Here is a 244515-nt window from a genome sequence, read left to right as displayed (position 1 = left end):
GAGAAGGTGCGGGAGGCCACTTTTATTGATAACTAAGCTGTTCCTTCAGGAAGAACTTGCAGGATATAAAGAAAACAGGAATGGAGGAGAAAGGCTGGAGAGATGGCTCCATGATTATGAGCACCTGCTGCTCTTCCAGAGGACCCAGGTTTGATTCCCAGCACCCCATGATGGCTAACACCTTTCTGTAACTCCAGTTCCAGTTGTGATGATGCCCTCTACTGGCCTCTGTGGGTACTGCATCCACGTGGCACATAGCAATGTGCAGACAAAACACCCATACACGTAAAATAAAAATAAATCTTCAAAAGGATGTCAGGAACAGGGGTGAGGCTGCGGTCAGCAGGAGTTCAAGGTCATCATCAGCTAGTCCAAAGCCAGCCTGGGCTACAGGAGACCTCGTCTCGAGAAAAAAAAAAGTAACTTGAGTCACACACCAGACACAAGCTGGTCCTTGCAGAATGCTCAGTAAGCTGTGTAAGGGCGGCGTGGTTTGTGTCGGAACAACCTTCTGCCTGCTGTGAACCGCACAGGGAGAGATGCCCCCTAGGTACTGAGTGTACAGCACCCTTCTCCCCAGGGATAGGTGTCTCCACGTGGGAAGTGTGGGCAGTCAGGGGTCCATCTCACATCCTGACTCACCACAGCTTCACGGGTGTGGAGAATCTCACAGCCCATCACGATCCAAGAGAAATCTGGGAGGCACCATGGAGACTCCACTGTGGCAACCGGAAGGGAGGAGGGAGATGGTGGAGAGGGACTAAGGGAGCCCGCCCGCCGTAACACAGCAGAGGTCATGCCGTGGACGAACTGCACCTCCCCTTCCTCAGAATTCTGGCGGACGAGGAGAGCCTGTCACTGATTCACTCCAAGCAGAGGTGGCGAGGTGCCTACTCCAGGGCCGCAGAGAGCACATTGGGCTGTGTGGGCCGTCTGCTCCTGGCAGCTGCGCAGCTCGGCTGCTGGGGCCCGAGAGCAGCTACAGACAATGTGGACACAAAAGACTGTGGCTGAGTTCCCAGAATGCTTTTTCGACAAAAGCTGGTGACCTGGCAGCTTTGCTCACGGTGGTACTCTGCCAACCTCTGTAGCCGAGGTCCAAGGGAGGGGTCCTGCTAGATTGGGTTCCTGCAGAGACATCCCAGAAGAGCAGCGTCAGGCTAACCCAGTCCCACCAGAGGGGCCCGGTAGGAGCTGTATGGAGGCCCCGGGGCCTGGGTTCTGCCATCAGGTAGCTGCAGGACTGGCACCCAGTCAGGGCCACTGGGCCCTGTGTGCCTTGATAAGCACAGTTCTCTTTGAAACGGGAGATCATGTAGCTCAGGCTAGCCTGGAACTTTCTATGTGGCTAAGAATGACCTATCTTCTGATCTTCTTGCCTTTACCTGCCAACTTCTAAATTCTGATGTTACAGATATGCACTACCACATCAGTTTCAGGTAGTCTGTAGCCTTAGACTCCCAAGGACCGGAATCATGCTCATTGGGAAGCACATTTCAAGTTTGATGGATGTGAAATTTTTATTTTTTTGAAGATTTATTTATTATGTATACAGAGTTCTGCCTGCATGTAAGCCTGCAGGCCAGAAGAGGGCACCAGATCTCATTACAGATGGTTGTGAGCCACCATGTGGTTGCTGGGAACTGAACTCAGGACCGGGTTCCGATTTGTCTAGGTGCTGTTTCCATTTCTTAGAGTCAAGTGATTTAAAACAACACATACATATTCTCAGAGTTTGAGAGGCTAGGAGTTTAACATCAAGATGCCAGGTCTCACTCTCTCCCAGCCCCTGTGTGTGTGTGTGTGTGTGTGTGTGTGTGTGTGTGTGTGTGTGTGTTTGTATTGATAAATACTTTCCTTTTGAGGCAGGGTCTCTCACTGGCCTGGAACTTACTAAGTACACTAGGTGTTAGTTCGCTAGTGAGCCTCAGGAACAACTCATTCGTCTCCATCTCCCAAGTGCTGGGATTATAAATGTGCATCACCCTATCTGGCTCCTCACCGACTTTTGAGATAAGGTCTCACTATGTAGCCCTGGCTGTCCTGGGACTCACTATGTAGACAGATCCTTCCGCCTCCGCGTGGGCCACCACAGGTGGCAGTACCAGCACTCGGGCCCTGTGTTTCATGGCAAGCACTGTACTGACCGAGTCATCTCCACAACCTCCCAGCCTTGGCTGCTTCCAGATCTTCCTGGGTTTGTGGCTTTAAATCTGTTCTTAGCTTCGGTCTTCACACGGCCTTTGTGTTAGTCTCCTTTCTCCTCTGTGTGTCCCTAATGACACCCATCACTAGACGCTGGCCTTAGGTAACCAGGGATGATCTCACCTTGAGTCCTAATCATGGCTGCAAACACCCCTTTTATAGATCTGGTCACCTTACAGGTTCCAGGACTAGGAGTGGACACAGCTTTGGTGGAACGACATCATTTAACCCACCCAGGTCGGATGAGTGGAGGAAGCGGGTACAGCGGCCTCTGGAGAGAGTGACTAGTAGGGTGGGCAGTCAGCAAGCAGGCCTAGCCATAGGAGCAAGAATGCCTGGGGGATGGAGGCCCGGATTCTGCTGTTGTATAGCCATTTCCTCCCAGCTGAAGCATCATTCACTCCTGCAGGGAGGAAGGAGGCTCCTAAGACTTCAAAACAGAGCTGGAGAGACAGCTTAGCAGTTAAGAGCACATGCTGTTCTTTTAAAGGACTGGAACTTGGTTCCCAGTACACATTCCAGGCAGCACACTACCTGTAACTCCTCTCCTGGGGGATCCGACACCCTCTTCTGGCCTTCACAGGTGCTGCATTTAAGTGCACAGACATACATCTATATAATTAAAAGTAGCATAAACGTCAAAAGAAGAGGCCCTTCCAGGAGGAGTAAGCAGCAAGCGCTTCAGACGCAGCTTTTGTGAGTCTTCACCAGGCTGGGGTGTTCTTTTCCGGGCCGCAGCAGCTCAACACTCACCCACGGCCCTGAAAGGAGCCCCTTTCTTACGCCCAGCAAGCCCACTGGCTCCGCAGCTCAGCCTTGGGTGGAAATGCTCCTTGTCTGGGGCAAGTAGATTGTGTGCGTGTCTTCCAGGAAGAGCCGTGCAACAGCCATCCACGTAGGTGAGCTCCTGCCACACCTGCTCCTGTGGGGAGACAAGGGAGAGAACTGCATCACAAGACTCCAGTTACACACTCCGGTCGCCATCTTTCTGGAACCCACCATCTCAACGGGCAATCTCTTCAGCGTCTCTCTTTGTAATCCTGGCTGTCCTGGAACTCGCTCTGGAGACCAAACCGACTTCTAAATCAGAGATCTGCCTGCCTCTGTCTCCTGGGTGCTGGGATTAAAGGCGTGTGCCACCATGTCCAGCTGACTCCAGGCTTTTAATGGCCAAAGGGGTTGACCAGCAAGAGGGTGGGATGGCACTGCCAAGGGCAACGGACAGGAGGCGCAAGAGAGCAGCCTGGTGTGGCCAGAGCTGCCCTTTGCCCTCACCCCCAACACACCCAGGCCGAGGAGGCTGCCTGCTGGTGGGAACCCCCTTTCCTGTTGTCTTCTCCTGAAGGGGCACTGTAGACTCATGGAGATGGGGTGCCTTCTGGGGGAGCACTGGGTGGGGGACACTAACTGTCTTCCCTACAGCCACCCTAACTTTCCCCACAAGATTCTTGTCCTTGGGTAGCCGAACCCAGCTAACCTCAGCGCGGAAGAAGAGGCAAATCTTGTCGAATGGAGAGAGCCGGAGTTAGACTCAGTGTCACAGCGACCGCCCAGCACCGCGATGCAGTCCACTCAGCAAGTTCACATTGAGAGTTGAGACACAAATATGTGCTGTGTTTGGGGGAATGGTGGGTTGAGGAAACCTCAGAATAATAAAAGGAAGGACTTAGGAAGGGGCTTTGGTCAGAGCTGGCCAGGTGTCCATATGCAATTTCCATGTGAGGCCAAGGTTGGGGGTGCTGGGGAAGGGGGGGCACCTTAGGGGCAAGTGTCTGAGGGGCAGGCAGTCTTTCATCCTGGGGTTACACATGGCTTTTTGCTTTGTTTTCTGAGGTAGGGTGGCTAGCCTGGAACAGGCCATGTAGACCAGGCTAGCCTTGACCTTGTAGCAATCCTTCTGCTCCGGAGTGCTGGGATGACACCGAGCCGTTATCCTAACCAGTGGCGATGGCATGGCACCTTCATGTGGACGAATGAATGAGGATGAAATGAACCATTTCTGCCGCAGCAGCTACACCAGCATCTACGTGGTCTACCTACCCCTTCCCTGGGCCTGGCTGACCTTGAGATCGCAGAGCTCAGGGAGAAAAGGAAGGAGAGGAAGGGAGCGTCCCTATTGTCACCAAGAGCAGGAGAGAAGCTCGTAGCATGGGGGCAGGGGAAACGGAAGTGGAGTTGGGTTTAGAAAGCCTGCATCCTAGCCAAAGGCCTGGAGGGGAGTGGTCCTCCACAGTCAAGTGTGGGCAGGACAGCCTTTCAAATTGCCTGCAATAAGGCAGCAAGCCTGGAGGGGGAGGTTTATGAGCCTTGAAACCCTGTGAGAGGTGAGAGAGAACACCATAAAATCCAGAATTGCTAGAAAGCCACAGACTCCTCCTCTGAAGTGCCAAAAATAGAAAGTGGGAAGTCAAATTAATAGCACTGGGAGTGACAGGGAAAACGGGGCCATGTGTGCGGCTCTGCAGAGGTAGACAAGAACATCCACTTGGAACGCCTCATGAGCCAGGTGCTGAACTAAGGAACAGCACATGATTTCACTTCATCCCCGGCACACCCTGAGGAGGTGGGTCCTGCCGTACTGTCTTCACAGTTAGGGAATTCTCTAAGTCACTGGTCCAAGACTTCCCGGGGAACAGGGGCGGGTGGAGGGGGGGAGTGGGGAGGGAATACACAAACGCTGGCCGGCCAGGCAGGATGGCTCAGCGGGCAAAACCACGTGCCACCAAGACTGACAACTTGAGTTTGATCCTTAGGACCCACATGGTGGAAGGAGGGAACTGACTCCTGAAAGCTGTCCTCTGACCTCCACACACACACACACACACACACACACACACACGCACGCACGCACGCACGCACGCACGCACGCACGCACGCACGCACACACGCCATGTATAAAAATGTTTTAGAGAGAGGGACTGAAAAGATGGCTGGGCGGTTAAAAGCCCTCACTGCTCTCAAACTCAGAGAGATCCACCTTCCTCTGCTGCCTAAGTGCTGAGATTAAAGGTGTGTGTCACCATGCCAAGCAATGATAGTTATTTTTATGTTGTTATTCTCCACAAGATTTTTAAAATAATAATTATTATTTATTATATAGTTATTATTATTATTTTGTCTTTATTTGGAGTTAGCTCTGTTTTCACCTTTCTGTGGGTCCTGAGATCTAACCCAGTTTTTCAGACTTATTCAGTATGTCCTTTCTTTACCCACTGACCATCTTGCCAGCCAGAGCCCAGGGCTTTGGGCACGTGACGCAAACACTCCACCATATCTCCTGCTCGTACCTAGCAACTTCTGCTGTGGTCTCTGGGGATTCAAGCCAGAGCTCAGCACACACCTTGCACCTGCTCTGCCACTGACAGACTCGGGTCTCCCCATCCTGTCTTCTTTATAAAGAAGCGATGCGCACAGTTGTTTATGGCATGGCACTCCCCAGGTGAGAAACGCTGCCCTCTCTTTCCCACGTTCCAAGTGTGGGGCCTCACAGAGGCCTTTCCAGGGCATGACGGGTCCACAGTCATCTGGGTTCATAGTAAGAGTTCTTTCTAATGCGCATGGGTGGTTTTTGCCTTCGCGTACATCTGTGCACCATGTCATACAGTGCCTTCAGAAGCCAGAAGAGGGCGTGGGATCCCCTGGAACCAGAGTTACAGATGGTTGTGAGCACCAATGTGGGAATCCAACCCTGGTCCTCTGGAAGAGCAGCCAGTCCTATAGACAGTTAGGCCAACTCTCCAGCCTTCTTTATTTTAAATTTTATTTATTATGCATACAGTGTTCTGCCTGAATGTATCCCTGCAGGCTGGAAGAAGGCATCATCAGATTTCATTACAGATGGTTGTGAACCACCATGTGGTTGTCCAGCCCTCTCTTTAAAAGACTTACTTTATCTTTAATTGTGTGTGTGTGTGTGTGTGTGTGTGTGTGTGTGTGTGTGTGTGTGTGTGTTAGTGCAAATACCCACTGAGGCAGGAGGCACCTTGTTTTTTTGTTTGTTTTGTTTTCCGTTTTTCGAGACAGGGTTTCTCTGTGTAGCTTTTGGAGCCTGTCCTGGAACTCACTGTGTAGCCCAGGCTGGCCTCGAACTCACAGAGATCTGCCTGCCTCTGCCTCTCGAGTGCTGGGACTAAAGGCGTGCGCCACCACCGCCCGGCCAAGTGCGAGGCATCTATCCCCTGGAGCCGGGGCTGCAGAGGCTGTGAGCAGCCTGATGCTGGTGCCGGACATGAACTCGGTCCTCTGGCATCTCTTCAGCCCCAACAGTGAGGACTCGAGAGGACCTCGAACTGAGCAGCGGTGGCACACACCTTCAACCCTAGCCCTCGGGAAGCAGAAGCAGGAGGATCTCTGTGGGTTTGAGGCCAGCCTGGTCTACAGAGTGAGTTCCAGGATAGCCAGGGCTACACAGAGAAACCGTGAGGAGGCACCAGAGATAAAGCTGCACCGAACTGTGAGCAAACCATCAAGAGGCAGCTAGCAAAGGGAGCTGCTGTGTGCTCAAGAAACAGCTCACACCAGGGCCATCCCTGCACCCCTCAAGCTGAGGCAGGAGAAGCCCCTGAACCTCGGCAGTTCGAGGCCAGCTTGGGGGATGGGAACAGTGCCCATGGAGAGGTCTCTGTAAGGCACAGGACGAGCTACAGCCTAAGTTACAGCCTTGTAAGCTATAGAATAGTTCCATTTCTCTGCTAAGCTCAGAGCCCCCGCCCCAGACTGCAGGGAAGGAACGTCCATGCTCTGGTTCCATCCCCAGCACGGCATAAACCAGGCGCAGTGGGGCACACCTGTAATCCCAGCACGAAGGAGTTGTAGGCAGGGGGATCTAAAGTTCGCGGTCATCTTAGCCACAGAGAGATTCCTAGGCCAATCTGGCTGTCTCAAAAACAGAAAGCACACCAAAGGCCGAAGGACAGGGAACTGTTTTACTTGATCGGCCATTGTGAAAGGAAGAAGATCAAACAGCGAAGCCTTTTTCTGGGTCTGGAAGTTCAGATTTTAACGGAGCAGAACCAGGCCGGGCAGAGGTCCTGCTTCTGCAAGCTGACTCCAGAGAGGTGCTCATCTGAGGAGACAATCCAACGCCCACGAGGGGAAGGGGCAGCCTCAGTTTCCACAAGGTTCATTTCTCCAGTGAGAGGGTGGTCTTGGCACAGGGTGACGTGTCTGTGAGACTCTGATCTTCCTGGAATCCAAGGTGACTGTGGGTTTAGAACTTGCAGCTTCCGGGGTCTAGAACAGGATGATGTGAAAACTGACACTAAAATACCTTCCTTGGTGATGCAGTTGCCCCGTGACTGATGAGCACACCTGTGTTGAGCAGGGATCTGACCCGCAGCCAAAGGTAGCTTACCTTCAGCTACCTTGAGGCACACGTGAAGAGTCGTTCCGTGGCCACACGGCTTCATTTACAGACTTCCAATAAAAGTCATATGCCGTGGGTCTGGAGAGATGGTTCAGTGGTTAGAGCGCTCCCTGCTCTTGCAGAGGTTTCCAGTTCAGCTCTCAGCATTTACATGGTGGTTCACAACCATCTGTAACTCCAGGTCCAGGGGATCTGATGCCCTCTTCTGGCCTCCATAAGCAGTCAGCACACACACACAGTGCACATACAGACATGCAGGAAAACCACGCATAAGCCAAAAATAAAATGAAGTAATCTAAACACCGAAAGGAGGCCCATGAGTTCCTCACGTGCCCTGGGGCTGCTAACCCTCACACCCCTCACACCCCTCACGCCCCTCACGCCCCTCACGCCCCTCACGCTGCACATAGGGGGCTAAATCAGCCAGAACGCTGAGCAAAACTCCCTATTATTCCCCATCTTAGCTCAGGCCCCCATTCCAGGCGACCAAGTTATTTTTGGACTCTGATTCTGTCATCCAGCACTTTAACTGTCCCAGTTTTCTGACATCTGAAACTTTGATTATATGTCACCCATGTCCATGTCACCACTCAGAACACCGAGCACAAAGGATGGAGACCACAGCCCTGGCCCGTGTTCCCAGATTCTTCTACATGGAAAGTGATGAATTCATGACACCATTCCTCCAAGACTCTCACCGAGGAGCAGTTCTCTAAATCTGGCCACTGGGCTAAGAGCTGAGAGGAGAGAGAGGGAAGAAATAGGTTCTGAACCCTGAGGGCATCCCCAGCTTCTCAGAGGAAACAGATGTGGTAACATCCACAGTATGATACAGCTCACACTCTGCTTTGAGGACCCATCCCTCCTGGATTCTCTCCCTACCCCCAAGCTAGAGCACAGCAGAAGAACACTGACTCCCAAACAGTGTCCTCTGACCTCCACACATGCATTCGATTCCCATGGCACGAGCATGACTGGTTTTCGTTTTGGTTTGAGACAGGGTTTCTCAGTGTAGCCCAGGCTATCCTGGAACTCACAAAGATCCACCTGGCTCTGCCTCCCGAGTGCTGGGATTAAAGGTGTGCGCTACCACTGCCTGGCACATGACTGTTCTTACACATATCATACACACACACACACACACACACACACACACACACACACACACCTTTTAAAAGAAAATAGAGGGCTAGAGAGCTTACTCAGCAGGTAAGAGGATTTGCAGCTCTTGCAGAGGACGGGAGTGTAGTTCACAACTGCCTGCAACTCGAGCTCCAGAGAATCCAACTCTCTTCTGACTTCTGTGGGCACTTGATGTAAGTGCACACACAGGAACACACACACACAGGAACACACACAGAGGAACATGCACACATACATTCATAAAAATAAAGTAAATCTTTAAAAAGAAATTAATAAAAAATATTCAGCTGGGTGTGATGGCACATAATTTTTTTTTTTTTTTTTTTTTTTTTGGGTTTTTCGAGACAGGGTTTCTCTGTGTAGCTTTGCGCCTTTCCTGGAACTTGCTTTGGAGACCAGGCTGGCCTCGAACTCACAGAGATCCGCCTGGCTCTGCCTCCCGAGTGCTGGGATTAAAGGCGTTCGCCACCACCGCCCGGCTTGATGGCACATACTTTAATCCCAGCACTTGAGAAGCCAAAGCAAATGGATCTTGTGAGTGGGAGGCCAACCTGGTCCACAAAGTGAGTTCCAAGCCAGTCAGGGTTATACATGAGACCCTGTTTCAAACAATAACAAAAATTTTAAAAGAAAGAAAAATACTGAGAGAGAAAAGGAAGGAAGGAAGGGGTACTGGGGAGATGGATCAGTGGTTACAGCTCTTACCACACAAGTGAAAGAACCAGAGTTTGGACACCTAGGTGTTGCACGAATTCTAATTGGTCTTATAATAAAAAAAAAACCGGAGTTAGATATTGGGGTAAATGCCAAAAGATCAGGGAGACAAAGGAACAAGCACTAGAGAAACTTCTCACCACTACCCAATCCTCAGACCAAATGGAAGGCGAGATTCTAGCTCCACGAATCCTCTGACTGCAAGCCTCTGAGTCCTCAGTCCTCAGTTCCTGTTTCCTCATGCCCTAATGCCTTTCTCCACCCAACCATTTCACTTCCTTCCTAGTGCTGGGATTAATGGCATGTGTGCTTCCCAAATACTGGGATTAAAGCTGTGAGATCTCAAGTGCTGGGATTAAAAGCATGTGAATCCCAAATACTGGGATTAAGAGTGTGTGCCACCACTGCCTGGCTCTGTTTCTCTCCTAGACTGATCAAACTCATGTAGTCCAGGGTGGCTTTGAACTCACAGAGATCCAAACGGATCTCTGCCTCCCGAGTGCTGGGATAAAAGGTGTGTGCCACCACTGCCTGGCCTCTATGTTTAATCTAGTGGCTTCTTCTGTCCTCTGATCCTCAGGCAAGCTTTATTTGATACACAATATATCAAGATGGCGCCCCCCCCCCCTTGTGCGGGCAAGCTCTGGGTTGACTGAGAGACCTGCCTCAGTGAGTGGTACGGCAGAAGTTGAAGATGACCTGTGGTGGTATTGTGTTCCCCAAAATATTGTGTACCTTAATAAACTTATCTGGGGTCAGAGAACAGAAAAGCCACAAGATACTTAGGCTAGAAAATGTTGGCACTCACACCTTTAATCCTAGCATTGCAGAGACAGAAATCCCTCTGGATCTCTGTGAGTTCAAGGCCGCATTGGAAACAGCCAGGCATGGTGACTCACGCCTTTAATCCCAGAAAGCAGCCTTTGATCCCAGGGAGTGGTGGTAGAAAGCAGAAAGGTTTATAAGGCGTGAAGACCAGAAACTAGAAGCATTTGCCTGGTTAAGCATTTGGCTGGTTAAGCATTTGGCTGGTTAAGCTTTTAGGTTTTGAGCAGCACAGTTCAGCTGAGAGCCATTGGGATATGAGGACACAGAGGCTTCCAGTCTGAGGAAACAGGATCAGCTGAGAAGTTGGCCAGGTGAGGTGGCTGTGGCCTGTTCTGTCTCTCTGACTGTCCAGTTCACCCCAGTACCTGCCTTGGGTTTGCCTGATACCTGGCTCAGGTTTGATTTTATTAATAAGACTCTCTAAGATTCCTGCCACAGTGACCCGACATCGACCTTGGGGCTCCACATGCATGTGCCCATGGACACACAAGTTCACCACACCTGTGTAACATGCACACACACACAAGTGAAAGCAGAAAATTAAGAAAGCAAATAAAGGAGAATTATGTAAACTTATTTTAAATTTTTGTCTGTAAATGGTTAAGTGTGTGAGGGCAGATGCAGAAGAGGGTGTCGGCCCCCTAGGTCTGAAGGGTCGGCTATGAGCTCCTGGCTTGGTTGCCAGAATCACACTCTGCTCTTCTACAAGAGCAGCATGTGCTCTTAGCCCCTGTGCTCTCTCTCTCTGGGTCCTGTATTTGTTCGTTTGTTTTCTGTTTATTTGACACAGAGGCTCAAATAAACTTCAATCAAACTAACCTCAGCTCGGGCTCCTGCTGCCGCAGCCTGCATGCTGGTGTCACAGGCTGGTGCCATCACCAGCCTGTAACTTGTGCTAGAAGAAAAAGGAATGGTAGAGCAGGAAGAAAGGACGGAAGGATGAAAGGAAGGAAGGATGCACCCAGCTTATATGACATGACTAATTTAGAAAAATATAATATTTATTTTTTGAGACAGGGTCTCATACAACCTGGGCAAGCCTCAAACATGCTGAACTTGGTATGTGGCCGAGATTGACATGAGCTTCTAATTCTCTGTGTCCACCTTCTACGTGTTGGGGTTACAAGGGAACACCACCACACAAGATTATGTGGTGCTAAGATGGAAGTCAGGACTTCCTACAGGCTGAGCAAGCCCTCTACCAACTGCTTGAAAAACAAAATATTCTCCTATTTTAGAGATTTATTTTAGGAGCCAGAGAGAGGCTAAAAGGCTAAGAGCACTTACTGCTCTTCCGGGTTCAGTCCCCAGCACACACATGGCGGCTCACAAACATCTGTTACTCTATTTCCAGGGGATCCAAAAGTCTCTTCTGACCTCTGAGCGTACGACATCCACATGTGTACACACACATGCATGCAGGGAAACACTCAATACGTGTAAAGTCAATCTAAAAAAAATTAAAAGCAGAACAAAACAAAAAACAGGCAGAGGCAGGAGGATCTCTGGGAGTTCCAGTTCATCCCGGTCTACATGGCAAGACTCAGGCTAGCCAGGGTTACACGGTGAGACCTTGTCTCAAAACAAAACAATAACAAGGGGCCGTAGAGACGGCTCAATGGGTAAGAGCTTACTGTTCTTTTTAAGGATCCAAGTTTGGAGCCGAGCAGTGGTGACTCACACCTTTTATCCCAGCACTCGGGAGGCAGAGGCAGGCAGATCTCTGTGAGTTCAAGGCCAGCCTGGTCTACAGAGCGAGTTCCAGAGCAGCCAGGGCTAGAGAGAAACCCTGTTTCAGGGGGAAAAAAAAAAAAGAAGCCAAGTTTGTTTCCAGTACCCATGCCATGAGGTTCACAATCCCCTGAAACGTCACCTTCAAGAGATCTAATGCCCTTTCTCGACCCCATGGGCATGCACATGGGCACATACATGCACACAGACACACATACACATTGTTAGGAATAAAAATTTAAAATTAACTCCCACAACAACAAAACCTGTGTAGGACTCCTGAATGCCTCAGGCCTCCCAGTCCCTCTGCTGAGGAATGTGACCCTAGACGAGCTGCATAGGGAGGTGGCCCAGAGTCCACACAGGCAGCAGCCCGCCTGGACCCACACAGCGGGGCTGAGCCTGGGTTTGCAAGCTCCCTATTACCAGCTCAGAGCCGTAGGGTGTGCTGAGTGCCCGCCTGGTGCCCAGCTCAGAGGCCCTTCACCGGGCCACGGAGGCCCTGGGGGCTTCTCAAAAGTAAGCTGCCTGGTAACTGCTTTCTGCGGCATATAAACAAAATCCCAAATTGGAAAAGTGGGACAAAATAGAGTATGAAAATTCTCTACTTAAAATGGCAATTCTTTTGTAGTTTTATGCATTCTTTTTCCCATTCCATCAATTATTTAATACATCTTTATGATACATGGAAGTAATTGGCCTGATTTAAAATTAAAACTGGGAAAAATACATATGTGGGCCAAATAGTGGTGTGTTTTCTCCACTAGTGGTCCTTTAGGGAAGGGATGAACTTGATACCCACTCGGACCTGGTTCTCCGTGGGGTCCCCCAGTCAGCTAAGTGAACGGCTTCCTGGGTCTGAGTGGGGTCCCCCAGTCAGCTAAGCCAATGGCGTCCCTGCAGCTGCAGCCCTGCTCTTAAGCACATCACTTCACTCGTATCTACAAAGACACTGAGGAAAGTGGAGAGGAGAGAGGATTTTTTAAATTATTTATTTCTATGGATATTTTGCCTGCATGTATGCCTGTGCACTGTGTATCTGGTGCCAGAGCAGGCCAGAAGAGGACTTTAAACCCCCTGGAACTGAGTTACAGACAGCCATGAGCTGTCATGTGGGTGCTGGGAATTGAACCTAGGTCCTCTGGAGGAAAAGCCAGTGCTCTTAACTGCTGAGCCATCTCTCCAGCCCCCTTTAAGATTTATTTTTATTCATGTGTATGTGTGTGAGAGTGTATACCATGTGTGTGCAGGTGCTCACAATGGCCAGAAGAGGGCATCAGAGGGCACCGGGGTGGAGCTGGAGTTAGGGGGTGGTTGTAAGCTGCCTGACTTGTGCGTTGGGAACTGAACTCAGATCCTTTGCGAGAGCAGCAAACAGGCTTAACTGCAGAACCATCTCCCCAGCCTCTACTTTTAATGATTTATTTTTGATTTATGTGGATGTGTGTGTGTGTGGCTATGAGCCCAGAAGAGGGCACCGAATCCTCTAGCGCTGAAGTTACAGGTGGTTTGAACCACACATCATGAGTGCTGGGAACTGAACTCAGGTCCTCTGCAAGTGTTCTTAACCACTGAGCCATCTCTGCAGCTCTTGAGAATTTTGTTTGTTTGTAGTTTTTTTTTGTTTTTGTTTGTTTGTTTCTCAAGACATGGTTTCTCTCTGTAGCTTTGCACCTTTCCTGGAACTCACTCTATAGCCCAGGATGGCCTTGAACTCACAGAGATCCACCTGGCTCTGCCTCCCGAGTGCTGGAATTAAGGTGTGTGCCACCACTGCCTGGCTTGTAGTTTTGATTTGTTTTGTTATTTTTTAAAGATTTATTTATTTATTATGTAAACAGCATGTATGACTGCAGGCCAGAAGAGGGCACCAGATCTCATTACAGATGGTTGTGAGCCACCATGTGGTTGCTGGGAATTGAACTCAGGACCTCTGGAAGAGCAGTCAGTGCTCTTAGCCACTGAGCCATCTCTCCAGCCCTGTAGTTTTGTTTTTTGTAGTCCTGGCTGGCCTGGAATTCACTATGTAGACCAGGCTGGCCTCGAACTCACATTCATCCACCACACCCAGCTTCTTGAGAGTCCTTCACTTGTCTAGCCTTGAATCTCGCTGATCCCTGACGGTTTGAACTTACGCCTGTAGCTCCTGGGGGAGTCTTGTGTTTCTTCTGTAATGTGGGCCTTGCTTATCTTACTGCCAATTCTTTTCCACATCTCATTTCTCCACAGACCTGACACACACTTTCATAGAAACAATGCAGCAGAACCTCACAACAGCCCAGGAAGGTTGATCCCAAGGCCGTCACCTGAGCTCACAATCTGAAGTAGGAAAGCACATAAGGGCATGGGCCTTTAATCCCAGCACTCAGGAGGCGGAGGCAGGTGGATCGATTTGAATATGAGGCCAGCCTGGTCTACAGAGTGAGTTCCAGGCTAGCCAGGGCTACATAGTGAGACCTTATCTTGGGGGTGGGGGAGAAAGTACACAAGGAATCAACCCCCTGTGAGTTGGGGTATGCTTATAACAACACACAGCAAGATGAAACCCATGACAATTCAGAGTCACGAGCTGCAACAAAGGCTGGACATGGTGACCACCCCTGTGGTCCCAGCACTCAGTTCAAGGTCATCCCGCTAGATAACAAGCGTGAGTCAGGCCTGGGCCACCTGCCTCCCACTAAAGAAGAGGTGTGGTGGGTAAAAGGAGCTGTTCCAAAACTGTCTGAAGTGTAAGCAGGGAGAGCAGAGAGAGGATGAGGAGGAAGAGGGGAAGCGCTGTCCACGAGATTCGACGACTATTTCTGCCACCAACTTGACCAGGCACTATTCTTGACTCTTGGAACAAATGAGAGCGGAGAAGAGGCTGTGGCTGAAGATCTTCCAGAACTGATCTGGGACAAGAATTCTCAATGTCAGAAAATTCCAAGATAGACCAAATCCTCTTCGGACACACCAGATACACTTAATTAAGGTGGGGGGCAGCTTCTAAAAACCAGGAAGAAAACTCGGGTTTCCCACAAGCAGTGATGTCCAGACAGATGGCAGACTTCTCAGTAACTATAGAGATCAGAAGACAAGTCCTCATGGCTGCTGCGGTGCTGGGGGTGGTACCCAGAGCTCGGAACATGCTAGGACGCGCTCTGCCACTGAACTATACCCCTAGCCCTTCACAGCTCTTACAGGGAGGTATCTGGAAACTCGGACCACTCCAAACTTAGGAGACATTTGAGATCGAGTGTAACGTGAACAAATCCCCAGCCAAACCCTAGTTAGACAATTGTAGAAACATGGATCTAGAATGTGGTACTGAAATAAGGAATTAGTTTTAGTACTATAATATTGTAGTGAAATAAATGTTCTTTGAAAAATTCTATTATTTAAGCCCATCCAGCTGCTCAGCATCTTTGTCCTGCTGCCTTTTCACTCTCTGTGTACCGTCTCTGCTTTCTGTTTAAACTCAGCCTCTGCTACCAGCTTCAACTTACACAGCCCTTGGCCTTCCAGTGTTCTGCTGCTACGGAGGCCATGGCAGCACCTGCTGCCTGCCTGGCTGATTCCCTGACAGTGAACAGTCTTCACAGTGACTTTCTGTGGTTGGCAAGAGGCCTTTGCTCAGGTGCTGTCCTGTTCCTCATCCCAGCTGAGTGTAGGTAGCTGGGCCCTGTGGTCCACGTCACTGTCTAACTGCCTTTGATTGCTTAGCATCTGTCCGGAGGATGAGCATGACTGAAATCAGAGTGCGGAAGGCAGTGAGGTCCTTGTCTAGAGAAACTGTGATCGTTTCTGCCTTCCACCTTCGTCTGTCCCTGCCCAGCACTGCTCCTGTCCTGAGAATGCTGACAGGAGAGCCAGTAGGCCAGCGCAGGCAGAGCTGAAAGCATTTCTCCTCCATTTCTTCTAAAAGTAATTTACCAGTAGGGTGGAACACTGGATGACCTGATCCTTTGACTTTGCAATTCTTTCCGTTCATAGGTGTCAATCCGGAGCACAGAGAGTGTCAGGGAGAAACGCTGAATTCACCGCTGTCTTCAGTTCACCATGTGGACACTGCACCCTTGAATCTGTCATGTCTCTTAACCAGGGTGAGGTTCCTGCCAGGGCACTGCTGTGTGCAAACTCTTTCTGCATGACAGACAGGGATTTCTTGGCATCTTCTGCACTGGTGGATGGGACAGCACAGGCAGCCATGGTCCCTCCCCCATCACTCTGCTGCTCCAAGGCCAGTCGTTAATAAGGCAAAGGCTCATGGAGACTGTGATGGTCCTGCAGCTGCCTCGGACCTCTTCTCAGCACAGTGAGACACTGTACACAGTGCACTGCCCGGTGCCCTGGAAGGTTCCGGTAAAGTCAAGAAAATGTACAGAGAAACTAACCTTGTACATGATGTTTTTCATGGAGGCTTAAGGATGCTGGCAAGGATGCAGGGAGGCAAACTTCCCACCTCCCTACATGGGACTGTAAACCTTGGGAACTCTTTGTTCCCTCCTAGTAACACATCTCATTTTTAAATTGGAGTTAATAGGATTTTGTGCCCAGGATTATTATATTGTTGATAATTTTCTGAAATACACGGTAACAGCTAGTAAGAAGGAGAAACAGCAGGTTGCACCACATGGATTCTGGGGTGGCAACGTGTGCTGGGCGCACCTTCTCCAGTGGGCCTGGGAAGGCTTTGTTCTTTAGCTTCCCTGTGGTTAAATAGAGCTGTTGGTGTAGAGCGGCTTGCCTCGATCAGTGGCTTCTGCTCGGCACCAGAAGAAAAGACAGACATGTTTTTATAACAGAAGCATACTTTCTTTGTACACTGTGTTCATTCTTGAATAAAGTGAGCTCACTGTTGGCTTGTAGATGTTAAAAAGAAAGTATTGATTTTGATTCAATAAATGTTTTCTTTCTAAAAATTCTATTATTCTGTTTTGTCCATGGGTGTTTTGTCTGTGTGCATGTCTGTGCACTATCTGCGTGCCTAGTGCCATCGGAGGCCAGAAGAGGGAGTCAGAGTCTCTGGGACTGGAGTTACAAATGGTGGTGGGCCACCACGTGGGAGCTGGGAACTGAACCTGGGTCCTCTGGAAGAGCAGGCAGTGCTCTTAACTGCTGAGCCATCTCTCCAGCCCCTAAGTAAATGTTCTTAAATTCAAAGATGAATACTTTAAAGTATTAGAGGGAGGCTGGCGAGCTGGATCAAAGGTTAAGAATATTTGCCCCTCTTCCAGACTACCTGAGTTCAGTTCCCAGCAACTGCATCTGGAGGCTCCCAACCCTATAGAAACCCAGGTTCTGGGGATCTGACTTTCTCTTCTGGCCTCCAAGGGTACCCATGCAGAGACACACACATATGCACAACTTAAAAAAAAAATGGGGCAAGCTGGCTGTGTGTGATGGCGTATTTGAGAGGCCGAGGCAAGATAATCAGTTGAGTCCAAGAGCAAGGCCACTCTGGGGTGCAGCTCAGCGGTAGAGCGGTTATTTGGCATGTGTAAGGCACTAGATCCAGCCTCGAGTACTGACTGCCACAGGAGCACAAGGCTGGACAGGGGAACATATAAAGATCCTTCATCAAAGCAGACAGAGGTGGGCTGGGGTTGTGGCTCGGCTGGGCGACGGCTTGCCTAGCATGCATCCCAGCTCTGCATAAACCAGTGTGATAGTGCAGTCCCAGCACTAAGGACACAGGTGGGAGGATCATGAGTTCGAGGTCATCTTTTGCTACACAGCAAGTCTGCAGTCAGCCTGAGTTACACGAAACTCTTGTCTAAAAAAAAAAAAAGTAAAGCTGGGCTGCGGTGGCACACGCCTTTAGTCCCAGCACTTGGAAGGCAGAGCCAGGACAGAGCCTGGATCTACAGAGTGAGATCCAGGACAGGCACCAAAGCTACACAGAGAAACCTTGTCTCGAAAACAAAAAAAAAAAAAAAAAAAAAGTAAGAGGCAGTTAAAGTAGATCAGTGGGTAGAATAGAAGAGTTTGCTTTGCAAGGCTGTCAATTTGACTTTGATCCCTGGAACCTGTGTAAGAAGACAGATGTGGTGGCACACATCTGTAATCCCAGCATTCCTATGGTAAAATGGAAGAGGTCTTGGGAGAACGGCTCAGAAGCCCCCAGGCCAGTTAGCCTGGGGTACCAGTGTGGCAAAAACAAGAGAGATGTCACCTCAACAAGGTGACAGGAGAGAACCAACTCCCCAAAGCTGTCTCCTGACGTCCACACGTGCTGTGACACGCAGGTGTCTGTAGTCACACATACATCACACACATTCACATACAATAATCACGAAAGAGAAAGAGACAGGGAGAACAACCAGTGGGTCTGAGGACCTGAGTTCAATCCCCAGGGCCCACACGGCAAAGGAAGTACAGAGCCCTGCAAGTAGGCCTCTGACTACCACAGACGTGCTGTGGCACCCACACCCCAACACACGCAAGCACTAGATATATAAAAGTGTAATTTAAAAAATTCAGATGAGGCTTACGTACATTTTATTTTAATTTGTGTGTGTGTGTGGGTATGTGTATACTGGATGAATGTCCCCCAGAACAGAAGTTACAGGTAGCTATGAGTGGCCAGGTGTGGATACTGAGACCTGAACTCAGGTCCTCTGGAAGAACAGCAAATGCTCTTAACTGCTGATCTCTCGAGCTACCACTGTTACTTACAAAAAAAAAATAAATAAATAAATAAAAATAAATTATTATATCATGGCATTCACAATTAAAACGAAAAATTTTAATGTCTTTAATCCTAGCATTTGGAGGAAGAAGCAGGCAGATCTTTGAGTTTGAGAACAGCCTGGTCTACATAGCAAGCTCTGGTCCAGCCTGGGCTATATAGTGAGAACCTCTCAAAAAAATTTAAAAAAAAAACCTTTTGGCCTAAGCATTAATGTGGGACACAGACAGACATATAGACAAAACATCCACATGTAAGGTGAAGCTTTTAATTAAATGAAATAAATAAGCTATTTTCAGAGATAATAAGCTATTTTCAAAGCCAGGCATCACAGTGCATGCCTGTAATCCAAGCGCTAAGGAGTTTGAGGTAGGAGGATCATAAAGGGGAGGCCAACCTGGGCAACACAGTGAGACCCTATCCCAGGAGGATCTATACTTAGGGGCTGAGATTCCCCAATAAAGTGTAAACCATGAAAACATGAGGAACTGAGTTCAGCACCCATGCAAAAAAGATGTCAGCTACCCCATGCACCTGTAATCCCAGCACTGGGAAGGCAAAGGCAGGGCTCACAGGCTAGCTGCTCTAGCCTAATCCAAGAGTTTCAGGTTCACTGAGAGACTCTCTTTCAAAAAATAAGGTGGCAAAGCCAGGAGATAGTAGCGCACGCCTTTAATCCCAGCACTCGGGAGGCAGAGGCAGGCGGATCTCTGAGTTCAAGGCCAGCCTGGGCTACAGAGTGAATTCCAGGACAGTCAAGGCTACAGAGAAACCCTGTCTTGAAAACAAAAACAAAAACAAAAACAAAGGCTGTGAGATTGCTCCGTGGATGAAGACACTTGCTACACAAGTCTGAAAACCCGAGTCTGATCCCAGACCACACATAACGATGGCCGGGACAGCCAATCCACCAAGCTGTTCTCTCACATCCACAGTGCACTGGGGCACATCCACATCCACACAAGTCATGTACACTCACAGAAACAAAACATGGAAGGATGGAGAAGCAATTGAAGAAGACACCTGACATGGATCTCTGGCTTCTACACATACATGGACACACATGCACACTCGGGCACGCACGCATGCACGCGCGCGCACACACACACACACACACATGCGCGCACACGTGCATTGCACAGAGCCAGTGTCCACGGCGCCCAAAGCCTGGGTGTCTCCTGCTCTTCAGAACACAGTCCCCACCGCACTGTTGCAGGTCCGTCCCTCCCAGAGCAGCCGGCAGTACGGGTGCAAGGTTCCTCTTCACACACATTCCACAAATTCTCACACTAGACAGAAAACTAAAAAAGAAGGCACTACTGTTGGGCTGAGGATGCAGCTCAGTCATAGAGCACTGGTCTAGCCTGTGAGGCCCTGTATTCAACCCCAGTACTGAGAAAAAGGTCTCACTACATAGCCCAGGCTGGACTCAAACTCAGAGATCCACCTGCCTCCGCCTTCTCAGTGCTGGGACCAAAGTTCTGCATTACCATATCCAGATTTAAAAAAATTTTAAAAACATTTGTTATCTGGGCACGGCAGCACACACACCCCTTTAATCCCAGCAGCACTCAGGAGGCAGAAGCAGGCAGATCTCCATGAGTTCAAGGCCAGCCTGGTTTGAAGCTGCCAGAGCTACAGTGAGACCTTGTTTCAACATCAGCAATCTGCACAAGCTCAGAAGGTAAGGACGTGTTGCTGGTGCAGAGGACCCGTGTGGAGGCTCACAACACGCCACCCACCAGGGTGGGCTGCACGGAAGAGGCCTAGGAGCAGCAGGGTCAACCACGGGCGGCAGCCTCAAAGGCTATGAACCCAAACCAAACACAAGTCAGCTTTCCTGCTTCTAACCCGCGCGTCTCAGCATTTGCTACAGTGAGGGAATGTTCACACAGAACTTCAGAATCCATTTCACACACACTCCCTGGGTTGTGACTAGGGTCTACCGGCACAGTTCTGATTCTTCTGGTGCCTTAGCGATTGCTTCTTAGTTACGGAGCACTCCCTACCCCCATGTTCTAAGATTTGGGGTTGCTTAGGGGCCTAGCAGCAAGAAAGCTATGCTATAATGGGTCCGGGGCAGGTACCCTTCAAGGTACTGGCCTCAGGTGAAGTTTTGTTTCTTGAGACAAAGTCTCATAGTGCAGGCTGGTCTCAAACTGTGTCTGCGGATGACCCTGAACTCCCAATTCTGCTACTATCTCCCTAATGCAGGAATTATAGCCGTACACCAGTTTACTGTAGTAAGTTTTCACGCAGAAGAGAGCTATTATCCTGACACCAAAGGGCAAGTCACCTCCCATAGTGTCTTGGTTAGGATGTCTATTGTTGTGAAGAGACACCATGACCCCGGCAACTCTTCTAAAGGAAAACATTTAATTGGTGGTGGCTTACAGTTTCAGAGGTTCAGTCCATTATCATCATGGTGGGGAAACATGGCAGTGTGCAGACAGGCAACAGGAAGTGAAGTGTCTCAGTGGGTGTGGCTTGAGCATATATGAGACCTCAAAGCCCACCTCCACAGTGACATACTTCCTCCAACAAGACCACAGCTACTCCAACAAGACCTCACCTCCTAATAGTGCCACTCCCTTTGGGGGCCACTTTCTTTCAAATCACCACACATAGTAAGGAGCCTCTTGGGGGCCCACCTCACAAGTGGATCCCCTGCTATCATAACTGACCTACAATGGGGGCAGATGTTCCCCCAGGAACTACTAGGGATTGATCAGTAGTTGTTTCATTTGGACTTTGATTCATTTGAGATGTCTCAACTTCCAGGTTTAGGACTCTGAGGTTGGTGATGTTGCTAAGAGACGCAGTGCTTGCTAAGCACGCTCAAGACGCTGGGTTCAACCCCAGCATGACACTCAGCACGGTTCAGGGTCCCATTCCTTCCAGATCAATCTCTGTCTTAGTTAGGGTTTCTACTGTGTGAAAAAAACACCACGACCAAAACAAACAAACAAACCAAAGTGGGGAGGACAGGGTTTGTTTCGCTTACACTTCCAGGCACCGGTCCATCGCTGAGGGAAGTCGAGGCATGACTCACACAGGACAGGAACCTGGAGGTAGGACCTGAAGCAGAGGCCACGGAGGATGCTCCTCCCTCCTTTGTTCACTCCTCATGTTTCCTTGGTCGACTTTCTTACATGGCTCAGGACCCCCTGCCCTGGGTGGCACTGCCCAAAGTTAGCTAGGCCCTCCCACATTAGTCATTAATCAAGGAAATGCCCCCAGCAGCTTGCTTCCAGACCAATATGGTGGGAACATTTTTTATCAACTGAGGGTCCCTCTTCTCTTGACTCTGGCTTGAGTCAAGTTGACAAAGAAGCCAGGACAGTGTCTGAAAGCCAACAAGACTGCAAATTCAACTGTCATCATTTGGCCACCCAGATAATTCAAATCTGCTTTCATCAGATGCAGAGTCCTCCAGGCTCTTATTCCTACCCTGTGACCCGAACGGAGACCTGGCAGAGCCTTCCTTGTAAGCACACATATAAAACCAACCCAACCCATTAGAGCCTGTGTCTACAGCTAGCGTCACTCCACAGCAGCGAGGCAAAGCAGCCAGCCACATGGCCTCCCACGGCATGGGCGAGCTTCAGTTGTTACCTTAGCAGAGCGGCTTGAATGCAACGGCACTGGGGTCCATGGGCTCAAAACAAAACACCACACCATCTAGAGAATTCTGGCAGGGCAAGAAGTTTTGCTTCTTCAGAGGCGTGCATGGCTGTGCCAAATCAAGCAGGCAAGCATGCCAGGAACGGATCCCACTGGGGTCTTATTCCCAACACAGCAGGGTTCTGCGCCTCATACCTTCACTCGACTGGATGACTTAAAGTGACACAGCAGTGTGCTATCTGCGCTGACCACAACTGGGACATCTATTTTTCTTTCAAAGTGCCGACTCTGAAGGAATTTCAGTTTCTTTTTTTTTTTGTTGTTGTTGTTTGTTTGTTTGTTTTTGTTTTCCAAGACATGGTTTCTCAGTGTAACAGCTCTGGCTGTCCCAGAACTCACTTTATAGACCAGGCTGGTCTCGAATTCACAGAGATCCACCTGCCTCTGCCTTCCAAGTGCTGGGATTAAAGGTGTGTGCCACCACCGCCCGGCTTGAATTTCAGTTTCTTTTCATTTTGGTTGAGACAAAATGAAAGATCTCTCTATGTAATCCTTGTTATCCTGGAACTTGATATGTAGACCAGGCTGGTCTGAACTCAGAGATCCGCCTGCCTCTTCCTCCCGAGTGCTGGGATCAAAGGTGTGCGCCACCACACCTGGCCTGGAATTTGCGTTTCTGCCAAGCATCTTTATAATTTTTTTAAATAAAGTTTTGTCTTATTTAACCCTTTGCTAGAGAAAAAGAGTAAGTTTCTTTTACATTTCCCACAGATTCTCATCAGCAAGGAGGGCAACACTATTCAGTTCAAGAACACAATCAACCCAATGCCCAAACCTCACCCTTATTGTTCATTTTCTGGGACCAATTTTGTTGTTGTTTTGAGCAGGGTCTCACACAGCTGGGGGGAGCCTCAACCTTGCTGTGCAGCCCAGGCTCACTTGGAACTCACTCTAGCACCCAGCTTGGCCTCAAATTTAAGGTGACCCTCTTGCCTTGGGTCTTTAGTTACTGGAGTCATGGGTGTGAGCTGCCACACCACTCTGATTTTGATCTCATGCAAGAGAACATGATCTAAAATTCCCCTTAAAGGCTTTGAAGTATGACTGGCTAGTTGGGGAGTGTACTGCAACACAGTTATCATGGACAAGGTGCTTCTTGTAAAAATTCTTTTGAGACAAGATCTCACTATACTATGTAGCCCTAGCTGGCCTGGAACTTGCTCTCTGCTCTCTGCTCACACACAGAGATAGACCAGGCTATCTCTGCGTGTGCCAGCACTCCAGCTTTTCCCTAACAGTGTTGGAAGCCAGAAGCCCAAGTTCGAGGTCCCATCAGGTTGACTTCTCCTGGGGGCTCTTTTCTTGGCATCTGGACAACTCAGTGATGTTCTACCCTCCATATTCTTCCATAAGATCTGAACCACGGCCTTTAGGGAATTCCCCCTCTATTCTAAGAGTACCTCTTCACCTCTTTGTTGCTACTCTGGCAACATTTAATTAACCTTCCTTCCTTTCTCCTTACCCACCTCCCTTTCCCTTTTGAAGCACTGTCCCATCATGTAGACCAGGCTAGACTAGAACCCACAATCTTCCTGCCTCAGCCTCTTACATGCTAGGATTACAGGTGTGTACAATCGGGAAGTGTTTTGTTTTTTAGGCTGGGAATTGAAACTAATCCTTGGCAAGTGTTCTACCACTGAGCCACATTCCCAGCTCTCGTAACTGACTGAACTACGCTGTTAAATGACTATATAGTTTCTGTCAGCTAATGGGATACAAGCTCAGGAAGAAATGGTAGCAGCCCAGTGTGGTGCTGCTGGAGAGGCGGTGTGTAACCTGCAGAACACAGGCCAGCCAACGGCACCCCCTGTCGATGTGAAGTGTTAGGCTTTGTCAGCTGTCAGAAGATGAGGCACCAGCTTCCCCTCCCCACTCACCCGTGGAGACCCCTGCTAAGGAAAGATATCTAACAGCGTCTTGAACCTGGATGTGGATGGACCTCTGGCATTCACTGTCTCCCTGATTCCTTCCACAGACATCCATGGGGGAACCAGAGACCACAGCCTCCACATGTCCTTCTCATCTCTGAACTATTTATCTTCAGCGGCCAGGCTCAAACTTACTTTTGCTGGCTTTGGATGTACTCAGCAAGCACTCTCTACCACTCAGCTAAGTCCCTGTTCTGATATCATGGTTTTGTAAACAGTCTTTTAAAAGCTGGGCTTGGCAACTCACATCTGCAACTACAACTCTCAGGAAGCTAGGAAAGAAGATTTCCACTCTCAAGTCCAGCCTGGGATATTCTGTCTCAAAAAATAAAAAAAAGAAAGAAAGAATAAACACTTGTGCTGGTCTCTGTGGTATACGCCTGTAACTGTAGTACTAGGGAGGGTGAATCAGGAGGATCTTGGGCAAGTTCAAAGCCAGCCTGGGCTTCAGGGTACGACCGTGTCACAGGAAAAAAGAAAAAAATCATTTCTTAAACTATGATCCATAATGGTTATATTTTAAAATTCAAAACTCTTTATTTCTACTGTTTTGTGTCTATGTGTTTGTCAAGTGTATGTTAAGGTATGCTTACCTGTGTGTGTGTGTATACACATGTGCATATGTGTGTGTGCGTGTGTGTAGAAGCCAGAGGCTGACATTAGGTGTCTTCCTCTATGACTCTCTACTTTAATTTTTTTCTTAAAAGGAAGACTGAGTTGATTTTCTTCTGCCTCCTTGTGGGATCAGGGAACCAAACGCAGGTCATTAGACCCGTGTATAAGCACTTCTCCCTGCTGAGCCCCCCAATCTGGGTCTCTTGTTGAAACTGGAACTCACTGATCAATAGTGTCAGGCTGGTGAGCCCTGGGAATCCTGTTTGTACCTCCCAAATACTGGGATTAAAGGCCATAAGCAGCTTTTTATGAGTGCTAGGGACCTGAACTCAGGTCCTCACACTTACACAGCATTTTACCCACTGAACCATCTCTACAGCCATTAAAATTCTTTCCTGTGCTTACTTGTTTTTGAGACAGGTTCTTATTATGCATCCCTCACCAACCTGGAGTTTGCTTTGTAGACTGGGCTGGCCAGTAACTCCGAGGTCCTCCTGCTCCTGCTTCCTGAGTGCTGAGATCAAAGGTGTGTGCCATCATGCCCCGCCACTAAAATCCTTTTAAATCCATTCTTTCTCCTCTTGCAAAGTACTTTTGTGTGTCAAGCTGAGCTGCCTGTCCTTAGTTTCAGCTTTACTGGTTGACTGAACATGCTTCCCTGCCCTAGACATTTTCTGTGCATCAGTTAGCTCTCAAGGCTTCATTATATTCAACGTGGATATTTTTGGTAAGACTAACTCATATGCGGTGGTGGCATTTTCTGTAAGTGGAACATAATGTCTGCTTGTCTTTTTGTGATGTATCAGCCACTGATGTTCAATCCCTTCATCCACTCATTCATTGGGGGCTCTTTTTTTTTTTTTTTTTAGTTCCAGCTAATGAAGTTTACCATTTTTATCCATTTTTCTGTGTACAGTTTTGACATTAAGCATGTTCACACTGCTATGATATTATTACTACCATCCATCCACCTCTAGAACGTTGTCCTCTGCCCAAACAGAAGCCACACATCTACGAACCAACAGCCCTCACACTCCCCTCCAGCTGCTGGCATGCACACCACTTAGTCTCCAGGAGTTTACATAACCCCCAGCTCTTCACATAAGTGGAGCTGCACACATTCAAAGACATTTGTCACTATGCCAGTTGCAAAAGAAAATCACCTGTCCCTCAGTGGTTGGCCATTTCCTTTAGCATAGTGTCTCAATGGCTCAGTGTCATGGAATATGCTAGAATTCCTTTCACATCTGTGACAATCTAGTCAACCTGATGGGATTTAGAATCACCTGGGAAACTGTGGTGATATTTTGTTTGTGCTTTAACAAATAAAGCTTGCCTAGAGATCAGAGTGCAGAGCTAGCCACTAGAGGCCAGGCAGCGGTGGCACACACCTCTAATCCCAGCACTTGTGATCCATGCCTTTGATCCCAGCACTTGGGAGGAGGAGACAGGAAGTGATATGGCTGGGTGGAGAGAGGAATATAAGGCGTGAGGAGACAGGAACTCAATCCTTTGAGTCTGAGGATCCCTAGAGGTAAGAAGTTTCTAGTGGCTGCTACTCTGCTTCTCTCATCTTTCAGCTTTCACCCTGATATCTGAGTCTGGGTTTTTATTATTAAGACCAATTAGGATTTGAGTCACAGGAAACAAACCTATGGACTGTCTGAGGCTCTCCAGGGAGGTCCCTGACATGGGAGAGCACCCCTGGTATGGGTGGAGCACGAGGAGTCACAGAACCCACCTCTCCTCTCTCAGCCGCCTCATGATGCCCCAGCACAATGGACTGTGTCTCCTCAAACTGTAAGCCAAAGATAAACCTGCAGGTGGCTTCTTGCAGGCATTTGGTCACAGCTACAAGAAAAGGACCACACCATCTGAGGATGGGTATGAGCCGGAGCACACACGGTGGAGGACCAGGAGTTCAAGGCCATCCCAAGATCAGCCAGGACTCTAGGGACAACCAAACCAACAAACGCTAGATAGTTTCCACAATGTTTATATGTCACAGCCACGTGCCATGTAAATGCTTCAGTCAACACAGGCTCTCATACTGGTACATTCCACAAACCATTCAGGTTTGCAAAAGCGCTCTGCAACATTCGTGCAATGGCAAGATCACCAAAGAACACATTTCCTTTAGTGTGTCCACACTTTAAGTGATGCATCCTGGCACGGGGACGAAGGTACAATACAGCACAGCTGCTATGACTAAGGCTCCTGGAGACACAGGGAGAGCCCACCAAGGCACCTCAGTGGACAAAGGTGCTTGCTGCTGGGGTGGACAACCTGAGTCTGAGCTCCAGCACTGACATGCACAAGGAGAGAGCTGACTCTGCATGCTGTCCTGACCTCCACATGCAAGCAGTGTGTGCACACATGTGCATACACACATAAACAAATGTAACAAAAAAGAAAAACATTTAAAAAGAAAAGAGAAGCCGAATATTCTGGCTTTCCTTATCACTCAGAGGGCCAGCAGACTTAGGGGTGCTGAACCTTCATTCTGACTTGAGCTCAGAGCAGAGGCTGGACATGCCTCTTGTAACAAAAACTGTCACCTTGGACAAGGTGTGTGGTACCCAGCTGTTTAGTTACACCCTGGTCCAGATATCACCGCAACATTGTCTTGAGGCTAACGCCTAAAGTCAACTGGCTGTATACACAGATTATCCTCCATGGAGAGGGTGATCCTTGACTACATACAGATTACCCTCCATGGAGGGGGTGATCCTTGGCTACTTAGCCAAAGGCTGTAAGAGCAAAGCGATTTCCTGGAAAAGGGACAATTCTGCTTCAAGATGCCATAAGCATCCTGCCTGCCCGCCCTGCACACTGCAGACGTGCCCTTACCACAGCTTCAAGGCAATTCCTCAAGGCTCTGAGGACAGGCATACATATACCCATCGGTTCTCTTCCTCCACAGAAACTTAACTGATGTAACTACCATTATCAAACACTGACGGCTCTAGAAATTAGCTTTTGCTACAGATATGGTAATGTTTTTTGGTGGCTTTAACCTAAAATTATAAGGCAAAAGAGTGCTTATATGGAAAATTTACACTCAGAGCTGTCTGAATCAAGGTGCCTCTTATATGCCCTGTGCCATCAAATTAAAGCCGAGTCTCCATGGCACACTGACAGGCAGATGTATTTTCTGAGCTCAAACTGTACTTCAGTTACGTTGTTTTTGCATCTTGATTCCAATACAAAAGAAATTTCCATAGTGCCTTTAGTTTTGAGACAGGGTCTCATGTAGCCCAGGCTGGTCTCAAACTCACTCCTGATCCTCCTGCCTCTACATGTGGAGTGCTGGGATCACAGGTATGCAGCACCACACTGGTTTATGATGCTGGGACAGAACCCTTGGCCTGTGCTAGGCAAGTACTCTACATCAGAGCCACATCCCCAGCTCCACACAGTTCATTTAATTGTGTAACAGAGGGACTTCTATCCAAACTTCAATTGGAGGTAATTAACAATGTAATGACATGCCAAAAAGGCAAGTATCAGGAGAAAAATGTTATAAAATTATTTAAACCCATTCCAAGTAATAAACAGGCCCAATTAAAATCTTACTTTCCTCTGGGCAGTGGTGGCGCACTCTGTTAATCCTACCACTTGGGAGGCAAAGTCAGGTGGATCTCTGAGTTCGAGGCCAGCCTATGTTCTTGAGGCCACTATCATGACTACAGCCATGAAGTACTGGGGAAGCACACGAATAAAGTGTGGACTGCCTCAGAGCCCTAAGTGGAGAGTGGGAAAGGAAATTCAGAGCCTTCTTTGTATGTGTGCGCACACACACACAGAGAGTTTAAATATATAAACCTTGTATACCAACAATGGTTAAGGATTCGAGATGGTAAGGGTCACTTGACCTCTTTATTTTTGCTGTGAAGAACATTAGGGATACTATCCAGATTACTATTCATGGAAGCAATTGTCTCTCAGGGTGCTAATGTTTTGAAAAGGGATCTGGGCATAACAATCTGTTTTCTATCTTTATTGTCTTACACAGAGTGTCATACCACCCAGGCTGTCTGTAAACTCTCCATGTAGTTGAAGCTGACTTTGATTTCCTGCTCCTCCTGCATCACCATGTTCAGCTCAGCACAACAATCTCAATCTCTAACTGTAGTTATGTTTTTATTTTTAAAATTTCATTTATTTATAAGTGTTTTGTCTACATGTGCATGCCTGGTCCCCTAGGAGGCCAGAAGAGGAAGTTGGATCCCCTGGGACTGGAGTTACAGGCAGTTGCAAGCCATCATGTGAGTACTGGGAATTGAACCTGGTCCTCTGGAAGAGCAGGAAGTGTTCTTTAACTGCTGGGCTACCTCTCCAGCCCCAGTTTAATTTTTTTTTTTTTTTTTTTTTTTTTTTTTTTTGGTTTTTCGAGACAGGGTTTCTCTGTGTAGCTTTGCGCCTTTCCTGGAACTCACTTGGTAGCCCAGGCTGGCCTCGAACTCACAGAGATCCGCCTGGCTCTGCCTCCCGAGTGCTGGGATTAAAGGCGTGCGCCACCACCGCCCGGCCCAGTTTAATTTTTATATAGTAACTAACAAGTAAGATTGCTTGAGGGGAGGGAAGGTGCTCAGCAAAGATATGTCCAGAACACAAAGATCAGATTCAAATAACAAAGCTTCAAGAATATTGTAGTGCCAGGCAATGTCTAAAAACAGTTTGTCTCATAGGGTAACTAAGTATTATAAAGATTAAAGAGGGCCATGCATGGTGGTCCACGCCTTTAATCCCAGTGTTCAGGAGGCAGAGGCCAGAGCTCTATAGGTTCTGGACCAGCCTACTCTACAAACGGAGTTTGATCAGAAATGACCCCACCTCAAGATTGACAGGCTGAATGGTGGTACCAGGGCAGGCTCAACGTTTCCTGAATACTCAGGTAAGTGCGATGTATACTGAGGTTTTAAGGCTTCCAAGGTAGGTTACAGGTGGAGACTGTTTCCAGTGGGCCTCTGCTGTTACAGGCTGACCTGTACACACCCTTCCCTCTTCTACCTCAGGACTTAATTTTTTCTATGAAGATTCTAGTCACACTGATGTGTTTTCAAGGTGCTCTAGCCAGAGTGTATGAGCCTGAGAGTTCGATTGAGATTTTTTTTTTATTTTGTGGACCTCAGTTCAAACCCAACCTTTGTACTTGCTAGGCAAGCCATCTACCACTAACTTACATCCCCAATCCTCTCCTGAGAAGTTTATTTTCAGTCCAGTGCCACAAGAACAAGAATCAGCTGGGTTGATAGCTCAGTTGTGAGGTACATAATTCCAAGTGTGAGTCTGATTCAATCCCCAACACTAAAAACAAACAAAAAACCCCAAACAACAACAAAACCACCAAGAACGACCCTGGTGTGGCAGTGTGCCCTATAATCTCAGCACTCAGAAGTAGAGGGAAGAGGGCCACACACAGGAGGCCTCTGGTACAGAGCAAATTTAAGAACACTCTGGGTTCTAAACCAACCACTCCCAATAACATGTTGTGAGCTCAAGGTCTTTGCCCAGCGATTCTTGCTCCATGAGCTCTGAAAGAACTTCTTCCAAAGGCAGGGCTCCTTAGTGCCTTCCTTCCAATCCAGGAGCCACTTCCCATTCTTCTATAAACTCTCATTTTAGTAAGGTCATCCAGAGCCACCTTTCAATGCTTGCAACCCAAGGAACCAAGACATCAAGGAATACAGCTACCTATCTGATATAATCTACCTACCCAAGTGGGTGGGTAGGACTGCGGTCAATCAAGACACCTTCACTACTTTCTTTCCCAACGTACCCTCCTTACCAAGGGCAGAAGACCATGGCACATCTCTTTTGAGAGTTTGATCAATCCAAGCTAGAATTCACCTGCTTAGCCACAAAAACCTCATTTTTCTTTTTCTTTTTTAAATTGTGTGTTTGTGTGTGCACACATGTGCTATGGCTTGCGTGTAAAGGTCTGAGGACGACTTGCAGAAGCTGGTTCTCTCCTTCCACTGTGTGGGTTCTGGGGAGCAAACTCATGTCGTCAGGCTCATCAGCAGGCACCTACTGAACCCTCCTGTCACCTGACACCTGACTCTTTTCCTGGGCGTGCTGGGATCTGAGCTCAGGTCTCCATGTTTTGGCGGTGAGTGCTCTTGTTCACTGAGACACTTTTTGAGTGAGGGAAAACCTGTTCTAAGGATCTGTAGACGAAACCAAAGTACCATCCAACACCATGCATAATACAAGATGTCAGAAAATAACGTAAGACCCAAACCCTTTCAAAAAGTGGCGTAAACCAGGCATGGTGTTATGTCCTTGTAATCCCAGTACTCAACAGGCTGGGGAAGGAGGGTCATGAGTTTGAGGCCAGTCTGGCGAGATAGCAAGGTGAGGTCTCAAACAAACGGAAGCAGCTCAGACTCTGAAACATAAAGAACTTACCCAAGGTTCCTCAGCAGTGGGGCAGGCCTGAGTCTAGGACAGCGTTCTCGGAGATGTATCTGGGAAACCATCCATTCTTCCATCAACATAACTGCTGCAAAGGGAACACACTCCTCTCTGGAAGCTCTGCTCTCACATCTATCTCCTCCACATAAATTACTCAATCCAGGCTACTGTCAGTTTAGATTTCAGGGAAGAGTTTATTAAGTAATGAAATGAAGTGACTTTAAATCTCCCTTCACCTCCATTCTAGTATCTACCCCTCCACCTCTACAAAGGAGCTGTTTCTAGCAAATGTGGGCAGGATGGAAAAGGAGGCAGTATGGTCTCACCATACAGTTATTCTGCACAATTCACCGTGTGTGGTCTCAACCCTGAGTCCTTCTAAACAGGGCAATTTGCTCAGAGAGCAATGGTGCTACCCTGAGAGCATTTTAGATCAGTTGCCATCTCCTGAGTTCACTGGTCACGTTTGTCACTGTGATCATAAGCAAGTTGTCAGTGGTAGTCCAAGGTAGACAAGAGCAAAGGCTGTTGAGGAAAGGGCCTCTTAGGGGCTTTGGAATCACATATGAAATGCTCAATGCATTAAAGTGCTCAAGTACTTTTTTTTTTAAGACCAGGTCTCACTGTGTAGCCCTGACTGGCCTGAAACTTGTCATGTTGGATAACTATGGTACCTGGGTTGGTCTGGAGCTCACAGAGATCTGTCTGCCCTTGCCTCCCAAGTGGCGGGATTAAATGTGTGTGCACCACCATACTTGTCGCATACTCAAGTACATTTTTAACAGGATACTTGGGAAGGTGTCTACTGGTGAGAAAGCAAAGTACAACCTAAAAAGCTTCTAGAAAGAAGGAGCAAAAAGAAGTATAGAAACAGAGCGGCTGACAGTGTGGGGGAGGACGCTCAGAGCTTAGTGTGGCAATTACTTGAGCTCTGAATCAAACACATCCGTAGCTGGACACCAGCTCCCTGACCTCCTGGGGAAGATGAAGTCAAAGTTTCTGGGTCATCTTGTCCCAGCTCTTCTCCCACTAACCTGTAGGAAGTCAGTGGTTTCCTCACTGGCTAACAACACAAAAAGGGTCATTTAGGTTACGTGATCAAAAGTATGACTTTCCTACAGTCTGCTTAACAAATAGCTGGACTGAGAAACCTGAACTTCCAAGTACACCAGGGTGAGGCCCATAGCCAAGAGTCAGGGGTTCATAACATATATAATCTCTTGGAATGCCTACACAGTCCAGGACTGACGTGGGGAAGGGTAAGACTCCATCAGCAGCAGTCCCTGTCTTACCCTAGAAGTCAGTACAGAGCATGAGCAGTCATTTGTAAGTCCAGTGGGCGGCGGCCCAGCCCTGGCCCTAGAAGTCAGTACAGAGCATGAGCAGTCATTTGTAAGTCCAGTGGGCGGCGGCCCAGCCCTGGCCCTTGCATAAGTCCCGGTGGCGAAGGTAAAAGGCATGGACACGAAACCGACGGCCACAATGGGGACACGCATGCAGAGCTCTAGCATGGGTCTTCATGTGCTCAGTCAGATGGTGCTTCAACTTGAAGCGTTTATTACAGACGCCGCATCCAAAAGGGCGGAGGCTGAAGGTCAACATGATGTGCCGGTCTCGTTTTGGCTTTACTGCAAACCGTTTTCCACACAGGCAGCCAAAGCATTTTCCATCTGCAGGGGGTGTCCCTCCTAGCTTCACAGGCCCATGCACAGCTTGCCCTGATCCTCCAGGTCCTCCACCCCCTGACAGGATTTCATTCCCATGAAGATCCACTGGTTTCCAGGATGGATCTCCTGCCCCAGATGTTTCCCCTCCTCCTGAGGACAGCAAGTATCTTAGCTCCTCATTTCCCTCAGAGTCCCCTCCAGAGAGTGCTTTGGTCTTCTCCTTCGCTCCTCCAGACGGAGTCCTACCTCCTGACGTCTCCTCCTTAGACTCAAGGGGTTCCTGATTAACATATAAGACTTGGGGAGCTCGTACAGGAGGGGCAGGAGGCTCAAGGGTTGAACTCTCATCCTCTGGGGGCTTGCTGGGAAGAGCAGATGTAGGCAGTGGGTGTGATCCACAAGCTTGGGAAAACCCTCCTGATATTCTCTGAGGTTGAGGAGTCTGAAAGAGTGGGGCTGCTGACCCCTGTTCCTCCTCTTCTTCTTTCACCTGAATCTGTAACACTTCTTCTAGTTCACTCGCCTCCCCTCCAATGGGGCTCTCAGTAGAAGCAGAATTCTCTGTAGAAGCAGAGGGCTGAGCTGGGTTCTGGAAAGGGGAAGAGCGAATGCACCAGCCTCCTGAAGATGTTGTGGAAAGAAGTGTGTGGTAGGAGGCTCCTCCACCAGCTGATATCCCACCACCTGAGGTTTCAAGTTCTCGAAGAATCTCTGAGCACTGATCTACTACCTGCCACATCTGCAGGCCACTGGCTACAAGGAGATGGGCAGGGAGCGCATCCAGGGGCAGACGGAGGCGCCCTGAGTAAATGAGCTGCAGCAGTCCCTCGAAGGCATCTGCCTCAATGACACTCGGTAAAGTGAGTCGGGGCGCATCCCCCAAAAGCAGCTTGTCATGGAAGTAAGGAGAAGCAGCAGCCAACACCGCTTTGTGAGCCCTAAGTTCCCGGCCCTGAACCAGGAGCGACACATCACAGAACTTCCCCTCCAGCCTGTGGCGGTTCAGGGATTCCAGCAGCGAAGAGCTATGATGAGGGAACTCAATGTGGATTGTCCGGGGGGCTGGGCTGCACCTCGGAGAAGAGGGTGTGGGGGGCAGAGTCGAAGCATCCATGGCCACCTCGGGAAGAGAAATCCCAGGGGGTCGGGAACAGTAGGACTCTGTGCGGAACGAAGGCTGCGGAGGAAGGAGCCCGGAGTCACACCGGATCGGGACGGGAGACCCGTCTCAAGCTGCCCCCCGCCGACACTCGAAAATTCTTCAGTGACAGTTTCTGTGCATTAGTTCCGCCCACCAAGAAAACCGACGGGACACCAGCCAGGGTGTTTACCCGCAGGCCCTGCGGAAGCCGAGGAGGGGACTGCGCCCCACCCCGCCGGCTCGGGCCGCCCTCGGCCGCCGCCCGCCCCGCCTCACCGTGCTCACGCGGGCCGGCTCCGCAAGCTCCCGCCACGCGCCTTCCCGCCGACACGCCCCCACCGCACGCGAGACCGCCTCGCCGCTGCTCAGCCTCCACTGCGCCTGGTCGGCCGGAAGCTGCCGCCGCTCCGCCGGACGCCGCTGCGGCCAAGCGCGCGGGGCGGGGCCAGGCCGCACCCAATGGAAGGACGGGAGCCTACAAGCCCCCTTCTTATTGGCTGTGCGGCCGGGGGCGGGGCTGGGAGCCGGCCGGCTGCCGAGCGCCGCCGAGCGTCGCCTGGGGAGCCGCGGAGGTCGAGTACCGGTCCGCGGGGTGGTGAGGGGCGTGCCGGGCTCGGCGGCGCCGTGGGGGTCTTCCGCCGCCGCGCGAGGTAGGTGCTGCTGTCCTTAGTGTGCACGCGGGGCAGCCAGGCCGGAAGTCTGGAGCGTACACTCGCTAAGGACCCCGACTCTTTCCCTCCCTTTCCCAGAGGCGCGTCCTCACGATTAAAGCCGGTATTGCAAAGTTTTGCAAAGCCTGTGTGTTCGCTTGGGCCCGTGCGCAGCCTCTGCGCCTGCGGGTTGAGTGCTGCGGCGGGTGGAGAGCGGGAGTGGAGTGCGGAGGACGCTGCGGTGTATGCTGTTCTCCTGACTAGGTGGGACCCTGTAGTACTGCTTGCAGACTGGCCGCGTTCTCCCCCAAAGTAGTTCCTGTCACCCCTTCAGGTGGTTCCCGGGACTCCAGACTAAAAAGTCAGACCAGTGCTGGACGAGGTGGCGCACGCCTTTAATCCCAGCGCTCGGGGAGGCAGAGGCAGGAGGATCTCTGTGAGTTCGAGGCCAGCCTGGTCTACAGCGCGAGTTCCAGGAAAGCCAGAGCTGTTACACAGAGAAACCCTGTCCCGAAAAACCAAAACTTAATTAAAAAAAAAAATCAACCCAGCGATAAAAGAACAATCTCCGTTTATTAAACATGATTTTTCTGTTTCACCACACACTCCAGAAAAAAAGGAAATGGGGCTGGGAGTGGGAGAAAGGGGGCGGGGCTAGGAGTAGGGGCGGTAAAGAGAACGAGTAAACAAAGAAAAATGAGTACCAAGAAGGTCTTCGCACTCTTAAGGTAGGTGGGTGGGGAGAGAAGTGAGGGGTGGGGCTAGGGAGCCAGGAAGCTCTGTACAGAGGGGTCGCCTCCCAGCCCCCAGCCCGTTATGTACAGTACAAACCCCAGATAATTACAACAGCCAAAGAGGAGGGGGGAGGTACGAGGGTAGGGCCTGAAGTGGGGTAAGCAGAGGAAAGGGAACGGGATAAAATTTCACATATTTACAACTTTTATATAAGTATAAATTTGGCCCCGGCTGGGTGGATGTGTGTAGAGGGGTAAGATTGAAGGAGAGCTGTCCATACAAAAGGTCGAGTCTGGAGTCTGGGAGGAATTCTCAATACCAAACGCAAGAAGGGGTTAGAGACAAGGCTGGGTAGGGGACAGCAGTCAGAGAAGAGGGGGTACCCAGGAGGGATTTCTCCCTTCCATGGCCTACCCACCCCAAACCCCATCCATCCTACCTCCCCTATCCCGCCAGAGAGCTATGTACAGAGAAACACCGAAAAATCGTGGAGCTGGCGGGAGGGAGGGAGACTGGGTGAGGGGGGAGGGTGAGAGGGAAGCCCAGCCCTGTCCTACCTCCCCCAGGGGACAGAGTCATGGAAGGAGGCCCCCAAACACCCATCCTCCAACACAGGTCCCCCACCCTGGGGGAGAGAGACATGGCTTTTCCTAGAGTAAGTTCCCCCTCCCCATGGGAGTAGAGACAAAAGAGGGAAGGGTAGGGGCTGGCTGTATGTCAGGGTAAGGCAGGTCAGCTAGTCTGTCCTCCACAACCCAACACACATGGCCTCCTAAACCCTAACCCCTCATCCGAACCTCAATTCCACCCCACCCAACACACTGGGGGAGGGGGGGGCATAAGCCCCCTCACCCCGCTCTGGGACCAGCCAAGAGCAGATCAGGTGTGGGAAGAAGGGGAGGCAACTCCCATTCCCCCCTTGCCGCCCCCTCCCTGCCCCGGTGGCCCCCTCCACCCCATCTGGGTTCTGGGTGGGGAAAGTAAATGTAAGAGTGGAAAGAAGAGGAGGAGTTTGTGCGTGCTGAGCCCCCCCAGACGCTCCTGAGAAATCAAGGGGTAATAGGGCCCCCTCACCCGGGGTCCCCTCCCCATAACAAGGGGGACAGGGGAGGCCAAAATGGGGTGGTGGAGGGGAGTTAGATTGTCAGCTCTGGTTACTGCTAAAAAATCACCCTGAAGTTGAAAGTTTGGAGGTGCCTCACCCCCAGTGTGGGGGTGAGGGTCTGTCCCCCAGTGCTCAGGGGAACTATGAGGCAGAGGGTGGGGATAGCACCCCGGAGTGAAGGGGTCTGTGGGTAGGTGGTGTCCTGGGGTGAGGGTCCCTGGGGGTGAAGAGGGCAGCTCAGGGTCCCACTCTCCCTCCTAGAAATGGTGCAGTGGAGGTGGCGGATGGGCGCCTCGAGGAGGCACTAAGGGAGGCAATCCTGCTGTCCCTCGGTGATGTCCAGTCCTGGTGGGTGGTGATGTTCCGGGGTGGGGTGCACAAGGACGGAGGTCTGTGATGCTGGGTGGGCTAGTGGTCTGCGGTGTTCCGGAACTCGCCGTTCTCTGTGATCTGCAGCCGGGGTGGGGGAGGTGGGGCTGGGGGGGCCAGGCCGTTCCAAGGTGGGGCCAGCGTCACACGCGGGTTTGTTGGACCCAAGGGGGGAAGCTGCCTCTCCTGCAAGACACCAAAGAGGAGAGCGCGGACTTATTGAGACGCTTCGCGGGGCAGGGATGCCAGCCCCAAGCAGTGCTCTCACCCACAGCCCACTCCACAGCCATGTCCACCCTCTCTGTTTTGTTTCTCACCTCCAGGGCTTCTGGGGGAGCAGGGGGAGAACTCACACCAGAAAACCAGCTCAAAAGCAGCTAGCTCTCACCTTCCCTCTGACATGACTCCCACTTCCATCCCCCAGCCCCGTCCATGGAACCGTGAAACCCCCTCCCAGCACCCTCCACCCAGGCAGGAACTTCACACTGAGGAACCAGAGGAGGCAATACAGTAAAACCTCATTAATCCAAACCCCCACAGATCTGGAAGTTTGTTCATAATTTGAACAAAACCAGGCCTTGAGTTTTCCTTTCTCTGGGAAGAAAGGGTGTGCTAAGCAATGGGTGGGAATGTGTCTGTGGGCGGGGACTTAACCTACACCAGCAAACAGACTTGATTTCACTATGCTCCCTGAAGGCCTGTGTAGCAGCCTCGTTTAGAGTTTTACTTACTGTGCTTTGAAGACAGGTATTCACTAAATAGACACTGTCACTCAGTTTATCAGTTACTCAAGAGTGGACCTCTCAAATTTAGCATCCCAAATTAGAGAGGTTTAACTGTACTGGAAACAGGAAGGGGATCAGGGAAGTGATGTGGAGGGACATCTTGTAGGAAGGCTCCTCTCACACTTGGTAGGAATGACTGAAAGGTTTAGAGCAGAGGTCCTCAACCTTCCTGACCTGAGACCCTTTAACACAGTTCCTCATGTGACACCCCCAACCATGAAATTATTTTGTTGCTACTTCCTAATTTTGCCACTGTTATGAATCATAAATATCTGGTTTTCGACCCCTGTGAAATGGGTCACGTCCCATATGTTGAGAACCACTGGTTTAGAGCCCTTGTGCCCCAGTTCCATTCCTTCCCACCCTCCTTCCTTTCCAGTCCCCTCCCCGGCCTCCTGCTGGAGTGGCAGACCCTGTGTCACTCCTATACCTATTTTCAGGACCTTTGACGGCTCTGGGACCCATTTCCTGGTTCCTGCTCCCCCAACCTTCTGTGCCTCTGCTAGGAGTGAAGACCACCCGAGTCCCCACACTTCTCAACACTTACTTGGCTTTTAAAAATCTAGCTCAAAACTAATTTTTATTTTTTACTTGCTGGGCTGCAGGGGAGCAAAGCCTACAGATGGTTTGGAACAAATATACAAATACTGTCTGAGCCACAAAACGTCAGGTAGAGCAGCATGTAGCTCTCTGTATCTGACCCTATCTCCAAAGGACACAAGAAAGGAAGGCTTCCATATCCGAACCAAAGACTCACCTGTTACAAGGCCACCCAAAATATAACCTTAGTCAGTGCTGCCCTCTTGACTATCTGGGTATCTCACAGCCAGTCAGTGGGAGAGGAGATTATACGTAATAGGAGCCCTAAGTACATGTAGGAAGAGAACAGGGGAAGGAACCCTCAGATTCCCTCCACTCTGCCTGTCTGCTCATGACGACACATGGGCATGCCCCCTACGCCCTCATGGTCCCAAATTTAGAAGCTGGATAAATTAGGGTGCTATTATTCATTTTACAAAGGAGTTCACTGCTGGAGTCCTTTAAATGGTGAGGTTCCCTGGTGTCTTTCAGCATTTGTTTACAGATCACTAACTACTTTGACAGAGCCTGGGCAGGCAGAGAGTTAAAATGACAGTGTGAGGAGCCACTGCCCACCACAAATCAGTCCCACAGAAACGTGTCTCAGGACTGAGGTGTGCCTGACAGTTTGCCAGCTGCTGGCTTTCAGGTAGGATTGTGTGTCCTAAAGACTACTGGGTGGCAGGAGAGGGAAATGAGTGGCATTAGCAACTCAGGAACTTGAGCTCTGACAAGAGAGGTTGTTTAACATGCTGTTCCTAGTGTCCCTGCCTGAACCTAAATATGGCTACTAGGCCCTTGACTACATTCTAGGAAGCTGTTTCTCCTCTTCTAAGTTACAGGCCACATGAAAAAGTCCAGCCTGACATCTGTCCAAGACTCTTTGTCTTGCTTGTCATATGCCATCCACTCTGTTCACCTGTCAGGACATCTTAACAGCATCTTTTCCAGGGTCCTTAGTGTCGCCCTGAATTAACTACCCACTCCCAACTTCCACCCAGTAGTAACTACGGGAAGCCTCAGGTCCCTTCCGCCTCACAAGGGAGAAAGCAGAGGCAGAGAGCAGGAGGGCAGGAGTTAGGAAAGGAAGAGGAGACCCCAACCTACCTGCTGGAGTCAGCACAGCCCCTAGCCTGGCCCCAGCCCAATACCCCTCCACCCCGTTACACCCACCCAACTTCCCAACTTCCAAGGACACTCTGGTGAAATGGGGGGTGACAGACAGACACTGGATAGGTAGAGGAAAGGGAGGGTGTTGTCAGGAGGTGCCTGTGGGGCTGGCCAGTTTGGAGAGAAGCGGGGAACCTGTAAATGTGCTTGGTCGTTGTAAGAGTCCAATTTGGTAGTGATGAGGCGTCAAGGGTGTGTGGGTGTTGGCAGGTACGCTCTGGCTGTACATTGGGAAGGGGTCTGTCTGTGCAGGAGGTGTCGGGGAGTGGGGTCTGTGGAGGGTCTCTGGGTGTGGTGGGCAGCAGTGAGAGGGGAGAGGCTGCAGAGAGGTGGAAGGGGTGGGCTTCACCACCAACCTGCAGTGGTCCGGAGTCACCTCCCCCAGTGTCCTCCGCCCGTGGTCAAAGCGGAACCAGGAGAATTACCTGATGAGGAGCTGCAGGGGGAGAGAGTGGGGTCATGGGGTCAGGAGGCTTGGTGGCAGGGGGCAGGGAGTCCTGGTGGTCAGAGCAGAGGGAGGAGGAGTATGGATAGGAAAGAGCAGGGGCAAGGGTGCAGAGGGCCTGGAAGCTGGCTGGAGAGCAGAGAGGGTGGTGACAGGGAGCTAGACATAGGTTCAGGGAACACCAGAGGCCAAAGGCAAGCCGAATTTGAATTATGGGAAGGGGCCTCTGGGACAGACCTTAGGATCTGAAGAGTCAGAGAAAAGAGGCTACATGGGACCTACCAAAGAGTCAGAATGGGGAGTCAAGAGAACCCTGAGTCTGTAGGGTACACAGAGCTGGAGAAGTACAGCTCCGATTATCCATGCTCCACTCTATCCAGTGGGACTTCAGCCTTCCTGACTCAAGAAGAGCTGAAGAAGCAGACAGGAGTGGCCTCGTAAGAGGCACGAGTTCAAGGGCATTGGGGACAGGGGCGCTGAGAGGCTGAGGCTCTGGTGGAAGGTCCTGATGCAGGTAAGAGTGGGAAGACAGGACAGGAGGCATAGGTGTGACAGAGGCACAGACAATGGGATGGAGATGGATCACTGGGGGCTGCAGGAAGGAAGCAGCCAGTAGACAGACAGGACCACGGCAGACAGATGGTGGTGGGCCGGGGTGGCTGGTGCCGTGAGTGCACAGAGACAGTGGGATGGATGGGGATGGGACACGGAGAAGATAAATGACATTGTAATTTCCACCTGAGCGTCGAGCAGCCTCTTCTTGGGTTCAGGCAGCGGCTCAGCCATGGCGGGGTGGTCCCGACGCAGCTCCTCCTCCACCAGCATCAGCCTGAAGGGACGGGCTTCAGTGGGGTTAGTGGCGGGCACGGGCTCAGAGCCCACCTGGAGTACTCTTGACCCTGGGGAACCCCTGCAACTCTGGAAAAGCCTTGGACGATTTCTCCTCCTTGCAGAATTCCTCTTGACCCAAAAGATGCTCTGTTACCCGGGAATCTTGCTTTCCACTTCCTCCCAGGGGTCCTCATGCCTGCCTTCTGAGGGATTTTTTAAAGACTTGTTTACACTTACTTATTTATTCACTTATTGGTTTTTCAGGACAGTCTCACTGTGTAGCTTTGGCTGGCCTGAAACTCACAGTGTATACAAGGCTGACCTTAAACTCAGAGATCTGCCTGCTTCTGCCTCACCAGTGATAGAATTAAAAGCATGCACCATCACACCCAGCTTATTCCTACTGTTGTTGTTATTATTATTATTTTGGTTTTACAAGACAGGGTTTCTCTGTGTAGCCCTGGCTATCCTGGAACTCACTATGTAGACCAGACTGGTCTCAAACCTCACAGAGATCCACCTGCTTCTATGCTGGGATTAAAGGTGTGCGCCACCACTGCCCAATCTATTTCTATTATTTTTAACTATGTGTATCTGTGTGTGTGTGTGTGTGTGTGTGTGTGTGTGTGTGTCTGTGTCTGTGTCTGTGTCTGAATGCAGGTGCTCCTGGAGCTGGAGTTATAGACACCTGGTGTGGGTGCTGGGAATTGAACTCCGATCCTCTGCAGGAGCAGTATTTCCTCTTAACCACCTGAGTCATCTCTCCAACCCAGAAAAGTAGATTTGATTTCTCCCTATGTTTTTTTCCAGCAAACCCAGAATGCAGAACTATGTAGCCAAGGTTATCCTCCTGCTAAATGCTGGGATTACAGACATGGGTACTCCTGGATCCTGACGTTAGATTTGTGTCATTTTTTTTTTGTTTTTTGTTTTGTTTTGAGACAAGGTCTCTCTACGTAGCCCTGGCTGTCCTTGAAGTCTCTATGTAGATCAGACTGACCTCACACTCAGAAATCCACTGGAGAGCTTGGATGAAAAGTGTGCACAACTATGCCCAGCTAGATTTCTGTGCCTCTAAGCCTCCTGGCAGCCAGCTACCTCAGCCATCCCTCCTGGAGGCCTTGTGTTTGCAGATGATTTAACTTCTGTGCCCCGGGCCATCATAACTAACCACTGTTCTCAGGTGTCCTAGCTCATAAGATCTCAGTCCTAGCAGTGGATTCAAATGTCTCGAATGGAGAAACCATTTTCTTCTAATGAAGTCTCACTCAAAAACAGCATGTACAGCAGATCAGAGCAGGACTGGCTTTGGCTAGAGTGGCCCGTTGAGGCAGTTCCTTCGGAGCAGAAACAAGCTAAAAGCCCCTTTCTCGCCGGGCGGCGGTGGCGCACGCCTTTAATCCCAGCACTCAGGAGGCAGAGCCAGGCGAAGCTCTGTGAGTTCGAGTCCAGCCTGGTCTACACAGTGAGATCCAGGACAGACTCCAAAAGCTACACAGAGAAACCCTGTCTTGAAAAAAAACCAAAAGCCCCTTTCTCATGGAACCCCTTCCCATGGCTGGAGAAGGATCTCTGCCCAAGAACACGCGAATGGTTAAGGGCTCCTGTGGCTAGGGACTACTGCTTAGCTTTGTGGTGACCCTCAGAGGTGGGGTTAAGAAAAACTGATAGGGAGTCTAGGCCCAAGCTAAGTCCAGTGATGTAAAACAGTAATGGGTATATCTCCCAGGACTTCAGAAGTTAGTGTGTGAGCAATGCCAGGGCTTGGTAAGGGAGCAGGCTTTTCCCATCTCCCTCCAGCCTCAACCCCTTCCCACCCCTCCCCGGGCCGCCCCTCACCTGCCAATGATGCTCTTGATCTGGGAGTCCTTTTCCACCTGCTGCTGCCTCAGGCGCTTCTCACTCTGCTCCAGGCGGGCTTGATACTGCATCAGGATCTTGCTGGTCTGTTCTTCCTGAGACAGCAGCCTCCGCTCATACTCTTCCAGCTTCCGGTTGGACATGTGTAGCCTCTCCTTCAGTGAGTGAATCTCCTCCTCGTACTCCTTCACCTGCCCGCCGGGCACATGACCCCGCACTGTGAGGAGCGTCCTGCCCTGGCTTTACCAGCCCGTTCCCATCCCCGTCTGTTTAGCCATGCCACGACACAAGGAGCACCCGATCCTTCTCTGCCTGTTGGACACACTTGATCTGTTTTTAAGAAAGCCTGATGTGATACTGAGGCTTCCTCAAGATGGAGCAAGGTCAAAGTCCACATCTTAGAAGTGTGCCATGCCCTCACACAAGCATGGGGAATATGGAGCCCCATAGGGCACCCTGGCAAGACTACTGGACACGACATGAGAAGCATTATCTAGAAATGAAAGACAAAGGGCCTGTAGTTCCAAACCAAGATTGAGCACATGGGGGCGGGGAGACTCTGGGTAAGGTGGGGGCAGGTGCTGTCTCATAAATGACTCCCTCCTCAGGCCTGTCCTGCGGACAGGAGATCAAGGGGACCCCAGGCTGAGAATATGACTATTAATAGGAGTCTGGGATTCCAGGTTCAGAAGAGCTCAGACCAGTTACTTCATTTACCTGTTACTTAATATAACTGTCACATGTAATTCTTTTAGGTTTTATTTTTTTCAGTGCTAGGGATCAAACCCAAAGCCTCACTACTAAGCTCTACCCCCAGCTTACACATAGCTATTTAAAAGTTAAATAACTCTAAGATTTTAGTTCCCGAATTGCAACAATATATACGCATCATTTCGGTAGCCACTAGCTACAGGACGTGTATGTTCCCAGTTTATTTTCACTCCTGAAAGCTCTGGTGTCTAGTGCTAAACTGGAGCCTTCCTCACAAGGATTCCTCACCTGAAGCATGGACAAGAGAGGCAATCTGAGAAGCTTTTACCATGCTGTGAAGGCCCATCCCTAAGCGTTCCATTCTAGACACACAGGAGAGAGGAATTCGTGGCCTATGATGATTGCCGTGGGCATGAGTGCTTAACCCTCTAGTAGAACGGATATCCAGGGCCTCATACATTCTAGGGAAACATTCTACCACAAACTATATTCCATGACTTTATTTTTACTTTTTATTTTGAAACAGGGTATCATTAAGTTGCCCAAGCTGGCCTTGAACTTGACATCTCCTGTCTTAGTCTGAGTAACAGTTCACGGGCCTGTGCTACCAGGCCTAGCTTGGGTAGTGTTCTTCGCACACGCCCTAATCCTGCAGCCATTCTCCTTCTTATAGCCTGAATAGAACAGTTCTCTCCGATCTACAGTGTATATAACCCAGAGAGTTGGGTCAGGTTTCAATAGACTGATAACATAAGGCCCTAATAGACTAGTAAAAGAGGTCTGCCTATCTTTCATTTTTACCCAACTATCTGAGCACAGATGTTTTTTCCTTGGAAGGACTAAAGGCCTTCCCTGGCATTAACAGGAGGAACAAGACTCAGAAGGCAAGGCCAGCGTACCCTGTCCAGCCGACTCTCATCCATCGATTTTGAGTATTCCTTGAGTTTGTACTCTTCCCGCTCAATGTGCGCACTCTCAATGTCAGCTGACAGGTGAGGCATATTGGAGACCCAGGCTACAGTTCGTTCCGAGGCCGGCATCGTGGGGTTCAGCGTGGATGGCGTCTGGGAATGCTAAGACAAGCAAGGTGGGGCAGACAGCGGAAAGGTGGGAAAGGGGGTGTGTTCAGAGGAGGAAACACAGAAATGACACCCCAGACCTGTTCCCCTGCAGTAGCCTTCTCTCTGAACACTCCCTTGGGAGTGAGTCCTCACCTATTCATCTACACATCCTTGCTACCTGAACAGTCTATGGGACATTGCCGAGGGCCCTCTTCTTAACGTTTCTAAGTTTTTTGTTTAGAGACAGAATATCACTACCTAGCCCTGGCTGGCCTTAAACTTGTAATCCTCTTGCCTCCTGAATGCTGAGAATACAGGCCAAACGCTACGTATTTGTTTAGTGAACAGAGGAGGTGAGAAGATTGTGGCACCAGACTACACTGTTCCACCCACTTCCTGCCCCCACTTCCTTCCCTTGCTGCTCTTCACCCACCTACCTCCTCCTACCCTCACCTACCTGCTTGGTGATGGAGGGCTTGAGCCCCCCACCCCCTCCGCCACCGCTGCCCCCGCTGCCCCCAATGCTGCCCTCTTTGCTGAGGCTCTGTTGCCGTGGACGGGCAGGACCATAACTTGGCTCCGGGGACTGCAGAAGGTTCCCGCTGGATGGCCGGGGTTTCTGGGCAGCACTCACTGTCAACTGTTGAGACTTGCCCCTCTGCAAGGGAGGCGGCTGGCCCCCACCACCCCCACCACTGCCCCCACCACTTCCACCTCCGGGCCCAGAGGGAGCTGGCCTCTGGGGACCGATGGTGATCTGGGGAGGGGACAGCATATGCTGAAGGTTGTCCTGAAGTGAGAGCTGCCGACGGGTGAAATCAGTACCAGAGGGTCCAAACTCATCACTGTAGCTGTGGCTGTGAAGGATGGAGGCGGCAGGGGGCTTAGGGACCCCTGAGGAGAGGTCCTCGCTCTTGCTATAGCCATGGAATGGGGCAAAGGTGTCCCCTGGGGGCTCTCCACCTCGATGGTGGTGATGGTGGTGGTGGTGGTGATGTGAGGAAGGTGGACCATGACCACTGCCCCCTCCGTGGCCCCCTGGGGGCCCTGGCCCATCAGCAGCCATGTGGAAGAGAGGGTTCTGGAAGGAAAGGGGAATGCGCAGTTGCTGGGCAGGGACACCATCCGTGGTGACACCCATCTGGCTGAGGCGCATGCCAGCTGCTGTGATGGAAGAGCCACTCCCTTGGGAGAGGCGCCCGGCAGGTGCAGGCCGCAGCCCTAAGGCTGCTGTCAGTGAGGCCTGGCTTGAGTGCAACAGGTCCCCGACAGCTGCCAGGTTGGAAACACTGCTACTGTTAAGGCGGCCCCCAGGCCCATCGCCCTGAAGGTCCAGCATGGACACGCTCTTGTTAACACTCAGCATCTTCTGCTCTGGCTCTGTGATGTCCGAGCTGCTTGTGCAGTACGCTGGGGATGACCGGGCCAGTGGCGGCCGGCTCACATAGAACAGGTCTTTACCCCCACCGGGTGGCGGTGGGGGTGGCTTTTCCTTGGTTGGGGAGGGGAGGCGAGCCATGTCCATAGAGCTGTTGGAAGGGAAGGAGGACACACAGGCAGAACTAAGACCAGGACTACTGGCACCTGAGCCTGTGGTCTGGTGAGAAGTGGGACCCACAGGGAAGGGCTGAGCGCTGGTGGTGGCAGCCCTGAAGAGGCAGGCACGGAGGATGGCAGGGAAAGCTGGAGGAGGGGAGGTAGGGGAGGAGGGAGGACAAGGCCTAGGAGGGGGTAAGGCCTGGAAAAGGAGGTGGGGGCAGCAAGAGAGGAGTAAGGGCCGCTCTGGGCAGGTATGGAGGAGATGAGGTGCCCTGAGGAGCAGAGGAGCAGAGGCGGGCGGAGGTCAGTGCAGCAGGACGGGAGGGTGGGGAGGACAGAGCCCTCACCTGTTGAGGCCTCGAGCCATGAAGGACTGAAGGTCGATGGAGCTGGAGAGAGATGCAGAGGGGCAAGCACAGACAGGAGAAGGAGAGAGGTGTGGAGAGATGATGGGAGGAATGGCAGGACAGGTGTGGTGTCGTAGATGGAGACATGGGTGAGGAATAGCAGAGTAATCACAGATGAAGGATACTCGCTGAGGCCCAGCCCCACCCCCATCAAACTGGATGCCAGGCTCCAGGGCCCACTCAGCTCCAGCTGCTATTTCTCTGAATGCTGGGTCACGGGGAGCTCCTGGGGTAAGGTGGTAGGCTGGGGGCAGGGGTTGTTAGGTCACTTAGAGACACCTGAGTGTTTTGATACCACATGGCTGAACCGCAGCCTGCAGACAAGCATGGGCTGGCAGAGGGACAAAGTAAGTCAGCTACATCAGAGTTCCTTTGGCTTCAACTAAGCTGGGAGCAGAGGAGCCTCAGGACCTCTGGACTCTGCATTTCTCCCTCTCTGGCTCTAAAGAGCTCTCAGCCTCCCACTGCCTGTACCCTTACCATTGTCCCTAAGAACTTGCAGTTTTTCCCTTTTGAGGCTTAGAGAGATGCATCTAGGGCCCAGCAAGAAGCATCCAGGAACGACCAGGCTCCCAGAGCACGGCAGTAGGGGAGCAGGATGCTCACCTATTGAGGTCCCGCATCATGTAGCCCTGCATCTCGGCTGATGGCCCTCGCAGCACCACGGGCTGAGGCCGAGTCCGCTCACTCTGGCGGCTCGGCTGCCTTTGGATGTTAGGGTTCCTCAGGGCTGTGCTGATGTCATTGAGGAGCCGGGGCAGCGGGCCCAGCTTCAGGAGGGCTTCCTGCAAGGACAAGGCTGTCACCCGATGGGCAAATGCCCAGTTCCAAAAGGGCCTCAGTGGGCATAGACAGAGGCTTTGTGAAGTGTACTGGAGCTGGTGTGGACATTTCCGGGAACAGCAAGGTGGGAAGAGTTCTGTGCAGAGAGGTTAAGTACCTGGAGGCAGGCCAGAGGCACATCTACTGACCTTGCTGAGCTGGGGCAGCACCTCCCAGAGCAGGGCATGGAGTGTGGAGAGCTCGCGGCCCAGGTCTATGTAGCCCTCAAAGCTGCTGCTGTTGGTCAGTGTGTCCAGGTTGGATATCTCATACAAGAACTGCTGCATGGAGCCCCACTCCAGCTCCAGAAATTCGTTCATGAAGCCTAGGAAGTCTTCCTTTGAGGTAAACCTGCTCAGGGGTACAGATGCTCTGGTGACTCAGGAGACCCCTCCAGAAGCCCACAGTTCATTCCCACCCTTCCTGAAGTCTCCCTCACTTGGAAAAGTTGGCCAGGTTCTGGATGACCTTGGCGATGAGGGTGAGGGTTCGTGAGGTCTGCTCATCTGGGTACTCCTGCATAAGCCCAAACAGACTGGGCGACATGATGGCTGGGCAGAGGAAGCGCAGGAAGAGCGAGGCGCTGATCAGCCTGTCAGCAATGTCCTCCCGGCCCCGCTCTGCACAACGCAACCGCCAAGATGCAAACACCTCCTTCAGCTCCCTCGGGAACACGCTGGGGGGAAGGGGTGGGGAGACAGAGAAAGAGAGAGAGAAAGAGAGACCGGGACTGAGCCCCAGAGACCCTCAGCTTCCAGGGAACATGCTGAGGGGTGGTAGGAGGTGAGGGTGTGGAGACAGGTGAGAGAGACTGGGAGGGAAGGACCGCAGGAGGAAGACAGGAGGCTGCTGAAGAAGAGGGCCACGGTAGAGGGAACAGATCTGGAGAGAGAAATGGAGAGGGAGAAAGGGTGAGGAGAGAGAGACACACGGGAGAGAGACGGAGGGGCGTGTGAGAAAGACGAGGAGAGGGGAAGAAAAACAGACACCAGGGGAGAGACAGAGATGGGAGAGAGATGGGGGGTCACTTGAGGTACAGGGAGCTCGGACCCCCCAACTCTTCTGGATTCCAGGGAAATGGGGATGGACGTGCCCCAGGCATGATCCCCAGGCCCTGGAATGGCTCGGCTCACTCATCCCCGCCTCCCAGTGCCACTTCAATGTCCCACTGACACCTTAAACTTGACTAGTGGAAAATAGAGCTCACTATCGCCCCCACACTGCCAGCTGGCTCCTCCTTTTGACTTCTCTGGTTCTGTCAATGAGACTATGGGTCTCCCAAGTACTAGTCCCATGACCTCGAGTCATCCCGACTCCCTACACAACCCCTCAGACAAACCTTACTGACCCTTCCTGTAGAGGACCCTAGGCAAGTCCTTTTCTGGGCTTTCTGACTCCACCCTGATTCAAGATCTGGTTTTCACTCCCGACCCATTAACCATAACCACCAATGGTCTGGACGTCTTCCTTTCTCTTCCCACACAGCTCACTTGATTCACAGGCCAGTCTCAATCATGCTACTTCCTGATACCAACGTTCTGATGACTACAGACTCCTGAATCCAAGAATTCCAGATTCTCACTCTCCTCTCCCTGAGCATACCTCTTTCCTACGGCCTCCACTATAGCCACGTGCTCCTCTAAGCCTGTTCCAGTTACTAGCCATCTCCTGAAAGGCTCCCAGACCTTCTCATATCATGTGTGTTATCTCACAGCCCTGGAAAATGTCATCTGCCTACTGTGTGCAAATGTCAGCCCCTGACTGCAGTCTTCAAAGCCCAGCCCTGGGCACCTGTTATTAATTTCACCACAGCTCTGTCTTCTCTGAAAAGAACCCTCCCTGAACACACATCACAATGGTTCTGTGGCTTTCTGTCCATCCCACGTCCCTTCTCATTCTGGCTGGAGGCCTGCCCTCTGAGGTCAGGGACCAGGCCTCATCACCTCTTTCTGCTCTACACCCCAGAATGCTTTGCCCGTACTGACGCTCAGTCCTCTGAGGATGGACAGATGGATGAACAGATGAACACACAACTGCCCAACCCTGGCCCCCCAGCCCAGCGTTCCCAGTCTCACCAATGGGAGTTGACCACCTTGCACAGGGCCAACTCACAGCACATCCGCAGGTTGGCCTGGTGCTCTGCCAGGCTGGACGCCGTGCACTTGATGGGATCTACTTCACAGTTCTCCTCAGACTCGTACAGAGCACGGATGAACTCCCCTGGGAGAGGGGGCACAACAGGGAGCGGTCACACTTTCCAAGGGCAGGGACAGGGGGCTCCCTGGGTTGGAGGAATGGCAGAATCAGATGGTTGGAGGCTGGGGTCCTGGGCTCTGAGGAAGGGTGGATGTGGGGTCTGGGGTGGCCAGGTTTGGGGGTGATGGGGTAGGCATGAGGAAGTTTAGGAACAAGGCCTGAAGGTGGGCCATACCAATGGCATCCTTGAGGTATTTCTGACCAATCAGTCTCATATACTCTTCTATGGCTTTAGTGGCGAGCGTGTTCTCGCGGAATATGAGGTGTTCCCGTTCCATGAACCGGTCTACCTCTGACATGGCCATGTCTGAAAGGAAATCCTGGGGCCCAACAAAGTCCCAGGATCAGCCTCTGCAGAGCCCAACCTCATGGGTCTACTCTCTTTTCACTGCCCCCCAAACCAATGCCCATTCTCAACTCATCCTTCCCTGGGGCACAGGAAAACCCATGTCAGCCTCTGCAGAATCCAACCTCATGAATCTCCCCTCTCTTCACTGCCCCCAAACCAGTGCCCATTCTCAAGTCCTCTTTCCCTGGGGGCACAGTGCTCACCTTGGCCTTGCCTGTGCTCTGCAGTATGTGAACCAGTGCACTGGCAACCTCCTCCTTGCCCTTGACATTCAGGGCAGGCTCCAGCACTGCACACAGCATCCGATAATGGTTGGTTACATACTCTGCAAACTCTTTATACAGCTCCATGGGCAGGATGCTCATTGTCTGGTAACGGGCTTTCAGCCTCACGGCAGGGCAACCTCCTTTCCCCTTGCCCCCCGAGCCACCCCCTGACCCCCCTCCTCCTCCTGAGCCCATACCCCCAGAGCCCCCACTGCCTGTTGGCAAGGTCACGGGGTACCACTGCTCTGTAAAGTGGCGCCCAGCCAGGGTGGCCACCGGTACAGTCACCAGGCCAACATAGCCTGCCTTGTCCTTCTTCCGCTTTTTGTCTGAGTCACGGTATAGATGCAGCCGCAGGGCCCGGACAGCCGGCAGGTTGTTGAACTCAAAGTGCTCGCCCCAGAAGACGGTGTCTCCTGAAGCTGAGCGGGGCTTGGAGGTGGTACGTGCATACAGCATGTCATCCAGGCACAGCTCGCAGTAATACCGCTTCTTGGGGGGCAGCTCTCGAGCCTCTATGATCCATAGTTTCAGCACATTATCTACCCGGCGGCTGTTGTCCTGGCATGAGGAAGTGGTGAGGGCAAACAGAATGGAAAAGTCAGACACACCAGGAGAGAGACAGCGAGCAGGTGGGCTTGAAAGGGAAGCTGTGAGGCAAGCATGCTGGGCTTGGAGTCTGTTCTGCCCTGTTCTGGTTTGGAAATAGGGTCCTGGCAGATGTAATACATAAGATGAGGGCATACTTGATTAATGTGATCTCTTAATCCAGGGACTGGTGACTTTATCACATGGAAGGGCCATTTAGAGACAGACAGAAGGAAGCTGGCCATGTAAAGAGGGAAGAACTGAATTAACGGCTACAGGACAGGGCCCTGCTTATAGCTGGACTTTGGACCTCTAGCCTCCTGAACTATGAGAGAATAGTTTTAGCTGGCCCAGTTCATGGTGACTCTTCAGAGCAGCCTTGGAAGCTAACATAGAAGGGTAGCTCACACACAACAGAATTAATGTTGGGAAATGCTTGAGTAACAAGTCAAAAATGTGCCAGGCGGTGGTGGCGCACGCCTTTAATCCCAGCACTCAAGAGGCAGAGGCAGGCGGATCTCTGTGAGTTCAAGGCCAGCCTGGGCTACAGAGTGAGTTCCAGGAAAGGCACCAAAGCTACACAGAGAAACCCTGTCTCGAAGAAAAAAAAATGCTTAGGGGGCCAATGAGATGGTAAAGGTTATTGCTGCTAAGCCTGATCACATGAGTTTGAGTCCCAGGACTCACAACATAATGAAAGGAGAGAACCAGTTTCAGAAAGTTGTACTCTGGCTTCCACATGTGCACTGTGGCACCATACACACACACACATACACACACACACACATATACACACACACACACACACACAGACCCTGTATAAATAAATAAATATGTAAGTTTTAATTTTGTTTATTTTTGGTTTTTTGAAACAGGATCTCTCTCCATAGCGCTTACTATGTAGACCAGACTGGCCTCGAACTCACAGAGATCCACCTGCTTCTGTGCTGGGATTAAAGGCATGTGCCACCACACCCAGCAACATTTTTTTAAAAGCAAAGAAGTCCTCAAAGGAATGAGAAATCCTGCAGAAACATCAGATGTTGTAAAACAAAATACTACTGGCATATGTAGGACCAGTGAGATGTGACAGTTGGCCTGAGAAGGGCCCAAGCGCCTGGTGAGGGTTATGTGACACCGCAGTGCATTGGAAGCAGTGTGGCTCAGACTGTGTCTAGAGTTTTAAGTGGGATTCCTTAATAAAGGCCCTGGGAAACAAGAAGAGGGCCAGGACTGTGAGCTTGCTACCAACTGGAGTCAGGGATCAGCGGACAGGACGGCAGCGTTTGCTCGGGGACAGGAGTCTTGGTTGGAGCACTGGTGCACAGCCCCTCGGTCAAGGGGCCTGGGGGTCAGTCACTCCCACCACAACTGCCCAGACTTTATAGAGAACCAAAGTTCACAAAACACTATCAGGGAGACTGGACTAGAGGACTGAAGAGCCCTGTGGCTTTCATGGTAGGGAAGCAGAACATGATGTGAGGTAGCAGTATGGGAAGAAAGGGAAATAATGAGAATCACCCTTGGCTGTCTAGTCCAGATCTCCTATACCTGTCCCTCCTCCCCAGCCCTGTCCTCCAGCCTCCTGCCCCCTCCTCCCCAGCTCTGTCCTCCAGCCTCCTGCCCCCTCCTCCCCACCAGTACCTTGTTGGGCTTCACAGCCCTCTGCAGATTCTCAATCCATTTGTCCCTTTCGGCCGCAGATCGACAGGCAAAACACTTTGTTCCAGACGATGTTGTCACCTGGAGAGGAACATGGATTTGAGATGGGGTTCCTAGAGGCTGGAGACCCGCCACCATGTCTTCCTTCCTGGCCCAGGTCTGCCTCCTTGACATCCCACATGTGGCATCTCTTCAGGCCCCTTTGCCCTAGCCTCCACCATCCCTGCCCTCCACCCTTCTCGGGCCACAAGAGCTGCTACCTCAAAGCAGAACTCCTGGCCCAGGATGGAGCTGTGCACCGGCTTGATGATGGAGTCTTCATCTAAGTTGAGCTCCAAGGCCTCAGCAGCACTACTAGGACTCAGCAAGGATTCATGGGAGTGGGACTCCTTAAAGCTTTGCATCAGCCGGGCCCTGGTAGGCGGGAGGTTCAGAGAAAGATCAGGGAAGCCGTCTCTCCTCACACTCAGGACACTGCCTCAGCAGAGGTTCTGGAAGGCAGCTTTGGAAAAAAGGCCTCAGTCCTTCACACACAGACTCACAGAAGGAAGCCCAGACTTCCCTGGGGAAAGACATGGGAGGGACAAGGGAAACCAAAGGCCTTCAAGAGACTTCTCTACCTCAACTCATACTCAAGGAGCTGAGATACCTAGAAATAGCTCAGAATTGCTGGACATAATGGCACAGACCTTTAATCACAGCACTCAGGAGACAGAGGCAGGCAGATCCCTACTAATTTTGAGGACTATCTAGCAAGTCCAGGCTATCCAAGGCTACATAGTGAGATCTTGTTTTAAAAAAAGAAACAAAGCCAGGCATGGTGGCGCACACCCTCAATCCCAGCCCTCAGGAGGCAGAGGCAGGCAGATCTCTCTGAGTTCAAGGACAGCCAGGGCTACACAGAGAAACTGAATTGAAAAATTAAAAAATAAAAAATAAAAAAAAAGAAACAAACTGTGACAGAACAAAATAAAACAAAGAAACAGACAAAACAACTGTCCTGGACATGTCTAGGTGACTCCAGAAACCAGAATCTCAATATATAAAAAAAGGAAGCAAAGAATTGAGGCCCAGAGAAAATAGAGTATTGTTTGGTTTGGACCTGGCACACAGCTAGTGTCTAATAACCATCTCATGATTCAAACTATGAATGAAGTAAGAGAACAGTTTTGAGCACAACCAGGGGAAAGAGAGAAAAGCATAAGAGGACGCTGTGGGCAGAACGGAGCAGAATAAAGGTCGGAGACTGGAGAGCAGATCTGGGAGGAAGAGGAGGCAGAACAGCCAGCAGTGGAGCAAAGGCAGGTGCAGTGAGGCTGAGGAGGGCAACGAGAGCCGGCAGAGGACCCAGCACCGCAGGGGAGCACAAGATGAATGGAACTTAGGGACCAGCCCTAGGGGACGCAGGACAGAAAGGTGTGGGGATGGGTAGGGGGACGAAGAGTAGAGCATGGGGAAACAGGAGGGAGAGCTCGGGTGTGGGAGCCTCCATGAAGTTATTTATAGCAGCCCCGTCATCACAGGCTCTGGCTGCCGTCAGCACCACGCTCCCCCGGCCCCCCCCGCCCCCGCGGCCAGGAATACCATGCCCTCACCCCCTGCCAGCCCCAAATCCAGCACTGGTTACTTGGAAGGGGGCAGGGAAAGGTGTGACTCACCTGATCCCAACCTTCCTACCCTCCTAATCCCTGGGACAGCCAGACACAAGGGAAAAGAAGGACAGACTCTCTCCAGGGAGTGACTGGACTAAGGGGAAGCCCAGAGGAGGACAAAGGCAAGCAGCCAGGTTTCCTTCCCCATCCCTCAGTCCCTGGATTAGCCCCAGCCTTGGAGCCCCCCCTTCTGTTACCTGCATACCAGACCAACTCCCTTTCTCCTGTTCTGTCTCTTCCCTCCAGCAACTACTGGGGTCTCTGAGCCCTAGCCTCACCCAGCAACAGCAGCTACCCCCACCCATTCCAGCCTGCTGCTCTTACTTCCTTCCCCTCCCTCACTTCCCACCCAGTAGGCTTTGTCACCACTGTCCTCTCCTGCCCTGGGCAGGAGCCCACCTTTCCTTCCACCCTAAGATCCCTCCTTGGCTTCACCTTCACCTCCTCCCCGGCCTCTGCAGGTCCTCCCCATCACCTCCTCTTTCCTGCTGTCTGCAGCTCAGTCCAGCTCCCCTCTGACCGATGTCTCTGCACTCAACCAACACAGGGAGCCCCACAACCTTTGTACTCAGGGAGCCCCATCCCACTCAGCACCCTGACACTGCATCCACCTCCTTCCAGGCCCTCTACCTACCGGTCATGGTCAGCACTTCGGAAGCGAGGCAGGATCTGGCGAAAGCTGCTGGTTCGGTCAAGTTTGGGTTGTGACTTTGTACGTTTGATAGAGCTTTTTAGTCTCCGGCTCAGGAAGCCTTGCTGAGGAGCAAATGGGAATAGGGGTGATTGGGGCAGCACAGAGTCTCTCTAGACACCCCTCAGCTGGCAGGGAACCCCTGGAAGAACATGGAGTGGGGGAGGGGAGGGGAGCCCTGACACCAGCTCGTCTTCCTTGCTCCCACGGGTGCTGTGTGAAGTGCGCAAAGACACAAACACACATACTAGCCTGGAAACGGTGGGAGGGCTGGTCTAAGAAGTGGGGGCAGAGCCAAGAAGGGGCAAACCAACCATGTGGGGACACATGCACAGCCTTCCTTGTCCTCTTTTTTCAGAATCCTGGGGCCCAGCTGAGCCACATCTGGCAGGCACTTCCATTCACTCACCGAGGGCCGGAAGGGCGCAGCGGGGGCGGCCTCCATGCTGTACTGCTTCCCCCCTGGGACACTCTTCCTCCTCGAGCGACCCAAGTGGTATTCTACAGGGGAGGAAAGGGCCCGAAGGAAGTTGGGGAAGGGGACAGGGGACTGTAAGTCCGATTTCTTTCTGGGTCAGTACCTTAGCCACCTCCCTCAGTCCCTCAGTTCCGGCCTCACCTACCCCCCGGAAAGCAGCAAGAAGAGCAGCGGCGGCGGAGAGGCTGGCGGTGGGAAGGAGGGGGCAAGGAACCTGAGCCGGAGCCCCCTGATGGGGTCGGGGTGGGAGGCCTTAAGCCCATGACTGGGACTGGCAGTCAGCAGAGGGGCATAGTCAGGAGGAAGATCAGTAAAACCTCCGTAATGAAGAAGAGCCACGACCCAGGGAGGCTCGGTCCCCCGTTCCCCACCCAAGAGAAGGGGCTTGCTTGGCGGGGGGAGATGGTTAAAGGTCATTGCCCATGGGTGGGTTTTCCTCTTTTCTCAGCTGGGCACATCCTCCACCTGCCCCACACCTCCCAGAGCTCCTGTCTGTCTGGAGGTCCAGGGCGGCCTCCCATGACCCCCTCCCAGGACTGGAGGGGGAGGTCTCAGAGGAGACCTGTGCTGAGTAGAGGGGAACAGAAAATCCGAGGAGGGGCCGATGGAAGTGGGGGAGAAGGAGCCGGTTCCACGTGCACTGCGGCGCTAGTGAAGGGTCGAAAAGGAGAAGAAAAGAATGCAGGGGAGTGGGGAGGATGGGCAGTGGGGTTCTGGGGACTCCCAAGTAAAAGCTGGTGAGGAGGAGGAGGGGAGGTGAATGCGGATGGAGCTCAGCCTGCCAAGAGTCTAGAGGAATGGAGGCTTAGAGGAAGGGAGCTGAAGATCTGCTGCTAGGGAATTTGGAGGGTCTAAGGGGCTGAAGGAGAATGAAAGTGGGGGGATGCCAGGCTCCGGCTCCAGCTCCAGAATGGCTGCCCAGGCCTGGACTCCCCCCTCAGCCCCAGTCACCACTGCAGCCAATGGGGGGGCCGGTACTGCATCAGGGGCGGGGCCACCATCTCCATGGCAACAAGAAGCTACAGGCGGGGGGGGGGGGGGGGGGGGGGGGGGGGGGGAGCCGCAACCGGAAGAACTGCCTGTTAACCCACTAGGTTCCAGAATAGAACAGAGAAAGCCACACTACATTTTCATGCCTGCTTCTAGATTGCATTTTGCCTCAGAGCCAGTCCTTCCCTGCTCCTTTCATAGGCAAATTCAGGTTTGCACACACAAGTCTGGATCCCGAGACAAGAGAACCCTCTCAGTCTCCCAGGAACATGTGTAGAGCACAAAAACACACACCAAACAGTGGGGATCCGTGTATATCACAGTTGCAATGAGAAATAATAGGGAACTATGTGCTTCAGAGACATACAGACAGCCTCGAGCATGGGGGCACTGGGGACCCCAGGCCCACACACCCCACAGGCTTAGACATTTGTGAGCACTGCAACAGGGGTATACATACTTGAACTCAGACAGCCACAGAAGAACTGCTGGTGTGGGCTATGCGACCCGAGTGCCTTGGGCTACCATGTGGGCTACACTACACAAATGGACATGTAACCATGTGACAGTTCATGCTTCACAGGAAGGGGCCTGTCAGTTTAACCCCGGAGACACATGCTTAAGTATACTGTGGTCCCATGTGTCATCCCTGCATCATGTACACACCATGATCTCAGCCAGATAAAGGGAGCCCCATGCCCCTAGAGCACATGTTCATAATTCACACTAACAGAACCACCACATTCGCTATCTGTGGACAACCCCCCCCCTTCTAGCTTTCCCATGACTCTAACCACCAGCATCTGTGATGGCTAACTGAAAAAACGGAACAAACAAAACAAAAAAACAAGGAGCAAATGTGTTCATTAGCCTTCTGTCACACAGTGAGCAGTGCCCCCGAGGCCCAGCGTATCTGCCTCCTGATCCGTCCTCTGCAGTTCTCAGGAACTCTCATTCCAGGGAACCTAGCACACAGCCATTCCTTTCATGCACAAGCATCTCTAATAAAGGCATAAAAAGCCTTAAGTTTAAAGCCACTGAAGTTTCCTTTGGAACTAAAGCATTCACAGAGGGGAAGGAATCTGCTTTGCTCGGTTCCTGAAAGCAACACACAGAACACTAGGAACTCAGAAATAAGTCACAGGTGCATGGAGGCCACACACATGTGCTCACAAGGACTCTAACACAGGAAAAGAAAGGTAGAAGCACAGAGAAGAGGGGACAGAGTGACAGAAACACGGGATATCTTGTTATTAGTGCTACCCGCAGTGACATGGACATAGACCAGCACACAACCATGTACACACAGCAAACCTGAAAAGCATACATTGCCATGCTGGGTCTCCATGTCCCATCCCTGCACGATTTATACACTTATGCACACACATAACAGCCACCTACACAGACCCGTAACATAGGCATTGTGCACACACCCACACAGTACACACCCTGTATACACACACAATTGCAAGCAAGCAAGCGCACACACACACAGAGCAAGGGCTTGGACTCCGCCTCTTCAATGTCTCTAATCTTGCCATCACCCACAAACATTTCTCCTACCCTCCAATCCCCCAAATCCCTACCCTTCCCCGTAGTCCTTCTCCATACCCAGCTGACAGCTCTGAAAGGGAGCCAGGGAGAAAGGGAGCCAGAGAAAGATGAGGAGCAGGGCTAGATAGGGAACGGAGAAATCGGGGGAGGGCATGCTCTGCAGAGTCTCCGTGGTGAACCAGGCCTCAGTGGGAACCAGCTTCGATGGCTGGATGGCCTTCTGCAATCCAGCCAAGCCTGATCCTCCAGACTGCACCAGCCTAGCCCTCCACCCTCCCAGACTGCTTCACAGAAAGACCTGGCTCCCGACCGCCGGTGGTCCTCTTTTCTCAAGTCCAGCTCAGCTCTCTCCCATCCCATTCTCAGGGTGTTCTTCCCTCCTGGCTCTGTGCTCTCCTCTTTTGGAGGACTCTCATCCCTGCTTCCCCCTTCACCTCACTCCTTTAGGCTTTCTGTCCCCATTAGGGGACCAGGCAGAGGCTCACACCTGCCTAGCCCAAAGATGTTCATGCAGTCAGACTACAAGGAACCACTCACACACTTCGTCCCCACCACTGGCACACTACCCACATCCAGACACGCCCTGGACACCCATGCCGGGACTGACACAGATACTCAGGCCAATGTTGGAACACACATGCAAAGACACACACCTGCCACCAGGGACACTGAAAATTCTGCTCCCTCGGCCAGCCACACATTCCTACACACTGGCTTCAACCAGGGAGGGACATGCACGCTCAGGGTCAGAGGTAACATGAATCAGTATGGCCACAAACTGCCCCATAAACCAGTGGCTAGCCCCACAGGCCCTCATGCTGTTAACTGGCAGAGGCAGGGCAAGACAGGACATACCTGCACAGTGCTGGCTACACATGTGTGCAAGAGGAATTGGGCCCCATGTGCACATGGCACGGACACACAGAGACACAAGCACAGTCACGATCACACACGCAAACACCAGGGCTGCCCCTCCAGCAGGGCTCCGAGACCCCCCTCACACCAGCCACCCCCACGCGTGCTCACAACCCTGCCCCCACGAAGATGCCAAGACACCCCCCCTCCGACCTCTACTGCCCCCCTCCAGTTACCATAACTCCCCCCACTCGGAAGATGCAGCGAGAACATGCGGAGGGAGCAGCTGCCGCCGCCGCCGCCGCCACCGCGGCCTCCCCAGCCCCCTCCCGTGCCCACGCACACGCGCGCCCCCGCCCCACGCGCGCGGCCCCCACGCGCGCGCCTCGTCCGCCCGGCCCCGCCCTTACCTCGCACCGCCCCCCGGGGGGTCGAGGGTGTCCCCGATGGGGGAGGGGCCCGCTCTGCGCGGGGGAGGGGCGAGTGCGGAGGGAGAGGGGGCGGCGGCCCGGCTCGCGCCGCCCGACGCGGTGGGGCGGCGGCGGGGCCCGGGACGGCCTGGACGGCCGCGCGGTGACAGCCGCGGGAACGGCTCCCTCCGCCGCCGCTCCCGCCGCTGCCGCCGTTGCCCGGGCCCCGCCGCCGTTGCTAGGCGACCGCTGCTGCCGTGGCCGCCTCTGTCACGAGCCCCGTCGCCCGGAGACAACGCGAGAGAGACGGGGGAGGGGGACAGAGGGACCCCCAAAACCAACTAGGCCTCCCATCATCGCCTCCTGAACAGGACCCCCACCCCCAAAAGAGAGAGAGAAGCCCTTGAAGAGAGCGAGCGTTTGCAGCTCCACCCAGCAGAGGAGGAGCCCCGGATTCCAATGCCCTCAAAGGTCCGGCGACCTCTCCCGGGCTGGAGCGTCCACAGCCACAGCAAACACCTTTGCAGACCGGAGCTCCCAAGGCCCCAAAGACCTTCATGTCCCCTGCACACCCTCCATGCCCTCTACACATTCTGTTTCCCTCTGAAGATGCCAAACGTTCACCAGCTATTAACTTCCACTAAACCCTGCCCCCCCCCAACATATATACCCCTGGAACCATCCCCAGGCTCTACTAAAGCCCAACACAGTAACCTCCACAGGCCACCTAAACGCCACTCCAAACACAGGAGACCCACACCAAAGGCCTCAGCACTCTGAGGACCCATCGTAAGGAGACAGAGAACTGTGGGCAGAGCGGCCAACCGCAGGACAAATGACAAACACACTCTGTGAGCATGTTACCATTCCCGTGCACACAGGTACACACTGCACACCAGACACGCACACCAGACAGACATCCCCATCCTCTCTACACTAGGCACCACCTCCTCCTGGCCTGCCTCAGAGTGCTACCTACACCCCTGTGTCAGTTTCCATGACAATGACACACGTCCCTGACCACTGGTCCAGGGTCCCAAAGCTGACCCCCAAGGGCAGTGAGGCCTAGACCTATCAGAAGGCAGCTGGCTGGAGCCAATGGGTAACACAGGCCACTGGGTCTCTAAGGAAGCAACTGGAAGCCTGGATTCCAGGGGAGGAAGAGACGGTGGGATAAAGGGGTCGCCTGGGGTTGAATGGGGGTCGCCTGGGGTTGAATGGGGGTCACGGAAGGGAAGTGCTGGAGAACCGGGCAGTGGCAAGGGGGTTTCCGGGGACTGAGGGCGTCTCTGCACCTTGGCTGCAGATCCCTGTTCTCTGCCTTCATCCCCCCCTCACTGTTCCCATGGAAACCTTTTAAGCGAACTTCTCAGAGGAAGACAAAAATCTTTTTTTAAATGACTAAAGAGGGGGGTGGGGGGCAGAAGGGAGGAGGAAGGGGGAGAGACAGATGGAGAGAGGGAGAGACCGTGAGGAGATGGGGGTCTGACAGAGTTCCACCCAGAGCGGAGGGGAGGGACCCAGGGATCAAGAGCCGAATGGAAAATGAGAATGGGAAACAAGACAGCAGAGGCGATCGACTGCAGGACACAGATCAACTGAGGAAAGGGGGCAAGAAGAGGGGAAGGCCACGGGCCTGACGGGCTGGAAGAAGATGGGGGTTGGCGGGTGGGACACGGGTCTGGTGGAGGGCGGGGACTAGGGCGTTCTCCAAGTTCTCAGACCGAGCTGTGAGGGCCATGGCCAGGAACACAGACGGAGACCGACGATCTAAGGAGACTATTTTTACAGGCACGGGAAACAGTCAAACTTCGCTGCTGGAGAGGAAATGGGGAGCGAAGCAGCGCAGGGACACGCGGGGGCCGCTCACCAACAGCCCCGGTACCCCGCGCAGCCCGGACGAGGGCGCCCTGTCCTCGGGATCGGGATCACGGCAGCTCTCCGCCCCCGCCCGCTCCCAGCGACTGTCCGGGGCACGAGCCTGCTCGGCCGCCGTACCATGCTCGCCGTGGGGCCGCCCCTCCACCGGCACAGAGACCGTGCGTCTCAGCAGCTTGTTGCGGCTGGCCTCGCTCCTCCGGTCGCGGATCAGAAGGGGGTGTATCTAGGGGATTGGGGAGTGTGTCAGACCCCGCGGGCCCGCCGCCCCTCCTCTCCCCTTCCATGGGAGGCCGGCCCCCTGCCAGCCCGCCTGCCCCTTCCGCCCCTGCCCAGTTCACCAGGCCCTGCTAAGGGGACTACTTCTCGTTCCCTCCTCTCCCTCTTCAAACAGTCTAGAGAATTCTCCCCAACCCCGCTCAGCGCTTCCCGCAACTCCACAGGAGTTAGCTACCTCCTGCCTCTGGGTTCCCCTTGACCTTCAGGTCGTCCATGCTCCTGCTTCCCTCCCGACCTCCTCCCTTCCTCACCCCCTTCTCTCCCTCAGGCTCGTCACAGCTGCATTTATAATCAGCTCCACAGCTTGTCTCCCTCCCACAGCCCGGCTTGCGGCCAGACTGGGACCCAACCTCCCCTCCCCCAGAGGGCCTGGTCACCTCCCCCTTCCGTCTCCTTCCTTTACCCTCCACCTGCTTCTGAGTCCCTCTTCCCTCAGCCCTACCTTTCCCTGGGCCTCACCTCAACTCCCCCTGGGAGTCGTCACCCTAACTTCCACCCCTACCAGAAGCTAGACTCCCACGAGGCCCCAGCCCCACCATCCACCCAGTTCCAGCTCTCCAGGCTTCATTATTCCAGCTCCTCTCTGCCTCCCCACTCCCACCTTCCTACCAGACAGGCTATTCCTGCTGGCCGGTGGCTAGTGGGTCCTCTCCGTCTCCATCTCATGCTGGTTCTCCTTTCCCAGTCCATCCAATGGACTTCAAATCCCTGGTCTCGGCTGATGACTGATGCCAAATCACTCAAATGCCTTTCAATACCCCAACCTGAAGTTTACCGGGCCACCTCACCTGCAGCCGGGTTAGCGTGCTTTCCCAGACCCTTCTGTTTTATGGTCTGGCATTCCCTCTCCACAGCTTCACCTGCCCTCACGGCCCCCTACGCCGAGGTTAGCCCGAGTCCATCCCAAGCGTTTTTAGGCTCAGCTCTCACCACCTCTTCCAGGCTACCCTACCACTCTCTAAAGATGGCTCCCCACATCACTCACACCTGAGGGCCTCACCCTTCAGATCTGGACCCTTCTTCCCTGATGAACTGTCTATTGCTGCCCCTGTTCCTCCTTTGGAACCCATACTCCTCTGACTCTCCATTTCATCTCCTCACTCCTCACTCCTCGCCCTACCCAAGTCCATACTCCAGCTGCCTGCCTCCTCAGGCCGCTCCTTGCATCTCCCTTTCTGACACCTAACCAGCCCTGCAGAAGCATATGTAAACCCTGGTCTCAAGCACACATCATCTTCGCGACCTCGGTCATCTGTCAGCCCCTCCAGCCCCTCCCACTCCCCTGCCTTTTCTGGGGTCATTCAGTCTTGGTCTGCACTGTGCAGCATGATGAAGACCTAGGAACGGCAGAGGAGGCAAGCTGAGGCTCCCTCTCTCCCATGGCTCTTCATTCCCCTCCCCCATTCTAACCTATCCCACAATATGGATGGGGTGAAGATAAGAGGCACACTCAGATCCTCAGAACCACAGCTCCTCCACAGCACCGCCAATGGCCTCAAAGACCCGCTAGCAAAAGTCAAAGAATGGCTATCCTCTTCATAACATCCGGGCCACATCTCAGTGGTCACCCTCCGCCCATCTCTCCTTGGGGAGTCTTCCTTTCACTGACCAGGACCCTCCCCATTGTCCTCTCCACCCTCTCCCACTTTTCCCAACCTCCTCACCGACCCGCTCACCTCATCCTCATCCAGCATGAGCAGCTGGTTCCCCGAGATGATGCAGAACCGAGGGTTCCAACCAGGACGATCGTATGGGGAATGAACGTATTGGGTTCGGTGCATAGGGGGTCCCCGTACATCTGGGGGACAGAGACACACAAACAGTAAGGGAGGGGCTATACTGGGGGCATAGAAACTTAAATGGAAAGAAGGTCTGCAAAGTGGGAAAAGGGAATGCCACCTGCCTGAAGAGACCTATTGGGCACGAAGTGCCTGTCGATTTTAAAGGGTCAGAAGATGAGCCTCACACTGAGGAGTCGAGTCCTAGGAGGCTCCAGGAAGGGGACGGGAAGTAGTCTCATGACAGAGAGGGACTTTACTGGGGCAGGAGAAGGTGAGAGCTCTGTTCCTTCCCTTGTGTGGGGGGCGGGGGGAGAGACTTACTGAAACTGGCAAAAGATAGAGAGGTCAGAGGGAGGCATTAATGACCCGCTACAATGGATGAGGCCCCACATGTTTAGGAGAAGAGGTACCTAGCTGGCGGGAAAGAAGATGGGTGTTTAAGAACATTTGGGTCACGGAAATTCTGAGCGCTAAACATCTGGAAGACAGGAAGTGGGCTTCCATGTTCAAAGAAGCATGATGGCCTCCCTCCCTTACCTTACCTTCCTCCTTCCCTAGCCCTACCCTGTTCCTCCTTTGGGGGAAGTGTCCAGGGAGAAGACAGCTTTTCTAAGGAGGATCAGGGTGGGAGAAGGTGGGAAATAAACTGTCAGGAAAACCAGAGACCAGAGCAGCCTTTGTTCATAACGTGCTCAGCAGTGAAGAGTCAATCCTGCTCTCCCTACCTAACCTCATGGACAGGAAGGAAGCTGACTCCGACTCCACAGGCTGAGACCTCACCTGGGCACAGTGAGGGACCTAAGAAAGAATGAAGGAAAGATTGGAACCGCCAAGCCTGATGACGGAGGAACATCCCAAGAGGAGATGTGAAGACAGACCAGTTTCCAGAGGAGAACAGGGCCAAGGGCTGTGCGTGCTCAGGTGCCAGGGTCCTGCAGGCCCATCTGCGCTGCCTGGCCAGCACCACTGCCACACACCACTCATGGGGACACAGTGAAGGGCCTTAAGGGAGTCAGGAAAGCGAGACTGGAGACATCAGAGTGGTAAAACCAGGCTTAAGATGCTGGTTAGAGAATGTTCACTGCAAGAAAGCCCAATGCTGTCGTCTCTGTCGGATAATGAATTTGGCACATTTCAGGAGAAATGGCCTTGGGGCCTTGTTCCGGTGCCTTGAGTGACCTCTGAAAAACTCCATCCCCTTACTGATTATGGTAATTCCTCAAATTTACCCAACCTGCAGGCCAGAGAGAAAGATGAACCGCTGGGATCTAAGAGTCTAGAATTCACAATACTTTCAAATTTTCACTCCCGGTGCTTTCTTGGAGACCACCAATATTCTCTATGCACAAAGACCACTGGCGGGCAGGGGAGTATAGCTCAGTGGTAGAAAATAACACTAGAATTCAAAGGCCCCAGCACAACCACCACCACCCATAACTTAGACCACAGACACTGGAGGCAACAAGCCTGCTGCTGCATCTCAACAGTGGTGCGCCCAGAGGAAAGAGCTGTTGATACATATAACCATAGCAGAACAGGGGAGCTGCTCCAGGCTGCGGCTGGGGCAAGCAGGTTAGACCTCAGGGGACAGGAAAAGGGACACAGGGAACCTTAGCTTAGGAACAGCTCTCACACACACACACACACACACACACACACACACACACACACACACAGAGGTTAGATCTCAGGGGACAGGAAAAGGGACACAGGGAACCTTAGCTTAGGAACAACTCACACACACACACACACACACACACACACACACACACACACACACACACGAGAGTATAGACTTAAGAAAGATAATGATCCTGGGAGGCAAAGGAACATGGCAGAGAAAGGGGAAATGGGAAATTTTTACTGCAATAAGAAGTTCCACAAGGGTTCAAGAGACCCTGTTCCAACCCTCAAAACCTGTGTTTTGGCACCCCCAAATCTCCATCACCCCAGGAAGCAGAGGGACAAGAAAAGAGGAATGGTGATGAAGGCTGGGGAATAAAAGGAAAAGAAGTAGGCACAGACCATGTGACAAGATGGGATGTGGGGTAGGAAATAGAAGATGGGTTGAGGGACACATAGCAGAGTGGATCTAAAAGTAGAGGAAGTAGATGATGAGAAATGCCTGGGGACAAGGGACTAGATCAGGTGTCAGCCAACACAGGGCAGAGGCATTCCCTAACGAGCAGCATGGGTCCAGGAGCAGCACTGGTGTAACAAGGTAGTCATTAGAAGAGAGGGGGAGACAGATATGAGACAGGGGACTAACACAGGGGAAGGACAGGAGGGGGACTCATATAAGAAACGGACACCATATGGGGGGAAAGATATAAGTGATGGACAGCAGAGGAAGGGAGGGGGAATGGAAATAAGAGGTGGGGTGGGGGAAGGGGAATTAAGTGAAGAGAGCAGATGAGACCCCAGGATTGCATTTCACGTATCCAGAGTCCTAAGTAGGGCCAGCTACGGCAGGATTCTAACTGGGCCCTTGCTCCCATCCGTCTATCTTACTTGCATCTCCCCCAACCAAAAAAACACTTGGTCCTCCCCCTCCTCGGGCATCCCCTCCCCCAATCCTTTCTCTCCTCTCTTCCCTCCATCTGGACCCCCCCACTGCCACCCTCTTTCTCCATCTGGCCCCTTACCTCCCTCCATCCTTCTCTCTTCCCCTACCCCTACTTGAGACCCTCACCAAATCCCCTCCCCATCTTCTTGGCCTCTCTTCCACCCCTATGTTTTCATTTCCCCTTCCCCCTAAGACCGTGCCTCTATTTCCTTGATATTCCTCCTCACTCAGCTCCCAAACCCAAATAATTCATGCAGCTTTCCCCCAAACTCAATCCTCCCTCCTTATGCCTTTTTGACGCTCTTTCCCCTCCATCACCTTCCCCTCTGCCCCCTTCAGGGCCTCTGTCCCAGCCCCTCCATCCCTCAGATACCCCTATGCCTCTAACCTCCAATCCCTCCTTTCCCGCTGTTCCCACCTCTGCCTTCTCAGCCCTCCCCTCTCCCTCCATTTCAGCCGCTCCCTCCCCTCGGTGGCCCCGGCTCTCCCCCGCCCCCTGCCCCTCCCCCTCTTGCCCCCCCATCTGGCCCTCCCCCTACCCCTATCACCACCGTACCTCTGAAGGGGGCATAGGACATCGCGGGGATGCTCCCCCGATGGATGGAGGCTCGAGACCTGCTCATCAGGCCTGAGGGGGAGGGGGCGGGGGGACGGGGGAGAAAAAGAAGAGAGAAAGAGGGGGAGAGAGAGGGGGAGAAGGAGGAGGTGGAGGAGGAGGAGGAGGAGAGAGGAGGAGAGAGGAGCGGAGAGGAGCGAGAGGAGGAGAGAGGAGGAGGAGGAGGAGAATAAGAGCCAACGGCAGCGGCAGCGGCAGAGAGAGAGAGGGGGGGGGCGGGGGAAGCGAGCTAGTGAGGAGAGAGCAGGAGGAGGAGGGAGAGACTCTGCAGCCCCCACCCCTACTCTGGGAGACCCGGGAAAAGAGCGAGCGAGAGACCCCTGACTCATACACACCAGAGGCAGCCGTCCTGAAGAAGCTGACCCCAGACCCTGAGTCAGACCCCAGACCCAGAGAAGGATACCTCACCCCTCACTCCACACTCAACACATTAATCTCACAGACCCAAATCCAGAAGGAAAGAGACCCCTGATCTCAGGGAAAAATCAAACAAACAAAACAAAACAAAAACCACCCCCTCCCCAAGAAAGGAGTCAGATCAGAACCTGAGAATCCAGTCTCAACAAGGTTCTCCAGACCCACGTTAATCTTAGACTTTGGACCCTGGGTTGGTAGTTTTGGGGACCCAAAACGGAGACCTAGACTCAAAGAAAAAGATGAAACCAGTATGAGAAAGCACCCCAGCCCAGAATTAGACCTTAGGAACTAGCTAGAGATGAGAAACCCCAGATTCCTATCTCAGAGAAAACTGCAAACTTGGGACCCAAAGATGGAGAGAGATCTGAAGCTCATTAAATCTGAGAGACCTTGGTCGGGGATCATGGGACTCAATTCCCAGAAGCAACTCAAAATGTAACTCAGACCCTATAAAGATCCCAAATACTGGAACCCCCGACTCCCCCCCCCCACACACACACACACACAAGGATCTGTGAGACTCATGAGGGAAATGAAGAACCTGAACTTCAGCCTGGGGGACCCCAGACCCTGGAGGAAGGAGTAGTATTTGGGTGGCAGAGCCTTTCCCCTGCTGTCTCCTCCCTCCTCGCTGACCTCTCCCGGGCCCCTCTTCATTTTTGGGTCACTGGGTGTGTTTGGGCCCCAGGGAGGTTATGTAGGGCAGGTCCTGGTTCCTTGGGGGAATGGATGAAGGCCAGGAGACCCAAGACTGAGAGGTGGGCCAGTCCTGGAGAGAAGAATCAGCCGGGGAGAAGGCACAGGGCCATCACCCCGAACCGCAACTCCCATCGCTCCTTTCCTCTCCTGTGCCAGCCTGTCCTGAGCTTTGCGTGTTCGGGACCGCCCATCGCACGCTAGCCCATTACAGGTGTCACCCAGCCCTCTGAAAGGGTATCCCTCACCAGCCATGGCCGTGCCAGGGCTGAGCCTGCCTGATCACCACCGCCCCCTACCCAGGGGCAGCTGGCTTCCCAGCTCGGTGCCAACGCGAGGGCGGGGGGGGGGGGGCGCCGTCCCCACCCACAACTGTCTGCCCAGGCCCTCCCACCACGGCTGGCCTCTCAGGGCGGGGAGGAGGGGGGACTGTTACTAGGCACATTCCGGGGCTCAGGACGACTCCCCAGCCCCAGCCTGACGCAGCGAGGGCGCCCATCGCCAGGTCCCGCGTCCGTCACGTGGCCCGCGAGGCTGGCCGGCGATTGGCCTCGGCCCGCGGCTCCTGAGGCGGCGCCGCGTGAGAGGACGAGGGCTGTCACGTGACGGCGGGCCGCCGCAGCGGCCTGCCCCAGCCAGCAACGGGCCGGGGCTTCACGGAAATGGGCGGGCCGCTTCCGCGCACGTCCTCGGTCCCGGCTGCCGATTGGCCAGCGGGCCCCCCCCGCCCCGCCCCCTCGGGAGGCGAGGCGATCGGGCCACTGGAGGGCCGGGATTGGCCCATCTGGAGACTCTGGGACAGCCTGCGCCCCCGTCACGTGGCCGCCGCCCAGGTAAGAGGCGGCTGCTCCGCTGGGGCTCCCGGTCCTTGCCCCGTCCGTGAAGCGCGCGGCCTCGGATCCCATCCCTCCTCCACCAGCTTGGGCTGCATGAGCTGGGGGCGGGCCCCCGTCGTCCTGCTCGGCGGAGGGGTGAGTCTGGCCCCGCCCCTTCCGGTCTCCAAGTTTCACCGGGCTTCAGTACCCCGAACCGCCTAGGAGGGGCCAGGCGAGGTGTTCCAAGTTTAAGTTGCAGGGGCCTTTTCCTTCCCGGTGCAGAAAAGGCAGGGCAGAGGCTTGGTGTCCGCCCCAGCGAGGGCACCCCGGGGTGCAGGCTCCTAGGGCGGCCGTGGGGAAGCTGAATCCGCCCCCCTGCTCTCAGGCCACGCTGCTCCTGTCGTTTCTTTGGATGCCCGCGCTGCTGCCGGTGGCCTCCCGCCTTCTGTTGCTACCCCGAGCCTTGCTGTCCATGGCTTCTGGAAGCCCTCCCCTGCCCTCTCCGGCCTCGGGCTCCGGCTACGTTCCAGGATCGGTTTCTGCAGCCTTTGTCACTTGTCCCAACGAAAAAGTCGCCAAGGAGATCGCCAGGTGGGGACCTCGGCGAGATGACCGACCGGGGAGAGTTGGGGCTGGGAAGGGCGCTGCCTTTGCAGGTCTCTGGGCTACCGGCACAACCCCTGGCCGGGCGCGCTCTGAACGTGCTCTCGATTCACCCCCAGGGCCGTGGTAGAGAAGCGGCTAGCCGCCTGCGTCAACCTCATCCCGCAGATCACTTCCATGTGAGTCCTCAGAAACTTAATTTCACGGGAGGGGCTGAGAGCTTTTTCTGGGGGAAATCGTTCTTCCCCAAGACTTTGTTCCCCTTCTTTCTCTGACCTCTTCAGCTATGAATGGAAAGGAAAGATCGAGGAAGACAGTGAGGTGTTGATGGTGAGAAAATACCCCTCTTGTCTGGCCCTCATCTGACCTCAGTTCCTCCCCGTGGTTCAACTGTCTCTCTTTGCCCTTTAGATGATTAAAACCCAAAGCTCCCTGGTCCCTGCTCTGACAGAGTTCGTTCGGTAAGAACTTTAAGGTATTCTTTTTGTGGCGGTACTGGGGAATGAACCAGGGCCTTGAGCATTTCATCAAGCACTGAGTGATATCCCCAGCTCACTAAAAGAGCTCTGAGGTGGACACTGTGGGGTGGACCTTGCTGGGGAGCCCAGGACTGGTGTCTGAGGGGGTGTGCCTTTGGGTGACTGAATAACCCCTGCCCTATGACTTCTGCAGATCTGTGCACCCTTACGAAGTTGCTGAGGTGATTGCATTGCCTGTGGAGCAGGGGAATCCCCCATACCTGCATTGGGTGCGCCAGGTCACAGAATCCGTTTCAGATTCTGGCACAGCCCCCTCCTCTGCTTAAGGCCCTCTGGTCTCCAGGTGATGATGTCTGAGCCCCCAATAAATCCTCTTCTGTTCTCTCTGCCTTTTCCCTTGTAACACAGATGTGGTTGGGGAAGATCAAAAGTTCCTCTGGTCCTTGTATTCTGTCCATCTTTCAGAATGACTCATGTCTACTAGGTTTGTTTATTTCTCTTTATTACAGTCATACAGAGTCTGGAATCCTGGACCACCGCCACCCCCATCTCTATACCCAGGGGTTAAATAGTTTTAAAAAATATTTTAAAAGCTGTAACAAAATAACATCAAAGGGAATGGGAAGGATGAGGGGTCAGGAGTCATGAAGAGGCAGAGAAGAGGACCTCTTCCCCACCCCCCGGATTCCAGCCTGGGTGCAGGGAAAACTACTCCCAACTCTCCAGGTACATCCCAGCTGTAGGTGAGGTCAGAGGTCAGGGCATGAAAGTGCCAGTGTGAACGGGGAGGTGAGCAGAAGAGGACTGTCAGAAGATGCCACCTCCTCCCCACTCAACTAGGTACTGCACAGAGCCATCGGGCCGCACTCTTCGAGCAAGGACCCTGACAGGGTCCCCGCGGGATAGGTAGCCAACCCCACCTCGGACTCCTCCCCCAGTCCCCGGAGACAAACTATGGCACAGAGAGGAAGGGGGTACTGAATGTCTGGAAAGGCCTGGGATAGGGGCTGGGGCTGATGAGGCAGTCGTTGAGTGGGAAGAACTTTTAGGGATGTCTGTGGGGAAGCCAATGTGAAGTTCCAGGGGTGACCTGGAAGAGAGAAGACAGCAGTGAGATCAGACAGGCCAGATGTGGGCAGCTTTAATCCCAGCATTTGAGGTAGAAGGGCTGCCGTGAGTCTGAAGTCAGTCTGGGCTACAGAGACCCTGTCTCACATACTATGGAGACCACAGGTTTGAGAAACTAAGGAGCCTAAGGCCACGGAAGGAAAGGAAGAGCTGATGTTAACAGGGGTGCTCACCTGTCCGGGGGTTCACCATCCCCAGAGGTCCCCGCAGTGCTGGCACAAGGGTGGAAGGAAGCGAACATCCGGATGGGGCTGCTGCGGGGGAGGCAAGTCAGGGCCTGGAGGGAAGCCTGTCTCCCCCCCTCTACTGCACTGTGCTCCCAGAACACTGCGGGGGGGTGGGGTGGGGGGGATCGAGAAGTGACGGGGAAGAGGGAAAAGTACTGCGGGTGACAAGTGTCTAGGGACTGCAACTAATGGGCTCGTCTGGATCAGGCACCGACCTGGGCAGACAGCGGGCATCTGTGGGCCGGAAGTTGTAGCCGCTGCTGCCCTGATAGCTCTGGTTAGGGCTGGGGGGTGGTGGAGACACTGAGGCCTGTAAGAAAGGTCGGGAGCTGTGAGATGACCCTTCACCCTTTCCCCCACCCTACCAGTTTGCCCCATGGTGCCCCCGCCCGCCCCTGTACCTGCAGGGCCCTCTGTAGACGGGCCCGCTCCCTCTGCTCCCGGGACCCATGCCGACTGCGCACTGCCGTGGGTGGTCCCAGCTCCTCCACTTTCCCCTTCTGCCTCCTCAGGGTGTCTGGCTCCGACCTCCGTCGTTTCCCCAGGGGACGTGAGACCCCTCCCCCAGGGCCCTGCCCTGAAGGGAAGCTGTAAGAGGCCTCCTTATCCCCCCAGCCCCCTCCCAGGCACCCCAAGACCCCCCATTTCTGTATATGTACCCTCCAAACCTATCCTTGAGAATTTCCCCATCCCCCCTGGACCAGTGACCTGGTGGGGGCTCCATCTCCAGTGAGAGGCTCCACAGGAGGAGGGGTCCGAGCGTGGAGACCAAAAAGACATTTCCTCTTTTTAATCTCCCTCCCTGAAATGAAGCTAGGACAAGGAGAGAGTCAACCTGTCAATGCTGTAGCGAAGTCCCCTCATCCCGACTCCACACCATCCCTGAGCCTCCCCCTTTTTCTGACTCACCGGTCCTTGTGGCTGTTAAGAGCAGAAAGGAGCTTGGAAGAACGTTCTCCCTTGGGGGTGTCTGAAAGCTGAAGGAAGAGGTAAATGGGTCAGGGAGCAGTCATTCCTCTCCATGTCCCACCCCAGTTTCCAAACTTTAGAACCCTCACCTCCCCGAGGAGCAGACTGTCCCAATTCTCAGAGGTGAAGGGGAGGATCTCTCGGTCAAAATCAAAGTATTTCTTCTTACAGCAAACACTGAGATGGTAGAGAACAAGATGGGCCACATCCACCCTGGAGAAGCATGAAGTTATTAGCAGCAGCAGCATTATCAAAGTCAGGAGTCATCAGGGTAAAATATCAGGGAATAGAAAGGAGTCACATTTTGGGAGCACAATCCATCTCACCAGCGAAGCTGTAACCTTCGGACCTTCTCGGGGCCACCCCGGCACACACAGCATTCAAATTCATAGAATCTGTATTATGAGTAAGGCAGAGGACACACCTCATTCAGCCCTAACACAGAGCAAGCGGTAGTAGAGAGCTAACACGTGGGGAGGAGAGCTGGGCAGAGCACAGCAGGAAGGCATCCCAGCTCTGGCAGTCTCCACTGGTCTCACCTGTCTCCATAGAGGAGGGGCTTGCTCAGACACTGGGTACAGGCCTCATGGAACCACTGAAGGCAGATCCGGCACTGCAGCATTTTCAGGTTCCACCTCAAGGGGAAGACAGCCCTCTTGAAACCACCCCAAGACCCTCATCCACCCCCTCACCACAGGGCTCCCCTCACCCTGCCTTTCCCTTGTTCCTGGGCTCTACCACCTCAACACCCACCCCATAACTTGCACCCCTCATCACTCACTCCCCAGGGCCTCCACAATAACAGTAGCTCTGTTGTCGGTTGCTCAAGTGTCCAGCATCCCAATCCAGCCCCTTTAGTCCATATGGCAGAGAGAGTTTCATGCCCAGCATGGCCCGGGCATAGGGACCCTTCTTCAGTGCGCCTCCCCTCTGCAGAGGAACAGGTGGAAACCTCAGAGGCAGGAGAGGAGACCATGGGAGGCTGCCACAGCAAGGGGCAGAGAAGTGCCTTTACCTTGGTGGCCATCGCAAAGACGCACTGGCGGCAGACCCAGGATGTGCCCTCTCCTTCTCCAGGGGCTGGGGCCCTGGGAACGTGACAGTCCTGGTGATAAGCTGAATAAGCACACTGTTGAGAGTGGAGCACTGTGCATACACCTGCATTGGCGTGGCGCTTGGACATGGCAGCCTTTCCTGCCCATTAAGTCCGGACCGGCCCTAGCGGGTGTATTATCCTGACTCTGCAAGTGAGTACACAGGCTTCTAGCAGTTGAGGGCCTTGCCCAGGGAAGCACGGTTAGGAAAGGATGTGTGTAAGCTACCTCAACCTTGCAGGGCTTATGTCACCTTCAACCTTTGGCTCCCTCTCCCTGTCCTGAGAGATGAGGTGACAGGGTGAAGACTGGCCAGGAGACACAAAACCCATGCTACAAAGGCCAGTGGCAGTCCAGAAGACCCAGGGCAAACTGCACTGTTCAAGTACCCTGCCCTCTCACCGTGGCGACACTTCTCACAGCTGACCAGCCGGTTCCCAGGGACCACAGTCTCAGAGCGACAGACACAACAGAGGAGCTCTTCCCCAGGGAGGGCAGCTGTGAGGGAACCAAGTGTCAGGAGGCTTACTTCAAGCCAATGTCTCCACCCCTCCAGCCTCTGCAGGTATGAAGGGTCTCACCCGGGCTGATGTCCTTCCATAAAACCAGAAACTGGGAATCGTCCTCAAACTGGACCAGACACACCTCCCGAGCACTGTCCACCTGGAATAGGTGAGGCGCAGAGGTTATGAAGTGGGGCAGGAATCAGGAGAACGAGAACGAGGAGCTGGTGAGGGCCAGAGGGGCTCTCACCTTCTTGATGGTGCCCAAGTACAGCAGCCCATCCGTCCACCTGGCCAGCACATCTTGGCCCTCCCAAAGTCGAGGTCTGGGGCCTGAGGTGGGAGCAGGGGAAGCTGGATCCCAAAGAGAGGGTGCACCCAAGCGGCTCAGCCGGGGGAGCTGCGCCATTGCATCCTGGGGGGGCCTAGTCAGAAACAGGATGGAAGAGTTTATGAATGTTAAGAAAGCTTTACTGCTGTTTCTTTTCTGCCGTGGATAAGGGACCAAGTACCTCCAACTCCAGGCTCTCAGTCCTTCAGACACCTAAGGAGGTGGGTCACCCTGGTCAGCTCCTTGACTCCACTCCTTTCTCTACTGTCTCCCCAGCCTAGTTCTCAAGCACCCCACCTCCCAGAGACCTCAAGGGAAAAGATGCTTGCAGAACCAAGGTTACCACTCCGTTTCACCTTTCCCAGCTGTTTTGAGTTGTCCTAACTGGGACGCTCTGCTGCCCAGGGATATTTTGGGAGCTTTTCTGGAAATGTTTCCCTGAGTAGAAACAGCCGCCTCCTCAGACCTGTGTATCTCATTTAGAACCACTATCCTGGTGCCAGGTTATGTTAGGTCACCCTCAAATTTGAGGCTCCTTGCCCTGGGATTAGGTAATTTCCCCGAGTGCCCCAGGAGGGGGGCGTGTCCCTGTCCAGGTCTCTACTCCCCTACACCACCAGTCTAAGGAGGGACTTGAGTCTTCTCAGCCCAGATCCTAAACCTGGACCAGAAGGCTCTCCTGCCTATTCCTGCGCACCGACCCCTGGCTCCCTGCCCCCGCTCAGGGCCTCCCGCCTTCTCCTTACCGGTGACAGCTGGGGCAGCTGGGAGCTAGGCAGGGGCAGACCCAAGACACCTGGGTGAGCCCTCAGTGCGGGAGGAGTGCGTGTGGAAGCCGGGAGGCGTGCAGGAGGAGGCCGGGGGGGTCCCTGGGCCCAGCCCCTCCGTCCTGGCGGCTCTGGGGCGTATGACGCAGCAGCCAAAGCAGCGGCAGCGGCAGGAGGAGTCGGCAGAGGGAGGGAGGAGAGTGGTGGGTGGGGAGCACTGGGAGGAGGAGAAGCCGGAGGGGCGGGTAGGCAGCACCTCCCTCACCTCCGGCACGCCCGGAGGGCACTGCACGGTTGGGGGCGCGGCCGGTCGGGGAGGACGAGGAAATCCTTGTGGCCCCTTTCGGGTGGGAGGCTCGCTTGGAGAGCAGCAGGAAATAACCCTCTTGGCAGCCAGCCTGCAGGTCAGGGCTGGGCCCCGCCCCATGCCACATCCGTTGGCTGCCCCGCCCCCGTGGCCACCCCAAGCTCCGCCTCCGCACGCGGCACCGCCCTCCCCCATTCACACTTCCTGTCGCCCCGCCCTTCTGCGCACGCGCGGCCCCGCCTGGGCGCAGCACCTGGGCAGCCAGCCACACCTCCCGCCGCGAGAACCCCGGTGGCTGCGCTCCTCCGGAGCGGGGAAGGACGTCGGGGCTAGCAGCGAGGCGGTGACGTGCCCGTGGCCAACCAATGGGCAGCGGGCGGCAGGGACCGATAGTTCGAACCGGTGGGCAGGGAAAGGGAGAGAATGTGGAGCGCCCTGGCAACTCTCACACCAGACAAGAACATTCTGTCCCGGGCTGGGCCTGGGGCCAGGCAGTGGGCAGCTATGGGTACAACTCCGTGTGCTGAAGAATAGAGAAGCGGCATCAGGACAGCAAAGGATGCCTAGCCAAGCGAAAGCTAAGAGAGGAGAGCCTATAGCCTCACTGCAAAACACATGTCAGAATGGACACTTCTACATGCTTACAGGTATTTGTTTACAATACATTCCTGTAGCAGCTACTAGTATTAATACCTTTATTTAAGAGCTGTAACAAGGGCTGGAGAGATGGCTCAGTGGTTAAGAGCACTTACTGCTTTTGCAGAGGATCCCAGGTTCTGTTCGCAGAACCCACTCACAATCATCCGTAGTTCCAGGGCACCGGAAGCCCTCTTCTGAATTCAAGGAACACCAGACATATACATGGTGCACATGCATACACACCCAAGCAAAACAATTATACATTATAAAAAAATCTAAGAAAAATGTTTTAAGCCTACAACAAAATTTCTTTATTTGATAATTAGATACATAATGTTGTCCACCCAATAAAAGCATTTCTCAACCCCCACCCCCACCAAGAACATACACACCAAAACACACAGAGACACATGCACACTCGCTTGCACAGGAATCAGGCTGTGGCTCCATCTTCATTTCTTATTAGCCTGAGCAGTACCAATAACACACTGGTTCACCTGTGGACCAATAAGGTTATACAAGGTCAAAGTTTGCAAGGTAACTACAACAGTCTGCCCATTCTACCCCTAGCACCAAGGCTGGAGATGCCCTCTGAAATGCTGAAAAGGGGCTATGAAAGTAGGCTCAGCCGGCTCCCCCTTGAGTTGTCCTGTGTCCACTAGGCCTGGAGGAGGTCAGAAGTCTAAAGAGATGAAGCCCTATCGTGCTGGCCAGTTTTTATGTCAACTTGACATAGGCTAGCTCTCATTTGAAAAGAGGAAAACTTAACTGAGAAAACATCCCATCAGAATGGCTTCTGGGCAAGCCATTGGGCTTTTTCTTAATTAGTGACTGATGTAAGAGGACCCACAACCCTATTATGGGCGGTACCACCCCAGGCAAGTGTGTCCTGAGGTGTATAAGAAAGGCTAAACAAGCCACAAGGAGCAAGCCAGTAAGCAGCACTCCCCTATGTCCTGCAGAGTTATTGGCCTGACTTCCCTGGATGATGGACTAGACCCTTTCAACTCAAGTTGCTATTGGTCATGGTGTTTTATCATAGCAACAGAAAGCTAACTAACATACGTACACAAAGATCACAGGAGCAGAGGTCTCCATTTCCAGCAATACCCTGGACTGGACACCTCACCTTCCTACAAAAACCTAGCAAGACATTAAGTCCCTTTGAGAACTAGGGCTCCTGAGAAAACACATCACCATACAAGAGGAACTGGAAACAGAGACTACTGCGTACACATCAAAGGACACAAGAGGTTATCGTGCCCATTATGTATAAGGCCCTAGGCAGGTTCCATCTCCAGCACAGCCCAAAGATGTAGCCATGGGAGGATCAGAAAGACTAAGTGGGAAAGACTGATAGATGTCAAATTTGTAAGCACCTGTGAAAACCTCCTCCTGATAACAGCTTATGGTTACATTTAGAGTTGCTTAGGATAGGAACTCAATACTGAAAACCATATTCAGTGTCTTGAGGCTGCAGAGATGATTCAGTATTTAAAAGCACTTGTTCTTACAGAGGACCTGTGGGTTCAGTTGCTGGTACCTATATGGTGGCTTACAACCATCCATTAACTACAGTTCCAGGAAATCCAATGCCCTCTTCTAACCTCCTCTGATAACAAGTACAAAAGTGGTACACACCCGTGCATTCAGGCAAAACAGTCATTTACATAAAACACAACCTTTTTTCTTGTTTTTTATTGTTTGTTTGTTTTAAGATTTTTATTTAATTTTTTATTTTATGTGCATTGGTGATTTGTCCACATTCATGTCTGTGTGAGGGTGTTTGGTGCCCTGGAACTGGAGTTACAGACAGTTGTGAACTGCCATGTAGGTGCTAGGAACTGAACCAGGGTCCTCTGGAAGAGCAGCAAGTGTTCTTAACAGCTGAGCCATCTCTCCAGCCCCTTTTCTTGTTTTTTTGAGACAGTTTCTGTGTAGCCCAGCTGTCCTGGAACTCACTCTGTAGACCAGGCTGGCCTCAAAACTCAGAGATCTACCTGTCTCTGCCTCTCAAGTGCTAGGATTAAGGGCATGTGCCACCACACCCAGCTAAATCTTTAAAAATAAACAAACAAACGAATAAATAAATCCAGCATTTGGGGGCTGGAGAGCTGGCTCAGAGAGTAAGAGCACCGGCTGTATTCCAAAGGACCCTAGAGTTACACAGAGCAGCTCACAGCGGTCTCTCTCCAGTCCCAGGGCATCCAACACACTCTTCTGGCCTCCCTAGGCACCAGGCACACACACAGTGCACAGACATAAAAGCACACAAAATACACACACACACACACACACACACACACACACACACACACACACACAGAAAATCCTGCTTCTACCTTTTCCTAAACAGACAACCAATATAGGTGTCCCCCTCGTTTCACTGTCCTTGACAAATTGAAGGTTTGTGGTAACCCTGCATTGAACAAATCTATTTGGTGCCATTTTTTCAATACTTCAGGTAATCACTACCACGTGTTAGCAATTAAGTATTTTTAAATTAAGGTCCACACCTTTAAAGCTTAACCAGCTACAGTATATTATAAATCTAATTCATGCACACCTCATGCCTCTGCTTTACTACAACATTCACAGAACTGAACCTACCACAGGATCTTTGAGGTATGCTTTTTCATGGTGAGGAAGAATTCTTAATAGAAGAGTCATGACTAACTAATGAAAACTAATTAGAAATCACCATTTTAAAGCCCTCTAACAAAATGATAAAACTAGATATGATTACTGTTTCTAACATTACTAGTTGAGCTGGGTGGTGGTGGCGGTGGCGGTGGCGGTGGCGGCGGCCTTTAATCCCAGCACTTGGGAGGCAGAAGCAGGTGGATCTCTGAGTTCGAGGCCAGCCTGGTCTACAAAGGGAGTTCCAGGACAGGCACCAAAACTACACAGAGAAACTCTGTCTCGAAAAACCAAAAAAATCCACTAGTTGAAAATCAATGGGCCTAGTGTGGTGATACACAGCTCTAGTCTGAACACTTGACAGGCAGGCAGGAAGATGAGTTCAAGGCTACCTGATACTGTCTCAAACTAAAAAACGAAGAGATGAGCCAGGTGGTGGTAGTGCACACCTTTAATCCCAGCACTCAGGAGACAGAAGCAGGCGGATCTCTGTGAGTTCGAGGCCAGCCTGGTCAGCCAGGACAGCCAGGGCTGTTACACAGAGAAATCCCGTCTTGAAAAACCAAAAAAAAAAAGAAAAAAAGAGAAAGAGATGGCAGCAGTGGTGGCTTCGTGGTAGAGCGCCTTCCTAGCATGCATAAGGCTCTGCTTACATCTCTACCGCCACCAAAAAAGGAAAAAAAAGTTAGCAAACATATAATAAAGGTAGAACCCGACAGCGGAGCTTTCTGACGTAACACAGTATACCACTGTCCTGTCTACTAAATAGGCCAAGAATCTGAACTAGAATTACAAATCTCATGACTGTCAAACAGCCAAACTCTGAGGGAAGAGTGAGCAACTGCCAGAGTCTGAATATGGTGCATTAACAGGACAAGACATTCTACTTCAAAACAATACCAAAGTGAGGAGAGGCCCCGTTACACAGTGTCCAGTAATCAGGTATTCCAAACAGAACCTTCCTCCTACAAGTGAGATGGCTGCGCTTGAGAGCATCCTAACTTGAACAAACCTAATGTATCAAAGACATTTCTGAGACAGCTGGCAGAAACTTAAGTGGACATTAGAAGTTCATGCCAGGCTTGGTGGCACATGCCTCTAATGCCAGCACTTAGGAGGTGGAGGCAGGTCAGCTCAAGATCAGCCCTGGCTACACAGTAAGCATATAAGATGTTCTGAGGACAGCAAAATAGCTCAGCCACCAAGGTTGCCTCCACCAAATCTGACGACAGGGCAACCTGCTTAGAAGGAGAAAATCAGATCCTACAAGTTGCCCTCTGCCCTACACGCACGCACGCACGCACGCACGCACGCACACACACACACACACACACACACACACACACACACACAACACACACAAAACACACACAAAACACACACACAGGTTTTTTTTTTGTTTTTTTTTTTTTAATTTTAAGATTATTTTATGTGGGGCTGGAGAGATGGCTCAGCGGTTAAGAACATCTGGCTGCTCTTCCAGAGGTCCTGAGTTCAATTCCCAGCACCCATATGGTGGCTCACAACCATCTGTAATGAGATCTGGCGCCCTCTTCTGGCCTGCAGGCATACATGCAGGCAGAACACTGTATACATAATAAAATTAAATCTTTTTAAAAAAAAATTATTTTATGTGTAGGAGTGTTTTTCCTGCATCACATGCATGCCTGGTGCATGCAAAGGGAACTAGAGTTAGGGATGGCTGTGAGCCAACACGTGAGTGCTGGGAACTGAATTCAGGTCCTCTCCAAGAACAGCAAGTGCTCTTAACCACTGAGTCATCTGTCCAACATATAAATCACTTTAGAGCAGCTCTTTTTTTTGAGACTGGGTCCCTCTATATAGCCCTGCCTGTCCTGGAACTCACTATGTAAACCAGGCTAGCCTCAAACTCACAGAGATCCGCCTGCCTCTGCCTCCTGAGTACTAGGACAAAAGGTGTGCACCATCACATGTGGCTAAACCTTGTTATTATTTTTGAGAAATTAGGCTGGTCACACAGCTCAGAGAAGGTCATGCTTACTGTGATGAGGACCTGGTTCAAGCCTGAGTACCAGAATAAAGACAGGGGATAAAAAGGGGCTATCGACAGGCCAAGGAACTGACAGAAGAAACCACCTCACTTTCATTGACCTTGCCAGACAGCACAGTGCCGGTGCTGACATGGCTGGGCACTCTGCCTGGCAGAGGGAGGGCAGACCCAATCATGATCAGACCCCAGATAAAGTCAGAACTCATCAAAGGGCTCTACCCTCAGAAAAGGAGGAAGCCAGGGGGGGAAATTACCCATCAAGGCAGACAGTAATGAAACTGAGACCTGCTCATCCCTAGGAGGGGGTGAGAACTGGGCACTGTCTAGCTCCTGATGAGAGTTAGAGCTTGAATGCATATTTGGGACACTTTCAAAAATCTGTAAATCTCCTTTATTCTGGCAATTGCATTTCAAGGAGCACTTCTCTAGACAGATGTAACTGAAAAATACACAAAATGTGCACAAGATCAGTCGACATGGCCTTGTTTATAATCAGAACAAGGTGGAAACAATGCAAATGTCCATCAGTTGAAACTGAATAAATTTGGGTGGAATCCTACACAGACCTAAAAATAATGTGGCAATCCCAGTGCCTATGGGAGTAATCTTGGAGGCTGTTTTGAAGAGTAAAGTAAACAAGGGACAAAAGTCCATATACATATAGGATAAGAATCAGAACATGGACAAACCTTGTTCTTGCAATATAGTCCTGACTGTGTGGTCATTTCTTCTATAAATATTATTTCAAAAGCCAGCAGTTAAAGATGGAATCAATGAATAGTACCCAAGATGCCTAGCCAAGTTAATTCTTTTTGGATAGATATGCCCCAGCCTAGAAAACAAGAGTCATGATGGAGATGCCTATAAACAGCCAGGAGTCCTGACAGTATGGGCAGGTATGGTGGTTTAAATGAGAATGGCCCCATAGGCTCATAAATTTAAATACTCGTTCCTCGGTTTGTGGAACTGTTTAGGAGGGAGGAGGAGGAGGAGGTGTAGCTTTGGGGGGGGGGGTGCTTTGAGATTTCAAAAGCTCATGCCATTCCCAGTCTCTGTTCTCTGTCTCATGATGGGAGCTCAGCTGCTGCTCCAACCCTATGCCTACCTGCCTACTGCCATGTTCCTTTGCCATAAAGGTCATGGACTCTCTGGGCTGTGGTGGCGCACACTTTAATCCCAGCACTCGGGAGGCAGAGCCAGGCAGATCTCTGTGAGTTTGAGGCCAGCCTGGTCTACAGTGCGAGAGCCAGGAAAGGCACCAAAACTACACAGAGAAACTCTGTCTCGAAAAAACAAAAACCAAAACAAACAACAACAACAACAAAAAAAGGTCTTGGACTTTAACCCTCTAAAACCATAAGCCCCCAATAAACTCTTCTATAAGTTCCCTGGTCACAGTGTTTTGTCACAAGAATAGGAAACTAAGACCGCAGGGTAGCAACTGTACCTTGGAAGCAAAGCGTAGTGAATTGAGAGACTCGGAGACATTCTCTTCCAGAGGGGAAATGTTCACAAACATGAGCCTGTGGGAAGAGAAGGGTCCAAGCAGCATCAGTGGTCTGCCAAGGCTGCACACCTAGAGCTGTCTCCTTCCCTGCCCATCTCCACTAGTCCCTACAGCCCCTTCAATCGCCCCTCCCTTCCACTCACATCTTGGCACTGCCGCCCAGCGAGTTCTGCAGCAGGTAGGTAAGCTTGCTGTTTCGGTAAGGCACATGGGACTCCTGAAGGGTAAGGGGCACAGGTAGTTAGGACAGGGCAGGGTTCTCCACAGCTCATGCCAGCTGGCCCCCTTGTCTTACCTGCCCATGCATCCATTCCTACCTTATTGCTTAGGGCCATTATGACCAGTCCCAATGTAGATAGACTGCTGTTGATGGCCTGCGTTTCCCGAAGGCGATCACGCTCCCCAGGGCCCAGGGTTAAGCCAGGGTCTAGCCGTTCACTCCCAGCCAGGTCCACAAGGTTGAGGGGAGCACCACACTGCAAGCCCCGAGCAGCATGCTCTCCAGAAATCTGCAGCTGGAACACACTGTGACTGCGTGATGATCTCTCATTCTGGGCAGTACGGGCCACGGCCCGATTCTGGCGAGCCAGCTGGAGCAGAGCCTCCACCTGGGGATGGGTTAGCAAGGGTCAGTCAAAAGCTAGGGCTGTCAAAAGCTAGGACGTGCTGATGAAGTATGGCAATGAGTAAGTCCACCCCTGCCCTCTTGGAGCAAAACACAGACTAGCAGGAGTATGTATACATATTTAGACAGAACAGCCTGGGTTGGGTCCTGTCACACAAGCCTATAATCCCAACCACTTGGGAGGGTGAAGCAGAAGAATTCAAAGTTCAAGGACTCCTTGAGATACAGAGGAAGTTCTGAGCAACTTGGTGAGGCCATGTCTCAAGATAAAAACAGACTAGGTGTGGTGGTTTAGGCCTATAATCCCCAGCACTTAGGAGGCTGAGACAGGAGGATTGCCTTGAATTCAAAGCCAGCCTGGGCTATGGTGCAAGATTCTCAAAAGGAATAAAAGGACAACACAAGTGGCCTCACTGCCTGAAGACCTCCAGAGAAGGAGCAATGGAGCAGCGCCTAAGAGCCCTGAGACAGGAACAGAAAAAGTAACGGGCAGGCTAGGGGGACCTTAGCACCGAGTCCTGAGACGGACCTGGCAGGATTCTAGTGACAGTCACCCTCAGATGCATCACTTCTCTCTACTCCTTGGCCTTATCAAAGCAAAGCAGCCTTGCAGCCTACCAGCTAAGTCTAGTGTAGTGATAGCCACCCTCACAGCCCATCCTTCGTCCTTTGGCATGCTTTTGTCTACAAGACTCTGCCCACTCCTCCCCTCCAGGCCCTACTGGTCCTCACCTCTTTCTCACAGGAAACAGGGACATAGCGTGCATTGGTGACAGTAAGCTCCTCACTCCCTGGACCTGCCCGACGAATCTCACACTCGCTTCCTTGCCCTTTCCGGGTCCCAGTGGCGAGCAGGTCTCGGACAGTCTCATTGTAGATTTCTACATAACTTGCCACAAAACTGTATGTCCAGCCCTGGCCATTCATCTCCTGGGCCACAGAGAACAGATGCCGCAGGGCCCGAGGGATCAGCCCCTCCAACTGGGGGTCTCCCCCAGGCCCGCCCTCCATAGTGAAGGTCTTGCCGCTGCCTGTCTGTCCATAGGCAAAGATACACACAGGGTAGCCATCCAGTGCTGACTGGACAAGCATGGAGATCTCCTCAAATACTTCGTCCTGTTTGCTTCCTGGTGGGAATACCCGATCAAAGGAGAAATCATGGCGGGTAGTGGGTGCTGGTGCCCCAGTCAGGGTCGAACGCCGATCATCAGACCGTGAGAGGCTAAGGCGGGTTGGGGGATCAGACGGTCCAGCAGGGCCATGGGGAAACAGGAGGAAGCCAGGGGATGGAGTGGGTTCCCCTGCAAGGACAGGGCGCACCCGGCAGAACACCCGGATGTTGCCCTTCAGCTCCTGCAACTGGTTGTGGAGCCGGCGGCGCTCCATCTCCAGCCCGTGCAGCCGGTCTCCCTGCTCGACCAGTGAGGTTGCCTGGGCTGCAGTCCTCTGCCGCAGACACTCCAACTCCGCTTCACTGCTTGACAGAGCTGCTTCTGAGGCCTGTAACCTCCTCTGCCCGGTGGAATGCAAACGGTAATTAGAGCAAGGATCGAAAGGGGCAGGTCTCTAGCAGCATGGACTTCAGTCTGTTAAGAGGTAAGAAAGGCAGGCAGTGGTGGCGCACGCCTTTAATCCCAGCACTTGGGAGGCAGAGACAGGTGGATCTCTGTGAGTTCGAGGCCAGCCTGGTCTACAGAGTTCCAGGACAGGCTCCAAAAAAAGAAAGAAAAGAAGGAACTCTGGCTCTAGGATAGGAGTATGAAGGGAATATCCAGGAAGATGCTATCCAGAGTGACAATACTGGAGTGAACCAAGGGAAGGGTGGACGTGCATATCAAAAGTGCTAGAAGTGAGACTCAAGTCAACTGAGAGCCAGTAGTGCCACCTAACTGGAAAGGCAGTGTCAGGAGTTGCTCGGAGGACCTGGGTGCAGGGACACCCTTCTGAGCTCGAGGAGAGGAGTGAGGCCTCTGCTACGGAGGGAGGCGGCACTCTGAGGATCTGCCCTTACCTCTTGCTCCTCCAGCCGGGTGGCCAGTGCCTTCCGTTCCTCCTGCAATTCCAGCTGTCCTCTCTGAAGCTCCTGAATCAGCCTTTCCTTGGTACCCAGCCATTCCTCCAGCTCCAAGACCCGGACACACAGAGTGTCCAGTTTCTGCTGGCTCTGCTCGGCCTGGGTCCGTACACTGGCCAGCTCCCCTTTCAGGGTGTTCCGCTCTGTCCCCAGGGCCTCAGCCTGCTCCTGGGCCTCTCTGAGTTGCTCCTGAAGCCCCCGGTTCTCCTGGTCCAGCTTTTGCGTCTTCTCCCGATAGCGCTTCAGCTCTTCATTGATGTCGCACAACTGACCCTTCAAGTCCCAGGCAGGACGTTTACCAGGCCTCTTCCCTACCACCATAGGGGCAGCCGATGCTAACCCAGGACAGAAGAGGCACAGGTCAAGAGTCTTGGCTTGCTACCCTCAGGCCTCCATACCTCGTGCCACATCTGTCTCTCCTCTCTAGACAGGAAGGCAGCAGATGTTTTCTGGGCACTCACCACCTTATCTTCCCCACCCCAGCCTCTCACCCAATGTTTATATGTCACCTACTGCCAGGCTTCTGGGCAGGAACAGCAGGAGCTGGCTTCTGGTTCTTCAGCACTAGAGAATTAGAGAGTTGTTGACACAGAATTATAGGTTGGACACTGTAGGGCACACCTGTAACCAGCACTTGGGAGGCCAAGGCTGGAGAATTGCCAGTTCAAGGTCAACCTGAGCTCTAGCGAGTCTCAAATGAAAAAAGAAAAACACAAGGCTGGGCTAGGGAGATGGCTGAGCAGTTAAGAGCACCTGCTGCTCTCACAGAGGACCTGGGTTTGGTTCCCGTCATCCTTGTCAGGAGACTCTCAACCACCTGTAACTCTAGCTCCAGAGGATTCAATGCCTCCCTCTGTGCACATATATGCTCAGATACATATACATAACACCTAAAGTAAAATAAAAAATAATAAATCTTAAAACAAACCAACCAACCCAAGGGCTGCGATGTGACTTAGTGGTAGAGCACTTGTCTAATACGTGCAAGGCCCTGACTTAACCCCCAGCCCACCCTCCCACAAAAAGACTTGTAGGACCAGAGCTCCTCTGTCACCATCCCCCTCACATGGACCCAACTCCCTGGTCAGCCCCAGCTTAAGTACCATTACCTGGACCGACCGTGGTGCAGCCACGAAGTCCTGTCTTCTTAGGGCCTTTCGGAGCTGTCCAAGATGGAAGAGAGGAAGGAACATTACCCACTCTTAGGGAGCATGTACTGACACATATTTTAAAGGGTTAGAAAGAAGATAACTCTCCTTGTCCTTTGTCTGGCCAGCTCCTAATGGCCCTTCTAGGACCAGACACAACTCACTACGCCAGAACTCAGCAAGTGAAAAGAGCAAGTGGGCAGAGCTGTGCACACAGTATGTGGCTACCTGTTCATGTCTGCTTTCACACTCATGTCTCCTCACTGTGTATACACAGCTACCCCTGGAAGAACTAGACCCGAAGAGAAGAGGTGGAAAGAAAGAATTTCACCTAACAACCTTTGTGCCTTTGAAATTCTGAACCAAGTAGAAAGTTATTATTGACTCAAAACAGATAAAATTTGAAAGAGAAAGAAAGAGTAAGAGAGCAGCATACTTCCCAAACCTCGGTCCAGCCCGCCCGGGAACCCACCTGCAGCCGGGCCCTGTGTCTGTGACACTGTGCTGAGGACTGCTCCTCTGGGGCGGGATGTATCAATTTTGGTCACTGCACCCAGGCCTCGTGTCCGTTTCTGGGGAGAGATAAGGATGGGGTTCCATAGTGACCTGTCCTTGTTCTCCCCCCTCCCCCCTGCTCTCCAAACATATCTCACCTTTGCAGGCTCCAAGGCATCCTCCATCTGGTCAGGACCCCTCTTGAGCCTGGTTCCTGGAAGGGGCAGTCGGGAAGAGGCCTTGACCAGGGCTGTCTTCAGCTCCAAGTTCCTCTTCACTTCCAATAAAGGGGGCCTCTGTTAGAAAAAGAGGATCTTAAACTAAGACCAAGCCGGGAATGGTGGCATAAGCCTTTCATCTCAGCACCTGGAAGGCAGAGGCAGGCGGTTCTCTGAGTTTGAGGCCAGCCTAGTCTACAAAGTGAGTTCCAGGACAGCCAGGGCTAGGCAGAAAAACTCTATCCCAAAAAACAACAAAGACAGACCCAAAAGCCCACAAACTCCCCTTTTTGGAGCTCCCCCTACCTTAATTTTCAATATTGACAATCAGCAAGCATTAACTGAGTATCATTTGTGCCAAAAGTTGGCACTGTGTGCCAGATAAACAGCACAGAGAGATGGGGAGCATGACAGAGGAGTGGGGACTACCTCTAGGGAGAAGCTAGAGGGAAGCTGGACTATGGCTGACTTGTAGAGTTGAACTCAAGCAAACAGAACATGCTCCTGGAAGACAGACATTCTAACACACAGTACAGCTACGAAGCCAACAGGCCTTTCTAGTTAAGGCCAGGACCAAACAATAAAGGAGAGGGACCCTTGCTGGGAGGAGCAGGCTGTTCACAGAGTGCCATCTTAAATGCTTCATCTCTAGGTACCATGATTAACTAATTCTGCAAATGGGGGAAGGCAGACACCATGAGGTCAATGCCTATCGGAGGTCATGTTTGCACCACTAGTGGAGGGAGGCCAAGAAGAGGCTGTCAAGACCCCCTTAGACTGCTTTTGGCCACCATATGGATGCTAGGAATTGAACTCAGGTCCTCTGTGAGCCCAAGTGTGCTAAGCCATCTCACCAGCCCCTTAGCTTGCTTTCTTATATAACCCTGGCCCACCTGCCACATCAACATAAATCAAAACAATTCCCCAATTAAAGTTCCCCCTTCTCAAGTGACTTAATTTGTGTCAGGCTGACAATAAAAACTAAGCAGTGCGGGGCGGTAGTGGCACACGCCTTTAATCCCAGCACTCAGGAGGTAGAGGCAGGTGGATCTCTGTGAGTTCAAGACCAGCCTGGTCTACAGAGTGAGTTCCAGGACAGGCACCAAAACTACACAGAGAAACCCTGTCTCAAAAAAAAAAAAAAAAAATTAAGCAGTATACAACAGGAGTTGGTTCGGGTCTTTTCCTTCGGCCATGCAGGTCCTGGGGATCCAATTCAGGTTGTCAAGCTTGGCAGCACGTGCCTTAACCTCTCACCAGCCCTTTATAGGACTTTTAGGTACAGTCTTGAGGATGAGTTGGTTTCATGAGCAAGGCGCAAGGACAATCACCCCAGTAAAGAAGCAAAAGGGGGCGGGGCTGGAGAGATGGCTCAGCGGTTAAGAGCACTGACTGCTCTTCCAGAGGTCCTGAGTTCAATTCCCAGCAACCACATGGTGGCTCACAACCATCTATAATGAGATCCGGTGCCCTCTTCTGGCCTACAAGCATGCATGTAGGCAGAACACTGTATCCATAATAAATAAATAATTTAAAAAAAAAAAAAAAAAGCAAAAGGGGGCACATACAATAACAGCAGAGTCCTATTCAGACAACACACAGGGTACACCAGAGAGGGAGAGAAGGCAGACAAGAGGGAGGAAACTGCTGGACACTCAAGGGGAGAGGTATTCGGAGGATGTGAGCCATGCATGGCAACACACTCTAATCCTAGCACTCAGGCGACTGAGACAGCAGGACCACAAGTTTGAGGCTGGCCTGGCTGGACTATAAGCAAGATTTAAAAAAAAAACAAAAACAAAAACCGTGAGCATTTGAAAATGAATACAGGTAGAAGAGAGCAGATGAGTAATGTCATATGCAGAGACTGCATTATTCATCCAGCAGGGCTTGGTGAACATCTGCTTTGCAGCAGACATGGAACTTGGCCAAGAGTGGTGAACACCAAGTCCTTGCCTTCTCAGAGCTCATTTTCTAGGTAACTGCCAAACTGGAGCTCTGTAAATGAACTAAACCATAGAAAATGATCTACTTTCTCTAGAGTATAAACACCTCTTGCCATGTTGAGTGCCTGGGACAGAATGTAATTCTCTAGATCTAGTGACTAGATGCAGAGGATGCTTTTGGGCACCAGGGCTGCACTCTCATGGAACCCAATGAGAAGTGTTACAGGGGCCTGAGCACTAAACACAAGTTCATCTGGGAGAAGCAGGTGAGTGGTCACAAAGCTGGCCGTGGCTTTCCTGAAGCCAGTGGTGGTATAACGAGGAACCGGCTGGGGGTGGGTGGGCAGGAGCCGAGAAAGTCTAAGCTGACTCCAGGGTGCCTACCACAGCTCCATTGTCACATCACAGGAGGAAGGTCTGATTTAGTTTCATTTTTTTTTTTTAACTGTTGCTCCAGAGAGGGGGCTGGGTGTTGAGCAGAAACCTGAAGGCTATTAAGGGGAACTGAGTATATGTATTAGCCAGCCCACTGGCCAGAATCTGTAGTATGCCCCAAACCCCAGGGGCTTGTACACTGGCTGAACCTGAGGAGTCAATCCAGCAACCGAGCCCCGCAACCTGGGCCCCAGCATTGCCTGTGCCCTCACCAACGGTACAACAGTGTCTCACTCTGAGGACAGATCTGCTGATCTCAACCCTCTCACCAACGGTACAAAAGTGTCTCACTCTGAGGACAGATCTGCTGATCTCAACCCGTAAAGGAAGAATTTGGTGAGACTGTAACAAAGACTGGAGAGGGTTCTGACTACACAAGCACTGGCTGTGTAGTCACTGGGAGAGCTGGGAACAACTACTAACTCACCTAGTAGTGAACTTAACCCAGGAGAAGAACTAAAACATTTATTTTTGGTTGTGAGCCTAGCCTTTAACGGCTGAGCCATCTCTCCAGCCCAACTAAAACATTTAATGACACATACAGAGTCATCAAGATGGAGTCCTGCAAGAATGGGTTGTGATAAGACCAACTGTGGAACCTCCTTATACCCCTGCACACATTGCAAAGGCTAACAAAGCAAGCTGGTTTGGTCCAGCTTCAGAAAAGCATCTTTGTTAGGCATGATGGCAGATGCTTATACTTCCAGCTATCTGAGAGGGTAAGACAGAGTTCAAGCTCAAGGCTGTGTTTAACCAAACTTGGAAAAAACCAAAGACTTGATGATAGCCTATGAGCAGAGCATGCAGCAAGAGCCGTTCAGCCTCCAGCCCAAAAATGAAGAAGGCTGCCAAGGTAGCCGAGGAAGTAAGGGCCCTCGCAGCCAAGCCTGATACCTAAGTTTGACGCCCTGGACTCATGGCTCCAGAAAGTTGTCCTCTGACCTCTAGAAGTATGTCACAGCACACACACATGCACACAAAGCAAATCAATAGCCTTGCTTGCATAGAATTTACAAGCTGACAGTCCCACCACCACTTGCGTTGCATGGCAATGAACGTGGACATGGCCCACTACTTCTAGTCTGTCAGCTACTGCACACCGTGAATGGTGTTCTCAACTGACTTTTTGTGCAAAGCTGTTAAAAGAAGCTGTCCTGGCCAGCAATCCTCAGCTACATAAAACCCCAGGTCAGCCTCAGCTACACGGATTAGGGGGTGGGGTGGAGTATCCCTGTAACTTAGAAAGTAACTACAGTGGTAGGTTTTCTTAGTTGGATCTCTTTCCCAATTCCTTAACTGCCACATACTTTGAATGTCTGAACATCTGAGCCATGTGCATCCCAGCTAAGCTATGACTGGGGTGGAACATGTCTATAGATGATAACGTCGCCCCACAGTGATGCTAAAAAGATGATGCTAACATGGTTCTCATACTTTTTTCTACAAAGAAAGTGAACAACAACAACAAAGGCCAGGCATGGTGATCCCAACACTATGGAGGCAGAGGCAGGTGAATCTCTGTGAGTTTGAGGCCAGCCTGGTCTGTATAGCCAGTTCTAGACCAGCCAGAGTAACATGGTAATTTATTGCTGACTAATTGAAAAGCATTACCTTCTGTGTTTGCTTTTTGTCCTCCGGTGACTTACTTATTGTGGACAACTCTAACCAGCATAAATGGTATTTCTCTCCCTTCTGTAACTGTAGACACAGAGATCAACTCTCAGAAGGACTTAACTGTCAATGGAAGGAGACACATTCAACCCTTTCATCTCCAGAACATCCCAGATGGAGGCTGCTCCTGAGGCGACCCTCCGAGTGCCTCAGACCCACCTTGACCAGCTCCAGAACATCAGCTGTTCATTCTACTCAGTCCCTCCAATCAGTGTGCAACAGACACCACAGCTCATTCTTCCGACCAGTGTGCAACAGACACCACAGCTCAGTCCTTCCGACCAGTGTGCAACAGACACCACCTCAGAAACTCCTCTCCCCAGTGCTCTCTGGCACTGCACTGCTCTTTGTAGCAAAACTCAAAAATAGTTTCTCAACCTGTGGGCTGCAACCCCTTTGGGGTCAAATGACCCTTCACATGGGAGCAAATCAGACACCTTGCATACCAGATATTTTCATTATGATTCATAACAACAGCAGAGTTACAGTTATGAAGTAGCAATGAAATAATGTTATGGTCGGGTCACCACAACATGACAAACTGGTCACAGCGTTGGTAAGGCTGAGAACCACTGACATGGGCGTTCACTGCCTTCAGTTTATCTCCTCGACAAATTTCACTTCCACCGTCCCCACAAAACTGCCATCCTCCAGCCGGGCAGCGGTGACGCACGCCTTTAACCTCAGCATTTGGGAGGCAGAGGCAGGCAGAGCTCTGGACCTGCCTGGTTTACAGAGCGAGTTTCAGGACCGCAGGCCCACACAATCAGTTTTGCATTCTGTTTCTTTTGGGTTTGTTTTCTTCGTTTGTTGAGACAGTGTATCCCTGGACTGAAACTCAAAACCCTCTGCTCAGCCTCTGCACGCTGACCTCAGGTCTTGCTGCTTTTGGTTCAGGGGATTATAGAATCAGGGGGTTCTTGGGTGCTTGCCAGCACTGTACCACCAAGCTCCTCCCCCCAAGGAGTCACCAAGCCTTAGTCAATGGCACTCCTCCTGGCTTCCCTCTTCCCCTTGGACTGGCTTGAACCCTTTCTCAGCAAGTCCTTCACTGCCTTCCAATAGTCACAGATTTTATTTATTTCTGTCTCCCCAGTGACTATCAGCTCATTGGTGGCTGAGAGTTGTCCCCTACCTCAGTACAACTGTGCAGGGCACAGAGAAGACGCTCTGCAAGTATTGCCTGAACAGATCTGAGGAAACTTGGACTATTTTAACCGTCGCCTGTCACAGGGCACTACTCTCCTTTTTGGCTGTGAGTGTCCCGGAAAGTCTCTTCAAGTTGAACGCTGACTGTGGGTCAATCTAAACTGAAATACTAGTGAACAAAGAACGCAGGCCGGCCGTTCCTGGCACTAGAGGTCAGTACCTTAATGGCCACACATACACCTCAGATGGTTGTGAGTGGGGCAGGGCACCCATAAACTAGTCAACCAGTCAGTCCCGTTAGGCAAAAGAACGAGATGAGCGATTGCCCCATCTCCCCTTCCTCCATCCAGATCCGACAGCAAGGAGAAGTCAACACAACGGGGCATCGGCAGGGATGTGCCCTGGGACAAGGGACAAAGCCCCTCAGAACCCTCGCTTCTCCCACAAGGCTGTCTCTAAGAACTGGGAAGCAGAAACGCGTCGGGGCCGCTTGAGAATTCGAAATGGGAAATGCTGGGGACAGCTAAGTGACAGGGACGGTCGCGCCTGGCCGTCTGCCGCCTGCATGGCCCCGGCCGCCGGAGTGCAGCCGGGCATGCCCCCGACCTGTCCCCCAAGGCTCGGGTCACCGGGCGGCCGGCCCCGCCGCACTCACCTGCGCCTGCATGTCCATTGCGGTCCTCACAAGACCGGATGCAAAGGAAGGGGACGGGGGGCCGGCGTCCCGGGACCTGCGTCCTCCGCGGGCTCGCGCGACACAGCCCGAGCGCCGAAGGGGCCTGGCCACCTGCCACACCCGCCACTTTTGAATTTCAACCGCCGCGCTGCCGACTCACCGCTCCATCCGCAGAGGCCAATCCGCGCCGGCGACACGGCCGCGAGCCAATCACAGTGCCCTCCGCCTTCGGGGCCACGCCCTCTCGGCGGCAACTGTTTCCCGTCACCTCGGCGCCAGAGAACCAGACACTTGGAACCTACTTCCGGATCCGCTTTTTCCTCTTTCTTTTTTTTTTTTTCCCCCCGCCCTCTCCCCCTCCTTTACGCGGAGCGCGCTGCACTTCCGCTCGGGCAGCGTCAGAAGTGCGCGCGTGTGGAGGAGTCGGGCAGGGGCGGGCCCGCGTCTGCAGGGGCGCCACCTAGCGGCGCATGCGGGAAAGGCACGCCTCCTCGCCAGCCCGCGCGGGGCCGAGAAGCGGGAGCCGGTCTGATGGCGCCGACCTGTCTCCGAGCAAAAGGTGGCGGTCTGGCGATACGACAGCAGCGGTAACGTTCACCTCGCATGCCGAGGCCCTGAGTTCCATCGCCAGCGCGAGAGGGAATAAAAGCAGGGAGGGAGGGAGGGAGGAAACAGCATGGGAAGGCGCAAAATCAGAATACAAGACCCGTGCAGTGTGTTCTCAAATGTCCCGCGGCGTGGTCATAAAACTAGAGACGGGGGGGGGGCGGGCAGGATAACAAAACGGTCATCCCTGGAACCAGTACAGTGGGAGGGGAGAACTGACTCTCCGCAAAGTCTTCTCCGACCTCCACAAGTGTGCCCTTCCCGCACTCACTATTAAATACATATATATTTATTATATATTGTCTGTCTGTTCTGTTTTCTTCCAGACTGGGTTTCTCTGTGTAGCCCTGGCCGGCCTCGAACTCACAGACGTCCGCCTGCTTTCCTAGCGCTGGGATTAAACCACCGCTAGGCTCAATAAACACATTTTTTAATTAAAAAAGACCAGAAGCCAGGTGGTGGTGGTGGTGCACGCCTTTAATCTCAGCACTCAGAAGGCAGAGGCAGGCGGATCTCTGAGTTTGAGAGCAGCCTGGTCAACAGAGTGAGTTCTAGGATGGCCAGAACTATGTCGAAAAACCCTGTTTTCAAAAATAAATGAATAAATATAATAACAATGATAACAAATACACATAAAATAAATATTTTTTAAAATATTTTTTAGATCATTGGATAGTGGTGGTGCAAGCCTTTAATCCCAGCACTCAGGAGGCTGAGGGAGGCAGATCTCTGTGAACTGGAGGCCAATCTGGTCTACATAATGAATTCCAGAACAGCCAGGGCTCTATAGAGAGACCCTATCTCAAATAAATAAATAGTATGGTTTTTTTTTAACATCAACTTGTAAACCCCTCCCCCCAAGATCTCATTTGAGATGTTTCTGAGTACAGGTGGGGGACACTGGAAAATTCTTGGTTGTAATTTTCCAAAGATTAATGGTTTTTAGACTAGATAGTATTTCCCTAGTGACTTTCTAGAAAAAAGCAAAAATTTAGTCAGTAACAAAGTTTGAGTTTATCTTTGCTTGTTTTTTTTCAAGACAGGGTCTTTCTGTGCAGACCAGGCTGGCCTCGAACTTACAAAGATCCACTTGTCTCTGCCTCCGGAGTGCTGGGAGCCTTTAAAGGCGTGCGCCACCACCGCCCGGCCTGAGTTTGTCTTTTTTTTTTTTTTTTTTTTTTTTTTTTTTTGGTTTTTCGAGACAGGGTTTCTCTGTGTAGCTTTGCGCCTTTCCTGGAACTCACTTGGTAGCCCAGGCTGGCCTCGAACTCACAGAGATCCGCCTGCCTCTGCCTCCCGAGTGCTGGGATTAAAGGCGTGCGCCACCACCGCCCGGCTCTGAGTTTGTCTTTTATTGAAAGCTGTTTTAAGAGTTTATCTTTCTTAGCATGAAGCCTGACAGCAAGGTAAGCTGCTGGTGAGTTTTTACATGTGCAATGGACTGACCTGGCGGCTGCAGCCTTGAGGAGCTGGCTGAGGTTGCTGCTAAACTGTCTGATAAAGCTAGAGCTCCCCCATGGATGCCATCGCCGGTATCCGAGAAGGGTACACTTGAGCAGGAAGTATAAACCAAACGGCCTCTGTGTCAATTAGAATGAGAGAGACTTACCACAGCCCCCTGGGATCCTCCCCCAGGGGGTGATCTCAAAGACTTTGTTGGGGGCAGAGGTCATCAGCCTTCAGCTGTCACAGGGCAGCATCAGCCTTTGGCAGCCAGACCCAGAAGGTCTGAGCGATTTTCCTGTGGAGAGGGAACTTGCGAGGACTGGCCCACCCTGGTCAGGCAGAGCAGGGCAGTCAGCCCGGCAGGGTCTTCAGTGTGGCCAGGGCCTGCCAGCAGGAAAGGAGTGGGGCAGTGTTTGCCCAGTGGTCAGCGCTACTGCACTTGAAGCAAGCTCCAGGTGAAGTCAGTTGCTGCCCATCTTTGGAAACTGCATCAGCTGCTTGCTACCAGAAACTGGTATTTTGTCTATCCGGAGAGGCCCTTTTCATTAAACATCTTAAATGCCATATTCAGCAGATTTCTCTGAGGGGTTTGAAGGCCAGCGTCTATTCAGTATACCTGACTTGAAACAAACGACTTGTTTTAGTTATTTGCTTTAGGCTCAACCTTGACAGCATATACAGAAGGCTAACAACGTTTGTCCTTGTAAATGAGTTACATTTGTATGTAACATGACTGCAGACATAGTTTTTGAAGGGACACTAGCCCACTCGAACATGTGGCTCTGGCAGCCCTTGGCCTTCTCTCCATTCCCTCTGCCTTGCTAAAAACCGTTAGCTGGGATTAAAGGTGTGCACCACCACTGCCCGGCCCAGTTTTTAAAGCTAAACCGAGTTAGCAAAGACAAAGAGGCTAGACGTACAATTTCAAGTCAGTTTTTGCTAGCCTGAATGGACCTTAGGAATTCATAAAGTTTATTCATCAAACATGTTCGTGATCTAAAAAAATATTAGAAGCCTCTGTTGACACAGTTAGCAAAGACGTAAGTGTTGAAGCACACATCTCTAAGTCAGCTTCTGTAACCTGAGGAGACCTGTATACCCTCGGGAATTTACAGACCTTAGTCATCAAACATGTCTTTAAGTCATATTTTCATAAACCTTGTTCATGCTTTTGTCTTCATCTGGTGTGGTGTGGTTTGGTTTTTTTCCCTCTCAGGACAAAAATCATTATATGAAAATTCATCTTAACCCAAAATCTTTTGGAGACTTGCTGTTGACTTCTTAGTCTAAAAAGTAGATACAGCCAGGCCAGTGGTGACGCACGCCTTTAATCCCAGCACTGGGGAGGCAAAGGCAGGCAGATCTCAGTGAGTTCGAGGCCAGCCTGGTCTACAAAGTGAGTTCTAGGACAGTCAAGGTTGTTACACAGAGAAACCCCGTCTTGAAAAACCAAAAAAAAAAAAAAAAAAAAAAAAAATAGTAGCTACAATGATAAGCAGAGGACTCAGTGGGACTGAAGTTTTATGGGTTCTGTCTTGGTCGGTTTACACTATAGCAGCAAGCCACATAGTTGCCATTTACTCTCTTACAAGTTTTAAGCTATTTTTTTGTTACAGGTTTCAACCATACCCAGTGAATTTACAAATTCTGAGATACAGAAGGTTTACACAATGTTCTTAGAAATCTTGAGATTAAAGCTATACTTTAGCAAAAGTTTTAGAGATGTAAGAGAAGGGAGTACTTTAGAGAGTTAAATAAAGCCAAGAAGAGGGGTGTGAGCTAAGCGGCCTGATCTCCGCTAGAACGCTTCATGTTTTGCCTGTTTTAGAGCACGGATTGTCTTTGCCTGGGCTGCTTTATTTTGCTCTCCTCCTCCCTGCCACAGAGTCAGGGGGCCTGCCTGACCCAGGGAAGAGATTTTGGGGGAAACTTTTCAACAAGCATGCTTGGGTCTGGAGAAAGCAGGCTGTAACCCAACTCCAGAACCAGTTTTTTTACAGAGCAATAACACAACGTTTCAGTATTATCCATACCACAAAGACATTTGAATTTTTGCAAGGCTTGAATCCGGTGGTCAGAGGGAGGGACAAGATCAAAGAAGGCTCAGAGAGAGGAGATTTTTGAGAGTGGAGAGCAGAGGAAGTTAAGAGATAAGGGATTTGGGGATCATTTGTTCGTGCAGTGGTAGAGGCTGTACAATCTCTGAGAATTTGGAAATCAAGTGTCTCATCTTTGGCCATTGAGCTGCGCTGAGGCCAAGCACTGAAAGAGCGAGACTTCACACAAACCTCTGAGTCTGAGGAGGGCAAGAGATGGAGCTCGGGCTCCAGCAGGCCAGCAGGAGGGACAGAGTGAGCTCCAGGAGAGAGCTGAGGGACAGCGGGGAGGGAGCCAGGGGCAGAGCAGGGAGATGGGACAGACTTTAGGAAAGGGGACCACAGGGGGCGGGGAGAGCGAGGATGGAAGAAGAAGAGTGCGTGTTCCGGTAGCAAGAATTTCAATCCCGGCTGTCCCCAAGTGGACCGAGAGACGAGTCAGAGAGAAATGTCCCAAAGCACAAAGGCGAGGTGTCCCTTTCTGAGTGACAGGTGCCAGTAGGGTAAGAGAAGCTGTGTGACTCACCAACGTGACTTTGTAGGTAACAGGCTCCAGGAGCCAACAGGGACAGAGCAGCCAGCTCCAAGGTGACACTTACCTGAGCACCATGCAAGAGTAGGTGGAGAAGAGAAGTACTGGAAAGTCTGGACTGGACTCAAACTCGGTGGATGGCAGAAGCCAGCGGAAACATATGATCCACACCTACGGAGGGTCACCCAGTCGGCCCCGGCTATTAGGGGAAAGTTAAAACAATTTAAAGGTGTAAGTAGGTCCCGGTTGCTGGAGGTGGATCAAAAGGTACACAGCACTGACTGGGAAAAGACCTTTTGCAAAAACCGAAAGTCAGCCGGGCGGTGGTGGCGCACGCCTTTAATCCCAGCACTCGGGAGGCAGAGGCAGGCGGATCTCTGTGAGTTCGAGGCCAGCCTGGTCTACAAAGCAAGTTCCAGGAAAGGCGCAAAGCTACATAGAGAAACCCTGTCTCAAAAAAAAAAAAAAAAAAAAAAAAACCAAAACCGAAAGTCACCATACCTTCTCTGATGATGAGACACAGATTTAGAGATACCCACCAAATTTTGGTGTCTTATTTTCTGTCAGAAAAAGGCTCATAAGCCTCCAATTAAAAGATTCAGTTGGGCCGGGCGGTGGTGGCGCACGCCCTTAATCCCAGCACGTGGAGGCAGAGGCAGGCGGATCTCTATGAGTTCAAGGCCAGCCTGGTCTACAGAGCTAGTTTTAGGACAGCCAGGGCTACAGAGAAACCCTGTTGGGGGGGGGGGGACAACGACAACAAAAAAGATACAGTTGGACTGGCTCCCAGATTGACAACAAAGGTTTCCTAGGGTTGAGGGCAGAAACCAACCCCCAGGACCAGCCCAATACCAAGTTCCTATTATTGTTGAACTAACCAGTTCAGCTACCCTTGTCCAGATTAAACAAATACCCAATGACCCTGGAAACAAAAATGGAAATTGCAGCCAATATTGGCTGGCTTAGAGAGACAGGCATCTTAGTGCCCAGCCTGTCACCCTGGAATATACCTCTCCTGCCTGTGAGGACCTGGGACCTCCGATTTTCATAGGTCTGGTTCTTCCAGAGAAACAGGTGTGCACTGTCTTGAGCTTGAAAGATGTTCTTCAGCTTCCCCTTGCCAGAGGTGAGTCAACCCATCTTTGCTTTTATTTTTTTTTAAAGATTTATTTATTTATTATGTATACAGTGTTCTGCCTACATGCATGCTTGCGGGCCAGAAGAGGGCGCCAAATCTCATTTCAGATGGTTGTGAGCCACCATGTGGGTGCCCTGGGTGCTGGGAATTGAACTCAGGACCTCTGGAAGAACAGCCAGTGCTCTTAACCTCTGAGCCATCTCTCCAGCCCCCATCTTTGCTTTTAAATGGACGGACCCAATGGGAGGTTACAGCGGGCAGCATGCCTGGACCGGGTTGCCCAAGGATTTAGCAGTTCTCCAACCCTGTTTGATGAGACACTAGGAGCTGATCTCCTGCCCTTCTCTCAGAGGTTCCCCGGGAAAATGGATTAGAAAAGGGCCACTGAGCCGGGCGGTGGTGGCGCACGCCTTTAATCCCAGCACTCGGGAGGCAGAGCCAGGTGGATCTCTGTGAGTTCGAGGCCAGCCTGGACTACCAAGTGAGTTCCAGGAAAGGCGCAAAGCTACACAGAGAAACCCTGTCTCGAAAAACCAAAAAATAAAAAAAGGCCACTGAGGGATTGCTGCAAGAGGTATAGACTTGGGCTCCGGAATGTCAGCCAAGAAAGCCCAGTGTCATGCCGGGCGGTGGTGGCGCACGCCTTTAATCCCAGCACTCGGAAGGCAGAGGCAGGCGGATCTCTGTGAGTTCGAGGCCAGCCTGGGCTACCAAGTGAGTTCCAGGAAAGGCACAAAGCTACACAGAGAAACCCTGTCTCGAAAAACCAAAAAACAAAAACAAACAAACAAACAAAAAAAAAAAAGCCCAGTGTCATATACCAGAGGCTACCTATCTTGGCTACCAGCTGAAGGGAGGGAGACACTAGGAGCCTGTCTCAGAGGGGGATTGCTGCCATCCTTCAGCTCCTACTTCCAAAGACTAAGAGACGGGTTGGAGAGTTCCTGCATGCAGCTAAGTACTGCTGCTTCTGGATGTCAGAGTTTGTGGAAATGGCAAAGCCTCTGCGCACCAGTACCAGGTGGGCACTGGACCCCGAATCTGGGCTAAGACTAAACAAAAGGCACTTGCAGCTTTAAAAACAGCTCTGACTCCAGCTTCAGCCCCAGTCCTTCAGATGTCTCAAACCTTTTAGTCTGTTTGACCATGAAACAAAAGACACAAAGGGTTTTAACCCAAACTTGGGGGCCATGGATAAGCCCTGTGACATACCAGTTCAAGCAATTGGACAGGATGGAAGCTACTGCTAGTCTAATGGAAAAAAAAAAAAAAAAGGTTAACCCTGGGTCAAGATCTTATACTCACAGCACCCCATGCCGTTGAGACCTTCTCCAAGGAGTACTAGAAAGATGGCCGTCTAGTGCCTCTGTGACCCAGTACCAGGCTCTACTCCTGGACCACCGTCAAGCCTGCTTTGAGACCATCAATCCTGCTACCCTCTTGCCTGAGCATGACCTTTAGGTGCTCATCTGTGCCTCTCATGAGATGAAGGATGAAGCCAGGTATGTGGGAGCTGTAGTAGTTAGTTACTTCAACTGAAGCAGTGTGGGCCCAAGCCAGGACCTCAGCCCAGAGAGCAGAACTGATCTATCTGACCAAGGCTCTCAGATAAGGAAAACAAGGCCGCCACAAGTTTCTCCTTGTTCGAGGCCAGTGATTCTGTCTGGGTCAACCAAGCAAGTAGCCAAAGGGACTGAAACCAGCTTGGGAAGAGCCCTACACAGTGATTCTCTCCCCTCCCACAGCTGTGAGGTAGCTGATGTTACACAATGGAGTCACCACAACCGACCGGTCAAGGCAGAAGAAGCCACAGCTGCTGCCACCAGACCGACTAATTCCCAGACCATGGACCCGTTAAAATTAAGGTTTCCTTGGGCCTGAGACACTTCTGCTCCCTGCCCCTCTACGTCCTCCTGAGTCTTATGTTTGGTGTGAATACAGGCTCATGGTCCAGCCTGCACCATTCTCAGACCTGGACCTGGGAATGGAGGAAGACAGACACAGGAAAGGTGACAGTTAACTGGCTACACACTGTCACCCCATAGTCCACCTGTTTTTAATACGATTTATTTATTTATTTATTTATTTATTTATTTATTTATTTATTTATTTATTTTTATTTATTTTGTACATTCAGGTTTTGCCTGTGTGAGGATGCCAGATACCCTGGAACTGGAGTTACAGACAGTTGTGAACTGCCATGTGGGTGCTGGGAATTGAACCCGGGTCCTTTGAAAGAGCAGCCAGTGCTCGTAACTACTGAGCCCCCACCCCTGCCCCCACCCATATTCCATCTTGACCTTTGCGCATCGGATGCTCACTTTAAGTATTTAATTATATTGGAAAAAGAAAAGATGTGGGAGTTTATCTTTTGCGACAGGAAAACAGAGTTCTCAATTCCATGCATGCCCTGCGCTGGGCCTCCTAGCTGTCAGGAGCAAGGAAGTTTCCATTGCAAAAATCAGGTCCTGAAACTGAGCTTCCTAAAAAAAATCAGTAAGACAGATTCTGACCTTTGGAAAGAGAGGGAACACAAGAAATCAGACTCTATGCCACAGCAAGGGACCCTGGGGATGGAGTTAATAATTCCCAGGCAGGAATCGGCCAGAATTTCTGGTCATGTTTAGACATCCGTCCCCCTCCCCGCACCCTCACCCCCGGACTACAGAGGGATAGGAACTAACCAGACTGTCAGCCCATTGACTGACAAAACTCATTCTGACTGGGGGCAGCCTAAATTAACATTAGAGGACTTAGAAGGGGCTGGAACTTGTCTAATGTCCGAAACCTTTAACCTAGGCACTTCCCCTTATTCTAACGCCTGCTGTTCTGCCTTGTGAATTAATTCATCTGGACAACAGCGATAAGACTCAGCCCCAAGACCTCTTGGTGGGTGTGTTCTAAGTGTTTCACTAAAAGTGTCTTTTCTGATGTCTTTCTCTTTTTCTTTTTTTCTCATGTATACAGTGTTCTGTCTGCATGTATGCCTGCACTCCAGAAGAGGGCACCAGATCTCATTACAGATGGTTGTGAGCCACCATGTGGGTGCCGTGGTTGCTGGGAATTGAACTCAGGACCTCTGGAAGAGCAGCCAGTGCTCTTAACCTCTGAGCCATCTCTCCAATCCATCTCATTCCTTTCACAATAAGCAGACAGGTTGGGCAGGACCTAGAGGTATTACAAGTTTCCGTTTCTGAGCCACCTTTAATCTGGAGGCAGAGGCAGGCGGATCTCTGTGAGTTGGAGGCCAGTCTGGTCTACGAAGTGAGTTCCAAGACAGCCAGTGCTACACAGAGAAACCCTGTTTCAAAAACAAAACAAAACAAAGTTTCTGTTTATGAATTAAAATAAGTTAGATTTCCTTGGGGATATGGTCCTACAAAATTGGAGAAGCTCTGTCTTACTTCTCATGAGATAAAGGAAACTATATCTGGTTTTGGGAAAAACCTGTTGTTTCTATGCTAATTAATCAGGAGTAACTAAGAGAAAATCTGGATGTGGTTGGGGAAAATCTCAAAAAGAGAAATATATATATGTATATATATACACACGCATATATATTTATGTATATATACACACACATGTTTATGCACATATATACACATATGTTTATGTATATGAACACACATATATGTTTATGTATATGTACACACATATATTTATGTATATATACACATATATTTATATATACACACATATATATTTATGTATATGTACACACATATATGTTTATGTATACACACACATATATTTATGTATATATGCACACATACATTTTTATGCATATATACACACATACATATTTATGCATATATATGTATATATCTCAGATAATTGGTACCAGTCTCTCTTCTCTGTTCTCTTGGTCCCCTGGCTACCCACTCTGCCATCAGCTCTGGCTGGATTAATGGCGGGACCCCTGCATCTTAAACTGTATGGCCAATTGTGTATCTGTTCAGTAATTTTTTTTTTTTATTTTTAAAAAATATGGAACGCTTCACGAATTTGCGTGTCATCCTTGCGCAGGGGCCATGCTAATCTTCTCTGTATCGTTCCAATTTTGGTCTATGTGCTGCCGAAGCAAGCACCTGTTCAGTAAAATTAATGGTCCTTAGGACCAGCTACAGCTGTCTGGAGCAGAAAGAGTTCAGGATTTGACTCGTTCGCTAAGACCAGAGGGGAATGGAGCAGGCCTCCAGACCTTAGCACAGCTGACTCCATGGTGGAAGCACTATAAAGTACTGTAAAAGTCAACACATAGAGGCCGGGCGGTGGTGGCGCACGCCTTTAATCCCAGCACTCGGGAGGCAGAGCCAGGTGGATCTCTGTGAGTTCGAGGCCAGCCTGGTCTCCAAAGTGAGTTCCAGGAAAGGCGCAAAGCTACACAGAGAAACCCTGTCTCGAAAAACCAAAAAAAAAAAAAAAAAGTCAACACATAGACAGCACCACTGGCCAAAATGAAAACACAGACCTAACCCATCACAGTCCATAGTTCTGGGAAAGTCTCTGAATGCACTGGCCTTGCTTGTTGGCTTATGCAGTTCTGCATCTGGCTAACTGTTCTTGTTAACTGAAGTTTGTCAACCCAGAACATGGTTGTTGTGCTTAGAAGCTCACCCTGAGAAAGGCCCGATGCTATATTAGGATCCCAAACACCCAGCGTAGTTGTTGACCGTCTAATAAAGACTTTCTATTGGTTTAAACCCCTGTCCCAGCAGACGTCACTGATGGAGACTCTACAGTGGGCTAGAGGCCAGCATCACTTTGATATGCTGATAGGTGCCACAGACAGTCATATGTCCCTTCTGCCAGAAGTAAGGGAAATGACTCCTTTTGGAAGGTGAGAGCCGGCTTCACAAGTTGAGGAATGCTGACTTTATGTAGCCGCCCCCAACCCTCCAATAGTCCAGGTTGAGCTCATTTCTGGATATTTGGACTACCTTTTGGAGTTCCCTTTGGACCTGATACCCTGGCAACAAGAACTTCAATCCACCGCATCCCCAAGCAGTTTGAGAAACTTGTCAGAGAGAAATGTCCTAAATCACAAAGGAGAGGCCTCCCTTTCCATGTGACTGGGTGCCAGCACAGGGAGAGAAGCTGCCTGACTCGGACAGCACTTCACTGGCAGTGGTAGGCTCCGGGAACTCACAGGAACAGAACACAGAGGTGGCACTTACCAGACTAGACAAGGACAGATGAGTGGTTAGTGCAGGTGGAGAAGTAGCTGAAGAGACGGACCCTAAAATTTAGAATTGACTTGGTGGGTATCAGGAGCCAGCAGAAACAAATGGTCCATACTTCTGGAGAGTCACATCAGCAGCTTGGTTCAATTAGGAGAGGCCAGGCCTTGGGGAAGGGGGTCCATTTGTCCCCTCTTGGGTGTTCAGCACCAGGAGATGAAGTCGAGAAACTGCCAACATGACTGCTACTTTATTAGAGAAGGGTTTTTTTTATTGTAGATATGAGAGAGAGAACAGCCAGAGGCATATAGAGGAGTCTAGAGCAGAGGGAAAGAGAAACAGGCTGAACAAGTGGAAGATGATCAGGAGAAAGTAGTGGAGATTGTAAGATAGGCAAGAGACAGAGGACAGAGAACGGGGGGGGGGGGGGGGGGGGGGAGTAGGGAGAGAGTAGGGGCATAAAGGGATGGGGGTCTGATGTGAGGAGGGCCAGGGTGCCAGGGTAGGGGTTTTGAAATGTGCAACAGTACTTGTATAAATTGGGATGGAGGGAACTTCAAGGCCAGCATGGGCTTCAATATTCAGCCACAGGTACATGTCAATGGAAAGCCATATGTCCCTTCTGCCAGAGGTAAAGAAAACGTCTTCTTTTGGCAGATAGGAACCGGTTTCACAAGTTCCTTTAGAATGCTGACTTTTATCTAACCACCAGAAATCCTTCTATAGTCCAGGTTGAGCTGGGCTTAGACTCAATTTTGGACAGTCAGTGGCCCTGCCCTTTTCTGGGTGTGTGGGGGGATATGAGGTAACTTTGGACTTGACAAGGGCAACCTTTAAATGCTTGGTTTTGCTGGGCAGTGGTAGCCCAAGTCTTTAATCCCAGTACTTGGGAGGCAGGGGCAGGTGGATCTCTGAATTTGAGACCAGCCTGGTCTACAGAGTGAGTTCTGGGACAGCCAGGTCTACACAGAGAAACTGTATTGGAAAAAACAAAACAAAAATCTTCCAAAAAAAACAAACCAAAGCAAAAAGTTTGATTTTAAGATACTAAGTGAAGGACAGGACATGCCGGCTCAGCTCAAGCCTTAATCCTAGCACTTGAAAGTCAGAGGCGAACAGATCTGTGAGTTCAAGGACAGGCTGGTGTACATAAGGAGTTCCAGGACATCTAGAGCTACATAGTGAGACCCTGTTTGAAAAAATTAAAAAGATACCAAGTGAAGCACCAGGCTGCTTTTGTGTTGTTATTTTCTGATTTTATTTTACTTAATTTTTTGAGACAGTGTCTCTCTACATAGTTCTGGCTGTCCTGGAACTCACTATGTAGACCAGGCTGTCCTCAAATTCAGAAATCCATCTGCCTCTGCCTCTCAAGGGCTGGGATTAAAGGTGTGCCACCATGTCCTACTTCTTATTTATTTGAGACAAGGTCTCCAGAATCCCAGGCTGGCCTTGAACTTGTTATGTAAAGGGAGATGACCTTGAGCCTTTGATCCTCCTGCCCCCAGTTCCCCAGGGTTTGGTTTTAGGGCCTTCACTGTAGCTGGTTTTTGTAGTGCAAAGTATTAACCCCCTGCAGGGCTTTCTGGAAAACAACAACATTCATTACATGACTAAGGGATGAAGTATTAATTACAAGACAACTACCATCTAAAAAATATTTGTGGGGGCTGGAGAGATGGCTCAGAGGTTAAGAGCAGTGACTGCTCTTCCAGAGGTCCTGAGTTCAATTCCCAGCAACCACATGGTGGCTCACAACCATCTGTAATGAGATCTGGTGCCCTCTTCTGGCCTGCAGACAGACATACATGCAGGCAGAACATTGTATACTAAATAAATAAATCTTTAAAAAAAAAATATATTTGTAGCTCTTGTCTAGGAGAAATAAAATCCAGAGCCCACCACAGTAGCCTGCATGCTGAATTAATCCTGGTGCTCAGGAGGCAGAGGCAAGGATTGCTTTGAATTAAAGGCTAGCCTCTGTAAGAGGAAGCATGAAGGTCTTTGTGCTCACAGATAGGCACTAGGTGAGCCTGGAAGGTTAAACGCATGCCATTTTTCCTTCAAGAGAAGGAACGAAACACCTGCACCTGCCCAGAAGGCTGCAGTAGATGTTTTCCAGCCTGGAAAACTTTGCTCTATCCTTTCTGGCACTGGATCTTCCACAGGCCCTTCTAGTAAATTTGTTTTTCTCAGTCAATCTGCAGAACCTAGTTCTACAGATTTTACAAAGAGTTTCAATGTTTGTATTTGGCTTATGCTGTTCCTCAAGGAGATGTGTGTGAGCTTTGTTGTGAACATGGGACTGAATTCATTAGCACCAGGATAGTTCTCACTAAACTGTGCTGTGCTTAAATATGCCTAAAATCAACCACTCCAGACATTTGAACCAACATCCACTACGGAGCTGTACTTTGCCAAACTGCCTTCTTGCCTCCCAAGGATTGTTTCTCTGTAGACTGTGAAAGTCACAGAGACTCTGAAAACCTGGGGCTACATGGTGAATTTAAGGCCAGCCTGGGGTAGATAACATTTTTTCTTCTAGAAAACAAAAACAAAAAGAGAGACAAGAAAAGGAGGAAGGAGACACAACTCAGAAGTCAGATCTTAAATTAGGCTGAAGTTTCAATTCTACCACATGCTTAAGTTTTCATTTCTCACACCTATGCTCTGATTGACAGCCTCCCCACCTCACATCCTGTTTATCTCTGCCTGACACTGTATATCTGTGAGAAAGTCTAGCTTCTCTTTGTTTCTCCACTTACACTGGCGTGGCTTTTTTTTGTTTTGTTTTGTTTTGTTTTGTTTTGTTTTGTTTTTTAAGGCAGGGTTTCACTCTGTAGCTCTGGCTGTCCTGGAACTCTATGTTGACCAGGCTGGCCTCAAACTCACAGAGCTCCGCCTGCCTCTGCCTCTCCAGTGCTGAGCTTAATGGTGGGCCCCGCCATGCAGGGGGCACCTTTCCACCGACTTAACGAGTGAGATTATAGGGTGCCTTGGATAGGGTTTAATATGATGAAGTAAAACCAGGGTTGCATAGCATTTCAGGAGAGACCCCAGAAACTATGGGAGAAAGGCCTTATAGGCTGTTGATTGTGCTGGAACTCTTGTTCAGTTGAGGAGCTCTGACCAGCCTTCTGGGCACAGGGCACCTTTCTTTCTTTCTTTCTTTCTTTCTTTTTTCCTTCCTTCCTTTCTTTCTTTCTTTTTTCTTTTTTTTGGTTTTTCGATACACGGTTTCTTTGTGTAGCTTTGGAGCCTATCCTGGACCTTGCTCTGTAGACCAGCCTGGCCTCGAACTCACAGAGATCCGTCTGCCTCTGCCTCCCGAGTGCTGGGATTAAAGGTGTACGCCACCCAGCAGTTAACTCTGCAGCTCTCACATGATTGAGCCTGCATGATAATGAGTATTCAGAGACGGGTAATGTCTGGGGGGCGCTCACCAACCTAAGACAGAGAGCCTGTGTGGCCTAGGCAGGTGTCTCCATAACCGGTAAGGTGACCTGCTGACATCCATGCAATCTAAATCAGAAGCTCATTTTTTAGTAAAAGGGGGACCTGTAGGGCCCTGGCCCCCGTTTTGGGTACCTATTGCCTTGCTTGCTGACTTTGACCTTGATATCCTCCATATGCTCATTCCCTGCCGGGTTCCACCCTCCTGAATGCTTAAGGGAAGTTCCTTGACTGTGTATCCTGCATAATGGGCGTTAACAGCTTAGATACAAGATTGTAAAACATCCGGAACTTCTGCCCTCCGGGGTTCTCCCATTGTGCTGTAAGCCTGTATTTAAGACCTCCTCCCTCCTTCAATAAACGGCATTCCGAATTAAAAAAAAAAAAAAAGGTGTGCGCCACCACCGCCCACCTGGGCAACTTTCTTGTCCCATGTCCCTATAACTCTCCCCTTTATCTTACCTCAAACCTACCCTGCTTCCTCAGAATTGGGCATGAAACTAAAAATGTGAGCCCTCTGATGCTTGGTGTCTCTGGTGGCCATCTTCCTGATGCCAGAGGGCTCCCTGTGTGTCACCTCACCAGCTGAACTCAGGTGCCCCAAGGACAAGCGTCACAAGTATCTGTTTAGCATCCAACACAAACTTCCCTCCTTTGGTGGCCCGGCAGTCAACACTCACCATCCGACCAATCACAGCTCTTCTTACAAACATCTTCAGTGTATTCAGTCCAATTAAAATTGCCCCCTTGACACCACAGGGCCAGAAGTCAATTGGTTCGTTTGTTTGTTTGCTTTTAGGATTTTTAAATTTTATTTTCATTTAATTACTTGGGTGGTTTGTTGTTTTATTTTGTTTCGAGACAAGGTCTCACCTGTGTAAACAGACTCACCTTAGACTCTTAGCAATCCTGCTCCCCTGCCGAAGCATCCTGCAGGCTGGGATTCCAGGCATGCACCACTCAGCCTGGTTAGGTTTTAGTCTCCTGATCTGAGGGCCGCCCACAGAAACCCAGCAGGAGGAAACCAGCCTGCTTGGATTAGAGACACCCTTCCCTTCTCCTTCACCGCAGAGACCAGGCCCACCCGGCCTGTTGTTACAGTTCCTTGCTCCTTCTCTTCAGGCCCTAGACTGGTGCTTGGATCTAGGACCAGGATGCCTGACCATTCCAGTTTAAGTGTCTGTAATGAGTCTTCTGTTTCCAAGGCAGAGTTACATATGGTAAAGCTGGACAGGACTTAGTGCTCATACAGTGTGACCTTTCACATCAGGCTAGGTGATTAAATAATTGTCCTGGGGCAGAGAGACAGCTCAGCAGGGAAAGGTGCTTTTAGTGCCCTGGAACCCAGGTAAAGGTAGAATGAGAGAGCAAGCCCAAACAGTAGAACTTATAAAGAAATAAAAAATTGCCCCCAAACTCAAAAGCCTTTCTCTCCTTTCTAACTGGGTCCTGGAATTAGGGTCACACCCGCAGGTGCAGGTTCATCACAGCCACACCCTTTAATCCCGGCAGTGCTGAGCTAGGCCTTCCAGCCCACACTGAGCCAGCCAGCTGTCCCGCTGTGGGTGAGGATGGCAGAGGAAGGGGGCAGTGTGGAGGAGGGGGACGTGTTCCTAGCATTCGCCCAGGGTCCCACTCCTCCTCGGGGGCCCCTGCGGCGCGCTTTGGACAAGATCTTCCTCACCTTCTTGGTCCTCTTCCTGACACTGCTCATGCTGGAGGCTGCTTATAAACTGCTGTGGCCCCTTCCATGGGCTACATTTCGGGACTGGCTCCTGAAGACACCCGAGGAGGAAGAGGCTCTGGAACTCTGAGCATCTCCCTATAGAGATTCTGTCCTTGCTCTTGAGGTGAGAAAGGAGACTCCAGAGAGACTGGGGTGGGAGGGGTAGCTTAGGTCATCACTCTAAGATTATTTTTGTTTATGCGTGTGTGTGTGTGTGTGTGTGTGTGTGTGTGTGTCTGTCTGTCTGTCTGTCTGTCTGTCTGTTCGTGGGTATGGACACATGAGTGCAGGTGTCCACAGAGGCTAGAAGGCTAGAAGGTGTTGGATCCTCTGGGGCTGGAGTTAAAGGAGGCTGTAAGTGGGAACTGGGAACCAGACTCAGGTCCTCTGCAATACACACACACACACACACACACAATTTTAACTGCATATACAAATACAATGTATGTTGATCATACTCATTCCCCAGACATCCCCTCCAACTCCTCCAGGATTCCCCTCTCTATAAATGAAAAAACACTAACTTTTTAGTCAGCGTACAAGTGACGGGTTGTGTCATTGTGAGTTACCGTGTATGTCATTGGGTACCTGGCTCCTCCATGGCCACTCTGCCTCCCACTCTGGTCCCCCCAGCGTCTCGTGCTGCTTCATGTCCCTAGATCCCATTTCTGTCTCTTGAGCCACCCCTAGACTGCTTCTTCCTCTTTCTAATTTCATGTTCTGCACATATGAGTTCACACACACACACACACACACACACACACACACACACAACTTTGTATACATATGCTATATAAATTTAAATCCAGATTCCACATATGAGAGAATATGAGGAATAATTTATCCTTTTGAATGTAGCTTATTTTGCTTAAGAGTGATTTCCATTTCCCTTGTTTTCCCACAAATATCATGATTTAAGTTTTCTTCCCGCCGGAAGATCCCACCGTACAGATGTACCACGTTTCCTCTGTCTGTTGATGGACACGTGGGCTGCCTCCATTCTTTTGGCTATTTAGAGCACTACAGCAATCAACATGGATGTGCAAGCGTCTCTGTGGCGTTCTGACTTAGGCTTCTCCAAGGAGTGACACAGTGACATGTAGGGTCTCAGGCAGTGCATATGTCCAGAAGCGACAATCTTGGCCCACCTCAAAGTGGACTATATATAGAAGGGCTTTGGCAGTTAGATAAAAAGCCAGAATTCCTCAGGAACTTGTGAAACAGGTTCCTGTCTGCAAAAAGGACGTATTTCCCTTGCCTCTGGAGGAAGGGACATACGACTGTCCAGTGACATGTGTCTGTGCTGCCTCTCAGCATATCAGAGCCCATGCTAGCCTCCAGGTTCCTACAGTCCCTATTCATAAGTACCTGTTATATATTTCAAAGCCCCAATGCTAGCATCCTGTCCCCTCTTACCTCTTCCCTAAACTCCCAGACCTGTTCCAGCTCGGAGCTTCCCTCCCCCTCCTCCTTATAACGTGCTACTTAGAACCAGCATGGCGCTCACAACTCCAGTCCCAAGGGTCAGTGGCCCTCTTAGGGTCTTCGTGGGCACAAGGGTGTGTATACACACACACAGGCAAAACAGCCCCACACGTAAGTTCTTCTGAGTAGTTGCAATTATTGCAAGAACAGAAGTGATCAAACAGTGTAAAACTTACGCTTATTTTTAATCATTATATAATACAGTCTGGTCATTTTCACCTCCATTATTCACCCCCCTCTCACTCCCATGGAAGCTTTTTTCTAAGTCAGCACTCTTCTCCATCTTCCAGCTCTTACATTCTTTCCACTCCGTTCTTCCATGTTCCCTCAGCCTTGGACTTGCTGTCACCTTCTATAACTATTAATTTTAAAAAGTGTATTTATTTTATTTTATGTGTATGGACGCTTTGCCTGCCTGTATGTATGTTCATCATGAGCATGCCTATTGGATTCCCTGGAACTGGGTTACAGATGGCTGTGAGTCACTATGTAGGGCCTGGGAATCGAACCTGCAAGAGCAACAGGTGCTCTTAAAGGCTGGGTCGCTCTTTTCGCCTCCTCAGGCACCTACCTGCACTCACGTCGTGCACAGAGACTTACACCAGCACACACATACATAAAACAAAATGAATATTTGTGAAGAGATGGATAACCTTCATTTCAGACATCCACTCAGGGAAACCCATTTTGAGAAACCCAAGGATATGGAAATTAAATCCTTCATTATCTTTAGAGTCTCGTTAACCATTGAGGACCTTTTCTGGTTCCCAATTTAAATGCCATAAGTAGAGGACCGGACAGGAAACGAGGTGGGTTTCTTTAAAGCGAGTTTGAGGTTCGGTTCCTCTGAGAGCCACTGGGCTTCATGGTCCTGCAAATTGGCAAGATGTCCACCACCTGAGGAATGCAGAAGGCTGCGGAGGTGCAATCTTGGCGCAAAGGGTATTCACTTATCCTGCTTCCTCATCGGCACATCTGCGGACCTCACTGTCGTCCCCATTCCCCCACCCCCACCTCCTTTTCTCTGCAGGTCTCCCGGAGGAGGAGACGCCCCGAGGGGATTTTATGAGCCTCCTTTCATCTCCCAGCGCTCCAAGCGGCAGTTTGCACGGTTTCTCTGCAAGCCCTCGCCAGGTTATCCCGCGCCCCGCCTCATGCCTTGCAAACCCCACCATGAAGCACACACGGCCTTCTGGTCAGGATGACCCTCGGAGAAACAGAGGGCCACAGTTCCCACCAGCTGGCTCGGTCATCACGTCTGTGGTGCAGCTTGGGCAGCGAGTCACCGACAGACAGCAATAATAACAATACCTCACTTGTGCAGCATGCTGTGCTCATTTGTATGCATGTGTGTATGCACCTGACCGTAGGTAGAGGCTGGGGCTGGACAGCCTCGAGGTGCGCGTCGCCTCTGGAAGGGAAGGGCAAGCTCAGGCAACCAGGCGGTGGAACTTGGGGCCCGAGAGAGAGCAAAGTAGGGAGTGTCAGGCTTACACCAACCCAGGACAGGAAAAGACTTTTATTTCGTTCCCTGGAGCCCTGCACAGCCCTAGAGAGCCCAGCTCTTAGGTACCATGCGGGGGTTCCTTCCCCTTCTAGGTGCGGGGGGGCTCGATCTTCCCCGCCCTCTACCCGACGGCGTTGGGGAGGTCTGAGGCAGGAAGCTTCTGACTGGACCAGTGGCTTCGGGAAACACCAGGTGCAAAGAACTCCACGCCTTCCCCGAGGAGGGCCGTGCAGGCCAGGCCGGCGCCGTACGGCAACATGGCGCCCCCCAGCTGCCAGGAGCCCCCCCCCAAGGCCCTCCCCCTTGAGCGTCCGAGCACTGGGAACGGCGTCCTAGGTGGGCGGGGCACGCGACACTTCCGGTTACTGAGAGGACTGGGTTCCGTACCGCGACATGGCCGCCCTCAGGTGTGGCAGGCGGAAACCCTACGGCTTCCGGTTCGTAGTGGGCCTACGGTGGGGGTTGCGGGGGGGGAAGGAAGGCGGAGGGAACCATGCGAGGTTCTGTGATCCGCGGTGAGGGGAGCCTCGAGAGGCCGTTTCAGAGGTGGGGGCCGGGCCGTGCGCGGAGCGGGGGTGGCGGGGCGGGAGTGGCGCGGGCGAGGGATCGGCGGGGCCTGGGTGCTGAGTCCGAGGGGCCGCCGTGTGGTACCTTGCTAGCCCTGAAGGGAGTGAGGCGGCCTAGGGATGAACTGGGGGGGGAGGGGGTACTTGGCGGGAAGCTGAGACAGGAGACTGGCCCCACCTGGGGCTGCGAGCCCAGGTATCAGCCGTGCCGGGTGGTGGGCTCGCTGTCGGTTACAAGTCAGAGGGAGTGGGGGGACCAGGGCGCGGTGAGAGGGAGGGACTTAGGGGGAAATCTCCAGCCTCGGGTCCCGGTGAGAGGAAACCCTGTGGAAGGTGGGACAGAGATGACCCGGAGGGCACAGGGCACTGGGACTCACCTCGGAGCCACAGAGTTGGTGTCAGGGAAAAACTCGGAGAAGCCGGGCGGTGGTGGCGCACGCCTTCACGCCCAGCACTCGGGAGGCAGAGGCAGGGAGATCTCTGTGAGTTCGAGGCCAGCCTGGGCTACAGAGAAACCCTGCCTTGAAAAACAAACAAACAAAAACAGAAGAGAAAAGGATAAAAAAGGGGAAACTCGGAGTGGGGGCGTTGTCGTGTTTGAGGGCCGGAGATAGCACCAGCAGGGTGTTGGTTTTTGTAGACAAGAGTCAGGAAAACTCAGAGGCCAGTGTTGGACCTTGTACTGGGGTTAGGAGTAACAAAAAACTTCACAGCTGACACAGGGAGGGGAAAAGGCAACTGAGAGACCGGAAATTGACTGAGAGGTGGAGTCCAGGGTGGGGATTTAAGATGATCGGGAGGTTTGCCCCCCCCCCCCACCCCGAACTGCTTGAAAGGCAGGCATTGAAAACATTTAGGTCAGGACTAAGCTATTCGGAGACCCAGGGCATCTGATGGGGTGGGGCCCTGCAGGAGGGGCTCTTCCTGTGGTCCCCTTCCCCTTCCAGAATTCTGACCTTTCCAACACTTCCTCCCTTAGGGGGGTTTGATCCCCCATGGCCGCCGCTGACAGCATCATTGTGCTGGATGATGACGATGAGGACGAACCAGCTGCTCAGCCAGGGCCCTCCTGCCCGCCCTCCAATCCTGTCTCGCCAAGGCCAGAAGCCTCTGGTCCCTCTGAGTCCCACGGGGATGGAAGGAACAGTCACTCAGGTGGCAGGAAGTGCTACAAGTTGGAGAATGAGAGGCTGTTTGAAGAGGTAAGCTTCGGGCAAGGCTCTTTTGTTTTTGAGACAGGGTCTCACTATGTGGCCCCGGCTGCCTGGAATTGTCTAGATGAGGCTGGCCTTGAACTCAGAGAGTTCAGCTTGCTTCTGCCTCCTGACAGCTGGTTTAAAGGTGTGAACCACTGTGACCTGTTAGGGAAGAACCAGGGGGAAGGGGACTGGCTCTCTTGTTCTGGCCTTCCCACTAATTCCATGTTTTTATGCCTCCCTTGTCTCCCACCCTTTCCGTGAACTCTCCAGTTCCTTGAACTGTGTAAGATGCAGACTTCGGACCACCCTGAGGTGGTTCCGTTCCTCTACAAACTGCAGCAGCGTGCCCAGTCTCTGTTTCTGGCCTCAGCGGAGTTCTGCAACATTCTGTCCCGGGTTCTGTCTCGGGCTCGGAACCGGCCGGCTAAGCTCTATGTCTACATTAACGAGCTCTGCACTGTTCTTAAAGCCCATTCAAGTAAGAAGAAGCTGAACTTGGCTCCTGTACCCTCAGCGCCCAGTGAGCCCTCCGGTGATAACCCTCCCACAGATCCCTCCTCGGACCTTACAAATGCTGAAGCCGCTGCCCCCGAGGCTTCAAGGACCCGAGGTTCCCGGAGGCAGGTCCAGCGCTTGGAGCAGCTGCTGGCGCTGTACGTAGCAGAGATACGGCGGCTGCAGGAGAAGGAACTGGATCTGTCAGAACTGGATGACCCTGACTCCACGTACCTGCAGGAGGCCCGCTTGAAGCGGAAGCTGATCCGCCTCTTCGGGCGGCTGTGTGAATTGAAGGACTGCTCTTCTCTGACGGGCCGGGTCATAGAGCAGCGGATCCCCTACCGCGGCACCCGCTACCCTGAGGTCAACAGGCGCATTGAGCGCCTTATTAACAAGCCAGGGCCTGATACCTTTCCTGACTATGGAGATGTGCTGAGGGCTGTGGAGAGGGCAGCGAACCGGCACAGTCTCGGCCTTCCCCGACAGCAACTCCAGCTCATGGCTCAAGATGCCTTCCGGGATGTGGGTGTCAGGTTACAGGAAAGGCGCCACCTTGACCTCATCTACAACTTTGGCTGCCATCTCACAGATGACTACAGGCCAGGTAGGAAGAAGCTCTTGGGACGCCTCCTAGCGGTCCTTTAGCGGTCCTTTAGGTTAAGTGGGCTGAGCGCTCTGACCCTGCTTTCTCACACAGGCATTGACCCCGCACTGTCAGATCCCACACTGGCTCGACGCCTTCGGGAAAATCGGACCTTGGCCATGAGCCGCCTGGATGAGGTCATCTCCAAATATGCAATGATGCAAGACAAGAGCGAGGAGGGGGAGAGACAGAGGAGAAGGGCCCGGCTCCTAGGCACCCATCCTTCAGGTTCCCCTAAAGTCTCCTTGGATTCTGGTGAGGTACGGCAGGGTTAGCACCTGTCACAGAGGTCTTGTCTTTGCCCTGCACTGGCCACCAGGGCTTCGGGGGGCGGGGGGGGAGGGGGGTGTGGGGTGTGTGTGAAGCAGTGTGTGGAAGCAGCGAAAGAACCAAGTCCTCAGGGGTGGAGCCCATTTGTGGCCTGCGCTCCTAGCATTCCTGAGGTCCCAGGTTCGAGTCCTAGTACTACCAAAAACTCTGGGGAAAGGGATTCTTTAAGAGAGACTCCTTTGTCCCCCAGGGTCCTAGTGGAACGGCCTCCCAGGAGTGCCCTACTACCTCTAAAGCTGAGTCTGATGATGATGATGATGAAGAAGAAGAAAGTGAGGAGGAGGAGGAGGAGGAAGAGGAAGAAGAGGATGAGGAAGAGGTCACTGAAGATGAAGATGAGGATCTAGAACAGTTGCAGGAAGATCAGGGGGGTGATGAAGAAGAGGAGGAAGAAGAAGGAGGTACATACGTAAGCAGAACAACCCTCTGGGTCAGTTCTGCTGGGCCTCTCCTCCCTCCTCTTCCTCCTAGCTCCTTTGCACAGCCCCCTCTGCCTCTTCCTCATGCCATCCCTCCCCTCTTTTCTTTTCCAGATAATGAAGGAGAGAAAAGCCCCGAGTCCCCATCACACATCCCCACTAGGAGGAACTCAGAACCTATAAAAGGGTCTCCAGGGGAGCAGCAAGACAAAGGACTGACAGGGACACCAGCATCACCGCTGGCAGAACCCCCAGACCCTCCCAGCATAGATGCTGAGAGCAGCGGGGAACAGCTCCAAGAGCCGCTCCTGGAAGAAGAGAGCCCTCGGTCCCAGCTCTTTGAGCTAGAGATGGAAGCCTTGCCCGAGGGTACCACCCCATCCCCCGAGGAAAGGGACATTTCCTCTTCCAGGAAACAGTCAGAAGATTCCCTCCCCACCATCTTGGAAAATGGGGCTGATGTGGTTACCTCTACATCCTTCAATGGGCGTGTCTCTTGCCACACTTGGCGAGATTCCAGTCCCCCGTACAAGAGATCAAGGAAGGAAAAGAAGCATCTGGGGTCTGGACCATTAGAAAACAGGTAACAGCAGGCAGAGATCCCCAGGGTCTGCTGGGAGATACCGGGCACTCGGCAGCCTCGGGCCTTCCCCCATTCATTCCCTTCTGCCCTTAGCTACACAGAGAAGCAGGCGGCTCAGCAGGGAAATGGGAAGAAGGTATGGACCCCGCCTACTCGGTCTTCCCCCTTGACCTCCATGGCTCCTGTTGCTGATTCCTCCACAAGGGTGGACTCTCCCAGCCATGGCCTGGTGACCAGCTCCCTCTGCAGCCCTTCTCCATCCCTGATATCCCAAACTCCCCAATCTCAGTCTCCCCGGCCTTGTATTTATAAGGTAAGTGTTTCCCTGTGGGGATACTGCACCTGTCCCATCTCTGTTTTCCCCACCCTAGGTGTGTGTGTGTGTTTAGGTTTATTGCACAGCATTGTGGCTTATGCCTTTAACCCCCACCACTCAGGAGGCAGAGGCAGGCAGATTTCTATAACTTCAGGGCCAACTGTCTTGTCTACACAGTGAGTTCCAGGTCAGTCAAGGTTACCTAATTAGACCCCTGTCTTAAAAAAACAAAAAACAAGCCGGGCGGTGGTGGCGCACGCCTTTAATCCCAGCACTCGGGAGGCAGAGCCAGGCGGATCTCTGTGAGTTCGAGGCCAGCCTGGGCTACCAAGTGAGTTCCAGGACAGGCGCAAAGCTACACAGAGAAACCCTGTCTCGAAAAACCAAAATAAATAAATAAATAAATAAATAAATAAATAAATAAAAACAAAAAACAGAACAAGGGCTGGAGAGATGGCTCAGTGGTTAAGGGCACTGGCTGCCCTTCCAGAGGTCCTGAGTTCAATTCCCAGCAACCACATGGTGGCTCACTCCATCTGTGATGAGATCTGGTGCCCTCCTCTGGCCTGCAGTCAGGTAGAACACTGTATACATGATTGATAAATAATAAAATCTAATAAACTCATTCATTTTATGTGAAAACGTGTTTTGTCTGCATGTATGTCTGTGTACCACATTTGTGCCTGGTGCTCATGGAGGCCAGAAGGGGGCATCTGATCCTCAAGAACTGGAGTTAGAGATATGGCAGTGAGCGGCCATGTGAGTCTGGGAACCAAACCCAGGTCCTCTGCAAGGCAGCCAGTGCTCTTAGTGGCTGAGTCACATCTTTTCAGCCATCTGTCCTAGTTCTGGTTGTTTTGAGACAGGGTCTCTCTATGTAGTCCTGGAACTCTATGTAGACCAGGCTAGCCCCAAACTCAGAGATCAGCCTGCCTCTGCTTCCCATGTGCCACCACGCTGGCTCGACCTTGCTAGTTTCAATCTCTCTGACTCCCCCTGCTTCTCCTCTGACTTCTCTGCAGATGAGTGTGGCCACACAGTGTGATCCCGAAGAGATCATCGTGCTGTCAGACTCGGATTAGCAGCCTCCCGCTCTCCCTGCCTCCAGAATGTGAGGGATGCCTGAGCAATGGGCTGAGCTCCTCCCCTTTTGGTGTTTGTTTTGACAGAAAATCAGATGTTTTAAGTTTTACACAGACACATTAATAAACAATGAATTTCTTTTCTTACTGTATTCTTGTCTTTACCTTGTCTTTCTGCTGTGACAGCGGCCACCTGGTTCAGGGTTAGCCCCGAGTCTGCCCTTGCTAGCCTGGCCCTCCTCATCACCCCTCCTGGAGCCTTCCCTCGGGCTCTTCAGAAGCCGTCCTAAGCCGCCTTACTTTCTCACTTTGGAGCGGTTGAGTGAGAAGGCCAATCAGGGGCTGACTCAAGGTTATGTGGCCAATCCAGAAGGAGGCGGGGCTTCAGGGGTCCTGTCATTTGCTGGGAAGAGGGCTGTTGGAACCCGTGAGCCAGCGAGTGTCCGCAGCTCGGGGTGGAGCCTGAGGAGCGGAAGCCGGTACTGGTCGTCGGTGGGAAAGGCAGGCTTGCAGGATTAAAGGGGACGAAGGCTTCGACCCAATCAAGTCCTGGGTCCTCGGCGGCGGAGGGGACCTGGTACCTTTAAGGTGGAGTGACGCCCTGGCCCTTTAAAGGAGAAGTGTCGGTGTGGTCGAGTTCTGCCCAGCGGCACGGGAGGGGTGCTGGCCTGCGCCTTTAAGGTCGCAGGTCCGGGAGGCGGAGCGGAGGCGGAGGGCGGAGGGAGTCGGCACAAGATGGCGGCGGGAGGGGCTGGGGCTGCGGCTCTGGTCGCCGAGTGAGGGGGGGGCCGGGGGCGCGCGGCCAGGTAAGCGGGGACGCGGGGCCGGGGGGGGCCCTCGGGCCGGGCGATGGCCCCGGGGCGCCCTTGGGGCGGGGTGGGGGGCGGGGTTCGGGGGGCGGGGGCCGGCGCGAGGCGGGGTCGGGGACCTAGGGGGCGGAGCCCGGGCTTAGCTGGGGGCGGCAGGGGGAGGGGCCCGGGAGTTGCGGGGACACCCCTCCGCCCCGGGGAAGACAAGATGCCCAGGAGGTGCGCGTTTGAGAGCGGCGGAGTAGGCGGACACGGTTCCCCGAGAGCCCCTTGTCCCTAACCTAGGAAAGCGCCCTGAACTTGGAACACTTGCCTTCCCTAGCTGCCCTCTGATGTCGCTGGATGGCTGTACTTGGATGACCGACTTACTCCTTCTGAGCCTCGGTTGCTCCATCTGTCCCATGGGGTTGAAAGGTATACCTGTCCCAGTTGTTATGGGGAATTATTAAGGCCGACACAATGTTTTTATGCTGTGGTGGGCTGTGACTTCCCAAAATCCTACCATTCTTCTCTTTTTCCCCCCCAGAAACCCCCCCGGCCGCCCTCCTCTGTCCTGTGTTCCTGTGGCTGGGGGGGTCTCCCCTCCTTCCACGACATGGAGCCATCTCCTCTGTCACCCAGTGGGGCGGCTCTCCCACTGCCTCTCTCCCTGGCTCCCCCGCCACTGCCTCTGCCAGCAGCGGCGGTGGTACACGTGTCCTTCCCTGAAGTGACCAGCGCCCTCCTGGAGTCCCTCAACCAGCAGCGGCTCCAGGGGCAGCTCTGCGATGTGTCCATCCGGGTGCAGGGACGGGAGTTCCGCGCTCACCGGGCTGTCCTGGCTGCCTCCTCCCCTTACTTCCACGACCAGGTCCTACTCAAAGGCATGACCTCCATCTCACTGCCAAGCGTCATGGACCCAGGTGCTTTTGAAACTGTGCTGGCCTCAGCTTACACAGGCCGCCTCAGCATGGCCGCTGCTGACATTGTCAACTTCCTCACAGTGGGCTCAGTCCTCCAGATGTGGCACATTGTGGATAAGTGCACCGAACTCCTCCGGGAGGGCAGATCCTCAGCCGCCACCACCACTGTCACTACCGCTGCGGCCCCCTCTGTCTCTGTCCCTGGTGCCAGTGTCCCCTCGGGGAGTGGGGGCACTGTAGCCCCTGCCACGGGGGGTTCTGTGCGCTCCCACACTTCCAGTCGGGCCAGTGAGAACCAGTCTCCCAGCAGTAGCAACTACTTCAGCCCCCGGGAGTCCACTGATTTCTCCTCTTCCTCCCAAGATGCATTTGTAGCTTCAGCCGTCGGCTGTGGGAACCGCCGAGATGGTGGCCCTGTGTTCCCGGTCCCTGTGGTTGGCAGTGCGGGTGCCACCTCTGGAAAGTTGCTGCTGGAGGCAGATGAGCTGTGTGATGATGGTGGGGACGGGAGAGGGGCGGTGGCCCCTGGGGCTGGGCTCCGGAGGCCGAGCTGCATGCCCGCCGGTGCTGTGCCACAGAAACACTGGGTGTATGTGAAGCGCGGTAGAAACTGCCCTGCACCAGCGTCTCTGGTTCACCAAGACCCAGAGCTAGAGGACGAGGAAGAAGAGGAAGATCTGGTGTTGACTTGTGAGGATGATGAGGACGAAGAACTGGGGGGTGGTGGCTCAGGGGTCCCTGCAGGGGGAGAGCCCGAGGCTACTCTCAGTATCAGTGATGTGCGGACCTTGACCGAGCCTCCAGACAAAGGGGAGGAGCAGGTCAACTTCTGTGAGTCCTCCAATGACTTTGGCCCCTATGAGGGTGGGGGGCCCGGGGCAGGGCTTGATGACCCAGGAGGACCCACCCCTTCCTCCTATACCCCCACCCACCCTCCACGACCCCTCCTTCCCTTGGACGTGCCGGGGAACCAGATCTTGGTTTTCCCATCCTCCTCTTCACAGGCTCCAGGCCAGCCACCAGGGAACACGGTAGAACACGGGGCGGTGACCCTGGGGGGCGCCTCTGCGGTGGGGCTAGGCATGCCCAGTGGCTCTGGTGGGGCCCCTGGAGGGACGGGCAGCAGCGACGGGAATAAGATCTTTTTGTGCCACTGTGGGAAGGCTTTCTCGCATAAGAGTATGCGGGACCGGCACGTGAACATGCACCTCAACCTGCGGCCCTTTGACTGCCCTGTGTGCAACAAGAAGTTCAAGATGAAGCACCACCTGACGGAGCACATGAAGACGCACACGGGCCTCAAGCCCTATGAGTGCAGTGTCTGTGCCAAGAAGTTCATGTGGCGGGACAGCTTCATGCGGCACCGGGGACACTGTGAGCGCCGGCACCGGATGGGCGGAGGCGGGGCCGGACCGGGACCGGGACCCGGACCCGGACCCGGGGCTCCTATTGGGCCAGCCTTGCAACCTAAGAGGGAGTCTTCCGGAGGGGGTGGGGGCAGTGGCGATGAGGCGAATTCGGCCACACCCCCGTCCCACAGGCGTGTCTGGTCCCCACCCGGCGTGCACAAGGTGGAGATGGATTTCGGCGGGGGCGGAGCAGCACACTGAAGGGCAGGCGGTTGGGGGCTTATCTAAGGGCAAGTGGCCCCGGGGTGTTTCCCGCTGCGCTGTCTTCCCTTACCTCTGTGGACTTGTATATATTCTAGAGGGCGTAGGGTGCACCATCGCCAGCCGGTCCCATTCCTCAGCCCCTTCCTCCCTCGGCATCTCCGAAACTAAGCCTTTTTCCTTCTCTCTTGGGTACACCAGTGCCCCACCTTTACGGAGCGGGCCGCACCGTGAGGGAGTGGGAAGGGGGCCTTTTGAGCATCCCGGAGCCACAGGGTCAGCGGTCAGGTTGTGCTAGTTTGTGCCTGTCTGTGTTTGTGTTGTGGGACGAGGCCTCTGGAGTCCTTCCCCCGCCTGAAGGATACGCCCCTTATTTCTGTACTGTCCCACTTCCCAGGGGGATCCCCAACTGGGTTTCATGAAAGTGGGTGGAGACAAGGAGTGAGTCGCGTAGTGTAGGTTTTAATTTTTAACGGTGATTAAAATATTTATTGGTCACTTCACTTGGCTTCCCGACAACCCCTCTGTGTGTGCTGGGACCTGGCAGGGCCGGGGAGGTCGGAGTATGATGGTCCTAAGGGAGGTGTCGCCGGGAGGACGCCGCGGGAGGGCGGAGCCTAGGTCGCTGCTGGGCTCAAAGTCGGCGCTTCTGGGTGATCCAGGGGCGTGTGCAGGGCGCGGAGGGGCAGACCTGCAGGCCGGGTGCTGCGTGCCTCCAGCGTGCCGTCAAACCCTCACTTGATCTGAACGAGAATTTCCGGTCCTTCACGCTGGCCTTCGGAGGAAATGAAAGTGAAAGGGGAAGAGACCTAGAGTAGAGATCGCAGCGCCATGGAGCCTCTGCCCCTGCTTATCGCTGTGGCTTTGGGTGAGCGAACCCCGTTTCTTGTTTAGGAAAGGGCGCACTGGGACGGAGAGGGAGGTGGTCCCATCTCGAGACCGAAGGGGCGGGGCAGGTCGCTGGACATCGCGGCCGCCCGGTCACTGGAGCCCCTCTCCCCCAGGCCTGGCGACCACCGTCTCGGCTGGACCGGCCGCGGTTGAGTGCTGGTTCGTGGAAGATTCAGGTGGCCTGGCCAAGAGACCTGCCGCGTTGCTGCTGCGCCAGGGACCCAGGGGTCCACCGCCCCGGCCAGATCTTGACCCTAAGCTGTACTTCAAGGTGGACGGTGAGTCTTCGGGACTCACTGCATCTATCGCCTCCTTTTTAGCTCACGTGGGGCCCTTGGGCCTCAGTTTCCCTCTTTGTAAATAAGTCTGGGTTCTCTCTAAGTCTCTCACTACTTTGTTACTATGTACATTCCGGTCAGCCGGGGCTACAGTTGCACCCTTTCGGTCCCGCAGACCCGGCCGGAATGCTCCTGGCTGCCTTCAGGCGGTATCCCGAGGGCGCCCCCGCACCACACTGCGAGATGAGCCGCTTCATCCCGTTCCCCGCCTCGGCGAATTGGGCTAGAGGTCTGATCCCGCAGCAGAGTTGCCCGCGGGCCCTGGACGGGGATTGGCTGCTGGTCAGCGTGTCCAGCACCGTCTTCAGCCTTTCTGTCCTGCTGCGACCACAGCCAGAGCCTCAGCGGGAGCCCGACTTCATCACCATGGCAACAGGTAGCCACGGAGAGGTGCCCGAGATGGATGGGGTAGTTTTTAAAGGTCGGCCAGTGGCCACTGGTGGAGTAGATCTGAATGAGTCATTTCTCCAATTGGGGTTCAGAATATTTTTTGTTAAGCGAGGCAGTTGGTTAGAATTTGTCTTCACCTGTCTTTGTAGGCCAAGAGTAAAACTGAAATCAACTCTGGTTTTGGGGCGGGGCTTTGTAGACAAGTTGGGGAAGTCATGGTGGTTTCCAGATACCGGAGTTTGAGAAACTTGTGAAGTGACAAGTAGTGAGTCCTAAAACCCGAATTTTTTTCTGCACTCCTCCAAAGTCAGTAATCGCTAGGCACCCTACTTGGTACAGTTGAGCCAGTTTCAAAACTCAGACTTTGAGTGTCACCTAAGCCTACTCTAGCCTAGCGACAATCAGCCAGGCCAGGAAGCTCTTCCTCAGGCCCGAGGCCAGGGCCTGTTGTCTGTTAATAGTGGCCTCTAGTGGGCAGAAGGGACGCGGCAAAGATGGAGGATTCTTCTGCAAGGCCACTCCTGAATAGTGCAGTGCACTTTGCTAGGCTGGACTCCGGGTCACTCCATGGGCATATGTTGAAATGGGGTAGATCTGACTTGAATGTCTCTGGACACCAGGCAACAGGTAGAGAGACTCCTTGACTTTTCCATTTCTGGTGTTCTCATGCAAATACTCCCACCAAACTCCTGCGTCCTTCCCTGCGCCATCACTTGAGAACTTCCACAGGACAAGGGGACAGCCTGAAACCCTCAGCCCGGCTGGCACCTCCCTTCTTAGCTCTGCTCTGTGCAGGCCTGCTGTGGGTACAGTAGCTCTCTCCAGAGAAACAGCCCTCCTCCTGCTGGTCTTCACCAGAGATGGTGCTGGCTGCCACAGCCTTTCCTCTATGTGTCTATTTTTTTTCCAGCTGTGAAAAGCAGGAACTATTCTCCCAGCTTTTCCTTTGTGACAGTGAAGCAAGGCACCGTGTTAATTTACTTATTGATCCAATAAATGTTTATTAGTACCAAGAAAAAGTTAGGACCCAGAGGTTCCCAGATCAAGCTCCAGATAGATGTTATTGGAAGTTTATATAGACCAAAGCCTTGGCAAAATGTGGTGGCATGTGTCTGTAACCCTAGCACCTGGGAAGCTTAGGCAGGTTTATCAGGAGTGCGAAGCTACCCTGGGCTGCAGAGGGAGTCCTGGTCTAGCCTGTGCAACACAGCAAGACTCTTTTTCCCTGGTCTAGCCTGTGCAACACAGCAAGACTCTTTTTCAAAACTAGTAAATAACATACTGAAAGCTAGTTCCTTCTCCGGGGTAGGGTGGCCCTGTGTACTCTAAGTGACAGAGGTGATCAGATATAGACTAAGTGTGGTTCTCAGACTTGTCAACAGATAATCCTGTGTGACTTTTGCATGGCTGGGGTGTGTGGCTCAGTGGTTGTATTAGTTATTTTTTCTTTCTTTCTCTTCCTTTCTTTCTCTCTCTCTGTCTCTCTCTTTCTCCCTCCCTCCCTCTTTCTTTCTTTCTTTTTTTTCCCGGAGCTGGGGACTGAACCCAGGGCCTTGCACTTGCTAGGCAAGCGCTCTACCACTGAGCTAAATCCCCAACCCCAAGTTGTTTTCAAAGTTGATTTTTATTTGTGTGTGTGTCTGTGTATGGGTGTGGAGTGCAGGCACCCAGGGAGTTCAGAAGAGGGTGTTGGATCCTCTGAAGCTGTATTACAGGTATTACAGTATTACAGGTGGTTGAGCCATGTGACATGGGTGCTGGGAACCTCAGAAGAGCAGTATGTGGCCTTAAACTCTAAGTCATCTCTGTAGCCCCTTGTATGTATCTTAACTGAGCTCTGGGCCCTGGGTTGATTCTTGGGGCTGCCCAGATAGGGAGTCTGCTTCTTACAGACTCCTGGGGTAGAATCAAGTGTGTGTTCTGTCTTCCTCATCAAATCACTTCCAGGTCACTTCTCCTCGATTAGAAACATGAAAATGGGGCCTGGAGAGATGGCTCTGTGGTTAAGAGCACTGGCTGCTCTTCCAGAGGACCCATGTTCAATTCCCAGCACCCACATGGCAGCTCATACCTGTCTGTAAATCCAGTTCCAGAGGATTTGACATCCTCACACAGACATACATGCAGGCAAAACACCACATAAAAATAAATAAATCTTTAAAAAAACAAAACAAGCCACCAACGGGCTGGGGCCGCTTAGTGGGAGGGATTTCCTAGCAGCAGGAAGCTCCGCTGTGCAGACTTCTGCGCCCCGTGTACTGAGAGCCTCCTGTGGAGCTGTTTGTTGATCCAGGAGTGGAACAGATCTGGTCAGCTGGAGGTGCCAGGTGACATGCCTTCGCCACGCCTCAGTAGGCAGCTACTGCTCTTATCACGACCACCTCTTCATTCATTTTTATTTGTTTTTGAGATTGGGTCTCATATAGTAGCCCAGGCTTGTCTGGAGCTCATGGCAATCCTCCTGCCCGAGTCTCCCGTGTGCTAGGGATACCAGTGTGAGCCACTGTGCCCTGCTTCCATTTCTGGTTTGGAGACAGGAGGGGCTGGGGTGTGGGTCAGTGGAAGACCCATTGCCTACTGTGTGTGAGTCTGATCATCAGCGTTGGAGGTGCATGTCTATAATCCTAGCACTTGAGAGGCAGGGACAGGTGGGCCCAGAGTCCCGTGACAGCATGGGCTACATGAGACCGCTTCAAATAAGAGAGCTCAGTGGCCGAGTACTTGCCTGGCATGTATGAGGCCTTAGGTTCAGTCATTAGCCTGCACCTATTAGCCACTCCCCACCACCTCCCAACACACACACGCGCGCACACACACACACACACACACACACACACACACACACACACGATCACAAAAACCAACCAACCAACCAAAAAACAAAAACAAAAAAGGAAAGAAAGAACTTGGGAGGCTAAAGTAAGAGAATCAATTGAGTTCCAGACTAGCTTAGCCCTCCATAGTGAGTTTCAATATAGCCTGGGCCAGAGTGAGTCTTGTCTCAAAAAAAATAAAATACAATGAAAGGGGTGTTTGTGTGTGTAGAGATGGCCCAGCAGTTAATAGCACTGACTGCTAGGGTTGTGGTCCTAGTGCCTGTTTGATGGCTCACAGCCACCTGTAACACTAATTCCAGGGGATCCGGTGCCCTCTTCTGACCTCCTTGGGTACTGCACACACATGGTACACTTACATACATGCAGGCACACACATAAAAAATAAAAAAAATTAAATGTGCCCTTAGATCTTGGACATCTCCAGAATTTGAGAACTGTAGTGGGCAGTGTGTTCAGCACAGATTTCCTAGGGTTGAACCCCCGCCCCACATACACACATCACCTTGATTTACCTTTATTCTTCCTGCACATTGTTAGCTACATTGGCTTAGAACTGGAATGAAGGGAGGGCTTGGAGGTCGTATTACAAATGGAGGTGTCTCTGAAGGGTGGGTAAACTGAGCTTGGCGGAGGCCCACAGCTCCGCTTTTCTACTGTCCCTCTCTCCCCTTTCTCCCAATGCCCAGTGGTGCTGACTGTCCTCACCCACAGCCCCAAACCTCGGATCCATCTGGGAAAAGATGCAGTGCTGGACCTGAGCTTTGCCTACATGCCCCCCACTCTGGAAGATGCTCTGTCTCCGGCCGCAGGTCCCCCTCCCTTTGGGCTGGAGTGGCGTCGCCAGCACCAGGGCAAGGGTCACCTGCTGCTGGCTGCGACTCCTGGGCTGGTTGGGGAAACGCCACCAGCCCAAGAAAAGGCTGTGGCATTTGCTGCTTGGGATGACAATGAGCCCTGGGGCCCGTGGACTGGGAATGGGACCTTCTGGCTGCCAGCTGTGAAACCTTTTCAGGAGGGCGTCTACCTGGCTACTGTACACCTGCCCTATCTGCAAGGACAGGTCTCTCTGCAGCTGACGGTGCACAGTGAGTGGGCATGCCGTGGCAGGGGGAGGGGATGATAGAGATGAGCGTGTATGGGTGGTGAATGAAGATAGATGGGGGGTCCTGGGAATCTGACGGCTTTAACATGGGGATTCCCACCATCAGAGCACCCCTCTAGTACAAGGGAAGCCAGAAGCCAGATGGGGGGAGGAAGTGGAATCTCTCACTTTCCTTTCTTATTCTTTCTTCAGAGCCCCCCAAAGTGTCTCTAACACCAGCACCCCTTGTGTGGGTTGCCCCGGGAGAGACACCCCCGGAACTGCTCTGCCTCGTGTCCCACTTCTACCCTGCGGCGGGCCTGAAGGTGGAGTGGGAGCTCAGAGGTGGCCCAGAAGGCGGTTCTAGAAAGGCTGAGGGGGAGACGTGGCTCTCCACTGTCCGCCACCATTCCGATGGCTCTGTCAGCCAGGCTGGGCACCTGCGGCTGCCCCCAGTCACTGCCAAGCAGCATGGAGTACGCTATGCCTGTCGGGTCCACCACCCCAGCCTGCCGGCATCGGGGCGCAGTGCTGAAGTCACCCTGGAGGTGGCAGGTAACCCGGAGAACCTCTGAACCAGGGTGGGACCTCGGGAAACACCGAGCTCATTGGTACTGCTTCCCTTGCCAGGCCTCTCCGGGCCCTCAATCGAGGACAGCATAGGCCTGTTCCTGTCCGCTTTTCTCCTTCTGGGACTCATCAAAGCACTAGGCTGGATGGGTAAGTGTGAGCCCGCTCCAAAGGACATTTCCCGCCTACCCCGTGAAGTCTCACACACCCCTTCCTTCCCCTGCCACTCACATCCCTCCCCTTCCGCCTTTTCCATAGCTGCCTACCTGACCATTCATGAAGACTCAAAGGCGAAGGTTACAGCTGCCAGCCTGGACTCAAAGGTAACAGCGCCTGGTTCTGGGTCTTTCCCTCCTTGTGCCGTGTTTTGGCATGGTGGGACGCTGGCTGCTGGCGTGGCAGGCAGCCACAGGTGTCGATTTCACACAGACCTCGTCTAAATCCTTCTCCTAACTATAGCTCACCTCAGACTTTCCAATCTGGTTTTGTTTACTTGAGTGCAGTTGAGTCTGTTAGAGATGTAAGTCACACACTTAAACTGAAATAATTAGTAGCTACATTTAAAAAAAAAAAAAAGGCAGGTGTCGGGGCACTTCAGAGACTGAGGCAGAATCTTGAGTTCTAGGCTGCTACATAGAAACCTTGGCTCATGTGGAGAGGAGTAAAATGAAACAGGCAAAATAATTTAATAATATATTTAATTATTACATTTTTGTTGAGACAGGTCTCATGTAGCCCAAGCTGGCCTCAAACTTGATGCATAGTTGAAGATGATTTTGTTTATTTATTTATTTGTTTGTTTGTTTTTGATTTTTTGAGACAAGGTTTCTCTGTGTAACAGCTCTAGCTGTCCTGGAACTCACTTTGTAGACCAGGCTGGCCTCGAACTCACAGAGATCCGCCTGCCTCTGCCTCCCGAGTGCTGGGATTAAAGGCGTGCGCCACCACTGTCTGGAGAGGATAATCTTAAACGCTTCATTCTTCTGCCTCCACCTTCCAAGTGGTAGGATTACAGGAGTGTCACCACACTCAGTTAATGAACCTGCCTTCTGTACTTTTTAGAAATTGCATTTATTTGTGTGTGTGGGTATGTGCATACCATGGCACACATGTGGAGGTCGAGGAATACCTTGGGGGAGTTGTTTTCTCCTTCTACCGCGTGGGTCTTGGGGATCAGACCCGAAGGGCAACCTTTACCCCTGAGCCACCCCACTAGTCTACCTTCCTTCCTTTCTAAAGATTTTGTTCTGTGTGTGTATGAATGTGAGGTGTGTTATCACATGTGGCTGGATGTCAGAGGACAGCTCTTGGGAACAAGTTTTCCCCTGCAACCTTGTGGGAGCCCAGATCAAACTCAAGCACCTGCAGCTGACGCTGCCTGCTGAACTGTCTCACAAGCACAGGTTTTAAAGTGCAGACGACAGTCAGAATTTACTGCAGAGTAAAGTGGGGCACCATCAAAGTGTAAGGGCGGATGATGGCTAAGGGCTGTTGTGGAGGAAAACACTATCGTAAAGTATGAAAGAACAATGGCCGGGAAGGCCACTGTGCAACCTACATTAAGTCTTGAACCTTACTTATCCAGAATATTTAAACATGTAAACAATGTCAGAAATTCCAAAGCTCAGAGCACAGCCCAGGGGTAGAGTGTGCTTAGTCTCAGGTGACCCAAAGGGCCTTTAAGAAGATGGCTCCTCTCTTCCAGAAGACTCAGGAGGTAGACCACTTAGTATCTGGCAGGTGGGAAATGCCAGCCCCATCCTGCTCCCACCCCGATGAGAATGTTTCTAGACTAACCAACTAACTAACACTCTAACACTTCAAATTCTCCACTTCTCTCTTCTCTTGCAGAAGTCACAGTAAAGGCACTCAATTCCGTGGAAGACCACCCTCATCTTTGGCCCAGCTGACTCCAGTTAGCTCCTCCCCTAAACAGCGTCCCTTCATGTTATCTTCTACTCCCTCCATTGAGTGGCTGGGGTTGCTGTTTTATTTTATTTTATTTTATTATTTTTTATTTTTTGTTTTTTTTTTTTGAGACAGGGTTTCTCTGTGTAACAGCCCTGGCTGCCCTGGAACTCACTTTGTAGACCAGGCTGACCTCGAACTTGCTCAGATTCACCTGCCTCTGCCTCCCAAGTGCTGGGATTAAAGGTGTGTGCCATCACTGCCCGGCTATTTTTTATTTTTGTTGTTTTGTTCTTGTTTTTAGACAAGGTCTCTCCATGTAACCTTGGCTGGCCTGGACCTCACCAAGCCAACCAGGCTGGCCTTGATCCACCTGCCTCTGGCTCCGGAGTGAGGAAGGGCATTGGTCACCATGCCTCAAGGATTTTTTTTTTTTAAGATAAATCTAGCATTGTTAGAGTTCTAAGGCAGTGATTCTCAAAAATTTGGGTTCCAATACATCTTAAAAATGAGCAAGAAGCCCAAAGAGTTTTTGTTATGTGGGTTACAGCTGTTGGAACTTAACTATAGTTTAAAAAAAAAAAAAGGCCGGGCGGTGGTGGCGCACGCCTTTAATCCCAGCACTCGGGAGGCAGAGCCAGGCGGATCTCTGTGAGTTCGAGGCCAGCCTGGTCTCCAAAGCGAGTTCCAGGAAAGGCGCAAAGCTACACAGAGAAACCCTGTCTCGAAAAACCAAAAAAAAAAAAAAAAAAGCCAGGCCTAGTGGAGCATGACGTTATCTCAGCACTCCAGAGGCGGAGGCAGGTGAATCTCTGTGTGAGTTCCATGCCAGCCTGATGTACAATAGGGAGTTCCAGGTCAGCCAGGGTAGGGCTCTGTTGAGAGAACTAAACACAAGAATCTACAATACTCTCGAGCCCTTTAAGACCATCGGAAATACCAGGTATTTACAATGGGTTCATAGCATCTTAACACCTAGCGACAGTTCTAGAGCCGAGGGGTCCGTGTGTCTCCCATGGCAGACTAATGCCTACCTCTCCAGCTCTCCTCTCATACTGCAGCGTTTCCTTTGCCTGTTCTACCATCATCGCCATCTCTGGGCCCCAGGCCTGACGGGCCTCGTCCTTTCACAGACTCCCGAGTGTCCCTCTCCTGCGTACTTGAAGGATGTCTGTCCTCTCCTGCCCGCCCGCCGGGGCACCAGTGTTGTGTGCCAATAAAGTGCTTCGGAGTTCCCATGCGGGTCTCTCATTCTGCCCTCTTTACAAGCACAGCGAACCTCTTGGTCACCTCGGGGCCCTTGCCATTATTACCGGGTCTCCCCCTATGCCGGGAGGCCACACAACCACCGTAGGAACTGCTCACACTCTGGCGCACCGAGAGACCCGGACTCCGGGAGCGACGGACCAGAGCGGAACCAAGCGTGACGGAAACGCCGCGGCCCCTCTCTAACCGGCTTCCGGCCCCGCCCCGAGGATGGGCGGGCACAGAGGCGGCTCGGAAAACCCGGCCCGGATTTGCTCCGTTGCACTCGCGTGCTGGCGTGGGCAGTGTCACTAGCGGGCTGCAGTAGCGGGGTCGCGCCCCTACTATGGCGCTGTCCGAGGGAGTTGCAGCACTGTTCTTGTTAGAGAGGGGGATTTAAAATTCTGTTGTTGTCCTCCCGCGGAGGCTCGAGATCTTGATCTCCAGTCTGTCTGTTCTGGGAGACATGGGTTTCTGAGTCCCCGATGAGGGTTGCAGGGGACAGTGGAGTGGGGCACCCGGAGTCTGGGTCCTGGCCCCTGGCGTCCAGCACTTCCCTAGTCGGCGGCCCTGGCTCCTGTCCTCACTTCCTTCCCTTTTTGGCTCCTGCTGTCGGGCGGACGCGGGGAGGGGGGAAGCGGAAAGGGCGGGAGGGCCCGGGAGCCCGGCTGGGTTGGGAGGGGGGCGCGGAAAAGCCCGGGAGGGGACTCGGTCGAGGGCCAGAGACCGACCAGAACAGAGGCCCGGGACGCGCGCACAGCCTCTCACCCCTCCCGAGCAGGTCAGAGCCAGAGCACCGGGTGACCCTGCCCATTCCGCACTTGGGATCCCCTAACAGGCACTGAGGGCCCTGGTTCCCACTCCTGTGTGCCCGCCCGCCCCCCAGCCTTCCTGAGGGACTCCCACCCAGGCAGGTCCCCTGCCCTGCCCGTCTCCCCCACGCCCGTCTCCCCCACGCCCGCCTGACTCCACCCCCGCCCCACCCGTCTCTCCCCAGGCGCCCCCATGGCCTGACCCCGCTGATTCCTTCACTCGGCCATGCTCCCGCGGCCCCTGCGGCTGCTTTTGGACACGAACCCCCCCGGGGGAGTCGTGCTGAGCAGCTTCCGGAGCCGAGACCCCGAAGAGGGTGGGGACCCAGGTGGCCGGGCCGTGGGCGGGGGGCAGGAGGAAGAGGATGAGGAAGAAGAAGAGGTGAGACGCGGGTGGCGGGAGGCAGGGCATTAAACATTTCTGAGACTCTCCTCCTTTTGGTGTCTCTGGGTCCCTCGGTCTCTTCCTGCCTCACTCACATCCGCACCTCTGTCTGGGTGTCTGGCCGCGGGTGCTGGAGTCTCTGGAGTTCTCCCTGTCGGTCTGACTCGGGACCCGCCTGCAGGAACCTGCCGAGTTCCTGCCTGGAATATCTGGCTGCCAGGCAGGCTGGCTGTGCCTGCGGAGCTCAGGTCCTCTTTGCCCATGCCTGCCCCAGAGAGCTGCCTCTGGGCAGTTGGGTCTTGGTCCCTGTCTCCCTCCTGGTTTTTTGTTTGGCGGGGAGGGGTTTGTTTCCACAGTAACCAGCTCCTCAGCCTCTAGGATTGGGGAGGGAACCCTCAGATTTCGCCGCCCCTTCCCCCACCCCCTGGTGCTGGATTGAGGGCAGCAAGCCAAGAGGTACTGGCACCTGGTGAGATGATCCTAGGATAGGTAGAGAGGGGTCATCTTCCTTCTTAGGGACTAATAGTTGTGACCAGCGGCAGGACTTGGGGCTTCAGGAGGATCCAGAAGTTAGATTCGGAGCCCAAAAGGCCCTGGTCTCCTGGGTCCCGACATTGGTAAAGTTAGGGTGACTGGCAAGGCTGGTTTTTCGGGATCGGTCGGGGGAGGGGCTAGGGCCACATGACTCTGAGTCTACCGTTCCCCCCCATCATCCCGACTTCCCCTTTCCCTTCTTGTAACTGGGATTGGAGCTGCCACCTTCAGGGGATCCCCAGTGCTGAGATTTAGAGGGAGCTGCATTCGGGAGACCTGGGGAAAGGGAGTCTATGCAGAAGGACTACATCTGGGCTCCTATGGTTGTCAGGGAGGGCGGGGCATGTGACGGCCTGAAGTTTCAGCTTCTCTCTGCTTCAGGTCTCTCTGCTTTGGCTTCGTGCCTCTTCTGGCGCGCCGCTCCCGCCCTTTGCACCCCGCTTTTCTGCCGAGCTGGGCTCAACTGTGGGGGGGAAGGCGATTTGGGTGTGTCCAGAAGAAGGGTTCCTGCATTCAATTGAAGGCCTCACTACGACCTTCTCTATTCCAGCGAGCTCTGAGGTGGTTGGGGGGGGGGGGGCTGTCTGAGCCCCAGTGGGGGTAGACCTGGGGTCACCAGCACCCTCTAGCCCTCGTACTCGCTGGTATTGTCCCCTGCCGTCACAGGTGAGGGCTGCAGAGGGAGGGGCAGGGCCTGGGGAGCAATGGCCGGGTCCTGGAGGCGCTGTGGGAACTGACTTGCTTTCCCTGCTCCTCCAGGCTCCCGCATCCGTCTGGGATGAGGAGGAAGACGGTGCCACCTTTACTGTCACCAGCCGCCAGTACCGGCCTCTTGACCCCTTGGTGAGATCATGGCTTTGACGTCTCACCTCTGACCCCTCACCTCTGACCCCTCACCCCGCAGTTCTTTGATTTTATTTCTTCCTTTTTGGGCAGAGCACTGGGTTGGAGGTCTGGAGTCTCTCTAGACCCCGTGTTGTGTGATTTGAGCCCTTTCTAAACCTTGGCAAACATGAGCTAGGTCTGGATTCTCCTAGACATCTGGCGGTAGGGTTGAGGAGATGAGTGAGCTACCCTCCGTGTTCTCCAGGCCCCCTTGCCCCCGCCTCGTTCCTCCCGACGGCTCCGCGCTGGCACTCTGGAGGCCCTGGTCAGACACCTGTTGGATGCCAGGACGTCGGGGGCTGACGCGGCTTTCGCTCCAGCCTTGCTGGCCACCCACCGGGCCTTCACCTCCACGCCTGCCCTGTTTGGGCTTGTGACTGACAGGTCAGGGACCAAGGGTTGAGGGGGCTCCTGGACCTCTGAGCGCTCACAGCACCAGGGGGGTTGAAGGAGCCGCATAGGCAGACCCTCTCCTCATCCCCAGGCTGGAAGCCCTTGAGTCGCATCCTCCTGGTGAGCTAGAGAGGACCACAGGGTGAGTGGCCCCTGACTCAACCTCGACCCCCCCTGAGGAAGCTGAGGCCGGACCTCTGACCCTTGGCTGGCTCCCCTTCTCCCAGGGTAGCCATCTCCGTACTTTCAACCTGGCTGGCCTCTCACCCTGAGGATTTTGGCTCTGAGGTCAAGGGTCAACTTGACCGGCTTGAGAGCTTCTTGCTCCGGACAGGGTATGCAGCACGGGAGGGTGTTGGGGGGGGCAGTGCTGACCTCATCCGAAACCTCAGGGCCCGGGTAGACCCCCGGGCCCCCAGCCTTCCTAAGCCCCTGGCCCTTCCTGGCGATTCCCCTGCTGACCCCACGGATGTCCTGGTGTTCCTCGCCGACCACTTGGCCGAACAGCTGACCCTGCTGGATGCGGTGAGACCTTGACCTTTGACCCTGCACTCTGGCCCCTGACTAACCTCTCCGTGCTTCCGATGCTCCTGGAGCTGCTCTTCCTCTGCTGCTCTGCCCCTTCCTTCCCTCCTCCCCTTGACTGTCCCCCTCGAGCTCTGTGCCCTGCTGGTCCCTGGCCTCTTAAGAGCCTCAGTTCCCCGGTACTGGAAACCTGTCCGGCCTTGACTATACATTTTAACCCGTGACCTCTACCCTGCAGGAGCTGTTTCTCAATCTGATCCCCTCTCAGTGTCTGGGAGGCCTATGGGGTCACAGAGACCGGCCAGGACATTCTCATCTCTGCCCGTCTGTCCGAGCTACCGTCACACAGTTCAACAAGGTGGCAGGGGCAGTAGTTAGCTCTGTCCTGGGGGCCACCTCGATTGGAGAGGGGCCAGGGGAGGTGACTGTGAGGCCACTCCGACCCCCACAGAGGGCCCGGCTCCTGGAGAAGTGGATCCGTGTGGCAGAGGTAAGGGAGAACAGCCCAGCTGCCTGGGGACTGTGACATGGAGAGGGCCGACAGCCTTGACTCTGTTTTTGGGTCCTCACAGGAGTGCCGCCTGCTTCGGAACTTCTCCTCAGTCTACGCTGTTGTGTCGGCCCTGCAGTCCAGCCCTATCCACAGGCTTCGGGCAGCCTGGGGGGAAGCAGCCAGGTGGGAGGTGCCAAGTGCCTGAGGCCTGGGGTGCAGAGAAGCTGAGCCAGGCCTGTGCTCAGGGCACTGCTCTTCCTCTCTAGGGACAGCCTCAGAGTCTTTTCCAGCCTGTGCCAGATTTTCTCCGAGGAGGATAATTATTCCCAGAGCAGAGAGCTCCTCCTGCAGGTGAGGCGGGTCCTGCTTCCCCCAGCCTCTGCACCTGCCCCTTCTCCCCCTCACCATGTCTTGTCACCACCAGGAAGTGAAGCTGCAGCCCCCTGGGGAGCCACACTCCAAGAAGACCCCAAGGTCCGGCTCCAGGGGTGGGGTGAGTGACCAGTGGGGCTGGGAGGTTTGGTGACGAGGTGAACGAGGACAGTTCTGTGCGGAGGGAAGGGAAAGAAGGGTGTGTGTCGGGCGGGAGTCTGACCCTGACCTCTCTGCAGGGTGTGGTTCCATACCTTGGGACCTTCCTGAAGGACCTAGTGATGCTGGATGCAGCCTCCAAGGATGAGCTGGAGGTCAGTGGGGTGTGTGTGTGTGTGTGTGTGTGTGTGTGTGTGTGCAGCCTCCAAGGATGAGCTGGAAGTCAGTGGTGTGTGTGTGTGTGTGTGTGTGTGTGTGTGTGTGTGTGTGTGCAGCCTCCAAGGATGAGCTGGAGGTCAGTGGTGTGTGTGTGTGTGTGTGTGTGTGTGCAGCCTCCAAGGATGAGCTGGAGGTCAGTGGTGTGTGTGTGTGTGTGTGTGTGTGTGTGCAGCCTCCAAGGATGAGCTGGAGGTCAGTGGTGTGTGTGTGTGTGTGTGTGTGTGTGTGTGTGTGTGTGTGTGTGTGCAGCCTCCAAGGATGAGCTGGAAGTCAGTGGTGTGTGTGTGTGTGTGTGTGTGCGGGGTCTGTCCTGGAAGGCTTAACAGGTGCACCTAAGGCTCAGATAGAGCCTTCAGAGAGGCTACAAGACAGAAGCAGCAGAGTACAGTTTCTGGAGCCAGGTTCTATCACCATGGCAAGCACTTCAGCCTCTGCACTTCGGTGGTCTGTCAGTATATGTTTGACTGCATCCACATCAGCCTGTTAATGGGAGGGATAAATGAATACATTTTTGTCAAGTGCTTTGAGCATACCGGAAACATTGGCATATACTTTATGAAATATATAAATACTGAGTAACTGGTGGTGATGTGAGGGACTCCCTAGCATGTTCCACCCCCAGCGCTGCAAACAAAAGAAGATGCTGAGGCTTCCAGAAAGTTCCTTGTCCTGCTGTGAGCCCAATTTTCTCATCTAGAAGCTCAATGCTTTCTCTTAGACAGTAATTTAAGATGTCAAGTGGAGCTGGGTGTTCCCTGGAACCCCACACTACACTCAGGATGCAGAGGCAGGCCAGTCTCTTAGACTTAGAGGGCAGCCTGGTCTACATGGGTTTTGTTGTTTTTTAAGAGTTATTTTGCCCAGCAGAATGGCGCACGCCTTTAACCCCAGCACTCAGGATGCAGAGGCAGGCAGATCTCTATGACTTCAAGGCTAGTCTGATCGACATTGTGAGTTCTAGCCAGCCAAGGCGGATAGGAGTTTGGGTCTGAGGTGTGAATGGAGGAGAGGGATGGAATCCCAAGGTCTAAGTGGCTTGTGTACTGGCTCTGCTTGGGAAGAAGGGTGTTCTCTCTGGTGCCTGAGCAGGATTAGCCCATTCGTCCTTTGCCCTTGCAGAACGGCTACATCAATTTTGACAAGCGGAGGAAGGTGAGGGGACTGTGGGGCTGGACCCTGGAATTCCCTGATCGTGTCCCAGGATGGGGAGAGGGAGGCAAACTCAGGGCTCCCTGAGTTTTGGCTCCTGCAGTTTGAGGGCTCCTTCCCAGGAGTTTACGGTCCTTTCGGAGCTGCTGCGCCTCCAGAATGAATGCCGTGGCTATGACCTCCGACCTGACCCTGATATCCAACAGTGGCTCCAGGGCCTCCAGCCGTTAACCGAAGCTCAGAGGTGACTGGCTGGGTGGCTGGGTGGCTGGGTGGTTGGGTTCTAGGGCTCTGGCTGGGGAATGTGGGTGTGTGTGTGTTGATGGCATATCCTGACCTCTGTCCATGGCTATCCTGTCCAGTCACCGTGTGTCCTGTGAAGTGGAGCCTCCTGGTACCAGTGACTCCCCTGCTGCCAGGATGCTTCGGCCGACGCTAGTCATCTCACAGTGGACAGAGTAGGAGCATTGTTGGCTGGGAGCTGGTCTCATGGGGACTTGCCACTGCCCCTGTCCTGGTCTGATTTCCTGCCTCTCCAGAGTTCTGGGCTCTGTTGGAGGCCCCACCCCTCTCGTGTCCTGGGATCGGCCCAGTGTTGGGGGAGATGAAGTACCTGGAACCCCTACTCCTCTGCTGACTCGGCTGGCCCAGGTGAGTCCACTCTTAACTCTGACCACACTGAGACGCTTCTCTTTTGCCTCCCTCCCTTCATGACCTCACCTGTTTGCCCCTAGCACATGAAGTGGCCATCTGTCTCATCTCTGGACTCTGCCCTGGAAAGCAGCCCCTGTCTGCACAGTCCTGCTGACCCTAGCCACCTCTCCCCTCCGGCCTCCTCCCCCAGGCCTTCTCGAGGTCACCGCCGCTCAGCCTCCTGTGGATCTCCATTGAGTGGGGGCACAGGAGAGGGGGCCTCTAGGGGTGCTGGATATGGGGGAGGGGTATCTGGACCAGGGTCCTCCGATTGCCGAATTATCCGAGTCCAGATGGAGCTGGGGGAAGATGGCAGCGTCTACAAGAGCATCTTGGTGAGGGAGCTGGGGCTGGGCTGGGTGGGAAGGACCTGGCTGTATTAGACATGAGTGTCATCTTGGGTTTAGGCAGTCAGGACTCCATTGTAGCTCCTGTGGGACTCTGCATTAGCGGGCCACCCTGAGTGTTGGGGGTTGCATTACACTTTCAGAGCCAACAGTTGCCCTGCAGGAGAGCATCCTTGTCGATGGCGCCATGTGGGCTGGCTCATTGGGTTCTTGTTGATTGGACACAGGTCTTTTCCGGCTGGGTGGGAAGGACAGGGAACAGGTCATCATGGTGTATTTACTGCTCTTTTGGTCTCCTTTGCAAGGTGACAAGTCAGGACAAGGCCCCGAGTATCATTAGTCGCGTCCTTAAGAAAAACAATCGTGATTCTGCAGTGGCTTCCGAGTTTGAGCTGGTACAGCTGCTGCCCGGGGAGCGAGGTGAGCAGCCAGGGGAAGGCAAAGGGAAGGGTGTGTTCTCACGGGGCACTCGGGGGAGCAGTGAATGCTTGACACCCCCTCTGAACCCACAGAGCTAACCATCCCACACTCGGCTAATGTCTTCTATGCTATGGATGGTGCATCTCACGACTTCCTCCTGCGGCAGCGCAGAAGGCCCTCCGCTGCCACACCGGGTTCCCACGTCGGCCCCTCTGCCTCAGGAACTCCCCCGAGCGAGGGAGGGGGGGGCTCCTTTCCCAGGATTAAGGCCACAGGGAGGAAGATTGCGCGCGCCCTGTTCTGAGGTTTACAGAAGTCACAGCGCTCACCCACCAATGGTGGCCACTACACTAGCAGGAATCCCCAAAGGTGGCCAGCAGCCCTGGACAGTCCACTGCCACTTGTTTACCAAACCACCGAGAGAGCCAGCCCCGGGGACTGGTGATCATATAACCAAATTGGATCCCTGCATATAGCTTCCACCTCTGGGGAATGTGGTGAACTATCAGTGCTGGGAAGAGTGTGCTCCTGCCACACGCTAGCCTGTGAAGGGCCAAGGAAAGGCCTAGAGGCTCTGAGCCCAGGGCAGAGGACAATGACATGACCTTCTGTTGGGAGCTTCTTGTCACTGTGACAACACTAAGATAATAAACCGAAACACTACCTGAATTCTGTTCCCATCCTTCAGTGCACAGAACTGGGCATTAGGAATGAGGAGCGGGATGAAAGAAGGCAGAGAACCGGGCCAGGGACTCCATCCCAGGGGTGCCCGGCATAGCTCAGTGTGATGTGCCTGGCAGGCAGGATGCACAAGGCTCTGGTCCATCCTGGGACCTGAGAGCAGGGTACTGGTGAAAGCTGACTCGGTGACACCTTCACTCCTGGCTCCTCTATAGACTGCTTTCTCTTGCCACAGACGCTAAGAAGTGGGGGCTCCTGAATCATATCGATCACTGTCCCTCAAAAGCAGATTTGCAAGAAATAATTTAGGACAAAGAAATTAAAAAACAACTTTGTAGATATGACATATACGTTTGGAAGAATTTCGGATTAGTTAAAAGTTACATTCAGCTGGGTGGTACACACCTTTAATCCCAGCACTTAGGAGGCAGATCTCTGTGAGTTTGAGGCCAGCCTGGTCTACAGAGCAAATTTCAGGATAGCCAGGGCTGCACAGGCAAACATTATCTCAAAACAAAAAGACAAAAAAAAAAAAGTTAGATTCCAACCAATGCTAAGAAGACAGAGGTGAAGACAGGCTAAGGATCTAGAGCTGTCTGGGGACAAGCGCTCAGAGTGAGAGACCACGTAAGACCCTGGGCTCTCGGCTAGAGAACCATGGTTCTACAACTAAACTGACATCTCAGGGTTCTACTCCCATGTCTCAGGGTTATGCCAACCAACATAAGGGAAGATAAAGAGTTGTATGAACAGGCAAGAAACAGGTTGAGACATTTCAGACTCAAAACTGAAGGCGCACAGGCAGGACCCTGAGTTCAGTTCTCAGCACCAGGAAAACAAAAACGCCTGTACTGCCGCAGGGATTCCAGTTTCCAGAACCCTATCTCAGAGGTGTGAATTATAACCAGGAAGGGGCTGAGGAAAGGGAAAGGCCAGTGAAGAAAGACTGGGTAGAAAGAACTGGTTTTGTTGACATTTTATTGGCTATTCTCGTGTAGACCCGGAGCTGCCTCATCCCTCCCTCCCCTCCCCCTTCCATGGGGTCAGGCCTTCCCAGGAGCCTTTGCTGCCTGGGCTCGCTGGAACTCCTGCTGCAGCTGAGCAAGGGTTTCCCTCTGTTGCTCCGACTGCCGCTCAAGGTCCCGAAGCTGCGATTCGTAGCGCTTACTGAGGAGGGGAAGAGGGAGGCAAGCGGAAATCAGTGGGGGCTCACTGTTGAGTGGCAAGGGGAGACTGGTGGAAAATCTGAGGTTTGTGGGATGCACGGGCGCAGGGTGGGGTGGGGGGAGGAGACACGTACTAAGGGAAAGAAAGGGCTGGTCAGATGGATCAGAGGGTAGGGCTGTTTTCCTCCAGGGCTGACACCTCAATTCAATCTCCAGAGCCCCCACGGTAGGAAGGAGGAGATTCCCGCAGGTTGTCCTCTGACTTCACATGCGTGCCATGGCACAGGTGCCCCCCCAAAAAATGTGATGCAAAAAGAAAGGCTGAAATGGTGGCGCCTTTAATCCCACCCCTCGGGAGCCAGAGGCAAACAGTGAGTTCCAGGCCAGCCAATACTTGACGGTGAGACCCTGTCTCAGGGAGGAATAAGAAAGAAGGGCTTGGGAAGCGGGGCCGCTATGGAGAACTACCCAACACTTCTGCGCGGAGATGCCGGCGGCATCACAGGGTGCTGAGCACTTACATTTCCGCGGTGATGTAGTCGAGCCTCTTCCCCACCGTGGCCCGAGCCTCCCCTAGCTCCTGTTTGACGAGCACGGGTCCCAGCAGCTTAAAGACCACGTTGGATCCATCCAGCAAGGCCAGTTCCTGGAGAGAGGAGGGGGAGGTTGATGAGATAACGGTACCCAGCAAAGCTCCGCTGTGTCCCGGCGTCCCGGATCCTCACCTCCTTCACGATGTTATTTTCTGTTAGCTGTGCCTCCAGCTTCTGCCTCCCCGACATGGATTTACTCAGGTCTGGGGTGGAGAGAGGAAACGCATGATTAAAGACATCAAATGGGGCAGGAACCGCACGGTCCTGGAGAGGCCGGTGGGGACGGAGGGACCCGAGCTGCCCGCCGAGCTGCCCGCCGGGATCCCGAGGGGCGCGGCGCCTCGCTGCGGTGTGTGGACTGAGCGTGGGTACCAGGACCACCCGCTGCCCGCTCACCCTTCTGCAGCTGCTGGTATTTCTCCACTTCTCCCTGCAGCTTCTTCTGGATCAGCTCGGCCATGGTGGAGGAGAAAGGCTCCGGGGCGGGCGTCCTGGGCTCAGGCCCCGCGGGAGGACAGCACTTCGTCCCGGCAGCTCTCTGAGGCTCCGCAGCCCCTCCTCATCCAGAAGAGCCACTGCCTAGGAGGTGCGGAGCGACACAGACCCTCCGAGCCAAGCCCCAGCCTCTTCACCGTCTCAACAAACCCGGAAGTGGACAAGGCATGCTGGGAAACAGACGGCGCCGGAAGCCGCGTTCTGGCACACACGCTGGGACTTGTAGTTCTGACCTGTGTGTGTGAACCGCGTTCTGCCGGAAAAGACTCGACTCGAGAGGTTTTAGGCAAGACAGAGAAGTTAATCTGGAAAAAAAGGAACTCATCTTTAGGAGGATTCGGGGCCCAGACTTACCTTTTAGTCACCATTTGGCCAGAAGCTGCCCCTCGGCTGAGCCTCCCCGCTCCCAGAGGCTTGCCCTCACTCGAGATGGCGCCAGAGGCTTCAGGCTCCCGCACGGCGATGATTGGATGAAGGCCGGAGGATTCCCGGAAGTTTTTTTTTTTTTAGAAGGCCGTGGGATTGCTGCGGGGAGTTTCGCACGTGGATCGTCGTTGGGTCAGCGAGATGGAGACAGTCCCCAAGCCGGGTCGGGGTGTCCCACCCAAGAAGGACAGCCCGCAGGCCCGGAGGAAGGTAGCGGCTTCGGTGGGAGGCGGCGCCGCCCTCGGGCTCGGGCTCGGGCCCGGACTGCGAGTGCCAGGGCTTCTCCTCTGCCCCTAGAAGCCGCGGCGGTACTGGGAGGAGGAGACCACCCCGGCCGCTGCGGGCGCCGCCCCGGGGCCGCCTGGGAAGAGGGCGAGGACTCGGGAGCCGCGACCGCAGAGGTCACAGGCCGTGCACGGCGCCCCGAAGTCTCGGTTCTGCAAGAAGCCCCGGACCCCGAGGAGCGCCTCCGACCGGAAGAAGCCGCCGCGGACTCTGTCTGGGGTGAGCCTGGGGCCGACGGGGTGGCGTCTGAGGGTGAGAGCAAGCGGGTCGACCAGGCTCTGCCCCTTCCCCTCGCCAGGCCCAGGACCCGTTCCCGGGACCCGCCCCCGCCCCCGTGGAGGGGGCCCGCAAGTTCCGTCGTATCGACAAGTCCAAGGCGGTGAGCGAGGGCCGGTCGGACGGTGGGGAGGGGTGGGAGGCTGCGAGTGCGCGGGGGAGGTGGGTGGGGGAGGTGGGTGGTGGCGTGTCTGTGGCTCCCCTGGGACCCCACGGATGCTCCTCGGTTCTTGCAACCCCGACCCACCCTGTCATAGCTCCCACATTCGAAGCCCAAAACCCGCAGCAAGCTTGAGACGGCTGAGGCGCAGGAGGAGGAGGCGAGCGTCAGGGCTGCCCGCGCGGAGCTGCTGCTGGCGGAGGAGCCTGGGTGAGTGGACCCTGCCCTGGGCTTTGATGTTTGAGTGCCAGCCCCGTGCTGGAGAAGGTCACCGTCGTCCTAACGGTGCCTCCCAGGTTTCTGGACGGAGATGGGGAGGACACGGCAAACATCCTGCAGACGGACATCGTGGAGGCTGTGGACATCGCCAGCGCTGCCAAGGTGAGCCTGAGGAGGAAGAGGGCCCGGAGACCGCCTCGGGGAGTTCTTTCTTTCATGTTTACTTTCCACCCCTTGCCAGCACTTTGACCTGAATCTGAGGCAGTTTGGACCCTACAGACTGAACTACTCTCGCACAGGGAGGTAAGGTTGAGTTCTGGCGGCTCTTGGCTTTCTAAGACAGGACTCAGGATTGACTTGTGCACCTGCACGTGTGCACCTGCACGTGTGCACCTGCACGTGTGCACCTGCACGTGTGCACCTGCACGTGTGCACACCCGGGGACCAGAGCGGCTTGTGTTTCCTTAACCCGGAAGCCCGCAGGGCCCCGTGCTCGTCCTGTCTTCCTTTCCTTTGGGGCTGGGGTTATAGGCATGTGCAGGACACCCAGACTGCTAGGAGGGCGCACTCCTAGCTCTGCCCTGTCTCTCTGTGTTGCCTCTCCCACACCTCCCCTGCCCCCTTTTCAAGGGAAGAAGGGTTAATTCTGGCCTGTACCGGGAATGGAGCCCATCATGGTAGGGATCGTCACAGCATGAGCTGGAGGAAGTTGAGCTCTTCTTCTGTGGTTCTGGATGTGGAACCCATGACCTCATGTGTACGTGCAAAGCACACACTTGACTGTTGAGCCAACCCACCCTCAGCCCCTCGGCTTCCAGTGACTTTTCTGTATGTGTGTGTGCATGTTCATGTGGTGGCGCACCTGCACGTGGGCGTGTATGCTTGTGATTACCAGAGGTCAATGTGGCATCTTCATGTACTGCTTTCCACTTTTCCCTCCTGTTTATTGTTATTAGCGGTGTGTGTGAGTGCTTGTGCGTGCCCATGACTGGGTGTGTGGGGCAGGTGTGTGTGAGTGCTTGTGCGTGCCCATGACTGGGTGTGTGGGGCAGGTGTGTGTGAGTGCTTGTGCGTGCCCATGACTGGGTGTGTGGGGCAGGTGTGTGTGAGTGCTTGTGCGTGCCCATGACTGGGTGTGTGGGGCAGGTGTGTGTGAGTGCTTGTGCGTGCCCATGACTGGGTGTGTGGGGCAGGTGTGTGTGAGTGCTTGTGCGTGCCCATGACTGGGTGTGTGGGGCAGGTGTGTGTGAGTGCTTGTGCGTGCCCATGACTGGGTGTGTAGGGCAGCTCAAAGAACAACTTAGTGAGGTCATTTTTCTGGTCCGCCCTTGTGTGGGTTCTGGAGTTCAGACTTGGGTCACCAGGCTTGTACAGTGCTCTCAGCCACTGCGCCTTCTTGTTGGACTCCACTTTACTTCTTAATGTTTCTGGATTTTCATTTGTTATTTATGGTTATGAGTGTTTTGCCTGTATGCATGAGCATCACATGTGTGCCTGCTGTCATGGAAGTCAGAAGAGGGCATCAGATCCCTAGGAACTGGGGTTACGGATGGTTTGGTTGTGAGTTGACGTGGGGCTGCTGGGAACTGAACCCAGGTTCTCTAGGAGAGCAGCAAGTGTTCTTCACCGCCGAGCCCTCTCTTTGGTCTCCACCTTTGAGCAGGGTTCCTCACTGAACCTGGAGCTCGTTACCGCCTAGACTGAGGTCCAGCGAGAGCTGCCTGTCTCGGCCTCCCTGGCGCCGGGATTACGTGGGAGCCAGGGATCCAGGCTCAGGACGCTATGCTTTCGTGGCAGGCTCTCTACTGACTGAGCCGTCTCCCTAGCCCCTCTGACTCGTGAACTCGATGTGGCTGTGTTTCCTCAGCTGCAGGAGCTGTGCCTTCCTCAGTTCCGCTGTGTGTCTGGCTGCCGCTGTCTACAGCAGCGCATCCTCCCGTCGGTCTGTCGGGGGCTGGGGTGGGCTGACCGCATGATTGCAGTCAGGTCAGGGCGCTCCCCGCCTCAGCACTCTGTCTTTGCTTCACCTCCAACAGACACCTGGCCTTAGGAGGTCGTCGGGGTCATGTGGCTGCCCTCGACTGGGTGACAAAGAAGCTCATGTGTGAGATCAACGTCATGGAAGCCGTGCGGGACATCCAGTCAGTGTTTGCGCTGCTGGCAGTGGGTGGGAGTGGGTCAGCCCGGTCCCAGTGGATGATGCCCTGGGGTCCCATGAAACGCCTCCCCCTTCTACCCAGCTTCCTCCATTCAGAGGCTCTGTTGGCTGTCGCTCAGAACCGCTGGCTTTACATCTACGACAACCAGGGTATCGAGCTCCATTGCATCCGCCGCTGCGACCGCGTAACTCGGCTTGAATTCCTCGCCTTCCACTTCCTCCTGGCCACCGCTGTGAGTGGCTGTGGGACAGAGGGCCCTGTGGCAGCAGTCCTTGGGAGGACCACCCTCCTTTAGGACTCCTAGAGGGAAGACAGACAGCTGGACATCTCGTTTTCGCTCTCTCAGTCAGAGACAGGGTTTCTGACCTACTTGGATGTGTCAGTGGGGAAGATTGTGAGCGCTCTGAACGCACGGGCTGGACGGCTCAGTGTCATGGCACAGAACCCCTACAATGCTGTTATCCATCTCGGACACAGTAACGGTCAGTTTCGGGTTTTTCTTTTCTTTTTGAGACAGGGTCTGGTATCTGTGACAAGTCATTTTCTGTCCTGGAGACTTATGATTAATTTTGAATGTTCAGCCTTAGGTTACGCTTGTCCCGCTATTAACCCATTTATATTAATCTATGTTCTGTTGTGTGGTTTGTTACCTCATCTCTTTGTATTGCCCATGCTGCTTCCTCCGTGTCTGGTTGGCGATTCCACCTTCTTTCCAGATTCTTTGTCTGCCTGGAAGTCCCGCCTATACCTCCTGCCTAGGCATTGGCTGTTCAGCTTTTTTTGTTTTGTTTTGTTTTTTCAAAACAGGGTTTCTCTGTGACTGGATCTCACTCTGTAGCCCAGGCTAGCCTTGAACTCAAAGAGATCCACCTGCTGCCTCCCGAGTGCTGGGATTAAAGGCGTGCGCCACCTTTTATCAGCTTTTTATCACACCAATCACAGCATATTTAGTTTTCTCAATCTTACATCTTAAAGCAAACTCTTAATATTTCTTGCTAACAAAACATAGGATAAACTTCTGATGTATACATCTTAAGTACTTTCTTAACTTCACCAAACCATGGTGCATCAATATCAATAGGTTAACATAATAATTTCTACAAGCCTACTCTCAACCATTTAGAACTATACGAAACATAACATTAATTCACTCAACACGAAAATATTTTTTAAATTAAATATACTGAGGAATATTAATACTCCCCCTTTTAAAAAAAAAAACTTCTCTATTTAAACAGTTCCATTTTTATATAAACAGTTCCATAAGCAGTTCATAAGTCATCACTGTTGATAGAGTATATATGTATAAGTAAATTCAAACTGTCCCATTATAATGAAATCGTTACTGTCCGTTTTATTTATTTATTTATTTATTTATTTATTTTTATTTTTTATTTTTTTGTTTTTTGTTTTTCGAGACAGGGTTTCTCTGTGTAGCTTTGCGCCTTTCCTGGATCTCGCTCTGTAGACCAGGCTGGCCTCGAACTCACAAAGATCCGCCTGGCTCTGCCTCCCGAGTGCTGGGATTAAAGGCGTGCGCCACCACCGCCCGGCCCCCGTTTTATTTTTTAAGTTCAAAAGTTCAAAGAGTTTTGGTTCCATTCCTAAAAGTTGCTTTGAGCACTCATAGTCAGGGCCTGGCTCGTCAGCTGCCCTTAAGTCTGAGTATAGCTGTCAGAGTCGTAATGACTCTGAAGCAAACAGTTCCAAACAGAAGTCCCACAACCAAACTTTTCAGTTCCAGCAAGTCTCTCCGAAACCTCCGCTTTCAGATACCGCTGTACTTTGCAGTCTGTAGCCTTCCGTAACCAGTCCCAGACCAGGCTAGAGAGCCTCACTTCAGAGCCCTACAGGCACAAGGCTCCTTCAGCTGCCATGAGCTGAAACTGTAGCCTTCCCATGGCAACCCCGGCTGTGGGAGGAGAACTCATCACCTGCACTGCTGACAGTCCAAGTGCTCAGCAAACCTGTCCCCGGATCCTCCGTAGCGGTCAGCAGTTTTCGCAGTTTTGGTTTAGCTCTTCAGCCTGGAGCACTCAGCAGTTCCCGTGTCTCAACTGTTTGTCCAGCACTGAGACCACTTTTCCGGTCCTGGAAGCAGTCTGTCTCTGAGTCTCCACTGGTCACCGCTGCTCTGCTCACTATTCATCTTTCCGAGGTCTCCGCCATTTGCCTTTCTCGCAGTAGCATCTCAATGGTTGCAGAATCTTGCTGTTCACCTTTCCTGAAGCGCGGCATCTCTGCAGGGCTTTCCAAAGTGCTGCTTGTCCTTAGCCTCTCTCGTGGCTTAGCTGGTTCATTTTTCACCGTGGCTTGCTTTTGGTAGAAAGCTTGTAGACGCTCGTGCATCTGCCATCTGCACGGCGTTGATGCCTTGAGGGTTTCGGCTGCCGAGACCCTCTGGCTGCTCTTTTCTGAAGTTGGCCGTCTCTGGAACTGTTTCTTGTTGTTACTGGTGGCTTTCTGGAACTGCCAAGTCCACAGTCCGCCATGGACATTGCTCTCCGAGTCCCAGGTTGGGAAAACATACTCAGTTACTTTATTCACCATATCCTTAAACCTAAGGTCTATATATTCTAAGCCTACATTTCTCTGACTCTCTTTATACTAAATCTATGACCTATTTAAACCTACATTCTATCATTCCAGCCTACATAATAAACTTACATTCTGTAGGACTACTCTAGTACTTTTTCAAATATCTAACTTAGCAAACACCTAAAGGAAATATATTACTTCTTATACTACCTTAGCAAATATACTTATTTTTGTATAAATAGAAATAGAGAGAGGAGAGAGGGAGATCCTAACGCTGCAGCCTTGCCTGTACCCCTGAGAATAGGACACTGTTGCCTTCACTTTTCAGTTCCTTCACCTTAGTCCTATCTTTGCCTCATTTGATAGCCTTGGGCTAAAACCAACGGCAAGAGCCGGGCCGTGTTTGCATTAGTAACCTGGACTCTCCCGTCACCTCCAGGCACTGTGTCTCTATGGAGTCCAGCTGTGAAGGAGCCACTGGCAAAGATTCTGTGTCACCGTGGTGGGCTGCGGGCTGTGGCAGTGGATCCCACGGGCATGTAAGTCACTTGTTTGGGGATGAGGTGTTGGGTGTGGCAGGGCGGAAAGAGATGGAAGGCAGTTACCTCCAGGAGCACAGGCAGCATCCAGGCAGCATCCAGGCTGCATGGTGTGTCCTTCAGTCCTGTGCAGACAGATGGCGTAGTTAGGGGTGCACCTCATTTCTGTCAGGCAGCGTTTGTCACTACAGACTTGGTGGGTCTGTTACTGGTTGCGTCACTTGCCATTCCTTCTCAGCAAAGTTTTCCCAACCCGAATTCCACTCCTTTCTAGCCACATGAGGGTAGATTCAGGGGTTCATGCTAATGTCCCCAGGTCAGCCCGGAGCCTCACCCGCTAGAGGTGCCCTGTGAGTGTCTGAAGAATGAGAGGGATTAAGAAGAAAATACAAACCACAGCAGCCACGGGGCATGTTGGTACTCTCTCACCCCACCCCAGCAGACACCCACCCCAGCCTACTGCCCAGCTAGATCTGGACTGACCTCTTTGATGAGGGTGACACAGTGCCCTGGTTATGAGGCACCGCCCAGACTGCACCTGAACTCACTTTAATGCCTGGTAACAGCTAACGGAAGGCTTTTAGTAACGATGTCCCAACCCCCTCCAGCCACGCTCACACAGTTCGTGGGGGGGTGGGGAGCTGTTTTCTCTGCAATTCAAACTGGCCCAGAACATGTGGCAAGCCTCCTGCCTCCTGAGTGGATTATGGGTGTGTGCCACAGTGTCTTTACATTTTGAGCCACAGTTCCCAAGTTCCTCAGGAATCAAAAGCGTCGATTGCCTGAGCAGGGCCTGGTGGTGCACTTTTTAGTCCCAGCACCCAGGAGGCTGAGGCAGGAGGATTGAAAGTTGAGAACTAGTCTGGGCTACATACTGAAACCAGTCAAAAAGCCAGTGTTCTTCATGCTTTCGGGGCCCCAGGTCTGGCGCTTGTCTTGGGCGTCCCTCTTGATCTTGCTTGTGGCCACCTCTGAAGTCCTGCCAGCTTTTCCCTGTGCTCCGGGAACTCTCGCTGTCTCGCTGTCTGTGCCCTCTCCCGACAGTCTCGATGCTGCCAGTTCTCCAGCAGCATGTCCCTGACAGAGGACTTTCCTACAAACTGCTTCCCTCTTACACTGACGATCAGCGGTTTCTACCTGAGATTTCTGCATCGGTGCAGCTTTCTTTTTTTTTTTGGTTTGATGAGACAGCGTTTCAGACTGGCCTTGAACTCAGATTTGCCTGCCTTTGCCTCTCGAGTCCTGGGATTAAAGCTGTGCACCACCACTGCCTGTCGTCCCCTCCCCCCCCAAACAAACCAGTAAACAAGGAGTCAGGGTAGGGAAAGCCTGAAGTTACCACCGTGCAAAAGTTTTCCAAGATGCTGAGGTCACTCTGGCCACTGCTATTGTCTTTGTGAACAGTGATTTGGTTCTGCCCGGTCTCCACCGGTGCCAGTTTGGCTCTGGGAAGTTGGAAGCCTGACTGACTGAAACCTTGTGCTTTCAGGGGCCTCTTGGCCTGAGCTGGGGCTCACCCTGCCGGGGCCTGCAACTCCTGCCCAGGGCTTCACTGCCTGGTCAGCACCGGAGTCCTGAACACTCTGGATCTTCAGCTGCTCCCTGCTTAGCTCTGGTTTCCCTCAGGCTACAGGTGAAGCGGCCTTTTCCCCAGAGCTTTCTGGAAGCCTGTGTTAGGACTGCAGTGAAATGAATACTTCTGGAGAGTACAGCAGCAGGGCTGCCAGACTGGAACTCACCCACTGGATCCCGTAGATAGTTAGGGGTCAGGTCCACCCGAGGATGTGACACTGTCCAGGATCTCTCAGTCATTTCTGGCTTTTACCAATGGCTTTTTTGGCAGGGTACATGGTCTCACTATGTAACCCTGGCTGGCTTGGAACTCACTTTGTGGACAAGGCTGGCCTCAAACTTACAGAGACCTGCCTTAGTGCTGGGATTAAAGCCATGCACATCATGCCTAGCTCAGTAACCGTTTTGTCCTGCTGAGGCTCTACTGGGTTCTGTCACAGGATGAACCTCTGCTCATAGAATTTTTCAGTTCCTTCCTGGATTCATGGTCAAGGCCAAGAGACTCTTTGGCAAGGCTCGTCACCTTTAGCTTCCCTCTCAGCCTCTGAAAAAAAAGCATTACTTGTTACTTTCTAGGGGGGTTTTCCTTTTTTTTTTTTTTTTTTTTTTTTTGTTCTTTTTTCAAGACAGGGTTTTTCTGTGTAGCTTTGGAGCCTGTCCTGGAACTCACTCTGTAGTCCAGGCTGGCCTCGAACTCAGAGATCTGCCTGCCTCTGCCTCCCGAGTGCTGGGATTAAAGGCGTGCGCCACCTGCACCTGGCTCTCTCTGGCCTTGAAAACAGAGGAGCACACACTGTTAATCCCAGCCTTTGGGAAGTACAGGCAGGCTGATCTCTGTGAGTCAGGGCTCCCTAGTGAGACTATCTCAAAGCGAACAAATAAGAAGTAATAAATAAAATGGAAACAATGGTAAGTTATGTGAGGTGCAGCATTTCATGTGGGGAGTGGTCACTAGTCTTTTTTCACACCCAGATTAGGTACTTGGGACTTGGCCACAGGTTCCTGTCACTACCCTGGAGATTAATTAGTCCGTCTCCCACACAGGTACATGGCCACTTCTGGCCTGGACCACCAGCTGAAGATCTTTGATTTGCGAGGGACATTCCAGCCCCTGAGTGCCCGGACCCTGCCTCAGGGAGCAGGACATCTGGCCTTTTCCCAGCGGGGACTATTAGTTGCAGGAATGGGTGATGTGGTCAACATATGGTCAGGGCAGGGCAAGGCCAGCCCGCCCTCCCTGGAGCAGCCCTACCTCACCCACCGACTCTCAGGCCATGTGCATGGACTCCAGTTCTGCCCCTTTGAAGACGTGTTGGGGGTGGGGCACAGTGGAGGCGTCACCAGCATGCTGGTCCCTGGTGAGTGGGCCAGAGAGCCTAACAGCTGGGGAGGGCCAGTAGGCCCAGTCAGTCTGGAGTTGCAGGACCAGGTTCAGTCCATGTACCTCCTTCCCTCAGGGTCTGCCGAGCCCAACTTTGATGGTTTGGAGAATAACCCGTACAGGAGCCGGAAGCAGCGTCAGGAGTGGGAGGTGAAGGCTTTGCTGGAAAAGGTGAGCTCTGCGGCCGCCCTCCTTGGCTTCCGAGCCTTTGTGGTGTCACCTCCCTGTGGCTCCTCACCATCTCTGGCTCCTCCAGGTACCTGCAGAGCTCATTTGTTTGGACCCCCGAGCCCTGGCAGAGGTAGATGTGGTCACTCTGGAGCAGCAGAAGAAGGAGCGGATAGAGAGACTGGTATGGAGCTGCCACATTGTCCAGCCCTCCTCACCCCTGTCCGAGTGCCCCCCTTTCCTCTGTGCCCTACCCCATTTTTTAAAATTTAATTTTATTCATTTTTTTCATTTATTTTACATACCGACTGCAGTCTCCGCCCTCCCCTCCTCCTCCATCTTCATCCAGCAGGGCAGGCCTCCATGGGCCTGACCGAAGGATGGCAGGCACATGGCGCTGAGGCAGGCCCATTTGGAAGTGCAGCTCAGCGGGGGGGGGGTGGGGGGTGGGGGTGGGGTGGAGGTGGCGGGGGGGGGGGGGGGGTGTGTGCTGCTGCCAGCTCACAGGGGCTGCTCCTGGTTTCACTTGGTCCCTTTCAGGGCTACGACCCCGATGCCAAGGCTGCCTTCCAACCCAAGGCAAAGCAGAAGGGCCGAGGCTCCACAGCGAGCCTGGTGAAGAGGAAGAAGAAGGTCATGGACCAGGAGCACAGGGTATGCCAATGTGGGGTAGCCAGGAGCCAGCCTGCACCTTTGCAGCCTTGAGCCTTCTCAGCCAGCCTCTGCTCACTTTGTCCTGGGCCCCCATTTCTTGTCTCCAGGACAAAGTGCGCCAGAGCCTTGAGCAGCAGCAGCAACAGAAACAAGAGATGGCCAAGCCTTCTGGAGCCCGTCCATCTGCACTGGATAGATTTGTACGATGAGCCAGAGACAGCATTCCCAAGATGACCCATAGGGGCCAGATGGCTCAGTGGGCAGAGGCGCTTGATGCCAAACCTGAGGTCAATTCCCAGAAAACGCATGGTGGAAGTAAAGAACCACTCACACAGGTTGTCTTTAACTTTCTGTGTACATATGGGCCACACGCACACGCACACACACACACACACACACACACACACACACTTGTAAATAAAACAAAAAGATCTGTAGGGAACTCATCCCGTGTGCCTTGTATCTCACCTTGGCTGGGTGGGTGGGTATTAAACAAGGTTTGGGGGAAGTGTTTGGATCGTCCTGTAGATGTTCTTCCCCTTGTGTGGGGCTAATCTAGACTCAGCTCGTTGTCCTGCCTCTCTCCTACCCCACACCTACGGCTGCCTCAGCCTTATCCCGAGTGGCTGTCCAGTGGCTGTCCAAGATGGACTTGCATGCAGCTGTGTTGGCGCTTCTGGGCTCTCCAGGTGTGCTGGGGTGGTGGTGAAGACAGGTGGCAGCCTACACTTGGGGTGAAGAGACAAGTTTATTGGCTCTTGTCCCAGCTGTGAGAGCAGCAGTCTCCCCGTACCCTCCTGCCTCTCCTTGCCTGGGGTGGCTTTAGAGTCTGCTGTGAGGAGACGGGTCACCACAGGGAGGGAGCTGCAGCCTGTGCACACTGATTGTGGGGCACAGGTCCCTGAGATGCTCTCTTCTGTGGCCCCTGGCTCTCAGCTGCTGCTGAGCCAGGCTATGAACCGGCACCTCAAGACACCCAGGAGTCCCTGGAGCCAGGAACACAAGGGCTCAGTCCTTTGCCCATCCAGTCCGCTCACCAGCCTCCAGGCTTCCTGCATTTTCCAGGGATCCACCTTGTGGGATGTTAGCAGGAATTTCCCGTAACAGCACCTGTCCAGGGGGTAGTGGGTGGCACCAGCCAGCTTGACGCAGTGTGTGGGGGCAAGGCCCCCTCGCCTTGCACTCACTCCCACAAAGACGTCCTCTAGAGGTAGACGCGGTACCTGGCTGGCCACCCTCAGAATGAGCTGTACAGCAGAGGCGGACAGCACATACCCTGTGCCCGAGGCGTAAGGCGGGAAAGGACCCCAGGTTTCAGGCCACAGCTCTTCTGACACATGGTGCCGGGACCCTGGTGTCCGACTGGGGTTCACCCTCCAGTGCAGTCGGCCTAGATACAGAAGTGGGACTGTCTGGCCTTTGTGCTCTTCGTGGACAGCTGTGGTCTCTTCCTGTGGCTCCTTGCCCTTCTGCCATCGCTCTGAAGGGCCCCCTCTCTGGATCAGCTCTGACACCAGCTCTGGGACATTGACATACACGTCATCGTCCGTCTTGAGAATGTAGCGGGCCATAGGACAATATTTATTTACCCAGTTCAGGCCGCTGAGGGTCTTGAGGGTGAGGTTGCGGTAGGAATCCTGAAAGGAGGCCTGCAAGATGTCCTCCTGCGCTGCTGACTCCGAGGCTAGGTCGGGGAGGTGCTGTCCTACAGGTTCTCCCAGGAGAAAGAGCGTCTGCACCCTGAAACCCCGGGCCTCACGGATGGCGCCCCAAGACCCCCGAATGGCGTTCCTCTGGTTCAGGTGCTCCGGGGCCGTACACACCAGGATGAGCAGGAAGGGAGGAGGTCCGGGACCACCGCAGGCCTGGGGGTTGGAAATCAAGAGGCGGGGCAGGGCCAGGGGCGGCCCCCGTGAGGCTGGGGCTGGCAGCAGGGACGCCAGGGATAGGCTCAGCAGCTCCTCCCCGAAGCCGGAGGGCCCAAAGAGGGTCCAGATGGTCACCAGTAGCAGGATTGCCAGGAGGAGGCGCCGGAAGAGGCTGAGGGACATGGTGAGCCGCAGAGACCTGTGGGTAGAACGGTTAGAGCGCCAGGAGGCAGGAGAGCGGCCCTAGCCGGCCGCTGCAGCAGAAACACGTTGGCCTGTGCGTGGGGGCCCGGCGCATCGCACGATGCAGCCCCAAGCCCACCGCAGTGGCTCCGGGAACCGCTATTTTCCCCGAGCCGGTAGGCCAAGGTCGGCTCCTCCATTGCACTCCTCCCCGACTGCCTTCCCATCATGCTCAAGGCCGGAAGTTGCGAGGCACTTGGCCCAGCTCTTCCTGTTGTAAAACCCATTCAGGACCTCTAGAGTGGCTAACGTATGCTTAAAAACTCACCGGAGCAGCAGCATCTGGCCTCGCTGTGACCACTTCTCAACTACCCTGTACTCCAACCAAGCACACCTTTATAGCCTGCCCAAGCGCCCCCTGGAGGTTGCCAACACCGGTGGCACCACCTGTTCCCGCGCAGACACGATTGCACCAACGGGTGGGGAGTGGCAGTCTCCAGTGACTGTTCCTGTGACCCAATACCAGACAGAGCAAGGGAGGCGTAGGGCCAGTGCTCCCCAGTCGGGACTCACTTGGTAGTCCAGGCTGGCCTTGAACTCACAGAGATCCGCCTGTCTCTGCCTCCCCGTGCTGGGATTAAAGGCGCCTGGCTGGGAGAGCCATTTTAACTCAACCATACCAAAGGCTTTGCTGCGGGAGGACCTCCTCCAGTCAGTACCCACGGGGATCCGAGCCCTTGCAGCACCCTCTACCCCTGCCACCCACCACATGGAAGACACAGAGACCGAAGCCACAGGCATATAAACTTTTATTAACAGCAAAGGCCCAGGGACTCATTTCTTCTTGGAAACACCCACAGTACGGCCCCGGCGGCCAGTGGTCTTGGTGTGCTGACCTCGGACACGAAGGCTGCAGAAGGAAAAGAATCACAGGTCACACACCAGCAGGACGGAGACAGACAGCACCAAGCAGCCCACTCGGCCAGCAGGTACGGCCCGGCCCCACTGCGCTCACCCCCAAAAGTGGCGCAGCCCCCTGTGGGCTCTAATCTTCTTCAGACGCTCCAGGTCCTCACGCAGCTTGTTGTCTAGACCATTGGCCAGAACCTGGAACCAGAGACAGGAACGCCAGCTTTACCTCAGACCCCCTGTGCCGTTTCAACCGACACCCCCGAAGCCACCCACCCACACACCTGGCTGTACTTCCCATCCTTCACGTCCTTCTGTCTGTTCAAGAACCAGTCTGGGATCTTGTACTGTCGTGGATTCTGCATGATGGTGATCACACGTTCCACCTCGTCCTCCGTGAGTTCTCCAGCCCTCTTGGTGAGGTCAATGTCTGCTTTCCTCAACACCACATGAGCATATCTCCGCCCCACACCCTGGGGTGAAAAGTTTGGGAATGAGGTTTGGACTTTCAGCCTGAATTACCTGTCCTAATCCACCAATAACGACAGAAGCTATAGGGAACCCAGCACCCTATCATTCCCAGATCACTCTTCCAGACACTAATCAAGAGTGCCACTCAGGCCACACTGGACCAGAAACTCAAATTCAATGCCATGAAAGCAGCCACAGCAGTTTGATCTGTAAAGGTTACAATCATCTGGACAAATTGACAGCCAGGCCAATGTCCAGTAGCCAACCCCAAACTGAAGGTGACAATGAATAGTGCCATGGATGAAATGTCCCTACACTCATCTTACAGTCCAAAAGGTGACCTCATAGAAATTATATAAGGCGAGGTCACACGTGATTGTGGCGCACACTAAATACAACTGGGTAGTAGACAGCCACACATGAATGTCTGTGTTAAAACTGTAAGATAGGGAAGTTCTTTGAGCCCTGAGTGGGTTTGACTCTGCCTCCACCCCAACTTCCAGAATTGAATGAAAAAAAAAAAATGTTCTAGGTGCTGGAGAGACAGCTCAGTATTTTTTTTTTTTTTTTTTTTTTTTTGGTTTTTCGAGACAGGGTTTCTCTGTGTAGCTTTGCGCCTTCCCTGGAACTCACTTGGTAGCCCAGGCCGGCCTCGAACTCACGGAGATCCGCCTGGCTCTGCCTCCCGAGTGCTGGGATTAAAGGCGTGCGCCACCACCGCCCGGCGGGACAGCTCAATATTTTAAGAGGACCTGGATTCCCAGCACGTATGTGTAGTCAGAGACATGCAGGCAGAACACCTACACATGCCTGCCCCAGCCTCCACACTGTTGCAAGTACTGAAGGTGGATGTCCGACGCCAGGCTGGTTGTGGTGGTCAGGCCTTCATTGAGACCTTATCTCAATAAATGTGTGGCCCCACGCCCAGCAGGCTTTCTGACAGTGTTAGAAGGTCCTAGAGCAAGGACAGCCAGCACTTCCTAGGTCTGTCCAACCCCTTCCTACACGCTTCCAGATAGTCAAACACCAACTGTCACCTTAACCAAGCAGCAGCAGAGCAGCTTTAAAGAATTCAGAAAACAAGGCACCATGGCACAGAATCTCCACTGTCCCTCACCCTTCTTGGCCCAACTTGCACCACACCTTAATCACACCTCTGGAGGACCCTCCCCGCAATCCTTTCCCTCAAATTCCTAATCATCCTTCCCAAAATCTCCAACAAACTTTATTTCTTAGGAATCTTCACCCTCTCCACATAGTCAACATAATAACCCTCAGTACTCCGGATCTTCAGACACTGTGCACAGCCCCCCAGGTGCCCCGCCTGGTTGTAAGTGGACTGTAATTATCTTCCAATGAACATCAGCGAGATGCTCGTTTGAAAAGGCAGGTCACAGGCAGCACCCCAGGCCTTTCAACCCCTCCAGACACTGCATTCACCCTGCCCCATCAGCTACCTCCATTATCACTGTTTCCCAAGTGCAGAAGAAGAAAAAAAATCAAACTTTAAATTAGGCAAACATTAAAAATAAAAAAAGGGAGTTCATACATTTTAACATAATTACTCCAACTTTGGGTCCATCTGATATCCTCCTCAGTTAACCAGGCTTCTTTGATTCTATAGAACATCACCCGTTTCCATTTCTCAGAACTACTTAGCGCGCACCTCAGCACCATCCATTCCCTAACATCTCATGAGAACACACCACACAGGGGAAACGCCGATGGCATAGGCAGGTCTAGTCCTTGCCCTCAAGGACCACACATACCGACAGGCAAGATGTCTGTTTCCAAAATTACTAACGTTGATAAAAGTTAGTCCCCAAGAAAGCGCTTCGCTCTGCAGAGAGAAACACTCAAGCGTCCGTTCAGCCTCTGACCTTCTGCAGTAAACCAGAGACACGTGCTGGTTCGATTTCAACCAGAGTGAACTTGCATCTGGTCTGTAGACGGCCCCCGATGGACATTAACGTAGGTTAATTTCTAGAAATCAGACCCAGGGGTTGCTGCTACAGGGTGCCGCAGAGCACACACACCAACTGTTGATCAGGGGGATGCTTAGCAACGTGGGGCAGGACCACACTCACGCCCCACTTCCCCAGGGGAAATGCTTTGGTCCGACCTCACACCATCCTCAGGCTTTTACCGTTAGTTAGGCGACTTTGTTACTTCAAGCCCCTCTCCCTGGCCTTCTCTGCCCGGCGACACTGCTTTTTACCTTAATGGCAGTGATGGCAAAGGCTATTTTCCGCCGCCCATCGATGTTGGTGTTGAGTACTCGCAGAATGTGCTGGAACTTCTCAGGGATCACTAGAGACTGGAAGAACACGGGGACTTATCAGAGACAGGTAATGACAAGGAGACACGCTGAGGCTGGGGGACACCCCGGCGAGCTCGGAGCCCCGCCCCTGCCGAGTTCTTACACCACCCCTCCGGGCTCACCACAAACGCCCAACGCCCAAGCGCGGGAAAACGCAACCCTGACATGCGGGGACGTCGGCCGGGGAGGCGGGGGTGCCCCGCACAGCCCAGCGCCCGGCGACTTTGGCGTGTCCGGGGAACGACGCGACCTCGGGGCCCCGCGCCCCGGAAAGTCACGTCTTAGGTCGTCCCCGCCCGGGGTCGCGCTCCATCGTTCCAGGGAGAGCTGCAGGCCCGCAGCACAGGGCGGCCTCGGAGCCCGGACGGAAAACTCTGGCCGCCCCGGCTCAGATGTCGCCGGATGCCGGCGCGGGCTCCGCTCTTACCATGGCGGCGGCACAATCGGCGGCGTGTAGGCCTCCTGTGGAAGAGGGAGCGGAAGTGACGCATCGCTCTTATATACCTTCCTGGAGGAAGAGGCGGGACTATCCAGGAGGCGCGCTTCCGGAAACCGCTGCTCTCCCCGCTCTTCCCTTAGCGAGGAGTCGAGTTCTGGGCCTTTGGGTTGGGGATCATAACTTCCGGTTCGGTCGTCTTTACCGTCGTAAGGTTCCTCCTGTTCTGGGCGTGCGAGCCGCGAAGGTTCCGGAGCAGGATTGTGTGTGAGGCGTTCACCTTCTCTTTGGCACTTGACCGAAGTGACCCCAGCCTAACAGGGGAGACTGGAGCCAATCATTTTTGCTCAAATATCTGGGAACTTTTTTTTTTTTTTTGCGCCATACAAGACATCCTGGGACTTTTGGTTTTGCTTCGGGGAGCGGACTCTCCGAACCTGACAGCTGACGGAAGTGAGGCTGCGGGGGAATGGCAGCCGCGGCGACCATGGCGGCTGCTGCTCGGGAGCTGGTGTTGCGGGCCGGGGCCTCAGATATGGAGGAGGAGGAGGGCCCGCTGGTGAGAGCACGGGGCGTGTGCCCTCCGGAGTGTCGTCGGGGCGTCTCTCTTCTCAGGGAGGCGTAGGCCGAGTCAGACCCAAGGGTCCCCTCCTGCTACCGGTGGTGCTGACCGAGCAGTGTGGCTGATTCTCAAGTCCCACGGACACAATGTCAGCTTCCTATTCACGCTAGAATTTTTTTTTCAGTAGAAAAGAGAATATAGTGTAAAAGAGTGAGAACGTGGGCTGGAACCTGATTGCCTTGGTCCCCTTCTAGCCCCGCCACTTGTAAGCTGTGCTCTGTTTACCGCGTCCTCACTTCCCACACCGAGAAAGGGGAGGCGTTATATTAGGACCTACCTTACAGGTCGTCGTTAGGATTTAGCCGAATGTGTAAGGGTGCACCTGACACACAGGTAAAGAGCTTGTAAGCTGACAGTTTTAGCATCTAGAACTCCCTAAGGGTGTGGTGTAGAACACCTGAGATAACAAGACTTAGGTCCTAAACTCAAAGGCAGGTTCGGCTAATCCTAGTTTTTCTCATTTGAACACTTTCAGTGACTTCATAAATTGCCTGATTTTGTGACATATTTTCTACTCATTAGCCCCAAAATGTAGATTTGAGTATGTCAGAATCTTTGACCCACTACCTGTGGCTCCTCTGAAAAAGCGCCCCCACCTCACCTGCAGGATTAGGGATATCCGGTTGTATTTTGTTTCCTGAGTTTCTTTTTGTACCCCACATTCACTAATCTGTCCCTCTTCAGGGGGGTGCTTCTGGACTCCAAGAGCCCCTGCAACTTGGGGAGTTGGATATCACCTCCGATGAATTCATCCTGGATGAAGTGGATGGTAAGTGTTGGCCTGGGTGAGGGCCAGGTAGCCAGCCCCCTTTATCCTTTAGGAATATATTATACGACCCCAGTAGATGCCCCCCAATAGCCCCTGCATGTTTTTTTTAATGTAGTATAAAGTTGATTTTAATCTCTGAATTGAGAAGGTTTAACTTCTAGGTTAGGCACAGTAAGAAATGAACAGTAAGAGATAATTATAGCGATACACTAATAAAATTGCTGTGTCACCATTTTTGCTCTTTGGGACTATTATTAAGTAGAAACAAGGTTTCTTGAACATAGTCATGTTCAGACAGCCAATCTGATCACTAAGACAGCTAGTGAGTGATTGACAGGCTGGCACCACACACACCATAGGTTCATCCAGCAGAGATGACGTAAATCCAAGGCGGGCAAGAGGTCCTTCAGCTTCTCAGAATGCCGTGGACTGTAAAGCTTACGGATCACGTTTTGGAATTTCCATTTAATATTTTTGGTCTGTGGTTGACTAGACTGTGAGGAATAGAAACAGAGGAAAGTCACAGCGACTGTTCTTACAACTGCAGCGGATGGGGGCTGGGAGGGAAGGGGAGATTGGTGTATGGGTGCCCAGTGGGGAGGGGGGCGCGGCGCTGGACCCTCGTGATAAATGTCTCTTTCCAGTTCACATCCAGGCAAATCTGGAGGATGAACTAGTGAAGGAGGCTCTCAGAACGGTGAGGCGCTCCCCTATGCCCATCTGCCCCCACCTTCCCCTCATTTGTCACCTTGGTGTCCCCTGTGGCCTGCCTGTGACTTCGTCCTGACTTCTCATGGTCATTTCCCCAGGGTGTGGATCTGCGACACTATTCAAAGCAGGTGGAGCTGGAGCTGCAGCAGATTGAGCAGAAATCGATCCGGGACTGTATCCTCCAGCAGAGGGAAGGCACATGGGGTCGGGGAGGTGTGATGTACATAGCCAAATGAAATGGCATCTCTCGGGTTTCTGTCACTTCGGGGAGAATTCAGGGGGAGGTGCTGCTGGTCTGCAGAGCTCCATGTTCACCGTGAAGCCCTTGACTTTTGTGGGTCAGACATCCAAGAGAGTGAGAACATAGCGTCTCTGCACAATCAGATCACAGCCTGTGACGCTGTCCTGGAGGTCAGTGGCCCTCGGCTGTGGCCCCTGACAAGCTCGGACCCGTCATGCCCTCTGCTCCTGGTTTTGTTGTTGTTAGTAGTTTGTGTCCCTTGGGCAAGTGAAGATCTCCCACCCTCCTGGGCTGTTGACTGGGGTATTCACCCAGACACTTGGTGGCACACTTGTCCCCGTCAACCCTGTGCAAGCCCACAGTGTTTTCTGCCCTCCCTGTAGCGCATGGAGCAGATGTTGGGAGCTTTTCAGAGTGACCTCAGTTCCATCAGCTCTGAGATCCGGACCCTGCAGGAGCAGTCAGGAGCCATGAACATCCGACTTCGCAACCGACAGGCAGTTCGGGGGAAGCTTGGGGAACTTGTAGATGGGCTAGTGGTACCCTCCACTCTGGTCGCGTGAGTTGCTGGCTTGAAGGGTGATACTGACCAGAGCAGGTGGCTGGGCTGGGTTACCTACGCAGTTTACAACACGAGGCTAGGCCAAGGTTTGTCAGGTACAGTCTAGAAACCAGGTGTGCTGGCTCATGCCTGTAATCTCATGCCTGGGAGGTCCAGACAGGAGGATTGCTGCAAGTCACCGGCGTGGACTGCAGAGTGGGATTTTGTTAAAAAAGAAAAGAAGTACATTCTAGAAATTAACAGATGGGTTAATAACTCCTAACCCGCTTTAGCCACCATAGGATAGGACATAGGTTAGGAGTGATCCAAGGTCAGGTGTGTAGTGGGGGCCTGTGGGGAGGCGGGGCACAGGAGTTGAAAACTTGGTGCATATAATGAGGGTATGAGATCATGGAGAAAGGTAGGAATGACATGAGCTGTGAGGGGTGTGGTCCGGGTGTTTCAGGACTGTTGAGGGTCCCTTCTGATCACCCCGTCCTCCCTGCTCCTCAGAGCAATTCTGGAAGCTCCAGTGACAGAGGCCAGGTTCCTGGAGCAGCTGCAGGAGCTGGACGCCAAGGCAGCCGCAGTCAGAGAGCAGGAGGCCAGAGGGACAGCTGCCTGTGCAGATGTCAGAGGCGTGCTGGACCGGCTCCGGGTCAAGGTGGGAGTGGGCCCCTAGGGTCACTTCCCAAGAACCCCCACTGCTTCCCTCTGGGCGGTGCATGTTGGCCCTCTCGTTCCCCTGAGAATCTAGAGGCTAGAGATGTGCCTCAGTCGGTAGAGTGCTTGCTTAGCGTTCACGGAGCCCTGGGTTCCCTCCCCAGCACTGCAGACATTGGCGTGACGGCCCTTGTCTGCTGTCCCAGCACTCAGGAAGTGGCAGAGGAAAGATCGGAAATTTCAGAGTTGTTCTCTGCTATGAAGGGAGTTTGGGGTCATCCTGAGATTCATGAGACCCTGTCTCAAAAACCAACAGCATAGAAACTAAAATTAGAACAGTACAGAGAAGATAAGCATGGCCTCTATGTAAGGGATGACACGAAAATTCATAAAGCATTCCATACTTAAAAAAAAGAAAAAACCTGAAAAAATAATGCGGGGCATGGTGGTAAGCGTTTTTAGCCCAGCACTCGGGAGACAGAGGCAGGCGGACGTCTGTGAGTTCCAGGTCAGCCTGGTCTACACAGAGACCCTTACTCAACCAACAAAACATAAAACATCCAAAGTATTCTCTCCCTTCCCTTTACCTTCACGTCTGTCCCCTCCTTGCTTCCTCCACACGGTCAAAGCCCGCAACTTCATGGCCTGTTTGTCCCCACATCTAGGCAGTGACAAAGATCCGCGAGTTCATCCTCCAGAAGATTTATTCATTCAGAAAGCCCATGACCAACTATCAGATCCCCCAGACAGCCCTGCTGAAGTACAGGTCGCCACCCCGGCACGGGCACAGGGTGGCTTGTGAGCTTCTCAGCAGCCAGCATGGACGTCCAGGGGTCTGACTCGCCCTGGCCCTTCCAGGTTTTTCTATCAGTTCCTGTTGGGCAACGAGCGAGCAACAGCCAAGGAGATCAGGGATGAATACGTGGAGACACTGAGCAAGATCTACCTGTCTTACTTCCGCTCCTACCTGGGGCGGCTCATGAAAGTGCAGGTGAGTCAGGCAGGGAGAGGTGTCCCTAATAGTGGCTTGGAGGAGAGATGGAGCTCCCCACCTGCTGGTGGTGGTGGGGAGCCATGGTTCACCTCTCTGTTATTTTCTCTAGTATGAGGAAGTTGCCGAGAAAGACGATCTAATGGGTGTGGAAGACACAGCAAAGAAAGATATCCTGGATCAGCTGGGCGGTGGTGGCGCACGCATTTAATCCCAGCACCTGGGAGGCAGAGCCAGGCAGATCTCTGATTTCGAGGCCAGCCTGGTCTACAGAGTGACATTCAGGACAGGCACCAAAACTACACAGAGAAACCCTGTCTTGAAAAACCAAAAAAAAAGAAAGATGTCCTGGATCAAGGAGCCTCAGGCCAGGCTCACAGGGGGGTGCCTGGCCCCAGCCAAAGGGTTCTGCTTTTCACCCTCTCTGTGGGGTGGAACCTCTGAGGATGTGAGAGCCAGAGCTTCCCCTCCCAGAGGGTTTTAGACTCCCGGACGCCCATTACAGGTGTCAGGGGAAGCATGGCCCTGGTTCTGGAAAGGGGTGTCCAGGTCATAGTTAGCTTCTGGGGTCCCTCAGGTCTTGGCTCCATGGGCCAGGTGTGGTCAGTCTCGGTGATTTCCCTGACTCTGACCTGGTCACGATTCTTCTCGAAGCCGTCCCTCCGAAGCAGGAACACTATCTTCACCCTGGGCACCCGTGGTGCTGTCATCTCCCCCACTGAACTCGAGGCCCCCATCCTGGTGCCCCACACTGCCCAGCGTGGAGAGCAGAGGGTATGACGAGGCTACCCCTCTGTGGACGGGGATCAATCCCCTCAGGTTGGGACTTTGGGGGCCCCCGTCCCGCTGTGATGTGGGGGACTAGGAGCCATGGACTGCCAGGCACACAGGGGGAGACTGTCAGTGGTTGAAGAGGATGTGGGGGAGCAGCAGCCGGTGGGGAGGGCTTTCCTGTGTCCTGTGCCCCCTCCTCAGTGCCTGTTCAGGGCGCTCCTCCCATCCTGGAGGTGAGGTGTGTGGGGTCTTCTGAGCTCTCATTCCTAGATGTGCTGAGGCCCCACATCCACGGGGCCAGTGTCCGACCCCACCCTTCCCTCTGTCCCATAGTATCCGTTCGAGGCTCTCTTCCGCAGCCAGCACTATGCCCTCCTCGACAATTCTTGCCGTGAATATCTTTTCATCTGTGAATTCTTTGTCGTATCTGGTCCAGCTGCACATGACCTATTCCATGCTGTCATGGGCCGTACTCTCGCCATGACTCTGGTAAGTCCCGGATTCTGTCTTTTACCCTCCATTCTCAGGGCTCATCCACATCCACTGGGGTCACAAGCGGCAGTATTGAAAGCAGGGGTGTCCCATTCTAAAGAGTGTAAACCTTTATCTCACAACATGACCCCCTAGGGAACCCTCAGAACTTGGGGATCCTGGTACTTCCTCTGTGCTTTTCCACAGCGGAGAGCAACACCTCTAGATCCTGGCCCTTTACCTCCCTCCCAAGCTCAGCCCTGGCTTCTGCTGTGAGGAACTTATTGAGTAGAGGCCAGTGAGCAAGTCAGGGGCCCCCGGAGGTGCCTGTGGACAGGGAAGGAGGGGGTCTCCCTAGCCAGTGCCTTGTCCTGTAGAAATGTCCATCCATTTGCTCCCAGCCACCCGAACAGCAAACTGACATTCCATTGCCTGCCTGTTGCTGTACCACAGAAACACCTGGAGTCCTACCTGGCCGACTGCTACGACGCCATTGCTGTTTTCCTCTGTATCCACATTGTTCTCCGATTCCGCAACATCGCGGCCAAGAGGGATGTCCCTGCCCTGGACAGGTCACTGAGCGCTGGTCCTGAGAGCTGGTCCTGGTGCCTACAGGCTTCAGCGTTTTTTTTTGTTTTTTTTTTTTTGGTTTTTCAAGACAGGGTTTCTCTGTATGGCTTTGGTACCTGGATCTCGCTCTATAGACCAGACTGGCCTCAAACTCACAGAGATCCACCTGGCTCTGCCTCTCAAGTGCTGGGTTTAAAGGCGTGCGCCACCACCGCCCAGCCAAGCTTCAGCTTTTTATCTTACACAGACAACTCCATCCTGACCCTGACTCTTCCTTACCTGATATCCTTCCCCCTCCTGTGTGTGTCCCAGAGGCAGCATTGGTCTCACACACACACACACACATACAGACACACACACACACACACACACACACACACACACACACACTCACCATTCCCCTGAAGGGCTGCACTCCCCCGGCCTGCCAGCACCCCAGCCAGCTGACCTGTGATTCTGATTAAGCCCGCAGGTACTGGGAGCAGGTGCTTGCCTTGCTGTGGCCTCGGTTTGAGCTGATCCTGGAGATGAATGTCCAGAGTGTCCGCAGCACTGACCCACAGCGCCTTGGAGGCCTGGACACTCGGCCCCACTATGTGAGGGCGGGTGAGGGTAACAAGGGGATCTTGTGGTCACACTCAGTGGTGGGGTGGTCACACTCTGGTGGGGTGGTCACACTCTGGTGGGGTGGTCACACTCTGGTGGGGTGGTCACACTCAGTGGTGGGGTGGTCACACTTAGTGGTGGGGTGGTCACACTCAGTGGTGGGGTGGTCACACTTAGTGGTGGGGTGGTCACACTCTGGTGGGGTGGTCACACTCAGTGGTGGGGTGGTCACACTCTGGTGGGGTGGTCACACTCGGTGGGGTGGTCACACTCAGTGGTGGGGTGGTCACACTCTGGTGGGGTGGTCACTGCAGGAGGAGGGACTGGGGACAGGAGTTGCAGAGGCAGCTGGGAGGTTGTGTCTGCCAGGCAGGCTGATGGGAGTCTTCCCGCCTGCTCCTAGATCACACGCCGCTATGCTGAGTTCTCCTCTGCCCTTGTGAGCATCAACCAGACCATCCCCAATGAGCGCACCCTGCAGCTGCTGGGACAGCTACAGGTGGGGTGGCAGGACAGACTTCCCTCAGGGGCGGGGCCTGTGATCTGGCTTTCTCCTTCCTGCCTCTGTGTGGCTTTTGCAGGTGGAGGTGGAGAATTTTGTCCTCCGAGTGGCTGCTGAGTTCTCCTCCAGGAAGGAGCAGCTTGTGTTTCTGATCAACAACTACGACATGATGCTGGGTGTGCTGATGGTAATGCTGCTCCCCGCGGGGGTCCCCGGGGCTGTCAGCCTCACAGTTCAGTGCCTGAGCCCCGATTCTGGCAGTGTCTGCAGTGTGGGCTGACGGGGTGGGGTGGTGGTGAGGAGGTGATGGGGGGTGGATGCTGGCCTTGGGCTGACGGGGTGGGGTGGTGGTGAGGAGGTGATGGGGGGTGGATGCTGGCCTGAGGCTGACGGGGTGGGGTGGTGGTGAGGAGGTGATGGGGGGTGGATGCTGGCCTTGGGCTGACGGGGTGGGGTGGTGGTGAGGAGGTGATGGGGGGTGGATGCTGGCCTTGGGCTGACGGGGTGGGGTGGTGGTGAGGAGGTGATGGGGGTGGATGCTGACCTTGGGCTGACGGGGTGGGGTGGTGGTGAGGAGGTGATGGGGGGGTGGATGCTGGCCTGAGGCTGACGGGGTGGGGTGGTGGTGAGGAGGTGATGGGAGGTGGATGCTGGCCTGAGGCTGACGGGGTGGGGTGGTGGTGAGGAGGTGATGGGGGTGGATGCTGACCTTGGGCTGACGGGGTGGGGTGGTGGTGAGGAGGTGATGGGGGGGTGGATGCTGGCCTGAGGCTGACGGGGTGGGGTGGTGGTGAGGAGGTGATGGGGGTGGATGCTGACCTTGGGCTGACGGGGTGGGGTGGTGGTGAGGAGGTGATGGGGGGGTGGATGCTGGCCTGAGGCTGACGGGGTGGGGTGGTGGTGAGGAGGTGATGGGGGGGTGGATGCTGGCCTTGGGCTGACGGGGTGGGGTGGTGGTGAGGAGGTGATGGGGGGTGGATGCTGGCCTTGGGCTGACGGGGTGGGGTGGTGGTGAGGAGGTGATGGGGGTGGATGCTGACCTTGGGCTGACGGGGTGGGGTGGTGGTGAGGAGGTGATGGGGGGGTGGATGCTGGCCTGAGGCTGACGGGGTGGGGTGGTGGTGAGGAGGTGATGGGGGGGTGGATGCTGGCCTTGGGCTGACGGGGTGGGGTGGTGGTGAGGAGGTGATGGGGGGGGTGGATGCTGGCCTGAGGCTGACGGGGTGGGGTGGTGGTGAGGAGGTGATGGGGGTGGATGCTGGCCTGAGGCTGACGGGGTGGGGTGGTGGTGAGGAGGTGATGGGGGTGGATGCTGGCCTGAGGCTGACGGGGTGGGGTGGTGGTGAGGAGGTGATGGGGGTGGATGCTGGCCTGAGGCTGCTCCCAAGTCTCTCCTCCCTGTGCCCTCCTCAGGAGCGGGCAGCTGAGGATAGCAAGGAGGTGGAGAGCTTCCAGCAGCTGCTCAATGCTCGCACACAGGTAGGGCCTGGGCGTGGCAGGGAGACCTGGTGCTGCTGGGCTGACCTCAGTGTGCGGTCATTATGACTCACTGCCTTGTTGCTCGTCTGTTTCACTTAATTTTTCTATGATATTAATAACTTAAAAGCAAAATAAAACTGTAACTGTGTATGTATGTGTGCACAGGTCAAAACCAGTTCTGCTTTGCAGGGGATTATTAGTGTGTCTATGTGTGTCTGTGTGTGTCTGTGTGTGTGTGTCTGTGTTATATGTGATTGCATGTGCAGCACATGTCTTGAAGCACATGGAGTCAGAGGACAACTTCAGGACTGGGCTCCTCTCTTGCTTCTCCGCTTTGTGTTCTGGGGACCAGTGGCAAGCTCTTCCCCCTGAGCCAGCTCATTGGCTCTTGGTTTTGGAAGAGGCAACCCTTGGGGACTTCCTCTACACCTTGTGAGACCACCACCTAAAAGTGGAAGCTCACGGAGGCCGGCTGCTCTGTGGAGTGTCACCTCCTAGTCATCCCAGTCCAGGATGGGGTCCTTTGTCCCCAGGACTCCTGACTCTGTTCGGACTTGCACGTCTCTCTAGGAATTCATTGAAGAGCTGCTGTCCCCCCCCTTCGGGGGTCTGGTGGCGTTTGTGAAGGAGGCTGAAGGTTTGATTGAGCGTGGACAGGCCGATCGACTTCGGGGGGAAGAAGGTATGAGGCTGTTGTCAGGGACTGTGGGGAGGTGACTGGAAAGGACAGTGAGGTGGCAGCTTACAGTTGGCACAGCGGGGAAGACCTGGATGGGGGGTACCAGGGAAGCCGGGCTTGATGGTGAGCATGGCTGTGACCCGGGTGGGCCTTGCCGGGGTGGGTGGTGCCCAGGTGGGCCTTGCCGGGGTGGCTGGTGCCCAGGTGGGCCTTGCCGGGGTGGCTGGTCCCCAGGCCTGGTCGCCCTCTGACACTCCCTGCCCTCCTGTGGCAGCCCGAGTCACTCAGCTGATCCGCGGCTTTGGTAGTTCCTGGAAGGCCTCAGTGGAGTCTCTGAGTCAGGACGTAATGCGGAGTTTCACCAACTTTCGAAATGGAACCAGCATCATCCAGGTGCCTGCCACCCCCAGCCCTTTGCCGGGTCCCACGCTTGGTTGTTTTGTCGGTCTTTCCTCTGGGCAGGTCAGCGACCCGCTGTGTCTGAGCTCCGCTGAAGCTCTGACCGTCCTGCCCCGGTCAGTCTGACCCCGACTCTCCTCTGTGTGCAGGGGGCGCTGACCCAGCTGATCCAGCTCTACCATCGCTTCCACCGGGTGCTGGCACAGCCGCAGCTCCGGGCGCTGCCGGCCAGGGCGGAGCTCATCAACATTCATCACCTCATGGTGGAGCTCAAGAAACACAAGCCCAACTTCTGACTCGGTCCCCGGGCTGGCGGCTCCCATGTGCTCTGAATGTCACACACTGACACTGGGACCTGACGGATCCCACGGGCTGTGCATGTCACACACCGTCACCTGGGTCCCTTTCCCTTCCTGTTGTCTCTCAGGCTTCCACACTCCTCACCGGCCTCCATTGCAGGACTCTGCCTCAGCAGAGTGTGTGCAAGTCTGTTTCTTCCTGGACTTGGAGGCGACGTTATCATTCCCCGTCCCTGTCGCCTCCTCCCCTGTGTGTTCACACCTGTGAAAGCTTCCACACCTCAGTCTCTCATCGACTCTCAGCTCTTAGGACAGAGCAGTGGAGGCTGCCTCCCCTCTCTTGTAGCTTGGTGATCTGCGGTCTCCACTCGAACACTAACCCATCACCTCCTGGCTGGGGGCTCAGTCTGTCTGTCTGTCAGTCTGTAGGCAATAATAAGCACTTAATGTACTGTGACAGCATCCCCTTCGTTTGTCCTGACGTCTTCGAGTTCTCTGGCATTTCTTTCCTGTAGACTTACCGGTTCCCATCCTGGGGGGCGTCAGGAAGAAGGCGGGGTGGTAACCTCAGTCCGTCACTGTTTCTGATCCAGGAGTGGCTGGGTTGCTTAGGAGGGGACTGCTCTGTAGCTCTCCAGGAAGGTGGCACATGCCACAAGGCCTGGGGACGTGGACAGCTTTGGGCCCTGTCCTGAGGCTACCGTGGGAAAAGTTCACATGACTCTGAGATTGTCTGTCTCAGCCCCTAAGTGGCCAGTGTGGTCCAGACAGCTGGGAGGCTGGTGAACCCGCCAGCAGTTGGGCGACTCTGCAGCCTGCAGGCTGATGGGACATTTAACTTTGCCCTGTGGGTCCCGGGACCCTCGGAAGCCGCGATGCCGCTAATGGCCGCCAGGAGGCAGCAGGACCCAGGATGGGAGCTGGTCCGGGTCCCTGCTCACCTGAGCCCCTGTGAGCTTTGACTGCTGGGGAGGCAGGGGGGTGTCGCCTATGCCCCTTCATCCCTGAGTTCAAGTTAGTGAAACACCATTGAATGGGTTTAGTCAGGGGATGATACAGTCAGATTGTGTTTTTCATGGTGGCCTTTAATCCCAGCATTTGGGAGGCAGAGGCAGGTGCATCTCTGTGAGTCTGAGGCTAGCCTGATCTACACAGAGCTCCAGGTGTCAACCAGAATTTCTGGAAAGAAGCAGTGTCTACAAAGTCTGATTGATCAGAACTACAGTGATGTGGAGAGGTTGGGATGGTGCAGGTCCAGAGGCTAATTGCCTCAGACTCCTGAAGAGCCATTTCTTGTCCACCTCTGAGTGGAAACCAACATCCAATGACTAATAGATAAAAACCTTTGAAATCTATTAACTTAGTAACCACTGCCTTCCACTAACCCCAAAACTAAGAATGTCACCAATTAGCATCTGAGGCTGTAGGAGGGAATCCCCCATCTTGCTGTAACCACCTCTAAAAGATTCTGGCAATGTGTTTGAAAATTTACTTGATTTGTGGCTTTCTTTGTTCTGCTCCTATGAAAACTTCATGCAACTTCCTCCATGTTGGAACATGGGGTTTGGGGTGACTAAGTACATGGTCACTCAAATATGGCTCTGATGTTTTTCTGTCGGCTTAGTGGCTGCACATTAATCTACTGATACTTTAATTATTGTCTGTGGGCCCTCGGCCCCTCAGTCAGTGCCCACTGGCCACTCAGGACATGGCCTGGGGAGGTGGTTTGGGTTCCAATATGTAGGTTTAAATTTAGTCTCTATCATTCTATTTATCAACAAGACTCAGGAGTCGAAGGCTGGGGTGAAAACCTGCCAGCTCAGAGAGGCTGAGTAGCAACTAGGACTCTTCCCTCATCCCAGAACCTAGAGAAGCTCAAACTCCAGTCCCCGCCTTTTCCTTCCTGAAAGTCTTTTCTATCCAAATTGCTGGCTTCTCTATGGCCAATTCTGGTCAAGTAGTCCCTGGCTTTGTCCCCTGATTCAAGGTATAACTTTATTGGGCAGTCTCAGAAATGTCAGAGTGAGATCAAAATATCCCACAACATGGCTCTACATTAAACAATTTGTTATTCCCTTTGAAGTCAGAGCTGTGTGTTTTGCGTGACACAGGCCAGTCAGGGCTACCCTGTGAGACTCTGTGGAAAGAAAACAAAATGGGTGAAGCTGGAGTGGCCTCTCCAGCGCCCTTTCACCTCTGAAAGTGTTGAGTTCCCTTTTCTTCTGTCAATTATCACCCTCTGATGCATCACAGGGAACAGTGTTGCCCAGCTTCAAAGAGTAAACTGTGGGGCAGGTTAACACAGGACCGAGGCCCCTGCTCTGTGACAGGAACAAAGTGCTGTTTCCTCAGCCAGTGGCTTCCCTAAGGGAACCCGCACCAGAGTGAACATGGCAGCTCCTCTTCAGTGCCAGGCTGAGTGGAGGGGACTGCTGGTCAAGATCTGGTCAGAGCCAGCTTCCCAGACCTGCAGAAGGTCCTTCTGTGGAAGCCACAATTCCTGGATGGGGAGCGCTTGGTGTGGTAACTCTGTTTCTCTCTATCTTTCTGCCCAGACCCCACCCCTGCACTTTGTAGACAAGGCTGGCCTTGAACTCAGAGAGATCCCCCTGCCTCTGCCTCCTGAGTACTGGGATTAAGGTGTGCACCACTGTGCCTGGCCATGACTGGGTTTGGTCACTGGTTTGTGCTTTAACTAAAAGGGCCTCACCGAGGGCAGGAGGAGCCAACTGTGTACAAGTCAGAAGCTCCTCTGGCTCTCCATAGCTTTCCTTTCTCTGTGTCAAATGGATTTGGATGTCCCTTGGACCTTCTGAGGGCCCTGTTCTGAGGTGACATCTCTACCCTAGGGGAAGCTGTGGTTGGATTCCTTCAGGGTGTCCCTGGGAGAATTCTGATCAGAGCCATTGCTGCCCTCTGCTGCCCTCTTGTGACTATTTGAGGTAATGCACTTGCTGCACACACCTGACCCCCTGAGTGTCATCCTGGGACCCACTTGTGGGAAGGAGAGAACCAACTACCACAGGTTAATCTCTGAACTCCATACATGTGCCATAGCAGGTGTGTGTCCTGCCCCCACACTGCACACAATAATAATTTATTTTAAAGAGGAAACAAAATAAAATCCTGGTGACCAGAGAGGCCACTCTGCTTGAGAGCATGTGTTCAGTGTCCGCAGTCAGGTGACTCACAACAGTCCGTAATGCCATGTACTGGCCTCCATGGGCCATGCATTCTCAGACACACACCCACACAGGTCCATATATGCATATAATTAAGCAATGTAAGCCAGGCATGGTGACATACACCTTTAATCCCAGCACTCAGGAGACAGAGGCAGGCAGATCCCCATGAGTTTAAGGCTAGCCTTTTCTACATAGTGAGTTCCAGTCCAGCCTGGACTACATAGTGAGACCCTGTCTCTAAAAGAAAAGAAATCATTAAACAGTCGAATGCCTCTCTCAGTTACACTTGACCCCATCCTCTCCTGTACCCATCCCTCCCTCAGTTCCTCATCAGTTCTCAAAGACTATGACCATGATGTCACCTCCCTGTCTTCTCCCGCACAAACTATGTCCTCAGAGTCTCCACCTTTGCCCCTCTGTCTGAGAACCCACCCACCCTGCATCTAGTGGACATCTCAGCCCGGCATCACCTTCTGGGGCCTCCAAGTCCCTCCTCCTGTGTCCTGACAGTCTTCCTCTTCTTCACCCATGGCGACTCTGTCTTCCTCCAGGACAGTCTGTAGCTCTGCCTGCTGCCCCACCCCCTCCCTCTCACACCCAGAGTTAGTCCAGGGGGAAGAGCTGTGATGTCACCTGCAGAGTGGACCCAGGATGCCTCACTTCCCATCCCCCATCTCACAGGGGAGGAGACTGGGGTGTGCAGCAGGAGCAGGACTCTGCTTCCCCAGGTCCCCACTGCCTGCCTGGCTCCTGCCCTGCCAGAGTTCCCTCCAGCAGACCCTGTCAGGAGAGGAGTTGTGTGTCTGTCCCCTTGTGCTCAACCGCTCTAACTCCCTGTCACACTGTGAGGACAGGTCTGTGTTGTGTGACAGACTTTCCCTGGAAAGACACACACATGTCTGTCCACCTCAGATAGAGAACTCAGGGCTGACAAGGGAACCATTGCATCAATGTCCAGCTTGTGAACCCGGGAGGTTTTACTGGGGTCACCAACAGGAGTGGGGGGGAGGGGTTACTCACGGGGGCAGGAATAACTCACATCCATGCATCCCTGAAAAGCCCACCCCAACCCAGGAAGTGACTCATGAACTTCCTCCCTGCCCTCCTCTGCACAGCTTCCAGGCAGCTGGAAGATCAGAGAATTCCCTCCACAGCTGGATGCTCAGTGCGCTCCCCCAGAGCATGTTACTCCTTTCCATACTGCTGGGGAAGAACTCTAGAGAGTTGTCGGTTTCTTTATATAAAGTTATTTTATTTTACATACATGTGTGTTTAGTATGTAAGTATGTACATGCACCATGTGTGTGCAGTGCCCGCTGAGGTGAGGGAAGGGCTTGAATCCCTGGAACTGGAGTCACAGACAACTGTGAGCAGTCATGTGAGTCTGGGACTCAAACCCTGTGCTCTGGAGGAGCAGTCAGTGCTCCTCCCCAAGGAGCCTTCTCTCCAGCCCCTCTTCCAACTTGCTGTTCTCCCAGACACAGGACCTTTTGTCACCTCCTGAGTGTCATGGGCCTCCCTGTCCCTCCAAGAGGGAACGTTTCAAATCAGAAAAAAACTGCTATGAAACGGTTGGACATTTCCAGCATTCTCTGGGCCTCATGGTGTACAGACTGTGATCTGCTCCAGGCCTCTGCTTCCTTATACTCAGATCACACATCCATGCTCCTGCCTCAGAGCATCTGATGGCATGATCCACAGCCTGGAAGGAACCTGGTTCAGTAGCCTTGAGAATGATTTCTTCTCCTCCTCCTCCTCCTCCTCCTCCTCCTCCTCCTTCTTCTTACTCTTGCTCTTATTCTTGTTCTTGTTCTTCTTTTTCCATCAGAGAGCCTTCATCCAGGAACTGAAGGAAGCAGAAGCAGAGATCCTTAGCCAAGCACTGGACTAAGCTCCAGGAGTCCTGTTGAAGAGAGGGAGGAGGGATTGTAGGAGCCATCAGGGTCAAGGTCATGACAGGGGAACCCACAGAGACAGCTGACCTGAGCTCATTGGAGTTCAGGGACTCTGGACTGACAGCTAAGGGGCCTGCATGGGACTGACCTAAGCCCTCTGCATGTGGGTGACAGTTGTGCACCTTGGTCTGTTTGAGGGGGTCCTAGCTGTGAGATCAGTACCTGTCCCTGGCACTTGAGCTGGATTTGGGAATCGATTCCCCATGCTGGGTTACCTCACCCATTCTTGATGCAGGGGAGGAGCTTGGTCCTGCCTCCACCTGATGTGCCATGCTTTCTTGACGCCCATGGGAGGCCTGCATGTTTCTGAATGGAACAGAGGAGGAGTGGATGGGGGTAGGGAACAGGGGGAGAAGAGGGAGGGGAAACTGTGGTTGGTATTTAAAATAAAGAAAAAATTTAATAATTTGTTATTATTATTATTATTATTATTAGTTTTTGAAGACAGGGTTTCTCTGTATAGTTTTGGTGCCTGTCGTGGATCTCACTCTGTAAACCAGGCTGGCCTCGAACTCACAGAGATCCACCTGGCTCTGCCTCCCGAGTGCTGGGATTAAAGGTGTGTGCCACCACCATCCGTCAAATTATTATCTTTTATTTATTCTTCTTTCATATAATATATCCCAATCAGAGTGTCCCTCCTCCAATTCCCCCCTCCTCTCCCATTTCCTTGATGGCTAAGGATGATGAACATTTCTTCTTTTTATATAAAATTATTTTATTTTACATCCCAGCTGCAGGTTCTCCTCTCCTCCCATCCCTCCCCCACCCCCTCTGTTCCCATCCCCAATACACCCCTCCTCCATTTCTGTTTAGTTAAGGATTGTGTTTCCCATAGGTATCAACAAAACATCACATATCAAGTCACAGAAATACTTAGCCCCTCCCCATGTATTGAGACTGGGAAAGGTGACCCAGGATGGGGAGCAGGGTCCCAAAAGTCAGTAAAAGAGATGAAGACAGCCCCTGCTCCCACTGTTAGGACTTCCACAAAAGACCAAGGTTCACAACTGTCACATGTAAGCAGAGGGCCTAGGTCAGTCCCATGCAGGCTCCCTGGTTGTCATTCAGTCTCTGAGAACCCCCATGAGCCCAGGTTCATTGATTCTGTGAGTTTTCTTGTGGTGTCCTTGACACCCAGGCTCCTATAATTTTTTATGCCCCCTCTTCTGTAGGAGTCTCCAAACTCCACCTAATGTTTGGTTGTGAGTCTGCATGTTTCCATCAGTTGGTGGATGGAGCCTCTCTAATGACAATTGGGCTAGGCACCAATCTGGTCACAAGACAGCCAGTTCAGGTTATGTATCGATATTGGTAAGAGTCTTGCTGGGGTCATTCTTTAGACTCCTGGGAGATTCCCTTGCACCAGGTCTTTTACCTGACCCTGAAATGTCCCCCATTTCTAGTAGTCTCTTTCAGTACTCTTCCTTCTTTGTCCCCCAACCTGATCCCTCAAGTTCCCACCCCTACCTGTCCCTCGTCCACTCACAAAATCTCTATTTTTCTTTCCTAGGGAGACCCTGGTGTCCCCCCATGAACCCTCTTTGTTACCTAGTCTCTTTGAGTCTGTGGAATGTAGCCTAGTTATCCTTCATTTTACAGCTTATGAGTGAGTCCATGTCCCCTTTGTCTTTCATGGTCTGGTTACCTCACTCAGGATGATTTTTTTTCTAGTTCCAGCCATTTGCCTTCAAATTTCCTGGTCTTCTTGTAAATATACCACATCTTCTTTATACATTCATGGTTGAGGCACATCTAGGTTGTTTCCAGGTTCTGGCTGTTACAAATAAAGCTGCTATGAACATAGTTGAGCAAGTGTCCTTGTAGGATGATTGAGTGCTCCTTGGGCATTTGCCCAAGAGTGGTATAGCTGGGTATTGTGACAGATTGTTTCCCAGTTTTCTGAGAAACCACCACACTGACTTCCAAAGTGGCTGCACAAGTTTACACTCCCCCCAGCAATGGAGTTTACATCCTCTCCAGCATGAGCTGTCACTTGTGTTTTTGATCATAGCCATTCTGACAGGCGTAAGATGGAATCTCAGAGTCGTTTTGATTTCTCTTTCTTGATGGCGAAGGATGATGAACAACTCCTTAAGTGTTTCTTGGCCATTTGGGATTCTTCTGTTGAGAATTCTCTGTTAGATCTGTACCCCATTTTTAATTGGATTATTTTGTTACTTGATATCTAGTTTCTTAAGTTCTTGATATAGTTTGGAAATCAGTCCTCTGTGGGATGTGGGGTTGCTGAGGATATTTTCCCAATCAGTACGCTTCTGTTTTGTTGTATTGACGGTGTCCTTTGCCTTAAAAAACTTTTCAATTTCATGAGGTCCCATTTATTAATTGTTGATCTTAGTGCTTCTGCTATTGGTGTTCTGTTCAGGAAGTTGTCTCCTGTGCCAACGTTGTTGAACATTTTTCTTTCTTTCTTTCTTTCTTTCTTTCTTTCTTTCTTTCTTTCTTTCTTTCTTTCTTTCTTTTTTTGATTTTTCGAGACAGAGTTTCTCTGTATAGTTTTGTGCCTTTCCTGGAACTCACTTTGTAGACTAGACTGGCGTCGAACTCACAGAGATCCTCCTGCCTCTGCCTCCCAGTGCTGGAATTAAAGGCATGCACCACTACCACCCTGCAAATGAATATTTCTGGGACACTTGTTTTGTTTTTCTGAGCTGAGGATCAAATCAAGGGCCTTGCACTTGCTAGGCAAGTGCTCTACCACTGAGCTAAATCCCCAACCCCTAAACATGTCTTTAAATGCTTCTTGTCCATTTGAAATTCTCCTGTTGAGAATTCTCTGTTTAGATCTGTATACCATTTTTTAAATTTATTTTTCTGTTATCAGCTTGATACAGTTATTATCAGCTTGATACAGTATATTTTCTTATCCTCATAGTGAAATGTTTCATTGAGGCTTGCCCAGTAATTGAGTAAAACCAAAACTTATTATAAGCCACAGTCATCCTAGGGTCCCCCCTGCTATATAGCCTCCCTGGTTCTGTGGGTTGCAATCTGATTGTTCTTTGCTTTATATCTAGAATCCACTTATGAGTGAGTATATACCATGTTTGTCCTTCTGGGTTTGGGTTTCCTCACTCAGGATGGTATTTTCTAGTTCCATCCATTTTCCTGCAAATTTCATGATGTCATTGTTTTTCTCTGCTGAGTAGTACTCCATTGTGTATATGTACCACATTTTCTTTCTTTTTTTTTTTTTTTAATAATTTTATTTCTCAGGGGAGAATGCTGTAGGTTGTTTCCAGGTTCTCGCTATTACAAATAGTGCTGCTATGAACATAGATGAGCATGTATCTTTGTGGTATGACTGAGCAATTCTTAGGTATAGGCCCAAGAGTGGTATGGCAGGGTCTTGAGGTAGATCGATTCCCAATTTTCTGAGAAACCGCCATACTGATTTCCACAGTGGTTGTACAAGTTTGCATTCCCACCAACAGCGGAGGAGTGTTCCCTTTACTCCGCATCCTCTCCAACATAGACTGTCATCAGTGTTTTTGATCATAGCCATTCTGACAGGTGTAAGGTGGTATCTCAGAATCATTTTGATTTGCATTTCTCTGATGATTAAGGATGTTGAGCATTTCTTTAAATGTCTTTCAGCCATTTGTGATTCTTCTTTTAAGAATTTTCTGTTTAGCTCTATAGCCCATTGTTTAATTGGATTGTGCAGTATTTTGATGTCTATTTTCTTGAGTTCTTTATATTCTTTGGATATCAGTCCTCTGTCAGATGTGGGGTTGGTGAAGGTCTTTTTCTATTCTGTAGGCTGTCTTTTTGTCTTATTGACCGTGTCTTTTGCCCTACAAAAACTTCTCAGTTTCAAGAGGTCCCATTTATTAATTGTTGTACTCAGTGTCTGTGTTGCTGGTGTTATATTTTGTAAGTGATCTCCTGTGCCGATGCGTTCAAGAGTACTTCCTACTTTCTCTTCTATCAAGTTCAGTGTAACTGGATTTATGTTGAGGTCTTTGATCCACTTGGACTTGAGTTTTGTGCATGGTGACAGTTATGGACCTATTTGCAATCTTCTATATTGACATCCAATTATGACAGCACCATTTGTTGAAGATACTTTCTTTTTTCCATTGTATAGTTTTGGCTTATTTGTCAAAAATCAGGTGTTCATATGTGTTTGGATTAATGTCAGGGTCTTCAATTCGATTCCATTGGTCTGTATGTTGGTTTTTATACCAGTTCCAAGCTGTTTTTATTACTACAGTTCTATAGTAGAGCTTGAGGGATGGCTGTACACCATTTTTAAATTGGATTGTTTGATTTGGCCATCAGTTTTCTGTTTAGGAAGTTATCTCCTGCATTGATGTGTTCAAGGCTTTTCTCTACTTTCTCTTCTGTCAGGTTCAGTGCATCTGGATTTATGTTGAGGTCCTTGAACTACTTGGACTTGGGTTTTGTGCCGTGTGATACATACAGATCTATTTGCATTCTTCTACATGCAGACATCCAGTTAGACCAGCACCAACTGTTGAAGATACTTTCTTTTTTCTATTTTCTGGCTTCTTTATCAAATATCAGGTATTTGTAGGTGTGTGTATGTATGTCTGGGTCTTTGATTCAATTCCATTGATCAACATGTCAGTCTTTATGCCAATATCACGCAGCTTTTATCTAAAGCTCTGTAGTAGAGCTTGAAATCAGGGATTGTGAAACCCCTAGAAGTTCTTTTATTGTTCAGGATTGATTTAGTGATCCTGGGTTTGTTGCTTTTCCATATGAAGTTGATCCTTTTCTTTTCAAGGACCATAAAAAATTTGATGGGGATTATGTTGAAATGTAGATTGCTTTTGGTAAAATGTCCATTTTTACTATGTTAATTCTACTAATCCATGAGCATGGGAGATATTTCTGTCTTCTTCAATTTCTTTCTTCAGAGCCTTGAAGTTTTGCCATACAGGTCTTTCACTTGCCTGGTTTAGTTACTCCAATGTAGCTGGAGTTTTCTCCAGTCCTGCCCAGGCCTGCAGCCACTCAGACCCAAGTAAACACACAGAGACTTATATTACCTATAAGAGTTTGGCCATTGCAGGCTTCATGCTATCTAGTTCTTATATCTTAAATTAACCCATTTCTATTAATCTATAAGTTGCCACATGGCTTGTGGCTTACCAGTACTTTTACATCTTGCTTCCTCTGTGTCTGGCTGGTGACTCCTGACTCAGCCTTCCTGTTCCCGAAATTCTCCTCTGTCTTTTTCCCACCTAAACTTCCTGCCTGGCTACTGGCCAATCAGCACTTTATTTATTAACCAATCAGAGCAACACATTCATAGCATCAGAGCAGTATCCACAGCACCACAAGATATTTTATATTGTTTGTGGCTAATGTGTGGGATGTTGTTTCCCTGATTTCTTTCTCAGTTTGTCTGTCATTTGTATTTAGGAGGGCTAATGATATTTTTTTGTTTTGTTTTTATTTTATTTTATAATTTAATTTAATTTTACATATCAGCCACGGATTCCCCCTCCTGACCCCCCCCTCACTCCTCCCCATCCCATCCCCCATTCCCATCTCCTCCATGACAAAGACTCCCCTGAGGATTGAGTTCAACTTGGTAGATATTTTTTGAGTTAGTCTTGTATCCAGCCACATCACTGAAGGTGTTTATCAGTTGTAGGATTTCCTGGTAGAATAACTGGGGTTCCTTTATGTATACCATGATATCATATGCAAATAAAGATACTTTGATTTCTTCCTTCCTTTTTTTTTTTTGGTGTTTTGAGACTGGGTTTCTCCATGTAGTTTTGGTGCCTGTCCTGGTTCTGGAGCTCTAGACCAGGCTGGCCTTGGACTCACAGAGGTCTGGCTGCCTCTGCCTCCCGAGTGCTGGGATTAAAGGCATGTGCCACTGCAGACAGGCAACTTGTTCCTCTCTTAAAGAAATTGAGGGAATAAAAAAAATTAGAGGAGGGGCTGGAGAGATGGCTCAGAGATTAAGAGCACTGACTGCTCTTCCAGAGGTCCTGAGTTCAATTCCCAGCAACTACATGGTGGCTCACAACCATCTGTAATGAGATCTGGTGCCCTCTTCTGGCCTGCAGGGATACATGCTGTATACATAATAAATAAATAAATATTAAAAAAAAAATTAGAGGAAATGAGTAAATCCCTTAATGAATGTCAAGAAAACCAAGAAAAAGCACACAGTTGAAGGAAACAATAAAAGTGTTTAAGACCTAAAAATAGAAACAGAAGTAATAAAAAAAGCACAAGAGAGTTCTGGAAATGGAAAATCGGGGTAAGCAAACAGGAACTACAGATGCAAGCTTCACCAACAGAATGCAAGGGATGGAAGAGAGAATCTCAGGCATTGAAGATACAATAGAAGACATAGACACATCGGTCAAAGAAAATGTTCAATCTAAAAAAACCCTGACCCAAAACATCCAGGAAATCTGGGACACTATGAAAGACCAAATCAAAGGAAAATAGGAATAGAAGAAGGGGGAGAAACCCAGTTCAAAGACCCAGAAAGTATTTCCAACAAAAGAATACCAAGTTTTCCTAACATGAAGAAGAAGTCTACAAAGATACAAACAGATTGGATCACAAGAAAGTCTCCTGGCCATATAATAATCAAAACATCAAACACACAGAACAAAGACAGACTATTAAAAGCTTAAGGGAAGCTGGGCGGTGGTGGCACATGCCTTTAATCCCAGCACTCGGGAGGCAGAGGCAGGCGGATCTCTGTGAGTTCGAGGCCAGCCTGGGCTACCAAGTGAGTTCCAGGAAAGGCGCAAAGCTATACAGAGAAACCCTGTCTCGAAAAAACAAAAAAAAAAAAAGAAAAAAACAAAAAAAAAAGCTTAAGGGAAAAAGAACAAGTAATATATAAAGGCCGACCTATTTGGATCACCACTGCCTTTCAGTAGAGACTCTAAAATCCTGAAGAGCTTAGACAGATGTGCTGCAGACTCTAAGAGACCACAGATGCCAGCCCAGACTACACTATACACAGAAAAACTTTCAATTACCATAGACGGAGAAAAAAAGATATTTTTTGACAAACTCAATTTTAAACAGAATCTATCTACAAATCCAGACCTACAGAAGGTGCTAGAAGGAAAACTCCAACATATGGGGTTAATTACACCCACAAAAACATGGGAAATAAATGATTTCACAGTAGCAAAACCAAAGAGGGGAACACACAAACACACACAGCACCACCACCACCACCACCACCACCAACATAACAGGAATTAACAATCATTGGTCATTGACATCTCTCAATATCAATGGATTCAATTCTCCAATAAAAACACACAGACTGCCGGGCGGTGGTGGCGCACGCCTTTAATCCCAGCACTCGGGAGGCAGAGCCAGGCAGATCTCTGTGAGTTCGAGGCCAGCCTGGGCTACCAAGTGAGTTCCAGGAAAGGCGCAAAGCTACACAGAGAAACCCTGTCTCGAAAAACCAAAAAAAACAAAAAACAAAAAAACACACAGACTAACAGAATGAATGCAAAAACAGGATTCTGCTGCATACAAGAAACACACCTTAACACTAAGATAGGCATTGCCTCAGAGTAAAGGGTTGGAAAAAATATGTCAAGAAAATGGATCCAAGAACCAAGCTGGTGTAGCTACTCAACAAAATAGACTTCATCCAAAATTACTCAAAAAAGACAGGGAAGAACACTTTATTCATCAAAGGAAAAATCCACCAAGATGATGTTTCAATTCTTAACATCTTAACATCTTAACACAAGGGCACCCATGTTTGTAAAAGAAACATTACTAAAGCATAAACCACACATCGACCATCACACATGGATAGTGGGAGACTTCAGTAGACCCCACTCTGACCAATGGACAGGTCAACCAGACAAACACTAAACAGGGAAGTACTGGAGCTAACAGACATTAAACCAAATGGACCCAGGAGATATCTACAGAACATTCTATTCAAACACAAAAGAATACACCTTCTTCTCAACACCTCATGGAACTTTCTCCAAAATTGATCACATACTCTGACACAAAGTAAGTCTCAATAATACAAGAAAATTGTATAACCACCTGCATCCTATCAGACCTCCACTGGTTAAAGCTGAATTTCAACAACAACAGAAACAACAGAAAGCCTACAAACTCTTGGAAACTGAATAGCTCTCTACTGACAAGACAGAAATAAAGAAAGAAATGAAATGAAAGACTTTCTAGAATTCAATGAAAATTAGTGTACAACATACCCAAACTTACGGGACACAATGAAAGTGGTGCTAAGAGGAGAGTTCATGGCACTAAGTGCCTACATAGAATAATTGGAGAGATCTCATAGCAGCAACTTAACAGCACACATGAAAGTTCTAGAACAAAAAGAAGCAAAAACACCCACGAGGAGTAGCTCGCAAGAAATAATAAGAGGGCTGATATCTATAAAATAGAAAAAAGAGAACAATACAAAGATCAATGAAACAAAGAGTTGGTTCTTTGAGAAAATCAACAAGATAGACAAACCTTATCCAAGCTAAGTAAAAGTCACAGAGAGAATATCCAAATTAGTAAAATCAGAAATGAAAGGGTACATAACAACAGACACCAAGGAAATCTAAGAATCATTAGGTTGTAGACAGAAGTTTCTGTCCTGCCACCAACTCCCAAATGCCCAGCAGCAGCTTCCCAAATAATTGACTTGGAGGCTTAATATAAATTATATATACTCAGCCAATGGCTCAGTATTACTAACTAGCTCTTACACTAAAATTAACCTATACTTCTTATCTATTTAGCCTTATGGCTTGGTACCTTTTCTCAGTATGACATTCTCATCTTGCTTCCTCTGTGTCTGGCTGGTGACTCCTGACTCTGCTCTTTCTCTTTCCAGCATTCTTACTTTGGCCTTCCCACCTAACTTCCTGCCCAGCTACTGGGCTGTCAGCTTTTTATTAACCAATGAGAGTAATACAGTCATAGTATAGAAAATGATTATTCCACAGCATTAGGTCATACTTTAAAAAACCTGTACTCCCTAAAATTGGAAAATCTAAATGAAATGACCAATTTTCTTGATAAATAGCACTTGTCAAAGTAAAATCAAGATCATATAGACAACTTGAATAGACCTAGAATCCCTAAGGAAATAGAAGCAGTCATTAAAAGTCTCAAAAAACAAAACAAACAAACAAACAAAAAGGACAGGGCCAGACATTTTTAGCCCAGAATTCTACCAGATATTAAAAGAAGAAATGCCTCCAATACTCCTCAAATTATTCCACAAAATAGAAACAGAAGGAACATTACAAAATTCATTTTAAGAGGCCCACAGTCACTCTGGTACCCAAACCACACAAAGATTAACAGAGAAAGTGAATTACCGATCATTTTCCCTTATGAACACAGATGTAAAAATACTCAACAAAATACTTGCAAATAAACAAGCTGAAAGAAAAAAACACAAGATCATCTCTTTAGATGCTGAAAAAAGCCTTTGACAAAATCCAACACCCCTTCATGATAAAAATCTTGGAGAGATCAGGGATACAAAGGACATACCTAAACATAACAAGGCAACTCACAGCAAATCTACAGCCAACATCGAATTAAATGGAGAGGAACTCAAAGCAATTTCACTAAAATCAGGAACAAGACAAGGCTGTCCACTCTGTCCTTAGCTGTTCACTCTGGACTGGAAGTTCTAACCAGAGAAATCAGACAACTGAAGGAGATCAAGGGGATACAAATCAGAAAGGAAGAAGTCAAAGACTGATTCTATAGGATCTTCAAAACTCTCCTCAGATGTCACCCTCTGAATGACACCACACTGAACACCTATTTAAACAGCGTCCTTAGGGCAGGGTGGATGACTGAGACTCTGAGAACACCTTCTGCTCCTGCCCAGAACCAAGTTCAGTTCCCAGCACCCACACCCAGGGGATCTGACACCCTCTTCTGACCTCCAGGAGCCCTGCACTCACCTGACCACACCCGCATGGATGCCACACATCCACTGTGGTGGATTCAGTGAGAAATGTCCCCATAGTGCTGGGTAGTTGAACTTTGTTCTCTGGTTGGGGGTGCTATTTGTTGATATGGGAGTTGAAGAGGTGTGGCCTTTGTGGAGAAAGTACATTACTGAGGGAGGGTGGGGCTGTGAGAGTCAAACCATCTGCCTCCATTTTGCTCTCTCTGCTTCCTGTTTGCAACTAAAGCTGTGACCTCTCTGCTTCCTGCTCCTCCATGATGCCTGCAGGTCTGCCCTGCTTGCCTGCCGTGACGCACTCTTATCCACTGGAGCTGTAGGCCAAAGAAACCCTTCTAAATGTTGCTTTGGTCATGTGTTTTATCACAGCATCAGAAAGGTAATTAACACAAACACATAATTAAAAAATAATCTTTTAGATGGTGTCACTATGGAGACCAGGCTAGACTTGAACTCACAGATTTCCACCTGCCTCTATTTTGAAAGGCTAGGAATAAAGCATGTATGTGCCAGCATGCCACATTAAAAAATTAATAAATTTTACAAAATGATAGCTCTCTGCCCTGTTCCTCTCCCCTGCACTCTGCACACCTTCCCTTCTGCCCTCCACCTCCTGACACAACCTGTCCTTGTTTATTCCCTTACACTGTATCACAGGCATCTTCCCACCACAGCGCTTGCTCCAGGAGACCAGCAACATTGTATCACTTCCTAGTGTGTCTTAGAAACAGGACTTCATCTCACATCTGGAACAGACTCTGTGGGCCGATCACAATGGACACTGCTCTGTCCCCTGCTTGAGGAGTGGATTTCCTCCACCCCAGATAGAGACAGAAAGCAGACCAAGGAAAACATCCATCCAGGGTCAGCTCAATGAACCCTGAGCTCACTGGTCACTCACAGGAGCCTGGGTGAGTCAGGGGATAACCACTGACCTGCCCACCCCAGTGTGCATGTCACTCACACAGCTACATCACTGCAGTCCCCTGCACAGCTCCCAGCAGCCCCTCTCAACAGTCTCCTCTCCCTCAGGAACTGCAGCTGGTTTAACCCTGAGAGGGAAGCGCTACATTGTGTCAGCTCCCTGGACCTGTAGCTTCTTGTGTTTCCTGAGCCTCATCAGCTCCTCCTGGCTCCAGCAGGGATGTTTCAGTCTAGAGGAAAATTCACACTCACCTCCCTCTTCTACAGAAGCTCCCTTGATTAACACAACCTCAGGCCACATGCTGGTGTGTGGAGTGCAGCACCAGGTGCCCTCACACTGAGGTCAGGGTCACCTGAGCTTTCCCTCAGCCAAGCCCTCCCTCCTTCTGCACCTGCCTTTCTGTCTTTGATCCATGATCCTATTTATTTTTTTATTCAGTCATCAAACATTTCTTGGGTATGAATGTCTGCTGGGTCCCAGGCACTGGAAGTCACCATCCCTCACAAGACAAGGATGGCTGCATCATGACAGAGATTGTCACCTTCTTGGTCTTCAACATCTCAGCTAAGGTTCCTGGAGCTCTTGACTTGAGGTCACAAACTAGAAGACAAAATTGCAGGGGCTGGAACCAGAGCAGGGGTGAAGTAATTCCATCTCTGGTGTTCCCAGATTTCCCAATCTATTTTTAAAAGGTTCATTAATTTTGTGTCTATGAGTGTTTTTCTTGACTGTATGTGTTTGTACCATGTGCCTATCTGGTGACCACAGGGGCAGTAGAAGCTGTGGAACAGGAGTTATGGATGGTGTGAGCCATGGTGTGGGTGCTGGGATTTGAACCCGGGTCCTCTGCAAGAGCAGCAAGTGCTCTCAACCCCTGAGCCATCTCTGCAGTCTCTGGACTATGTCTTTTAAATAAACTTTAATCTCCAGTCGACTCAGCCTGTAAATTCCTGAGTCACCACTGGGGGCAGCACCAGGATTCCCAGAGCCAGGGAGGGAGAGGGGACCTTGGGCAGAACACAGATCCAACAGGACAGACTGAGATGAGACCCTGTGGATCCCTCCTCTCTGCCCATCCTACAACCCAGGTTAGATTCTGAAAGATGCAAAAGGAGGAGAGAACCTCCAGGGAGGGGCCTGGAAGGAGGCAGGAGCTCGGGAGACTGAAGTTCATCCCCTCATCCCACAGTCTCCTGAGTCAGGGACCTAGTTGGGCCTTGGGAGATAAGGATGGACAGACACTTCTGAATGCTGTCACTCAGGGACCCCAAGGGACAATGAGACAGACACCACTCACAGGGACAAGAACAGGCCTAGTCCTCCATACCAACTAAAGAGACAAGAAATAAACAGAGAAGACAGAGTGAAGAGCCATGGCCAGGTCAGAGCCCAGGCTGACCTGTCACAGCTGCCCTGGCTGCTCACAATCCTGGGGACAGGACAAGGCTCTGTCATCCCAGTGTCCCTGTGATCACAGACTCTCAGCATGTGGTTCAAGTGATGAAGAGAATAGAGCCAGGTGACAGAGCTGAGGAGTGACCATGTCACAGCCAGCAATGGACTGAGCTCCACCTGGGCACAGCCCTGTTCACACTCAGCTCCCACAGCCTCATCTTGTCCACCAGATACACACAGCACAAAGAACACAGATTCTGGAAGGTTCTCCATGCTGCCATTTATTTCCTCCACAAGCTCTAAGTATTTCTATCATTTAATTTACCCATCAATCCACCTGTCAGATCAAGGACATGAACAACCAAGTTTACATTCAGATTCTTATTTTCTGTGGGGAGTCAGGGGCTGCAGCTCAGGGCACCATGGAGGTGACAGGATGGAGTTGTCCCCTCCTGTCTGCTGGACCAGGAAGGTTGGCTGTGGAAGGGAACAGGGCAGCAGGGACAGAGTCCTGGTGTGCAGGGGTGGCCGGGCTCCTCAGTTCTTCACATTGAGCCCACAGGGTCACAGGATCATCAGACACTGTTGCTGAGAGTGAACTGAGGGGCTCAGGACGTCACAGGAGAGACCTGAGCACATCTCTGTCACTCTGTCAGGCCAGGCAGCTGTCTTCACGCTACAAACAAGAGTTATGAACAATCACTGTGAAGACAACATCCCAACAACCCACCACTCACTCAGAGGTGATTCTGGGAGTCCCTGAAACACAATCATGTCCACTTTATCCCTCCCCAAATCAGTCCCCAGAGTGTCACCTTTACAGTCTGGGAGAGACACATCAGAGCTCTGGACACTGTCCCTGCCTAGGGTAAAATTATATATAGTCACAGGAAGGTGAAAACATGGCCTCTAGAAGATTTCACTGGAGGAGGTATTATGGGTTGGCAGAGCTCCCCAAATACTCTAGCTTCACCCCAAGGGCCTCAGGGACAATCCTGCTCCCCGCACTTACCTGAAGCCGGAGTATAGTTTCCTCTCTTTGCACCTGTGAGGAGAAAAGCTGTGAGAGACCAGGGAAGACCCGACCCTAGGAAGTTTCCAGAACTGACTGCAGACCCAGGTTAGAGACAGGAGCAATGAGGGGTGTGGATGTTTCCCATTAATGAGGCAGAGCACACTTCTAAAAGGGGCTGAGAGAACCAGACGCTGCCCTTTCTTACCTGTGTTTCTCCTCCTCTTCCTCACAACAGCCACCACAGCAACAACGGCCACAGCTCCAAGGAGAACCAGAACAGCAATGATGATTGCCGTGATGGGGACAGTGGACTGAGGAGGCTCTGGGAAGGGAAGGACAGGAAAGGAAGTGAGTGTCATGACCCCAGCTCTCAACCGTGACCCCAGCTCTGTACCCACACCCTCCTTACCAAATCTCAGGGTGAGGGGCTCAGGCAGACCCTCATGGTGCACATGGCATGTGTATCTCTCTTCCTCTCCTGAAGGCACCACCACAGCTGCCCACGTCTGGAAGGTTCCATCCCCTGAAGGTCTGGTTTCCACCAGCTCCATGTCCTGAATCAGATCCTCCCCATCCCTCTGCCAGGTCACGGAGATCTCAGCAGGGTAGAAGCCCAGGGCCCAGCACCTCAGAGTGCCATCTCCTTTCAGTATGGGGTGATGGGTCACATGTGCCTTTGGGGGATCTGTGTGGAAGATTTAAGAAATCCCACAATTAACAAGATAAACAGAAATCTGCAAAGACAAAGTTAAACCAATTATGACACTAAACTGTGTCTGTTTGGACAATTCTGTCATCACACTAGTGACCTCAGGTAGAGCTGGTCCCCTCATCACAGAGCTGCACATTTTCCTGGGGGGACTCAGTGGCTAAGAGGGAATCCACATGAGCCAGCAGGTCAGCATGGTCTTCCTCATGTGATGTTCTATAGCGTTAGTTAGGTAGTTAAAGAATGAAGGAAAGGAAAATAATTAATTTATATATGTTATTAATTCATATCAAAATAAGAAATCAGGTACAAGGGCTACATGAAGGGTGCCACCAACTCCTGCTGCCACCATTGAGGCACAACCACAGTGGCCATCTTGCTGACCAGCATAACTGTCTGTCCAGTGAACAGCCATCACCAAAGTGTGCAGCAGAAATGTGGTGAACCTCTGACACTCAGCCAGAGAAAATGACTCCCCAAGCCCTGCCTCTGGGGACAAGATACAAGGCATTGTCAACAGGACCCCTGGAAGTGTGCTGTGGAGCCCAGTGCAGCACTCCCTGGGACACAGCAGTGCTCACAGGGGTGTGTGGATCTTCCCTGTCACTCCTGTCCTGGAGCTGCAGAAGACGCTGTCTCTGAGGAAGTTCAATTCCTAATCCACTGGGACAACACTGTGACTTGTTGGGGCCGAGGGAGAGCAGGAGGGCTCTGGATGTTAATATGGCAGAAAACAGTCTAAGCTCACAGGAACCTTTCTAGTGTAAAGGAAACACTGACTTGTCTAATTATCCAGATTAGCAGTTCCCCCTGGCTCCTGTGGAGACGGATACAGATGATAATAAAGGGGGAGAGAGAGAAACAAACAGTATCACCCCAGTGAGGGAAAAAACTGACTAAAAGCAAAATAATATCAGATAGACAGACAGAGAGAGAGAGAGGGAGAGAGAGAGAGAGAGAAACTTCCACAATTTAGTATTTGTCCAGGATAATCCATAAGTGCTCACGGGACCATTCTAGGAACAGACAGAACTGATGTGTGAGGGATATAAACCTCACCCACAGGAATCTGGGAGAACGTATTCTTGGGAAAGTTCTAGAAACTATGGAACCAGCCTAGGGTAGGGGCGTCCATGTCTCCCATCAGGTAAAGGAGACTTCCGGTCCTGTCGTGTAAGGCTGACACACTCAGATGACAGGACTCAGTTTCCACAGACCCTGGTGTGGGCAGAGACCCCGGCCTGGGAGAGGCCATGGCTGACAGCGGCTGCAGACTGCAGGAGCCACTGTGGTGATGTCGGGATCTCCTCTCCCTCCTCCTGACACAGATTTGCAACTGTCCAGGGAGAAGGCTGAGCCTGGGGGTCAGTGCGGCCCCTGCCATGCTGGATCAGGAGACCCAGGGACACTGTCTGCTCTGAGACAGGGGCATGACCCCACCTGAGGGGTTTCTTCTTCCTCAGGACTGAGCCCAGCCCGAGGCAGAGGGAGGAGCTGCCCGCGGCCCTGCACCTGAGCGCTGCAGCGTGTCCTTCCCGTTCTCCAGGTATCTGCGCAGCCACTCCACGCACGCGCCCTCCAGGTAGGCCCTGTATCTCTCTGCAGCACCAGTCTGCTCCCACTTGCGCCGGGTGATCTGCGCCGCCGTGTCCGCCGCCGTCCACGTCGTCAGGTCGTCGTTCAGGGCGATGTAATCGCGGCCGTCGTAGGCGTGCTGTTCGTACCCGCGGAGGAGGCGCCCGTCCGACCCCACGTCACAGCCGTACATCGCCTGGATGGTGTGAGAGCCTGCGGGACCCCGCGGTCAGCCCCGCCCACCCGCGGTCAGCCCCGCCCACCCGCGGTCAGCCCCGCCTCGCGGCCCCGCCCACCCGCGGACTCCTCTAAACCGAAAGGGAAACCGGTCCCGGTCCCCGACTCTCCTCCCGAACCTCGGACCCGGGACCCGGGGCGACTCCGGCCCGGACGTAGGGACGTGGAGGGGTCGTGACCTCCGACCCGCGTCACTCACCGCCCTCGCTCTGGTTGTAGTATCGGAGCGCGGTCCTCAGGTTCACTCGGAAAGTCTGCTCGTGGCCCTTGGCTTTCTCTGTCTCCCTCTCCCAATACTCCGGCCCCTCCCGCTCCACCCACGGCGCCCGCGGCTCCATCCTCGGGGTCTCCGCGTCGCTGTCGAAGCGCACGAACTGCGTGTCGTCCACGTAGCCGACAGAGATGAACCGGGGCTCCCCGAGGCCGGGCCGGGACACGATGGTGTGGAAATACCGCATGGAGTGCGAGCCTGGGGGCGGCGCGCGGTGAGACCCCGACCCTCCTCCCGGACCCCGGGCGGGTGCGCGGGCCGGGAGGGGCGCAGGGCGCGGGGCTCGGGACGCGGTGGAGAAGGGCGGGAGGGTCTGGCCGGGCGACGGGGTCGCGGCTTCCCCGGGGCCGCCCCCGCCCTCCCCGCAGGGTCGTTTCCCTCCCGACCCCGCACTCACCCGCGCGGGTCCGGGTCGGGGCCAGGGCGGCCGCCAGCAGCAGGAGCAGCGCGCGCGGAGCCATCGCCCCCATCTCGGATCTGGGGCGTCTGAGTTCCGCGGGCTGCGTGGACTTTATAACCCGTGACCGCGGCGACGCTGATTGGTTCTCCGCGATCTCGGCACCCAATGGGGGTGAGAACAGGACACTCGTCATCAGTGTCCGGGCAGAAGGACCCGACCCAGGTCAGGAGCTGGAGAAGTGAAACTGGGGACCTGGGGATCCCCAGCCCTGGGCTCCCACCCCAGACCTCACCGCCTGGGGACTGAGACTTTGCTGAACCCTGTGCTGCGGGACGGAGCGCTGTTTGTCGTGGTGTCTCTGAGCCGCCTAAGGACAACTGTCTCCTCAGGTTCGTCAGGATGAAACCTAAGAGCACGAAGTGTCCAGGTAAAATACACACAGCACTTGAAATGAATGTTCAGGGAAACAGGTGCTGTCGGAGTCCTGGTGAGGGTGCGGGGCTGCCGTGGACACCGTCATCGGGAGGTGACTGGAGTTTTCACAGCTCTGGTCAAGGGCTTTTGACCCTGTGTTATGTGACTCTCCGTGCTGGAGTCCCTACTCACCTCTGCTTTCACTTTCTACTTCAGTTATGTGTGGCTGGGATTTGAAGACATCAAGTCAAAATCCAAGAAACACAAAAATTAATAAATTTAATTTTTCTCCGCACTACTCAACAGGGATGAAACCTCAGATCCCCAGTGTGTACCTCTGCCATGAGAATCACCCTCTGCCCGGTGTCCACCCTGCACAGGCCTGAGGAACTCAGGAGCCAACTGTTCTCAGACCCAGGGCTCCACAGGCCTGTGACATTCATCTCCCTCATCTCATCGGCTCATAAAGTGGGAGTGAAGGTCAGAGAGGGAACGAGAGGTCACGGGTTATGTAACTTCCACCACATCATCATCGTCATTGTTCTGCTTGATGATGAGTTACAGTTCCTCCCTTACTGTGATTTATTCCCTGAAGCAACTGTACCATGGCAGTGTGTGGACACACAGAACCGTGGTGTGTAGACTGGGATCAGTGCGGAGCTGTACTTGGTCTCCACGGGGGTCTCTTCCCAGTGGAGAAGGGGTCTACTGTGCTGAGACAAAGACCAGGTCCACCCAGACATCTCAGGACTATGGACTGAAGATCCGTGTAAAACACAACCACCTGGTGCTACAGATGATCATCTGGGAAGAAAACACTAGAAGTCTGAGTGTAAACACCAGGCTGTGAAGACACGATCCTGAGTGAAGAGGAAAAATCTCAATTTACAGGTGAGATTCCTGAGCATCAGGCTTGGCGGTGCGAGCTGCCCCCTGCAGGTGAACACCAGGAGCCTGGTCTCTGTGGAGACTGAGGTGCTTGCAGGCCAGTGCCTCTGCTTTACAGAGAAGCATCTCTCCACTGCATCCCCAACATGCTTGTTGTTGCCATTGTATTCCCGGAAGTGACTTTTCTTCTAGACAATCCAGGAAGGTTGAGGAGAGAACTAAGTGAGTCTGGCCTGGGGGTCTCTCCTGGTGTTTTTGTCTTTTTTTGTGTGTGTGAGACAAGGTCTGTATCCACAGCTCTGGCTCCTGAAACTTACTTTGTAGACCAGGCTGGCCTTGAACTCACAGAGACATGTAGCAGGCTTTCTTTCAGACCACCAACCAGCTCCCAAATCATGACACAGAGACTTATTATTAGTTATGAATGCCTGGCCTTAGCTTAAACTTACCTCTAGCCAGCTTTTCCAAGTTAAATGAACCTGTTTCTCTTCATCTTTGTTTTTCCTCAGGGCTTTTTACCATTCTTTCCTTCCTTCTGTATGTCTTCCTTTTGTGCTTCCTCCATGGCTGGCTGGGTAACTCAAGAAAACCCAGAGAGTTTTCTTGAGTGAGAGAAGCAGGAAATATTAGATAGAAGGATTTAGAGTGTGGAGATAAACAGAAAATACAGGATATCCTCAAGAGGGCCTGGAACCTATTCCAATGGGCCCTGACTGTCTCTGCCCTAAGCTATTTATAGAAACGATAAGAGGTGGAGCAGAAGTCCTCCCCGCCAGCACAGCCAAGTGCAGACCATCTCAGACACCTGCATCAGGCCCGAGGTCCAATCATCCTCTCTATCTGGACCTGCTGGGTAAAGCCACAAGGAACCTGAAAAAGGGCTCCCATGCTGGGGACTCCTGACTCCACCCTTCACCTTCCCATCATCCTTAGTTTGGTCACCCCACCTATACTTCCTGCCTGGCTACAGCCAATCAGCATTTTATTAAACCAATTTGAGTGAGGAATCTTTACAGTCTATAAGAGGAGTATTCCACAGCATTTCCCCCTTTTTGTCTAATTAAAAAGAAGATTTTTAGCTTTAACATAGTAAGATTATATACAACAGGAAGTTATTAAGTAAAAATTATACTAAGGCTCTTTGAACTTGCCTGCAGAAACCCTGAATGTTCCCCAACCCTTGACTTCGTTTGCAGACCACCTAGTAACAGCTGGAAGTATCATACAGCACTTGGCAATCAACTTCCTGTAATAAATTCAACAGCAGCAACCAAAAAAAAAAATTTACACTAACACTAGCTAATCCATTTGCATTGGGCGAAATTAGAGAAAATACTTAATTATCTATCTTTTCTCTGGGAGCAGTTGTTCCCAGTTGGTGCAGGGTGTGCCTATGCTTTCAATGGTTGTTAGGTTTGTAGGGGTCATTTTTATTTATTTATTTATTTTGGTGGGGAAGCAGGGAAAGGTAGCTGTCTGGTCTCTGGGACTCCGATGGCTAACTCTTCAGTGGGTAATGGCTCAGTTTCTGGTCTTTATTGCAACTGTGTCTCTGCTGCCGCCCGCCTCTGCGCATGCCGCTGCGCCTGCCTGCGTCTGCGACCCACCGCTTAATTATCTATCTTGATGAATCTAAAGTTTTGCATCTAATTTACTTTCTATTACAACTCAGGAAAACTATAATTATAACTATTTACTCTTTTTTGGGGGTGGGGCGGGGGTTTGAGACAGGGTTTCTCTGTGTAGCTTTGCACCTTTCCTGGAACTCACTCCGTAGCCCAGCCTGGCCTCAAACTCACAGAGATCCTCCTGCCTCTGCCTCCCAAGTGCTGGGATTAAAGGCGTGCGCCACCATTGCCCGGCCTCTGTTACTCTTAAACTCCATCAAAGACCCTAGAAGGGTGAAATGTTACCTAATGACAGGGACATCACAGTCACCCAAAGTTCCTCTGTAACGTTAGGGCATCCATCTTTGGCCTATAGACCTATCATGTCTGACAGACTTTCCTGTAAAGCAGGGGATTTTGAAGGACTGTCCTACCTTGTCTTGACAAAGTTTGGCAGTCACCTTTCTTGTGTCTTGCTAATCCAGTTTGGACAGTAACTGTTAGCAATTGAAGCAAAGGTAATTTCTTTGCCCACACGGGTAGCTTTTGCCATAAAGGAAACAAACTCCATACAGAGTTTCTTCAATGCCCATGATCTTTTTTGGAGTATATTGGTGATGCCAGGAGCAGACATGCCTCACTGTCATGAAAAGTCTGTTATTAAAACATTTTAAGTACCATATTCTTTAGGTGTTTGAAGATTACCTATCTATCTGAAATATATCTTTGTATACCTCGAAATTCTAACTAACATGACTATAAGTTTGACTATTACAGATGAATAAATTTTTTTGTTTACTTTTTTTCGAGACAGAGTTTCTCTGTGTGGCTTTGGAGCCTGTCCTGGAACTTGCTCTGTAGACCAGACTGGCCTAGAACTCACAGAGATCTGCCTGCCTCTGCCTTCACAGTGCTGGGATTAAAGGCATGTGCCACCACCGCCTGGCCTTATTAATCTGTATTTTCAATTATATATACATTTTAAATGAGCTGTAAAAACACAATACCTTAAACAAGAGTAGAAGTATACATACATTATAACAAAATTAACTTTAAATTTGTATCAGTCAACTAAAATCCATACCAATGTAAAATATTATGATAGTCCCCATCCTTAATATGGGAAAGATTTTTAATATTACTTAACTCTCTCCTTGAGGACTTTCTAGGTGTCTTACCAAACCTGATCACCTCTAAGTTTGTCTGCAGCTGACATGATTTCTCTGTCCATGTGGTCATGCCATGCATTGGAGTAGCAAATGTCGTTTTTTAACAAAATCTCAGTCATTTAATTTTTCCAATAAAGACTCAGGAGCCAGATGCTAGAGTGAAAGCCTGCTAGCTCAGAGAGGCAGAGAAAGGACCCAGCTGACCTTCCTCCTCCATGGTCATCCCAGAAAAGACCTTCCTTCTACACCTTGTCAAAATACCTCCAACTGCATGTCCTTCCCTTCTACGTCCTGGGTGTCTCTCTTCTTCCGGATGCCCTCTTACTCTCTCTATTTTTTTAATTCTATATTTGCTTCCTGTCAACTATCTTGTTTACAATATTCAAGCAGAAAACTCTTGGATAAAAGGTGTGTGCTAGGGCTGAGCCACACCACAACTAGAATTAGATTTTTCCAGTAAATAATGCAATTTTGGGTTCACAGTGTGATCAAATAATCTGCAACAGTTTTCTTCTGGTTTGAGTTTTTGTTTTGTTCTTTTAGACAGGTTTTCTCTACGTAACCCTGGTTGTCCTAGAACTTGCTCTGTAGAGCAGACTGACATGAAGCCATATAGATTCTCCTGCCTTTGCCTCCAGAGTGCTGAGATTAAAGGATTGTTAACACCACTGCCTGGCTATGTTATATACTTTTATCTTGTTTGTTTAATTGACTTCCTTTTTCCTGTACTGGAGAACAAACCCAGGGTTTTATGCACTTTAAGGAAGTCACACTGAGCCACATCCCCAGCTCTGTGATGTGAGTGTGTATGTGTGTGTGTGTGTGTGTGTGTGTGTGTGTGTGTGTGTGTGTGTGTGTGTGTCTGCATGTGTGTTGTGGATTCAGGTTACTGGGGATTGAACCTAGCGCCTTGAGCACACCAACTAAGCATCTTACCACCAAACGATAGCCCCATCCCTTCTTGTAATATTTTTAATTTAAATTTTTATTCTATATGTACCAGTGTTTTGCCAGCATGCATATATGCATGTGGTGCTAACAGAGGCCAGAAGAGTGTGCCGCATCCCCCAGAACTGGAGTTATGGGTGGCTGTAAGCCTCCCTGTGGGTCCTCTCTAAGAGCAGCAAGTGCTCTTAACTCTGGAGATATCTCTCTAGCCTACTTTTTTCTAATTTTTGCTTTGAGATGAGGTCTCATTGAATATCACAGACTGGCCTTGGATTCACTTGCCATCCTCCTGCCTCAGTCTCTCCAGTTGAATAGAAAGCATTACAGCAGACATTTCCAGGCCACGGGAGCTGGAGGCTAGTACTGTACACTTCCTGGAGAGGTGGGGCCACCCTCACAGGGCCTTGGAGACCAGGTTAAGGACATGGGACCCAAACTCAAGTTAGTGGAACACCATTGAATAGGTTTAGGTGGAGACTGATACAATCGGATGTCATTTTAAAGTTCTCTAGGGTGGCAGGTGCAGGGGTGGGCAGTGGAGTGACAGACAGGTGGGGGATGGGCACTGGCCCATAATCCCAGAGGTGGAGGCAGAAGGATCTTAAGTTCTATGCTAGCCTTGTCTACAAACCAACACCCGATTCAAACCCAAATCCACAATATAGAACAGGCTGGACTCAACTCACAAATATCTTTCTACCTCTGTCTCCAGAGTGCTGGGATTAAAGTGTGCATCACCACCTCTGGCAGTAACTGTTTCTCAGCATCAGATAAGGTAGAACTGGAGAAAAAGTGGGCAAGCCCCACCCCACCCTGTGTCCTCTGTGGGGCGTTTACCCAACCACCCCCACAGTTCCCCAGAGTTTTCTTGAGTGCGAGCAGCAGGAAATATTAGATAGAAGGATTTATTGTGGAGAATCTTGTGGAGATAAACAGATAGAAAATAAAGGATAGCCTCGAGAGGGCCTGGAACCTATTCCAACGGGCCCCGACTGTCTCTGCCCCAGGGTTTTTATAGAGACGCCAAGGGGTGGAGCAAAAGACCTCCTCCCCCAGCACAGCCAAGTGCAGACCATCCCAGACACCTGCACTTAGGCCCGTGGTCCTAATCATCCTCTATGCGGTCCTGCTGGGTAAAGCCACAAGGAACCCGAGAACGGGCTCCAACAGGTCCCCCTTTCTTAATATATAAAAAAAAACTATTAATGGCTTACAACAATCTCCATAGCTGTTACACCTCCCAATATGGGAGTAGAGGATGATAAAGATGGCATTTCTCTTTTGAATTAGGTCCAAGGTGACTACAGCAGTCTTAGCTGCCTCAAGCCCTTTCTAAACCAAAAACTCTTAAGGCGACTACAAACTTAAAGAATCCCTTAGCTTCATCATTACCATTAACAGGTTAACATAAATATTGCTATACATAGTCACAATTCTCTCAATCTTACAACTCAAAGCAAACTCTTAACAGAACCATTTGAATTAGCATATATGGTGCTAAATATAGTTAACAATTTTCTCCGTCTTACAACTTTAACTCAATCATTCGAATTTTCTTGCTAACAGAACATAGGAAAAACTTCAATGTATTCACATCAAACTTAAATATTTCCTTAACTCCACAAAACCAGGGTGCATTAATATCAATAGGGTAAATATAATTTCTGCAAACATAATTCAACCTCATAACTCCTCCTTTTCTTTATAATTTTTAAACAAAATCTCAAACCTAGTTAGAAGACCCAAACTTTTCCATTTAAACAGTTCCATTTGTAACACAAAACCAGTCCCAGAAAACAGTTTCTGGGTCATTACTGTAAGTAAACTCAAAATTGTCCCATTGCAATGAAATCTATTGTTCAGTTCATTAAGTCCTAGAATTCAAATGATAAATTCTGGTACGAGCCTTCCAAATATGAAGAAATCCATAACCAAAATCTTTGTAGTTTTATCTCATTTTAAGTTCAAAAAGTTCAAACAAGAAATAAACTCTGGTATCGGACTATCACTTCAAAATATGAAGAGATGTTTTTCAACCAAAACTTTTTGCAGTTAACAATTTTAGTTAAAGCATATCTGCAACTGTCATTCTCAAGCTGGAGACCTTTTTAGATACAGTAGTATTCTAAACCGCACCATTTTTTGATGTTAGCACAGGTTTTTCTGTGTTGCGTCGATTTTCCACGGATCTCAGCTGTGGATGCCTTGTGCTGGTTCTGGCGTCCGCCATTCTTAGCTTCTTAGCGGCTTCTGGAGCTTTTGAAACCATTCAGACTGCCTACTTGGCAGTCTACTGGGACACTAACCTTCTGTGTCTCGGGTTCTTTCACCATATACATTAGGAATAGACTCACACTTAACATATACACTTTTTTTTACAAACTCACATATAACCTTTTGCCTTGCAAAGCATTTAGACTCACATTCAACATTTACACATTTTTACAAACTCACAAATAACGTATTAATATCTACTTATTTATACTCCTTAAGGATACTATAGAACTACTTTAGCAAATATATTTCTTATTACTTCTTATGTATTTCTTATGTTCATTCCATCTTATTTCTTATTTAAACTTACATTTACAACTAGCATCTTTACTTATTACAAGATTATTACTACATGTCTTAAGACTACATTAGATACTTCTTGCAAGCTTATTTTCTTAAAGGAACTCTATAGATCTATTTTACAAACTTATATAGGGCTACCATTAGCATATATTTAACAGAGCAAACACCTAAAGATTTCTTAACACAGATCTAACAAGAGAATTTTTACAAACTCATATCTTATTTTCATCTTTTTCTATTTCTTACTCTTAATTATTATTACTATCTCTATTAGAAAGATTCTCTTAACTAGACAGGAAGTACGTACATCATTTCTAAAGTTTAGAGTTTATAGTCAGCTTTGTTATAAAGCACTGGGATTTAGTGAGTGTTGTTGTTATAGAATTGTGATAGTTGTTGCTAGGGGACTGTAACCTTCCTAGGATGACGCCACACTCCAAAGTTGCCAGTTCTCTCAGCCGTTCCGGACCGGCAGAGATGCACTGTCAGCGGTAAACGGTTTTTAACTAGAGGCTGTCCCTTCACCCAAATTCATAATAGTTCCCCTAAGTGTTCAATTCAGACAAACGTTTCTATTACAGCAGTACTTTTGGTTTGTTCTACCGAAAAACTTCACTTCACACTGAGGGTGAAATTACCGTATTTAGCTGCTGTAAGCTCTTCACCAAAAAGAAGGCACAGGGCACAGCTATTAGGTGATATAAAGTATTTTTCTAAAGAAGCTAGTAAAGCCAAAAGCGGCACGCTCCAAACTCTATTTCCTCACTGTTTGCATTAACCAGTGACAAAACCTCAGAAACACTGATCGAGCCAATTTCCTTCTGGTTTCTTTATAGAAACGTCATTGGAGCTGACCCTCCTTAGTTCCACGCTCCTTACTAGACACTCCGGTAAACACCGAGCTTCATTCTCCTCTTGTGAAAAAACACAAACATGTCCTCGACCCCATATTAACACAGGATCGGGACCCTTCCATAATCCCGAGCAGGGATCTTTCCATTTCGCATTACCCTCAGCTAAAGGACCAGGAAGATTGGAGTGAGCTCTAATATGGCCCACAAACCATGGCAGCTTTCTTTTATAGCGTCTTGGATTTGTTGAAACATTTTGACTGGATTGTTGTTAGTTCCAGTATTTTTACCAAAACTGTTACTATTCAAAAGAGTTAAGAACATAGATGTTCTTTCATGAAACATATCCTTCATTAGCTTACTCTGAGAAAAAGCATTTTCAGGATTTAGCATTTTCATTTTATTAGCTTTAACTACTGATGTTATAAGCAGCTGTGATATTTAGCATTGATTTCTTATAAGGAACTTTCAGGTGAAGCAACTCTTTTGTAAGACAGCTTTTCTGAAGTTTGTTCCCCATCTATAAAGCAGTCATTTCTTTTTTGAATGCCTGTTTCCTTGTCTCCTTATTAGATTTGCAAAGGAATTACTCATTGCAGGCAGTTTGTTCAAAAGGCAAAGAACTTTTAATTTCAACATAAGTTTCTTCATATCTAAGACAACGTTCAGTGTATAAACTGCTCTCTTGCTTTCTTAAGGATTTTAAAGTGGCTTGTTTGCTCTTAAAGGTAGCTTTTTGTCTTCCAACTACTGTAAAAATTTTGCACAGCTATTAGGGTAAATAAGGGATTTTACCAACAGAGCCCCCAAACCGTGATGCACCTAGTTCCATATCCTTTCAATTTTTCCAATGGAACTGACACTTAAACTCTTAGATGATTTTCCTCCTTATTCTTTTAAAAGCTGTATTTTAAGTTTACCAGGAACGTATTTTCGAGCTGACAAAAAGTGTTTCAGGGCAATGTCGCCATCTTTAGCGGAAAAACTACCTTTCCCAGAATGCATTTCCCTTATATCAGTCCATAATATTATCAGTCCTTTATATCATTTCCCTTATATCAGTAATTTCCCATAGTTCTTTTCGGGTCTGAGAGTCAACTGGTTCTTTTTTACCAGACTTGTTTACAAATTCTTCCCCGGGAGGTTTGAACAAAGTTTTTTGCTTTTGCAACGGGAAATTTGAACAAGCATTTTACATTTTCAATTATGGGACATTGGGAGATTTCTGGTCTCTCCTTAACTGGCTTTAACAGGTGTTTCTCCTTCATTTGACACTGGCCCCAGATCAGAACTGCACCTGCCTCCTCAGTGCGCATTGAGGCCGGCATTTCTGATAGCAACTTTCCTTGGGGCTTGTGTTTGTTTTAGCCAGTCAGTGAAAAACATTTACAACAACTTTCCCATAGCTCTTTCAGAGAGATTTTCTCCCACTGATTTTTTCTCATTTTGCTCGTTCCTTTCCCCGCAGATGCAGAGCTTCAGATATCTCAGGCTGCTCTGTTCCTCTGCTAGCTGCCTTTGGAGGTAGGGGCTTTTTTTTCTCCCCCCGAATCTGCCTTAAATTCTAGCAGCTTTTTCAGGTCATATATTTCTGGGGAGGATCATGTCCCTTCTGTTTCTTTGGAGTCTTTCCCAAACAGTTCCCAGTTTGGTCTCAGTTTATCCCCTCTACCCCAGAAACAGTTTCCGACACACAGTGGCGGCTTTCCCTGCTACTGAAGGTAGGGGCTTTTTGTCCGTTTCTGTTTTCGGGGTCTGTGTGGTTTGCATACAGACTGAAAATCTAACAAGGGAGGTTTTTGCCATTTCTAAACTCCCATTAGGACAGGTGTTTTGCCTCATCAGGCCTTCACCTGGCCCAGTCCCCCAGTGGGTTGCTTTTGCTTGTCTGGGTGCTCAAGGACAGAGCTTATGCCAGAGGCAATCACCCCTCAGGGCTACACTCCCTCATCTCAGGGAGTCAGTTGAAACAAAGCTTTTCTCAAAAAGATGCTTTCTCGGATAGAAAAGAAAGCTTTACTCCTGGATAGTTCTGTTCTGCCCTGGCTGGGCTCTTTTCCCAGACAGTGTTCTGACTCGGCAGCACGACTGCTTCAGACACAGTTCAGCTTTACTGTTTTCCCAGACAGGTCCTTACTCTGATAGGAAAGCTTTTCTCAGATTTCTTTTTGCAGCTGTGGACCTATCAACCCGGGACTTGTAGGAAAGCGGACAACTGTGCCGTTCCCACTGTCTTTAGCTTTGTTTGTTCATTAGCAATCTTCCCCTGGATCCTGCACCTTCCTGCCTCAGCTCTGTGCTCCAGGAAGTTTGCAACTGCAGGAACCCTAGTATCCCCGAAATGCACTCCAACTCAGTCACCTTTGGGTTTTTGGTCAGAAGCGAGGATACAATGCTAACAGTTTGCATTGCTTCAGGGGATCTTTGCATTAGGATGATTAGGAGCACCTTTTCATTCTGAAATGCTCAAACAAAACCCTTGATGCCTCAGCTTGGCTGTAACTGAAAAGCTTGGCTTTTTTGCTTTTCTCAGGTAAAGTTTCCTGCCCTTTTGGGCTCTGTAGCTCTTCACCCACACTCTCCCAAGTGTTTCCCTCAGGGTACTCTGACCCACTGTCTTTTACTGGCTTGAAGAGACAGAGCTTAGAAGAGAGGTTTTTAGGAACTTGTCCCTGCCTCCTGCATTGCAGGGAGGATTTTTAAAGCTTGAAAGAACTTGGAGAGGTTTTGCTGTCTTAAGAGGTTTGTTTTTTTCCCTTAGAGCTAATCACAGGTGGTCCCCATACTAATATCTTCAGGTGATTCTAATTTTTGTCCTTCTGAGAGAGTGAGTTCTGAAAGGCTTTAGTTTTTAAGTTTGAGAGCTTTTAGTTTAAGATTAAGACTTTTTAGAGAGTTTTTTCCCAAGTTTTCCAAAGAAAGCTTTTGAGAATTTTTTTCCCCCAAGAGAGAAAGACCAACTTTTCCCCAAAACTTCTGAACTTTAAACTTTGACTTTTTACACCCCCATTTTTGCCTCAGGGAGAAATTACTTTCTCCTGCCGCTTGGACTTAGCATTTCAGCTGTCCCCAGGTCAAAAGCTTCCATTGGAAACTTTTTCTTCCCCATAAGCTCAGAGAAGAGCTTTTTTACTACCCGAAAAGCCCAAAGAAAGATTTTTTTCCCAGTTTGCATTCATAGCCCCCAAAGTTAGAAAATTGAAGAGTTTTTCTGTCTAGTTGCCTTACTTATTTTTTCCTACACAATCTTACATTTCTGTTTTTCCTAAACTATATTACTACGCTATACCTTATACTTATTTTTCACAGATAGAAATTGAGAAAGGGATAGAAGATAGAAAATTTTGACAGAAAAGAATTTCGCTGCAGCATCGGACATCCTTCCAGTCCGCTTCCTTTTCTCTCGAGGATAAAACCCCTGCCTCTCAATATATATAAAAAATATATATTTTCCATAACACCGGCATGCCTTATCCACTGGCAGGGCTGAACTCAGCACTTTCGCCAAAAACTCTGTAATAAAACTATTATTTTCCTTTATCTTTAGTTCCTATTACTTTGTCTTTAGTCCCCCCTTTTTTTAGTCCCCCCTTTTTTTCTTTAGTCCCTTTTTTTTCTTTTATCTTTAGTCCCTGTTCATGGCGCCATTCTGTGGGGCGTTTACCCAACCACCCCCACAGTTCCCCAGAGTTTTCTTGAGTGCGAGCAGCAGGAAATATTAGATAGAAGGATTTATTGTGGAGAATCTTGTGGAGATAAACAGATAGAAAATAAAGGATAGCCTCGAGAGGGCCTGGAACCTATTCCAACGGGCCCGACTGTCTCTGCCCCAGGGTTTTTATAGAGACGCCAAGGGGTGGAACAAAAGACCTCCTCCCCCAGCACAGCCAAGTGCAGACCATCCCAGACACCTGCACTCAGGCCCGTGGTCTAATCATCCTCTATGCGGACCTGCTGGGTAAAGCCACAAGGAACCCGAGAACGGGCTCCCAGAGTCCTCCTAAGTTGTTTTTTTTTTAATCTTGATAATTTTCTTTTTGATACACGGTTTCATGTACCTGGAAATCAATATGTAGCCCAGGATCCTCCTGCATCCCCTCTGGAGTGTGAGGATTACAGGCTGTACCTCCACACTACTGTATGAGCCTTGCTCAGCCCTGATTTCCTTCTCCACTTTCTCCTCCGCTCTCTCTTGACTTCTTCCCATCTCTGCCTCTACTTCCCCTTTTTCTGGGACACCTGCTCTGCTGTTCTTTCCAGTAGAAGCCTCTAGAACATCTGGAGGTACCTCCTTCTGGCTTCATTCCTACTGGAGTGTAATAGGAACTCAGGAAGTCCAGGGCAGGTGAGGCAGGCCGGAGGGGCAGAGGGGATGGAATCCTAGGTGGAGGAGCTGGTGTGCACTCAGCTTCTGGGCTGAAGAGCTGGGTCAGTAGAGGACGAGTGTCTGAACATGGTCTGAGAATGGAGTCATGGGAGGAGATTCTGAGTGCTGTGAGGAAACTCCATGAAACATACCTCAGTTTCTTCACAACATGGAATTGTTCTTTAGAACACTTTATTCATGTGACACCTCTAAACCCTCAGAGTACAAATTGTCTGAATGAAGTTGGCTGTGGCAGGAGGCTTTAGTTCACTTCATTTTCAGGCTCCACTCTCCCAGGTCCCATCACCTCTAGAGACTAGAATTGATTGAAGTGGTTGCCATGGAGACACGGAGGCAGTTATCTCTTTAAATTGACCTTATTCAGGGAAATCCCAGTGTAGCTGGAGAGCTTCTCTCCGGGTCCCGCCGAGCCCCGGCAGTCCGACAGCCCACTTATAAAATAAACACAGACGCTTATATTATTTACAAACTGTATGGCCGTGGCAGGCTTCTTCCTAACTGTTCTTATATCTTAAATTAACCCATTTCTATAAATCTATACCTTGCCACATGGCTCGTGGCTTACCAGCATCTTCATATGCTGCTTGTCATGGCGGCGGCTGGCAGTGTCTTCCTCACTCAGCCTTCCACTTCCCAGGATTCTCCTCTCCTTGTCCTGCCTACTTCCTGCCTGGCCACTGGCCAATCAGTGTTTTATTTATACAGAACGATATCCACAGCATCCCAGGGAATCTCATCAATCTCATCATTCATGCCACAAGTCTAATTAAATGTTAAATTCCTCAGACAGAGGACAAGGAGGTGGGACACTGCCCAGGGACACACTGTTTGCTCATTTAAGTAAAAAGTGTGGATTTCCTTTTCTCTCTATTTCTTGTGCTGCTCCATTGGTCTAGCCCAGGACCAGGAGTCTAGGGACGAGGGTGTGACCCTTGGAGATACAGTGACCATCTCAAGGTGACATGAAGAAGCCGTAGCCTGGTTTTATCTGACCTTCCTAACTCTAACTCAGAATTTTACACACATCCTCTTCCTCAACTGGAGGAATAACCCTATGGCTCCTACAGGCTCTGCTTAGGTGACCCACAACTAGTGACATGGTGGTCCCTAAAGCCCCTGAGAGCTGCATGGTGGTAAAGTCCTCCTTGCCCTCCTCTCTTTTAGACAAAACATCTTAGTTTCTTTTCCTGACAAAAGCACCATGATGGGGAACTGGCTTATTCTGGCTCACAGTCCAAGGGTACAGGTCATCACGGTCCTGGGAATCAAAGTGACAGGACCCTGGAGCAGCTGGTCACTTCACAGCCGCAGTCAGGAAGCAGAGAGTGATGGACGCCCAACTCACTGTCTCCACTTTATGCAGTCCAGGATCCCCTGCCAGGGAATGGTCCCACACACAGGTAAGATGGGCCTCCATATCAATTAATGTAAAGATAACCCCTCACGGACATTCTCAGAGGCTAACCTTAGTCTAGATAATTTTTTTATTAGTTTGCTTTGAGACAGTGTCTCTTAACATAGCCCTGGCTGTCCTGGAACTCACTATGTAGACCAGGCTGGCCTTAAACTTCCAGAAATCTGCCTGCTTCTGCCTCCTGAGTTCTGGGATTAAAGGTGTGTGTCACCATGGCCTGCTAGTGTAGATAGTATCTGAGAAGTGCCACCAAGGCTTGTCTCCTGGGTGATTCTGGAAACATTAACCATCACACAGTCTTGCACAGGCTGACCTTGAACTTGCCATGTGGACAGGCTGCTTGAGAACTCCTGGTCCCTCTCTACTTCCTGAGAGCTGGGATCATAGCCTGTGTCACCTCACCTATTGTCTCCGTTCTGCAGGCCAGGACACCACAGAAAGATCAGTGGCTTGTGTAGGTGAAGCTCCTGTCCATGATTGCCTTCCTTCATCCTTCCCTACCTCTGTCCTCCACAGAAGTCCAGCTGTGGACTGGATACATTTTTATCTCTCCTCTTGCTGAGTCTGTAATGCTGCCTTGACAGAGGAGAACGTGGGGAGAAAATGCCCCATCTGGGGTTGGTGAGTGGAGAATTGGCACCCCTCTCCTATGCCTCCTCCTCTCAGCACCAGGGAAGGCCTGTTGGCATGGGGAGGGGACACTTACCCAGGGAGACCTGCCCACTGGCCTGCTCCACAACCTGTGCATTGCTGGGAATGCAGCTGGGCAGTGGTGCGAGACTTTGATCCCAGCACTCAGGAGGCAGAGGCAGGCAGATCTCTGAGTTCAAAGCTAGCCTGATCAGGCAGCCAGGGGGACATAGTGAGACCCTACCTAAAAAACAAAACAAGAAGGAGTGTGTGTGTGTGTGTGTGTGTGTGTGTGTGTGTGTGTGTGTGTGTGTGTGTGTGTGTTTGTACATACGCGTGCGCTTCGGTGCTGGGGTGGTTCCAGGATGGATGGTGCAGAATGGGGATTCAGTGAGGAGTGGGAGAGCATCTGTACCTCTTTGGGACAATGGAGGCACATCGACAGGTCCACCGTACCCAAGGGGGCTGGAGGATGGATGGGCTGTAGTTGGTGATACCAGGGATCACAAGAAAATCCAAAGGATCCAAGGGAGGTCATCCAGGGTGACCCACAGCATCTTGAGGCTCTGACACTGTATCAGCAGAGAGCCTGAGGAGGAGGGGCGACAGGGCAGGATGCTGGGGGCAGTCGGGGGACAGAGGGTGCATTCATCCTGCTGCAGAAAGCCTGTCCCTGGGACCCTAGATTTGTCTGGGACTCCATACCCCAGGTGTCAACTGGTTCTCATGGCCCACCCTCTTTTCTGTTTTCAGACATCAGTAGTGATGAGAATTTTCCCTTCAAACTTGCTCTGAACCACTGAGTCACTCTCCAGCCCATCCAAATTAATTTTTAAATAGTTATCTATTGTGTGTTAACAGAAAAAAAATGTTTAATCTGAAAAATAACCGTTTTCCAAAATCAAACAACGGTGTGAGAAGAAGGGATCTTTTAGCACATTTTGTTTTTCTGTGTCCTCTTCTTGTCCATTTTGTTAGGAGATCGCTGGATTTCCCTGTCTTCTTTGGCTTTAATCACCATTGTGGTTGAAGTAAATGGGGAGAAACATCCAACTTCACAGTCACACAGAAGAGCTGTTGTGTTTAATGTCTTCAGGTAGCCATGGACACTCAGTATGATACAATAAGAAAAAAACACTTTTTAGCTTTTTTAAAAAAGGTTTATTTTATTTGATGTATGTGTTTTGCCTACATGCGAGTACGTACAACACATGGTACCTGCCACCCTAGGAGGTCGGAAGAGGGCATCAGAGCCCTGGAGTTGTACAGGTGGTTGTGAACTCACGGGTGCTGGTTCAGTACAAGGGAGGGATGGGTTGAGCTGAGGAGAGGGTGGTGCCTGCAGGGAGCAGAGTGGGGCCCATGTGCCCATCAGTCTTAGTTATTGCCGTGATAATCAAAATGAACCTGGCAGAGAAAGGGTTTATTTCATCTTACACTTCCACATCCCAGTCCATCTTCAAAGGGATTCAGGGCAGGATCTTGAGGCAGGATCCTGGACGTGTGAACTGAAGCAGATACCATGAGGAACACTGCTTACTGCCTTGCTCCTCATGACTTGCTCAGTCTACTTTCTGATCCACCCAGGACCACTGCCAAGCTGTGGCATCACCCACAGTCGGCTGGGCAGTCCCATATCAGTCATTAAAAAGAAAGTGCCCTAGAGACTTGTCTAAAGGCAACATGGACGGAGGGATTTCCTCAGTTCAGGTTCCTCTTCCCACACTTGTCTGGGTTTGTGTCAAGTAAACAAACACTAAACATCACAAGCTCACGATGCAGGGTCCCTGGGACTGAGAACTGTGGGAGGATGTATACGAGCCCCTCCCCCTCTGGAGCATCAGGGCCTCACCCTCCTGGGGGAGGCCTTTGCTGGGGTCCAGCCTTCTGCAGGTCAGAGAGACTGGGAACAAGATGCCGAGTAGGTGAGGAAAAACACGGGCTTCTTCTTCTGAGGGATCAAAGTGCTTCTTCATTTCCTTTTCTTTCTGTTGCTTGTTCCGCTGTTACTTTTGGGTCTGTTCTTCTACCCAGATGTTTCCCTTCTTCTGATTTCCTGATGACTTCCTTCTAACTTCTTTTTATTCCTTACAGCTTATATACCCAAGCTTTTAAGCAACATAAAAATTAAAATGTGGTTACATTCTGTTTTTAAGTGAATGATTGCAATGAATACAAATAAAAACATCATGCTTCCCATTTCCCTTACATGATTAAACATTTTACAAATTACAGGTGAAAAACAAATTACCCCAGGCACCTTCATACAGTCAAACATTTGCCTTTAGACTTCTCATAGATCAGGAGCCTTTCAGCCATAGCTATCTACATAGGCTGAAATTTTTATAACTGCCAGAAAAAACGGTTAGTATTCTCAGTATCTTTATTTTACAGTTCTGTCCAATTATCTTAACTAACTATCCAATTTTTTTTATTACATTAAGTCAGTTGTTTAAAGTTTTGTTTTAGCTATGATGCACACTGAATCCTATGAACATATTTCCCAATTTCAAAAAGAACTTGAGTTATCTCCTGGGACTTAATTGTTTTTCGTAGTCATCAACCTAAACCGTAGTCTATGCGGCTCCTCAAGAGAAACTCTCAGGTCCTGGCTGCGTGACACTTCCTTGGTCCTATTTTCTACCCTCTGCAAACCCTGCTTTATCAGGGGTGGGGGCAATACTGTATCCTACCTTTATTTATATTAATTTTCCTATTAAACTAACCTCTATTATAATCTTTACTACATTTGTTAAAAACCCTTAATCATCAAAATTCTATTTAAACTGACACTATTATTGTATAAAATCATTTCTCCAATGAAAACAGTACAGCTTAAGAGGAAATCATCTTCATAAATGATCCACAGGTAGAATTGCCTAGTGGAATGGGATATTTCCATGAGATAATCACACTGCATCAAAGGCAGTGGGCATCCCCCCTCACCCTCTAACACCATGCCAGACACCAGAGAAAAATGGCAGCAGCAAACACCTAAAGGCACAGCAGTAGCAGGAGACACTGTGGAGCCGCAGCCCTGGGGGCCTTGCCCATCTGAGACTCACCCATCAGTGCCCTACCTTCTGGTGGGCCGATCTGAAGTTCAAGTGGCCCCTGCTGCTTCTCTGACATGGACTCTGGCAGGACCCGCTGCAAGGACAGCTGACTGCAGAGGAGGGGACCCAGTGAGTCCCAACTGCACCCTGTTCCTCAGTCTTAGGACCTTTCTCTCCCTTGCCTGGAGGGCGACATTGCTGATATAGTCCCAGGAGACTGATAAAGTCAGGGAAAGTGGAGATAGTGGGGAGAAGTGGGGACATTTTCTTCCTACAGAACAGCCAAGCCTGATTCTGCAGGGACTGAGGAGAGATAGGTAGGTTGTTGCTAAAGTTTTCCTGTCTGGCCCACAGTCAGGACAAATCTCTCTCACCTGCCAGTCCCACAGCCATCAGACCCGACCAAGTAAACACAGAGACTTATATTGGTTACAAACTGTATGGCCGTGGCAGGCTTCTTGCTAACTGTTCTTACAGCTTACATTAATCCATTTCCATTAATCTATACCTTGCCACATGGCTCGTGGCTTACCAGAGTCTTCACATGCTGTTTGTCATCGTGGCAGCTGGCAGTGTCTCTCTGACTCAGCCTTCCACTTCCCAGCTTTATTCTCCTCCTTGTCCCGCCTACACTTCCTGCCTGGTCACTGGCCAAACAGTGTTTTATTTATTGACTAATCAGAGCAACAAATTTGCCATACAGAACATCCCACAGCAGTAGGTAGGTAAGTAGATGATGATAGATAGATAGGTAGGTAGGTAGGTAGGTAGATAGATAGATAGGTAGGTAGGTAGGTAGATAGATAGATAGGTAGGTAGGTAGGTAGATAGATCATAGATAGAGGATAGATCACAGATAGAGGGTAGATAGTTAAGAGAAGACTCAGAAGGAGCATTCTTCCTCTCTTTGCACATTCATAATTTTTCTTTGGCTCAGAGTTTATGAGGCTTCCCGTCCTGCATCAAGGGACACCAATGGCCTGCACAGCTGGGACAGCATTCAGGGCTGACCTGTGGGGCTGTTCTGTTCTGAAAAGTCAGAGCAGAGCTGGAGGGTGACATAGAGGACGGACAGGGATGGGGCCTTGGGTCTGGTCTAACTGAGCATTAGGGTCCATCCTTCTTCTAGGTGAGGTGGCTGCTGCATGGACGGGACATAGATGACGGAATAAGGATAGAATGTGTCTTAGTCACTGGTCTACAGCTGTGCAGAGACACCATGACCAAGGCAACTCTTATAAAATAAACCATTTAAATGGGGGCTTCCTTCCAGTCCAGAGGCTTAGTCCATTATCGTCACGGTGGGGAGCGTGGCGGCACACAGGCCGACATGGTGCCAGAACGGTAGCTGAGGGCCACATCCTGGTCTCTGGGCAGCAGACAGAGTGAGACAGGGACTGGCATGGGCACTTGAAACCTCAAAGCCCAAGTCCAGTGGCACACTTCCCACAACAAGGCCACACCCTAATCCTTCTAATCCTCTCAGAGCCCACTCCCTGGTGACTAAGTACTCCAGCATGTGAGCCTCTGGGGCCATTCTTACTCAGAGCTCCACAGGATGTTAGAGAATTAAGCAGCAGCATCTGGCACCATCAGTCAGACTGAAGTGGGAGGGCAGGTGTGGAGGGGACCCCACGTCTCTGTCCTTTCTGACTCCCCATCCTGTGACACACAGAGGGAGGTGCTCTTCTTGCTCAGTGACCTCAGCCTCATCCTGGGAAGGCGGTGATGGCAGCAGGTCATGGCTCCTGTGACAGCCTGGACAGTTGTCCAGCCTTGTGTGTAGCAGGAGAGGACACAGGGGCCCTGGAAGCAGCATGTGAGACCCTAGGTGCCCAGGTCCCTCCATACCTGGGTCCCTGGTGGAACAAGGAGACCCTTTGTCATAAGCTTTTTGTCTGATAAACCTTCTGCTTGTGTAAAGAACTTGTGAAACAGACTGTGTAAGCTGTGAGTGTGAGTTCACGTGTCAGTCCACTTCTTCCAGTCACTTCTCACATCACATCATCCCTGTCTGCATTTCCCACACAGGCCCTCAGTGTCCCCAGTGTGGGGACACAGCCTGTCCTGAAGGAGGCTCACCAGCACCTCTGTCCCACAGCAGCAGGACGCTGTGCAGAAAGCAGGTTAGTGTCTCAGATCGTCCTTCTCCACACATGACCTGTGACACCAGCCTCTCAGCTTGGATTTGCTTCACCAGTTCCAAGGGTTTGGAGGTTTCTCTTGCCTTCAGCTGCATCCCTTGGCCTGGACAGGCAGCCCCATACGGGTGCAGTGTCCAAGGAGACCACTAGAGGGCGTCAGTGCCTAGAGTTGGAGTTCAGGGCAGATGTGAGCCACACCTTCACACACAGACAAGGTGCTGGGATCAGAACTCTCAACCTCTGGAGGGCCAGTGAATGCTCTTACCTGGTGGCCATCTTTCCAGCCCCTTGAAGATATTTTTAAATGCCATTTAACCCTCCTGCACTGGACACCAACAACTGACACATCAGTGAGGGAATGAGACCATGACAAGCTGCAAAGTCACATGTAGACGATGGGACAGTGACATGATTGTCACCTGGTTCACAGGATTGTGATGCAATCCAATTTCTGACAGCTAAAATGTCAAGAAAGGCTACATTTTTTGGCTAATACAAAGTTTTTCATGTCTGAAAAATTTACAGACTTATAGCATTGGTTGGGCGAGGTCCCTGGAGATCGAGAGCCAAGGAGTAAATGCATAAAGCTGAGGCCTAGCGACACAAGTATTTCAGATCGTCTCAGGGTCTCTATTGCTGTGAAGAGACACCATGGCCACAGCAACTCTTTTTTTTTTTTTTTTTTTTTTTTTTTTTTTTTTTTTTAAGATTTATTTATTTATTATGTATACAGTGTTCTGCCTACATGCATGCCCGAAGAGGGCGCCAAATCTCATTTCAGATGGTTGTGAGCCACCATGTGGTTGCTGGGAATTGAACTCAGGACCTCTGGAAGAACAGCCAGTGCTCTTAACCTCTGAGCCATCTCTCCAGCCCCACAGCAACTCTTATAGAGAAAAACATTTAACTGGGTTGGCTTACACTTTCAGAGGTTCAGTCCATTATCATCTGGTGGGACATGGCCGCATGCAGGCAGACATGGTGCTGGAGAAGGAGCTGAGAGTTCTACATCTTGATCCTCAGGCAAGGTAAAGTGAACTGTCTACCACACTGAGCTTAGCTTGAGCAAAGGAGACTTCAAAGCCCACTCCAACAGTGACACACTTCCTCCAACAAGGCCACACCTGCTCCAGTAAAGCCACACCTCCATTAGCATCACTTGCTATGAGCTTATGGGGTCAACTATGTTCAAACTACCACACAGCCTTCAATCCCTTTCAGGGTAACCTGGGAATTCCAGTGTGATTTGTCGTGAGTTGTGGCAGTCATGAGACCTCAGCCTGGCAGTCACCTCAGGTGGAGCAGACTCTGAAAGCTCCTCCCTCATCCCACCCTTATTTTAGTCCCTCCCTGGTCACCTCTGCGGGGACTCAGCCTGGTCAGTCAGCCTGGTAAGGTCTATGGAGGGAAGAAAAGGAGTTTCCAGTCAGAGGAGGGATGCTCGGATTACATAGGCAGCCTGGTGCCTGAGTGTCTCAACAAGGCCCAGGAATGGAATCCTGTGAGGAGAATTCTGACACCCTATGAGAATATTCCAAGAAAACAAGACCCTTGTGACCTAAGTTTCTTCAATACGTGGCATTGTCCTTAGAGTGTGTTTTCGAGCTCCTCCTAAGTGTATCAGAGAGGAGGGAGTCTACTTCAGATTACTCATTATTGCTCTCAATCAAATGTTTAGACAATCCTTTATATGCTCCTATGGAAAAACACATTTTTGTCATGTGCAGCGTATTGTGATTGTATACAGCTTGAACCCATGAACTTTACTCATGTGACCTTTCTTAACCCTCAGAGACAAATTGTCTGATGGTCTGAATAAAGTTGCTATTGCATGAGACTTTAGTCTGCCTCATTTATGGGCTCCATTCTCCCAGGTCCCACAGATTCTAGAGCAGTGACAGCTGAGTGGCCCCAACCCTAGATCCTGGGGAACCCCATCTGTACCCTAAAATGTGTGTGTACATTTAGGGTACAGAGGCTCTTCTTTTCATGTCTTATCTGTGCCAAAGAACAAAGCCACATGCAACTCCCCAGAGGACTGTTGGCATTGCAGCTCAGATGGAAAGGGATCCTGGCAGTCAGGAGCCAAGGAATACCACAAAGTCACTGTAAGCATAGCAGCTTACAACCCTGCTCCAGGGAAAGGTTTCTCCAGTACAAGATAACAGCTCTGCTCCTCAGGGGAGGGTTTCCCCAGAGCAGATGTTACAGCTGTGCTCCACTCTGAAGAAGTTGTTACAGCTCTGCTCAGGTCTGGTGAAGTGTTACAGCTGTGCTCCACTATGGAGAAGTTACAGCTGTGCTCCACTGTGGAGAAGTTACAGCTGTGCTCCACTGTGGAGAAGTTACAGCTGTGCTCCACTGTGGAGAAGTGTTACAGCTGTGCTCCACTGTGGAGAAGTTACAGCTGTGCTCCACTGTGGAGAAGTGTTACAGCTGTGCTCCACTATGGAGAAGTGTTACAGCTGTGCTCCACTGTGGAGAAGTGTTACAGCTGTGCTCCACTGTGGAGAAGTTACAGCTGTGCTCCACTGTGAAGAAGTGTTACAGCTGTGCTCCACTGTGGAGAAGTGTTACAGCTGTGCTCCACTATGGAGAAGTGTTACAGCTGTGCTCCACTATGGAGAAGTTACAGCTGTGCTCCACTATGGAGAAGAGTTACAGCTGTGCTCCACTATGGAGAAGAGTTACAGCTGTGCTCCACTGTGGAGAAGTGTTACAGCTGTGCTCCACTATGGAGAAGTGTTACAGCTGTGCTCCACTGTGGAGAAGTTACAGCTGTGCTCCACTGTGGAGAAGGTACAGCTGTGCTCCCCTGTGGAGAAGTTACAGCTGTGCTCCCCTGTGGAGAAGTTACAGCTGTGCTCCACTGTGGAGAAGTTACAGCTGTGCTCCACTGTGGAGAAGTTACAGCTGTGCTCCACTGTGGAGAAGTTACAGCTGTGCTCCACTGTGGAGAAGTTACAGCTGTGCTCCACTGTGGAGAAGTTACAGCTGTGCTCCACTGTGGAGAAGTTACAGCTGTGCTCCACTATGAAGAAGTGTTACAGCTGTGCTCCACTGTGGAGAAGTTACAGCTGTGCTCCACTGTGGAGAAGTTACAGCTGTGCTCCACTGTGGAGAAGTTACAGCTGTGCTCCACTATGGAGAAGAGTTACAGCTGTGCTCCACTGTGGAGAAGTGTTACAGTTGTCTCCACTATGGGAAAATTTCACCAGTGAAAGTGTTTTGTTCTGGTCCAGGGAAAGTGTCAGAACTGGGCTTCACTCTGGTAAAAATGTCACACTGCACAACAAACCTCACTCAAGAGATTTCTTGGAAGGAGGAATCCAGGAGGGTGGCTGCCTCTAGGGAGAGAAACAGCAGCAAACAGAACAAGGCACAGAGTTTATGTAGGGTTTTTGGGGGGAAGGGCAGAGCTTTCCAGGGTGGCTTGGGATTGGTGGGTTTTTGTAGCCTGACTCTGGGGCAAGCTCCGGGCTTGGTGGGATTTCAAGCCCTGGTCTTGGGGTCAAGTCAGGGGCGGGGTGTATTTCCTTGGCCTGGATCTCAGGGATAGTCAGGGAGGGACAGAGTGTTCTCACCCTACAGGGACAAGCCCTTCTTTGGGGTGACAGGAGCCTGATCCCTGGAGCTGGCCCACCTGGTAGGTCCTCCAAGGAGGGCAGACACCAAGAGGGCAGAGCTTGGCATGGGCTGTCCCTGGGGCTGGGCTCTTTCTTCTCTTATGCCAGTCCCATGCTGTGACCTGACTTAACGCAAATAGTCTCTCTGAGACTGGGCACTGGGCCAGGATACTCTGAGTTTGAATTCCAATGTTATGGGTGAGCTCTGTGGGGAGGTGTTGATCCTGCTGGGGCCCTTGGGTTTTTGGTAGTTTGGGGTCCTGCCCTTCCTCCAGGGTTTATTTTAAGTGTCCCATTCCCTGGGATCAGGACTACTATTTTGTTTTGTTTGAGATAGCGTCCCATTTTATAGCTCTGGCAGCCTGGAATTTACTTTGTAGACCAAGTTGGACTAGAACTCATAGATGCCCACTTCCCTCTTCCTCCTGAGTCCTGGATTGAGGCCTGCACCACTATGGCCAGCCATGACTGGTGTGTGGTCACTGGTTTGTGCTTTAACTAAAAGGGCCTTAGGGAGGGCAGGAGGAACCACCTGTGTACAGGTTAGAAGCTCCTCTGTCTCTCCATAGCTTTCCTTTCTCTGTGTCCAATGGACTTGGATCCTCTTTGAATGTTCTAGTGGCCCTGTTCCAAGGTGACATCTCTATCCTGGGGGAAGCTGTGAGAGGATTCTGTAGACGAAACTCTAAACGGTCTCATCAAATAGGAAACACAGAGCCAAATACACAGTTAAAAGCCCAAGAGATAGAGCAGTAGCGAAGAGCCAAGACCACCTTATCTTACCAATCGCTGCTGTTGCTTCCCCTGAGAGAGAGACCTTCTTCCTGTGTGACTGTCTTTTTATTGCCTTTCTGTTCTGCCTTCTCATTGGCTCTAAACCCAACCACAGGACTTCCTCATTACTGCCTGTCTATACAGACCTCTAGGTCTCTATGGTTGGTACTGGGATTAAAGGTTCAGATCACCATGCTTGGCTGTGTCCTTGACCACACAGAGACTCTGCCTGCGGTGTGATCGGATTAAGGGCGTGTGCCACCAATGCCAGACTTCTGCTCAATGGCTAACTTTTACCTCTGATCTCCAGGCAACTTTATTTATTTATTTATTTATTTATTTATTTATTTATTTATTTATTTATTTTTTGGTTTTTCGAGACAGGGTTTCTCTGTGTAGCTTTGCGCCTTTCCTGGAACTCACTTGGTAGCCCAGGCTGGCCTCGAACTCACAGAGATCCGCCTGGCTCTGCCTCCCGAGTGCTGGGATTAAAGGCGTGCGCCACCACCGCCCGGCAACTTTATTTATTAACATACAAATAAAACCACATTTCATCACAAATAAAATATCACCACAGGATTCCTTCAGGGATGCCCTAGGAGAACTCTGATCAGGGCCAAAGCCATTGCTGCCGCCTGCTGGCCTTTTCCTTTCTGTTTAGAAGGATCACAGAACAGTATCCCACAGGATGGTGGGGCTGGTTTGGGTGATGGGTGCTCTGGAAGGTCCTTTGTTGTCTGTGGTTCTGTCTGGTTTCTTTCTTCTTTTATCCATCATCAGGGATCTTTCTATTTTCCAAAGTCTATGAAGCTCCCTTCCCTCAGTTTCTCCCTGGTCCTCCTTCCTAGCTGTGAGTCCCTCACTCTCTAAGAGGGAGGTTTGCAGAAATCTGGGCTATGAAAGGTGGGGCTCAGCCTGGAGCTGTGGGGTTGTCCAGGAGGTGAAATGAGGGGGGCAGGAGCAAAAAAAAAAAAAAAAGCTCCTTCAGCAGGAATTTGAAATTTTGGTTTGGTGATCTCAGCTTGAGGAAGGTGTCAGGTGCAGTCCTGGGACTATCCTGCAGTCCTACTGCTCCAGGAGGGCACCAGCCTGTCTGTTCCTGCAGCGAATGAATGGGATCCTTGAGGTCTTTCTGAGCAGTGTCAAAGAACAGGAGTCAGAGAGAATGTGATTTCAGTGGGTTTCTGTCTGGGGAAGATGATGGAGTCAGAGTGCTGTCTGTAGTGGGCAGAGGGGTGTAGCACAAATCCTAATTGGTCTTAATAACAAAAACCCAGAGTCAGATATCAGGGTGAAAGCTGAAAGATCAGAGAAGCAGAGCAGCAGCCACTAGAAAGACTTCTTACCTCTAGGAATCCTCAGTCTGAAAGGAGATGATCCTGTCTCTAGGAATCCTCAGACTGAATGGGCCCTAGTCCTCGTTGAAAGAGCCAAACTCCTGTCTCCCCTGCCTTATATCCCTGTCTTCACCCAGCCATATCACTTCCTGTCGCAACTTTCCTAGTGCTGGGGTTAATGACGTGTGTACTTCCCAAGTACTGGGAGTAAAGGCATGAGATCCCAAGTGGTGGGATTAAAGGTGTGTGCCACCACTGCCTGGCTTTGTTTCTCTTTTAGATTAGATTAATCTGCTTGTAGTCCAGGTTGGCCTGGAACTCACAGAGATTCATCTGCCTCTGCCTCCTGAGTGCTAGTACTGAAGGTGTGTGCCACCACTGCCTGGCCTCGATAGCTAACTGTGGCTGGCTCTGCCCTCTGGTCTGCAGACAAGCTTTGTTTGTTGAGTGCACACAAAGTATCACCAGAGGGAAAAGCGGTGGACACTGTGCATTTGACACCAAACAGGACTTGGCGGCCCCAGTTCTCCTCCCTAAGTCCTGCATCCTGGCTTGGTTGGGCCCTGGCTCTCCTTGCCCCTCTGTGTGCATGTCCTCACTAGTCCCCTCTGGTCCCAGACCTGAGGCTGTCTCCTGGCAGCTCCTTTGAATCACATTCAGGACTTCTTGGAGGTCTGCTGCTCAGCGACCACTTCCCACCAGTGTGGGGACCGTTCTCAAGCCCGTGAAGCCTTGCTCTCCTGAAGGAGGTCAGCAGCCCGTTCTCACACACTAGAGGCCTCAAGGCATGGGGTTCTCAGCTTCCTTTCACCCTGTTTGCCATCTGGGAGGGAGACCCCAGGCCCAGCAGCCTCTCCTCTGGCTAGGAGGTGGGGGTCTGTGATGGCTGGAGATACCTGAGCTGAGGGGTTGGAGTCTGAGCTGTGTCCCCTCAGACTGCACCAGCTCCTGCTTCCCGGGATCCTCTCCCCTCCAGAGCTCCTCTACACTTGTGAACTCTACAGTTCCAATGATGCTTCCTCCCGGCTTCTGTCCTTCAGGCTGTCCCTTCCTGTCTTTATTACTAGGGAGTCTGATGCTCCATCTCCTGCTCCCATGATGGATCATCACTTAGGAGGGGTCTAGTTCAGAAGGCCACACTGCACTGTAGCTTCCCCAACACCCCAACACCCAATGAGTTTCAGTGTGGTTTTATTTTATTTTTAAATTTAAAAATGGTATCTATTTATTGGGCTGGCTAGATGGCTCAGTGGTTAAGAGCACCTGTTGCTCATGCAGAGGACCTGGGATCAGTTCCCAGAACCCACACGGCAGCTCTTGATCCTTCCTGTCCTCTGTTCCAGGGGACCTGATGCCCTCTTCTGACTTTTGTGTGCACCAGGCATAGATCCATGCAGGTGAATTACCCAAGCACATAAAATGAATAAATTTACCATTTTTAATTGAAATTTAAAAATTCCACTTATTTGTTTATTAACGAGCGAGTGAGAGAATGCTAATGGACTGAGGTCGGAGGAGAATGAACAGGAGTCAGTTTTCTCCTTCCCCATGTGACTCCTGGAGAGTGAACTCAGTCCTCAGGCTTGGTGGAAATGTCTCTACCCACTGAACAATGCTCCAGATTGTGGATTTATTTTCAAATGCCTTTGAAAAAGGTATCAGTTAACAAACAGTCACACATATTTGGAGTGCACTGTGATGTTTTGAAGCTTGTGTACATTTTGGAGTGATTATGGGTGATTGTCTTATTGGACAAGTTACTGTCTGTCCCTGTGTGGCGGGCTGTTGTCACTCGGCAGTCTCCTCAGATCCGTCCACGGTGCAGCAGTTGGTGGAACCTCCCTGTCTGCTCATGTCCACCCAGTCACTGTTTCATTCCGACCATCAGCTTGGATTGTCTCCACCTCTGGATGTTGATGACACGGTTGCTATAGACCTGGGGTCTCATCTGTTGTCCAAGTTGACCTTGAACACTTGGCAATCCTCCTGCCTCACCCTCCAGTGCTGGGATTATGGTGTCGGTCACGGTGCCTGGCTGCCTGTTTGGTTTTCCCTAACCCTAACCCTAACCCCCTGCACAGTGGGATCCTTGTGAGCTCTGAGAGTGTTTATATCACACCTATGAGGCCTATGAAAACTACCAGCTGAAGATTCTCTGGTCCAGGGTGAGAACCTGAGCATCTGGGCCTAGGGAGGTGAGGCTCAGCCAGAGCAGAAGCTGCTGGGCCAGGGTCCTGGCCACCTCCCTGCAGACTGTCCATCAGGGAGAGCCCTCCACTGGCCTCACAGCCATTCACACCTTTGTTAAGCAGCACAGAGGGAGGTCACTCAGAGGCCTCCTGCTGTCCTGTGGAGTCAAGAATTAGAGAGAGAACACACTGGAAGAGGATCTGGATGGGTAACTGAGGCGTTCTGCAGGCAGCAGAGGGGAGAAGACCGAGGCAGTTGACTGCCTCCTTAGAGAGAATCTGGGGTCACCACGAACCTCATCAGCTCTGCCTTCTCCAGAGTCCCCAGCAGGGAATGGGACCTGCAGTGCGGCCTTGGAGGGGACTGTCCATCTTGGCTTCAGCTTCTGTTGTAAAATGTCTCTCTGACTGGGCTCTGAAGGGGTCACCCCTGAGCATGGACACCCAGCAGTCTCAGGAGGTCTTCCCTATGGGAATGGGACCCACAAGTCATGGGTGACAATCAGGATTCACAGGAGAAGAGGGAGGTTCAGCTCCATGTGGAACTCAGCAGGGTCAGTACCACAAACCATGTGCTCTTTTGTGAGCCTGGTGGAGGCCAGCAGGGGTCAGAGGTCAGCTGGGAGCTCCTGGATAAGAAGGCCACCCACTTGAGCTTCAGGCTTGTTGAGTTCCAGGCCGCTCTAAGCCCCTCTCTGCCTCTGCAGACAGAAGGTCTGCCAGCAGGCATGGCTCCAAGTCCTCTCTGTGCCTAAGTAGGGTGCCACTGGGGACAGTGCCCTGTCTATTTTAACTAGGTGAAACTGTGCAAGCCTCGGGCTAGGGAGCCGGCAAGGAGGAGGGGGAATGCCTCACTCACAGCTGGGGGCTAAACCTGCCAGGGAACTGAGACCTGATTAGCTCTTTTTCAGGAATGGAACCCTGTAGGTTTTTCCTGGTGTTAAGGAGCTCTGCTTCAGGTACCGACCAGACCAGCCAGGGTCTGGAATTTGCCCCATGTGAGCACCAGACATTGGTTAAAATATTAAGGCAACTCCACATAGTTAAAAGGGAGGTTTATTTTGTGAGATAACTTACAAGTGAAGGGATAGGTTACAGGGTCTGGGAAAGGTGGAGTGCAGTCAGGTGGTGTTCTCTGGAGAACTCTGCTCAGTCTACCTCCAGCATTCAGGGTCCAGGAACCAAGAGAGCTCCCCCATCTGGATCTTGGGTCTTCAGGGGTCCTCACCAAAGCCTCAAAGGGGGTGTATTTCCAGGTCAAAGCTGGAATGGCTACCCACTACAATCAGATTGGGTTTTTCATGGTGGCCTTTAATCCCAGCATTTGGGAGGCAGAGACAGGTGCACCTCTATGAGTTTGAGGCCAGCCTGATCTACACAGAGCTCCAGGTGTCAACAAGAATTTCTGCAAAGAAGCTGTGTCTGCAAAAACTGATTGGTTAGACCTGCAGTGATGTGGAGAGGTGGGAAGATGCAGGTCCAGAGGCTAATTACATTATCTTGGGCTAGCCTCGGACTCCTGAAGAGCCATTTCTTGCCCACCTCTGAGTGGAAACCAACATCCAATGACTAATAGATAAAAACCTTTGAAATCTATTAACTTAAGGACCACTGCCTTCCACTAACCCCAAAACTAAGAATGTCACCAATTAGCATCTGAGGCTGTAGGAGAGAATCCCCCATCTTGCTGTAACCACCTCTAAAAGATTCTGGCAATGTGTTTGAACAGTATCTTGATCTGTGGCTTTCTTTGTTCTGCTCCTAGGAAAACTTCATGCAACTGCCTCCATGTTGGAACATGGGGTTTGGGGTGATCTAAATCCATGGTCACTCAAATATGGCTCTGACGTTTTTCTGTCAGCTTAGCAGCTGCACATGAATCTACTGCTACTTTAATTATTGTCTGTGGCCCCTCGGCCCCTCAGTCAGTGCCCACTGGCCACTCAGGACATGGCCTGGTGGGGCTAGGGTTCCGATATGTAGGTTTAAATTTAGTCTCTATCATTCTATTTATCAACAAGACTCAGGAGTCAAAGGCTGGGGTGAAAACCTGCCAGCTCAGAGAGGCTGAGTAGCAACTAGGACTCTTCCCTCATCCCAGAACCTAGAGAAGCTTAAACTCCAGTCCCCGCCCTTTCCTTCCTGTAAGTCTTTTCTATCCAAATTGCTGGCTTCTCTATGGCCAGTTCTGGTCAGCTTGTTGCTGGCACCACCCCCCAATTCAAGGTATAACTTTATTGGGAAGTCTCAGAAATGTCAGAGTGAGATCAAAATATCCCACAACATGGCTCTACATTAAACAATTTGTTATTCCCTTTGAAGTCAGAGCTGTGTGTTTTGGGTGACACAGGCCAGGAGGGCTACCCTGTGAGACTCTGTGGAAAGAAAACAAAATGGGTGAAGCTGGAGTGGCCTCTCCAGCACCCTTTCACCTCTGAAAGTGTTGAGTTCCCTTTTCTTTTGTCAATTATCACCCGCTGATGCATCACAGGGAACAGTGTTGCCCAGCTTCAAAGAGTAAACTGTGGGCAGGTTAACACAGGACCGAGGCCCCACTTGCTCTGTGACAGGAACAAAGTGCTGTTTCCTCAGCCAGTGGGTCCCTAAGGGAACCCGCACCAGAGTGAACATGGCAGATCCTCTTCAGTGCCAGGCTGGGTGGAGGGGACTGCTGGTCAAGATCTGGTCAGAGCCAGCTTCCCAGACCTGCAGAAGGTCCTTCTGTGGAAGCCACAATTCCTGGATGAGGAGAGCTTGGGGTGATCTCTCTCTCTCACTTCTTCCCTCTTTTCCTTCTTTCTTTCTCTTTCTTCTCTTCCTTTCTCTCTCTCTCTCTCTCTCTCTCTCTCTCTCTCTCTCTCTCTCTCTCTCTCTCTCTCGTTCTTTCTACCCAGACCCCACCCCTGTACTTTGTAGACCAGGGTGGCCTTGAACTCAGAGAGATCCCCCTGCCTCTGCCTCCTGAGTACTGGGATTGAGGCCTGCACCACTGTGCCTGGCCATGACTGGGTTTGGTCACTGGTTTGTGCTTTAACTAAAAGGGCCTCATCGAGGGCAGGAGGAGCCAACTGTGTACAAGTCAGAAGCTCCTCTGGCTCTCCATAGCTTTCCTTTCTCTGTGTCACATGGACTTGGACGCCCCTTGGACCTTCTAGGGGCCCTGTTCTGAGGTGACATCTCTACCCTAGGGGAAGCTGTGGTTGGATTCCTTTAGGGAGTCCCTGGGAGAACTCTGATCAGAGCCATTGCTGCCCTCTGCTGCCCTCTTGTGACTATTTGAGATAATGCACTTGCTGCACACACCTGACCCCCTGAGTGTCATCCTGGGACCCACATGTGGGAAGGAGAGAACCAACTACCACAGGTTATCCTCTGAACTCCATACATGTGCCATATCACGTGTGTGCCCTGCCCCCACACTACACACAATATAATTTATTTTAAAGAAGAAACAAGATAAAACCCTAATGACCAGAGAGGCCACTCTGCTTAAGAGTATATATTCAGTGTCTACAGTCAGGTGACTCACAACAATCCGTAATGCCACGTACTGGCCTCCAAGGGCCATGCATTCTCAGACACACACCCACACACACAGGCTCATATATGCATATAATTAAACAATATAAGCCAGGCATGGTGACACACACCTTTAATCCCAGCACTCAGGAGACAGAGGCAGGCAGATCCCTGTTAGTTTGAGGCCAGCCTTGTCTACATAGTGAGTTCCAGTCCAGCCTGGACTACATAGTGAGACCCTGTCTCTAAAAGAAAAGAAATCATTAAACAGTCGAATGCCTCTCTCAGTTACACTTGACCCCATCCTCTCCTGTACCCATCCCTCCCTCAGTTCCTCATCAGTTCTCAAAGACTATGACCATGATGTCACCTCCCTGTCTTCTCCAGCACAAACTATGTCCTCAGAGTCTCCACCTTTGTCCCTCTGTCTGAGAACCCACCCACCCTGCATCTAGTGGACATCTCAGCCCGGCATCACCTTCTGGGGCCTCCATGTCCCTCCTCCTGTGTCCCTGACAGTCTTCCTCTTCTTCACCCATGGCGACTCTGTCTTCCTCCAGGACAGTCTGCAACTCTGCCTGCTGCCTCACCCCCTCCCTCTCACACCCAGAGTTAGTCCAGGGGGAAGAGCTGTGATGTCACCTGCAGAGTGGACCCAGGATGCCTCACTTCCCATCCCCCATCTCACAGCGGAGGAGACTGGGGTGTGCAGCAGGAGCAGGACTCTGCTTCCCCAGGTCCCCACTGCCTGCCTGGCTCCTGCCCTGCTAGAGTTCCCTCCAGCAGACCCTGTCAGGAGAGAAGTTGTGTGTCTGTCCCCTTGTGCTCAACCGCTCTAACTCCCTGTCACACTGTGAGGACAGGTCTGTGTTGTGTGACAGACTTTCCCTGGAAAGACACACACATGTCTGTTCACCTCAGATAGAGAACTCAGGGCTGACAAGGGAACCATTGCATCAATTTCCAGCTTGTGAACCCGGGAGGTTTTACTGGGGTCACCAACAGGAGTGGGGGGGAGGGGTTACTCACGGGGGCAGGAATAACTCCCAGTCCATGCATCCCTGAAAAGCCCACCCCAACACAGGAAGTGACTCATGAACTTCCTCCCTGCCGTCCTCTGCACAGCTTCCAGGCAGCTGGAAGATCAGAGAATTCCCTCCACAACTGGATGCTCAGTGCGCTCCCCCAGAGCATGTTTCTCCTTTCCATACTGCTGGGGAGGAATTCTAGAGAGTTGTCGGTTTCTTTATATAAAGTTATTTTGTTTTACATACATGTGTGTTTAGTATGTAAGTATGTACATGCACCATGTGTGTGCAGTGCCCGCTGAGGTGAGGGAAGGGCTTGAATCCCTGGAACTGGAGTCACAGACAACTGTGAGCAGTCATGTGAGGCTGGGACTCGAACCCTGTGCTCTGGAGGAGCAGTCAGTGCTCCTCCCCAAGGAGCCTTCTCTCCAGCCCCTCTTCCAACTTGCTGTTCTCCCAGACACAGGACCTTTTGTCACCTCCTGAGTGTCATGGGCCTCCCTGTCCCTCCAAGAGGGAATGTTTCAACTCAGAAAAAACTGCTATGAAACGGTTGGACATTTCCAGCATTCTCTGGGCCTCATGGTGTACAGACTGTGATCTGCTCCAGGCCTCTGCTTCCTTATACTCAGATTACATATCCATGCTCCTGCCTCAGAGCATCTGATGGCATGATCCACAGCCTGGAAGGAACCTGGTTCAGTAGCCTTGAGAATGATTTCTTCTTCCTCCTCCTCCTCCTCCTCCTCTTCCTCCTCCTCCTCCTCCTCTTCCTCCTCCTCCTTCTTCTTACTCTTATTCTTGTTCTTGTTCTTCTTTTTCCATCAGAGAGCCTTCATCCAGGAACTGAAGGAAACAGAAGCAGAGATCCTAAGCCAAGCACTGGACTAAGCTCCAGGAGTCCTGTTGAAGAGAGGGAGGAGGGATTGTAGGAGCCATCAGGGTCAAGGTCATGACAGGGGAACCCACAGAGACAGCTGACCTGAGCTCATAGGAGTTCAGGGACTCTGGACTGACAGCTAAGGGGCCTGCATGGGACTGACCTAAGCCCTCTGCATGTGTGTGACAGTTGTGCACCTGGTCTGTTTGAGGGGGTCCTAGCTGTGAGATCAGTACCTGTCCCTGGCACTTGAGCTGGCATTTGGGAATCCATTCCCCATGCTGGGTTACCTCACCCAGCCTTGATGCAGGGGGAGGAGCTTGGTCCTGCCTCCACCTGATGTGCCATGCTTTCTTGACGCCCATGGGAGGCCTGCATCTTTCTGAATGGAACAGAGGAGGAGTGGATGGGGGTAGGGAACAGGAGGAGAAGAGGGAGGGGAAACTGTATTTGGCATGTAAAATAAAGAAAAAATTTAATAAATTATTATTATTTTTTTTTTCAAGACAGGGTTTCTCTGTATAGTTTTGGTGCCTGTCGTGGATCTCACTCTGTAGCCCAGGCTGGCCTCGAACTCACAGAGATCCACCTGGTTCTGCCTCCCGAGTGCTGGGATTAAAGGTGTGTGCCACCACCACCCGTCAAATTATTATCTTTTATTTATTCTTCTTTCATACAATAAATCCCAATCAGAGTGTCCCCCCTCCAAGTCCCCCCTCCTCTCCCATTTCCTTGATGGCTAAGGATGTTGAGCGTTTCTTCTTTTTATATAAAAAATTATTTTATTTTACATCCCAGCTGCAGTTTCTCCTCTCCTCCCATCCCTCCCCCACCCCTCTGTTCCCATCCCCAATACACTCCTCCTCCATTTCTGTTTAGGAAAGGACAGGTCTCCCATAGAGATCAACAAAACATCACATATCAAGTCACAGAAAGACTAAGCACCTCCTCATATATTGAGTCTGGGCAAGGAGACCAGTATGGAGAGTAGGGTCCCAAAAGTCAGTAACAGAGTTGGAGTCAGCCCCTGCTCCCACCATTAGGAGTCCCACAAGAAGACCAAGGTTCACAACTGTCACATGTAAGCAGAGGGCCTAGGTCAGTCCCATGCAGGCTCCCTGGTTGTCATTCAGTCTCTGGGAACCCCCATGAGCCCAGGTTCATTGATTCTGTGAGTTTTCTTGTGGTGTCCTTGACTCCCCTGGCTCCTATAATTTTTTATGCCCCCTCTTCTGTAGGAATCTCCAAACTCCACCTAATGTTTGGCTGTGAGTCTGCATGTTTCCATCAGTTGGTGGATGGAGCCTCTCTAATGACAATTGGGCTAGGCACCAATCTGGTCACAAGACAGCCAGTTCAGGTTATGTATCGATATTGATAAGAGTCTTGCTGGGGTCGTTTTTAGATTCCTGGGAGATTCCCTTGCACCAGGTCTTTTATCTGACCCTGAAATGTCCCCCCCCTTTCTAGTAGTCTCTTTCAGTACTCTCCCCTCTTTGTCCCCCAACCTGATCCCTCAAGTTCCCATCCCTACCTGCCCCTCGCCCACTCATGAAATCTCTATTTTTCTTTCCTAGGGAGATCCAGGTGTCCCCCCATGAACCCTCTTTGTTACCTAGTCTCTTAGAGTCTGTGGATTGTAGCCTAGTTATCCTTCTTTTTACCGCTAATATCCACTTATGACTGAGTCCATGTCATCTTTGTCTTTCATGGTCTGGGTTACCTCACTCTAGTTCCACCCATTTGACTTCAAATTTCCTGGTGTTCTTGTAAATATACCACATTTTCTTTTTTTTTCTTTTTTTTTTTTTGGTTTTTCGAGACAGGGTTTCTCTGTGTAGCTTTGCGCCTTTCCTGGGACTCACTTGGTAGCCCAGGCTGGCCTCAAACTCACAGAGATCCGCCTGGCTCTGCCTCCCGAGTGCTGGGATTAAAGGCGTGCGCCACCACTGCCCAGCCACCACATTTTCTTTATACATTCATGGTTGAGGGACATCTAGGTTGTTTCCAGGTTCTGGCTGTTACAAATAAAGCTGCTATGAACGTAGTTGAGCAAGTGTCCTTGTAGGATGATTGAGTGCTCCTTGGGCATTTGCCCAAGAGTGGTATAGCTGGGTATTGTGACAGATTGTTTCCCAGTTTTCTGAGAAACCACCACACTGACTTCCAAAGTGGCTGCACAAGTTTACACTCCCCCCAGCAATGGAGTTTACATCCTCTCCAGCATGAGCTGTCACTTGTGTTTTTGATCATAGCCATTCTGACAGGCGTAAGATGGAATCTCAGAGTCCTTTTGATTTGTATTTCCTGATGGTGAAGGATGATGAACAACTCCTTAAGTGTTTCTTGGCCATTTGGGATTCTTCTGTTGAGAATTCTCTGTTTAGATCTGTACTTCATTTTTAATTGGATTTTTATTTGGTTAGTTGATACCTACTTTCTTAAGTTCTTGATATAGTTTGGAAATCAGTCTGTGGAATGTGGGGTTGGTGAGGATATTTTCCCAATCAGTACGCTGCTGTTTTGTTGTATTGACAGTGTCCTTTGCCTTAAAAAACTTTTCAGTTTCTACATATCAGCCACGGATTCCCTTGTTTTCCCCCCTCCTGTCCCCCTCACCTTCCCCCTAGCCCCCCCCATTCCCATCTCCTCCAGGGCAAAGCCTTCCCCAATGTAGAACTGAATTGTATTGCAAAATAAAAATTTAAAAAAAAATGGGGGAAAAAAAAGATTTGCTTTAAAACAAATGGAAAAATAAAATAATCCAAAACAACAACAAAAAAAAAAACTTTTCAGTTTCATGAGGTCCCATTTATGGTGATCTTAGTGCCTGTGCTGTTGGTGTTCTGTTTAGGAAGCTGTCTCCTGTGCCAATGTTGTTGAACATTTCTTGAAATGCTTCTTGTCCATTTGAAATTCTTTTGTTAGGAATTCTCTGTTTAGATCTGTACACTATTTTTTAATTGGATTGTTTGACTTGGCTATCAGTATTTTCTTTAGGATGTTATCTCCTGTATTGATGTGTTCAAGGCTTTTCTCTTCTTTCTCTTCTGTCAGGTTCAGTGTATCTGGATTTATGTTGAGGTCTTTGAACTATTTGGACTTGGGTTTTGTGCTGCGTAATATATACAGATCTATTTGCATTCTACTACATGCAGACATCCAGCTAGACCAGCAACAATTGTTGAAGATGCTTTCTTTTATCCGTTGTGTAATTTTTTGGCTTCTTTTTCAAAAATCAGGTGTCCATAGGTGTGTGGGTGTATGTCTGGGTCTTTGATTCAATTCCATTGATCAACATGTCAGTTTTTATGCCAATTCCATGCAGCTTTTATCACTAAAGCTCTACAGTGGAGCTTGAAATCAGGGATTGTGAAACCCCCTGAAGTTCTTTTATTGTTTAGGATTGTTTTTCCTGTCTTGGGTTTGTTGCTTTTCCATATGAAGTTGAGCCTTTTCCTTTGAAGGACCATAAAAAATTTGATGGGGATGGTGTCGATTCTGTGGACTGCTTTTGGTAAGATGGCCATTTTTACTATGTTAACCCTACAGATCCCTGAGGACGGGGGATTTTTTCATCTTCTGATATCTTCTTCAGTTTCCTTCTTCAGAGACTTGAGTTTCATCGTACAAGCCTTTCACTTAACGGGTTTAGTTTCCCCAAGATATTTATATTTTTGGTGGCTATTGTGAAGGATGTTGTTTCCCTGATTTCTTTCTCGGTGTGTTTATCATTTGTATTTAGGAGGCCTACTGATATTTTTTGAGTAATCTTGTATCCAGCCACATCGCTGAAGGTGTTTATCAGCTGTAGGAGTTCCCTGGTAGAATGTTTGGGGTTCTCTTATGTATACCATGATATCATATGCAAATAAAGATACTTTCATTTCTTCCTTCCTTCCTTTCTTTTTCTTTTTCTTTTCTTTCTTTCTTTCTTTTTTTTTTTTGGTTGTTGTTTTTCGAGACAGGGTTTCTCTGTGTAGTTTTGGTGCCTGTCCTGGATCTCGCTCTGTAGACCAGGCTGGCCTCAAACTCACAGAGATCCACCTGCCTCTGCCTCCCAAGTGCTGGGATTAAAGGTGTGCCGAACTGCTGCCCGGCAACTTCTTCCTTTCTTAAAGAAATCGAAGGAATAAATAAAAATTAGAGGAAATGAGTAAATCCCTTAATGAAAGTCATGAAAACCAAGGAAAAACAAACAAACAGTTGAAGGAAGCAAATAAAAGTGTTCAAGACCTGAAAATGGAAACAGAAGCAATGAAGAAAACACCAACTGAGAGAGTTCTGGAAATGGAAAATCTAGGTAAGTGAACAGGGACTACAGATGCTTCACCAACAGAATGCAAGGGATGGAGGAGAGAATCTCAGGCATTGGAGATACAATAGAAGAGATAGACACATCGGTCAAAGAAAACATTCAGTCTAAACATCCCTGACCCAAAATATCCAGGAAATCTGGAACACTATGAAAGACCCAACCTAAGGATAACAGAAATAGAAATGAGGAAAAAACCCAGTTCAAAGGCCCAGAAAATATTTCCAACAAAATAATAGAAAGTTTTCCTAACCAAAGAAGGAGAAGTCTACAAAGATACAAACAGATTGGATCAGAAGAAAGTCTCCAAGCCATATAATAATCAAAACACCAAACATACAGAACAAAGAAAGACTATTAAAAGCTTCAGGGGAAAAGAACAAGCACATAAATGGAGACCTATTTGGATCACCGCTGCTTTTCAGTGGAGACTCTAAAATCCAGAAGGGCCTGGACAGATGTGCTGCAGACTCTAGGAGACCACAGATGCCAGCCCAGATTACTATACCCAGCAAAACTTTCAATTACCATGGACGAAGGAAAAAAAGATATTTTTTGACAAAGTCAATGTTTTTTTAAAGATTTATTTAGTTATTATGTATACAGTGTTCTGCCTGCGTATATGGCTGCAGGCCAGAAGAGGGCACCAGATCTCATCACAGATGGTTGGGAGCCATCATGTGGTTGCTGGGAATTGAACTCAGGACCTTTGGAAGAGCAGCCAGTGCTCTTAACCTCTGAGCCATCTCTCCAGCCTGACAAAGTCAATTTTAAACAGTATCTATCTACAAATCCAGCACTATAGAAGGTGCTAGAAGGAAAACCCAACACATGTGGGTTAATTACACCCACAAAAACACTGGAAATAAATGATTTCACAGTAGCAAAACCAAAGAAGGGAAACACACACACACACACACACACACACACACACACACACACACAACACCACCAACAACAACAACAACAAGAAAATAACAGAGATTAACAATCATTGGTCATTGACATCTCTAAATATTAACGGATTCAATTCTCCAATAAAAAGACACAGACTAACAGAATGAATGCAAAAACAGGATCCATCCTTCTGCTGCATACAAGAAACACATTTTAACACTAAAGATAGGCATTACCTCAGATTAAAGGGTTGGAAAAACAGATTCCAAGAAAATGGATCCAAGAAGCAAGCTGGTGTAGCCACTCTGATACCTAACAAATAGACTTCATCCAAAATTAATCAAAAAAGAGAGGGAAGAACACTTTGTATTTATCAAAGGAAAAATCCACCAAGATGATGTTTCAATTCATAACATCTATGCCCTTAACACAGGGCCACCCATGTTTGTAAAAAAAAAAAAAACATTACTAAAGAATAAACCATACATCGACCATCACACATGGATAGTGGGAGACTTCAGTAGACCCCACTCTGACCAATGGACAGGTCAACCAGACAAACACTAAACAGGGAAGTACTGGAGCTAACAGACATTACACCAAATGGACCCAGCAGATATCTACAGAACATTCTATTCAAACACAAAAGAATACACCTTCTTCTCAGCAACTCATGGAACTTTCTCCAAAATTGATCACATACCATGACACAAAGTAAGTCTCAACAGATACAAGAAAATTGAAATAATCCTCTCTAAACGAACAGACAACCACTACTTAAAGCTGGATTTCAACAACAACAGAAAGCCTAAAAACTCATGGAAACTGAACAACTCTCTTTTGAATGACTACCGGGTTAAGACAGAAATAAAGAAAGAAATGAAATGAAAGACTTTCTAGAATTCAATGAATATTAGTGTACAACATACCCAAACTTATGGGACACAATGAGAGTTGCTAAGAAGAGAGTTCATAGCACTAAGTGCCTTTAAAAAGAAATTGGAGAGATCTCATACTAGCAACTTAACAGCACACTTGAAAGCTCTAGAATATAAAAAGCAAGCACACACAAGAGGAGTAGCTGGCAAGAAATAATCAAACTGAGTACTGACATCTATAAAATAGAAACAAAGGGAACAACACAAGGAATCAATGAAACAAAGAGTTGGCTCTTTGAGAAAGTCAACAAGGTAGACAAACCTTATCCAAGTTAAGTAGAAGTCACAGAGAGAATATCCAAATTAGCAAAATCAGAAATGAAAAGGGTACATAACAACAGACACCAAGGAATTTTAAGAATCATTAGGTTGTAGACAGAAGTTTCTGTCCCGCCACCAACTCCCAAGCCCAGCATCAGCTTCCCAAATAATTGACTCAAAGCCTTAATATAAAGTATAAATACTAGGCCAGTAGCTCAGGCTTATTACTAACTAGCTCTTACACTTAAATTAACCCATAATTCTTATCCATTTAGCCTTGTGGCTTAGTACCTTTTCTCAGTATGGCATTCTTATCTTGCTTCCTCTGTATCTGGCTGATGACTCCTGACTCTGTCCTTCCTCTTTCCAGCATTCTTAGTTTGGCCTTCCCACCTAACTTCCTGCCCAGCTACTGGGCTGTCAGCTTTCTATTAACCAATGAAAGTAATGCATATTCATCTTGTAGAAAAGGATTATTCCACAGCATTACGTCATACTTTAAAAACCTATACTCCCCAAAATTGTAAAATCTAAATGAAATAGCAATTTTCTTGATAAATACCACTTGTCAAAGTTAAATCAAGATCAGTAGACAACTTAAAACGACCTAGAATCCCTAAGGAAATATAAGCAGTCATTAAAAGTCTACCAACAAGCCGGGCGGTGGTGGCGTATGCCTTTAATCCCAGCACTCGGGAGGCAGAGTCAGGCGGATCTCTGTGAGTTCGAGGCCAGCCTGGGCTACCAAGTGAGTTCCAGGAGAGGCACAAAGCTACACAGAGAAACCCTGTCTCGAAAAACCAAAAAAAAAAAAGAAAAAAGAAAAGAAAAAGAAAAAAGAGTTTACCAACAAAAAAAGTCCAGGGTCAGACACTTTTAGCCCAGAATTCTACCAGATATTCAAAGAATTGCTTTCAATACTCCTCGAATTATTCCACAAAATAGAAACAGAAGGAACATTGCAAAATTCCTTTTATAAGGCCACAGTCACACTGGTACCCAAACCACACAAAGATTCAACACAGAAAGTGAATTACCAATCATTTCCCCTTATGAACATAGATGCAAAAATACTCAACAAAATACTTGTATATAAACAAGCTGAAAGAAAAAAATATATGAACATCTCTTTAGATGCTGAAAAAAGCCTTTGACAAAATCCAACACTCCTTCATGATAAAAGTCTTGGAGAGATCAGGGATACAAGGGACCTACATAAACATAATCAAGACAATTCACAGCAAACCTACAGCCAACATCAAATTAAATGGAGAGAAACTCAAAGCAATTCCACTAAAATCAGGAACAAGACAAGGCTGTCCACTCTGTCCATATCTGTTCACTCTGGACTGGAAGTTCTAACCAGAGAAATCAGACAACTGAAGGAGATCAAGGGGATACAAATTGGAAAGGAAGAAGTCAAAGACTGATTCTATAGGATCTTCAAAACTCTCCTCAGATGTCACCCTCTGAATGACACCACACTGAACACCTATTTAAACAGCGTCCTTAGGGCAGGGTGGATGACTGAGACTCTGAGAACACCTTCTGCTCCTGACAGAACCAAGTTCAGTTCCCAGCACCCACACCCAGGGGATCTGACACCCTCTTTTGACCTCCAGGAGCCCTGCACTCACCTGACCACACCCGCATGGATGCCACACATCCACTGTGGTGGATTCAGTGAGAAATGTCCCCATAGTGTTGAGTTGTTGAACGTTGTTTCCTAGTAGGTGGTGCTATTTGGGGAGGTTGAGGTTTAAAAGGTGTGGCCTTGCTGGAGAAAGTATTTTACTAGGGGAGGGAGGGCTGTGAGAGTCAAACCATCTGCCTCCATTTTGCTCTCTCTGCTTCCTGTTTGCACCTGAAGCTGTGAGTTCTCAGCTTCCTGCTCCACCACCATGCCTGCAGCTCTGCCCTGCTTGCCTGCCGTGATGCACTCTTTCCGTGGGAGCTGTAGAGCAAACAAACCCTTCTAAATGTTGCTTTGCTCATGGTGTTTTATCATAGCAACAGAACAGAAATTAACACAAACACATAATTAAAAAATAATTTTTGAGATGGTGTCACTATGGAGACCAGGCTAGACTTGAACTCACAGATCTCCACCTGCCTCTACTTTGAAAGGGCTAGGAATAAAGCATGTATGTGCCAGCATGCCACACTAAAAAAATTAATAAATTTTACAAAATGATAGCTCTCTGCCCTGTTCCTCTCCCCTGCACTCTGGACACCTTCCCTTCTGCCCTCCACCTCCTGACACCACCTGCCCTTGTTTATTCCCTTACACTGTATCACAGGCATCTTCCCACCACAGCGCTTGCTCCAGGAGACCAGCAACATTGTATCACTTCCTAGTGTGTCTTAGAAACAGGACTTCATCTCACATCTGGAACAGACTCTGTGGGCTGATCACAATGGACACTGCTCTGTCCCCTGCTTGAGGAGTGGATTTCCTCCACCCCAGATAGAGACAGAAAGCAGACCAAGGAAAACATCCATCCAGGGTCAGCTCACTGAACCCTGAGCTCACTGGTCACTCACAGGAGCCTGGGTGAGTCGGGATAACCACTGATCTGCCCACCCCAGTGTGCATGTCACTCACACAGCTGCATCACTGCAGTCCCCTGCACAGCTCCCAGCAGCTCCACTCAACAGTCTCCTCTCCCTCAGGAACTGCAGCTGGTTTAACCCTGAGAGGGAAGCGCTACATTGTGTCAGCTCCATGAACCTGTAGCTTCTTGTGTTTCCTGAGCCTCATCAGCTCCTCCTGGCTCCAGCAGGGATGTTTTAGTCTAGAGGAGAATTCACACACTCACCTCCCTCTTCTACAGAAGCTCCCTTGATTAACACAACCTCAGGCCACATGCTGGTGTGTGGAGTGCAGCACCCAGGTCCCCTCACACTGAGGTCAGGGTCACCTGAGCTTTCCCTCAGCCAAGCCCTCCCTCCCTCTCCACCTGCCTTCCTGTCTTTGATCCATGATCCTATTTATTTTTTTATTCAGTCATCAAACATTTCTTGGGTATGAATGTCTGCTGGGTCCCAGGCACTGGAAGTCACCATCCCTCACAAGACAAAGATGGCAGCATCATGACAGAGATTGTCACCTTCTTGGTCTTCAACATCTCAGCTAAGGTTCCTGGAACTCTTAACTTGAGGTCACAAAACTAGAAGACAAAATTGCAGGGGCCGGAACCGGAGCAGGGGTGAAGTAATTCCATCTCTGGTGTTCCCAGATTTCCCAATCTATTTTATGAAAGGTTCATTAATTTTATGTCTATGAGTGTTTTCCTTGACTGTATGTGTTTGTACCATGTGCCTATCTGGTGACCACAGGGGCAGTGGAAGCCGTGGAACAGGAGTTATGGATGGTGTGAGGATTGGTGTGGGTGCTGGGATTTGAACCCGGGTCCTCTGCAAGAGCAGCAAGTGCTCTCAACCCCTGAGCCATCTCTGCAGTCCCTAGACTATGTCTTTTAAATAAACTTATATCTCCAGTCAACTCAGCCTGTAAATTCCTGAGTCACCACTGGGGGCAGCACCAGGATTCCCAGAGCCAGGGAGGGGAGGGGACCTTGGGCAGAACACAGATCCAACAGGACAGATCTGAGATGAGACCCTGTGGATCCCTCCTCTCTGTCCATCCTACAACCCGGGTTAGATTCTGAAAGATGTGAAAGGAGAGAACCTCCAGGGAGGGGCCTGGAAGGAGGCAGGAGCTCGGGAGACTGAAGTTCATCCCCTCATCCCACAGTCTCCTGAGTCAGGGACCTAGTTGGGCCTTGGGAGACAAGGATGGACAGACACATCTTAATGCTGTCACTCAGGGAGCCCAAAGGATAATGAGGCAGGGACCACTCACAGGAACAAGAACAGGCCTAGACCTCCATACAAACTAAAGAGACAAGAAATAAACAGAGAAGACAGGGTGAAGAGCCATGGCCAGGTCAGAGCCCAGGCTGACCTGTCACAGCTGCCCTGGCTGCTCACAATCCTGGGGACAGGACAAGGCTCTCTCATCCCAGTGTCCCTGTGATCACAGACTCTCAGCATGTGGTTCAAGTGATGAAGAGAACAGAGCCAGGTGACAGAGCTGAGGAGTGATCATGTCACAGCCAACAACGGACTGAGCTCCACCTGGGCACAGCCCTGTTCACACTCAGCTCCCATAGCCGCATCTTGTCCACCGGATACACACAGCACAAAGAACACAGATTCTGGAAGGTTCTCCATGATGCCATTTATTTCATCCACAAACTCTAAGTATCTCAATCATTCAATTTACCCGCCAATCAACCTGTCAGATCAAGGACGTGAACAATCAAGTTCACATTCAGATTCTTATTTTCAGTGGGGAGTCAGGGGCTACAGCTAAGGGCAGCATGGAGGTGACAGGATGCAGATGTCCCCTCCTGTCTGCTGGACCAGGAAGGTTGGCTGTGGAAGGGAACACAGGCAGTGCAGGGACAGGGTCCTGGTGTGCAGGGGTGGCCGGGCTCCCAGTTCTTCACATGGAGCCCATAGGGTCACAGGGAAGATCAGACACTGTTGCTGAGAGTGAACTGAGGGGCTCAGGACGTCACAGGAGAGACCTGAGCACATCTCTGTCACTCTGTCAGGCCGGGCAGCTGTCTTCACGCTACAAACAAGAGTTATGAACAATCACTGTGAAGACAACATCCCAACATCCACCCCTCACTCAGAGGTGATTCTGGGAGTCCCTGAACCCCAATCATGTCCACTTTACCCCTCCCCAAATCAGTCCCCAGAGTGTCACCTTTACAGTCTGGGAGAGACACATCAGAGCTCTGGGCACTGTCCCTGCCTAGGGTAAAATTATATATAGTCACAGGAAGGTGAAAACATGGCCTCTAGAAGATTTCACTGGAGGAGGTATTATGGGTTGGCAGAGCTCCCCAAATACTCCAGCTTCACCCCAGGGCCTCAGGACAATCCTGCTCCCCACACTTACCTGTAGCCAGAGCATAGTTCCCTCCTTTTCCACCTGTGAGGAGAAAAGCTGTGAGAGATCAGGGAAGACCCCAACCCTAGGAAGTTTGCAGAACTGACAACAGACCCAGGTCAGAGACAGGAGCAATGAGGGGTGTGGATGTTTCCCATTAATGAGGCAGAGCACACTTCTAAAAGGGGCTGAGAGAGAACCAGACCTGCCCTTTCCTACCTGTGTTTCTCCTCTTCCTCACAACAGCCACCACAGCAACAACGGCCACAGCTCCAAGGAGAACCAGAACAGCAATGATGATTGCCGTGATGGGGACAGTGGACTGAGGAGGCTCTGGAAGGGAAGGACAGGAGGGGAAGTTGAGGGTCATGACCCCAGCTCTCAGCCCTGACCTCATGGTCTACAGAAGGCTCTAGCTTCCCCTGACCCCAGCTCTGCACCCACACCCTCCTTACCCCATCTCAGGGTGAGGGGCTCAGGCAGCCCCTCATGGTGCACAAGGCATGTGTATCTCTCTTCCTCCCCGGAAGGCACCACCACAGCTGCCCACGTCTGGAAGGTTCCATCCCCAGAAGGTCTGGTCTCCACCAGCTCCATGTCCTGAATGAGATCCTCCCCATCCCTCTGCCAGGTCACGGAGATCTCAGCAGGGTAGAAGCCCAGGGCCCAGCACCTCAGGGTGCCGTCTCCTTTCAGTGTGGGGTGATGGGTCACATGTGCCTTTGGGGGATCTGTGTGGAAGATTTAAGAAATCCCACAATTAACAAGATAAACAGAAATCTGCAAAGACAAAGTTAAATCAATGATGACACTAAACTCTGTCTGTTTGGACAATTCTGTCATCACACTAGTGACCTCAGGTAGAGCTGGTCCCCTCATCACAGAGCTGCACATTTTCCTGAGGGGACTCAGTAACTAAGAGGGAATCCACATGAGCCAGCAGGTCAGCATGGTCTTCCTCATGTGATGTTCTATAGCGTTAGTTAGGTAGTTAAAGAATAGAAGAAGGAAAATAGTTAATTTATATATGTTATTAATTCATATCAAAATAAGAAATCAGGTACAAGGGCTCCATGAAGGGTGCCACCAACTCCTGCTGCCACCATTGAGGCACAAGCACTGTGGCCATCTTGCTGACCAGCATAACTGTCTCTCCAGTGAACAGCCATCACCAAAGTGTGCAGCAGAAATGTGGTGAACCTCTGACACTCAGCCAGAGAAAGTGACTCCCCAACTCCTGCCTCTGGGGACAAGATACAAGGCATTGTCACCAGGACCCCTGGAAGTGTGCTGTGGAGCCCAGTGCAGCACTCCCTGGGACACAGCAGTGCTCACAGGGGTGTGTGGATCTTCCCTGTCACTCCTGTCCTGGAGCTGCAGAAGACGCTGTCTCTGAGGAAGTTCAATTCCTAATCCACCAGGACAACTCTGTGACTTGTTGGGGCTGAGGGAGAGCAGGAGGGCTCTGGATGTTAATATGGCAGAAAACAGTCTAAGCTCACAGGAACCTTTCTAGTTTAAAGGAAACACTGACTTGTCTAATTATGCAGATTAGCAGTTCCCCCTGGCTCCTGTGGAGACTGATACAGATGATAATAAAGGGGGAGAGAGAGAAGCAGTATCACCCCAGTGAGGGAAAAAAAAAACTGACTAAAAGCAAAATAATATCAGAGAGGGAGAGAGGGAGAGAGGGAGAGGGGGGAGAGAGAGAGAGAGAGAGAGAGAGAGAGAGAGAGAGAGAGAGAGAAACTTCCACAATTTAGTATTTGTCCAGGATAATCCATAAGTGCTCACGTGATCATTTTAGGAACAGACAGAACTGATGTGTGAGGGATGTAAACCTCACCCACAGGAATCTGGGAGAACGTATTCTTGGGAAAGTTCTAGAAACTGTGGAACCAGCCTAGGGTAGGGGCGTCCATGTCTCCCATAAGGTAAAGGAGACTTCCGGTCCTGTCGTGTAAGGCTGACACACTCAGATGACAGGACTCAGTTTCCACAGACCCTGGTGTGGGCAGAGACCCCGGCCTGGGAGAGGCCATGGCTGACAGCGGCTGCAGACTGCAGGAGCCACTGTGGTGATGTCGGGATCTCCTCTCCCTCCTCCTGACACAGATTTGCAACTGTCCAGGGAGAAGGCTGAGCCTGGGGGTCAGTGCGGCCCCTGCCATGCTGGATCAGGAGACCCAGGGACACTGTCTGCCCTGAGACAGGGGCATGACCCCAGCTGAGGGGTTTCTTCTTCCTCAGGACTGAGCCCAGCCCGAGGCAGAGGGAGGAGCTGCCCGTGGCCCTGCACCTGTGCGCTGCAGCGTGTCCTTCCCGATCTCCAGGTATCTGCGCAGCCACTCCACGCACGCGCCCTCCAGGTAGGCCCTGTCTGTCTCTGCAACACCAGCCTGCTCCCACTTGCGCCGGGTGATCTGCGCCGCCGTGTCCGCCGCCGTCCACGTCGTCAGGTCGTCGTTCAGGGCGATGTAATCGCGGCCGTCGTAGGCGAACTGTTCGTACCCGCGGAGGAGGCGCCCGTCCGACCCCACGTCACAGCCGTACATCGTCTGGATGGTGTGAGAGCCTGCGGGACCCCGCGGTCAGCCCCGCCCACCCGGGGGTCAGCCCCGCCCACGGCCACGCCCACCCGCCCCGGCCCGGCCCCGCCCACCCGCGGACTCCTCTAAACCGAAAGGGAAACCGGTTCCGGTCCCCGACTCTCCTCCCGAACCTCGGACCCGGGACCCGGGGCGACTCCGGCCCGGACGTAGGGACGTGGCGGGTCGTGACCTCCGACCCGCGTCACTCACCGCCCTCGCTCTGGTTGTAGTAGCCGAGCAGGGTCCTCAGGTTCCCTCGGAAAGTCTGCTCGTTGCTCTTGGCTTTCTCTGTCTCCCTCTCCCAATACTCCGGCCCCTCCCGCTCCACCCACGGCGCCCGCGGCTCCATCCTCGGAGTCTCCGCGTCGCTGTCGAAGCGCACGAACTGCGTGTCGTCCACGTAGCCGACTTCCATGTACCGGGGCTCCCCGAGGCCGGGCCGGGACACGATGGTGTTGAAATACCACATGGAGTGCGAGCCTGGGGGCGGCGCGCGGTGAGACCCCGACCCTCCTCCCGGACCCCGGGCGGGTGCGCGGGCCGGGAGGGGAGCAGGGCGCGGGGCTCGGGACGCGGTGGAGAAGGGCGGGAGGGTCTGGCCGGGCGACGCGGGGACGCGGCTTCCCCGGGGCCGCCCCCGCCCTCCCCGCAGGGTCGTTTCCCTCCCGACCCCGCACTCACCCGCGCGGGTCCGGGTCGGGGCCAGGGCGGCCGCCAGCAGCAGGAGCAGCGTGCGCGGAGCCGTCGCCCCCATCTCGGATCTGGGGCGTCTGAGTTCCGCGGGCTGCGAGGACTTTATAACCCGTGACCGCGGCGACGCTGATTGGTTCTCCGCGATCTCGGCACCCAATGAGGGTGAGAACAGGACACTCGTCATCAGTGTCCGGGCAGAAGGACCCGACCCAGGTCAGGAGCTGGAGAAGTGAAACTGGGGACCTGGGGATCCCCAGCCCTGGGCTCCCACCCCAGACCTCACCGCCTGGGGACTGAGACTTTGCTGAACCCTGTGCTGCGGGACGGAGCGCTGTTTGTCGTGGTGTCTCTGAGCCGCCTAAGGACAACTGTCTCCTCAGGTTCGTCAGGATGAAACCTAAGAGCACGAAGTGTCCAGGGAAAACACACACAGCACTTGAAATGAATGTTCACCGAAACAGGTGCTGTCGGAGTCCTGGTGAGGGTGCGGGGCTGCCGTGGACACCGTCATCGGGAGGTGACTGGAGTTTTCACAGCTCTGGTCAAGGGCTTTTGACCCTGTGTTATGTGACTCTCCGTGCTGGAGTCCCTACTCACCTCTGCTTTCACTTTCTACTTCAGTTATGTGTGGCTGGGATTTGAAGACATCAAGTCAAAATCCACAGAAACAAAAAAGACTAATTAATTTTTCTCCGAACTACTCAACAAGGATGAAACCTCAGATCCCCAGTGTGTACCTCTGCCATGAGAATCACCCTCTGCCCGGTGTCCACCCTGCACAGGCCTGAGGAACTCAGGATCCAACTGTTCTCAGACCCAGGGCTCCACAGGGCTGTGACGTTCATCTCCCTCATCTCATCGGCTCATAAAGTGTGAGTGAAGGTCAGAGAGAGAACGATAGGTCACGGGTTATGTAACTTCCACCACACCGTCATCATCGTTCTCCTTCATGATGAGTTACAGTTCCTCCCTTGCTGTGATTTATTCACTGAAGCAACTGTACCATGGCAGTGTGTAGACACACAGAACCGTGGTGTGTAGACAGGGTTCAGTGCGGAGCTGTACTTGGTCTCCACGGGGTCTCTTCCCAGTGGAGCAGGGGTCTACTGTGCTGAGACAAAGACCAGGTCCACAGACATCTCAGGACTATGGACTGAAGGTCCGTGTAAAACACAACCACCTGGAGCCACAGATGATCATCTGGGAAGAAAACACTAGAAGTCTGAGTGTAAACACCAGGCTGTGAAGACACAATCCTGAGTGAAGAGACAAAGTCTCAATTTACAGGTGAGATTCCTGAGCATCAGGCTTGGCAGTGCGAGCTGCCCCCTGCAGGTGAACACAGGAGCCTGGTCTCTGTGGAGACTGAGGTGCTTGCAGGCCAGTGCCTCTGCTTTACAGAGAAGCATCTCTGCACTGCATCCCCAACAAGCTTGTTGTTGCCACTGTATTCCCGGAAGTGACTTTTCTTCTAGACAATCCAGGAAGGTTGAGGAGAGAACTAAGTGAGTCTGGCCTGGGGGTCTCTCCTGGTGTTTTTCTTTCTTTTCTTTTCTTTCTTTCTTTCTTTTTTTTTTTTTTTTTTTGGTTTTTCGAGACAGGGTTTCTCTGTGTAGCTTTGCGCCTGTCCTGGAACTCACTTGGTAGCCCAGGCTGGCCTCGAACTCACAGAGATCCGCCTGGCTCTGCCTCCCGAGTGCTGGGATTAAAGGCGTGCGCCACCACCGCCCGGCCTTTTCTTTCTTTCTTAAGACAAGGCCTGTATCCACAGCTCTGGCTCCTGAAACTTACTTTGTAGACCAGGCTGGCCTTGAACTCACAGAGACATGCAGCAGGCTTTCTTTCAGACCACCAACCAGCTCCAAATCATGACACAGAGACTTATTATTAGTTGTGAATGCCTGGCCTTAGCTTAAACTTACCTCTAGCCAGTTTTTCCAATTTAAATGAAACTGTTTCTCTTCATCTTTGTTTTTCCTCAGGGCTTTTTACCATTCTTTCCTTCCTTCTGTATGTCGTACTTTTCTGCTTCCTCCGTGGCTGGCTGGGTAACTGTGGCTGCCTGGCGGGCCGTCCTGTCCTCCTGCCCCTTCTTGTCCTCCTCTTTTCTCTTCTCTCTCCCCCAGCCCCGCCCATCCCTCCTCTGCCTAGCCATTGGCTGTTCAGCTTTTATTAGCCCAATCAGGTGCCTTAATAAGGCAAGGTGAGACATGTTGTGTCCGGTGTTCAGTTCACGCGGGTCCGTGGAAGAAATGGTCACTCTAGGGTGAATTTTAGCCTTCGTGGCCGCAGGGGAGTCAGCTCTGGCCAACTGACCAATTGTAGCTTTGCAAAAAGGACTTTTATGGTTATACAGTTTACATCTTTAGCAAGTCAATTTCCATATACCAAAACCTCTTATCTAAGGCTGTTCAAAGAGACAGATGGCAAAGCAATTCCCAGTCATGGGACATCTCTGTTTTCCTCCCACAACCAACTTTTGCATAGGCTTTGAACCTTTAGGAAACTCTTAGTTAAGATTTACATACCTCAAGCCTAAGGAACCCTACACAAAAGGTAGCGTCACAAAAGGCAGATCAAAGCTGGTGCTAACACTCCAGAATCAAACCAGCTGCAGAGTTCTGCAGAAACTCTCACTACAGAAACAGCAACACATCTTTACATAATTAAACAAATACAACATAAAGAAATGTAACATATCTTTACATAGTTAAAAAATAATATTCCACAACAGAGACTCAGCTGCCTGTGCATCCAAGTCCTGAGATTAAAAGCTTGTGCACACACCTGGCTTAATTACTTTTCTAGGTCTGTGAAAAGACACTGAACCTGGCAATTTATAAAAGGGAGTGTTTAATTTGAGCCTCAGTTTTCAGAGGGTTTGAATCCAGGATGGTAGAGGAAAGGTGTGGTGGCAGGAACCGCTGAGAACTCACATCTTGATCCACAAGCGATTGTCAGAGACACTGGGGATAGTGGTGGCCTTTTAAAACCTCCATGCCCAGCCCCAGTGACACACCTCCTCCCACAAGGCCACACCTTCTGACCTTCCCAAACGGTTCCATCAACTGGAACTGAAGTATCCAAACCTCTGAGCCTGTGTGGCCATTCTCATTCAAACCACCACAGCATTCAGTGCAGATGTAAGATGCCCTGCAGGGTTCTGCAGATGAGTCCATTGTGATCTGTGGACTAACACCCTCAAACAGGAGGACCCCACTGTTTTAGGATCTCCCCTTTGCTTCTGTCACCTCCTGCTCAGCCCTTATCCCTCAGTCCTCACCCCGTCAGTACCAGCACCCCTCATTCTAGGACTCGGCACTAACACTGTCTCTTCCTTTTTTTTTTTTTTTTTTTGGTTTTTCAAGACAGGGTTTCTCTGTGTAGCTTTGCGCCTTTCCTGGAACTCACTTGGTAGCCCAGGCTGGCCTCGAACTCACAGAGATCCGCCTGGCTCTGCCTCCCGAGTGCTGGGATTAAAGGCGTGCGCCACCACCGCCCGGCCTGTCTCTTCCTTTTTTTTTTTTTTTTTTTTTTCTTTTTTTTTTTCTTTTTTTTTTTTTCAAGACAGGGTTTCTCTGTGTAGCTTTGCGCCTTTCCTGGAACTCACTTGGTAGACCAGGCTGGCCTCGAACTCACAGAGATCCACCTGCCTCTGCCTCCCGAGTGCTGGGATTAAAGGCGTGCGCCACCACCGCCCGGCCTGTCTCTTCCTTTTAATCCAGTTTCTCTCCATGGTCAGCCATCTTGTCAGCGATCTTGCTGTGAGCCAGGCTGTGTGGTTTCCTTCTGTAAAATCTCCAATAGGGGCTGGAGAGATGGCTCAGAGGTTAAGAGCACCTGTTGCTGTTGCAGAGTGTAGCAGGAATCTTAAAAGTTCTTCTTAATAAAATCAAACGCGGAGCCAGGTATTTGGGTTAAAGCTGGAGGATCAGAGAAGCAGAACAAGCCACAGCTTCCTCACCTCAGCTGATCCTGTTTCCTCAGACTGGAAGCCTCTAAGTCCTCATCCAAATGAATCTCAGCTGAACTGCTGCTCAAAAGCCTAAAAGCTTAACCAGCCTAGTTCCTGTTCCTCACGCCTTATATACCTTTCTGCTTTCTGCCATCACTTCCTGGGATTAAAGGCTCTTGTTACCACGCCTGGCTGTTTCCAGTGTGGCCTTCAACTCACAGAGATCCAGGCAGATCTCTGCCTCTGGAATGCTAGGATTAAAGGCGTGTGTGCCACCATTTTCTGGCCTCTATATCTAGTGGCTGTTCTGTTCTCTGACCCCAGATAAGTTTATTAGGGTGCACAGTATTTTGGGGAACACAATACCACCACATGATGCTTCACGACCATTTGTGACTCCAGTTCCAGGGGATTCAGTGCCTGGTACACCTACATACTCATAATCAAAAAACAAATACATCCAATAAAAATAAAATTTAAAAAATCCATTTTGAAAAATACTCCAATGGCTCCGTCTCCTCCTAAACTAGAGTGTGAGGCCCAGGGGCTGAGGGCACAGGGCTGTTCAGTCAACATTGTTCCAGCTCTGGAACAGGACAGGGACTGAAGACTGAAATAGGCCGTGCTGAAATGCAAATGTTCAAAACAGCACAAAGTTAAAAATTCAGAAAGATTTCAATGTACACACCCACTGTGCACAGTGGATCACAGCCTCATTCCAGGAAGAGCACACTATGTGTGCTCATCTTTGCACTTGAGCTGTGTGTTAGTTTCTAATTGCCACTGAACAAGAACAATTTTAGTTTCTTAAATGGTAACATGTAACAGACCAGGTCATCCCCAACATCAGAAGAGTTCCTGCAGCTAGTGATCTCCCCTTCCCCATCTTCCCTCCTACATCAGGCCCTTCAGGATCTCACTTTTTAATGAGAAAGAGAAGTGTTAGTGTCTAGGGCAATAGTTCAACACGATGAAGAAAGAAAACAGGACTGGGTCTGAGCCATCAGGGTGAGGCTAAGGGGAGCCAGGCTGGCTGAGCCGCCCCATTCCTCCTGTCCACACTACTCCAAGGGTCTCAGGTCTCAGGCTGCCATGCCCTCATCAAACTTAGAGCCACATGGAACTTCCATCCTTTTCCACCTGTGGGAAGAAATCATCTTGTTTTCTTTCAGGGGGAAGGAAGAGCCATGGAAAAGAGGCTGCAAAGCCTGGAACCAGGGAAGTTTCCAGAACTCTGACACAGACTGTGATGTCTATTATTGGTTGTCAACTTGACAATATCTAGAATTAAGGAAAACCCCAAATCAAGGGCACACCTGTGAAGGATTTTTACTTAATTTGAAGTGGGAAGATCAACTTCTGATCTGGTTCTTGGCAACAACATTGTGTGTGTGTGTGTGTGTGTGTGTGTGTGTGTGTGTGTGTGTGTGTGTGTGTGTGTGTTTCCAGACAGGGTTTCTCTGTGTAACAGCTTTGGCTGTTTTGGAACTTGCTTTATAGACCAGGCTGACCTCAAACTCACAGAAATCAGTCTGCCTCCTCCTCCCAAGTGCTGGGATTAAAAGCATGAGCCACTACACTAGAAAATAACAACCTTTAATCCAGATTGACCCTGAGAAACCCACCTCTAATCTGGGCCATGCCTTCTGCTGGCAGTCTATTCCAGGACATGGAAGAAGGAAACTTGCTCTCTAAGCATGCTTGCCCTTGCTTTTACCAGCAAGTCCATTCATTCACTGGTCTCAGAGGCTACTTCTACAGGATTTAGCATATACTGAAGACCAGCTGAGACTCCAGCCTAGTGGACTGAACAATTATTGGATTCTTGAGCTTTCTTTTCATAGCCAGCCATTGTTGGATTAGCTGGACCACAGCATACAAATCATTCATTCTAACATATCACAGATAGATAGATAGATAGATAGATAGATAGATAGATAGATAGATAGATAGATAGACATTCACTCAGTTCTCTTACTCTAGAGAACCCTGTCTAACCCAAATTTTTATAACAGAAGTGATTCCAAAGCAACAGAAATATAAGGATGAATCTTTTAACTATCTGGAATAGGCTTTTCAGTTTACCAACACCTACAGCTACCAAAGCCTTTCCAGCTACTGATGCATCTCTTGGAAGCTGGAAGAGCACTGAAAGCCAATGGTGTAAACTATTTTACATGCTTAAGGAGATTAATGCATTTGATTTTCCTGATCCACCAATTGTGGGCCACAGTGGATTTGTTTACTCTATATAAAACTCTTAACAGTTTGTAGAAAAATAAGGAAAATAATGATGCTCTTAGCATCTGTGGATTAAATTGACTGAGGAAAGGGATGAGCTCTATGATAAAATCTACCAACTTCTAGTGTCTTAGTGTGGTGATTTGAAATAAAATGGTACCCAAAGGGAGTGGCAATATTAGGAGGTGTGGCTTTGTTGGAGAAAGTGTGTCACTACAGGGCAGGATTTGAGGTCTTTTTACTCAAGCTTCCCTCAGTGTGATAGTCAAATTCCCGTTGCTTGCAAGATGTAGGACTCTCAGCTCCAGCACCACGTCAGCCTGCATGCTGCCATGCTTCCCACCATGATAATGGACTGAACCTCTGAAACTGTAAGGGAGCCACCTCAATTAAATGTTTACTTATAAGAGTTACCGTGGTCATGGTGTCTCCTCACAGCAATAAAAACTCAAACTAAGACACTCAGAATACAGTGGATGACAACAGTTAACACAGTGATAAAACTGACATGCTCCAGATGGGAATAAAGAGTCTAAAGGTTTCTGAGTGTGACCTGGAAGAGAATCTTCTCTCCAGCAGCCACGGAGCTCAAGTTGCAGACAATCAAACAGAAGCCCTCATTATAAGGTTGGCTGAATGACAGCAAAAATTCAAGTTCCAGGCACGAAGAGTATCAGCAGTTAAAGAATGGGCATTAATTGGTAAAGAATGAGATCCTGTAACTTGGGATTCGGATGTGTGGCAGGACCCTACTGAAGCTGAGAAGTTTGACCCCTCAGATTCTCAGGGTTTATCTCACCAGGGGAAGTAGTCTCTCTACCCTCAGCTCCACCTCCTGAATACACCTTTGACTGAACAAATTAATCCTTCATTGTTTGTTAAGCCAGTGGTGACTTTCTCTGAAGGGAATACCAAGCAATACAATCCTGATTTCCCGCAGAACCCACCAACAGTTGCCTCTAGACCTTTCTCCAGATTGCAGGCAAAGCAGGATCTTTGGGGAAGGTGGAAGGTGGAAGCTTAGTGCCTGAGGAGGGCACTACACTGGTAAAGCGTTTAATGGGTTTGCAAATTCATTCCAGCAGAAGTCTGGGGAATACATGTGGGAATGGAGTTTAGGGTGTGGGATAACAGTGGAAGGAACATTAAAACTGGGTCAGACTGATTTTATTGATATGGGCCCTCTAAGTGCAGATTGTAGATTTAATATGGAAGCTCCCACAGTTTATAAAGGTGTCAAAAGTTTGTTTGAATGTTGTCTAAAGCATTTGTCAAAGATGGCCGCATGAAAAGTAGTTAGATGCCTGACATCCCCTGCCTTAGTGATGATGAGGGATTTTAAGGCTCAAGGAAGTTGCAATGCTAGAGTGGATGTGCTGTGTAAAAACTAATCCTCCACAACCCTTCTTATCATCCTTAGTTTGGTCACCCTGCCTATACTTCCTGCCTAGCTACTGGCCAATCAGCATTTTATTAAACTAATTTGAGTGACAATACAGTGTCAAGAGGATTATTCCACAGCATTTCCCCTTTTTTGTCTAATTAAAAAGAAGGTTTTAACTTTAACATAGTAAGATTATATACAACAAAAACTTATTAAGTAAGAATTACACTAACACTATCCATTTGCATTTGGCAAAATTAGAGAAAATACTTAATGATCTATCATCTTTGTGAATCTAAAGTTTTGTATCTAATTTACTTTCTATTATAACTAATACTCTTCAACTCCATCAGAGACCCTAGAAGGGTGAAATGTTACCTAATGATAGGGACATCAGGCTGCCTGGACAGTCACCTAAAGTTCCTCTGTAACATTGGGGCATCCATCTTTGGCCTATCATGTCTGACAGGCTTTCCTGTGAAGAGGGAATTTTGAAGGACTGGCCAACCTTGTCTTGGCAAAGTTCAGCAGCCACCTTTCTTGCGTCCCGCTGGTTCAGTTTGGACAGTAAATGTCAGCAATCAAGGCAAGGGCAGTTGCTTTGCCCATATGGGTTGCTTTTGCCATTAAAAAAAAAACTCCATTCAGAGTTTCTTCAATGCCCATGATCTTTTTTGGAGTATATTGGTGATGCCAGGAGCAGACATGTCTCACTGTCATGAAAAGTCTAAGTTATTAAATCATTTTAAATGCCATATTCTGTATGTCTTTGAAGTGTTTGAAGATTACCTATCTATCTGAAATATATTTCTGTATAACCAGAAATCCTAACTAACATGACTGTAAGTTTGACTATTATAAATGACTTTTTTTTTTCAAGACAGTTTTTCTCTGTGTAGCTTTGGTGCCTCTCCTGGAACTTGCTCTGTAGACCTGGCTGGTCTTGAACTCACAGAGATCTGCCTGCCTCTGCCTCCC

General features: G+C 51.0%; 17 protein-coding genes, 2 long non-coding RNA genes and 2 other non-coding genes across 50 annotated transcripts; 11 read left to right on the top strand and 10 right to left on the bottom strand.

Annotated features, from left to right (window-relative positions):
* Positions 1 to 31473: 31473 nt before the first annotated feature.
* Positions 31474 to 34502, bottom strand: Zbtb9 (zinc finger and BTB domain containing 9). Its single transcript, XM_052744336.1, has 2 exons — positions 34388 to 34502; positions 31474 to 34147 (listed from the first exon to the last, which is right to left on the bottom strand). Exon 2 carries the CDS (start codon positions 34082 to 34084, stop codon positions 32690 to 32692), a length of 1395 nt encoding a protein of 464 aa, XP_052600296.1. The 5' UTR covers positions 34085 to 34147; positions 34388 to 34502; the 3' UTR covers positions 31474 to 32689.
* A 129-nt stretch (positions 34503 to 34631) lies between these two features.
* LOC128114389 (uncharacterized) lies at positions 34632 to 35702 on the top strand. The gene is made up of 2 exons (XR_008219758.1): positions 34632 to 34761; positions 35096 to 35702. It is a non-coding gene; the product is annotated as an uncharacterized LOC128114389 (long non-coding RNA).
* Syngap1 (synaptic Ras GTPase activating protein 1) lies at positions 35316 to 66899 on the bottom strand. 15 transcript variants are annotated; one of them, XR_008219756.1, is made up of 20 exons: positions 65992 to 66894; positions 62765 to 62886; positions 60930 to 61035; positions 55054 to 55145; positions 54588 to 54709; positions 52562 to 52715; positions 52284 to 52382; positions 49989 to 50612; positions 49612 to 49756; positions 49256 to 49400; positions 47620 to 47856; positions 47330 to 47531; positions 46965 to 47143; positions 46299 to 46340; positions 44870 to 45941; positions 44251 to 44424; positions 42620 to 42831; positions 40688 to 40778; positions 39861 to 39940; positions 37062 to 37156 (listed from the first exon to the last, which is right to left on the bottom strand). XR_008219756.1 is itself a non-coding variant. In XM_052744318.1 (19 exons), the coding sequence occupies exons 1-19, from the start codon at positions 66056 to 66058 to the stop codon at positions 37010 to 37012; spliced, it is 4026 nt and encodes a 1341-aa protein (XP_052600278.1). In that variant the 5' UTR covers positions 66059 to 66897; the 3' UTR covers positions 35316 to 37009. The 15 variants fall into 15 exon arrangements, 13 of the variants coding, with proteins under 13 accessions (XP_052600278.1, XP_052600277.1, XP_052600281.1 ...); XR_008219757.1 differs by lacking the exon at positions 37062 to 37156 and adding an exon at positions 37233 to 38619; XM_052744318.1 differs by lacking the exon at positions 39861 to 39940 and having other exon boundaries at positions 35316 to 37156; positions 42620 to 42825; positions 65992 to 66897.
* Positions 66900 to 67794: 895 nt separating this feature from the next.
* Cuta (cutA divalent cation tolerance homolog) lies at positions 67795 to 69443 on the top strand. 4 transcript variants are annotated; one of them, XM_052744337.1, is made up of 6 exons: positions 67795 to 67997; positions 68365 to 68570; positions 68702 to 68761; positions 68834 to 68912; positions 68994 to 69043; positions 69255 to 69443. In XM_052744337.1, the coding sequence occupies exons 1-6, from the start codon at positions 67827 to 67829 to the stop codon at positions 69385 to 69387; spliced, it is 699 nt and encodes a 232-aa protein (XP_052600297.1). In that variant the 5' UTR covers positions 67795 to 67826; the 3' UTR covers positions 69388 to 69443. The 4 variants fall into 4 exon arrangements, with proteins under 4 accessions (XP_052600297.1, XP_052600298.1, XP_052600300.1 ...); XM_052744338.1 differs by having other exon boundaries at positions 67819 to 67997; positions 68867 to 68912; XM_052744340.1 differs by lacking the exon at positions 67795 to 67997 and adding an exon at positions 68004 to 68135 and having other exon boundaries at positions 68867 to 68912.
* Positions 69444 to 69542: 99 nt separating this feature from the next.
* Phf1 (PHD finger protein 1) lies at positions 69543 to 74458 on the bottom strand. Of its 3 annotated transcripts, none has more exons than XM_052744331.1 (15): positions 74346 to 74458; positions 73233 to 73407; positions 73061 to 73142; positions 72882 to 72977; positions 72401 to 72501; positions 72167 to 72315; positions 71925 to 72020; positions 71712 to 71780; positions 71475 to 71598; positions 71326 to 71393; positions 71125 to 71229; positions 70818 to 71004; positions 70632 to 70726; positions 70363 to 70443; positions 69543 to 70151 (listed from the first exon to the last, which is right to left on the bottom strand). In XM_052744331.1, exons 2-15 carry the CDS (start codon positions 73389 to 73391, stop codon positions 69869 to 69871), a joined length of 1695 nt encoding a protein of 564 aa, XP_052600291.1. In that variant the 5' UTR covers positions 73392 to 73407; positions 74346 to 74458; the 3' UTR covers positions 69543 to 69868. The 3 variants fall into 3 exon arrangements, with proteins under 3 accessions (XP_052600291.1, XP_052600290.1, XP_052600292.1); XM_052744330.1 differs by lacking the exon at positions 74346 to 74458 and adding an exon at positions 74060 to 74339; XM_052744332.1 differs by lacking the exon at positions 74346 to 74458 and adding an exon at positions 74060 to 74339 and having other exon boundaries at positions 70363 to 70440.
* Positions 74459 to 74557: 99 nt separating this feature from the next.
* Positions 74558 to 91793, bottom strand: Kifc1 (kinesin family member C1). Of its 3 annotated transcripts, XM_052744334.1 has the most exons (11): positions 91622 to 91793; positions 85706 to 85843; positions 85525 to 85624; positions 85014 to 85067; positions 84418 to 84468; positions 83842 to 84239; positions 82563 to 83342; positions 81523 to 81813; positions 81349 to 81422; positions 81146 to 81221; positions 74558 to 75523 (listed from the first exon to the last, which is right to left on the bottom strand). In XM_052744334.1, exons 1-11 carry the CDS (start codon positions 91637 to 91639, stop codon positions 75479 to 75481), a joined length of 2025 nt encoding a protein of 674 aa, XP_052600294.1. In that variant the 5' UTR covers positions 91640 to 91793; the 3' UTR covers positions 74558 to 75478. The 3 variants fall into 3 exon arrangements, with proteins under 3 accessions (XP_052600294.1, XP_052600293.1, XP_052600295.1); XM_052744335.1 differs by lacking the exon at positions 81349 to 81422 and having other exon boundaries at positions 75489 to 75523; positions 91622 to 91761; XM_052744333.1 differs by lacking the exons at positions 85014 to 85067; positions 85525 to 85624; positions 85706 to 85843; positions 91622 to 91793 and having other exon boundaries at positions 84414 to 84891.
* Positions 91794 to 101441: 9648 nt separating this feature from the next.
* Positions 101442 to 101548, bottom strand: LOC128115074 (U6 spliceosomal RNA). Its single transcript, XR_008219972.1, has one exon. It is a non-coding gene; the product is annotated as a U6 spliceosomal RNA (small nuclear RNA).
* Positions 101549 to 107664: 6116 nt separating this feature from the next.
* Positions 107665 to 107907, top strand: Smim40 (small integral membrane protein 40). Its single transcript, XM_052744002.1, has one exon. It carries the CDS (start codon positions 107665 to 107667, stop codon positions 107905 to 107907), a length of 243 nt encoding a protein of 80 aa, XP_052599962.1.
* Positions 107908 to 111228: 3321 nt separating this feature from the next.
* Positions 111229 to 116599, top strand: Daxx (death domain associated protein). 3 transcript variants are annotated; one of them, XM_052744309.1, is made up of 8 exons: positions 111229 to 111248; positions 112357 to 112579; positions 112847 to 113678; positions 113772 to 113977; positions 114238 to 114448; positions 114581 to 115049; positions 115143 to 115362; positions 116388 to 116599. In XM_052744309.1, exons 2-8 carry the CDS (start codon positions 112373 to 112375, stop codon positions 116445 to 116447), a joined length of 2205 nt encoding a protein of 734 aa, XP_052600269.1. In that variant the 5' UTR covers positions 111229 to 111248; positions 112357 to 112372; the 3' UTR covers positions 116448 to 116599. The 3 variants fall into 3 exon arrangements, with proteins under 3 accessions (XP_052600269.1, XP_052600267.1, XP_052600268.1); XM_052744307.1 differs by lacking the exon at positions 111229 to 111248 and adding an exon at positions 111275 to 111357; XM_052744308.1 differs by lacking the exon at positions 111229 to 111248 and adding an exon at positions 111550 to 111573.
* A 558-nt stretch (positions 116600 to 117157) lies between these two features.
* On the top strand, positions 117158 to 120271 carry Zbtb22 (zinc finger and BTB domain containing 22). 2 transcript variants are annotated; one of them, XM_052744310.1, is made up of 3 exons: positions 117158 to 117253; positions 117579 to 117670; positions 117783 to 120271. In XM_052744310.1, exon 3 carries the CDS (start codon positions 117852 to 117854, stop codon positions 119766 to 119768), a length of 1917 nt encoding a protein of 638 aa, XP_052600270.1. In that variant the 5' UTR covers positions 117158 to 117253; positions 117579 to 117670; positions 117783 to 117851; the 3' UTR covers positions 119769 to 120271. The 2 variants fall into 2 exon arrangements, with proteins under 2 accessions (XP_052600270.1, XP_052600271.1); XM_052744311.1 differs by lacking the exon at positions 117579 to 117670 and having other exon boundaries at positions 117164 to 117253.
* Positions 120272 to 120386: 115 nt separating this feature from the next.
* Positions 120387 to 128043, top strand: Tapbp (TAP binding protein). The gene is made up of 8 exons (XM_052744313.1): positions 120387 to 120636; positions 120773 to 120937; positions 121113 to 121373; positions 124911 to 125309; positions 125519 to 125860; positions 125936 to 126025; positions 126134 to 126198; positions 127727 to 128043. Exons 1-8 carry the CDS (start codon positions 120600 to 120602, stop codon positions 127736 to 127738), a joined length of 1371 nt encoding a protein of 456 aa, XP_052600273.1. The 5' UTR covers positions 120387 to 120599; the 3' UTR covers positions 127739 to 128043.
* Positions 128044 to 129693: 1650 nt separating this feature from the next.
* Rgl2 (ral guanine nucleotide dissociation stimulator like 2) lies at positions 129694 to 137083 on the top strand. Its single transcript, XM_052744306.1, has 18 exons — positions 129694 to 129809; positions 130026 to 130222; positions 131519 to 131602; positions 131850 to 132028; positions 132129 to 132179; positions 132265 to 132562; positions 132801 to 133052; positions 133135 to 133238; positions 133322 to 133406; positions 133480 to 133548; positions 133667 to 133741; positions 134925 to 134957; positions 135077 to 135198; positions 135317 to 135412; positions 135494 to 135605; positions 135689 to 135982; positions 136300 to 136414; positions 136507 to 137083. The coding sequence occupies exons 2-18, from the start codon at positions 130067 to 130069 to the stop codon at positions 136716 to 136718; spliced, it is 2337 nt and encodes a 778-aa protein (XP_052600266.1). The 5' UTR covers positions 129694 to 129809; positions 130026 to 130066; the 3' UTR covers positions 136719 to 137083.
* Positions 137084 to 138056: 973 nt separating this feature from the next.
* On the bottom strand, positions 138057 to 139482 carry Pfdn6 (prefoldin subunit 6). The gene is made up of 4 exons (XM_052744315.1): positions 139251 to 139482; positions 138987 to 139057; positions 138783 to 138907; positions 138057 to 138262 (listed from the first exon to the last, which is right to left on the bottom strand). The coding sequence occupies exons 1-4, from the start codon at positions 139312 to 139314 to the stop codon at positions 138139 to 138141; spliced, it is 384 nt and encodes a 127-aa protein (XP_052600275.1). The 5' UTR covers positions 139315 to 139482; the 3' UTR covers positions 138057 to 138138.
* A 153-nt stretch (positions 139483 to 139635) lies between these two features.
* Positions 139636 to 150060, top strand: Wdr46 (WD repeat domain 46). The gene is made up of 15 exons (XM_052744312.1): positions 139636 to 139985; positions 140073 to 140279; positions 140359 to 140439; positions 140594 to 140706; positions 140793 to 140877; positions 140957 to 141018; positions 142752 to 142856; positions 142956 to 143106; positions 143221 to 143356; positions 145852 to 145951; positions 148568 to 148881; positions 148981 to 149075; positions 149161 to 149256; positions 149613 to 149726; positions 149834 to 150060. Exons 1-15 carry the CDS (start codon positions 139917 to 139919, stop codon positions 149933 to 149935), a joined length of 1830 nt encoding a protein of 609 aa, XP_052600272.1. The 5' UTR covers positions 139636 to 139916; the 3' UTR covers positions 149936 to 150060.
* Positions 150061 to 150461: 401 nt separating this feature from the next.
* Positions 150462 to 152160, bottom strand: B3galt4 (beta-1,3-galactosyltransferase 4). The gene has a single exon (XM_052744314.1). The coding sequence runs from the start codon at positions 151775 to 151777 to the stop codon at positions 150659 to 150661; it is 1119 nt and encodes a 372-aa protein (XP_052600274.1). The 5' UTR covers positions 151778 to 152160; the 3' UTR covers positions 150462 to 150658.
* A 409-nt stretch (positions 152161 to 152569) lies between these two features.
* Rps18 (ribosomal protein S18) lies at positions 152570 to 156019 on the bottom strand. 2 transcript variants are annotated; one of them, XM_052744305.1, is made up of 5 exons: positions 155905 to 156019; positions 155376 to 155474; positions 152971 to 153159; positions 152793 to 152884; positions 152570 to 152687 (listed from the first exon to the last, which is right to left on the bottom strand). In XM_052744305.1, exons 1-5 carry the CDS (start codon positions 155905 to 155907, stop codon positions 152612 to 152614), a joined length of 459 nt encoding a protein of 152 aa, XP_052600265.1. In that variant the 5' UTR covers positions 155908 to 156019; the 3' UTR covers positions 152570 to 152611. The 2 variants fall into 2 exon arrangements, with proteins under 2 accessions (XP_052600265.1, XP_052600264.1); XM_052744304.1 differs by lacking the exon at positions 155905 to 156019 and adding an exon at positions 155600 to 155896.
* Positions 156020 to 156141: 122 nt separating this feature from the next.
* On the top strand, positions 156142 to 166687 carry Vps52 (VPS52 subunit of GARP complex). Of its 2 annotated transcripts, XM_052744302.1 has the most exons (20): positions 156142 to 156472; positions 157220 to 157304; positions 157949 to 158001; positions 158114 to 158189; positions 158359 to 158426; positions 158640 to 158815; positions 159311 to 159461; positions 160126 to 160226; positions 160319 to 160451; positions 160564 to 160621; positions 161092 to 161225; positions 161559 to 161714; positions 162150 to 162268; positions 162739 to 162862; positions 163276 to 163371; positions 163454 to 163561; positions 164788 to 164853; positions 165424 to 165535; positions 165807 to 165925; positions 166081 to 166687. In XM_052744302.1, the coding sequence occupies exons 1-20, from the start codon at positions 156383 to 156385 to the stop codon at positions 166225 to 166227; spliced, it is 2172 nt and encodes a 723-aa protein (XP_052600262.1). In that variant the 5' UTR covers positions 156142 to 156382; the 3' UTR covers positions 166228 to 166687. The 2 variants fall into 2 exon arrangements, with proteins under 2 accessions (XP_052600262.1, XP_052600263.1); XM_052744303.1 differs by lacking the exons at positions 156142 to 156472; positions 157220 to 157304; positions 157949 to 158001 and having other exon boundaries at positions 158157 to 158191; positions 158356 to 158426.
* LOC128115090 (U6 spliceosomal RNA) lies at positions 159758 to 159868 on the top strand. Its single transcript, XR_008219986.1, has one exon. It is a non-coding gene; the product is annotated as a U6 spliceosomal RNA (small nuclear RNA).
* A 17219-nt stretch (positions 166688 to 183906) lies between the features above and the next one.
* Positions 183907 to 188207, bottom strand: LOC128114363 (H-2 class I histocompatibility antigen, Q10 alpha chain-like). Of its 2 annotated transcripts, XM_052744293.1 has the most exons (8): positions 187856 to 188207; positions 187387 to 187656; positions 186888 to 187163; positions 185076 to 185351; positions 184872 to 184988; positions 184664 to 184696; positions 184467 to 184514; positions 183907 to 184327 (listed from the first exon to the last, which is right to left on the bottom strand). In XM_052744293.1, the coding sequence occupies exons 1-8, from the start codon at positions 188049 to 188051 to the stop codon at positions 184323 to 184325; spliced, it is 1221 nt and encodes a 406-aa protein (XP_052600253.1). In that variant the 5' UTR covers positions 188052 to 188207; the 3' UTR covers positions 183907 to 184322. The 2 variants fall into 2 exon arrangements, with proteins under 2 accessions (XP_052600253.1, XP_052600254.1); XM_052744294.1 differs by lacking the exon at positions 184467 to 184514.
* A 196-nt stretch (positions 188208 to 188403) lies between these two features.
* Positions 188404 to 208606, top strand: LOC128114371 (uncharacterized). Of its 2 annotated transcripts, XR_008219754.1 has the most exons (4): positions 188404 to 189163; positions 201864 to 202099; positions 203497 to 206120; positions 206521 to 208606. It is a non-coding gene; the product is annotated as an uncharacterized LOC128114371 (long non-coding RNA). The 2 variants fall into 2 exon arrangements; XR_008219755.1 differs by lacking the exon at positions 203497 to 206120 and having other exon boundaries at positions 207831 to 208606.
* A 23325-nt stretch (positions 208607 to 231931) lies between these two features.
* On the bottom strand, positions 231932 to 236071 carry LOC128114364 (H-2 class I histocompatibility antigen, L-D alpha chain-like). 2 transcript variants are annotated; one of them, XM_052744295.1, is made up of 8 exons: positions 235946 to 236071; positions 235475 to 235744; positions 234973 to 235248; positions 233129 to 233404; positions 232893 to 233006; positions 232683 to 232715; positions 232488 to 232535; positions 231932 to 232349 (listed from the first exon to the last, which is right to left on the bottom strand). In XM_052744295.1, exons 1-8 carry the CDS (start codon positions 236016 to 236018, stop codon positions 232345 to 232347), a joined length of 1095 nt encoding a protein of 364 aa, XP_052600255.1. In that variant the 5' UTR covers positions 236019 to 236071; the 3' UTR covers positions 231932 to 232344. The 2 variants fall into 2 exon arrangements, with proteins under 2 accessions (XP_052600255.1, XP_052600256.1); XM_052744296.1 differs by lacking the exon at positions 232488 to 232535.
* Positions 236072 to 244515: the final 8444 nt, after the last annotated feature.

This window comes from Peromyscus californicus, unplaced genomic scaffold (genome assembly GCF_007827085.1).
Source record: "Peromyscus californicus insignis strain IS unplaced genomic scaffold, ASM782708v3 Scaffold_19__1_contigs__length_69161282, whole genome shotgun sequence".
Taxonomy (NCBI): domain Eukaryota; kingdom Metazoa; phylum Chordata; class Mammalia; order Rodentia; family Cricetidae; genus Peromyscus; species Peromyscus californicus.
The sequence above is the reverse complement of the archived record's forward strand: the minus strand, read 5'-3'. Positions and strand labels throughout refer to the sequence as shown.

Excerpts from the sequence above, each read along its gene's own strand:
- Phf1 (XM_052744331.1), bottom strand. The coding sequence starts at position 73,391 with ATGGCGCAGCTCCCCCGGCTGAGCCGCTTGGGTGCACCCTCTCTTTGG. Across the intron at positions 72,978-73,060 it reads ATGGAAGGACATCAGCCCGG|CTGCCCTCCCTGGGGAAGAG; the intron begins GTGAGACCCTTC and ends GTTCCCTCACAG. Across the intron at positions 71,394-71,474 it reads ACAGTCTGCTCCTCGGGGAG|CTTTCAGACACCCCCAAGGG; the intron begins GTGAGGGTTCTA and ends CTCTTCCTTCAG.
- Kifc1 (XM_052744334.1), bottom strand. Across the intron at positions 85,068-85,524 it reads GACACAGGGCCCGGCTGCAG|CTCCGAAAGGCCCTAAGAAG; the intron begins GTGGGTTCCCGG and ends CATCTTGGACAG. Across the intron at positions 84,469-85,013 it reads CTGCACCACGGTCGGTCCAG|TGCTGAAGAACCAGAAGCCA; the intron begins GTAATGGTACTT and ends CTAATTCTCTAG.
- LOC128114363 (XM_052744293.1), bottom strand. The coding sequence starts at position 188,051 with ATGACGAGTGTCCTGTTCTCACCCCCATTGGGTGCCGAGATCGCGGAG. Across the intron at positions 184,989-185,075 it reads GCCCCTCACCCTGAGATTTG|AGCCTCCTCAGTCCACTGTC; the intron begins GTAAGGAGGGTG and ends TTCCCTTCCCAG. Across the intron at positions 184,697-184,871 it reads GAAGAGGAGGAGAAACACAG|GTGCAAAGAGAGGAAACTAT; the intron begins GTAAGAAAGGGC and ends TTCTCCTCACAG.
- Zbtb22 (XM_052744310.1), top strand. The coding sequence starts at position 117,852 with ATGGAGCCATCTCCTCTGTCACCCAGTGGGGCGGCTCTCCCACTGCCT.
- Syngap1 (XM_052744317.1), bottom strand. The coding sequence starts at position 66,058 with ATGAGCAGGTCTCGAGCCTCCATCCATCGGGGGAGCATCCCCGCGATG. Across the intron at positions 49,401-49,611 it reads ATACCTCAAGGATGCCATTG|GGGAGTTCATCCGTGCTCTG; the intron begins GTATGGCCCACC and ends CCCCTCTCCCAG. Across the intron at positions 45,942-46,298 it reads ATGGCTCGAGGCCTCAACAG|CTCTATGGACATGGCTCGCC; the intron begins GTGAGGGCTCTG and ends CCCTTCCAACAG.
- B3galt4 (XM_052744314.1), bottom strand. The coding sequence starts at position 151,777 with ATGTCCCTCAGCCTCTTCCGGCGCCTCCTCCTGGCAATCCTGCTACTG.
- LOC128114364 (XM_052744295.1), bottom strand. The coding sequence starts at position 236,018 with ATGGGGGCGACGGCTCCGCGCACGCTGCTCCTGCTGCTGGCGGCCGCC. Across the intron at positions 235,249-235,474 it reads CTACAACCAGAGCGAGGGCG|GCTCTCACACCATCCAGACG; the intron begins GTGAGTGACGCG and ends GGGGTCCCGCAG. Across the intron at positions 232,536-232,682 it reads GAACTATGCTCTGGCTACAG|GCAGGGACAGTGCCCAGAGC; the intron begins GTAAGTGTGGGG and ends ATTTTACCCTAG.
- Wdr46 (XM_052744312.1), top strand. The coding sequence starts at position 139,917 with ATGGAGACAGTCCCCAAGCCGGGTCGGGGTGTCCCACCCAAGAAGGAC. Across the intron at positions 140,878-140,956 it reads ACATCGCCAGCGCTGCCAAG|CACTTTGACCTGAATCTGAG; the intron begins GTGAGCCTGAGG and ends ACCCCTTGCCAG. Across the intron at positions 143,357-145,851 it reads CCATCTCGGACACAGTAACG|GCACTGTGTCTCTATGGAGT; the intron begins GTCAGTTTCGGG and ends CGTCACCTCCAG.
- Rgl2 (XM_052744306.1), top strand. The coding sequence starts at position 130,067 with ATGCTCCCGCGGCCCCTGCGGCTGCTTTTGGACACGAACCCCCCCGGG. Across the intron at positions 135,199-135,316 it reads CCGTTAACCGAAGCTCAGAG|TCACCGTGTGTCCTGTGAAG; the intron begins GTGACTGGCTGG and ends TATCCTGTCCAG. Across the intron at positions 136,415-136,506 it reads GCTGCTGCCCGGGGAGCGAG|AGCTAACCATCCCACACTCG; the intron begins GTGAGCAGCCAG and ends CTGAACCCACAG.
- Daxx (XM_052744309.1), top strand. The coding sequence starts at position 112,373 with ATGGCCGCCGCTGACAGCATCATTGTGCTGGATGATGACGATGAGGAC. Across the intron at positions 115,050-115,142 it reads TCTGGACCATTAGAAAACAG|CTACACAGAGAAGCAGGCGG; the intron begins GTAACAGCAGGC and ends TTCTGCCCTTAG. Across the intron at positions 115,363-116,387 it reads CCCGGCCTTGTATTTATAAG|ATGAGTGTGGCCACACAGTG; the intron begins GTAAGTGTTTCC and ends ACTTCTCTGCAG.
- Vps52 (XM_052744302.1), top strand. The coding sequence starts at position 156,383 with ATGGCAGCCGCGGCGACCATGGCGGCTGCTGCTCGGGAGCTGGTGTTG. Across the intron at positions 161,226-161,558 it reads CCCAGCGTGGAGAGCAGAGG|TATCCGTTCGAGGCTCTCTT; the intron begins GTATGACGAGGC and ends TCTGTCCCATAG. Across the intron at positions 163,372-163,453 it reads AGCTGCTGGGACAGCTACAG|GTGGAGGTGGAGAATTTTGT; the intron begins GTGGGGTGGCAG and ends TGGCTTTTGCAG.
- Tapbp (XM_052744313.1), top strand. The coding sequence starts at position 120,600 with ATGGAGCCTCTGCCCCTGCTTATCGCTGTGGCTTTGG. Across the intron at positions 120,938-121,112 it reads GCTGTACTTCAAGGTGGACG|ACCCGGCCGGAATGCTCCTG; the intron begins GTGAGTCTTCGG and ends TCGGTCCCGCAG. Across the intron at positions 126,026-126,133 it reads CAAAGCACTAGGCTGGATGG|CTGCCTACCTGACCATTCAT; the intron begins GTAAGTGTGAGC and ends CCTTTTCCATAG.
- Pfdn6 (XM_052744315.1), bottom strand. The coding sequence starts at position 139,314 with ATGGCCGAGCTGATCCAGAAGAAGCTGCAGGGAGAAGTGGAGAAATAC. Across the intron at positions 139,058-139,250 it reads ATACCAGCAGCTGCAGAAGG|ACCTGAGTAAATCCATGTCG; the intron begins GTGAGCGGGCAG and ends TCTCCACCCCAG. Across the intron at positions 138,908-138,986 it reads AAAATAACATCGTGAAGGAG|GAACTGGCCTTGCTGGATGG; the intron begins GTGAGGATCCGG and ends TCCTCTCTCCAG.
- Smim40 (XM_052744002.1), top strand. The coding sequence starts at position 107,665 with ATGGCAGAGGAAGGGGGCAGTGTGGAGGAGGGGGACGTGTTCCTAGCA.
- Zbtb9 (XM_052744336.1), bottom strand. The coding sequence starts at position 34,084 with ATGGATGCTTCGACTCTGCCCCCCACACCCTCTTCTCCGAGGTGCAGC.
- Rps18 (XM_052744304.1), bottom strand. The coding sequence starts at position 155,644 with ATGTCAGGGTTGCGTTTTCCCGCGCTTGGGCGTTGGGCGTTTGTG. Across the intron at positions 155,475-155,599 it reads TTGGGCGTTGGGCGTTTGTG|TCTCTAGTGATCCCTGAGAA; the intron begins GTGAGCCCGGAG and ends GTGTTCTTCCAG. Across the intron at positions 152,688-152,792 it reads GGGCTGCGCCACTTTTGGGG|CCTTCGTGTCCGAGGTCAGC; the intron begins GTGAGCGCAGTG and ends TTCCTTCTGCAG.
- Cuta (XM_052744337.1), top strand. The coding sequence starts at position 67,827 with ATGGGCGGGCCGCTTCCGCGCACGTCCTCGGTCCCGGCTGCCGATTGG. Across the intron at positions 68,762-68,833 it reads ATCCCGCAGATCACTTCCAT|ACTTTGTTCCCCTTCTTTCT; the intron begins GTGAGTCCTCAG and ends TTCTTCCCCAAG. Across the intron at positions 68,913-68,993 it reads AAGACAGTGAGGTGTTGATG|ATGATTAAAACCCAAAGCTC; the intron begins GTGAGAAAATAC and ends TTTGCCCTTTAG.